The sequence below is a fragment of the Babylonia areolata genome, chromosome 7 (genome assembly GCF_041734735.1).
Source record: "Babylonia areolata isolate BAREFJ2019XMU chromosome 7, ASM4173473v1, whole genome shotgun sequence".
Taxonomy (NCBI): Eukaryota; Metazoa; Mollusca; class Gastropoda; order Neogastropoda; family Buccinidae; genus Babylonia; species Babylonia areolata.
The window spans coordinates 25,185,588-25,389,198 of NC_134882.1; the positions used below are offsets into that span (position 1 = coordinate 25,185,588).

Here is a 203,611-nt window from a genome sequence, read left to right on the forward strand (position 1 = left end):
TCGTCGAAATAAACAAATATATTAGAGTTACAGCACATATCTCACAGTCTAATATCATCATCTTAGAGGAACAGACTATAAATAAATAAACGAACGAATCTCACAAACTACGTTTTGAAAAGTCTTTTATTGTATAAAAAATCATTTTTGTTGCAAAAGACTGAAGGCTGTCAATATATTTGTTGAAAAAATGATACTAATCACATACATTCTGCAGCCGGACTGTTGCTGCATTTTTTCTGTAGGCATACATGTGTATCTGCCCCTTTCTTTGTGGAGATCATGATCACTTCAGTTCTGCAAAGACTGGACATGGCGATGCTATGTTTAAAATTTCTTAAAAAGTAGATCAGGTACAGTTTAAGTCTGTAATATTTGGTAACATAACTTAGAATGTGAGTTTAGATTTATCTTCGTATTTCTGTTTCTCTAGAGACATATTGTAATGTGGGCACGCGCAAGTTTCTTTGACAGCAAACTTGAATCCGTCAACATTCAGTGTTCCCCGATTCCTTCAGCTGTAGATGGTCGAAACCACTGGCAAGTAAGGCAAGAACTGTCTTTGGTGGTTTTTATAAAACAAACAAACAAACAACAACAACAAATCTAACCGATATAACATTGCTTTATATTTGAATCATCAGGTGACTCCATTATATGTATCAAAAATGAGATAATATGACAGATGATTTTCACGCTCACTGGAGATCAAATCGTCCAGCTTCACCTTATAACGGTGGGTTCGTTGCTTTATTGTGTCATTTCCAGCATCTGTATTGGAAATCGCTCCATGTAGAATCATGCATTATTATTATCATCATGTAACCAAGCGCTCTGCTTGGTTCAAAAACTGTTTCACACATGAGCTACATCAGACGAGCTACATCAGACGACGTTTTCGCAACTAACAGCTGTCCTTCAACAGCCCGTGCAGAATGAGTGACGCCATTCCCGGTTTGAACGCAAAGTTGCTTGCGTCATTTTGTCCTTCTCGCCAGACAACCCCCTCACTGCTCCAGTGTCACAGTACACTATTGGCTGAGCTGGAATCTGTGTCTCTGCTCCACCATATTTAATTAATATCTCTTTTGTCAGATCAGTAAACTACAAGTATTATGTACTGGCAGAATCGTCGCGATTCCATCTTTAAATCTATTCCATTTATGTTTGCCTACGTTAAACTGATTTAACGCAGTTTGTAATTTTCAGCTGTGACGGGGTGGTAAGGTGGTGTTGGAGAAGGTGAAGACAGGTAGAAGGTGTTAGCAGAAGAGAGCTGCAGCCAGGCAAGGTAGACTCGGGAAGGCAGTGCGCTGGTTTTCTTCTTTTATTCTTTCATTCTTCCAGGCCAGGAGAGTTCTCTCTTTGTCTGGCACTCGCTCACTCCTTATATTCTGTTCCGCCGAACCGCAAAGCCAGCGCCGCGAAGCAACTCACGAAACCGGCCCTCCGCGAGCCTTGAGGGGCCAAGCTTGTGTTTGTTTGACCAATTTTAGCGGCTTCTGACTTTCGGCTCAGGGAACTAACATAGACATATTATATATCACACAAAACTACAAGAGACGAGCATTTTCTTAAGCTAAACCATTTTCTACAAAATTAATGTAGTTAAAAACTTTAAACAAAAAGAGTCATTGAATGAACGAGCTTTTAACGAGTTCATGTATCATTTTTGTACATTACAACAATTAATACGTCACAATATGTAATATAATTGCAACAATTAAGTAACTGAACATCCTGAATTTCCAACTATATAAAAATCATCTATAAAATCTGCTTCTAGAGAAAGATTTTTTATGTAAAAATTCAAGAGAAAACTCAGCGGATAGCTCCCGTGTCGGCACCGCTTGGCGGTGCTTTTGGCACTTGTGATCAACAATGAAATACTTCGTTTAAACCAACTACAACACAATTATACATGCACGATACTAATCAGATTGATAACAGAAATGCAAACATCTGCAAGACACGATATAAAAATGTGTAGGTATTGTAAAAACGTATTTTGCTCAAATTGGCACTGACGAATTCCAATGGCTTGAAGAAGAGATAGTTTTGTGGCGCCGAAATGCCGTCAGACATTTCGTACCATCGCATGCCTATAACTTAGGTGTACACGGAAAGCAGTACACGAGAAGAAGGCTTAATCATTTACATTTTAATGCACATTCTAAATTCCACGGCAACTATATCGATTTATAGAAAACGAAGGTATTTTGTATGTTTCAACTGAGTGGATTTCGAAGATTGCGCCAAAACTCATTCACATAAATATTAGTTTAAAAAAGTTATAGGCTTTCTGGCCAAATGATATCATTACAGTTGAGAAGTATGATCGTTCTGAAGTTCCATAACACAAAACTATAATCTCATCTATAAGGAAGTGTTTATAATTTAACAAATTGATGAAAATCATCAGACGGTTCCCTGTAAAGGGAGATAACTTGTGACCAATTTACAACTTCCTTGGTAACCTTCGGCGAGTCACAAAAATCGTCTGCTAAGCTGGCCCAACGAAGATCGTAGCCAACCCGGCTACACAGCAAAGAGCTGGTTAAAACTGACCCTGTTCAGGTGACTTAAATTAAGATTATAAATTCATCTTAAATAGTCAACACTTCATCTTATACTCATTAGAAAGTAGGTGTGGAGCTCTTTCTTTTGCAACTTATCTGACGTAAATCGGTTCAGGAACCATTTAGAGATCTGTCAATGAACACTTGTAAGAAATACAGTTGTTGTCGGATTTGGCCTGCTTTGAGCCGATCTGCTTCGCAGCACACGTGATTGTCTTTGTAGTTCGCTTAACTTGCATAAATTGGCACAGTGAGTGATGAGTGGTCACTTCATACCTGGTCAGTCATCTGACCAGAGCCGCGCTTTCTCTCTTGCTGCGTCGCAAGCAGTGTGCGAGTGTGTGTTGTGTGTGTTCCCACAACAGTGGACATCTGGCTTCATATCGCTGTCAGTACTAGTTGTGTAGAATGTGTTGATTTGTAAATTGTATTGTTCGACACAGTACTTGTGTTCATATGAGTATGTTCAGTTATTGCTTTGTTCAGTTATTGCTTTGACATGTTAGTCACAGCTCGGCTATGATTGATCTAAATAACTGCCATGTCGTCATATGCTTAGAGCAGTGTTCCATTTGATCCTTCTTAACGTCACAGTCAATGACGTCTCTGGACACTGACAGTTTGTTCGAGAATATTCTAGTAAATGCATATGACGCGTTCTTTCTCATATGCTGTCACTGATGAAGGTTACAGTATTTCACTGATTCTCAGTACTCTAAGATGTGTGTAGTATTCTGTCATGGTTACAAGATAGTGTTGAATTAATATCAGTTATTGGTTAAAACCACCTGATATGTATCAGTCTGTTAATTGTAATTTAGTTATCATGCCCTCTCCTATACAGCTTACTCCAGTATATTGCTACATGATAAACTGATTCATTTGAGTCACTTTGACACAGTATGAGCTTTACCTAATCTATACTGTCGGTGTACTTTAACTAAATCAGCATAGCTTCAATCAGTTTAACTGCACTATTTAAATGTATTAGAAATGTCATTTGATGTCAGTGTTTGGTCTTCACACATCTGCATTACCAACTGGTAGCCTTTCCATGTAATATGTATACATGTGCTTTACTATTCACTTGTGCCAACATGTTGTGCTAATGACATTTGTTTGTGTCTTTCCAGGCACTGTCTCCTCTTCTTATATCTTCTTCTATTCTTCTCTCATTATTTGTCTTCTTTTCTTATGTTCTTATAACTATTGTAAATAAAACAATAGAAAAACCCATTTGTGACTGGCCTCTATATGTTCCTGGCCTGTGCGCGGGAATTCTTGTCTATCATTTAATTCAGTAAATCATCATTTAGTTAGTTCTTTTGTACCGTACCCAAATAGAACCACTAGGTTCAGTACACGGCTACAATCATAAACACATGTTCAATATGATGACGGAGCGTTTGTGTGTGTGTGTGTGTGTGTGTGTGTGTGCTGTGAATCACAGATTCAAGATTAAAATAGTTTAACGACTTGAGCAACATGCTCATATCACCAAGTGGAAAAAACGCTTCCTCCCTACCTCCCTCCTACACATTCACGCTTTTCACAACATTATTCTGCACTTTATAACGAATACAAAACAATATCTATTGGCATGTATACGCACAATCTTCGTGGTCTACTGATGAGGTTCATATTTAAGTAACTCGAGGCCATCGACCCGATTTCGTAGTCAGAGAGAGAGAGAGAGAGAGACAGAGAGGATGTTCATGCACCATTTGTCAATTTAACTATCTTCAAAAACGATTCACATATACAGTTCCATCAACGAATCAATGAAACAGTGGCAACATAAATCGAATGGCGTTCATGCATGCTAAGATTTGATTTTCGAGATGAAACCTTAGTCTGTGAGATCAGTTTCTCCGAGTCTCCCTTCGCAGTCTTAAGCTATGGTAAATAAATTTTGCTAAGCTGTTTTAATGTTTAACATCACACAAAAACGCTATGGGATGTACTTTAAGTTTCTCCACATTTTCTTTTGAAATATTTCTATCTTAAATCATCGGTTGCTGTACACAACGACAGAAAATGCGTTTCATTTTCTAAGTGGCATTCACACAAAGGACACGATAAATCTACCCCAGAGTTATAAGAAAAACGTAATTTATGTGTTTTTATGCCAGATATGCGAAGCCTGAATCGAATGAATGTGTCTCGAAGTTTTATATTTTTGATACATTCAAAGTAAGGTTCTAAAGATAACTCAGTATTGAACAATGTGTACACAGAATATCTTTTCCATTCCTTGATCCTTTCATTCCACCCTTGTAACCAACAGTCAGATATACGTTCTTTTTATTCACGTAAAAGCAGTTAATCTCTTGTACCCCTTGATTTAGCCAAACAAACCCAAATCCATAAATTGTTAAATGTCTCTGGACATTTGTGACCCAGCATTCTTTACCATTTTCATGAATATCAAGAAGTATGTTACAGGATTTCATAGGAAGTCTACTATTTTCCATTCTGGTAAGACGTAACCAATATCAAATTGCATTCACTTTTGCATCTGTCCATAGTTTTTTCCTGCCCGTTTCACCTTGTACCATGTCGTTTGGCGTTTTTGGGGATACATTAATAAGTTTTTTTTAATGCAAATAAATGTGCCTTATCAATGCGTAAGTCGTTTAGCAAGCAACAAACCTCTGACCCGTATAAAAGCACGGGTTTTATTTGTGTATCAAATAATTTGAAGATAAGCAATGGAGTTACATCACCAAGTATCCACATGATTCTAAATATCTGAAGAATTCCAGCTTTTGCTTTGGTTATATGTTTGTTAAGAGAGAAAGAGAATGAAAGCCGAGTGCTGAGCAAAATTCCTAGGTAATTGTAAGCATTAACAATTCTTAACTCTGTGCCTTTGTGAAACCATCTTTCTCAACTAGCAATGTACCCATCCTACCTAAAAATAACAATGTTCGAATTAACTGTGAGATTAAGAGAATCTGCATTCTTTGCTGGTGTAGCCGGCTTGGCTACAATCTTCGTTGGGCCAGCTTAGCAGACGACTTTTGTGACTCGCCGAAGGTTACCAAGGAAGTTGTAAATCGGTCACAAGTTATCTCCCTTTACAGGGAACCGTCTGATGATTTTCATCAATTTGTTAAATTATAAACACTTCCTTATAGATGAGATTATAGTTTTTATGTTATTGGACTTCAGAAAGATCATACTTCTCAACTGTAATGATATCATTTGGCCAGGTAGCCTATAACTCTCTTAAACTAATATTTATGTGAATGAGTTTTGGCGCGATCTTCGAAATCCACTCAGTTGAAGCATACAAAATACCTTCGTTTTCTATAAATCGATATAGTTGCCGTGGAATTTAGAATGTGCATTAAAATGTAAATGATTAAGCTTCTTCTCGTGTACTGCTTTCCGTGTACACCTAAGTTATAGGCATGCGATGGTACGAAATGTCTGACGGCATTTCGGCCCCACAAAACTATCTCTTCTTTAAGCCATTGGAATTCGTCAGTGCCGATTTGAGCAAAATACGTTTTTACAATACCTAGACATTTTTATAGCGTGTCTTGCAAATGTTTGCATTTCTGTTATCAATCTGATTCGTATCATACATGTATAGCAGTGTTGTAGTTGGTTTAAACGAAGTATTTCATTGTCGATCACAAGTGCCAAAAGCACCGCCAAGCAGTGCCGACACGGGAGCTGTCCGTTGAGTTTTCTCTGGAATTTTTACATAAAAAAACATTTACTCTAGAAGCAGATTCTATAGATGATTTTTATATAGTTGGAAATTCAGGATGTTCAGTCACTTAATTGTTGCAATTATATTACATGTCGCCACGTATCAATTGTTGTAATGTACAAAAATGATATATGAACTCGTTAAAAGCTCGTTCATTCAGTGACTCTTTCTGTTTACAGTTTTTAACTACATTATTTTTGTAGAAAATGGTTTAGCTTAAGAAAATGCTCGTCTTTTGTAGTTTTGTGTGATATATAATATGTCTATGTTAGTTCCCCGAGCCGAAAGTCAGAAGCCGCTAAATTTGGTCAAACAAGCACAAGCTTGGCCCCTCAAGGCTCGCGGAGGGCTGGTTTCGTGAGTCGCTTCGCGGCGCTGGCTTTGCAGTTCGGCGGAACAGAATATGAGTGAGTGAGTGCCAGACAAACAGAGAACTCTCCTGGCCTGGAAGAATGAAAGAATAAAAGAAGAAAACAATGCACTGCCTTCCCGAGTCTACCTTGCCTGGCTGCAGCTTCTGCTAACACCTTCTACCTGTCTTCACCTTCTCTAACACCACCTTACCACCCCGTCACACTAGCAAAGTCAGCTGATGCTGTAATCCAACTGGAGTGAATGATATCAATTCTACGTTGTCAGCAAATAGCAATATAAACAAGTCATAAAAATTTGGGTAAAGCTGAGCTCCATGTTTACCATTACTAATAATGTCAGTGGTTAGCTCGTTAATAAATAAGGAGAACAGTAATGGGCTGGTTGTTTCCCCTTGTTTGAGTTCTTATTGACAAAAAAGAAAATCTGACAGTGCCAACCCGTCCCCACTTCTGACTCCGATTTTTACCGTTTGGTACATGCTTTGAATTGCACAGGATATTCTCCCACTAAAGCCATGTTTCAAAAGTATTGGCCAAAGTTTACTGTGTGATACAAAGTCGAATGCTTTCTTGAAATCGATGAAGGCAATATAACGTTTCTTATTTTGCGCTAAGTATTTCTGAATGACTGCAAAGAGTGTAAAGATGTGATCTATTGTAGAGTGATCTTCCTAAAACCCGCTTGTTCTTCTCCTATAGTTTCATTTTCTTCAATCCATGTGATTAGATGCTTGTTAAGTATTTACCTGTACAGCTTACTATCTACATTTAAAAGGGAAATCCCACAATAGTTATTTGGGTCATCTCTTTTACCTTTCTTGTAAATTGGTTGAATAATTACTTCTGACCAAGACGCTGGGTATTGCCCAGTGCTAAAGGCTTGGTTAAATAAACGTACAAGAAATGGTGCTGCAGTACTTTCAGAATAAATAAATACCTCAGAAATCAAAGTATCAGAGCCACCAGCTTTATTATGTTTTAAATGGTTGATAGATACAAAGACTTAATCAATCTGAATATCCCCGTTCAACTGCAAATTGAATTCGTCATTATGATCACATCCATCATGGATAATTTCTTTGTTTTGATCCATGGTGTTTATGGTATCAAATACTGTAGCAAAGTACTTTATCTGTTCTTCCTTTGAGATGTTTCCATTGACACTTTTCCTAGATGAGGTTGACTTAATGGTAGCTCAAAATGTATCTGAGTCATCAATACTATCAATAATCTTATTTTTCATATCACTTTTATACATGGCGGATTTTGATTTTAACAATTGTTTAAATTCTTGTTGCTTTAAGAGGTAGTCATCTACCTCTTTATTAAAACCGCTATTTCTATATTGTCTGAGTGAACGTTTTGTAATTGCTTTACCTTCTCCACATTCTTTGTCAAACCAATCTTGTTTGTGAGCATGATTTCATACCGTTATTTTCCTTTCCATGCATGAGGAAGCTTGCACTAAGAAAGGAAGAGAGAGAGAAAACAGAATGTGGCATAGAGTAAAAAATGTAAAATGGAGAGGGTGAGTGTCAGTAATTGGAGAAAGAAAAACATAATATTGGACGGGTCTGTGTGAGAGGGGGAATGGGGAGAAGTGGGATTAAGACAGAAAATTAATCAATAATCAAATATTGTACGCAATACCTCTAGGGATTATCATTTGAAAAGAGGATGATGTGAGGACCTACAATAAACAACCAACTGGACATTTCAACACATAAGCAGCTAACTTTAATAAAGAACATTTTCAAATACATAACTTTTTCCAAAAAAGAAACTATTTGTAGTTGTATTTGTATTTCATTTTATCACAACAGATTTCTCAGTGTGAAATTCGGGCTGCTCTCCCCAGGGAGTGCGTGTCGCTACACTACAGCGCCACCCACGTTTTTGTATTTTTTCCTGTGTGCAGTTTTATTTGTTTTTCCTATTGAAGTGGATTTTTCTACAGAATTTTGCCAGGAACAACCCTTTTGTTGCCGTGGGTTCTTTCATGTGCGCTAAGTGCATGCTGCACACGGGACCTCGGTTTGTCGTCTCATCCGAATGACTAGCGTCCAGACCACCACTCAAGGTCTAGTGGAGGGGAAGAAAATATCGGCGGCTGAGCCGTGATTCGAACCAGTGTGCTCAGATTCTCTCGCTTCCGAGGTGGACACGTTACCTCTAGGCCATCACTCCACATTTGAAACTGATAACACGTGTTCAGTAATTTCTGGAGGTAAAAATGCATGGTTTCATTTCTAGACAACAGGTTAAACGTGCTGTACTGTTAAATGACTCCAGCAAATGTATTCAATATTTTCACAATATTTTGTTTTTGGAGCATTTTGTAATAACCTAAATGCCATGCTTTCAACAGCCCTGCCAGTTCTTTTAGCATTTGGTAAGGCAGAAGTGTTAACTTCAAAAGACAGAAAGGTATTTAGTATATTTCTTTCAACGATATCACACATTTCAGATGATGATAAACGTGAGGAAGTTCAATTGCATCTGAAGCGTTTTTAGCTCCAAGTTTTGCAAGATATCTGCACGTTCATTAGAAATAAGCCCATAGTGTGAGGAAAATCCAACACATGTCAATATTAGTTCCTCTCATTTGAATACAGTGAATCATAAATCTTATTTCAAAAATGATGTTATAATTAATATTTGTACAACCTGATTTCATAGACTGCAGTACTGATTTTGAATTGATACAAAATAAAACATTAATCAAGTTTAGGGGCAGATCAATGTTAATGCCATAAGGATGACAATTAATTCAGCTGTAAAAATTGAGAAGCCATTTCCAACATAACATTTCAATCGTCAAAGCAGAAATTGTATATCCAGAACCAGCAAACTGATTTTCTAAAACAGAACTGTCTGTATATATTTTCAAGTGGTGGGGGTATGTTTCAGACAATGTGATTTGACCCGAGAAGCTAGAATATTGGGATTTCCATCTTTCTTAATGTCACAATATTGAATGTCAAAAGCTGCTCCAGTTAATTCCCATAGGCTAATGGAACTGGTGAAGTGATCATAATCAGAGCAACATTTTGTGGATCAACATTCGATTGATTAATATCATGAGACATGTATGTAGAAATAGTTTCTAGATTTCTGTTTTGTTTCACTCTTTTCGAAAAAAGTTTGTCATTCTGTACATTTATTTCAGTTTTGACAGAATTTTCCGTTTGCTCCAATTACATATTTTGCCGACCTAGCTTTCTTAATTTATTAAGAGGCAGTATTCCTGCAGCTCTATACGACTGTAATGTGTTCATATGAAACACCTGAATGACATAAACTTTATGGTTTTGCCATCTATGCTTTGCATTTTTTTTAAAGGTAAGCATTCGGAGCAGAGAGAAATACCTCCTGTGCATAGTCAATCTAGATCTTACCAGTGCAGCAGTGAGATAACTAAGTGTTTTTGAATCTTGACCCCAAGGCTGTTACTCACGACTTTAAGAAAATTTAGGCCTTTCATTGCTTTTGATACAATGTTTTCCAGATGATTCTTCCAACAATTAGCATTGGAGTAAAATAAACACCAAGGAATTTAACCAGTAGAGTGCCTATAAGACGTCAGCTGACGTCCTACAAAAAGTATTCCCATAGTGCCTATAAGACGTCCTCTGACGTCCTGCATATGTTCCGATTTTTCCTTCATTGGAGTTTGGTTCAATTCACATAAACAAACTCTACTTAGTTTGATGTATCTGGATTATAAAAATACTATTTAAATGAACTTACATCAGGTAGAAGACCTCTTTCTACTCAATAATTTGCTAACTGACTACGTGCTACGTGCATGGAAAAGGGGGTTGCATCATGTGCAAACAAATGCATTGAAAACTGTCAAGTAAAGCAAATAGTCACAGTCAGCAGATTTACACAATTCTGAAAGCTCTGCTTTTGATTATGGACAGCTTTCGCGATGGAGAAAGATCTCTCTTGTCTGATTATTGGTTTGAAAACGAAGGTGATTGACAAGGACATTTATGAAACTAACAGCCCATTTTATGGTAATTCAGTCCGTTCATTCAATCAGACAGCGTTTTTGAACAACTGGCTATGACTGACAGAATAATGGAAGAGAGAAGGAGAGGGAGAGGAGTGATGTAAAACACTGCCAACCAGAGGTCATCAAGGGGTCGTGGCTTTTGGGAAGAGTGTACTCACATTTCAAAGCAGACAGAAGGCAATCGACAACTGCCAATGCCCCACGATTTTCACGAAATGCAGTGCTGTACCTGCACTGGCCGTGAAACACGTGCTTTTTGTTTTTAACGCTTTTTTCTCTGAATCAGAGGGATGACTTGTTCGAAAAGGTGGCAAGCAGGATGCACAGCACACACTTTAATCGGCCCACGTGCAACTTGAAAGGAGTGAAAGTCATCAAAGAACTTCACCCTCTCACTTGCAAACGCTCTTTGCTGTTAAAAAGCTTTCCAGTTCAGTTTCTGGGCCTGTGATTGACCTTTTACGTTGATTTTACTCACTTTTGTCATTGTTGGGACAGTGATTTACTTACATGTCTGCAAGAGCTGTGATTTGTATTCATAAGCTTATAGCCTGTTTTAATTTCTTCTACAGGCATAATCTGACAATAGGCTTGCTATTTCTAGCTGTATTTTGTTTCTTTTCTTCATGGATGTCATTATGTAGAGGTGGAAATATACTTTTTTGTTGCACAAAAATTATCTTGAATTTACATGCCTCAACAGTTACCTACAATCAAATTGGGGAAAAAAAGCCCAGAAGCAGAATCTACACATTTTCCTTCACAAAAACGTTTACTTTCTTTTTGTAACACCCATAGCTTTTGTGCTAGAATTTTGTGTGTGATTTATTACCCCTGAAACCTCAAAATTCCCTAGCAAGGGGAGAGCACCTTTTTACAAAATTCTCTGGCACTGAACTGGTTTTAATCTCAAATTTGTAGAAATGTTCTTTTCCATCAAGATGAAAAGTTAATTTGGGGGGCAGTACCATCATTAAAAAGTATCGTGTGTGTCTCTTCAGTTCAAAACTGTAACCCATCAGGGATGGAGACAGTCTTCTTATGCGCCTGTCTGCATGTATGCATGCAAGTATGTATGGAACACACGCACATACACGCACGCACACACACACATACATGCGCACGCGCACGCACGCACACACACACACATTGAGACTGATGCTCATAAAATAACGTCGTCATTCCCAGTAGACACAGAGAAAGTCCAAGCAGTATGTATGTTTATTTTGTTCACACGGTTCCCTCTTACAATCTCAAGTTATACACTTCTGACATTATCATGTTCCACAATGAAGTTCAACCAGGCCTAACTATTCTACACTGGGCCAGCTGTACAATGTATAATGATGTTTCAGTGAAACACATCAGCACATGTCAGGATGATGTGTCAGCCAAACACGTCAATACATGATGAGGTGTCAGCCAAATACGTCAATACGTGATGAGGTGTCAGCCAAACATGCCAATACGTGATGAGGTGTCAGCCAAACATGTCAATACGTGATGAGGTGTCAGCCAAATACGTCAATACGTGATGAGGCGTCAGCCAAACATGTTCATACGATACATGATGAGGTGTCAGCCAAACATGTCAATACGTGATGAGGTGTCAGCCAAACATGTCAATACGTGATGAGGTGTCAGCCAAACATATCCATACGATACATGATGAGGTGTTAGCCAAACATGTCAATACATGATGAGGTGTCAGCCAAACACGTCAATACGTGATGAAGTGTCTGCCAAAAATGTCACTGCAAGACAGGATGAGTTGTCAGCCAAACACGCCATGATGAGATGCCCTCTTAACACATCACTACACGAGGTGTCATTCAAACAAGTGACTACACGATAAAGTGTCATCCAAAGACGGCACTATATGATCATGTATAATTAAAACACGCCACTACATGATGGGGTGTCATCAAAATGCCCAACTTCACGGTGAGGTGTCCTCCAACACGCCAATAAAATTTATGATGATGTATCATTCAAATACGTCAGTACTTGATGGAGTTCTGCTTAACACGTCACTGCACGACCAGGTATCATTCAAAAATGTCGCTACACGATAGGGTGTCGGCCGAACACGATGAAGTGTCACTATACGTTGAGGTGTCGGCCAAACATATCACTTCATGAAGAGGTATCAACAAAAATTTTTTAATACGTAACCATGTCATCCAGAGACGTCACTAGAAGATAAGGTATCATTCAAATACGTCACTGCACAACGGGGGATGTCACCAAGACATGTCACTTCATGACTGATGAAGTGTCAGCTGAACGGTTCTTCAAATATCATGATAAATCAAAAACGTTCCTGCATCATGTGTCAGTCTAACATAACAATTAGGCATGATGAGATGTCAGTCAAACATAACAAGACAGAATGAGGCGTCAGTCAAACATAACAAGGCATGATGAGATGTCAGTCAAACATAAGGCACGATGAGGTGTCAGTCAAACATAAGGTATGACGAGGTGTCAGTCAAACATAACAAGGCATAATGAGATGTCAGTCAAACATAAGGCACGATGAACATTTAACGAGACATTAAAGGTGTCAAACAGACAAACAAAAAACCTAACAAAGAAAGAAACAAACTCGTCACTATATGAACAGGTTTCATGAAGATGTGTGATACAGTTCTGACTACAACACTGGAGAGCCACTGTTGTGTACAACATTTGACAAACACGGTTTCTGTAAAACATTAGAGAAACAAAGCTATCACTAACACCACAGAGCATCACATTGCTCATCAACAACTACAAGAGACTTGTGAATCACCCCCCTTCACTGCCTCCTTGTAGACACGATTGTCGTTGTACACACACACACACACACAATGGTTATCGCAGCGGAAATATCAGTGAATGCGGTTCATGATGTGTATGAAGTTCAAGTGACGGAGTGGCTTAAAACTAAAACCACGTGAAAACCATGGTCATAAATCAAACCACAGGGCTGCCTGTTGTTTGTGTGGTTTGTCACTGTCCTCCCTCCCAATTTGTACTTCAGCTGTTTCACATCATAAATGTGGTGAATCAAAAGCTAGGATTTCACACCATAGAAACATTTCACCAGTTCATGTAACATTCATAGTATACACAGAAGACACACACACGATAACAAAGAAATATCAAAAAGGAGAGACTACTTCATTATTTTCCCTTAATAAAATAACTGTTCTCTCTCTCTCTCTCCCTGTGTGTGTGTGTGTGTGTGTGTGTGTGTGTGTGTTTCTTTCTTTCTTGCTTTCTTTCTTTAGTTTGATGTCTTTTTACTGTTTAGTGATGTCAGAAAAGAGGACTTGTCTGTGTGTGTGCGTGTGGGGCGTGGGTGGGTGGGGGTGATGGGATGGGGTGTTGGAATGACCTGAAAAAGGTAAAGAAAAAAAAAGAAGAAAAAAAAAGGCAGAGGTTAAAAGGTAGAACAACGAAAAATTGGACAGAATGAGAGTAAAGTGTTCAACATTCCTACAACAGAATACGGCATGCTCGTTATAACGAAAACAGGAAAAACATGATGAATAAATTGTGTGTGTGTGTGTGTGTGTGTGTGTGTGAGAGAGAAGAGAGAGAGAGAGAGAGAGAGAGAAGAGAGAGAGAGAGAGAAGAGAGAGAGAGAGAGAGTCTTGCCATATTTATTGATTATGCCTTTGACTCATATCAACACAGGTTAACACATCTAGAGGTTGGTATGAAAATAATACAAAATATAATTTATAATTCAGATATTTCTGATTTGAAAAGCTTTGTAAATGTAAGTGACGAGACGTGTTTGAATGATTTTGTTTTTGTTAGCAAATAACAGCTATAGTTATAAGTTGGAAGGACGATTGAAATACTTTTTTGCAATATACAACTCCCTCAGTTCATAGTATTTTGGACAACACAAAATGAAGTGAACTTCTGTTTCTCTGTGATATCTGCAAAATGGACAACCAAATTTTCTTTCACAAGCATTGTCTGTGAAACGTAGTTTGTGTATTTTTAATGGTGATACTCCTAATCTCAAACGAGTTAAAATATTCTAATTCTAATGTGTTTTAACATGTTTAAATATGGTGCTAAATCTAAAGATGAGCTGAATGAGCACTATAATGAAAATCTGTCATTTGAATTTATACTGTTTACCCATTCTGTTTATAGGACCTTACTAAACGTTCCTTAAATTCAGCCAAAAACGTTTTTTCATCACCTACTCCCTGATTCCTCCAAACTTCTTCAAAACCATACTAATCCAATGTATAACAAATGGAAGAGGCCCACGTTTTCTTATTTTGTTCATGTAGGTATAAAAGCATTTTATATGCTTTAAATGGCAAACGATGGGTAGGCATCGTGACAACACGTAACCAGTGTTTCAAACACTTAGTGTACATATTTATATATAATAGGTAGCGTCCTGTCTCGCCATAAACTAAAAGATTTGGCGTTGACATTCAAAAATCTTTTCAGTGCAAACAGATGCACCCTTTCTATGGCTGTAAGATCGTTATCAATACCCGAAACTTCAGCACCATAACTCAACATAGGCTGGAACTGTGCATCAAACAGTTTGAAAAATACAGTGAGGGATCTTTCTCCTAGAGACTAGAGTAACCTGAAGATATATACCACGCCTTTTTTGCACGATCTGTGATATCTTTCAAAGCGTGGGAAAAGGACAAGCGAGAAGAGAGATAGACACCAAGATACCTGTGTAAGTTTGTCATTTCTATCTGATTTTCTCCATGGTACCACCGTTCTCATGCAGCAGCATGACCAGCGTTTCTAAAGATAATCACGTTTGACAGCTACATTATGCAAAACATTTAGCTGGTTTTGTAGACCACAAACAGTATAAGAAGCTAAAATGACATCATCTGCAAACAACAGAATCAGAATTTCAATAATATCAGGTATCAACTGAATTCCATGTCTGCCATGTTTTGTGATTTCATCTGCGAGTTCATTAATAAGAAGAGATAATAAAACCGGACTGCATATTTCGCCTTGTTTTAGTCCTCTTGAACATAGAAAAAACTCTGTCATATCAATACCCGATCAGACTTTAGCTTTCACTGTTCTATACATGCTTTGTATGGCTCTGTACATTTTCCCATTTACACCGTGTTTTCTTAATATGCTCCACAGTTTTTGTCTACTCACCGAATCAAATGCCTTCCTAAAGTCAACAAAAACAACATATAACTTTTTATGGTATAATAATTGTCTTTGAACTAAACAGGTGAGTGTGAATATATGATCAACAGTACTATGATTTCTTCGAAAACCAGCTTGACTGTCATTGAGAATGTTGTAATCTTCAATCCATTGAGACAAGCACTTACTCAAAATAGAACTATACAACTTACTGCAGACATTTAGCAAAGAAATGCCTCTGTAGTTGTCTGCAGTGTTTCGGTCGCCCTTTTTGTGTAGAGGTTGTATAATGGCTTCTGACCAATCTTCCGGGTAAGAACCCGAAGAAAATAATTCATTAAAGAACGGAACAATAACTGTTGATGAGTTTTTAAGAAATTCATTAATAACCCCATCTGGTCGGGAAGCTTTACCACTTTTCAAACAACGCAACGCTGAGTAAATTTCCGCCTCAGTGATGTCGTTTTCTAGCATGGTAGTGTTGTGTCCTTCATATGAAACCGAATCTGTATCATCATTTGCTTTAAAAGATTTTTGTATTCCCTACGTTTCTGCGCGTAAGACTCTCTATCTTCAATGTCGTTAGTCCTGTTAAAGACTTTGTCTTGTACATCTGCTTTCTCTACACTCCATATTTGCTTCTGTATGTTTCCTACAACAATATGCTTCTTCATGCATTGTCCTGCACTCAGGAGACCTTCATTAAACTTTAGTAGTGAAGCGTTGATATCATGGCCAAAACAAAAAAATCAGTGGCTTCTCTGAAACAAGATTGTGCTTCTGTTCCTATACATGCGAGAAATTCGTCGCCCATATCTGGATTCCACACATATTTTTCAAAAGCAAAACATTTAGGAACATTTGCATTTGAAGAGGATTCTTTTTGACACCCCACATACATTTCAACTGGCATGTGTTTGGATTCTATTTTTTGAGCAACGTGCAATGAAAGTAATAATGAAAGAAATTGTTTCGATACAATAAAATAGTCAACGATACTACTTCCAGTAGATGTTATGTAAGTGAAACTCCCACCAGTTCTATCGATATCTGTCCCATTTAGAATCGCCAAATCAAACTGATCACAAATGTCTAACATATATTTACTAAAATCGTTTATTGTTTGATCTTTGGATATGCGCCTGTTGTTAGTTACAGTATCAAAATTATGAAAGAGATTATCGGGGGAAAACTCAACAGCATCAAATCCATGTGAGTTTTCATTTCCAGACCGTGCATTCATGTCGCCCATCAAAATAAAATGAACACCACCCATGTCCTCAAGTATATCCATCATACACTGTTCAATGAAAGAAATTCCATTTTACATATCAGTATCTTTATAATATGGTGACTGAATTGGTGGGATGTAACAGCCTAACAAGAATAGAGGAGTGTTTGTTCCCAAAAAATCACTTGACATTCTTACTGCGATCATTTTATCAAACTCTATATCGATTCTTTTAAAGTATTTACTAAGTCCCTTTTTAACCAATAGTACTACACCTCCGGACAGCCTGGCTGTCGGGGCGTCATTAACTTTCACGCCAGGTGCAATAAAAGAGTCATGAGGAGGAAACAATAAGGAAGGGAACGAAGTTGAAAAAGTCTCTACAAATGAACAAACATCACAGCTCTACATATGCCCGTGTATCCGTCAAGATCATACAAACTGGCGAGTCCTTCTATGTTGTATGTGAGGAAAATTACAGACTGTCTTTGTACAACATTCGCAAGTCCACTGCCGGGCCGAAATCCTATTCCTTTCTGGTCTGGTCGGGCGTCGCCCTTTTTGCACTGGTTTGGGATACACTTTTTGTCACACTATCTTGCAAGGTTAATTGTTTTTTGTCTCTAGCACTGTACAGTGAGCTGCTTCTTTGTCTTACAGCAGGAACCTTGGTTTAGGATCTAGTTTTTTTTCCCCGTGGTTTGCACTTCCTAGATGAATCCTCGTCTGTAACGGGGGCTTCTGTACGGCTGGTGCTGCTGTCACAGTCAACTGTGGATGGTTTTTCAGGGGCGGTGTTCGCATTTGCTGAAGATTGCACATCCATGGTGGGTTCTGCCGTAGGTGAGTCCTCTGGTTGATGGGGATCTCCAGCTGCCCCACCTTTGTCACCAAGGCCTTCAGTGACTGACACGGGAAGCGGTTCTTGCTCGGCGCCAGTTCCGGTCAGCAAGTCCCCGTCGTGCTGCTGGTTTTCTTCTGGTTTATCTCGTCCCTCAGCATGGGTGCCTTTGACAGGGGAAGTGTCTGCCCTGGCTGCTTGAGTTCCCGGGTTATCCTGTCCTGTACTGGGGTCAGGGGAGCTGTAGGAAACCGTTTCGCCATGAATATCTGTGGTAACTGGCTGTTGTGCTGTAGAAGGCTCTTCTTGGCAAATATTTCTTACACTGCCAGGATTCTCTTCAGAGACACGTGTCTTGTGGATAGTGTTATTTCCGCCGCTAGACATAACACTGGTGAAATCGGAATTCCTTCTCAAATCGTTTTCCTGGTCGTAAGGAGAGGTGTCCCATTGGTAACCTTGCATGTCAGGAAAGAGATGCTGACTGAACCACTCTCCCCATTCTCCGCAGTTGTACACGCTTTGGTAGTCGTACTCATTGCCTCTGTCTGTGTAGTTGTGAGCTGACTCAGCCCTGTATTCTTGATGTACTCTTTTGAGAGAGAGAGAGAGAGAGAGAGAGAGAGAGAGAGAGAGAGAGATTTGGGTACATAATGACAGTAAAATGGAGACATATAAAATTACCAAAAAGAAAACAAATTTGAAGGCACACACAAACGCCCCCCCCCCCCCCGCCCCCCCCACTCCCCCATTTCTTTCTCCGTCTCTCCCAGAGTTACTGTCGGTCTTGCTGTGATGAACACCAAGAGATTGAAAAACACACAGCCACACACACAGGCACACTCTAATGAACATTCAATACTCTGACGAACACTAGAAAACTGAAAGACACATAGACAAATTCTGATGAACCTCCAAATGACTGAATGACAGACACAGACACAGACACATTCTGATGAACAAACGACTGAAAGACAGACTCCGATGAACACCAAGATGTCTTATAATAATGAACAAACAAGTAACAGACGTTTCCCAGAGAAGCGGCCATGACAACGGTCATGTACAATACACAATGAGCGGCCATTTGACACATGCATACAGTGACAACAATCATGAAAATACCATTTGGGACTTGTGAAAACTTCGGAATGAAATGACATTTGACATAAATTGCAGGACAAGCAAATCCGAAGAAGGCAGAACCGGGTATTATATCAAGCACTGTGAAACAACATCTGGCGTCAGGATGGAAACAAGACGAGGCCATTACCAGCACAAGAAAACAGAAACTGGTACTCGTATTTCATTAACTGCTACTGGCAGTATGAAACAGCAAAAGGAACTGTCAACTTTATAAAAGAAATGACGAAAGCTATTGATTTTAGCAGTTGAAAATAGCAACAGAAACAGTAATCATCATCAGGAAAACATGAACTGTTTCCAGCAACAGGAAACAGTTGTAGAAACGGATACTGACGCCAGAAAAAAGCAAATTGTTACTTGTATCAGGAAAATGTCAGCAGGCACGAGCAACATCAAACAGCAACACGAACGAGTACAAAAACATGAAATGACAACAGAAACTGTCACTGGCAGTATACAACAAACAAAAACTGTTACTAGTAATAGAAAATGGTGAAGGAAATGTTATTCGCAATAGGAAACAATAAATGGGGTTGATATAAGTAACGGGTTCTTGTTAGTAGCACAAGGAAACAGCAAAATGGATTGCTGCCATAAACAGAAAACAGCAACAGGAAATATTAGCAATTAGAAACAGCAACATGGTCTGTTACTAACAAGGAACAAATTGGGAACCAGCAACATGAAACAATAACAATACGAAACAGCAACAGGGTCTGTTATTTGCAAGAAGGAACAGGGATTGTTACTAGCAATACGAAACAGCATCAGGGACTGTTGCTAGCCATAGGAAACATCTACAGGAACTGTTGCTAGCAATAGAAAACAGCGACATGAACTGTTGCTATCAATAAGAAACAGTGACAAGGACAGTTACCAGAATCCATGAGTGGGGTGTTTCTCACAGCGGGAGGACTTCAAGATGGGACTGTTGCTCAGAGTACTGAGGATTTCAAGATGGGACTTTGCTCAGAGCACTGAAGACATCGAGATGGGACTGTTGCTCAGAGTACTGAGGATTTCAAGATGGGACTTTGCTCAGAGCACTGAAGACATCGAGATGGGACTGTTGCTCAGAGCACTGAGGACCTCAAGATGGGACTGCTGCTCAGAGCACTGAAGACTTCAAGATGGGACTGTTGCTAAGAGCACTGAAGACTTCTGTTGCTCAGAGCACTGAAGACTTCAAGATGGGACTGTTGCTCAGAGCACTGAAGACTTCAAGATGGGACTGTTGCTCAGAGCAGTGAGGACTTCAAGATGGGACCGTTGCTCAGAGCACTGGGGACTTCAAGATGGGGCTGTTGCTCAGAGCACCAAAGACTTCAATATGGCTCAGAGCACTAAGAATTTCAAAATGGGACTGTTGCTCTGAGCACCAAAAACACCAAGACGTGACTGTCGCTCATAGCACCTATGACTTCAAGACAGGACTGTTACTCAGAACACCAAGAACGTCAAGATGGGAGAGCACCAAGAACGTCAAGATGGGACTTTGCTCAGAGCACTAAGAACGTCAAGATGGGACTTTGCTCAGAGCACCAAGAACATCAAGATGGGACTCTGCTCAGAGCACCAAGAACATCAAGATGGGATTGTTGCTCAAAGCTTTAAGAACATCAAGATGGGATTGTTCCTCAGAGCACTAAGAACTTCAAGATGGGACTGTTGCTCAGAGCACTGGGAACTTCAATAAGGGACTATTACTCAAAGCACTAAGAACTTCAAGATAGGACTGTTGCTCAGAGCGCTGAGGACCTCAAGATGGTACTGTTGTTCTGAGCATGAGTGATTTCAATATGTGATAGTTTCTAAAAGAACTAGGAGGTCAAGTTGCGACAGTTGCTCTGAACACGAGGGACATCCAGATGGTACTGTTAATCTTACCAAGGACTTTCTTCTAACTTTGCATGTTTGACCTGTGTGTGTGTGTGTGTGTGTGTGTGTGTGTGTGTGTGTGTGCATGTGAGCGCACATGAACACAAAACAAGGCAGATATACAAAATTAATGATACAAACTGGGCAAAAGTAATGGACGCACGCTGGACACGTCATATTCCTGGTTCTATAAAACAGTCTTTGACAGACTACAACATCATATATTATTCATACCGAAAACCCAAATAGACATCAGAATGTATCTCTTAACAGATAGCACACGCACCAAAACCCGTCATAATTTATATATTTTGGAGTAGATGTCATTGACATCGATGGATAGGATCAACACGGATACCGATATTTACACGTCAGAAAATATTCGCATCGATATTAGAGCAGCAACTTTTTCCGGACTTTTGTTGCCTGATAAAAAAAAAAAAAAGGAATACAAAAACGGTCTGTTTAATAAGTATACATATATGCAGGTCCACACACACACACACGCACGCACGAACACATACATGAAGCATGAGCACAAGCATGGCAGGGCCCAACATGTACACATTAACAGCATCACATTGGACTCCATGCCCCTAGCCCTTCAGGCCATGCTAGTATTGGGAGTATGGTTGTCATGCTAAAGAACTGGGACTGGTTTCAGTTTCTCAATGATGCATCACTGTGCTCGGACAAATCCATGTATCTATTATTATTATCACTAACAATATTATATGTGTGTAGACATACAAGTATGTTTCAATGTATGATACATATTGTCTATTATGGACATTGAGCTTAGTATGTACTTTTGAGGCAATGTCTTGTCATAATTCGTCTTGTTTGCTTACTTAGTTGGACCAGCCTGCATGTCTTGTTGGGTGATACATTTTGGAACTGTTGTAATTTTATAGCGCTCAGAGCAAAATCATTTGATAAGGCGCTATATAAATAAACTTATTACTGTCGCTGTGTGTTCTTTTTCAGTGCACCAAGTACTCGGTCTACCGTCTCCTCCGAATGACTGGACGCTAAGTTTGATTTTCTAGCCAAACTTGGGAGAAAGGGCGAGATCGGGATTCAAACACAGACTCTCAGGGAGATTGTACTGGCAGACAAGCGTTTTAATTAACACTTCTTTCACCATCCTCCTTGGGTCGGGCATGGAATGTATAGTTGCCCCACTTGATTTTCATCAGTGCTAAGAAACATGTCACTCGCACTGCCCGGCAAGTGAAAACTGCTCACTGTAACGTTCAGATGTGCGTCAGCAAGAAAACCGTTCTATATTCGTGGAAAGTTGACCGGTAATGTTAAATCCTCTTCACTTCCCGCTCTGTATCCACTTCATCAGTTACTTCAAGTGTTTTCAGACTATTTTTCAAAGAAAGTCACGGACATTGGACAAGAACCTGATCGTATGATAACTGTTGCATTATCTGTGATCAGTTCGATTCAAACCACTAATTTAGTTTCTTCTGTTTTTGACTGCTTCCATTCTGCTATAGAAGATGAACTTGGAAAGATCATTCTAAAGTCAAAACCAACCACATGCCAGCTAGATCCCATTCTCAACTCTTTGTTAGTTGTAAACATTGACACTCGCTCGCCCACATGAAGTAAATGAAAGCCTTCTGTCAGGTTCTTTCCCCTCTATAAAGGCGCAGTTGTAAAACCACTACTTAAGAAGCGCTCTCTGGATCAGAATGCTCTACAAAATTATCGACCAGTCTAAAAGTTATCTGTTATGTCTAAGGTCATTGAAAAAGATGTTCTGAGTTAGTTATTTGAATACTTAAATTCACATTCCCTGCTGTCACCGGAGATTAGAAAAGAGATAAACCACTTGCGGCAGGCCCCTTCTTACTGTCTATAACAGTGCTGAAGCCGTTTTGGGGCACACACGCAGTGCGGAAGGGTGGGGGTAAATCACCCTCTCCTTCCCCACCTGAAGGAAACTGGTCGGTTCGACGGTTCAGCTGCAGGAAAGCGAAAGTTAAGTTACGCCTGGAATTTCCCACGTGTAGTAAGATTCGCTGTATACAATGAAAACCGATTCATTTTTGCTTTGGTTTTTAGCACGTTTGCATCTGCTTGAATGTAGATAATATAAAAAGAAAATAAAGCAGCTCCCCCCACCACCAACTCCCCCCCCCCCTCCCCCAGCGCAATGTTGCACATGAGAGAGACCGTTATAAATTATTGAACTGCGTTTTTGTAACGCTACTTTTTCTTCACACTTTCTGGTTTACATCACCATTTCTTAAAAAAAAAAAAAAAAAAAAAAAAAAAAATCAAAACATAAAACATATTCAGCTCTGTCTCTCTTCTAACATCTGTCTATACATACATACATGAATACATACATACATAATTTCATATAGATCTATCAGTATGTAAATCTAAATCTATCTATATGTACATAATCATATATATAATTCATATATATACGAACGCTTCATGTTGCCCGAGCAGACCGTTGTATTGTGCTCTATCTCTCTCTCTAAGTCTCTGTCTCTGTCTCTCTCTTGGGAGTTTTACATGGCTGTTAAAAGCATCTACGATTCTGTACTTGTATGTGTTCGTGACAAAGGTATTTATTCAGACTTTTTTCAGTGTCCAAGAGGGGTTAAACAAGGTTGTATGCCAAGCACACAGCTGTTTTCCTTTTTCATCGGTGAATTGGCAGTGGAGTTATCAAAGAAGGGGAGACATGGAATACAAATGATACCTGGCGCAACAGATTTGCTCTTAATGCTATTTGCTGATGATGTTGTTCTCTTGTCTGACACACCCATAGGGTTACAAAATCAATTAAATGCCCTTAAGCAAGAAACAGACAGACTACAACAAACAGTGAATCTCGTTAAGACCAATATTATAGTTTTCCGTAATGGAGGTCATCTTTCGACTCGTGAAAAATGGTGCTGTGGTGATAGGGAAATAAAAGTAACCAATACATATAAATATTTAGGAATGTTATTCACAACAAAATTGAGTTTGACATCTGCGTGGGATGAAGCAAACAGAAAAGGGAAAAAAGGTGTAATCCAAATTATAAAATCACTCAGGAGACTGCGTTCGACTGACGCTTTCCTTTCGTTTGGGCGGGGCAAAGGCAGCTCATGAATAATGAATGCGTGCCGCGGCGCAGGCTGCCTGGCTTCAGCAATTTCTGCAAGTGGTTTATCTCTCTTTTCTAATCTCCGCTGTCACCCAACCAGTCAGCATACAGACCCTCACATAAAACCGAGACTACACTCCTCAAGGTCGTCAACGAAATACTCGTGGCATTAGATCAAGGTCATGTTTCTGTTCTTACTCTGTTAGATCTCAGTGCAGCGTCTGACACTATAGACCATACACTTCTAATGCATATCCTTCATCACTACTAAGGGGTTTCTTGATTAGCTCTCTCTCGAGTTAAAAGCTATCTTTCAAGTCGCATAAAGTCATCATCAATGATCACTCATCACAACTAGCACCTGTTACGTTCGGAGTTCCAGTTGGGTCATATACTCTTCATCATGTACACCAAGTTTCTTCACATTTTATTTTCAATCAAACTTTCGCTGAGGGCACACAGCTTTATAGAACATGTCACCCTACAAAAATAGGTCAAACCATACATTACAAATGTCAAATCATGGATGGCAGATCACAAATTCAAACTAAATGATAATAAAACAGAAGCACTTCTCATTCACTCAAAGAGCTCATTTTCTGAATTAACTAGGCCTTCATCTTTCCTGGTAGGAACTCAGATATACCTTTCTCAGCATCTGCATGAAGTTTAGGTACATACACATCAAACACATTTGTAGGTCAGCATATGCAGCACTCTGACTAACCAGCTCCATTCGCCAATATCTAACCACAGAAACCACAAGACACTGGTTTGTTCTATCTAGATTAAATCATGGAAATACTCTTCTTACTGGCTGTCCCAAACACTGTGTTGATAAACTAGAGAAAAAAAAAATCAAAAGTCTGCGGCACGACTCATGCTCAAGGCTGCAAAATGTCAACACATCATTTCCCTATTCGCTTCCCTTCACTGGCTCCCCGTTCAAGCACGAATACAATACAAATTCTCAGCCATGTCACAATTTCTTAACGGATTCTTGTTCTATCTTTCAAATCTACTTTCGAATCTACTTTCTGTCTATTCACCATCCAGACAACTCCGTTCTTCAAATGACATGTGCACATTGTGTATTCTAAAGATTTGCACAAAAACTTCCTTTTCTGTTGTTGCACCCAAACAGTGGATTTCATTACCCTCACACCTCTGTCACACCCCCAACACCCGCATTACAGAGAACACTCAAAACATATCCTTTCAAACTGTATTTTTCTCAGTAAAACGTCTCCATCTACATATGTGTGACCAAGCGCTATGCTTACTCCAATACTTGCCTCACGCACAAGCTGCATTCACTTGCCTCACGCACAAGCTGTATTAGCAGAGGGCAGTTTTCGCAACTAACCCACGCCCAGAATGTGTGACGTCACTCCGCTTACGTCATTTTGTCCTCTTCGCCAGATAACCTACCCACTGCTCGACCAGTGTCGCGTTGCCGTACACTACTGGCTGAGCTGGAATCTGTGTTTCTGCTCTGCCGTATTTAATTAATATCTCTTTTGTCGGATCAGTAAACTACAAGTATTATATACTGGCAGAATCGTCGCAATTCCATCTATAAGTCTATTCCATTTATGTTTGCCTACGTTAAACTGATTTAACGCAGTTTGTAATTTTCAGTGACGAGCTCGTTAAAACTGATCCTGTTCAGGTGACTTAGATTAAGATTTTAAATTCATCGTAAATAGTCAACACTTCATTTTATACTCATTAGAAAGTAGGCGTTAAGCTTTCTTTTGCAACTTATCCGACGTAAATTGGTTCAGGGATCATTTAGAAATTTGTCACTGAACACCTTGTCAGAAACAAAGTTGTCGTCGGATTTGGCCTGATTAGTGCCGATCTGCTTTGCAGCACATGTGACTGTTTTTGTAGTCCACTTAACCTGCATAAATTGGCACAGTGAGTGATGAGTGGTCATTTCATACCTGGTCAGTCATCTGACCAGAGCTGCTCTCTCTCTCTCTTGCTGCGTCGCGAGCAGTGTGTGTCGTGTGTGTTCCCACAACGGCTGACATCTCGCTACGTATTGCTGAACTGTCTTCTCTTCTCTACTGTCTTCTCTTTTTATATCTTCTCTTCCCCTTTATGTCTTCTTCTTAGTTTTTCTCTACAGAACTATTGTAAATAAAACAATAAAAAAAAAACCCCATTTGTGACTGGCCTCTATATGTTCCTGGCCTGTGCGCGAGAATTCTTATCTATCCTTTTATCATATAAATCATTTAGTTAGTTCTTTTGTACCGTACTCTTGAATAACCACTCAGTAACACGGCTACATATGCTTGCTCTGAACTGAACGCTGGACGTGCTTTTTATGTTGATTTCTATGTATTTGTGATTGTAATTTTTGTGATGCTTGGTTTCTTGGTATTTGTCTTGACTTTGGTGAGTGTGATCTATTTATTTTGTTGTGATTTGGGCCAGTGTGATGTGAGACTGATACTGCCTGCATTGATTTTGTTTGTATATACTTTCATGTCACTAATTCTTAAATTTGTACATTTTATTGTAAAGCGCGGTGATCCCCATCTGAGATGGGGGTACTGCACTACAGAAGCCTGCATTATTATTATTATTATGAATGATGATGATATGCATACTTATAAGCGCCTATCCTCGGTCAGAGACCAAAGTCTAAGCGCTTCAAAAACACGTGGTCATTTGCACAACAGGCTGCCTACCTGTGCAGAGCTGACTGATGGCTGCCATTGGGTGCGCATCATTCGTTTCCTGTGTAATTCAATCAGTTTCAGGCACGCACACATACACACTCAGGCAGACATGCAACATTTTACGTGTATGACCGTTTCGTTTATTTACGCCGCCATGTAAACAACCATACTCGGTTTTCGGGCGTGGGTGGGGGTGAAGGGGTGTATGCTTGGTTTGTTCTTGTTTCCATAATTCCCGAACGCTGACATGGATTGCATGATCTTTAATGTGCGTACTTGATCTTCTACGTGCGTATACACACGAAGGGGGCTCAGGCACCAGCAGGTCTGCAGATATGTTGACCTGGGAGATCGGAAAAGTCTCCACCCTTTACCAACCAGGCGCCGTTACCGAAATTCCATTCCGGGACCCTCAGATTGAAAGTCCAACGCTTTAACAACTCGGCTATTATTATCACTGTTATTATTATTATGATTTTTATCATTATTATAATTATTATCATCAAACAACTGGAGCTGGTATGGGGTGTGTGGCTGTCCCCTAAGATACGGGCGCTGGAAAGGGGTCTATGGCCGCTCTACTTCACAGATGGTGTCACTGCCATGTACTGATCCTGATTGTGGATACAAATTAATTGCTTAGTTGGCAGGGTCCATAAGTGACAGTGTGGACAGGAGGGAAGTACCGGGCAGGGACAGATGTAGTGGCCTGACATACAGGACTGAACAGAGCACTTCACGAACAAACCCGTAACAGGGCATGGAATCAGGATGCAAAACAGTAAGACGGTAAGTCAGACAAGAATCATAGAAACAAAACAAATCACTGTGCGTGAAAATATCAGAGGTCCAAGATGATCATATACAAAAGCATATACAGAAAGACAGACAGAGAAACAGAAACACACACACACACACACACACACACAGACGTTGAATACAGTGCGACTTGCTGCGACGTGAACTCGAACTCAACTCGAGACAGACAGAGAGAGAGAGAGAGAGACAGTGAAACTGACAGACAGACAGACAGATACACAGATAAACAAATAAAAAAAGACAGAGATAAAGACAGAGAAAGAGATTGAGATTTCTCTTGATGCAGACTGTCCCATGAGAAAATCAACAGGGATGAACAGGGAATACAAAGCAAAAGTCCCTCAGGGTATCGTCTGTTCACCACGAACTGAACTCGGCGAAGCCTCGGTCGATGCTCCGAATACACGGGCGACTGGCAGGAAGACGTGGGAAGGCAGGCTGACCAACAGGCACAGAAGACGGGTGAATGACGACCGGTGCAGCGCCCGGTAATGACCCCAAGCATCGTTTTGACTCCAATGGAGTCGGCGCAGCACTCCCATTTGATTTGTTTCAGGGCAAGCTATTTTCTTAAACACCACCACAGGTCCCTTATTAACTCCAACTCATTTTCCCATTCGAATTTCCTTATTTTCACAGAAATGCGCACTAATTACGCATAAAAAAAAATCGGGAGCGGGTAATTTTTGGGCAGAAATAGAATGATTCCATCCCATGTCCCGAATTTCGCGGGCAGTTGTGCTGCCCTAAAACGACTTCCCGTGGAATTATTTTGGGCTGGTCCTGAATACACTTCACTCATGTTTGTGTAGAGCCAGTCTGGTATTGCCCTTCAATGATTTTGGGAGTCGAAAAGATACCACCCCACACTGACTACTCATTAAGTACTTTCGGGACCAGGACTGGAGTGTGTAACTTCACCTGTTTTTTTTTTTTTTTTTTTTTTTTTCACCAGCAATATTCTAATGTATTCAGTGCTTCCTGATTAATCTGATGAAATTCTAATTCCAAGGGCGTGGAATCGTATCAGGGCAAGGGTTGGAGTCTTCCCAGGCTGACTCCCTACTGGAGTCATTTTAAACCTTCCTCAGAACGACTCCACTGAGTTAATGAAGTGGAGTCATTCTGTGGTATTACACTGGTACACCAGACTGGTCAACGTGCAACTGATCCATTAATCCACTCGAAAGGTGACTGGTCACTGCGCTCACAAGGCTTCTGACTTGTAACACGGGGAGGAAGACTGATTGCTCAATTTGGTCAATAAAACCTGAAAGACATCTGACTGAAAAATGAACATCGCTTAGACTGTCCTTAGAATAAAAAAGGCTGGTGTCTGAATAAATGTCAACTTTGAGCTAAAGCTGAACGAGAAGTAGGGGACTGACTGGTGGGCAGACATCTGGTGGTTCATTTCATTGAGACGACCGGTGGACACACATGGCTGGCTGCTCGGCTTTGGTTATGAATGGAAGTGAAGACTGGCTGCACATGACTGGGGATGTTAGATCACTGGTTAATGGAGGAAGACGGCTGGTGCTAACAATTAGCTATGACGTCACTGACAGTGAGGAACACGACCTTCTGCAGGTGGTTAGTGATGTGACGTCACTGACATCTAGGCTGTGATTGCAGATGAATGGTGATGCGACGTCACTGTATGTAAGCTGGTGACTGTAAATGATTGCTGATATGACGTCATTCACTGATGACGGCTGATGACCGTCTGCAGATAACTGATTGTGTAATGCCATTCATTGGCTGTTAATTGAAGATGACTTGCTGCATACGATTGGTGTGACATGATGATTGATAATAGAAGACAACTGACTGTAAACGACTGGTGATGTGACACTACTGACTGATGGGGGAAGACGATTGGTTCACGTGACCGGAAGACTGTCCAGATGGAGACTGACCGACAGATGGATTTCCCATTCTCTTCCGTACTCACATGTGTGTGATAAACTGAAAAACACCCACATTAAAAATGCATTAAGATCCATCTTCAAGCCTCCACAATTATCTATGTTCAATCCGTTATCACCTAAACTCAATCACTGTAAGTGTCTTTTTACATCGTCATGATCTATCATCAAACCTCAATTGTTTCATGTGCGCAATTACATCAACATCAATCCTAAATCTTTGTACGATTATGTGCGTTATTATGTCAGCATCAATCCTCAATCTTTGTACAATTATGTGCGTTATTATGTGAACATCATTCCTCAATCTTTAAAAGTGTATTACTGCATCATCATCAAGTAACCATTGTTGTTAATGCAAGAAGCCCCAGTAGTTATCAACTGATATTTCATATTATCATCAAGCCTCTATTGTAATCTACACTCATTACTTGAGTTAAAAATGCTTAACTACATCACCATCAAACCTAAATCTTTATCTGTGCATTGTTACATCACAATCAAGTCTTCATTGCTATTTATGCTTATTACTTTACAATAAAATTTCAATCATTATAAGTGTCTTACTGGTACTTATCATCTTTCCTTAATCCGTATTACTTTACAATAAAATCTCAATCATTATAAGTGTCTTATTAGTACTTATCATCTTTCCTTAATCCTTATCTACAGTTTTTACATGATTACCAACCCTCAGTTGTTATAAGATCATCATTACACCTCAACCAAACTCAAATCATTATCTGCAAATTATTACATCGTCATCAAGCCTTCATTGTTATCCATGCATCATTATAATGATCACCAGTAATCCTCAATTATCATCTATGGTTATTAGATGATCATTAACCCTTCAACAGTTATAAGTGAATCATTCCATCATATATATAAACCTGAAAAGTTATGAACGCATTATTACAATTAACATTATCGCTATCTGCGATTATTACATCAAATAAAAATTCAATCATTATGAGCGCGTTATTATATCATCAAAAGTAATCCGTGATTATTACAATTCAACAAAGCTCAATCTTTACAAGTGTGTTATAACATCATCATCAAGTCCAAATCATGACAAATGAAATATGTTACTGTCACAAACTAGCGTATCAACTCGATGATTTCCACAAGCAATGTTAATGACTTGTTATGCCTATCATATCAACTTAGCTGTTCACTGTAATATATCAGTAACAAGTATCTATTTGAAACTGATCAAAAACTGCAAGTGAACATAAGTCAGAATATAAAAAGCAACACTGCCCACACATTTAATAAGTGACTAGCATATATATATATGTACATATAAAGGACATGATACAATGCATATACAAGATAAAAAGAAAAGTCAGCAAGTCAAAACAATGATGAAGATCATACAAACAGCGAACAAATGCCACATCAATATGTGCAAATATACATTAGTTTATCAAGAGACAGTACAATACAGAAAAGAGATAGGGAGAACTCAGAAGTGGTTTAATGTACATCGGCTGCAGGCCACAATACACATAAGAGAGAGAGAGAGAGAGAGAGAGAGAGAGAGAGAGAAGAGACAGACAGACAGAGACAGACAGACAGACAGACAGACAGACAGACAGAGACAGAGGCAGAGAGAACTCAGAAATTTTTCATTGTAGAAAGCCTTCTGACCCATTACACACACACACACACACACACACACACACACACATACACATCTGTGGTAAGCAGTTCAGCTTGCATCATTGGTTGTTTCACTGTCAGCAGTTACGTACCTTCTTGCCCAAGTATTTCAAAGAGAATAACTATTATGCAGATGATTTTTGGAAAGTTATTTCTGACGAGGTTCTTATGGTCGAACTTTGACAGGCATAAGTTCATAGCCCTATTTCTACATTCCTTTAATGTACTTCAGAATTGTGTTAATGGCTTCTGATTATTATCATCTGTTAAATGTAATTGCTTGTTAGTTAGTCATTTTTTTGGTAGTTTTCTACCTGTTCTATTTTCCTCGCTCACTCGATTTGAGAGAGAGTCAGACAGACAGAAACAGACAGGCAGCAGACACAGGCAGACAGACAAACAGAGACAGAATCAGACACAGAGAGAACGCAAGAACGCAGTTGACTTAAATGCAAAGGCCTCCAGCCTGTCCACATGAAAATACGTACACATGAAGATAACTGTACGAAAAACCGAGGAAAACCCGGATTCAACAAAATTGGAAGAAAATATACTTTTACTCAGTTACGAAATTTAAATTCCACACAGAAACATTAAACTTCACATTAATTCCTCTCTAGAATGGAAAGCACAGTAAATAAATATGACAGGATATCTTATTAGGTATCTGTCTTCATTTTGTAAGGGAATTCGCGGAGTATTACTATGTATATAATGCTTTAATGTATCATTTTCAGTGCGTTTGAAATCGCAGTCATTTCCTATGACTGCTGCGTTACCATTGCAATCACACTGTCTTTGTCTTTTGCGCTCGCCATAAAAAAGATTTACCACCAAATTGAAAAACAGAGTTAGAACTCACTCCGGACGATGAAACGCTATAGCGTTCCTGACGTAAGGTAGCGTTCCGGACGACAGAACACAATAGCGGTTCCGATTATTAATTTTTCCACGTTTTCCTCATGGGGTAGCATAACAATCGCAGCTGCACCGGGCATTGCGAACGTGTCAATGATCGAATGGAAAGTTTCTTCATGAGATTCCGTAACAACACACTCCACAGCGAACCAGCGAGTTCAGGACCCGACACGACAAGCTGAACTGCATACGTATCGAAATGGGCGTCGCAGGCGATACAAGTGGAAATTTTTGGAGCAAACTAGATCATGACAGCGGCTTTTACCGATGCTGAAGTAATTGAAATGCTTCAAACTTAAAGTTTCGACATCGACGAGGATGATGAAGACGTTGAATCAGTAAAGAACGCTACCAGCAAGAAGGTACTGACAGTGACTCAGCTTCTGAGAGCAGTGAAGAGGGAGGGGGGTGAGCATTCACACGACGTGAGGAGAGGGGTCAGTGGGTCAAATACGGTGAGTTTCATTCAGTTACTTCATGGTGTTTTTTTTTGTTATTTCTTTTCCCAAACCTTAACAAATGGGTCGTCTGTTGGGAAAATCAAGGGAGAGAACTATTCGTCAGGAGTGAGTTATTAATTTAGAAACGCAAAGAAAAATGCTGAAAAATGAAAAACAGAAAGAAAGAAACAAACTAATATTCACCATCCTACCACAGTAGACCAACGAAAGAATGAACCATATGAACAATGCCCCCACAGGAGGAACTGAAAGGACTCCCAACAGCCACATGTAAAAGAAATGTAAAAAAGTGCATTTAGACAAGCTGGGGGGAAGAGAAAAAAGGTGGTGCAGCAAACAAAATGCAAAATAAAAAAAAGCAAGTGCAAACAAATTGACATCAAAGCAAAGAGCAAGAAAACTATGCAAAAAGGAGAGAGAGAGAGAGAGAGAGAGAGAGAGAGATTGTGGGTAATTGTGTGGGTATGCGGCTGCTTTATGAGTGAAGAGGAGCGGGTGGCGGGGAAGGGGGTGGGCACAGTGGCGTGGAGTGTGAAACGAAGCCAGAGTGGAAGAAGATGGAGAAGGAAAAGAGCACTGGAGGGGGGTTGGTCCTCTTGCTATCACTGGTTCCACTGTCTTTGTAACTGTGCGGCCTTTCTTCAGTGACCGTTCGTTTGTACCGCGTTGTGTGATTTTCTGTCTGTCTGTCTGTCTCCATCTCACCAGTGGCCATGACAATTAAACCTGTGTCAGTGTCAGTGTAAGTGCCAGTGTCAGTCTCCTTCACACACACACACGCGCACATATAATTTTTCATTGATGGCTTGATGTAAAAAAGCAATTGTTACTTATTCAATTTACCATCATGAAATAAAATCTTGACTTGATATATCTCATACAAACGCACAGAAGCACGCGCATGCACGAAGACACATACACACACCAACACACACACACACACACATACCTAACACCCCCTCTCTCACTCTCTCTCACTCGAAGTTCACGCGATGACATTTAACTTTTTTGCACGGCCAATAAACATAACTGTGATTAAACTCTACCCGTCTTTTCCCTTGTGTCCTTGCCCTGAGCTGTAGAATGAAGACACAGAGAAAGGAAACCCGACAGCAAGAGGACTTCTTATCGACGGTGAGGAAGACAGCAGGAAAAGGAGGAGGAGTGAGGGGGGCGGGGGGTGGATGAGGGGGAGGAGAAGGACCTGAGGGCAACCCTCACTGTCACCATTAGGCCTCAGAAGCATTGGCCAGCAGCTGTGTTTCTGCCGACACTTCCGGGTCTATGCCCTCTTCGTCTTCTGCCTTCTGCAAACATGGCCACTGCACTGTCATCAACATTGTGCGCGCTCAGCCTGCAGGGAAACGTTACTGCACGATACAAAGATGTCACAATTTTTCTGTTGGAGGAAAAAGGTCACTGCATGTTATGGCACACTTTTCTTGTTGGCGGAAGAAGGTCGCTGCATGTTATGGCACACTTTTCCTGTTGGAGGAAAAAGGTCGCTGCATGTTATGGCACACTTTTCCTGTTGGAGGAAAAAGGTCGCTGCATGTTATGGCACACTTTTCCTGTTGGAGGAAAAAGGTCACTGCATGTTATGGCACGCTTTTCCTGTTGGAGGAAAAAGGTCGCTGCATGTTATGGCACACTTTTCCTGTTGGAGGAAAAAGGTCACTGCATGTTATGGCACACTTTTCCTGTTGGAGGAAAAAGGTCGCTGCATGTTATGGCACACTTTTCCTGTTGGAGGAAAAAGGTCACTGCATGTTATGGCACACTTTTATGGCACACTTTTCCTGTTGGCGGAAGAAGGTCGCTGCATGTTATGGCACACTTTTCCTGTTGGAGGAAAAAGGTCGCTGCATGTTATGGCACACTTTTATGGCACACTTTTCCTGTTGGAGGAAGAAGGTCGTTGCATGTTATGGCACACTTTTCCTGTTGGAGGAAAAAGGTCACTGCATGTTATGGCACACTTTTCCAGTGGGGAGGGGGGGGGGGGGAGGTCACTGCATGATATGGCACACTCTTCCTGTGGGGGGAAAAAGATCACTGCTCACTCTCTGTTGGGATAAAGGAAGAATGACGACAACACAGAGCACAACTTTGAAAGGTCTTTTCAAACCCAGGCTCTTGGAGCTAATCGTGATGAAACTGAATAATGAACAAAGTATAACAGCTTCTCTTGAAGACCAGAACATCACTCAAAACTGGTTATTTTACATACAGCATATACTGTACCTCATTTGAAAACGGTGGCTTGCATAAGGCATTACACTGAAATTCTCCAGGAAGATAGTGTGTCATGAACTATGTTTTGTAGGTTTATCCTTGTTTTTGCTGTTTTGCGTGTTTTTTGTTTGTTTGTTTGTGTGTGTGTGTGTGTGTGTGTGTGTGTGTGTGTGTGTGTGTGTGACAGTTTTGTGTTGAACACTGTTGGAAATTTGTGCAGTTGGGCAGTCCTGATATGGCCCTGTACGGTCGGCTGCACTATAACCAACACTAGTACTAATACATGAATGTTTTTCAGAAGCAGCTGAAAATGTGTGTCAGAAGTGGTGTCATGATGGCGTATAGGACCGGTCCACACGCTTTTGACACCTCCCTGAGGCTGATATGCGAGTGTCTGTCTCTCTCTATGCGCCTGTCCCCCTCCTCATACTTTGTTTTCTTTTGATATTATTGATATGGTGGAGAAAAATAGCGCGAGGGTTATGCACTTCTTAAATCTTTCGCTTGCGTGTTTGACAACACGCGTGCCTGCACACACACACACACCGCACGCGCGCAGAGAACATTTCTTAGGGTGTATGTGTCACTTCAGACCAGTTTTACACAATCTAGTGAGTACGTGTTCATTGTGTATTGGATTTCCTCGCCGGGCCCCCGCCCGCCCCCCCCCCCTCCCCCCCCCGATCCTCCCCCATCCCCATCCCGCCAACACCTCCACACCAGTGTCTGCTGGAAGTTTGAACTGTCGCTCTCTTTTAACGGGGGCAGGCGAGTGGTCTTTGTGGTTTTATTTTATTTTTCTAATGGAAAGTGGTGTGCTTGTTTCACAGTCTGTGGTTGTTTGCTCCCCCCGCCCCCTCTCTCTCACACACACACGCGCGCGAGCGCGCACAGAACGCAAGTGTACAAAACTTTATAGATTATATTTTTAAGTTTTTGCCCTGGTCATATACAATATTTAAAAAAATTTAAATTAGCGATCTTGTTTGATTGTGTATTAATGTGCCACTTCATTCATAAAAAACAACCCCAAAACAAACAAACAAATAAACACACACACACACACACACACAAACCCGACCCTCCCCCTCTACCCAACTAAACCAAAATCACAATGTCTTCAGACTATTACAAGAGCGCTACATTGTCACATGGACTTTGTGGTCTCTGGTTACATGTACGCTTGCACGCGCGCGCACACACACACACACAATTACAAACGTATAGGCATACAACACACACACACACACACACACACACACACACACACACACACACACACACACACACACACACACACTATTTCACATTATTTCATTGATCATATCTTAAGCTTTTCCCATGTTCATACTATTTTTTTCAATAAATGTAAAACTATTGATATATCTTCCTCTATTGATATCTTTTGATTACGTGTCGCTTCATTAATGACATTTTTTTCTCAGCTTTTTCGATGAAATAAAAATCATTTATCCTTCTGACTATTATGAGAGCGCTGTATGCTTACACGGGGATTGGAGTTTCTGGTTACATACGAATAGCTCTTGTATTTTTTTCCCTTTTCCCTGTTTGATTGTTATGCGTGTTATGTGTTTTTAATGTTTTCTTTGCTTTGGTACATTGTACATGATATTGTGGGAATAGTTTCATTATATACATACTATCACTGATATTATGTCCAGTATAGATTTAGACGAGTGGTGGTTTTCAATCCATATTAGGTTTAACATTAGTTTCAATGGGCTGTCATTATAAAAGTAGGAAAATTCCCAATTGAACAACATAAATAAATAGCTCAGTCATGTCAGTTAATGTCAGGGCCTAAACAATACACAAAAAGAAGAGACATCTTTCATTATTTCAAAAGCAAGGCATTTTCTGCTTACTTCTAGTAAAATACCCATTTTGAAGAGAAAATGGAACATTATATTATATCCAAAAGGCGATAGCTAAGTTACAGATGAACGCGGACAAAACTGAAGCAACGATCATAGGAGCTTATCAAAACGATTCGAAATCGGAGGAAAATACGGAAGAAAATTGTTAAGAAAGCACAACAGCTCCTGTACTTTCTTCGACGCCTCAAAAGGTTCGGAATTAAAAAAGAAATCATAGTTGATTTCTACCGAGCAGTCATTGAAAGTTACTGTTTGGTACGGAAACATTTCCAAGGCAGAAGTTGCAGCCCTTAACAGCATCGTAAAAACTGCCACCAAGATTACCGGGGCTGATCTACCTTCTCTAGAAGACATATATTATAAGCCAGGACGAATCACATACAGCTTTTGGGATTTTCGAGATGCTCCCCTCTGGTCGACGGTACAGAAGTATAAGGACGAAAACCAATCGCTTCGCCAATAGCTTTTTTCCCAAAGCAGTCAATGCCCTGTCTCTCGAACAAATCCAGTGTGATAAATAGAATTGTGCAACCAACAACCATCTAACAAAAGATCTAGTCATCAGCCCCATCCACATGCAATATGCAGCTTCTGTTCAAACGTGTGTGTGTGTGTGTGTGTGTGTGTGTGTGTGTGTGTGTGTGTGTGTGTGTGTGTGTGCAGTGCGTGCATGTGTGAGTATGAACAAGTTTTTATATTGATATGCACTTGTATGTATCCTAATTTCTACTGTATCTGTGTTGTGTATGATTTTCGATTTATGTTCGTATTCTGTTATGTACTATCCCCTAATATTATTTGTGACCCCGGTACACTTGGTAATAAAGACATATTCTATTCTATTCTATTCTAACTCTCTTCCATCACAACTGACACAATCAAACTTTGCAGTACATCCATCTCTCTTTCCAGTTCAGTCAGGAACCCTGGGCGTTGTCCTTGACAACACACTGTCCATGCAAAAATTTATCAGTCAGACATGTCAGTCCTGCTCCTGTCAGTTGCGGCGTATCAGTTCCACTCGGAAATATCTGTCCACTGGCGCAACATCTAGACTTATCATTTGTCTCATTCTCTCTCGCCTTGACTTAACTTGCCTTAACTCTCTATTGTCTGGTTTGCCCGCTTCATCGATTCAGTCCCTTCAGTGCGTACAAAACTCTGCTGCCCGACTCGTCCTCCAAAGGAAAGATCTTAGCATATCACTCTTCTTTTGCAACATCTCCACTGGCTCACTGTTTCACACAGAATAAAGTACAAGATCAGCACTCTGTGTTATAAATATATTCACAATTCTGCCCCTTCCTATCTCTGTGGCTGCCTTCACCTGTACACTCCATCTCGCTCTCTACGATCGGCTTCGGATCCACTCTGTTTACGCATACCCAGATTCAAACACTCGACTGCTGGCCGCTGTTCTTTCTTTGTCTCTGGACCTTGCAATTGGAATGAACTTCCTCTTTCGCTTCGTCAGGTCTCTGCACTCAGCTCTTTCAAGTCTGGCATTAAAACCCACCTCTTCCCTAAATAGCCTCCCTTCCGTGCTTCTTCCTTGTGATCAGTTTCTCCAGTTTTAGAGTTATGCATGCGTGTGAATGACTGGTGCGAAAGCATTTTGGTTTGTCTCTGCACAAGATTCAGCGCTACATAAAATACCATTATCATTATTATAGCAATTTTTTCAAGTTATGTTTCTAATTCAAGAGGCATAACTAAAGTTACAGCAGAAATTATATCATAGTGCCTATTGAAACTGGAAGTATAGATTTTCGGTTAGTGAATGTGTACGGACCAAACAATTATGACCCGGATTTTATATGGCTTTAAAACAAACAACAACAACAAACAAACACAAAAGGATTCTGATGTTATTAATGTAAAAATAGCTGGAGATGTTGGTTTTGATCTATCTAGACACTAATGTAAAAACAAGCTTGTGAATAATCCCAAAAGTAGAGAAAAAGTTGATAACATGATACTTGAGTTAGAACTTAATGAGATGTGGTGACATTTAAATCCTGACTGTCAGAGATATACATGGAGAAGGAGTAAACCGCCTCAGCAAGCCAGAGAAACTGTTGAAACTGTTGCTTATTTGATTTGCAGTTTTCTATTTCTGATGATTTATTTAAAAAAAATTTTTGTCAATGAAGATAAGGTCAAAAACAATACCTTATGCTTCTATATAAAAGAAGAAAAAAAATGAAGAACATAGATTTCAAAATGATAAACAGTTATTTGAAGCAAATGATTACACACAAGAAGAAGATTTAGAACAAATCAAATTAAAGAAAGAACTGTTTCAAGATATCGGAGAAGAAAGAATCGAGGGAGTACTTTTAAGATCAAGAGCAACAAGTTTTTTTGTTTTTTTTCCCTTCAATTTTGAGAAGCGATATTATACAAGTAAGAATAAGGCTAAGCTCATTGACAAGGATGCTAATGCTTTAAACAAAGAAGAAAGTATTCTACAAGAAGTTCAAAGATTTTATGATAGTTGAAATAAAGAATCAAATGTAGAGAACCGAGAGATAGATGACCTGGTAAACAATGTTCCAAAACAGAACGTTAGAGAAGCGAATTAGAAGGTGAAATTATATAAGACAGGCCTTGCATTACAAAACATGAAAAACAACAAAACCCCAGGAACAGATGGTTTTGGTGCTGATTAAAAAAATGCTTTTGTGTGAAAACAGGACCGTTTATACTAAGGGCACTAAATAGTTGTTTTAGAAAAGGAGAATTGTTTTGTGTTAAAAACAGGGAATAATAATGTGTATACCGAAAGAAGACAAAGATAGACACTTTATAAAGCATTGGAGACCAATATCACCACTGAACGCTATTCGTAAATTCGTATCAAGTCACATAGCCAATGGTTTGAAGACTGTATTACCAAATATTATAGACGAAGATTAGACAGGTTTCATGCGAAATCGATTGGAGATAATATCAGAATGATTCATGATACAATAGCCTATTTAGATGATAGCAATTTGCTAGGACTACAACTGAATATAGATTTTGAAAAAAAGCATTTGACTCTGTTAACTGGAATTTCATGTTTAAGGTATTGAAGGCTTTTGGATTTCACGAAGACATACGTCAATGTATAGGAACATTCTATAACAATATCAAATCTTGCGTTATAGTCAGTGGCCATATTTCCAATTGGCTTGATGTGCAGCGAGGATGTAGACAGGGTGACCCTAGATCTCCATATTTGGAATGTTGGCAATCATGATACGTGAAAGCAAGGATGTGCGTGGTATAACAATATGATAAGAAACTCTAGGGACAGCTGGACAGGACAAGGTCTTCAGAGAAGAAGACCCCCTCAGTCAAGTGTTTTGGCCCTCAACTCCTTACACTCTAAGGGGGCCGGGCCGCACCCAGGTCATGACTCCTGGATGCCCTTATATTGCCGCCTTTTTTTTCTTTTCTTTTTTCATGGTCCTCAGCAGGTTCGAACCCGCGCCTCCAGGGTGGTCGCCACTTCAGAACTGAGTCACCTTTTCTGGCAGACGTTTTAACCACTGAGCCATCATACGCCTAGTTTGAGTTGGGAAATTCCTCCTCGACCAGATCCAGCTGGAACTCTTTTCTGCTGCTTCTGCCATTGCCTTGAGAGCCCATGTCCTCTCTCTGCCAGAAATTGACAGCTGTTCCATGAGGCTGTAGGCAGATGCACCCACAAACCCTCTTGCACCAATCTCTATGGCGAGGACTTTGGCTTAGAAGCCAGATTATCTCAGGCTGCTGGTTAGACTAGCATACTTCTCGGTCTTGTAGATGTGGGCTTCCTCCATTCTGCTTTCGTATGGTACAGTGAGTTCAACCAGAATCGCTTGTTTCGTTGCCTTGGAGTGGAGTCAGGTCTCATGCCGCTCTTGCTGATGATTTCCGGGTGTTTCGTCCCCTCTGGTAGGTCAACTGTGCATTCCCAATCTTCGGCACCATCAAGCAGCCCACGTTTCCATGCTTTGGAAACTTTGGATGCTGTTTCTGGCCAGACTGTATTGCCTTCTGCCGAGCGGAACTCTACTGGAACTTCTGGTGGGGTTGGTGCTCCTTGGACAGTGCTCACCACGTGTGCAATTTCTTTCAGCACTTGGTTGTGCCTCCATGTGTACCGTCCTTGGCTCAATGCCGCTTTGCATGAGCTGAGGACATGTTCCACTGTTTGTTTGCCACGGCAGAGTGGGCACGCAGGGTCATCTGCTTTCCCCCATTTCACCAAGTTTGTATTCGAGGGAAGGAGGTCGTACACAGATCTTAGGATGAAGCTGATCCTCAGAGGGGCCATGTTCCACATGTCGCTCCAGCTGAGGCCCCTTTGGAGTGCATTTTCCTATGTTGTCCACTGCCCCTGCTGGCCTTGCTGGGCTGCCTTCTGGACTCTTTTATCATCCTCTTCCTTCTTGATCTCCTGTATGATCATGTCTCTTTTTGCTCTCCCCCTTGCCTTGGACCACCATTCCATCTTTGTCGATCCCAGGCCTTGTCTGTTGGTTTGGGTGTGTCCTATTGTTTCCTTCGTCTTTAGGCTTTCTTTCGCTGCACTGACTGCCTCCCTGACTTTCCATTTTCTGCCAATCTTCAGCGTTGGTTGGTTGGATCTCACAATACTGTCACCTGTCTTCGAGCATGCTGAGAAGTCTTGCCTTCCCTACCTTGTATTCTTCGACAAGGGACTTAAGAGGTAGCCTCAGCTTTGCTTGGTGACAGCAGAGTGCCACGTTAGTGAGACCAGGTAGAACACCAAGCCATTTGCGTGTGTACTTGTTGATCTTTGCCTCTATCGACTCAACTGTACTACAGCTGATATCATATATCAGGAGAGGCCACAGGAGCTTTGGTATCAGCATGGACTGCAGGCACCACATTTTGTATTTGCCAGGAAGGCCACACTGGTCTGTGATATGCAGGCCTTCTTCTGCTGTCTGCTTGGTTTCCTTTCCTCTTTTTGTGTCTTTCAGAGACTCGTCATACAATCTTCCAAGGCTCTTGACTGGTTCATCTGACACCGTTGGAATGGCTTGGTTGGCTGCAGTGAATGTGACCGTTTCAGCTACCCTTCCTTTACGCAGTGAGAGGCTCCGTGATTTCTTTGGTTTGAAATTCATCCTGGCTGAGGCAACTAGCTCGTTCAGCCGCTTCAATATTTCACAGATGTCATCCTCTTTTGTTGAAAGGACTGTAGTGTCACCCATGAAGGCTCTCCACGGAGGTACCTTACTATCTGTTACCGAGGTCGGTTCAATCCGTTCCCTTCACTGAGGCCTTCAAGATCACTCCCGTTGCCAGCACGAACAGGATTGGAGAAATTGCACAGCCCATAGCTATGCCCACTTCCAGATTGATCCAATCTGTCGTGTATTCCTTGGTGGTGAACCACATTGAGAAGCCATGGAAGTACTTCTTCAGCATTTCCCTGATGTTGGTTGGTACACGGTGCATCTCGAGCGCCAGTTGGATCATCTCATGAGGAACTGACCTGTACGCATTTGCTAGATCCAGCCATACCACGTCAAGGTTCTTTTTCTCTGCCTTTGCTCTTTGGATTGCATCACAAATCATTGTGGCATGTTCTACACAGCCAGGAACTCCTGGGATGCCACCTTTCTGGACTGACACATCCAGGTACTCATTTTCTATGAGGTATTTTGTCAGTCTTGCAGCCATGACGGAGAAGATTTTTCCTTCGACATTCAGGAACGATATTGGTCTGAACTGGCTGATGGTACTTGAATTCTGCTCTTTTGGGATGTGCACGCCATCAGCTATCATCCACTGGTCGCTGATATTCAGGTTCCTCCATGCTGATCTTATCACTTTGTGGAGCCACTCAAGGACCTCAGGACATTTCTTGCACAGCAGGTACGGTATTCCGTTTGGCCCTGGTGATGATTTGGCCCTGGCTTTCTTGGCCACTTTCTGTACTTCCTCAAGGGTTGGTGGTTTATTGCTGAACTTCTTCTCTGGTTTCCTGGGATGAGCCAAACCCTTGAGATCTAGTGGTTTCTTGCCTTGCGGATCAGAATACGTTTTCCTGAGGTGCTGTTCAAGTGTTTCTTTGTCCACTGTGAGTGTCCCTGATTTGGGCTGTTCGAACAGTTTCCTGGCGAACTGAAAGGGGTCTCGGAAGAAGCAGTCTTGTGTCTTCTTCTTTTTGCTCCTTTTCCTCCTTGCTGATTCTGCTTTACTGAGGGCACTTTGCTTTGCTTTCAGATCTTAGGTCTTTCCAAAGTTTCTGTTGGCCCTGCTTCTCAAATTCTGAAGCTGTCTTCATCGTTTTCTTGAGCTTTCTTTTTGCATTTCGGATGTTGTCCATTTCTCGTTGTCGCCTGGATTTTTGAGGTGTTCTTGTCTTTGGTTCTTTCACTGCATAGGTTTCCTGACAGGTTGCGTACACGGTATCTCTGTAGGTGGCTAACTTGTGTTCCAAGGTGCTCTTTCCTATCAGCGCATCAAGTTTTCGAACTATTTTCTGGTCCAACTCTTCCCATTCCGTTTTTGCACTTGCAGGTGGCAAGTTTAGTTTCTGGCGTTTGACATCAAGATCTTGCACGATTGATTCGTCTGAATTATCAGCGAGGATGTCCCTGGCACTGTGGTTTGAATCCTGGCCTTGGTTTTCTGACGTCTTATCTGCTGGTGCAGTGCGCTGCTGAGCATTCGTCATATTCTTCATACAACCATTTTTGGTCCTGTGGATCTTCATGCCACGCTCAGTGGAGAATTTCCGCCCACAGACACATAGGAATTCCATCAGTTCTGAAATCGTAGTCTGTTTACCGTTTCCAGTCGTGATTCTGTTGGCGCCGATGGATTCATCATTCTCTCCCCCTTTCGGTGAATCCTGGGAGCATCTCTTCTTTGAACAACTTGTAGCAATTGATTAAGGGTAAGGGGGCTGCCAACCCACGGAACCCGAGAGTCTAGTCTTTCCCAGTGTCACTTGGTCTTTCCTGAACGTCATTCAGACTGTTCCTGAAAGTCAATGGCTTATCCATGTCTCAGTAATAAGAAACTCGAAATAAACAATAAATAAGTAGAGCACAAAATACCCCAGTATGCCGACGATACCGAATTTCTTTCAGCAGGTGATAAAAAATCATTTGAGACATGTATTAATGTATCAGATATATTTGGGCGAAAATCAGCCTTATATACGAACCAAAGAAAAACAAGTGCAATATGGTTAGGTAGCTGTAAAAACTCTTCAATCCGTTACCTGAATCATTTGCACATGGAATGGAAACCTGCACAAATCAAAATACTAGGAGTCTTGTTTACAAATGATTTGAAAGACTGTCCTCAAGTAAATCACTCAGAAAGATTAGCTGATATTTAGACATTTATTTAAAATCTGGGTAAGAAGACAACTGACTTCAGTTGGAAGGGTAGTAATATTGAATTTAAGAAAAATATAAAAATTGACACCTTTTTGCCGAACCTCCCTGAAATTTTCTTGCAGAGTTCGCAGAACCTAAGTTTGTTTGGAACAAGAAAAAAGACAAAATTAGTAGAAAAATGTGCACAAAAGTATAAGAAACGGAGGACTTGGACTGCCAAATTTGAAAACGTTTGCCGTGGCGTTAAAGCTGGACTGGATCAGATAAACTGACACAGCAAACCATGAATAGAAGCTGACCATATTACATGGTTTCTTCGGCTTGAAAATGCTGAAAAATATGGACCTGAAATTTTCTTAACATTAAGACATAAAACAGTTTCTGGTCTTTTTAGCTAAAAAAAAACTTACATCCACAAAATCTGTTATAAAGACTTATCAGTTGAATGTGGATGCTTACTCCGTGCCCTTATATTGAATTAAACAAGTTAAAAAAAATCTCTAGGACATTGTGACTGTATGTGCAACAATACACGGGGCCTCAGGATATTGTGACTTGTGACTGTACATGCGGCACTACACCGAACTTTACCTGAGAAACTGTGACTGTACATACAACAATAAACTTAACCTCTCTCTAGGACACTGTGACCGTATATAAACAATACAATGAACCTCTCTCTAGGTCAGTGTGACTGTAAACAAAAGATACAGTGAACTTCTCTCTAGGACAGTGTGACTGTACATGAAACGATACAGTGAACACTCTGACGGCAAACTTCAGGTTGAACATTGCAAACATATCAGATTATGCTCACTGCAAACAGAACATGGCACACATTACAGACATCTGCAAAAGAAAACGACAATTAACCTGCAAAAATTGACAAGTGCTTGGGACGCATTTTCATGAGCAGATCCAAGCAGAACAACTTACCCCGTCTATCATTACCAAAAATCATACACAAATGACAAATACTGTTTTACCTACCACCCATCTAAATCATGCTAAATATCATTGGCCAACCATCTCAAATCACCAATACTAGACGTTTAGTGTATTGCATACTTAAACAAACACCAGTACATCCAATAAACATAATTTCCCTTTCCAGCAAACGTGAAGGTGGGGTACACGTGTTCTTTTGAACAGATAATATTCCCCATGGTTAGAGGATGATGTTAGCGCGTTACCAATATATTAATTGCTTTACCGGTCCACATATCGTTAGCAATCCATTCTCGATAAGTTCTTGTCAGTCTATACAGAATGGCCACATGTCCACATGTGATTAGTAGCCCCTCAACCCAACAACGGTCTGTCAGCATATTTTTCAGCAAAGAAGACAAAGCATGCATAACTATGCAATAAATACCAATATCCTTTGTGATACAACAGGGGGCTAGTTTCTGCCAATGTTCCAAATAATGCAGAAACCAGGTGTTCCTGCCAATGTCCCTAGCCATGCTGAAGGCAGCCGGTTCCTGCCAATGTCCCTAAAAATGGAACAGTCAGCTAGTTCCTTTCAGCAACTGCCCAAACAACTAACACAGACAGAAACAGACAGCACAGTACTGACCAAGTCGGCCACATTGACCTCGCTCCGGAGGGCGGTTTCTGCCGTGAGCACGGCATCGTAGACCGTCAGGTAGATGTTGGAGGCATACTTGCTGGTGAAGTCTGCTGCCTGCATCGTCCGCCACACCTCATCTGTACAACAGCACCAGCACCTCACTGCCTCATCTGACCGTCCACACCTTGCAGTCGCCTTTTGTCAGCATCACTTGGCAATGAACACCAACGTCTGATATATGTCAAACACCTATCTGTATGTCTATAATCTTTGCTGGCAGTTCATCATACGGCTGCAGCACCACCATCACCACGCCCACCACCATGATCATTAATAACAACATTAATAATGATAATAATAAGAATACGAATAATGATGATGGTGATGATTATGCTGATGATAATGATAATAATAGCAATGATAATAATAATGATGATAACAATGATAACAGTAACACCATCATCATCGGCTGCAGAAACAACAGCACCGCCACAAACTCCACCAAATCGGACTGATCTGATATCAGCACTATTAAGCTCTTCCTACTCAGTCAGCAAACATCTGCACCGCATAATGATTATCACGTGCCACCCCCATATCCCACAGTTCACAACAGGCAGACAGACAGACAACCAACCGACTGAAAGACGAGTGTGACAGGTTCATAGTCAGGAGGACACAATCACAGTCGCTGTTCATTCCACCAACCTCTTATTCCTCCCAGGTACACGTTAATGCCCACGCCTTTGTACTCTTCAATGATCTGAAATACGAGAGCAACACCGCCAACATCATCAGTATCATCAACAGTACATTAGATACATCAAAATATATAACCAATATTAAATAATTTTGGCTGAGACAATATCATAGAAGTTCAGTATCAAATGCATTTGAAACAAATCACAGTGAATGGTAATGACAAACGCAAATTTTGTGATCGTGAAAAGGTACTGTACAGCATCATTTGTGATACCGTCCCGTTTCACGTTCATTCTGGAATAAAAGAAAAATGCAAAAACTTTTACGAACTGGTTCTGTTTATATAGATGATAAATGAAGAGCAGGCGAAATCATTATTTATAGTTTTATGGGCGATTTTTTTCATCTTTAAATCCAGGATTAATCAAATCATCCAAAACTACAAACACTTCGCAATGAATTGAAACATAAATTTATATATCCACAGAAAAAAATGTGCGTCCAACAGAAATGAGATACCAGGTCTTTCGGAAAAAAATGGCTGCCATACTCTAGGTTGGTAACAGAAAATGTATGAACACAATACTTGATCTTACTATCATGTAACACAATCCTTTTCCATTGGTTATCAGTATGTATGTGTGTGTGTGTGTGTGCACGCGCGCGCGTGTGTGTGTGCGTACATGCGCGCGCGCGCGCGCGTGTGTGTGTCAGACAGAGAAAGAGAGAGAGAAAGAACTTTTAAATGCATTCAACAACCTTGGTCTCCAAGAAAAAGAACTGCTACAGTGTATAATTCTCAGTGTAAATCATTCTCTTACATCACAGTTTTTCGGATGATAACTGATGGTCCAATCTCTAATTTTTCTGAGACTGTCGCCTTTACTCAACAATGTATAGCTGACAAAATCATGGATGACAAGAAATAAATTACAGTTGAATGACGAAAAAACAGGAATGATTTTTCTCCAAAACGTTTGCAAAATTCTGTTTCACTTCCCCAAGCTGTTCATTTAAATGGGTGCAATGGTCCAACTTCAAAAAATGTTCGCAACCTTGGTGTTTGCTTAGAGCAGACACTATCTTTTGAACGGCAGATTTCCTCGATCTGTCAGATCTGTTACCTTGAGTTACGTAGGATAAGTTCTATTCGGCACTTTCTGTCTCAGGATGCAACAAAAACCTGGTCCTATCTAGGCTTGACAATTGTAATTCTTTGCTCGCTGGATGCCCCAACTACTTGTTATCCAGACTTCAGAGAGTCCTAAACCATGCTGCACGGCTTAACGTCGTTCTCCCAAATCTGCTCATATCACCCCTCTCCTTCATTCCCTCCACTGGTTACAACATATTACAAACTCTCTCTCTTGCGCTACAAATTTATGATTGGCATGTCTTCTCCTTACTTTTCTGAGCTCCTGCATCTCTCCAGCTCTCCAGCTCCGGTCATAAGGTAATGACCGTCTCTAAAAAATTCCCTCCTACAGAACCAGATTATAAGGAAAACGCATTTTCCCTTTCCAGGCTTCTTCCGCATGGAACTCACTCCCGTTTCCTGTCCGTCATACTGTTTCTTGTCCTTTCAAAACCTCTTTGAGAACTCATTTATTTCCAGTCATTCAAATCAGTAAACAACTTCTTGTCTTCATTTTTATGTTTTAATCAAGTTTTTTTTTTAAAACTTCTATTATTTTCATTATTTTCAAACGTACGCATGTTCATATGCCTTGAACGGCCGGGATGTGCTTGCACGCGCGCGTGTGTGTCTACATCTTGTGTGGAGTGGGTGTGGGTTCATATGCTGGAGTTGGAACGGGATGATTTGTGGGTGCGGGTGTATTCGTGTGTTTTTACTCATTAGATTGGGCGCGCCAAATATCCTTATGATGATGATGATGATAATGATTATCATTATCATAACGTAATGCAAAACATAAATGAAGTGCTCTTACAGAGTGCCCTGTTGGAACCATAAATGCATCATATTTCCTTTCGTTTGTTTCTTTGAGTCCGTTCCTATTTTCCCTCCTTGTTTTTTGTTTGTTAGCCTTTTTATTTTCACTTCCCACTCTCTTTGTTGTTGATTTGTTTTGTTTGCTTTTTTCTTTCTGTTTGCTGTCTTTCCTCAGTGTATTGAAAATCCATGTATCTTTCCTCAGTGTATTGAAAATCCATGTATCTTAAAAAGGAAAGACAGGACAGGGAAAAGGAAATTCCAGTTAAATGCTTTATTGTTGTGAGACATGAACATTTACAAATTACAGAACACTGTAGTTTTGGTTGTCTGTCTTCGAAATGCTTCCTGGATATTCAAAATTGGATGACTCTAAATAAGTTACAATTGAACGCGGACAAAAGCAATGATCATAGGAACTAAACAAAAACTCTCTTCCATCACAATTGACACAATCAAACTTGGCAGTACATCCATCCCTCTTTCCAGTTCAGTCAGGAACCTCGGCGTTGCCCTTGACAACACACTGTCCATGCAAAAATTTATTAGTCAGACATGTCAATCCTGCTACTGTCAATTGTGGGCGCATCAGTTCCATCCGGAATTATCTGTCCATTGACGCAACATCTAGACTTGTCGTTTCTCTCATTCTCTCTCGCCTTGACTACTGTAACTCTCTATTGTCTGGTTTGCCTGCTTCATCCATTCAGTCCCTTCAGCGCATACAAAACTCTGCTGCCCGACTCGTCCTCGGAAAGAAAAGATCTGAGCACATCACTCCTCTTTTGCAACATCTCCACTGGCTCCCTGTCTCACACAGAATAAAGTACAAGATCAGCACTCTATGCTACAAATGTATTCACAAATCAGCCCCTTCCTATCTCTGTGGCTGCCTTCACCTCTACACTCCATCTCGCTCACTACGATCAGCTTCGGATCCACTCTATTTATGCATACCTAGATTAAACTCTCGACTGTTGGCCGCCGTTCTTTCTCTGTCTCTGGACCTTGCAATTGGAATGAACTTCCTCTTTCGCTTCGTCAAGTCTCCACACTCAGCTCTTTCAAGACTGGCCTTTAAATCCACCTCTTCCCAAAATAGCCTCCCTTCCCTGCCTCTTCCTTGTCTTCAGTTTCTCCAGTTTTAGAGTTATGCGTGCGTGAGAATGACTGGTGCGAAAGCGCTTTGATTTGTCTCTGCACAAGATTCAGCGCTATATAAATACCATTATTATTATTATTATTATAATTATTATTCGGAATGTGTATATTCGTATTCTTTACCCGCAGACACAGACACAGACACAAACACACATACCCACGCACACACATGCACATACACAAATACAAGCACGCAAACACACACACACACACACACACACACACAAACAACAAAAACAACAAAAAAAATAAAACAACAAACAAACACACACACACACACCGAGATTCGCACCCGGGACCCTCAGATTGAAAGTTCAACGCTTTAACCACTCGGCTATTGCGCCCGTCAGAAAAGTTAACATAAATGCGGAATAAAATGAAAAAAAAAAGTATAAAGCACTTCCTAACAGACCTAAGAAACATATGAAGTCGATGAATATGTACACTCGATGGAAATGATGCCCATAGCATTTTCTAGAAAATGGTACCCATACATAAAAAAAATGGTTGAAGACAATGGCGCATGGAATGTTACATGAGACGCCGTGCTATCTCGTAACAGTACTACAGGATCCACGACAGTGGTGTTGTATGTTGGATCGGAGTGGTTTTACTTTGTTATGTGCCACATAGTGCAGTTGATTGTGGAAGTTAATGATGTTCATGGAGATACTTATACAAACTGGCTGATGATTGTGTTGCAAGACACTGGTCTTGACATTGCGCTTGCTTTATTTGCTCATGTCTTGATAGATGTGTTTTCATATGTGCCCATAAAAGTGGGTAAAATGTGAATGAAGAAAGGGGTGGGAAGAGAAAAGAAAGAGGAACAGGAAGAAAAAAGACAACAGCGAATGTAACGGTGATTACGATTTTTTTGAGTGTGTGGTTTTCTTTCTTTTCTGTATGAAACAACGTTTTTTTTCTTTTGTACAGTTTAAATAACACTTAAAAACTAACAATATTATCATTAATGCATGTCTGTATGTCTAAAATAATGTTAAAATCGAATAAAAATGTTTATTAAAACTCTCTGCTAACATTCTACAATTATGTTACAAAATAATACGGGCTGGACCATACCTGTTCTAGTCAAGAAAAACGGAGCAAAGAATCGCCGTGTGCAAACTTCCTTTAAGTGCATATTATTTCCACACAGAAATGGGCAGATACATAAGTTGAAAAAAAAGACATGCAAGCGTTTTACTCTTTATTGTCCATAAACCTTGTGTATATAGGAGGAAGGTGGCAGAATGGTTAAGACGCTCAGCTGCCAATACAGCGAGTCCGTGAGGGTGTGGGTTCGAATCCCGCTCTCGCCCTTTCTCCTAAGTTTGACTGGAAAATCAAACTGAGCGTCTAGTCTTTCGGATGAGACGATAAACCGAGGTCCCGTGTGCAGCACGCACTTGGCGCACTGAAAAAGAACCCATGGCAACGAGAGTGTTGTCCTCTGGCGAAATTACGTAAAATGAAATCCACTTTCATAGGTACACAAATATGTAAGCATGCACTCAAGGCCTGACTAAGCGCGTTGGGTTATGCTGCTGGTCAGGCATCTGCTCAACAGATGTGGTGTAGCGTGTATGGATTTGTCCGAACGCAGTGACGCCTCCTTGAGAAAGTGAAACTGAAACTGAAACTTGTGTATATTGTTTATAAACTCTTTTGTGTTTATAACCTTTATTTATGGCTTAAATCACAAATAAATATGATTCTGATCCTGACGGACACACACACACACACACACACACACGCACGCACGCACGCATACACACACACTCACAAGCACGCACACGCATACACACACACCTGTTTGAAAGTCTTGATGCCCACTGGGTCCACAAAAGACATGGAGGTGCAGTCAATGACCAGGTGTCTGAAGGGGCGGGGGTCTTTGGGGTTCGAGTCTCGGGCATCCCCGTTGGCTTTCGTGGAGTTGCCGATGGGCGACGGGCCACTGACTGGTTCCATTTCCACAACCATTGACTCGTCCACGATCAGGTTGGCGGTGCTCTTAATACATACATACATACATACATACATTACCAGGTGCGCATCATATCAAAACATATACACATTTTCATACAAACATAGACCCGTACACCACTTAATGCTATGTACATGTAAGATGAATCACATCAAACACAAAGTATACATAAATGTATATTTACACATATGCATCCATCCATCCATGCATCCATCCATATCTAATAATAATAATAATGGATACTTATATAGCACACTATCCAGAAATCTGCTCTAGGTTCTTTACAAAAACGCTTTGTTGACATAAAACATTACATCTATGTTACATACACACAACAAAATGTGACTACACACACGCACGCACGCACGCACGCACTGCATACATACATTTTAACATACATGTGTATCTAACAGCTACTTTAACACATACGCACACATAGGCAGGCACAAACTTGCATAAACGCACGGACACACAATACACATTCATATACATGCATGTAGTTATGTACACATACACATGTGTACACACATAGTCAAGCACAACTAACGCAAAGGAAGTGGACCTGCCACAATTGAACTTACTGCTGAGGGAAAAGGTGAGTTTTGAGACGAGACTTAAAAGATGCAAGGGAATCAGAATGACGGAGGTTATCAGGGAGCTTGTTCCACGTCTTTGGCGATTGAAAAGAAAACGATCTGTGTCCCTAGGTCTTACTTCTGACGTGAGGTATCCTGAGAAGTCGAGTATCAGAGGAAGAACGGAGCTGGCGAGACGGGGTATAGATATGGAGGAGTTCAGAAAGATACTTGGGGCCAGATCTGTTGACTGCAGAAAAAATCAGAGTGGGAAGCTTATAGTCTATTCGATCAGAAACAGGCAACCAGTGGTGAGACTGAAGGAGAGGAGAAACATGTTCAAATTTAGAAGCTCTGCAACTGAGTCTGGCAGCGTTATTCTGAATTCGTTGGAGTCTGTCTAACAGATATTTGGGAAGGCCGGCCAAAAGAGAGTTGCAGTAATCCAATCTTGAGAGAACCAGAGAGCATACAAGTGTCTTGGTTGCATCGGTTGAGAGATAGTAGCGGATAGAGCTGATTCTACGCAGTTCCAAATAGGCAAATTTACATATATTCGAAATGTGCTGTTGAAAGGAAAGAGACTGGTCTAGGATTACACCAAGACTGCGAACAGAAGGAGAAAGTGAAACAGGTGTGCTATTGATCAGAACAGAGTCAGGAAAGGAAGGATGTTGACGAAACCTCTTTGGACAGGTTATCATAAATTCAGCCTTATCATCATTTAGTTGCAGCTTGTTGAGAGTCATCCAGTCCTTTAGGCCAGCAATGCTCTCCTGTGTTCGAGTCACCAGTGCATCAAATTCAGCTATGGAAGCCGACTGATAAAGTTGTGTGTCATCAGCAAAGCTCTCATGCAACATCGCATGATGACTGTTGACATCCAACACAGGAGCCGCATACAGCACGAAAAGAACAGGACCTAGGACGGACCCTTGTGGGACACCATATTTTAAGGCAGATACCCTGGAGTATCTACCATTTACACACACTTTCTGTGTACGATCTGACAGGTAAGACGTGATCCATGCTAGTGCAGTGTCACGAATACCAAAGGAAGTTTTAAGTCTGTTCAAGAGGATAGAGTGGTCGATAGTGTCAAAAGCTGCTGATAAATCTAAGAGAGCGAGAACAGATATCTTATCCTCATCAAATCCCGAAAGCAAATCATTCACTATTCTAAGAAGGGCCGTTTCGTAACTATGACCACGTCTATAAGCTGACTGGTGGGGATTAAGTAAACCATTTTGTTCCAGATGAGCTAAGAGCTGAGACAATATGATCTTTTCTAGCAGTTTTGATAAAAATGACAGATTAGAGACAGGTCGATAATTTTTCAAACAATTATGATCCAAAGATGGTTTCTTGATGAGTGGACGTACAACAGCAGATCTGAAGCTTTCAGGGAATAAACCAGACAGTAAGGAAGAATTGATGACAGGAGTAATATGTGGCGTAGAACATCAATACATTCAAACAACAAAGAAGACGGGACAGGGTCAAGCTCACAGGATTTCGGACAAGCGTTCAGACACACTTTCTTCACAAAATCTTCAGTAACCGGTTGGAAACAATATAAAACAGGACCACTGTACACGCGTTCTTTAACGGGTGAAGAAGGAGACACAACAGAGTCAAGCTTCTCACGAATGTGTGCTATTTTGCCGGTGAAGAAGTCAGAAAACTTTTGAGGGAGTTCCTGCACCGAAAATGTTGTAGGGAGAGGAGTGTTTTTCATTTTACCTGGTAGATTGTTCGTAGCGTTGAAAAGCTGTTTGGCTGTGGTGCATGCAAGGATTTTAAAAGAGTAGAACTTTGACTTTGCCCTGTCAACAATGCACACATGTACATAAACTGAAATAGGGGAAGGAAGAGAGAGCAAAGCACTGACATGCAAAGTGGATGACATCTGCAGGCGTTTCATGGCCTTTCTGATCTTCTCTGGCTTGGCGTCCGTGGCCCTGAACAGGTTCTTCATGAAGAGGTCTCCGTTGGCGTAGTACAGCGGGCTGTTGTAGGTGATGATACGGATCCCTGGCCGGGTCTCCGTCTGTCAGTCACGTCACTCACATGCTACAGTGGTTCAAGCGTATTGTGCCGATCAAGACGCAGGTATTAAACCCACAATAAGTAAGATATTACACCCATAGCAAATTACCTATATTACACAACAAGAAAAAGTCACAGGCATTGCAACCACAGCAAGTCACGCTACTACTACAAACACAACAAGAGGCCAAGACATAGCAAAAACAACAACAAATCACGGGAATTAAACGACCACAGTACATCACAGACTTGTTTTCGTTCAAAATATGTTATTTTATCTTTATTGTATTAAGTTTCATTGTTTTGAAAACAAACATAATGTTTCCAAAACTGTGCATGTAGCATAGCTTTACACCCAAAACCTATCCTTGAAGCTGAATACTGTAAAATCTGACTTATGAAAAAAAAGTGGAATATTTCCCCCGTGATGATTGCAGTTTATAGAGAGAGAGAGAGAGCATGCAATGAATGGCTTTCTTCGCTCAAGGAATGCGTACATCACCAGGAGCATGATGTATTTGAATGTATGCCGATTTTATTACATTTGTTGCTTCTGTTTTCTTTACATGATGGATGCACTTGTAATGATTAACCCAGGCAATAGCTTTGTTGATGTGTTCTGTAAGAGACTGATACTGAGCATGATATGAAGCACGAAAGGAGAAAGGCACAAAATCTTGTTTGTGTATGTTGCAATGAAAATTATTGTGAATAATAATAATATTAATAATAATGATAATAATAATAATAATAATAAGAAGAAGAAGAAGAAGAAGAAGAATGGTGATGATGATAATATCAACAACAACAATAATAATAATAATGAATGATGATAATTATTTATATAACGCCTAATCAAATACTTTTGCTGTAGGCGCTTTAAAATTACAATTGTGTTGTGTTGTGTTGTGTTTGTAGTTCTAAGTTATTACAAGAAAACAAACATATATAATCCATTGAAATATGCAGGTTGATTCAACGTAGAAACAAACATGACAAAATAAAACGAGACACTGCATTAAAAGTAATAACAACAATGAAAGTCCTGTCGACACTGCACCCAACATGCAAAATATGCTCAATTTCACTGCACAGTGTAAAACCCGACGAGCAAAACATACATTTAAACACAAAATGAAAAACCAATATCCATAACCTACACATACATCCTGCCAAACACCAAAGCACGTTCAAACACACACTCACACAGAAACAAAATTTCCCATCCAAAACACCACTCTCACCGCACATACCACACACCGCTGTACTCAGCCAATGCACCTTCCACGTATCATACGCCCAACACCAATAGTAATATCACAAAACCTAGAACAAAATCACAATACCTAAACCAATCCCACTATCTGAAACTGGTCACATGCATAACAATGTTGAATTAATACTTTCATTGACATATAAAATCACAATACTTAAAATCAGTCTCACCCCCTCCGCAAACACCTCAGTAGAGGTAGAATATTTAAAACTAATCACAATACTTAAAAACAAATGCCAATACAAAACCTAATGTCCAGTCAAAACATTCAAAGCATCAAAAACCAATCATGTAAATTACAACGCTCAAACAAGCGAAACCCAATTACAACGCCCCAAAAGCAGGCCTTACCCCCAGCCCCTACCTCCACACAAAACCTCAACAACACTCACAGAAAACAGAAATACACACCCACACTATCGTAGGCATCAGGAGATCAATTAAAGGCAGTTTTAAGCAGATGAGTCTTGAGGTGGTTTTGAAGGTGCAAATGGACTGGGAATGTATCAATTCATATGGCAAAGAATTCCACTAGACGGGGGCAGTGAATGCAAAGGATCTGTGACCAAAGAACAGTCTTAACAGACAGAATTTGGAAAATGCGACTGTCTGATGATGAACGCAGTTCTCTCCTTGGAGCATAAACAGTGAGGAGATCAGAAAGACAGTTTGGTGAAGAACCAGAGAAATCGTGAAAGAAATATGCAGAGAGTTTCAAATATGGTCACTCTTGCCTACTGTTGAGTACTGATTTTGAGAAAGCATTTGATTCCCTAAGTTGGAAATTTATGTTTAAAGTACTAAGAGCTTATGGTTTTGGAGATAGTATTTATCAGTGGATCCACACATTCTATAAAAAACATAAAATCAAAAGTATTTGTAAATGGCAATATTACTCCATGGTTCCAAGTAGAAAGGGGTTGTAGACAGGGAGATCCAGTCTCACCATATCTATTCATACTTTGTGCAGAGATTTCGGCAATAATGATTAAAGAGGAAGAAACAATAAAAGGTATTTATATTAATAATGTTGAACACAAAACTTCTCAATTTGCTGATGACATGCAGTTATTCAATATTGGAGACAGAAACTCTTTTGAACAAATTATACACATCATTAATCAGTTTGGTAAAGTATGAGGTCTGTACATGAACAGTAGTAAAACACAAGCAATTTGGTTAGGGAGTAGGAAAAAAATCACAAAAAAGATATTGTCTCAATCTGAAAATGATTTGGAATCCTTCCAGATTTAAAATACTATGCATATGGTTTACTCAAGATCTGGCGGATTGTGAAACAATCAATTACAATGAAAAAATTTTCAGAAGTAAAAATTTTATTTAAGATTTGGTCGCAAAGAAGCATTACACCAGTTGGTAGAGTGGCTATTCTTAAATCACTTGTTCTATCTAAACTAATACATCTTTGGATTCTGCTACCCAATCCACCTGATGATTTTGTTAAAAAAAACCTTCAGAAAATGTGCTTTTTGTTTGTGTGGAATGGAAAGCAGGATAGAATTAGCAGAAAGACTTCAATTAAAACCGAGAAACAAGGAGGTTTAAATATACTGGACATTAGAAAATATATTCATGCTCTAAAGCTGTAATGGATAAGAAAATTTGAAGCCACGCACCACAAATTGAAATACATCGCAGCAAAAGTGTGCCCATTTCTTGAAAACTTAGCATTTTGTGGACAAGCATATGAGTATAGATGTAGGAGTACAAATATATTCTGATCCCATACACTTCAAGCATACAAAATACTCTTTTATACTTTGAAACCTAGAAACTCAAAAGAAATACTTTCCCAATCTGTATTCTTCAATGAAAACATAAAAACTGGGAATACAAGAATGACAAACTGATGGGAAAAGGAAAATATGCCATTAAACACTTCCTTAAAAGTAATGGAGATTTTATGAAATACAATGATTTTTTTCTGACATTAATTATCAGACTAATTTTGTCACTTTTAATGGATGGATCTCTTCAATAAAGGAATATATTAAACAAACAGGAATAAAACTAAACAATAATTATAGTGGACTTACAGATATGCCAAATGCACTAACATTTATTCAAAATGCACAGAAGGGATCAAACTGTTGTACAATGTATTAACAAAAAATGATGATAAACCAAATGTTTTTTAAAATGGACGAATAAATTAAATATCGATATTCATTGGAAAACTGTCTTTTATAAAACCCATAGAATTAAAGATGTTAAAATAAAATGGCTGCAAATGAGAATCGTTCATAGGATTCTTAAATGTTGTCTTAAATGCCATGGGAGTATCTGATACAAATAACTGCATGCTGTGTAATGACGCAAGTGACTCCATGGAACATTGTGGCATTGTAAACATATAGTCATTTTGGACCTCTTTAGAAAAATTGTTTAACGAAAAATGTGAAAATGCCTATAACATTAAGATCTGTTGCAGTTTAACACTTTTCGGTGTTGCACAGCATTTAAAAACATAATATATTTGATTTCATTATATTGTTTGCCAAACTATATGTCTACAAATGCAAAATTGAAAAATGCACACCAGGTCTGCATGCCTTTCTAAAACAGCTTTATGCGAGGTATAAAATTGAACGGCATAATGCGTATGTAAAAAATGATGTATCCAGATTTGATGTGCAATGGAACTTTTATAAGCCAATGTTTTCTTTTTCCCCAGTAGTTAATACTTGTATTATTTTCAAATGCCTTCTTTATAACCACTTCTTCCCATGGGAACTTTGGTGTGATGACGTATTCGTAGGTGTGTGTTTTCTTTTTTTCTTATCTTTTTTGTGTTTTTTTTGTTTTTGTTTTGCTAAATATTATTATCTAATGACTGATGTGATTGGTTCAGAGGTAAACTGTCGTTGCTGACCCTAACATAACTCATCCATTGATTTATGCCCTATCTACTTTATCCTATTTTACTTTTTTTTTTAAATTCCATATTGTCTTTATTTTATTACAATGGTACATGGTGTGAATTTGTTGTTGTTTTTGTTGTTGCATATTTGTCTACATGTAAAAAATGTTTTTTTTAATGTTGATTAAAAAAAATATGGTCACTCTTTGGGCGTTTCAGAACAAGACGGGCAGCTGAGTTTTGGACTTTCTGCAGTTTATGAATAATGTACTGTGGAGAACCAGCAAGCAGAGAATTACAATAATCCAGTTTTGAGAAGACAAGTGCACGAATGAGAGTTTTGGTTGCGTCAACAGACAGGAAGTGAAGAATGGAAGCAATGCGGCGACTTTCTATGTATTACAGACATTAGAAACATGCTTTTCCATGGACATACCACTGGAAAGAGTGATACCAAGATTCTTTGCATGATCTGTGAAGGGGATGTCGGTCTGACCCACACGTACAGAAGTGGGTGCTATGTCTTGGAAAGATGATCTTTTAGACCTGATCAGCAGTGCTTCAGTTTTTTCGTCGTTAAGCTTTAGATTGTTTGTGTTCATTCATGAAATGTATGTCTGCATGTCTGATATGGTTGCGCTTATTTGTTCTGAGGACGCAGATTTCTGCGTCTGTGTGTCATCTGCAAGTGCGCGGTGACTGATAGAGTGTTCTTTGAAAATATAGTCAGGCCAAAACACTAAACCCTGTGGAACGCCATATTCAAGACATGATGGTGCTGACCTCGAGTCTTCCATCACAACTGTTTGGGTCCTATCAGACAGATATGATCTGAACTATGATAGAGCCATGCTTCGAATGCCAAAGACATGCTCGAGCCTACGAAGCAGGATATCAAGGACGATCGTGTCAAACGCGGCCGAAAGATCAAACAACATTAGCACAGACATGTTTCCAGAATCCAGTGCAAGGAGAAGATAATTTGTAATTTTCGAAAGAGCTGTTTCCGTACTGTGAAACCGTCGGTCCGCAGACTGAACAGAACTGAAGAGATCATGGAAGTTCAAATAGACGGAAAGCTGGTGAAGCACTATTTTTTCAATTATATTTTAGATGGATAGGTTAGACACTCGACGATAGGGTTTTTAAAATATTTTTTTATTTAGGTCATTAGAGTTCTTGAGCAGGGGTTTAACTAAAGGTTATTTACAGAAGGAGGGGAAATCCAAGATGATCAAGAGTTATTGATTACATGAGTCAAAGCAGGTAGGATTTCATCAAAACATTCGAACGGAAGTGTGGTAGGCGTTTGGTGCACAGCTCATAATCACCTTTCTCACGCATTCATTACATTAGTGAATTAAGTGGGGCTGATAATGGACTGGTTGATTTTTGGATATAAAATAGATGATATGACTTGATTTTTTTTCTTCCAAAGTAATTGTACTCATTCTTGCATGTGAGGACGAAACCTGTCTAGCTTTGATATAAATCATTTTGTTTTGTCTTTCAGATTTCTTGTGAAGTGTCACGCCTACGGCCCTTGGTGTGGTGTGTTATTGTGTTGTGTGGTGTGGTGTGGTGTGGTGTGGTGTGGTGTGTGTGTGTGTGTGTGTGTGCGTACGTGCGTGCGTGCGAGGGTGTGTGTGTGTATGTGTGACTACAATGCAGCACTGCCTTATTCTGGCAAGCATGTTTGCTTTCCTTTCAAACTGAATTTTCAACAAATATTGTTAGGGATTTGTTGACACTGGTTCTTTTGCATGTGCGAAGCGCATGCTGGCACTTGGTTTATCACCTGAAAGATCAGCATCCAATTGTAGTGGAGAGGGATGAGTATCGTAGCCATGTCAGGCATGTGTGACTCAAGCCCAGGAACCTTGCTTCCTAGCTGAGCGATGTGCACTCTACCCATTAAGCCATCAATCCACAAAGTACCGAATTGTGTACTGTGTTCAGTAGAATGAGTTTTCACAGACTGGATATATCTACAAGATTGCTGGATTTTTTTTTCGTGAGATATATCTGACATTTCATATCTAAATGCAATAAGTTTGCGTCAATCTACCAGGACTTGGAGGCTTCACAAGTGCTTGAACATCAAATGTTCAACATTGTACATTACACGAACACCCAAAAATGTTGGAGAAACAGAGACAAAACCCCAATTCTGTCTCTGCCCTAAATTCAGACTTTGTCTCTAACCTGTCCCCAGCACTGAGCTTGTAGTCTTTGTTTGAGACTTCGTGAGGTGTGTGTTTACCAGTACATTTAGGAGATTGATAAATGCTTGTTTCTAAGATTGCTGGTTATTGATCTTTTCAAAAGCTTGATGCATGAACTGGCAAATCACAAACTTTTCTATATGGAAATTTCTGTAAAGAAATGGGAGTGTAACACGAACCTTTGTATAGAGGTCTGTCATCTTGTAGATGTCGTTGTCTGCCACATTCTCCACTGTCTTAACTGAAGCCCTGCACACCCCATCAGCATAAAGTGATTCAACAACACACTACCACTGTCAAAGACAGACACAACCAATAACAACACACCACCACTGTCAAAGACAGACACAACCAATAACAACACACCACCACTGTCAAAGACAGACACAACCAATAACAACACACTGTCACTGTGAAGGACTGACACTTACAATGACAATAACACACTGCCACTGCCAATGACTGCCACAATCCTTGACAACAAACTGCCACTGTCAATGACTGCCACAATTCTTGACAACAAACTGCCACTGTCAATGACTGACACAATCCTTGACAACAAACTGCCACTGTCAATGACTGACACAATTCTTGACAACAAACTGCCACTGTCAATGACTGACACAATTCTTGACAACAAACTGCCACTGTCAATGACTGACACAATTCTTGACAACAAACTGCCACTGTCAATGACTGACACAATCCTTGACAACAAACTGCCACTGTCAATGACTGACACAGTCCTTGACAACAAACTGCCACTGTCAATGACTGACACAATTCTTGACAACAAACTGCCACTGTCAATGACTGACACAATCCTTGAAAACAAACTGCAACTGTCATATGATTGACACTTAGATGATAACAACAAACTGCCACTGTCAATGACTGCCACAATCCTTGACAACAAACTGCCACTGTCAATGACTGACACAGTCCTTGACAACAAACTGCCACTGTCAATGACTGACACAATCCTTGACAACAAACTGCCACTGTCAATGACTGACACAGTCCTTGACAACAAACTGCCACTGTCAATGACTGACACTGCCAAAGACAACACATTGCCACTGTCAATGATCAACAACAACCAATGGCAACACACTGCTACTTTCAATCAATACCAACATAAAACCTGACTTTGTAAATTATTTCAGAGTGAATATTTATGTGATAAAGTGATCTGACAAATATTGTGATCCATAGATAGAATCAGAAAATGTAATAATTAAGAGAAAGAAAGAAAGGAAAAACGGGCCTACATCTGTGAGCGGGTGACGACGGTGAAGAAGGCGAAGACGATGCCGATGTAGAGGCCGTAGTCCACACTCAGGACTACCACTGACAGGAAGGTAACTACCCAGATGGCCTGACACACACACAAACACACACACACACACACGCACGCACACACACACACACACACCACGTTGTGATTTCCACATCACACCACATCATGATTATCACATCAAACCACACACACACACACACACACACACACCACAGACACCCTCAACCCCGCCCCCCCCCCCCAACACCCCTTCCCCCCCCCCGCCCGCCCTCCCACACACCCGGAGTTTCAGTTCCGGTTTCATAGCAATGTCAAAGTGTGCGGACTGATCCATACACGCGACACCACATGTGTTGTTTCTGTTGTTGAGAAAAAAGGGAGCGCATGCATGACCTTCGCATAAACCCAACGTTCTGTTCAGGTCGTGAAAGCATAGCCTTCGTTTCTGTAAGATATGAACATAAAATGAAATCTATTTAAGAAAATAAATAGTGAAAGTGCAAGAGAGAAAAAGTGTGTGTGTGTGTGTGTGTGTGTGTGTGTGTGTGTGTGTGTGTGTGTGTGTGTGTGTGTGTGTGTGTGTGTGTGTGTTTCTGAAATGATATAACATGGTACATGGCATGGTATGTGTCTGAATGTGTATGATTTTGTATGTGGAGCAATCACGTGGCAATCAGAATATAAAATGAGAGAGAGAGAGAGAGAGGGAGGAAGAGACAGAGAGAGGCGGAGAGTTGATGGGGACTCACAAAGTCATAGGGAGAGACCCTGCACAGCTGAGGCAGCTGTAAGACTTGCAGAAACATGGACCTCAGCGCCACCATGATGATGGCTGACAGACAGCACTGCACACAACACAGCATGGCGCTTCCTGTCACTTCACACAGCACGTCATGTCACTTCACAGCACTTCACACACCATGCCATGTCACTTCACAGCACTGCACACACCACAGCATGGCGCACGTCATGTCACTTCACATGATTTAACACATCATGACATGTCACTTCACACCACTTTACACATCATGTCGTGTCACTTCGCAGCATTTAATACATCATGTCATGTCACTTCACACATAATGTCATGTCACTTCACATCATTTAACACATCTTGATATGTCACTTCACACCACTTCACACATCATGTCGTGTCACTTCGCAGCATTTAACACATCGTGTCATGTAACTTCACACATCATGACATGTCACTTCACAGCATTTAACACATCGTGTCATGTCACTCCACACCACTTCACACACACCATGTCATGTCACTTCACAACATTTAACACATCATGTCATGTAACTTCACACCACTTCACACATCATGACATGTCACTCCACACCACTTCACACATCATGACATGTCACTCCACACCACTTCACACACCATGTCATGTCACTTCACACCACTTCACACATCATGACATGTCACTCCACACCACTTCACACACCATGTCATGTCACTTCACACCACTTCACACATCATGACATGTCACTCCACACCACTTCACACATCATGTCATGTCACTCCACAACATTTAACACATTACGTCAGGTCACTCCACAACATTTAACACATCATGACATATCACTTCACATCACAATCATGACATGTCACTTCACATCACTTCAATCATGGAATGTCACTTCACACATCGTGTCATGTCACTTCACACATCATGACATGCCTCTTCACATCACTTCACACATAATGACATGTCACTTCACACCACACATCATGTCATGTCACTTCGCAGAACTTAACACATCACGTCATGTCACTTCACATCCTTTCACACATCACGTCATATAACTTATATATTATGCGGATGAGACGATAAAAAGAGGTCCCGTGTGCAGCATGCACTTAGCGCACGTAAAAGAACCCACGACAACAAATGGGTTATTCCTGGCAAAATTCTGTAGTAAGGTCCACTTCGATAGGAAAAACAAATAAAACTGCATGCAAGAATTTTTTTTAAATGGGTGGCGACGCGCTCTCCCTGGGGAGAACAGCCCGAATTTCAATCACAGAAATTTGTTGTGATGAAAAAAACAAAAACAAATATTAGAGGAAAACGTCGAAAAAAATGAAGAAAAATGAAGGAAACATATTATTTACATACTGAAATCCATTGGGTGGCTTTGTACAAAAAGCTGACAGAAGACTGGTATCCATATACATTGACCATAATTCGTGTATCCGTAATGGCAGAAAACTGGGTGATTTATGCTTAATATGCTGTGGTCCAAATGGTTGTGTTGCTGATTATTTCATTTGACGTTCTTCATAAAGATCCGAACAACGTTTGGAAAACATTAATTGAAAAGTTTACAAACTGCAGGCGAGAGTGCCACACGCAAACATCAGTTAAATGCATCAATATCGATTTTACATCTGGAAAATCTCATTGGCAAATATGTGAATATCAAAGAAAAACACAGGCAAAAAGTTAGCGATAAACTACAAAACGTCAAACGAACTTGACTCTGCCATCAAATATCAACTTAATGATATCAGGCTAAGAAAGAAAGAAAGCGAGCATGCATAAAAAAATGATAAATCATCAGGAGTGAACGGCACTACAAACGAAGTGATGGAAACAAGTCTTCCAATAACTATCCATATCATTAAAAATGTTCAACATTATTTTCGCGCACAGTATATATCCAGAGTCTTGGAAAATGGTTAAACATTCCATTGTGTAAAAATGGGAACCCAAGAGATCCAAACAATTATTAGGGAATTATTTTAACCAATACCTTGGGGAAAGTAACCTGCTTATTCTTAAATAAGAGAATAACTGGATACGAAGAACAAAATCAGCCCCTAAGTCTTCTTAATTGAACGCTGTATTGCACCTTGTTTCTTGATATTAAAAAAATGTTTAAAAAACAAACAAAAAAACCCCAAAAACAAACACCGAACAAATCCGATTTCGGAAACACTAGAGAACATCCGATCAAATTCTTATTTTGAAAAAGATGATATATAAAATGATAAAAGTGAAAAATGGTAGAATATATGATTGTTTCGCGGATATTGAAAAAAATCACCTGATAATGTTTGGCATGATGCCATGTTCTTAAAGTTGAACAGAATGGGCATAACTGGAAAATGTTTTGATATAATCAACGACATATATGTTAATTCCAAATTCAATCACATGAAGGTCCAAATCACATAAATAAATGACGTTGTTGAATATGTGGAAAACAATGATTCTCCAAAATTTCACAATGTTTCACTATGCAATAAACCATGTGCCTAGAGACAATGATTAAACAAAAAAATTATATTCTATTCATTGTGTCATGTCACGCCACTTCAGCTGTTTTCAGACAGATCAAACAAGATTGACAGCTTTGGCAGAGAAAGAAGTCAGACAGGATTGACAGTGCTGGCAGAGAGAGAGGTCAGACAGGATTGACAGTGCTGGCAGAGAAAGAAGTCAGACAGGATTGACAGTGCTGGCAGAGGTAAGATACGATTAATATTGCTGACAAAGGGAGAGGTGTGACAGAATTGATGGTGCTGGTAGAGAAAGAGGTCAGACAGGATTGACAGTGAGAGAGAGGTCAGACAGGATTGACAGTGAGAGAGAGGTCAGACAGGGTTGACAGTGACAGAGAGGTCAGACAGGGTTGACAGTGAGAAAGAGGTCAGACAGGATTGGCATTGCTGGCAGAGAAAGAGGTCAGACAGGATTGACAGTGCTGGCAGAGAGAGAGGTCAGACAGGATTGACAGTGCTGGCAGAGAAAGAAGTCAGACAGGATTGACAGTGAGAGAGAGGTCAGACAGGATTGGCATTGCTGTGCTGGTGGAGGGCGAGGTAGCAGCACTCACGTTGGGCAGTTCCTGGAAGAGCGGGCCGATGAATAGAATGACGATCAGCACCAGAGAGGCCGAGAAAATACTGGCTAGCTGAAAAGGCGCATCATCATCATGACATATTAAACAGCTAGCTGTCAACAGTTACCTCACCTTCACAAGAATACACTGGCCAGCTGTCAAAACACATTATCTGCGTCATAATCACCACATTAAAGTTGTGGTCTGTCAACACACCAACACGTCATAGTTATCATCAAAGTAAATGGACCGGCAGCCAACACACATCATAATCTTCATCATCATCATCGTCATAATCATCATGATCATCATCATCATCATGGAAGTCCAGACGTCAATAACTCCAAAGATGAGAATGCTGCCCAATGGCAGATGCAAAAAAATTAATGCGACTGCTTGTGGCTGAACAGGCCGATGCGCAGACAACAGTAGATGATAGGTATCGACTTCTCTCTTTGCGGGATTGATGCGTCTGGTCGAGGTACTGAAGATGACTCTCCTCTAACGCAAGAACTCTTGCAGAGTGAGGTGAGGTGAGGTGACATTTCAGGAATGCTGCAGCGATTTTGTCCAACTCTCTTGCATTCACTCCAGCCACAGCCAAACACTAGGAAGAGTTTTTCTATTGAAATATGTCAATGCACGAGGGTTAAGAAATCTGGCCATCTGTCAGCACACCACATACAGGCCTCCGTCGGTGAGTGTTTACTTCCTAAATCATGTCTGCCCTACTGGTACAGCGCTGCCTATGGCTGAACAGGCGGATGCGCGAATGGCAGTCTTTGTCATACAAGTTGCAGAGGTGGATCGACTCTGTGCTGTTTAAACTGCAGCGGGTCTGTTTTTCTTCTGCTGCACACATCAGTCATTCTTCTCATTTCAGTTGCTTGGTCAATCAGTATCTCCAACTAGAGCGGTCGTCTGGAGGTCCTCCCAGTCCTCTGTGTCAATTTCAAGAGCCTTTAAATCCATCTCGCAGTGCATCTTTGAAGCGCATCTTTGGCCGACCAGTGTCTCTCTTGCCTGACGTCAGTTCTCCGTAGAGAAGGTCTGGGGATTCGGCCCTCCTCCATACGATGGACGTGGCCCTGCCAGCGATGCCTGAGCAGAGTGAACATGGTTGGGAGGCCTGCACGAGATAGCACTTCGGTGCTGAGCACTGACAACTGTCCTTCGACGATATGCCCAGGATGAGGCGGATGCACCTCAAGTGGAAGGGATTTAGTCTCTTCTCCTGCTTGGCGTACGTTGACCACGTCTCACTCCCACAGAGCAATGTGCTGACATTGCAGGCACAGTACACTGCCATCTTGGTCATGACAGAGAGTCTAGAGTTCTCCCACACTCGAGCGGTGGGGCAGACGAGTGTAGTTGCTGCCTTCCAATCCTCGTGTCTACCTCTTTGTCCAAGGAGAGGTTGCTTCTGATAATGGACCCATGTATGTGAACTGGGTCACAACCTCCAGCTCGTGATCATCGATGGTGATGACTGGTAGCGCTTACCCCAAGTTTCCACTTCTTTAGGCTGATAGCCAGTCCAAAGTACACCTACTCATTTGATAATCATCCTTGTCACATACAGATCAGTTGTTGACCACCACACTTAGTTATTACCATCACAGTTGATCATATTTATCAGTATTATTATCATCAGTATATAACCACTGACGACATATCAACACACATGGTTAGTATCATCAGTATATCACTACTGTCAACAGATCAACACAGCATAATCAATATCATCAATGTATTGTCACGGTCGATAGATCAACACACCTCATTATACCATCCCTCAAATATCAAGATGAAGATACAGAAACAGACGCGCAGGTAAACCATAACACACCAGCCCCCCTCCTCCCCCGCTCAAACGCCAAGACAACACTCGCTCCCTCAAACACATACACACAAACACACCCAGACACAAGCACACATACGGACATCCACACACGTACACACCTACCCACATCCACCCACCCACCCACTACACTCACCCATACACATAAACACCCACACACATACACCCACACACACACCCTCCCGTCCCCCCCCCGCCCCCCCCGCCACCTCCCCCCCCCCACAAACACACATCATCTAATATCATATGTGTACAGACGTGAAATTGATGAACACTACAGATACATACACACACATATACACACACAAGCACACACAGACAATGACATACATATACACACATGACATACATATACACACAGGCACACACAGACAAGCACATACATATACACACACAGACAAGCACATCCATATACACACAGGCAAACACAGACAAGCACATACATATACACACACAGACAAGCACATGCATATACACACAGACAAGCACATACATATACACACAGGCACACACAGACAAGCACATACATATACAGACACAGACAAGCACATTCATGAACTCACAGGCACACACAGACAAGCACATACATATACTCACAGGCACACACAGACAAGCACATACATATACTCACAATTTAATGCACACACAGACAAGCACATCCATATACTCACAGGCACACACAGACAAGCACATACATATACTCACAGGCACACACAGACAAGCACATCCATATACTCACATGCACACACAGACAAGCATACATATATATACACATGCGCACTGACGTCAGGCTGTCACCTGTGTCTTGCCGCCGGCAGAATCCTGCACGGAGCTCCTGGACACGGAGGCAGCAATGGGGTAACAGGAGAAGAAGGAGCCGAACAGCGTGCCCGCCCCGTACCCTATCATTTCCTGACAACACCAGCATTTTATGGGTCAAAGGTCCGCTAGCCTTTTACGGCAATCCAGTCAGTGAACTTACAGCCACTGTGTCTAGGGATCGGCATAGGAAGGCGGGGCCCAAACCTCTCCTTCCGCCGTTTAAACTTTTCCTAACCAAAGTCACGTACCCACTCACATCTGGGTGGAATGAGGGAAATCCGAGTAAAATGCCTTTCCCAAGGACACAAAACCATGCTGAAACGGGGCCTCGAACCCTGATCGCTGATGGACACAGGATCAGAAGTTCAACGCCTAACCAATTCTGCTACGGCGCCTCCTCTATTATACCACATACACAAATTTCACAAAAAGTAAGGACCACTGAGAATGGCCAGTCTGTGTTTCTCTGATTTTGAAATGTTGGGGTGACATTGTTCTGCATGTCGCTGTCCTTGTTCCGTTTACCGGACTTCCTCAGTATCGATTTTTGATTATTGAATTAAAGTATCTACCCAAGCTTAAATCATTTGGTTTATCCACATTTATCTTAGTTTGATTTTTGTGCGGAAATGTGGTACTTAGCTTTTTGTGAAGCTCGAAAATAGTCTGTGTGTTCCACTTTCATTTCCAGTTCCAAGGAGGCGTCAGACAATACAGACGAATACATATAAGCTACATCACACTTGCTAAAAAAAAAAAAGGGCTGGCACACTCCTCACCTTCGTAGAAACCCAGTGCATTGTTCGGTTTTTGACGGCCTGCCAAATACTACATGAACGAAGAAGATAAGCAATGACAATAAAACGACCAGTCAAAAGAAATAAATAATAACGTGTAATGCACATATCACCACCGACACAAAGCTAAAAAGAACCCAAACCTAAACAATAACAACAACAAGCATTGAGACCAGACCAGATATGGAGAAAATGGAAACTGGAATGGAAAGGGAGGACTGTGAGCAGGAGGAAAATGTAACGAGAGGCAGACACCTTATTGGCATCGATATCGTAGTGGTGTTTCTTGGCCATGAGGACGGCGAGGGACACGGACTGGGCGAAGGCCACGATGCCCACCACCACGCACTCAAAGCCGTAGTTGCCTACGTTGTGGAAGGTGGGCAGAGCTGGCTGTGGCAACCTGTCAACCAGCAAGCATAGCAGTCTGTAGCTTACGCCCTGCATCCACCCCACAGCAAACCCTTAATCCTGATCCCCTGTATCCACCCTGCTGTACATACTTTACCCTGTACCGAAATCAGACACCTTGCATCCTTGAACCTTCTTCACAGCAAAAAAAATTCACCATGTACCAGTTTCAGTTTCAGTAGCTCAAGGAGGCGTCACTGCGTTCGGACAAATCCATATATGCTACACCACATCTGCCAAGCAGATGCCTGACCAGCAGCGTAACCCAACGCGCTTAGTCAGGCCTTGAGGCCATGTACCAAACAATGAACACTTCACCCCTGTGTCCACCCTAGAGCAAACACATCACCCTACAACCCTGTTTCCAGCCCTACATCAAATACTATACCCTGCACCCCTGTATCCAGCCCTACATCAAATACTATACCCCACAACCCTGTATCCAGCCCTACATCAAATATTATACCAGCCCTACATCAAATATTATACCCTGCACCCCTATATCCAGCCCTACATCAAATACTATACCCTGCACCCCTGTATCCAGCCCTACATCAAATACTATACCTGCACCCCTGTATCCAGCCCTACATCAAATATCATACCCTGCACCCTTGTATACAGCTCTACATCAAATACTATACCTGCACCCCTGTATCCATCCCTACGTCAAATATCATACCATGCACCCTTGTATACAGCCCTACATCAAATACTATACCCTGCACCCCTGTATGCAGCCCTACATCAAATATCATACCCTGCACCCTTGTATACAGCTCTACATCAAATACTATACCTGCACCCCTGTATCCATCCCTACATCAAATATCATACCCTGCACCCTTGTATACAGCCCTACATCAAATACTATACCCTGCACCCCTGTATGCAGCCCTACATCAAATATTATACCCTGCACCCCTATATCCAGCCCTACATCAAATACTATACCCTGCACCCCCAAAGCAAACACTTCACCCTGCACCCCTGTATCCATCCGACAGCACACCCTTCACCTTGTATCCCTGTGTCCACATCAGACACCTTGCACCTCTGAATCTTCTCCGCAGCAAACCTTGCACTCTGAGTCAGTGTGTTCACCCCACTTTACCCTGCACCCCAGTATCAACCCCAAAACAGACACTTTACACATTTGTATTGATACTGATGCATACCCTTTACCTTGCTCCTCTGTATCCACCCAACATCATACCCTTTGCCTTTCAGAACAAACGCCTTTTCCATTTCTGACATGTTTATTGATGATAAAAGGTTGAAAGAGAGAGTGCTTGAATATAAATATTAAGGATTGAAAGAGAGAGTGTTTGAATATAAATATTAAGGACCAATTACTGATCAATAGCTGAATTTCAATTCTAATACAGATTTTATACAGAAAAAAGCCAGCCTCGTATCTGTTAGCAGAAACTTTGAAATATCGGAGTTAATTCTAAAGTACTTCAGGGATTCTATAGATGCTTTATTGAACATGTTTTAATTAACTTTTTCTTTATATGCTGGTATGGGGGTCTTGCAGCAAAGAATAAGAATATGTTGAATAAGATTGTGTATGTGTGCAGGAAGGCTGTAGGTGTGAGACAGCGGTTTAAATGAACTCTGACAGGCCCTCTGAACAATCCCATCAAAGTTTAGATGTCCAAACAGGTCCGTGAACCTACTTTGCCTCTTCCATGATGACATAATTGGACTTGTACTCTCTGGTGGAGAAGTGTCAGAGCCGTTTAACATAACAAATGGCGTCAACAAGGATGTGTTCTGGTTCCCGTCCTCTTCAGTCTCTTCTTGACCCATGTGGTCAGTCATACTGTCAGGGACCTTGAACTTGGGGTGTACCTGAGGTACAGCTTGGACGGATCTTTTTTTTTTTTTTTTATCTTTGCCGCTTGAGCACCAAGACAGACAATGGACAGTGTCACGGATCAGCCCAACCTTTCGTTGCTGCGGAAGTATAGGCGGAAGTGCGAGCGATTTAGTATGGCTCAGTGGCCGGTGAAAGTGGTGTTAGTTCCGATGGTTGGGAGTTCGAATCCCAGTTTCTCTAGATCATGTTTTCTGACATGTTCTTGGTTTGGTAAAAGCGTGTGTCTGCACACTCGTTTTACCTGTGTAAGAGTTGTGCAGCACGTGCACACACCGCTCTGTAGGAGCGAGAGGGCTCTTGTCACATTGGCATGACTGCAACTGCAGTGCAGTGCGTGCAATGTGCTTTGGCCGGTTAGCGTGCCAAGTGCAGAACTTGCGCTCACCTGCCGTTTACCTGGCTGCAGCTGACTGTGATTAGGTGTGACTTGACTCTGAGACGTCAGAGAGGGCGGACCTTGTGGCAGAGGCCCGGAAGGCTGATGGAGAGGAATTCTTGGCCAGCCAGAACCTCTGCCTGATCTTTAGCAAGCCAGTGAGCAGAGGCTGCAGTGCCCGGCTGAAGGTCCCACCCAAGTCACCACCTTCGCCCATCACAAGCTGTCGTGAGCTTGCTTGTTTGTTTGTTTATTGAGGTCTCATGGCAATGTGGTTCCGCGTTCCTCGACTCAGGCGACGACGTCCGACGGCCCTGCTGTCCCAAGGTTGACTGTTGGTTCCAGGGCATTGTTCTGCGTTCCCCGACGCAAGTAGCGGCAAATCGACTGCTCTGCTGTCCCAGCTCCGAGGTCGCCCCTCGGGGTCTTCCACCTGAGGAGCCGAGTGCTGACACGAAACCCTGGGGTTGCACCCTGGGGATCCAGATCGTCCCTCGGCGTCGACCTTCGACCGCAGCCTGCCCTGCTTGCCGCGACCTCCCGGACTCATCTGGTGGGGTGCTCTGTGGGTGAGCTGGACGTCGAGGGAGAGGTTGTAGTTAGCGTTTGACTCCCAGCCTGGAGCAGGGATTTTTCAGTCCGTCAACGAGTGACAGATGAGTTTAAATGAACGTTGCCGGTTGTGCAGTGAATGTGCGAGTGTGTATGTGTTTGGTTCGTTTTTCTTTCGTTTCTTGATTTTGTCCCGGTAGCGGTTAAAGGTGGGTTAAGGAGGGGTGGTTTAGAGTTAGGTGGGGGCGAGGGTTTGGGTTTGGGGATAGCTTAGGAAGTAGGTCCTGTACCCATATGTGTGTGATTGTGTGAATAAAAGTTGTAAAATCGTACACGGATTTCTGCGTCCTTCTTGGGAGTGTGTGTTGCGCGGTGTCGACCCTAAAAGTCCACGTCTCCTGACTTTCGGGCTTGCCCACATTTCTGGAGTGTGTGACAGTTTGGGGGCTCGCCCGGGATTGACACCTGCGAACTCGCACACTCTTGGGTGGGGCCCCGGAATTCGTGGGCGTGTACGTTTGTCAGTTTCTTTAGTTTATTCTGTTTGAATTTTTTGTTGCCTTTAACGTGGGAGGTTGGCGGGATTGAGGAGTCGCAAAGGAGGTTGGAACCCCTCCTTGCGTGCTTGGTAGTGTGGGGTTTAGGTCTGGGGTTACTGGGCGAAGTCCCTGGCGCTCTGTTCTGGTGGGCAGGGCTGCGCGAGGCGCGACCTCTTCACTGCTTAGCAGCCAGTCCTTAGCCGCTCCTAGGCTTTAGATCATTGAATGCTGTGTTTCCTCGCAGCAAAATTTTGCTTAGTTTGACACTCCCTGGCACTTATTTTTGCCAGGACAGGGGAGTGTGTATACCAACTTATCCTTACGCTCCAACGTTCTTCTGTGTCACGGGTTGTGTAGGGTGAGTTCAGTGCCAAGATCAAGATTGGTTGTTGTTGTTGTGGTTGTGTTTTTTTCCTTAAAGTTGGTGGTCGGAGGGTACTGAGTAGTTTTGAGATATGGATGAGCTACTGACTCACAGTACCATGCCAAGTGTTATACCAGTCCACACGTGTGGACCTTTGACTAGAAGTCAGGCTGCTCTAGCTATTGGGGCAACTAGTGTGGTCACGACAACCATGACGGATGTTTCGACCTGTAGGTCAGACACGCATGTCTCCACCAGTGACGTGGGTAGTGTAACACCGGTGCAACAAGGTGGTATCCTTGGCGCACGTACTCCTCCTTTGACACCAGCTTGTATATCACTGGATACTCAGCCGACTCAGCAGGCTATTTCCGCTGGGGTCTCTTTGTCAAGTCTGAGGTTGGCCCCAGTATCAGTCTTGCAGGCCATATACCCGCCTCTGCTGCGGCTGGGACATACCCCAGGTCACGGACTGGTGCCTTTTGGGTCTGAGACAGGCTGCAGGCAAGAGGAAAGAGAACAGAGAGAAAGAGAGGATAGAGACAGAAGGGACCAACAGTTTGCAGACTTGATCGCAAGGGTGGCTCTGTTATCACAGGCTGCACGGTCTGCACAAGTCCCTGCAGCTGTTCTCCCTCCTGCTCCTAAGTTACCTATCTTCCGTGAAGGGGAGGACGTGGATGCCTTTATAGAGCACTTTGAGTCAGTTGCTCGGGATTATGGTTTAGAAGACAGTGCTAAGAAGGTGCACATGTCTGCATCTCTGTCTGGGAAGGCCAGGGAGGCGTATAATACGCTTCCACCAGAAGGTACTTATGCGGACTTGTGTAAAGCATTGCGGGCACAGTACTGGCTTACACCGGAGGCATACCGCCGCAAGTTCCGTGATATAAGGAAGCGACCCGACGAGACTTGGGCACAGTGCTCGGTCAGGCTTGATAAAGCTCTGACGAATTGGGAGCAGTTGTCTTCCATCCCTCTGCGAGAGTTGATCCTCCTAGAGCAGGTGTACTCTTTTATGCCACAGGACATTGCTGTGCAAGTCCGAGACAGTCACCCAGATGATCTCATGGCGGCGGCTCGTAGAGCTGATGGTTATGAGGAAGCTAGGAGAGATGCGAGGGGGGGTACTGGCTTGCGGAGCGTGGGTCATGGTAGACATCCTCGGATGCCGGATCGGGGTACTCTGCCCCATCGTTCTGGCGAGAAGTCACCATCCAGCGCACAGCCTCACCCTCCAGTTAGCTGCTGGAACTGTGGGAAGCGAGGACACCTCCGACGTGATTGCCCAGCCTTGTCCTCTGCACAGCCAGGTCGTTACCAGAAAGGTAATTTAGTCCAGGTCGTGGACCATGCTGATTGCTTTCAGAGTGTGACAGGCGAACGGGAGGACTCCCTGGCCACATTCCTCAGCATCGTCGAGGGCAAGGTCAGAGATACCATCCGGGACACTGGGGCTACCTGTGTCTTTGTAGATGAAGCACTCGTTTCTCCTTCCGCCAAGAGAGGGAAGTCTTGTTGGGTGACGGGGGTCCAGGGCTGTTTTCAGGCCGAGAGGCCAAATCTGTGTGGATACTCCCTATTTTGAGGGGGTTGTTTCGGCTGTGGCATTAGAAAGGCCACCGTGCTCGCTCCTTATCGGCAATACAGTCACCTTTGTTGATGGGCGTAAGGAGCGAGTGTCTACCCATTTACCCCCAGGGGTGACTGCTGGCATGGTGACCCGCTCAGCCTCGCAGCCTCGGAGGGCCCTGGAACCAGTGCGGACTCCTGTCAGTCCATCTGATTCCGCGCTGAAGGTAGATCGTCAGACTGTTCAGAGCCTTCAGCGCAAAGATCCGTCCCTGGCGAAGGTACGGGAACTTGCTCGTACTGGCTCTGAGTCCCCACGGGATGGAACCCAGTACGTCTTCAAACAAGGTACTCTCTTCCGAGTCTTCGCCAAGCAAGGACGCAGCTTCAAACAGCTGGTGGTTCCCTCTGAACTCCGTCCCACTGTCCTTGCCTTAGGGCATGATTCCTCAATGGCAGGTCATCTAGGGGTCAGGCGGACGCAGGAGCGTATCTGGCAGGATTTCTGCTGGCCGGGCTGTTCTTCAGATATCCGTCAGTACTGTCGCTCCTGCGAGGTATGTCAACGTACCACGCCGAAAGGCCAGAACGTTAGGGTTCCTTTGGGGACGGTTCCCATTGTGGCGGAACCGTTCTCCAAAGTGGCCGTGGACCTTGTCGGTCCCATACACCCCTCGTCTACCCGCGGTCACCATTACATTTTGGTAATGGTTGACTATGCGACTCGATATCCCGAGGCAGTTCCGCTCAGGAGCATAGATGCTCCTACTGTTGCGGAAGCATTGTGGCAGATGTGGACTCGTGTGGGGGTTCCTGATCAGGTCCTTAGTGACCAGGGAACGCAGTTCATGGGGAACGTCATGAGAGAAGTTCACCAGCTCTTGGGCATCAAGGGTCTGTTTACCAGCCCCTATCATGCACAAGCTAATGGCCTTGTAGAGCGTTTCAATGCCACGTTGAAAAAGATGCTCCAACGGCTCTGCATCAAACGGCCAAGGGACTGGGACAGGCTTGTCCCAGCTGTGCTCTTCGCTCATCGTGAGGTTCCACAAGAGTCTATGAAGTTCTCCTCCTTTGAGCTTCTCTATGGACGGACGGTAAAAGGGCCCATGTCCATTCTCAGATGGGTATGGACTCAGGAAGACTCTCAAGGTGACGACCCGACCCATACTGAATCCGAGTACGTGGTAGATCTTCGGAATCGAGTCAAAGAGGTTTGTGAGATTGCCCAGGAAAATCTCAGGCAGGCCTCACGTTGGTACGCCCGATGTTTCAATCGTCGTTCCAAGGAACGTTGGTTCGACCAGGGAGATGAGGTCTTGCTCCTTCTTCCCGTCCGACACAACAAACTTCAGGTGTTGTGGCAAGGACCCTTTAAAGTCCTCGAAAGAGTGGGAGACTGGGACTACAGGATTTCAGTGCGTGGGAAGTCAAAGCTATACCACGCCAACCTGTTGAAGAAGTTCCTTCGGCGGGAGCGGGCTGCGGCCGCCTACTGCCCTACTGTCATCGAGGATGATGAGTCGGAGGCTACGGAATCGGGGGTTGGTTCTTCTGCGATCCCCTGTGTCCCTCTGACCGCCGAGGAGTCGTTCAAAGATGTCGTGTTGGGGCCAGACTTGTCGGCTGTTCGGCGTGCTCAGCTGCAGGAGCTGACTGCTGAGGCATCCTATGTCCTTACGGACTTACCTCTCCGGTCTAGGGTGGGTGAGTGTGAAATCATTCTGGATACGGATGAACCCGTTCAGGTTCGGCAGTACCCGTTACCTCACTCTCAGACACAGGTCATCGCCAAGGAGGTCGAGGCAATGCTGAGTATGGGGGTTATAGAGAAGGCGAGCTCTCCCTATTCTGCTCCCATTGTCCTCCTAAGGAAGAAGGACGGCAAGGTGCGGTTTTGTGTGGACTACCGCCAGCTCAATAAGCATCTCAGGTTTAATGCTGAGCCCTTGCCCAACATTGATGAGATTTTTGCCAGGCTTGGGAAAGCAAAAGTTTTCTCTAAGCTCGATCTCACAAAGGGATACTGGCAGATCCCCGTGAAGACGTCTGATCGCCCTAGGACAGCCTTCACCACCCCGGATGGACAGTTTCAGTGGGTGACCATGCCCTTCGGTCTGAAGACCGCGGGGGCGATCTTTTCCCGTACGATGAGGGAGGTTCTGGCTCCGTTGAAACTGCCAGAAATTCAAAATTTCATGGACAACCTTCTCATCGCGTCTGAATGTTGGCAAGGCCATATCAAGGTACTGCGGGCGTTGTTCCGTCGTCTCAAGGAGGTCCACCTTGCTGCTAAGCCCTCCAAGTGTGAACTGGGATTCTCAGAGATCCAGTTTCTGGGACACACTGTCTCAGAAGGTCATCTAGGGTTGCAGCAGGAGAAGGTAGACAGGATTCGGAATGCCCCAGTTCCAACTACCAAGAAGGAACTCCGTAGTATTTTGGGTCTTGCCGGTTATTACCGGAAGTTCGTTCCCAGATATGCGGAGGTGGCCTTGCCCTTGACGGAAAAAACTCGCGGGAAAGAGCCAACCAAAGTCTCATGGTCCCCAGAGTGTCAAAAGGCGTTTGACTCTTTGAAGGATGCGTTGGTCAGCGCACCCATTCTGCAACTTCCTGACCAGTCTAAGCCTTTCGTTCTGAGGACGGATGCGTCCGGAACTGGTTTGGGAGCTGTGCTTCTGCAGGAGCATGAAGGGATGCTCCGACCAGTGGCTTATGCCAGCAAGAAACTGGTGGGTGCAGAATTCCAGTACCATGCCATAGAGCTAGAGTGCTTTGCGGTGGTGTGGTCAGTGAGGAAGTTCTATCCATACTTGTATGGACGTACTTTTCAGCTCCAGTGTGACCACAATCCATTGCAGTATTTGCATCGGATCCGTCCAGTTAGCAGGAGACTGATGGGCTGGGCAATGGAGCTGCAGTCACACTCATATGTCTTTCAGTCAGTGAAGGGTGTAGACAACCATGGAGCCGACTATTTGAGCCGGCAGTCATAGAGCACTTGCCTATATCTGTGCAGCTTATGTGGCGGTTGTGCTTGCCTCTTGAGCTCATAGCTTAAGGGCTTTGAAAGGGGGTTGTGTCACGGATCAGCCCAACCTTTCGTTGCTGCGGAAGTATAGGCGGAAGTGCGAGCGATTTAGTATGGCTCAGTGGCCGGTGAAAGTGGTGTTAGTTCCGATGGTTGGGAGTTCGAATCCCAGTTTCTCTAGATCATGTTTTCTGACATGTTCTTGGTTTGGTAAAAGCGTGTCTGCACACTCGTTTTACCTGTGTAAGAGTTGTGCAGCACGTGCACACACCGCTCTGTAGGAGCGAGAGGGCTCTTGTCACATTGGCATGACTGCAACTGCAGTGCAGTGCGTGCAATGTGTTTTGGCCGGTTAGCATGCCAAGTGCAGAACTTGCGCTCACCTGCCGTTTACCTGGCTGCAGCTGACTGTGATTAGGTGTGACTTGACTCTGAGATGTCAGAGAGGGCGGACCTTGTGGCAGAGGCCCGGAAGGCTGATGGAGAGGAATTCTTGGCCAGCCAGAACCTCTGCCTGATCTTTAGCAAGCTGGTGAGCAGAGGCTGCAGTGCCCGGCTGAAGGTCCCACCCAAGTCACCACCTTCGCCCATCACAAGCTGTCGTGAGCTTGCTTGTTTGTTTGTTTATTGAGGTCTCATGGCAATGTGGTTCCGCGTTCCTCGACTCAGGCGACGACGTCCGACGGCCCTGCTGTCCCAAGGTTGACTGGTGGTTCCAGGGCGTTGTTCTGCATTCCCCGACGCAAGTAGCGGCAAATCGACTTCTCTGCTGTCCCAGCTCCGAGGTCGCCCCTCGGGGTCTTCCACCTGAGGAGCCGAGTGCTGACACGAAACCCTGGGGTCGCACCCTGGGGATCCAGATCGTCCCTTGGCGTCGGCCTTCGACCGCAGCCTGCCCTGCTTGCCGTGACCTCCCGGACTCATCTGGTGGGGTGCTCTGTGGGTGAGCTGGACGTCGAGGGAGAGGTTGTAGTTAGCGTTCGACTCCCAGCCTGGAGCAGGGATTTTCAGTCCGTCAACGAGTGACAGATGAGTTTAAATGAACGTTGCCGGTTGTGCAGTGAATGTGCGAGTGTGTATGTGTTTGGTTCGTTTTTCTTTCGTTTCTTGATTTTGTCCCAGTGGGGGTTAAAGGTGGGTTAAGGAGGGGTGGTTTAGAGTTGGGTGGGGGCGAGGGTTTGGGTTTGGGGATAGCTTAGGAAGTAGGTCCTGTACCCATATGTGTGTGACTGTGTGAATAAAAGTTGTAAAATCGTACACGGATTTCTGCGTCCTTCTTGGGAGTGTGTGTTGCGCGGTGTCGACCCTAAAAGTCCACGTCTCCTGACTTTTGGGCTTGCCCAGATGTCTGGAGTGTGTGACAGACAGGATCATCTCAAAAGCATGCTTTGCTGGTGACTGCGCCCTCATGGTGCACCAGGAGTTTGACCTCCAACTCATCGTCAACAAGTTTGCTGAAGCCACCCGTCTCTTTGGTCTCACCATCAGTCTGGGCAAAACAGAGGTCCTGCTACAACCTGTCCCATCTTCCACTGCTCGTCTTCCATCCATCACAATGGAAGGGACAGAGCTGAAGACAGTGGAAGAATTCAAGTACCTTGGCAGCTTCAATTTCAGTGATGGAACCCTGGACAAAGAAGTCACCACTAGGATCTGCAAGCTTTTGGTCATCTGAGAACAAGTGTCCTGAACTAACACAAACAACATCAGGCTGTCCACGAAGCTGAAGGTGTACAAGGCCATCGTTCTCTCCAGTCTTCTGTACAGATGTGAGATACAGACTCTGTACAGAAGGCACCTGAAACAACTGGAAAAGTTCCACATGCACAGCCTGAAGTCAGTACTTGGCATCCACTGGCAGGACCAAATCACAAACAAGGAGGTCCTTGACAGAACTGAGACAACCAGCATCGAAGCCATGATCTTGAAAATCCACATCATCCAAATGGAAGTCTCCAGGATGCCTGAGCAGCTGTTGCATGGCGAGCATTGCTAAGGTAAGCGGAACCAGAGCAGGCCACGCAAGCGGTTCAAAGACTGTGTGAAGGCCAATGTAACCCTTGCCGGGATTGCCCAAAGGCAGCTTGAGCACCGTGCGCAGGACACGCTTGGCAGGCATGCTCTTTCAAGGCAGGCACACAAAAGCTTTGATGAGGGATGCCGTGCAAGCATCACGGAGGCCTGTGAGAGGATGAAGACAGCAGCAACCGTGCTACCTGAACCAGGACAATTCCCCTGCTCCCACTGAATGACCATGCCATTTAAGAATTGGACTCTACAGCCACCTACGAACCCACAACAAATGGGCTGTGCAAGCTGTCATCATTGAAAACGATGGACTACCAAGACAATATCAGAGTACGACCAAAAGCCATGTGTATTTCAAGCAATAGCAGCCATCAACTTCTACCTTCAGGCAAACGCTTCAATGTTCCGAAACTCAAAACAAACGTAACTAAATACGGCTTTATTCCAAGGTCAATTCAATGACTGGTAACTAGTTGTGTGATTCCATAGAAAGCATGTCAAAGTATATGTGTGCTCGACATTTCACTTTAAACATACTATTGAACAGCACTTTTGTTTTAACTAGTAGAGTGCCTTAAGACGTCAGCTGACGTCCTACAAAAAGTATTGCCATCATGCCTGTAAGACGTTCACTGACGTCTTGCAGATGTTCTGATTCTTCCTTCATTGAAGTTTGGTTCAATTCACATAAACAGACTCAGAACAGGTAGTTTGATGTGTCTGGATTATAATAATACTATTTAAATGAACATTCATCAGGTAGAAGACCCCTTTCTACTCAATAGTAATTTGCTAACTGACCACGTGATACGCGCGTGGAAAAGGGGGTTGCATCATGTGCCAAAAAATGCGTTGAAAACTGTGTCCAGTAAAGCAAATAGTCACACTCAGCAGACATACACAATTCTGAAAGCTCTGATTGTGGTTATGGACAGATTTCGCGATGGAGAAGGATCTCTCTTGTCTGATGATTGGTTTGAAAACGAAGGTGATTGACAATGACAGTGACGAAACTGACAGCCCCATTTGCTGGTAATTCAGTCCATCTATCCAATCAGACAGCTTTTTTGAACAAGTGACTATGACTGACAGAATACGTGCAGCAAGTGTTGGAAGAAGGGGGAGGAGAGGGAGAGGAGTGATGTAAGACGATAGGTTGAATGTCAGCCAGAGTTCATGAAGGGGGCCGTGGCTTTTGGGAATGAGCGTGCTCACATTTCAATGCAGACTGTCGGCTCAACAACCGCCAAAGCTCCACGATTTTCACGAAACGCAGGGTGGAACCTGCACTGGACGTGAAACACGTGCTTTGTTTTTCACGCTTTTTTCGCTGAATCAGAGGGAAGACTTGTTTGAAGAGGTGGCAAGCTGGATGCATAGCAGACACTTTAATCGGCCCACGTGCAACTAAGAAAGATGTGAATGTCATCAAAGAACTTCACCCTCTCACTCCTGAACACTTTCAGCTGTCAAAAGCTTGCCAGCTCAGTTTCTGAGACCATGATTGACCTTTTACGTTGACATTACCCACCTTTGTCGTTGTTGGGACAGTGATTTACTAACATGTCTGCACGAGCTGTGGTTTGTTTTTATAAACTTATAGCCTGTTTTAATTTCTTCTACAAGTATAATCTGACAACAGGCATGCGATTTCTAGCTGTATTTTGTTTCTTTTCTTTATGGATGTTATTATGTAGAGGTGGAAATAGATTTTTTTGTTCCACAAAAATCATTATCTTGACTTTACATGCCTGAACAGTTATCTACAACCAACCTAATTGGGTAAAAGAGCCCAGAAGCAGAATCTACACTCATTTTTCTTCACAAAAACGTTTACTTTCTTTCTGTACCACCCATAGTTTTTTTGCTGGATTTTTGTGTGTGATTTATTACCCCCGAATCCTCAAAATTCCGTGGCAAGGGGAGAGCTCTTTTTTTTTTCTTTTTTTTTTTTTTTTTTACAAAATTCTCTGGCACTGAATTGGTTTTAAATAATTACTATGTTTAATAATGGCATGATGTTTTATGCCTTTATCTGTAATCATTGCATGTGTATTGCTGTGATTATTATATGTGTGATTTACTCTAATTTAACTAATATCTGTATGTCTACTGTGATTATTGCATTGTGATTGTGATAATTTTATGCGGGATTTACTAAAGTTGACATTCAAGCCTTTGTGTCTTCTATAAGATACATTGAATGACTGCGATTTTCGCATATTGTTTACGTGTTTTACACAACAAAATAATTTCTATTCAGAGATAATAAAGCATTCTGTAACCCTGTCTGACACCCCGGACTCCTCTCAAAGCAACCCTTCACCATGCATCCCTGTATCCACCACTACAGCACACACTTCATCCCTGTATCCACCACTACAGCACACACTTCATTCCTGTATCCACCACTACAGCACACACTTCATCCCTGTATCCACCACTACAGCACACACTTCTCATCCTGTATCCACCACTACAGCACACACTTCATCCCTGTATCCACCACTACAGCACACACTTCATTCCTGTATCCACCACTACAGCACACACTTCATCCCTGTATCCACCACTACAGCACACACTTCATGCCTGTATCCACCACTACAGCACTTCATTCCTGTATCCACCACTACAGCACACACTTCATCCCTGTATCCACCACTACAGCACAAACTGCATCCCTGTATCCACAACTACAGCACTTTATCCCTGTATCCACCACTACAGCACACACTTCATCCCTGTATCCACCACTACAGCACACACTTCGTCCCTGTATCCACCACTACAGCACACACTTCATCCCTGTATCCACCACTACAGCACACACTTCGTCCCTGTATCCACCACTACAGCACACACTTCGTCCCTGTATCCACCACTACAGCACACACTTCATCCCTGTATCCACCACTACAGCACTTCATTCCTGTATCCACCACTACAGTTCATCATTGCTGTATCCACCACTACAGCACTTCATTCCTGTATCCACCACTACAGCACACACTGCATCCCTGTATCCACCACTACAGCACACACTTCATTCCTGTATCCACCACTACAGCACAAACTGCATCCCTGTATCCACCACTACAGCACTTCATTCCTGTATCCACCACTACAGCACACACTGCATCCCTGTATCCACCACTACAGCACACACTGCATCCCTGTATCCACCACTACAGCACACACTTCATTCCTGTATCCACCACTACAGCACACACTTTATCCCTGTATCCACCACTACAGCACACACTGCATCCCTGTATCCACCACTACAGCACACACTTCATCCCTGTATCCACCACTACAGCACACACTTCATTCCTGTATCCACCACTACAGCACACACTTCATTCCTGTATCCACCACTACAGCACACACTTCATCCCTGTATCCACCAGTACAGCACTTCATTCCTGTATCCACCACTACAGCACACACTTCGTCCCTGTATCCACCACTACAGCACACACTTCGTCCCTGTATCCACAACTACAGCACACACTTCATCCCTATATCCACCACTACAGCACACACTTCGTCCCTGTATCCACCACTACAGCACACACTTCATCCCTGTATCCACCACTACAGCACTTCATTCCTGTATCCACCACTACAGCACACACTGCATCCCTGTATCCACCACTACAGCACACACTTCATTCCTGTATCCACCACTACAGCACACACTTCATCCCTGTATCCACCACTACAGCACACACTTCATGCCTGTATCCACCACTACAGCACACACTTCATCCCTGTATCCACCACTACAGCACTTCATTCCTGTATCCACCACTACAGCACACACTGCATCCCTGTATCCACCACTACAGTTCATCATTGCTGTATCCACCACTACAGCACACACTTCGTCCCTGTATCCACCACTACAGCACACACTTCATCCCTGTATCCACCATTACAGCACTTCATTCCTGTATCCACCACTACAGCACACACTTCATCCCTGTATCCACCACTACAGCACACACTTCATCCCTGTATCCACCACTACAGCACACACTTCGTCCCTGTATCCACCACTACAGCACACACTGCATCCCTGTATCCACCACCACAGCACACACTGCATCCCTGTATCCACCACAACAGCACTTCATCCCTGTATCCACCACTACAGCACACACTGCATCCCTGTATCCACCACAACAGCACTTCATCCCTGTATCCACCACTACAGCACACACTGCATCCCTGTATCCACCACTACAGCACACACTGCATCCCTGTATCCACCACTACAGCACACACTTCATCCCTGTATCCACCACTACAGCACACACTGCATCCCTGTATCCACCACTACAGCACACACTTCATCCCTGTATCCACCACTACAGCACACACTTCATCCCTGTATCCACCACTACAGCACTTCATCCCTGTATCCACCACTACAGCACTTCATTCCTGTATCCACCACTACAGCACTTCATTCCTGTATCCACCACTACAGCACACACTTCATCCCTGTATCCACCACCACAGCACACACTTCGTCCCTTTACAGCAAATACTTCATCCCTGTATCCACCACTACAGCACACACTTCATCCCTGTATCCACCACCACAGCACACACTTCGTCCCTTTACAGCAAATACTTCATCCCTGTATCCACCACTACAGCACACACTTCATCCCTGTATCCACCACCACAGCACACACTTCGTCCCTTTACAGCAAATACTTCATCCCTATATCTATCCCACAGCAAACATTTCATCCCAGTATTCACCCCGCAACAAACACATTGCCCATGTATCCACCTCTACAGCAAACATTTCACACAGCACCCTTGCATTTATCCCACACACAAAATCTTTCACCCTACATCCTTGTATCCACCCCACAGCAAACACTGGACTCCTTTACCATCCTCAAATACCCTTTTATTCACCCTCAATAAACTCTTCACTCCTGTATCCATCCCATTGTAAGCCCTCCGCCCGTGTCCACCCCACAGCAAACCTTTCACCTTACCCCTGTATCCATCCTGTATCTACCCTACAATACACACCTCATCCTCCACCCACATATCCACACAAGTCGTCTATCATCATGTACGACTCAATCCCTTTATCATGTCCTTACATATTAATTGCATATGCTTTATCCTGCACCCCTCTATCCACAACATGCCCTTGTACATGCACGTCTTGATTCACTCCACACCACACCCTTTACCTCTGTATCCACAGATCCCTGTATCCAGTCCACCCACATTTACCTTCTCGATCCACGCCTCCCACTTTACCTCAGTGCGTGTGAAGACGCTGTCCGCATTAATCATTCTCAAAATTCAGGGCACAAGATACAAACAGCGTAGGGAAAGAAAGAAATGCAGAGACACCCAGACTGACCCTGCAGGGATGCGGCCCACAGTACGGATCCCCCACTTCTCCCGGAATCCCCCAAAGTGGCTGGCCAAGGTACCGGACACTACCTGCACATACAATTCACGTCACATCACACCACGTCATGTCACGTCACACCACGTTATGTCACACCACGTCATGTCACGTCACAATACACACCATGTCAATTCACAGCACGCCATACCACACAATATGACATCACACAACGTCACGACACACCACGTCACGTCATGTCATCCTACTTCACATTACACTGTGTAATATCACATCATTTCACACCAAATCATGTCACATCACAATACGTCACATCACGTCACGTCACATTTCACACCAAGTCACATATCATCACACCACACGTCACGTCATATCACACCACGTCATGTCACATCGCATCATGCCAAGTCACGTAACATCACGTCATATCACATCACCTCAACTCACATCACACCACATGATGCCAAAGACACCACGTCATGTCACATCACATCACACGACACGACACGGCAACATATGTTACATCACACCACGTCCCATCCCATTCCACCACACATTTCTACTTCTTCAAGTTGAGTAGCCACAATCAGTATGCTCATTTTTGTTGATGCCACAAAGCATTTGCAAACGATTCCACCGAACAAAACGACTCCACAGCACACCGTACAATGCCACACTATATCAAATCACACTTCTCTACATAACACTTCACAACACCAAATAAAGCACACACTATATCAAATCACACTTCTCTACATAACACTTCACAACACCAAATAAAGCACACACTATATCAAATCACACTTCTCTACATAACACTTCATAACACCAAATAAAGCACACACTACACCAAACCACGTCACACTAAAGCAAAACAAAGAGGAGTGTAGAAAATAAAGAAAAATAGACAGAAAGAGAATGGCCTGTGGCTCCGATCGGCACGCACCACGATGAGCTCTATAGGGATGGGGATGCGGCACTTGTCCTTGATGCGCTGGTTCACCTGTACCTTGACCAGATAGAGCACCACGATGCAGATCAGCGTGATCACCATCTCCGGGATGTTCGTCTTGCCCAGGCTGGTCAGGATAGCCCCGTACGTCTGATCGACGTCAACATCAACATCAGCATTGAACCATGCTGTGTCGTGTCGTGTCGGGTGGGTTCGCGTTAGGTTGTGTTGTGTTGTGTTGTGTTGTGCTGCGTTGCTTAGCATAGCATAGCATAGCATAGCATAGCATAGCATAGCATAGCATAGCATAGCACTGATTGTATTGTATTGTATTGTGTTATTTTTAATCACAGCTGATTTGCCTGTGATAAAAACACGAAAAGAAAGGTAACAAAAATGAAGGGATACTGGTAATAGACGGAGTGATGAGAGAGAAGAGATTTGATAAGAGAATTGAAAGAAATGAAGGGAAGTAGAGAAGAAAGGGGAAAAGATAAGTGAAGGAAAAGCAGACAATGTGGGAGAGGGGGGAGGAGAGGAGTGAGGGGAAGAAGGGATAGGAGAAATGAGAAGGGATAAAAAAGGAGAGCGGAGGAGAGGGAGAAGAGAAAGGAGAGGGGAGGGGTGGGGAGAAGAGGAGAGGGTGATAATTAAAAAAAGGAGAGAAAAGGGGTGCAGAGATGTGACAGAAGGAGAAGGGGGGAGAGAAAGGGATTTGACAGCGGAGGAGAAAGACAGAAGAGGAGAGCGGAGAGGAAAAAGGAGAGGGGAGGGAAGGAGAGGGAAAGAGAGGAGAGGAAAGGAGGAAGGAGAGGTAAGGAGAGAGGGCAGGAGGGTAGGAGGGAGGAGAGAGAAGGAGAGGAGGGAAGGAGGAAGGAGGGGGAGAGAGAGAGAAGGGGAGGACAGGGAAGGGGTGGGAGAGGAAAGATGAGAGGGGAGGACAGGAAAGGGGAGGTGAAGGGGAGAGGGGAGGACAGGAAAGGGGTGGTGAAGGGGAGAGGGGAGGACAGGAAAGGGGAGGTGAAGGGGAGAGGGGAGGACAGGAAAGGGGAGGTGAAGGGGAGAGGGGAGGACAGGAAAGGGGAGGTGAAACGAAGGTGGAGAAGAGAGGAGAAGTGTTGACCTTATGATCCGAGAGAGGTGAGGAGAGGAGAAGTGTTGACCTTATGATCCGAGAGGTGAGGAGAGGAGAAGTGCGGAAGGAGGAGGGAGAACAAGAATACATGAGAAGAGAGGGAATGATAATTATGGCAGAGAGGTTTGAGGGAGATGGGGTTACAGAGGATGGTGAAGAGAGCAAAGGAGAGGAAAAGAGTGGAAGATTGGCCAGATGAGAGATGAGAGAGGATGGGATGGAGATGAGACTGGAGGGCGGTGGAGTGGAGGAGAATACAGGAGAGGCGCTCACCCTGATGATCTGGAAGAGGTTCTCAAAGCGGGGGATCTTCAGTCCCAACGCGTACTTGACCTGGGAGGTGAACACGTGCACTGCGGCCCCTGTAGTGAAGCCACTGACCAGGGAGTCGCCCATGTAGGTGGTGACAAACCCCACCCGGCACAGCCCCATGCCAATCTGTTTCATTACAACTAGTCTGTAATACTACACTCCAACTTTCAATCTGGGACACTATCTTCAGTCTGTAACATTTGATAATACCACCTTCAATTTGTAACACCACAATACCACCTTATACCTGTAATAACATCTTCAGTCGTAACACCACATTCATTACTGCAAGGCTATAACACCACTGTCAAGATGTAATACGACAGACTTTTCCATTACTGCAAAAGTGTAATATTATCATCGGTCTGTAACACCTCTGCTAGTTTTGAGCATCACTGCCAAGCTTACAACACTACAGCCTGTTTCGTCACAGCCAGTCTGAAATTCCACTCAGTAACAGCAGCCCAGCTGCAAAGCCATTGCCAGTCTATTACACCGATCTGAAACCACATGCGAACTGTAACTACGAGGGATGTTAATTAAAGATTTCACCTTTCCATGAACTGAGAGGAAATTAAAGATTTCACCTTTCCATGGACTGAGAGGAACGAGATTTGGCACAGTTAGTCTTTCTCTACATACGTACCACTATGGGTGACACACTTCTCTCACCGCTGAATTCAGCTGCAGAAGTCTACAGATTGCACCAGAAGCCACGACTTGGCCTCGGAAATAAGCGTATACAAACGGAAGTAATTACTTGCCCTTCAAAAATGACTTCATGGCTGGAAAGAGGCGAAAGTCAGATGGTGCAGGGTCGGGAGAGTAATGGGGGTGAGGTAGGGTTTCATAGCCACAAGACCGTGCTTCCGTTTGGGCAACATGCGAGTTGTGAACCGGGGCGTTGTCTTGAAGGAGACTGACACCTTTGATCAGCATGCAACGCCAAGATTTTGATGACCTCTCGCAATTTCTGCAGCAATGAAGCTTAGTATGTCCCGGTAATTGTGGTGCCCTTTGCCAGGAGATCCATCACCTCACTCCGCGCTGGTCCCAAATGACCGTGAACATGACCTTGCCCGCCGATGGCTGGACACGTGCCTTCTTCGGAGGTGGTGAGTCGAAGTTTCCATTGCTTTGACTGGGCTTTAGTCTCTGATCGTAGTGATGGACCCATGTTTCGTCCTGCGTGATTAGTCTGTCGGAGAAGTCCTCTTGGTTTTCTTGGCACATGGCCAAAAGAGCCTGGGAGCACGTGACTCGTTCCTGCTTCTGGAAAGATGTGAGCAGCGGAGAATCAATCGTGCAGACAACTTCCGCATGTCCCCCTCTCACTCAGTGACAACTATCCACCCATACCTTTCGGTGACAACTATCCACCCATACCTCTCAGTGACAACTGTCCACCTATCTCACTCGGTGACAACTGTCCCCCTCTCACTCGGTGACAACTGTCCACCCATACCTCTTGGTGACAACTGTCCACCCATACCTCTCAGTGACAACTGTCCACCTATACTTCTCAGTGACAACTGTCCACCCATACCTCTCGGTGACAACTGTCCCCCTGTACCTCTCGGTGACAACTGTCCACCTGTCTCACTCGGTGACAACTGTCCCCCCATACCTCTTGGTGACAACTGTCCACCTATACTTCTCAGTGACAACTGTCCACCCATACCTCTCGGTGACAACTGTCCCCCTGTACCTCTCGGTGACAACTGTCCACCTGTCTCACTCGGTGACAACTGTCCCCCCATACCTCTTGGTGACAACTGTCCCCCCATACCTCTCAGTGACAACTGTCCACCCATACCTCTTGGTGACAACTGTCCACCCATACCTCTTGGTGACAACTGTCCACCCATACCTCTCAGTGACAACTGTCCACCCATACCTCTTGGTGACAACTGTCCACCCATACCTCTCAGTGACAACTGTCCACCCATACCTCTTGGTGACAACTGTCCCCCCATACCTCTCAGTGACAACTGTCCACCTGTCTCACTCGGTGACAACTGACCCCCTATCTCACTCGGTGACAACTATCTCCCTTTCACTCGGTGACAACTGTCCCCCTATCTCACTCGGTGACAACTATCTCACTCTCACTCGGTGACAACTGTCCACCTGTCTCACTCGGTGATGACTGTCCACCTATGGAGCGGAAGTGTTCACCCGAGGTCAAGTGACGTGTTTCCGACGGCGGTGGTGATTCACTTAATCTAACTCAGTTGGGAACGTGTTCGTGCCAAAGTGTCGTGATAAGTATATTTGTCGTGTTACCTTCAGTTAATATATGAAGTTTTGCTGAGTGTATGTGATGCCGCTCAGCAGATTAGTACCTATTTGTGTGTGTGTGTGTTTAAAGTTTTGTTTCGTGACGCCTGTGATCGGGTATGTATATTCTTTACTCTTTCGCTGCACGTGCATCTGCTGGATGAAGAAAAGTGATGCAATGTGTCAATCGGTTTGCCGTGACACTGTGCACGTTTTTTGTTGTTGTTGTTTTGTTTTGTTTTTGAATACTGACAGTGATGATGGATGTTTCACAGCAGCACGTGGAACCTGTGTCTTCAAGACGCAGATATCTACCCCACGCAGTTCCCACCCGTTTTCCTACCACCGAGGACATTTTCTCGGCAGCTGAGGGTGTGGGTGGAAGTAAGACTGTGTCAGGGGCACAAACTGTAGGGCCCATGGCGTATTTACCCTTTGACTCGATCTGCCCGGAGTCAGTTAGTGATTGAAGGCATTGTGTTGAAGGGTTATAGTGTGTCACTGTATGACAACAATCCCTTCCTTTTGAGAGGGGGAAGCGGTGACCAGGAAATTCTTGTCACTTAACTGTTCACACAAGACATTCCTATTTCAGTGGCAAATGCGGATGAAACTGGACTTGTGGGAGGGACTACGTTGTACTCTTTGTACTCTTAGATCTCTCCTCATTGAGAAGATGGACTTTTTGTGTGCATTAACTGTCCTTTCTTTGTGCATTAACTGTCCTTTCAGCTATTCGGCTACTTCTTCAAGTGGACAGCTTCACTGGACGGTTGTATTACAAGGAGCACTGAGGGCAACACGAAACCCGTGTGTTCCAACTGTCTGCAGCCTGGCCATCGTCACTTTCAGTGTCAGAACCTGGTCACTTGCAGGGACTGTCTGCAGAGTGGCTCTTACTACATGCTGGGATAATTGTTAAGAAACTTAATGATCAAAATGAAAATATGATTTTTATAATTTTTGGAGGTTGTTTCATCCCCAGGAAAAAACAATTTACACGGTGTAAGAAGGACCCTTTCAACGCCAGAAAGTCTGATTGTGTGCCAACAAATTCGGATCTGTTTAATAAAATACTGGAATCTGAAATTTACTCTTTGCTATCTACTGGTCACGAAGGGTGTGTAAGCCCACGATTTCTCTCACCCTGATACATGACAATTATGTCCATACGACCACTCAGTGATGATGATAAAGTAATCGTCTTTTAAACACAAATACATGACAAAAGTGTCCATATGATGATAATAAAACTGACTGATAACTACATGCAAAGACACGACAGTTATGCCCACGCATTGATGATAATAAAGCTGGCTTGACTAGATAGACCGTACCCCTCTTACCTGCAGGCTGTATTGGTGTGTCTTTCTTACCTGAGCCAGACCAGTGATGAAGGCGACGGTGGCGGCAATCTGGATTTTGAACATCTCCTCCTCTCCCATCACCGCGTCGTCCGGCATCACGTGATCAGTGGTCAGCCCTAGGGTTGCGGATGAGGACAGAGGGGAAGCTGGTGTAGTTGTGGTTGTTGTTGTTGTGGTGGTGATGGCGGTGGTAGAGAGGTCTGGGCCCTGTTTCCACATCTCTGTCTCCCTGGCTACAATGCCCCCCGTGAGGAGACTGACCACTGCCACTGTGCCTGTGGGGACACATACAGTCACACCATGTCTGTCACTGCAAACAGCTTGTGTCTGTCAGTCCACACACACACACACACACACACACACACACAGAGGCACATCCTAATTTTTCATCTTTAAATCTCAGGAACGACGTGAACGCAGAAGAAATGAATGCACATCACGGTCAGCACACTGCTGTCTGTATCCTAAAGCCGTGTTTTCCCTGAAGCCTGATCAGCAATGCACTGTACTGCGCATCATCATCCGTATTCAGAACAGGCCGACAGATTAATGTTTCATACAGAGCAGTTGTGTGGGATGCCATTAAACAGAACTGTCACTGCGTACACTGAATACGGGACAAGTGGTTGTGCGTAAAGAGCAAAAGGCGTGAAACATGGACCCAACCAGGCCTGCATGCAGGCACCTCACGTGGAAAGTAAGGTGGTAAAACCAAGGATAAATGTGACGTGTGTCTTTCGGTCAGTGTTGTCTTCTTCTTATCATCTTCTGTTTCGTGAACTGCATCTCCCACGTCCACAGAAAACAATAGTGTGTGTCGCCGAAACATGGGAACAGGTTCTCCCTGGCTTAGAGCAGCCCGAATTCCACGCAGAGAAATCCGTTTAACTCAAGGGTAATAAATATGATGTATGGGCCGAGAGTCACAGGATCAACCCCTGTCCTCAACAGGGACTCCTCCGTATCTGACGAGGTAATTCCAGCCCTCCCACAGCTACAAGTCAATGACTTGCTATCTGCCCCTCCCACCAAGGCCGAGACCCGGAAGGTGCTGAAACTGACAACGTCAGGAAAAGCACCAGGAGCGGATGGAATCCAGGCTGACATCTAGAAGTATGGAGGCGAGGTGCTGACAGACAAGCTGACAGCCCTGTTCCAGTCGATCTGGGAGAGAGGGGAGGTCCGCCAGGATTTCAAGGATGCTTCAATTGTCAACATTTACAAACGGAAGGGGGACAAAACATCCTGCAATAACCACCGTGGAATCTCTCACCTTTGCATCGCCGGCAAGATCTTCGTCCGCATCATACTGGACAGACTGGTTGACCATGTCTCCAACACAGTCATCCCCGAAGCACAGTGCGGCTTCCGCTCAGGCAGGGGAACATGTGACATGGTGTTTGCCGTACGCCAGATGCAAGAGAAGTGCCGTGAGCAGAACAAGGAGCTCCACATGGTCTTTGTAGACCTGACTAAGGCCTTCGACACGGTGAACCACCGTGGTCTGTGGAAGATCCTCCTAAAGTTCGGCTGCCCAGAGAGCCTAATCCAGCTGATTGCGTCATTCCACGTTGGCATGCAGGCGAGAGTACAGGAAAATACTGACATGTCGGATCCGTTCCCTGTGGTAAATAGAGTGAAGCAGGGCTGCGTCCTGGCACCCACACTGTTCTCCATTCTCTTCTCTGCCATGCTGATTGACGCCTTCCAAGACTGTGACCGGAACATCTACACTCAGTTTCGCACAGATGGCAAAGTTTTCAACTTGCGGCGACTCCATGCCAGGTCCAGGGTGTCTGAGGCACTGTTGAGAGAGTTCCTCTTCGCTGATGACTGTGCACTTGCTGCACACACCCATGAGGACATGCATTTCATTATGGACAGGTTCTCAACCTCCTGCAGGCGCTTTGGACTCACCAATAGCCTCAGCAAGACCGAGTCCATGTACCAACCAGCAGCTAGCTCACAGAACGCCAGTCCCCCCCCCCCCCCACCCTCTCCTGACCCCCCAACCGCAATCAAGATCGATGACACAGAGATCAAGTCAGTCGACAAGTTTTGCTACCTGGGCAGCACCCTATGCAGTAACGGAGCCCATGATTCAGAAGTGACGCTGCACATCGCCAAGGCCAGCTCCACCTTTGGCAGACTTAACAACAGGCTGTGGAACAACAAAGGCATCAGGCTCAGCACCAAAATCAAAACCTACAGAGCTGTTGTGATGACCACCTTGTTGTACTGCTGTAAAACATGGACGACGTATCACAGTCACATTCAACAACTTGAGCAGTTTCACCAGAGATGCCTACGAAAGATCCTCGGCATAAAGTGGCAAGACAGGGTCTCCAACCTCCATGTCCTAGAGAGGAGCGGCCTGCCCAGCATCGAAAGCCTGCTGATCCAGTGCCAGCTACACTGGACATGACACGTTACCCGCATGACAGACAGCAGGATCCCGAAGATGCTCTTGTATGGCCAGCTGAAGGAAGGCCACCGCGTACTTGGAAGACCCTGCAAGCGCTTCAAGGACACCTTGAAGACAAACCTCAAAGCCTGTGACATAGACATCGCTTCCTGGGAAACTGATGCCCTTGACCGCTCTCGCTGGAGGATGCTATGCTCTAGTGGCATAAAGACGTTTGAAAACAAGAGAACGCTGGCCATTAAGGAGAAGCGTGAGCGAAGGAAGCAGGGCTCAACTTCTGGAGACGTTTTCCCTTGCAACACCTGTGGGAAGTACTGCGCATCCAGAATCGGCCTCTTCTCCCATATGAGGACACACACCGACAGAAAAGCCTGCCTGCCTACTTATCCGTCGGTCCAACGGGAGACTCCATCAATAAATATGATACAGTACAATACAATAAAACACACAACATGATACAACAATAAGATACAATAAAATGCAGCACAGATTGTAATAGAAAACGATATGATACCAATTTTTTCAATAATAGAAAACGATATGATATCAAACTATACAACAACTACTACCAATACTAACAAAGAACAGGAACACTACTACTTCTACTACTACAACTTATGATAGTCAGTCGTGTCCGACTATGACCATCAGAACAGCAGAGGAGGCAACTGCTGTCCCGACTATTTGGGCTAGTATTTGATAATAGTGAAGAGTGTCTTGCCCAAGTTACATCCCCACTCTCTCGGCCAAGAGGGTTTTAGGACAGTCGGCGTTGGGATCGTTCCCAAAGGCCAACTAACCCCCAAGACTGCAGCCCACTAAGAGCCAGTGCAATTTTGCCACATAGTCAAAGTCCTTCACAACTGACTAAGCTGTAAATGATTTTCCATTCCAATGGAGAAATCATTGATAATACAGCATTCACTTTGCTGTTGGCCCAACTGTAAACTTATGTCAATCTGTGATATAAGCAGAGAGTTGAGCCTTACTACTACTACTACTCCTACTAACAACAACAACAACAAGAAGAGACGCTGTGCAGAGAAGACGTACCCATGGAGATCTGTTTCGAAGTTCCGAAGAGGAAGTAGACAAGGGGAGGGAAGAAGGACATGTACAGTCCCACCACAGGAGGGAGATCAGCCAACATGGCGTACGCCATTCCTGGATTAATAACAAAAACTCAAAAACTCTGTACTAATTATATGTTCAACCGAGAGAACAAAATATAATATAGTGATCTAAAACAAAGGTCTGAGGCATTCTTGGAGTTTTAAAAATTATTTCATCACCCATATTTTTCTCTGAAACATATCCACGATTTTAACGAGACAAATTGATGAAAGACATCAACACAGACGTGGATTAAACAATAATTACATCAACAGATGTGTGTGTGTGTGTATGTGTGTGTGTGTGTGTGAGAGAGAGAGAGAGTGACAGAGAGAGAGACAGATAGAGAGACAGGGAGAGACAGAGAGAGAGAGAGAGTTGAATTAGCAGCACATGTATCAGATACATCGGTTCGCACATTTCAGAGACAGGGACGGAAAGAAACTCTGGGCCCTTTACCTTGAGGAAGCTGCATGATGCCAACAGTCAAACCCGAAATGATGTCATTGATGAGGTCAGACTTGACATCATACTTGCGCATGATGCGAATGAAGGGGAAGATCGTGAGGCAGGTCTTCTTGCACCTCTCCTTGTTACAGCTCACCGCCTGTCCCACCTTCCCCTTCACCCGATCCACCAGTCGGGGCTGGGGCTCCACCGGCTGTAACACACAGGAGGCAACTGTAACAATGTGGGCCAGCAGTGGCAACGCGTAATCAACTGTAACAATGTGGGCCAGCAGTGGCATCGCGTAATCAACTGTAACTCTGACAGTGTGTGGGGATGGGGGTTAGAGGTCAAATGTGGCACTATCGGGTCAACTGTAAAACCACGAGGTCAGTTGTAATGCCCTGAGATCAAACGAAATACTATGAGTCAAGAGTGAAACATTGAGGTCAGCTGTGATGCTCTGAGATCAACTGTAATACTGTGGGGTCAACTGCAACACCACGAGATCCACTGTAACAATTCTTATCTCACGAGGTCAACTGTAATACTACCATGAGTAATGTAATACTGTGAGGTCAACAGCGACACCATGAGGCCAACTGTAATACTGTGAGATCAGTTGTAACACATTTGGAACATCTGTAATATCGTGGAGTTGATTGTAAATACCATCAGGTCAGCTGTAACGCTGAGGTCAACTGTAAATGTGTTGGAGCCATTGCAACACCATGTCATCAACTGTAATATTATGGAGTCAACTGTAATACAATGAAAAAAAAAGATTACTTAAAATTAAAAAGTAAATGACGATTGACGGTTTGGGTGGATGGGGTTCGTGGCAATTGTTTTTGTGGTGGTTGATTTGATGAAGTGCTCAAATGGATGATTTTGATGTTGAACTTAGATGTTTTGGAGAAAGAAACCACACACACACACACACACACACACACACACACACACACACACACACCCACTCCCTTCCCCCACCCCACGAGCAAACTGAAGAAGTACATGTGAAGCACTAAAACAAACAAACAAACAAACAAAAAAAACAAAAAACAAAAAAAGACAAGAAAAAAAAAGATTGTGCTCCACTCCGACTAAGGCCACAAAAGGAAATAAAACCGCTGGAAGAATGTCCAGGCTCGTTCTGATACGTATCTACCATGCAGCTGTTTTAAAGACGAACCAAAGCGCACGGTCTTAATTATTCATATCAAGAATCATCCCACCACGTATACAACTGACAGACAGACGAAAGTACAGTCCCGGCCCATGCTGTCGACGAACACAGGTTGTAGACATCGGCGGCATCAAGGGTGACGGGGAAGTGTGTGTGTGTGTGTGTGTGTGTGTAGGAGTGGTGGGGTAGGGTGGAGGGATCTTGTTATTTGCCTATCATTCATCTGGACAAGACGGTTGATCACTTCCAACACGGGCCTACGGCTAACCTTTTAACACGCAAGGGCAGCGTTGTCTCTCTTTGCAGTTGTCCGGAAGTCTGTTTTGACCTGGACAGGCTGTTAGCGAAGACCGAAGGTGGTTCATATAGCTTCACGTGGAGATGAAAAAGAATCGGGGAGTCCGTCAGTATATTTCTTTCTTTATTTTGACGAGGGTTGGTGGTACACACTTTAGACTGGATTTGTGTATAGGCCTACAAATGAGAATTAAAAGACACAGAGGTCAATATTTGATTGACCCTGTGGTCCAGATACTGAGAGGAATGTGTATCTGGCTGACTTGTTCACAGAAATTTGCAGTCAGCGATCTTAGGTAAGAGTTTGAGAACTGCATGTACTTGAATACATCGGCGGGTCAGTCTCTCTAAGCGGCTGAGGCTTTCACTCGATATAATAATTTTTGTATGTTCATCCCTGATCATGAAGCTACTCCGCTCATTTTGTGCAGCTGGCTGTGGCCGATCAAGAGTTTGTTTTCCTTTCTCGTAGAAATTCCATTTTCCCATTATCATTTGGTGTCAGATCCGGGCAACTCCTTGAGGTCAGACTTGGTCTGCTGCTTCAAGTGACAGACTCCTTAATAAGCTGCCTTTCTGGATAGCTGGACTAATTTGTCGACAATTGTATTGTACTGACCAGTCACCGTGGCGAGGTGGTTGGCGTCGCGGACTGACGGCTGGGAGGACGCGGGTTCGAATCCCAGCGGAGGTGGGTTTTTCGGCCCGTGCCGGCTCCTGCCCAGAGTTGAGTGTGCTGTGGGCTTGAATGGGGAGACTGGGACCACACAGTCGAGTGTCATCCACTTCAAGGATGCGTCTTTGGGTGTGTTGCTATAATTACCTGACCAACACTGCAAGTGTCTGTATCTCTCGGGCCTGGTTAACGCCGGGGTATCATTATGACAGGAAGCGTAGAGTACAGCCTTGTCACGCAGTCCCAAACCAAAATGGACCTCCATAGCAACATCGTCATCGTCATCCTCCTCCTCCATCATCATCAATATAAACAAAACAGTCTTGAAGTCTGTGACCTTTCATGCCCTGCTCTCATGGTGACCTCAGTTTCGATATCCCTCCACTTCTGTGCTTGAGGTGAGACCTATCAATGTCTTCAGTATCGGCAGATTCATGGGGGGCTGTTGTTTGAGGGACGTGGTGGCGGTCTCCACTCTCGGAGGAACGCTCACACAGTCTGTCGTTAGTAGGGGGCTTAGTAGGTGGTGTCCTAAGTAGGTTAAATCAGAACAGGCACCAATGAACACCACCGAAGTGACTCAGCAGCAGTGCAGGGTATCCTCTGGTGTGTGGCCTCCTGGCGACCTGACATCGATGGTTCCCTGCGGACTGCCGACGCTGCAACTGTGACGGACGAACCCGGGTGTGGCCGTGTATGGGGGAATCTAAATGAGCGGCATGGGAGTAATGCCGCTGAAACGGTGCAGATGATTGGGCAGAAAAAAAGGTATTGTACTGTGTTGTATTGTGTTGTGTTGTGTTGTACAGTATTGTATTGTATAATCAATCAAAATGATTTACTTAACCCTTTCCTGTGTGTTTGTTAAGAACATCCGAAGTAGAAAGGAGGCAACAGAGAGTAGAGAGGGGCAGGAAGAGAGGGGGCAGGGGGATGAAAAGATGCAAAAGCTGGGAGAACAGCAGTAAAACAGTAAAAGTGCGCAGACAAAAAACAAAACAAAAGAAAACCGAATAATGGGAATGACAATGAAGAGATAAGAGGAAGGGGAAAAGAAAACGAAGAGGAAGAGGAGGAGGAAGAAGACTGGTTACCGACCTTGAGGTACTGGTCTCGGAAGGTGGACAGGCGGTAGGCTGACCTGTTGATCCGAACCCGGGCCTGAACCCCAGAGTCCTCCCCCTCATGACCCGTCCCGCTGTCGTCCGCCATCAGTGCTGACACCACCCCTGTCTGCTGACACCACCCCTGTCTGTTGACACCACCCCTCTCTGTCAACACCACTTCTGTCTGTCCGCCTGCTGCTGCCGCTGCCTTCAGGGTGTGTCAAGATGTTCCCTTTGCCCCAAAGCACGCGCACGCTACAGTCTGAAAAACAGACACAGAAACAAACATGTTCACATAGCACGCCTCATCATGGACTGTTCGCACCTCCCGTGAACTACACATAAAGTTAAGCTTAATGACACGAAACAGCAGATGATGACACACGGTGAAAGAAATCTACATCAAGGCAATAACACACATTGCAAATATGAATTGCTAAACACATCAACAAGAGATCTGTCCCTGGCACAATTTCGTAGTAAAATCTGATCTAATATACGTGTGTGTGTGTGTGTGTGTGCGCGCGCGCGCGTGTGTGTATGTGTGTGTGCGTGTGTGTGTGCGTGCGTGTGTGTGTGTAGGTGTGTGTTTGTGTGTGTGTGCGTGCGTGCGTGCGTGCGTGTGTGTGTGTGTGTGTGTGTGTGTTTGCGTGCGTGCATTGACTGATTTATTGATTGATATTGATTAATATGGATACTTACATAACTTCTATCCTCGATCAGAGACCAAACTCAAAGGGTTTTACAAACACGGAGCCATTTGCACAACAGGCTGCCTACCTGAGTAGGGCCGACACAGAGCTGCCTGTGGACGCTCATCATTGTTTTCCTGTATCATTCAGTCAGGCTTCAGTCACACATACACACATACACACAGACGCAGCACGCACGCACGTACAGACACAAGACAGACACACACACTAACACGCGCGGACACACACATACACACACACACACACACACACATACACACACACGCAGTACGCACGCACGTACAGACACACAGACACAGACAGACAGACACACACAAAACACACATGCATATTAGAGCGGATTTTACTACATTTTGCCAGGGATAACTCACTTGTTGCAGTGGGTTCTATTACGTTGCAATTGCAGAGACATTACCAATAGACCACCACCAGCACTCAATGCATGCATGCATGCATATATGTAGGTAGGTAGGTAGGTAGGTGTGTATGTATGTACCCATTTGCGTTTGACAGTGGTAACAAATTATGCTGGTCAACGGTGCTTTGGTGGCTCGATCACAAGAGCGCCGAGCTCGCAGTCAAAATGCGAATTCAAATCACGTACAACTGGCATTTTCGTTGCCTGTCTGAATGTGTTGTTCTCGAGGTGTCAGTGCATTCCCCCTCTCCCCCCCATCCCAATTTTCCTGGGATAGTTATTCCCATCGGGCATAATCCACTTGAGGGAGATGTCGACGTTAAATACGACTGTAGCTTATTCACTCCTCACCGGGTATCGTCACAGAAACAACAGATGAAGGCGTGTGCATACGTACATGTATGCATGAAAACATACATACATACATACCAGGGTAGATAAAAAGTAGGGACAGACATGGGAAACATGTTACACTGACAAGACATGACTAGGTGTATGCATATTTACCTGGGTATATATTACAATGAAAATATTGGAATGGGCATATACACACATATAAATATGCATACGTACATACATACAAATATACATACATACATACAACCGGTTATTGTATGCAAACAAATGAAAAGGAATGTATACACCCAGTCGGGTATTACAATGCTAACAAATGATGAAGTTATGTGCACATACATCCAGTCGGATGTTACAATGCTAACAAATGATCAATACATGTATGCAAACATCCGATCAGATATTACCGTGGTAACAAATGATAGAGGTGTGTACAATGTCTGTTCATTCCATCAGCACCATCTTTGTACCAAGCACGCCGGAACTCTGTTGATCTGCAACCAGTCTGTCAGCCGGGCAGCAAATGATGAAATGCTACAGAAAAGGGCAGGGTGGACCACTGGCCCAGTGGTAATGCACCCGACTCGGAAGCGAGTGTTTACGGGTTTGAGTCCAACAATCACCGGGTAATTTACTCCCTCTTTACTGGACGTTGATGGTGGTCTGGGTGCTAGTCTTTTGTGATGGGACGATAAAATGAAGTCCTATGTGAAGCATGCATTTAACGCATGTAAAAGATCCCACGGCAACAAGGGGTTGTCCCTGACTAAATCCAGTAGAAAAAAGCCACTTTGACCAAATACACTGACAGAAAAAAAAGAAAGAAAAGAGTTGGTGCAGCATTGTGGTGACGCACTCTCTCCGCGAAAAACTACCCGAATTACACAACAAAGAAATCTGTTGTAAGTAAAAAAAAAGTAATACAGTGCAAATGGCGGTACTGTGGACTGAAGTTGCAATCTCTGTTCAATGACACAGCCATGGATCGTTGCAAAAGAGGTGTCACACACACACACACACACACACACATCCTAAAAACAGAAAAATCATATTTTTTAGGTAAGGGACATTCAATTTTTACAGCTGAATTGGTGGCCATCCTTATGGCTTTAAATCATCTTGTTGATATACCAATCATAATAAGTAATATCCTATTTTGTGTTGATTCTCAATCTGTCTTAAAAGGTTTGCTCCTTTTTGAGAATAATCAAAGAGAAGATTTATTTTTTGAAATTAGGTATTTATTGCACTCCCTATTTGTGAAGGGTACAAATGTTGATTTTTGTTGGATACCATCCCACACTGGATTCCGTTATAACGACCAAGCAGATAGGGCAGCAAAAAGGGGAGCAAAAAATCATATAGATAGTATAAAAGTATATTGCCCATTGTCATACAAGGAAATAAGCAATATACTAGAAAGAGACTTTTATAGGTGCTTGAATTCAAGTCTAAAACCTCGTCAGTTGACTCTCTCAGACTTTGGTCCGATTCGCAGACCAATTCTGAGCTTAGCTCTCAGACTATTATCAAATTCATTACGGACCAAGTATTGTTCTAATGTCAAGTGTATATGCTTTAATAACCTGACAATTGAGCATATAATTTTTCACTGTAGCTTGATGAAGCCTTTTGTACACGAAAGTGTGTCTTCACAAGTGACTGAGAACGTTGATGTTTTTGACTTTTTGCATTCATTATCAGTTGTTTCGCTTGTCAGTTTAACGACTTCTCTTTTACGAAGTCCTTTAAGTAATTTCCTGTAACTGTATTTAGAGGGGTTTTTTGTTTTTGTTTGTTTGTTTGTTTGTTTTGTTTTTCTTTCAAATTTCACCCACATTTTTACCCTCATTTGCCCAGTTTCCCCAAACCCTCCATTCATCCACATCTCCCACCCCTTCTAACCGATAATACTCAGATGTATTCATAAATACTTTTACAAAATGTCTTCAATCACCGATATGTGTGACGGGACATTAAACAAACAAACAAAAAAAAAATTCCTACACACACACAGTGAACATGCTTCTCGTCTCATGCTTTTATATCGTATGACACTGACTCCACACTTCACACCGACCCACTACGTTATCACCACAGAGAGAAACCAAACCAAACCAACTTTTAAGATGTTAAGCAAATAAGCACAGCTCCCTTTTGGCTATACCCTGGGGTCATAATGAGCTAGCCCATGTTATCCGTCCGAACAGCTAAATTCAAACACAAGACATTATATCAAATGTTTGTTTTGTAGAGGAGGAAAGCAAGTGAGGGTCGATTTCAGCTAGCTCAGCATGGCGCACCCTCCTCCCCGACCAGAAGATAGGTGGGTCTCAACTATCAAGTGGAAGATGGCGGGGATCGATCTGGATAGGCTTAAGTTAACCCCGGCCCGGTCATTCGAGGCTTTGCTGAAGTGCCCTCTTCCCACATCACTGCAAGTTAAAAGTCAACTAATTAGGGGAGAGGGGTCATACCTAACTGGACCAAATTTAATCACAGGGGTCATTTTAAGCTAGCCTACTTGTGGAATGACTCCATATCCATGTATAGGAAGGGCGTTGTATTATCCGAATGGAGGGTCCGCTCTGACAAGCTAAACTTTACCCACGGATGTCATTCTAGACTGGTTTACATAGAATCAAATATAAATCTGGATTCGCCAAATTTGACCCCGAAGTAAAACCCAAGGTACGAATAATCTGCTGCACCGGCTCTCTCCGCAAATAATGGAGGGTGAAAAGCGGCCAATATTACCGCATGAAGTAATACGTGGATGAGACAAAAACGGAAGAATGAAGTTAGGGCAGCAGTGGAAAGTGAGACGAATGAAGACTCGGTGAAGGCAAAGCGGAGGGTTGTGCTGAGTCCGGACAGCATGAATCATTGGCTTCTGGCAAACAATGGAACTTGACACAGCAGTGACAACGTCAGTGTTCTGCACAACTCGTGTCAATAGTAAACAACGAACATCTTGTTTTGTTCGTGGAGAGAGAGAACTCGAATTCGATGATTTTACTGATTGTAAAAGGATAAGCTACAAGTTTATTTTCACCATGCCCTCACAACAACAACAGCAAAAAAATTTCAATGATTTTAAAAAAAATCAAATGAAGCAGAAAAAAGAATTACAAGAGAAAAAAAATGAAGGAGGAGGAGGAGGAAAAACACGATGACAATAGAATAAAATAAAAGGAAAGGAAGCATGAAAGAAAGAACAACACCATCAACTTCAGAGATCGCAATTCTAACTCGAGAAATTGAGAAATAAATCAAATGATCATTTCAAAAGAACAACTTAGACAAAAAATCTTATCAACTTGCAAAACTAAATCATGTCTCAAAAAAAAAAACAAAAAAAACCAAAAAACAAAAAAACATGAACAAAAAACACACACACCCCCAAAAAACCCACCTCAGATAAACAGAAAAAGTAAAATCAAAAGTAATCAAAAAACAAAACAGAATATGATGATATAACCATGTACTTCTGATGATCAGGGAGATCGAGGAGCGGAGGAGACAGAGACAGGAGGTGGAGGGTGAGGGGATCAGGTGGGAAGAAAACGTGAGGCGGCAGATAATAATACAGAGACAGAGAGAAATCTGCAAAGGGTAGTCAGCAAAAACATCATGTACGACATTATGATGATAGTAGCACTGAAGACAAACTACAAACAGGTAGATGCCTTTTCCCCACTGCACAACGTTCCAAATTACATGTACCTGTATTACCCCTACTGCACAACGTTCCAAATTACATGTATGTCCTACCCTTACTGTCACAACGTTACAAATTAAATATACCTGTCATACCTCTACTGTCACATAAGAAAAGACAGATACCTACCTCATTCCTTATGTCACAACGCTACAGATAACAGGTACCTACCTGCCTTACTCTCTCTGTCACAACAAGTCTACAAGTACTGCCTTACTTCCATTGTCACAACGTTACAGACAACAGGTACCTACCTGCCTTACTCCTGTCGTCACAAAGTTGCAGACAATAGATACCTGCCCATCTCTCGTTGTCACAATCACAGAACAGATACCTACCTCATTCCTTATGTCACAACGCTACAGATAACAGGTACCTACCTGCCTTACTCCCTCTGTCACAACAAGTCTACAAGTACTGCCTTACTTCCATTGTCACAACGTTACAGACAACAGGTACCTACCTGCCTTACTCCTGTCGTCACAACGTTGCAGACAACAGGTACCTACCTGCCTTACTCCTGTCGTCACAAAGTTGCAGACAATAGATACCTGCCCATCTCTCGTTGTCACAATCACAGAACAGAAGTGCTACAAAACGGAAAATTATAGATTAAGACACCTACACGGTGGACGGCAACTGACGAGTGGTTAAAACGTTGAATCTTGATTATGAGGGTTATGGGTTCGAATTCCGGTCACGGCGCCTGGTGGGTAAAGGGTGAAGATTTTTCCGAACTCCTATGTCAACAGATATACAGACCTGCCAAGAGCCTGTACCCCCTTCGTGCTTCGTGTGAATATGCATGCAGAAGATCAAATACAATCCCGTAATGCATGCTAGCATTCGGCCGTTTATGAAAACACGAACATATCCAGCAGCAGCAGCAGCAGCACAGAAGCAGAAGAAGAAGAAAAAAACCTATATCACTTCCATTATCACGCCGTTATATACTTCACGTGTTAAAACCAGCAAGAAGCTAAAAACTTAAGGTACATTGCTTTCTTCATCTGTCACGTCACACCTACCTCACACCCTTCAGTTTTAGGAAGAACATAAACCTGCCAGACAAATATTTGACTTCCATTGTCAGAATGTTACATCCTGCTGCTTCCATTGTCAAGTAATTGTTTGACTTTCATTGCAACAACCTTACACACATAGAACAGGTTTTACGAGAGAAATATCACCTGCCCGATACCTAATCAACTTTCAGTCGCATCGATATATTCTACAGGTTTTGTCCGCAGTAAAGCTCTCACCTGTCAGTTCCCAGCTTTACCACATCAAAGAGATGACACTACGAGCGATGGGACGGATGGAACGGGGCTGTCTCCAGAGAAAGGTCATTTTTGTTCGCCGCAGCCCTTTATACTCCTCTTACCCCTGATGTCCCTGGCAGTGTTTTGTTGCCACAAAAATCAGTCAGTGCTAAAACAAACAAACTCTAACTTTCTCTCTGGAAAGCAGCTCCTTCTAATGAGCTAACTGCGTCTCCCGGGAACGGGATTATTTTGTGGGGCAGCAGTAGATTATTTCTGTGTTTATACACACAGTACACTGCAGACACCTTCACCCTCCTTGACGGTCGCAGAACAAACAATGGGAGAGAGAGAGAGAGAGTGGAGGGAGGGAGGAAGGGGGGGGGGGGGGTAGTGTGTGTGTGTGTGTGTGTGTGTGTGGCAGCGATGCTGTCACTCAAGAGCTGACAGACACCCTGTCTCCCCAAGTCGTCCCCCTCCCACTTTGTAGCGTCATAGGACAGGTGAGCAGTACCGTTCCCTGCGACGACCTTTGACCTCCCTGTTGCTGGCAGTCCTGGAGTTGTTACACGACACTCTTCTTCCTCTGCCTCCCCCGTCGCCCCCCCCCCCTCCTCCTCTCGGCCACCCCCTCCCTCTTAACCCCCCCCCCCCCAGCGCCCCCACCCCACCCCCCGCTTTTCATCCGTCGCGCCTGCTCCCCACACTTTTCAGCCTTTTGCCTATACTCATGAATGTATGTTCCTCCCTCTCTCTTTTTATCGAGGGCTAGACGAAGAAAGAAAAGCATGAACGCTACTTATTCTATTACCCTCAGAACCAAACAACAACAACAACAACAATCTTTCATTCTCTCTTTCTCGCTCTTTGTGGAGTTCCCTGAGGCTACCACGTTCCTGAGGCCTGTGGTGTACCAGCGAGGAATGTGACAGTTGTCACTACAAAGCCACACCACACCGCTCTTCCTGCTTTTCAACAACCGCCATGGTGACATCCAACCCTGGCTGCACGCCCCTCTCTCCCCATCTTCCTCAGCCTTGTGCGGACAGGCGTGGATGTGAAAACAATGTTTTGCGACTGTCTTCTTTTGCATCTTTACAACTATCTACTATTACTACTGCCAGACATACTGGTGCCGCCACTACTACTACTACTACTACTACTACTACTAACAATAACAACAACAAAAACAATAATAATAATAATATAATAATAGTAATAATAATGATAATAATATAACAATAATAAAATGTATTTATGTTGCGCTGAATCTTGTGCGGAGAGAAATCAAAGTGCTTTCACACCAGACATTCACGCACATGCATACCTCAAAATCAAAGGGATAAAATATAGCACTGACCATTTGTGAAGCATTGACCTAAAGACGTTGTACTGATTTTTTTTAACAGTAATGCTATTACCTTTTTTCCGTACGCCTCGGCAAAATAAACATTTTGTATTTCTGCGAAACATGAGACTATATAAAGAAAAATCCAGACCGAATGAAACCACGCTTTTAGGGCAAGCAATCAACCAAGCGAAACCGTCAAACACAAAAATTAATGGTTCCTTTCAAACTTCCACTCGGTGCTAATTCATTGGAGAATTATGAGAACAAAAACAGAATACAACCCGTTATCCATTCACCTTCATACAAGTAACTTTGTTACCACTCCGGACACTAATTTAAAACTACATTTCCATGCATTTCATTCAGTTCAAATCATTCATGTTATAAGATAAGAATAACTGTATCATCTCATTGAGGGAAATTACATCAGGTGCCACAAAACAAACGTAGACAAGTACTCACACAAAAACACTAAACATGACAATTAAAAAGAACCAATAAGTATATGACATTCATTTTAAAGTACTGCACGTATTCACTTAAAATGTTGTAATTAATGATTATTGTAAATATGCTGAAATACACCGACGTTAACATTGCACGTATTATATTGCATATTTTCTGTACATTGTCACATTTTCAGCTTGATATTAATCAAACAGTTTATTTTAGAGAATAAACAAAGTACAAACACTTATGTACGCACTTTGCACACGCACACACACACATCTGGCTCTTAAGAATTTAAAAGGTGAATAGAACGTGGGACAAAGGTTCCCTGAGCTCCGGATTTCAATCTAAAAGTTCAGTAGCGTGGTCCTGAATGGCATGCTTAGCTAAAATGCTTTGTCAAAATAGGCCATAGTAAAATATCTGTTTATGGAACGGAACGCCTTTATAAAGCCAATAAACTTACAGGAAGCTGTGTAAAAACAAACTGTTTCTGGCTTATAGCCAAGAGTTAGCATATAAACAATACCGAATATCCAGGTTCAAAGCCAGCTTGGTTATGATATTGATATATTCTACTAATTCCTGCAGCCTACGGTCAATGATTACAAAATATTTTCCACTGATTCAGGCAGTGAAATGCCTTTAATTTTTAGTATCATTTTTGCCGTTTTTTTACAAAGTGAGACAGTGATCAATTCACACCGATCTTCAGAAAAAAATAAAAGAAGGAAAATAAAACCAATCGACAAATAAACCCGTTAAACAATGTTGGGCTCAAAACACATCCTTGAACTAACCTTTTGGACAGTAAAATACTCAGAATACTCAAATTTGGGTCGTATATATGATACGGTGATATACATTTATCGACGAGGAAAATGACGTGTTCATTAGTACTTTGATTTCTGATCCAATATAATAGCTCACCATGCTATGCAGAATAGAAAGCTTTTCTCCCCCCAAGCAACAAGATGAACGCACCGTTTTTACCACCTTGTAACAAACATATTCCAACTAATGAATAGAAGCAGAAAATTTGTATTGTAGAAAAGCTTTTGCGGAAACCATCTTGACATTCATGTCACACCAGATAGCCATGCCACAACAGCTGTCAGTCATTACATGGTCATGTCACACCAACTGACAGCATTTAAAAATTATGCCACATAAATCACATAACATTAACACATCAAAACGCAAAACATAATAGTCACCATAACACATCAGTCATTCGCTATTGTGAAGATCAGTAGCATTTTGGAACATAATAGTCACCATAACACATAAGTCATTCGCTATTGTGAAGATCAGTACCATTTTGGAACATAAAAGTCACCATAACACATCAGTCATTGTGAAGATCAGTAGCATTTTGGAACATAAAAGTCACCATAACACATCAGTCATTGTGAAGATCAGTAGCATTTTGGAACATAAAAGTCACCATAACACATCAGTCATTGTGAAGATCAGTAGCATTTTGGAACATAAAAGTCACCATAACACATCAGTCATTGTGAAGATCAGTAGCATTTTGGAACGAAGAGAGGTGAAGAAAGGAGAGAAAGGCCAAATATACAGAATACATAGATGAAATAAAAAAAGAAAAAAAAGAAAGAAAGAAAGAGAAGAACAATGACGATAGAAAGGGATCCATCCTTTTCTCTCATTATCTTTTTCTGTCTTCTTGCTGACAGTCATGACATGGCTATGTCACACCAGCTATCAGTCACTATATCACAATGTCACACCAGTTATCAGTCACTATATCACAATGTCACACCAGCTATCAGTCACTATATCACAATGTCACACCAGATGTCAGTCATTACATGGCCATGTCATACCAGATGTCAGTCACTATTATGGCCATGTCACACTAGCTGTCAGTCACTATATGGCCACTGTCACACCAGATGTCAGTCACTATATGACCACTGTCACACCAGCTATCAGTCACTATATGGCCATGTCACACCAGCTATCAGTCACTATATGGCCACTGTCATACCAGCTGTCAGTCACTATATGACCACTGTCATACCAGCTATCAGTCACTGTATGGCCATGTCACACCAGCTGTCAGTCACTATATGACCACTGTCATACCAGCGATCAGTCACTATATGGCCATGCCACACCAACTGTCAGTCACTATATGACCACTGTCATACCAGCTATCAGTCACTATATGACCACTATTATACCAGCTATCAGTCACTATATGGCCATGTCACACCAGCTGTCAGTCACTATATGACTACTCTCATACCAGCTGTCAGTCACTATATGACCACTGTCATACCAGCTATCAGTCACTATATGACCACTGTCACACCAGCTATCAGTCACTATATGACCACTGTCACACCAGCTATCAGTCACTCTATGACCACTGTCATACCAGCTATCAGTCACTATATGACCACTGTCACACCAGCTATCAGTCACTATATGACCACTGTCACATCAGCTATCAGTCACTATATGACCACTGTCATACCAGCTGTCAGTCACTATATGGCCACTGTCACACCAGCTATCAGTCACTATATGGCCATGTCATACCAGCTATCAGTCACTATATGACCACTGTCACACCAGCTATCAGTCACTATATGGCCATGTCATACCAGCTGTCAGTCACTATATGACCACTGTCATACCAGCTATCAGTCACTATGTGGCCACTGTCACACTAGCTATCAGTCACTATATGACCACTGTCACACCAGCTATCAGTCACTATATGGTCATGTCATACCAGCTGTCAGTCACTATATGGCCATGTCACACCAGCTGTCAGTCACTATATGGCCACTGTCACACCAGCTGTCAGTCACTATATGGCCATGTCACACTAGCTGTCAGTCACTATATGGCCATGTCACACCAGCTGTCAGTCACTATATGGCCACTGTCATACCAGCTGTCAGTCACTATATGACCACTGTCATACCAGCTATCAGTCACTATATGGCCACTGTCACACTAGCTATCAGTCACTATATGACCACTGTCACACCAGCTATCAGTCACTATATGGCCATGTCATACCAGATGTCAGTCACTATATGGCCACTGTCATACCAGCTATCAGTCGCTACATGACCACTGTCATACCAGCTGTCAGTCACTACATGACCACTGTCATACCAGCTATCAGTCACTACATGACCACTGTCATACCAGCTATCAGTCACTATATGACCACTATTATACCAGCTATCAGTCACTATATGGCCATGTCATACCAGCTATCAGTCGCTACATGACCACTGTCATACCAGCTGTCAGTCACTATATGACCACTGTCATACCAGCTGTCAGTCACTATATGACCACTGTCATACCAGCTGTCAGTCACTATATGACCACTGTCATACCAGCTATCAGTCACTATATGGCCACTGTCACACTAGCTATCAGTCACTATATGACCACTGTCACACCAGCTATCAGTCACTATATGGCCATGTCACACCAGCTATCAGTCACTATATGGCCACGTTACTCCAGGTAATAAGCACTGAATTGGCTATGTCCATGTCAAATCAGACAGACATGGAACTGACAGTATGTTTATATATCTAGAGCAAGGAATGGATTTTTCATATCCGTGTGTCGTTATGCCACGGTACATGTTAAACTGTAAAGGAGCACAGTGCTGCAGACAACCAGTACACAGCTACTCACTTCTCCCTCATCTCTGTGAAGTCAGTGGGGCGCCGCACAGAACTGTTCATCAGATCCTACCAGGTCTGTCGGTTGTATGTCAAAGTCTGGGTCACTGCAATGGGTCTTCCCGTTCTTTATGCAATACTATCAGTCCATCGTTTTTCTGTCTTCCCCTCCGTCTCCCTCCCTCAACAGTTCCTTGATTGTTTAGCAAGGCCACTGGATATTGTTGGGCGGCCATACCAGCGAAGCTTTCTTCACTGATGTCAGCATGTCTTCATAAGGTCAGGTGTGCTGCTTGATGGTTTGGTACATTTGTTAATTGCTGATGTGATACTGTTATCTGATGTTTAGTATCTTGCGATAACTTATTTCCATGGCTTGAATTCTTTCCAAATCCGTCGTGAGGGTCTATGTCTCGCATGCACGAAGGAAGATGGAATATACCAGTGCACACATGGATCTGATCTTGTGTTTCACGGAGAGTTGCTGTCCTCCCAAATAGGTATGTGTGTCCAGACAGTGCTGATGTTGTCTTGCTGATTTTGAGGGGATGTCTGGTTTGTATCCTTTCTATGCTGATTTGCTTTACTGGTGACGGTGATAGTTTGTTCAACTATCTGTGTGACGATCGGTGCACTGTCTGGTCACCCACCTGAGGTACAGACAGCACCAGCCATACAAACAGCACAACAGACAGCTTGTTCACACAGACTGATTTCAGTTTAAAGGGGATGTCAAAACGTGCGGACTGATCATCCACACACACACCACGTCTGTAAAAAAACCAAACTGCTACGACTTGAAACAACGGCACAGACAGCCACGGTCGCACACACACACACACACACACACACACACACACACACACACACACACACACACACACACACACACGCACTCACACACACACACACACTCACACAGAGTTCTTCAGACACCAAATACACTCATAATAATTCAAAAGTGTCAGCATGACAGTTCGTGCGTGAGGAACCTGTCTCCCTAACCTCCCACCATACCCCCTCTCCTTTCCCCGCAGTTATTAATTCGTTCATTTATGGTTTGTGGCTAAGGAGCTTCCTCCTCATTCCGCTGTCCACTTCCCGGCCGTTATAAATGAATTCATCCTCCCGCCAGGCCGTCACGTGTTTCCAGCCCACAACCCTCAACAGCCGTCCTTTTTGCACGGCTACCTCCCGCCACATGAAAAGATCGGACGTCAGATGGGACAGCCGACAGGAATACATTAGCATAATGAAGATGGATGGCCCAGTCAGCCCGTCCCCTTACTCCCCCCCCACCCCCCCAGCCCCCCATCCCCCAAATCTCCCAGCCCCCACTCCTCCAGTCGGCGTATTCCCGCTTTATGTATTTCCAGTAGTCATAAACTGGGATGTATCGCTTTCTTTTTGGCCCATTGGTTCGAGTACATGGAACGTCAACTGAAGCTGAAGCGAGACAATATTTCAAACGATACAATCCCTTCCTTACGCCAGGAATAAGATCGGTAAACAGGGCACAGAGACAGGAAGGTGCGTAGCTGTGTTGTGAAAACGTGAATAAAGTGACAGACAGTCGCTCTGTCACCATGTGTGTGACACGGTCACGCGCATTAGTAATTACAGTCCGCCTGGGCACGACTATCACGATAAGATCGCGTCTCCAGCAATATCCACCACACACAATCAACGCCATCCTTAACCCCCCCCCCCCCCACGCCCCCCCTTGGGATCTTTCCCTACTGTACAACTGACCACATCCTCCTCTAGTTGTAGTCCATATGTACAGCTGTTAAAAAGGTGAAAAAGGTAGAATGAAATGACTTCAGGATAAAGACGTGTTACCTAGCATTTCTCCCCGGTAATCATAGTCCACTGTGTATATCCAACTTCTTCCCGAAAATCATTTAAGTCTGTATATTTATCCCCAACAGTTTTAGCCCACTGTGTTCAGCTGTCTACTTGTCTCCCACAAAGACCACTATGTACAGTAATCTACTTCCCTATGACCGCTGTCCACTGTCCGATTAAATGATCTCCAACGTCCACTTTGTACAGCTGTCTACCTCTCGCACACTCATTGTCCACTTTGTACAGCTATCTATTTCCCAAACAATCACAATCCACTGGTCCAGGTGTCCTCTTCTCCCAGACAATTATTGTCCACTATATGTACCTACAGTTACCCACTCTCCCCCAACAGCCAATGCCCCCCATTCCAGAACTCCCTCGCCAAGAAACGCAGACTGTTGTTACGCTACTTTAAAGCCTTTCTGTCTTGAAACCCTTCTGTCTCAACTAAACCCTATAAGCACGACCTGCACCAAGGAACAACGCCAAAGATCCCAGCACTTGATAACTTGACCTTGCGGGAGAGAGAGAGACAGAGAGAGAGAGAGAGAACTCGAGTTCGAATGTTTTATTGAGGGTAAAAGGATATCCACTAGTTTCTTTTCACCATACTCTCGCAACAACAACAACAATAATAAAGCGGCAAACGACAACAATATAGCAATACAAGAAAAAGATAAGAAGAATGAAAGAAAATACACACACACACAGAGCCAGCCAGCCAGCCAGCCAGCCAGGCAGATAGACGGAACTATAGAACACGAGCGCCGTATGCATAAGTGACGGGAGCAGTACAAAACATGTTGCAATGTCCAAGCTCTTCACATAACGCCATCTCTCCCCTCAGAGAACTGGGTTGTGTCCACACACCTTGGTTTGTACCCCACTCAGCTTGAGCTGAAATCGTTTTCAAGAATCACACACACACACACACACACACACACACACACACACACACACACACACACTGCTGTCTTGTTGTTTACATTTCTAATCTCCCCCCACTCCATTCCTCTCCGTGCTGGACACAACTCTCATCCATCTTTTTGTCAAACTGATCTTCACTTACACCTCCTCTGTACACTTACGCCTGCTTTTAAAACCCTCATATCAGTTCTTGTTGGATAGCTCGGTGTCCGCGCTTAGAAGATTCCAAATGGTGAGTACTAGCTATCTTCAGAACTGGCACCCCCCTCCCCTCTCACTCTCTCCCTGTCTCCGTGTTTGTCTCTGTCACAACAAAGAGGAAACTGTTGTGCTTTCTGATGTTCTGCTTGCCGCCTACAATCCTGGCCACATGACTGACATGAGCCGCGCTAAACAATGTGATCCACAGGAAAAGCCTTTTGTAGGTGTACATCCTCCTCCTCCTCCATCACCTCCTCTTCCTCGTCCGTCACGGCTTCCAACTCAACCACGCACTCACCCACACAGATACGCACGTATATTAATGTGAATCAACAGACAAAACTGGGTTAAAAAACAACAACAACAACAACAACAGGAAAGCTATGCAAAAAAGGTAGAAAAACATGTTCTGAATAGGATTTAAAAGATGGAATAGAAAGTAAACACGTCAACAGAAACTAACTTTCCTTTTTGTGACACTGGACCATCAAAAGCGAAAAACACTTGTTTGTCACAAGCGTTAATTTTGACCGAGGCATCTTAAGATTCGGTGAGCTAGATCAGTGAAAGAGCGTACAAGAAATGACAAAATCATTAACATTCAATCTTAAGACTCAGCGTGCTAGATCAGTTGACACAATTATTTACATTCAAGGATAATGCATAGGTACTGGTTTACATTTTTTCATCCAGTCTTTGTCCCAAATAGGGTCCACGCTACACAATACTAGATAATAAGGGTGTAAGTCTGCTGATAAAAAATCCCAACTAACCAAACAAGAAAACTAAAAACTGTCACATCATAATATAAAAATATTGTTGTTGTGGAGACATAGCCTAAACGCAATCAGATGCATAGGGATAGACAACCAGTCAAAGTAGGCATGTGGACAGACAGATGATAGAAGACACGCGAACACACACACACACACACACACACACACACACACACACACACACTACAATTAATGAATGAATAGTTTATTCATAAATAGGCCATGACCCCAGTATGGAGGGAAGTGAAACAAAATATTTCACCAAGCATAGTAAATGTACGAATCACAACACACACATTTATACATAAACACAAATTACATTTATGAACATACTGTAGCTCTGAGTTTTAAGACGCGATACAAAAACATACTGAGATTTTTCTACCACTTTTTGACTTGAAGATGACCATAGCATACCGAAACGGAAGAAATAAGGTTCTCTATACTATTTTTTTCTTGGATAAGTTCTTCTCTTAATCTCTGGGTTACTTGACATACAATTACAAAGTGCACATCGTCTTTTTTAAAAATATTTTCCGCATGATTGACACAGTAAGTCTTGTTCCGTACATGTTCTTTACCTGTAAAGATGGACACGATGTCCGACACTCCGAATTGAAACCTGTATTTTTGCACGGTTTAAATATACTCATTCTCATCAATAGTGTTAACGGCTATCCGATTTAACTTCTCAACTTCCTTTTCAAGTATTGGATTGAAATGTTCAAACCATTCGTCTACTGTTAAATCATCCGTTACTTGTCTACGTTTAGGGCAAATTCGTTGTATGTTATTGCGAGAGAGAGAGAGAGAGAGAGAGAGAGAGAGAGAGAGAGAGAGAGAACAGATAGAAACAGGCCTGGTTTCGAGCAACCAACTCAGAGAACGAGTTGTAGAAGATCATTTCTTGGGACTGTGGACAGTATGTGGAGGGAGTCCAGCAGGGCCACAATCAGAGCAGACAGTTGAGAACGGGGAGGGTCCACGGGACTAAACCCTCTGGGACTAAACCACTGTTTCACGACAGAACAGTCTGGGCGACCAGCTGCTGTGCTATTCTAACAGAAAGCTTATTTGACTAATTTTGTCAAAAATGCACAGGGATCGTGTAAAGATGTGTCTACTGAAAAAACGACAAAAGAATTTTGTCATCAGTTTTGTTATCAGTTCCATCCATTATGCGATTTATTCTGAATAGATTAGACTGTGTTTTCAAGTATCTGTAGTTTCCTCTTCCAGGTATAGATGGGCATCTACAGCTGTAAATTGCTAAACAGTATGGTATCTGCTGCAGGCAAAGACAACCCAGGCTCATTTACGGGAGAAACTAAAGGCATGTGTGTAAAATGGGCTGCGTCTGACAAGTTTGATTAATCCGAGCAGTACAGGAGCTGACAGCAGCTAAACTGGACGTAATCCCAGAGGGATTTGTCCTCGTTCAGAACCATGACTACTGTGCCTCAGGACGATTTGAAGTGTTACCCACAGCACGTCAGGACACTCATCGAGGTAGATGCCTGACCACCAGCATAACCCGACGCGCTCGGTCAGGCCTGATGTGTCTATTTGTGTACATTTCAGAATGGATTCCATCTGTAAATATTGCCAGAGGGCAATTCTTTTGTTGCCATGGGTTCAGTAGGCCAAGTGCGTGCTGCACAAGGGGCCTCGGTTTAACGTCTGGAATGACTATACGCCCAGTTTGATTTTCCAGTTTAATTTGGGAGATAGGGCGAGTCTGAGATTCGAACACAGACCCTCACGGACACTGTATTGGTAGATTAAAGCGTCTCAATCATTCTGACACCTTCCTCCAATCGGAGGAAACTAGATCGGATAGAGGAGATGTCTTCAGGTTATACCTGATCGGCAGAACGACAGGTACAAAAGTAAGACAAAAAGAAAACAAACAAGATTTCTGGAACATTAGTCACGATGGCTTGAGTTGGAAAAAGGTCAGAATGAGTGGACAAAGAACACGAATCTTGACTTCAGAAAACTAAACAAGAAAAGCAGATAATATCACTGCAGAGGTTATCTATCTCAGTCTTCAGACCTGTGTCAGAGAAGTTCAGTTGTGGCTGTCTGAAATCCAATGACAGTCAGAAGAACTGCGATTCTCGACTCTGTCAGTACAACGTACAAACGTTGATAGTATCATAGCGAAGAACTTTTGCTCCCTACGTGTGCAAATCCGGAACTCAAGTCTGTCCTGCCCGTCACAGCCTGTTACTGTTTTCCTTGCAAACAAATCTAAAACGTTTCTTTCCAAACAGTCTTTCACCTAACGCAGTCCAATCCACATCCCTGTATTGTATGAATCTGAATATATTTTCCGTGTGTGTGTGTGTGTGTGTGTGTGTGATACCCTCCCATATGGAGACCGAAAGTGTAGACCCTGAAAAGGTTGGAACTACCAGATTTCAGGACAGAAAATAAACAGGCTACATTAATTAAGCAAAACAAATTAGTACTGGCTGGGTTTTGGGAAAACAAATCTGATGATAAAATTAAGAAAAGCCATGTTAGATTTCTTCATTTGTGACCCCATCTGGTAGCCATGCAATCACCACCTGTGCTCCACAGTATATCGTTCCTCCTCTCACTTTGTTCACCCATCTGGTAGCCATGCAATCACCACCTGTGCTCCACAGTATATCGTTCCTCCTCTCACTTTGTTCACCCCATCAGAGAAGTTGATCTGCTCAGCCCTGCGACATTCCACTTCATGAAGGGGTGGCTAGAGAGTAAATACCACAGGATACATTAAGCAACCAAATCAGATGACAAGATGAAGGGGAAATTCCGAAAATCAGATTAGATTTCTACACTGTTCTGCCTCTGTGGTTGTTTTTCACCCACCTCAACCCTGCTGCATTACACTACACAACTGCAAAGCACTACAAGAATACGCTGACTCAAAACACTGTTTTTTTGTTTTTCCGGACTTTTATTACCATATATTTTATCCTCTTACATTTCGGCAGAGCAAGCCAGATATGTTGGAGTTGAGGAAAAGAAGACAGCGCAAACATAAACAGATCCTTGTTGACACTTAATGTACCAATGTCACTCAGCCGGTATGGTTCAGACGCTGATCTAAGCATTCAGCAACATAATTAGTCTGGCACTAATTCCACTCGATCCTGCGGTCTGAAACAACAAATACAGAAACCTAAGAATGTTGGTGAGGTGTTGCACATGACAGCCTGAGGCTGACAGCAATTTATTCAGTACAATGTAGCAGTACTTGCATTTTACACCCTTTCACAAACTGTAATATTTGACCATCATTCAATATAAAAAGGCACGTGCACCATAAGCACATCGCTGGACTTGGGGGAAAGAAATGAATTTTGTAAATATGCCACCATATGTTCTTATTCATTTATCATCCATCATCCTTATGATGGGAGAAACGTCAAAGCACTGGATCAACTAAGGGGAATTACGCGGGCATGAGATGTTTTGGATGAAAACAAACAACACACAAAAACTCCCCCGCAAAAACAACAACAAAAACCAAAACAAAAACAAAAAGAAAAAACTCAATATTCTGAATACACACGTGAAAGACGAGGCCAGAAATCCGGCAATAAATCTGCCTCCCCCCAATGAGACAGACAGCTATACGTTATAACCGGACACACGTAACAGCTAATGTATGTCTGCCATTAAACTCCATGAAGGTACAAGGACACAAAGATGAAAGATGTTTGTGACAATTTTGACAACAGTCCACACAGGGGTAATGAAGCTCCTCCCCTCCCTCTGTCTCTCTTCTGTCACACACACACACACACACACAACACACACACACGTAAACAAGGTAGAGAGTGATATAGAGAGACAAGGTGAGGGAGGAAGGGGGAGAACAATTTTGTGCGTATACGCATATGGATCATACTGCCAAGTCCTCCAACAATACATACAATTAAGCAGAACAGGTGTTGTAAATTTACGTGGGATAACAAACCAAATAGGATCAAAAGAATATACGCATTCAAACCACGATAAAACTGCACCAGAGATACGATGGAGTGAGTAAAGTCTGTTTAGCAAATGGCATGGTCAGTTGTTTCAAATAGGTCGACAGATCGAAAAGAGTTATGTACAAAAATACCCCTTTATCAAGTGCGCGCAGGATATTGTTTCAGTACTAAAAAAGCAACGCGTTTTACTGACACGGAAGAACAAAGCAGATTATTTGGATCTTGGTAAACAATGAGCTACTACAGGACAATTATTTTCTTTGAAAAATACAGGGATACGATCGGGAGGTTGGAGACAGGGCGGTATTTTGTTTGAAAAGATTGTTTGGTGATAGTTTCATCAGCAACCTCTTTACAATAGCTGTCTTAGATAGTAGAAAAAGCAAAGACATCAGGCTCTGGTTGAAAATGTGGGTGAGATGAGGAAGAAGCTGGTCGAAAAATCCATCAGCGGTGGAGTAGGAACGAGGTTGAGAGAACACGTGGCTAGCCAGGACATTGTTATATCTTTCTCACATGGAGTTTAGTGATTGGCTGGAATTACTTGAATCTGGATTGAAGAGAAAGTCTAGAACATTTTACCAGACCAGAACATACAGGGTGACAATCAAGTAATGCACGTAAACAAGATATTTTCTACTTAGAAAAGAGAAAAAGACACCCAGCCACTCAACCTACAGTGTCATAGTGAGTAGGGAGGTCAGGTAAGACAGTGAGAGAACACAATGCGAAAGTCAGATAGTTCAGGTCATAGTGTCATAGTGAGATGTAGGTCAGATAGCTGTATCGCAGTGACAGGAGTCAGGTAAGTCATGGTACAGTGTCACAGTGAGAAGAGAACACACTGAAAGAAGTCATGTAGGACATGGCAGACTGTCACAGTGAGAAGAGAACACACTGAAAGAAGTCATGTAGGACATGGTACAGTGTCACAGTGAGAAGAGAACACACTGAAAGAAGTCATGTAGGACATGGTACAGTGTCACAGTGAGAAGAGAACACACTGAAAGAAGTCATGTAGGACATGGTACAGTGTCACAGTGAGAAGAGAACACACTGAAAGAAGTCATGTAGGACATGGTACAGTGTCACAGTGAGAAGAGAACACACTGAAAGAAGTCATGTAGGACATGGTATAGTGTCACAGTGAGAAGAGAACACACTGAAAGAAGTCATGTAGGACATGGTACAGTGTCACAGTGAGAACACAACTGAAAGAAGTCATGTAGGACATGGTACAGTGTCACAGTGAGAAGAGAACACACTGAAAGAAGTCATGTAGGACATGGTACAGTGTCACAGTGAGAAGAGAACACACTGAAAGAAGTCATGTAGGACATGGTACAGTGTCACAGTGAGAAGAGAACACACTGAAAGAAGTCATGTAGGACATGGTACAGTGTCACAGTGAGAAGAGAACACACTGAAAGAAGTCATGTAGGACATGGTACAGTGTCACAGTGAGAAGAGAACACACTGAAGGAAGTCATGTAGGACATGGTATAGTGTCACAGTGAGAAGAGAACACACTGAAAGAAGTCATGTAGGTCATGGTACAGTGTCACAGTGAGAAGAGAACACACTGAAAGAAGTCATGTAGGACATGGCAGACTGTCACAGTGAGAAGAGAACACACTGAAAGAAGTCATGTAGGACATGGTACAGTGTCACAGTGAGAAGAGAACACACTGAAAGAAGTCATGTAGGACATGGTACAGTGTCACAGTGAGAAGAGAACACACTGAAAGAAGTCATGTAGGACATGGTATAGTGTCACAGTGAGAAGAGAACACACTGAAAGAAGTCATGTAGGACATGGTACAGTGTCACAGTGAGAACACAACTGAAAGAAGTCATGTAGGACATGGTACAGTGTCACAGTGAGAAGAGAACACATTGAAAGAAGTCATGTAGGACATGGTACAGTGTCACAGTGAGAAGAGAACACATTGAAAGAAGTTATGTAGGTCATGGTACAGTCCAGATGGATCAAGTCTAGCAGAAGGTCAGCAGCTCCCACAGCCAGCCCCGCACAGCCAGACTACTCTGTCTCTAAGAACCATGACTGATGACGACAACGAGGACGGCTGAGGAACATCAAGATCCAGGAGTATGACGTAACCCTGTGACCTGCATTCTTCTCATGCCATCATCACTACACGGCGGTGGGAAGTGATGGTTCGCATTCCGTCCTCACTATCACAATCAGACTTGGGAATTTAGAGTCGAGTTTGCGTTAGGGTCCAAATGTGAGCAGCAACATTTTTTCTTTGTTTAAATTGAATGAGTGGCGGCAGTAAAGTGCGGTGATAAAAACTCAACCCTGGTGCCTTCTCGAGAAAAATGACGTGGTATTGCGTGATCATACTCAGAGATATTTCCCATACTAATGCACAAAACATAGTCAAGTTGCACCTGTGTTGAAAGCTCTCGTTAGCTCATATGTGACTGAATCAAAGCTCTGGAACTGGCGGAGCATCAGTCTGGTATTGACAGTGACAATCCTTGAGAAAAGACCACCCCCAGTTCTCCGGGTTCGTTTGACAGGAACGTCAACTGCACCTGCAGATAAACATGCACAGAGTTTAATTTCACTGCGGCTTAAGTTATGGTAAGTGTATTAACCAGAACAAAGCTCTTATTGACACTTTTCACAGAACCGTTTGTAGCGAAGGGTATCAAGCAATCAGCATGACTGCCATTTTAGACGGAAAAGTCAGCATGTTCACCAGCACAGATGACATCAGCAATAGATAGTTTGCTGTAGAATATCATAACTTGCTGCTGAAAGATTTTCTTGTTAAGAAGTTTTCTTTTTTCTGTGCCGTTGTTTTGCCAAATGCCAAACAAACACGAGGTCGTGTCACAGCCTGTAATGGTAAGTGCAAACTATAAGTCAACAAGTTAGCCTCGCCTGCTACAGCCACTGAATGTTTCATATTTGTTTATTTGTTTACTCTATGACCGTGTGTCTGACCTGAAGGCGATGTCGCGGGACATAGCGCTAGCATGATGTAAGAGAAAGTCAGTGTCTTTCCCTACGATAACAATGGGCTGTCTGTCTGCAGACCGAGCAGTAGTCTTAACAACCACATCATCAGCATTCCCATCACAGTGGACTGTTCTCAGTTTCTGGCTTGCTAACCGTTTACTCACCATCATGATAAAGCGTTGTTTACTGATCGGGCTGGCAAGAAATTATCCTTTTGATTGTTGATACAGTCATGTCAGCAGTGTTGATATAGTCATGTCAGCTGTGAAATTCACGGTCATGCCCACGACTCTTGTCTGGTCTAATCCATACCCATCAAAAACAGTGATGCGGTCAGTGTAATGTTTTTCGACGAAATCTTCATACATGGTCATGGTGCGCACTTCGTTGAAAGTTGAACCTCAAGCCTATTAGAGTCAATGCAGAAGTGATTCACCATCCAAGACATATTGTAGCTCACCATCCAGCCGAAGCATTGGCATCTCGGTATCTCTTGCTGTTATCGAGATGGCACTGGCAAGGAATTAATTTTCTGCTTGTTCCAAGATGGTTCTGATATGCCAGAGGGTGCCCACGAAGTTCATATTTAAACAGGTCTTGCATGTCCTCAGGATTTCTGCTTGCTGCTAAAACAGTAGTTGAGGATTCGCCACCCACTTTTGCCACCTATATGGCATATACGGTAACCACCTGATCTGTTCTGCATTTCCTTCCATGGGCTGTATAATTTTGATTCCGGCTCCTTTGACGGATTCCACATGGACATGTTTGTCACATGTTACAACCTTGGCAATGTCACGCAGTAAATAATCAGTGTCAAAGGTTCCTGGCATAATGGTAGTCAGTATGTTGTGTGTGTCCCTTTCATCTCTGGACTGCCGTGATTCAGATGCCCCTTTATTCTGGTTGCTGGAATAATGCTGTAGGCCTGTGACTGCTTGCATAACTCTGTTCATTTAGAGCAGTTCTGTGTGGCGCCCCAGTGACTCTTCATAGACTTTGGGAGAAGAAGATAGTTAATTCTTTCACTGGAAGTTTTTGAAAAAAGTAGTTTGAAGACAATAAGGTTTGCCTTAATATCAAGAACATTTAATTCAGTTTAAAGAGAATACTCAGTGGTTAAGGAGCAATGTTGAGAGAAGTGTGAACGTTAGTTTCAGTTTGAAGAGCGGTGAGCAATGTTGAGAGAAGTGTGAACGTTAGTTTCAGTTTGAAGAGCGGTGAGCAATGTTGAGAGAAGTGTGAACGTTAGTTTCAGTTTGAAGAGCGGTGAGGGAGCAATGTTGAGAGAAGTGTAAACGGTAGTTTCAGTTTCAAGGAGACATCAAAGCGTGTGGATGTACTAATATATTATAAATAACATCTGCTTTTAAAAACACAGAAAGATAATTATAGTGACACACAGACCGACAGAGCGAGTGCATTAGACAGACAGACAGACAGAGAGAGAGAGAGAGAGAGATTCATCCAGCACATGTTAATCTCCTACATCTGTCCGTCAGGGGAACGCCCCCATCAACCTCACCACTCACCCAAACCCATGCTCTTCTCTCTCTGGCGAAAAGTTGAGAAATTGTAATCATTTGCCATTGGCCCTGAAGGACAAAGTAGTTCGCTACAGGGGTCCTCTCTGTGTGTGTTAAAAGTGAGAGGAGATAAGTTAAGTAACCCCCTTCTCCCATCTCCCTCATCACACTTGACAAACCGACGCAAAGCCACAGCACACGCCGCACACAGTCAAGACCTGACCTTCGACGCGCTGGAAGGAAGCAGCACGCCAATCAAGAGAGGCGATTTCTTGTTCAGGTTCACAGTCCATTCACTGCTAACAGGCAGCATATCGTCCTGTGGAACAGAACCCAGTTGAATGAAGCTCGTATTGCGTGATCACGGTATGCAGTGCTGCTGTTCGTTCAGTAAATGTCAGCACTGACAAATGACAGCTATTTCCCAGCAAGGTTCACGATTGCCCCAGCTGTGTGACATTTGTGACCGCAGCAAAGATAAAACGACATTCACCCTGTATCCGCTGGTACAGAACCCACAGCTAGATTAAAACAACAGTCCAATGGTCACAGACCTACAGCTAGGTTAAAACAGCAGTCTCATGGTCAGACCTACAGCTAGGTTAAAACAACAGTCCGATGGTCACAGACCTACAACTAGGTTAAAACAACAGTCTGATGGTCACAGACCAAAAGCTAGGTTAAAACAACAGTCCGATGGTCACAGACCTACAGCTAGGTTAAAACAGCAGTCTCATGGTCAGACCTACAGCTAGGTTAAAACAACAGTCTGATGGTCAGACCTACAGCTAGGTTAAAACAACAGTCCGATGGTCACAGACCTACAGCTACGTTAAAACAACAGTCCGATGGTCACAGACCTACAGCTTGGTTAAAACAACAGTCTGATGGTCAGACCTACAGCTAGGTTAAAACAACAGTCTGATGGTCAGACCTACAGCTAGGTTAAAACAACAGTCTGATGGTCAGACCTACAGCTAGGTTAAAACAACAGTGATGGTCAGACCTACAGCTAGGTTAAAACAACAGTCTGATGGTCACAGACCTACAGCTAGGTTAAAACAACAGTCTGATGGTCACAGACCTACAGCTAGGTTAAAACAACAGTCTGATGGTCACAGACCTACAGCTAGGTTAAAACAACAGTCTGATGGTCACAGACCTACAACTAGGTTAAAACAACAGTCTGATGGTCAGACCTACAGCTAGGTTGAAACAGCAGTCCAATGGTCACAGACCAAAAGCTAGGTTAAAACAACAGTCCAATGGTCAGACCTACAGCTAGGTTAAAACAACAGTCTGATGGTCAGACCTACAACTAGGTTAAAACAACAGTCTGTTGGTCAGACCTACAGCTAGGTTAAAACAACAGTCCGATGGTCACAGACCTACAGCTAGGTTAAAACAACAGTCTGATGGTCACAGACCTGGTGGTGGTGTGTCCATCGAGATCGATGATGACCATCGTTGTCATCCAGCTGGGGGATGGGGGGAGGGCGGTGTTGGGGGGGGTGGGGGGGGGAGGATGCTCATGAATCTATCTGTGAATGCGCAGATGGCTGAATAGTCCAATCTGCGCACGAAATGTTCGCTGACAGTTGGGGCAGACAAAGACAGGCATATCATTGTCAGGGAGCTTGTTTGCCCGTGACTTTCTGGCCTGCCTCTTCTGAACAGCTGCAGCAGTCCTGTTAGCCTCGCACAACTTGGTGCCTTTGTGCACAGCAGCGCGCCATTTGTCACGGTCCACTGCAGATTCCTCCCAGGAGTCAGGGTTGATATCAAACACTTTCAGAGAGACTTTCAGAGTATCTCTGAAGCGCTTCTTCTGACCTCCGTGTGATCTCTTCCCTTGTTGCAGCTCGCCATAGAAGAGCCTTTTGGGCAGCCGATGGTCTGGCATGCGCGCCACGTGTCCAGCCCAGTGAAGCTGGGACTGCATCAGGATGGTGAAGATGCTGGGAAGGGTGCCTTTTGCGAGCACCTCTGTGTCTGGGGTCCTGTCTTGCCACTTGATGTTCAGTAGCTTCCTGAGGCATGTTGTGTGGAAGTGGTTCAGCTTCTTGGCATGTCGTTGGTACACTGTCCAAGTTTCGCAGGCATACAGTAGTGTGGGGAGAACTACTGCTCTGTAGACCTTTAGCTTGGTCTCAAGACTAATGCCTCTTCTGTTCCAGACATTTGCACTGAGTCTACCAAAAGTTGCGCTTGCTCTTGCAATCCTGACGTTCACTTCATCGTCGATGGTCACATTTCGTGACAGTGTGCTGCCAAGGTATGTGAACCGCTCCACCGCACTGAGTCTCTGACCGTTGACTGCGATGTTGGGCTCAACGTAGGGTTTCCCTGGGGCTGGCTGATGGAGAACTTCAGTTTTCCTCATGCTGATGGTAAGGCCGAAGTTCCTGCTGGCAGTGGCAAACTTGTCGATGCTGAGTTGCATGTCAGCTTCAGATCCAGCGTTGAGGGGACAATCATCAGCAAACAAAAAGTCTCTGATGATGTCTGTCATGACCTTCGTTTTTGCTTGAAGCCTTCTGAGGTTAAACAACTTGCCATCTGTTCGGTACTTTAGGCCGATTCCAACATCGCCATCTCTGAAGGCATCAGTAAGCACTGCAGAGAACATGAGGCTGAACAGCGTTGGAGCCAGGACGCAGCCTTGCTTGACACCATTTGTGACAGCAAAAGGAGCAAATGTTTCGCCATTGTCCTGGACTCGAGCCTGCATGCCTTCATGGAATTGGCTGACCAAGGAAATAAATTTCCGAGGGCATCCGTACTTGGCTATGATCTTCCACAGTCCCTCTCTGCTCACAGTGTCGAAGGCCTTAGTGAGGTCGACATAGGTGGAGAACAGATCAGCATTTTGCTCCTGACATTTCTCTTGCAGCTGCCTTGCAGCAAACACCATGTCGGTGGTTCCGCGCTCTTTCCGGAATCCACATTGGCTCTCAGGCAAATGACCTTGGTCAAGGTGTGCTGTGAGGCGGTTTAGTAGGATCCTGGCAAATATCTTGCCTGCGATGGAGAGCAAGGAAATGCCCCGATGGTTATCACAGGCTTGCCGGTTCCCCTTTCGCTTGTACAAGTGAATGATAGATGCATCTTTGAAATCCTGGGGGATCGTCTCTTCTTTCCACATGAGTGAGTACAGCTGATGGAGCTTCTCAGTCAGCACAGTGCCTCCATCCTTGTAGACCTCTGCTGGTATGGAGTCTGAGCCAGGTGCTTTGCTACTGGATAGCAGACGGATTGCTTTCTGGGTCTCACGAAGTGTTGGCGGATCGTCCAGTGCTTCGTTGATGGGGACTTGTGGGAGACGGTCTATGGCTTCATCATTTATGGAGGAAGGGCGATTTAAGACACTGTTGAAGTGCTCAGCCCAGCGTTCGAGAATTTTCTCCTTCTCGGTGATCAAGGTATTCCCATCTGCACTGAGGAGGGGGGATGATCCTGAGGATGTGGGGCCGTAGACTTCTTTTAAGGCATCATAGAACCTCTTCATATCGTGCCTGTCAGCATATCCCTGGATCTCATCAGCTTTGTTACTCAGCCACTTATCCTGCATCTGGTGTAACTTTTGCTGAAAAGTCCTGTGGATGGCATCGTACGCATCCTTTTTTGATGTGGACTTTGGGTTGCTCAGGTAGGCTTGATGCAGATGGCGTTTCTCATCCAGAAGCTGCTTGATTTCATCACAGTTTTCATCAAACTAGTCTTTGTGCTTTCTGGTCATGGGACCCAGGGTCTCTGAAGCTGTACTACAGATCAGCTCACGCAGGGTCCTCCAGTCAGACTCCACATTCTGGTTGTTCAGAGAGGCGGATTCCAGACGATCTTCCAGCAGCTCCACAAAGGACTGTTTGATGGTGATGTTTTTCAGCTTCGCGATGTTGAGCCGTTTTGGTGCCTTCTGGCCTTGGGGGCGTCTCTTGGGCTGGATTCGAATATCCAGCTTCGAGACTACAAGGCGGTGGTCTGTCCAACACTCGGCGCCGCACATGGTCTTTGTTACACGTACATCTTGCCTATCCCTTTTCCTGACGATGACATAATCGATGAGATGCCAATGCTTTGAGCGAGGGTGCATCCATGACGTCCTGTTACGGGTAGGGAGGCAGAAAACTGTTGGTTATCAGCAGTTCGTGCTCTGCACAGGTCTGAAGCAAAAGCAATCCATTTGGGTTGCAGTGGCCCACACCATGCTTTCAAATCACTCCATCCCAGGAGATGAAGTCAGAGCCAGCTCTAGCATTGAAGTCCCCAAGAATGATGAGCTTGTCTGCTTTAGGGATAGCAGCAATGACAGAGTGAAGGTCCTCGTAGAACTTCGCCTTCACTTCATCCGGGTTGGTCATGGTTGGGGCGTAGGCACTGACAATGGTGAGGCGCTTCTGGCCAGATGCCAGTGGGAGTTTCATGGTCATAAGCCTAATGCTGACTCCCTTTGGGATTCCAGCTAGCTTGCTGACAAGTGCTGTTTTTACTGCAAAACCAACGCCAGCCTCACGTCGCTCTTCGCTTCCTCGTCCACTCCAGAAGAAGGTGTAACCAGATCCCCGTTCACAGAGCTCGCCTTCGCCTGCAAGCCGAGTCTCACTCAAGGCTGCAATGTCAATGTTGTATCTGGCGAGTTCGGATGCAACTAGTGTCGTTCTCCTTTGGGGTCTGTCCGTGTTATCTCTGTCCAGGAGAGTCCTTATGTTCCAAGCACCAATGGTGAGAGGAACGATCCTTGTTTTTTTCTTTTCTTTCTTTTTGTTTCGACCGCTGATGTAGGGTCCCCGCCAGCCGCGGTATGCTGGCCAGGGTGATATGGAGCAGGCAATTTTTAGGGCACCTTTTCTAGCCCCTTCCTCATGCCAGGGAGGTGAGCAGTGCATTCCTAAAGAGGGCTGCTCAGACGCTCAGACGGCTGCCGAGCTCCATCGCTGCTCCTGTCGACGAAGAACGACCCTATGGCCTGAGCCGCCTGCATGCAGGTCTGCGGCTGCGACTGCCAGTGTACCCACACCTGTCGTTTCGTCGCTCGCCTGTCGCCACAGGACTTGGGGGTGATGAAATGATGAAGGATGAAAGGTCAGTATGGATGACTGATGATTTGCGCGATGAGTTTGTTTAAAGTGAAGAGGAGTTGCGCAACGTCGACCTCACTCTCTCGTCCGGGTCCACCAATTTCCAGTGGCAAGACTAAGTCGAGACGACTGGAGGATGAGCACGGATGCAGTGGATGACCAAGATATCCTTTCGGTGTCTCATCTTGCTCTCTGCACTCCACAGTGCGTTGCTATAACCGCCTTCCTCTCCGTTGAACCGATAGGTTTCTTCCGCAGATTCTGCCGGATCCAGACTTCGCATGCATGGGTAGACACACCCCGGGGGCCAACTGCGTGTGGCATGCACAGACCTACAGCTAGGTTAAAACAACAGTCTGATGGTCAGACCTACAGCTAGGTTAAAACGGTCACCTATCTGCGGCAGTCACATACTGCACCTTGGTTAAAACAATAATCACCTGTCTCTACTTGTTATACACCTGCAGCTAGGTTAAAACAGCAGTTACATCTATCTCTGTATGTCACAGATCTGCAGTTTAGTTAAGATTACAGTCCACTAGTCACAGACGAAATTCTTGTATAAATTAAAAACGCTTGTTTTTCAAAATTAGAATCTTTTCTGTTGCGGGAGAGAACTAGTCTTAATTATTGTATTATTGCCCAGCAGTCATCTCCGTTCTACAAAGTACATAAATACTCGGGATACCCTAAGTTGTTAAATAGTCAAAATCTGCAAATTCGTCAAAATGCCCTCTCTTCAGTGACACTGGCCACTGGTCATATGTATTATTACAGGTACAAAAATTCTTTGGAAACAGTAATAAGCCTAAACATTTTAGGTCGTAGTGATCACTGGTCATTGTCATTGACCACTGGTCAGCTGCACTAATAAGACACTAATAAGCTGTTAGTTAAAACATGCAATTTATATCAAAGTGACCACTGGTCAGTGGCACTGGCCACTGGTCATATGGATTATCAAAGGTGCAAAAATTATCTGGTGACAGTAATAAGCTGTTTAGAGTATAAAAAAAAAGTTTTTAAGTCAAAGCGACCAGTGGTCATTGTCACTGACCACCGGTCATCCACACTGTAAAAGGTACAGTAGTATCCATAACACACTAATAAGCTGTTAAGTAGTCAATCTCTGCAATTTACGTCAAAGTAATCTCTGACTTATGCCAGGTTACCAGTTTTGAAGTCTTTGGTTTAACTCAGGTGAGGGTCGAACTTGGGAGCTTCCACTCCCCAGGCGGACATCTTAACCACTAGGTCATGTGTATCTGTGTGGAAGTAATAATTGTTCACTCACCTTTTCAGCTGCACTTTACTCAAGTGACGAGTCAGACCCGAGGGAAAACAGTCTATTCATGAGTGACAAATCGTACCACAGTTGACATAAATATACGACAATGTGGAACAAACTGTCACAAACGTGACAAATTGTAATGGTTTGACATTTCGTACCGCGCACACGGGTACAAAATGTCGTAATTACATTTTGTACCGTGAGCACCTCCCCATTTCTCCAGTTTCCGTTCTCTCAGAGGTGAAATTTAGATGCTGAGAGGTCGAGAGAGTAAGGGGGGTAAGAAAGGATTTCATAACCGCAGGACCGTACTTCCGTCTGGGCAATATGCGAGTTGTGAATCAGGGCGTTGTCTTGCAGGAGGCAAACACAGTTGGACAGCATGCAACGCCTCTCGGTTTCGATGGCCTCCCGCAATTTCTGCAGCAATGAAGCGTTGGATGTCCCGGAAGTTGTGGTACACCTTGCCAGGAAATCCATCATCACTACTCCGCGCCGGTCTCAAAAGACTGTAAGCATGATCCTGCCTGCCGAGGGTTGGACACGAGCCTTCTTCGGAGGTGGTGAATCAAAATGCTTCCATTGCTTCGACTGGGCTTTTTTAGTCTCTGGATCATAGTGATGGACCCATGTTTTGTCCTGCGTTACCAGTCTGTCGAAGAAGTCTTGGTTTTCTTGGCACATGGCCAAAACAGCCTCGGAGCACGTGACCCGTTCCTGCTGTTGGAAAGGTGTGAGCAATCGCAGAACCCAACGTGCAGACAATTTCCACATGTGCAAACGGTCATGGATGATTTTCTTCCGCAGACCCCACACTATCATGATATCTTGGCTAGTATGTAAATGGTTATGCGGAGATCTCCAAAATGGCGGCCTCCGCTTGCCGAATGATGTCTTCATCAATGGCGGATTGTGGTCGCCCGGGAATGGGGGCCAACCAAACCTGAACTGATGATGCCATTGCTTGACTATGTCATAAACGATAAATTATGTTTCACATGCATGCATACTAAGCGCGCGCGCGACGGTGAGCGAGAGAGTGCAGAGAGCGAGCGAGTGAGCGAGAGAGAGAGAGAGAGAGAGAGAGAGAGAGACCATATCCTTGACGCACTTCTTTGTAATGACCCAAACACATGGACAGACACGGTGGCCTAAAACCTCGTTTCATGTCAATGCGGAGAAATATATCAATTTTCGAACTTGAGTGATATTGGTCAACGTGAAATGAAGACCTGTAAAGCATACACTTTACAACAAAATATCCAAGTCACACACACTTCCGGACCATCTACATTCAAAGTCACGACTTCGGCAGAGACATAGGTGCAATGTTCTTGAATGGAAGACGAGAGTGAGGGAGGGAGAAAGGGTGACAGAGAGGGCGAGAGAGAGAGGGAGAAAGACAGACGCAGAACCAATGTCATGCGAACATGTCATGATCCTGGCCGCAAAAACCATGGCCATGGCACAGCGTCATAATCTTAGCCACAGAACCGATGTCATGGCAAAAACGCCATTATTCCGGCAAAAACCCCCATGAACATGGTAAAACGTTGTCATCTTGGCTACAGTCACCAACTCCTTGAGGAGAATGACCAGAGAAGCCTTGGGGAGAATGCAATGACATCCAGCGCTGAAAACAAGTACCATCAAACGACCTGGCATGTGGATATGTAGCAACACATACATCACGTGACCCCGACAGCTTCAGTCACTTTATGCCAGTTCGCCACAGCGTAAAATCAAGATTGAAGACCAAACCATTACAATAAACCGTGTATATGTTTGCATTTCATGACACACCAAGGTAGGATTCAAAGTGGCGGATCAGTGTGTAAAAAACAACAACCCTGATGTTTGTTTATGATTGAAATGGTGTTTGTTTTCATGTTTGGTCTGTTCGACAATACTTTCGATGTTTGATGGCCTCCCTGGCTTCATGCGCGGCTTGCCTGTACATAACCCATTCAGCGCTACACCAAGCGAAGATCTGACGACACAGCCATCCCCCGCCTCCCTCTAGGTGTTCACAAGGTGTCAGTGGGAAAGAAAGGGCTAGGGGAGAGGGGAGGGGAGAGGCAAACACAGACTGCAGGCATATATGCCAGTGTTCACGAGGTGTCAGTGCGAAAGACAGGGGGGGGGGGACTCAGACTGCAAGGCGAGCAAGGCTGAGATATGATGGAGAGAGAGAGAGAGAGAGAGAGAGAGACAGAGAGAAGAGGGGGAAACAGGATATGTATGTATATATATATATACATATATATATATATCTCTCTCTCTCTCTCTCTCTCTCTCTATATATATATATATATATATATATATATATATCCTCTGTTTTCCCCTTCTCTCTATGTATATACATATATATCGAGAGAGACAGACAGACAGACAGACAGACAGACAGACAGACAGACAGACGGACGGACAGACAGACAGAGGGTCTTGAAGAATACGGAAAGTTTTCATGTTAAATGACTGGATCACGATCGTAGACAGGTCACCTTGTACATGGTTTCTGTGACCTTTTATCTGTGTCAGTCTGAAGCTTTCCGATGTGATGCGACTTGTCATCCTACCAAGCTATTTTTCAACCAACCTACCTGCATACCAATGTGTAACTATGTCGCTACATACATGTCGCATATATATATATATATATGTGTGTGTGTGTGTGTGTGTGTGTGTGTGTGTGTGTGTGTGTGTGTGTGTGTGTGTGTGTGTGTAAGCGTGTGTGCGTGTGTGTGTGTGTGTGTGTGTGTGTGTGTGTGTGTGTGTGTGTGTACGTGTACCTATCTACCTACGTACCTATATTTCGACCTACATATATGTCTGTGCACCTATTTATGTACTACCTATTCAGTTTTCCTACTTATGTATATGTCTCTGTATCAACCCTGCATGACAACCCACGTATCTACCTGTGTGTCTGCCTACCTACCTACAATCATGTAAACATACAAAGCAATACGTCAGTGTGCTTACCTACCTACCTGCCTACCTTCGTACCCACCTACCTGCCTACCTTCCAACCTACCTGCCTGCCTACCTTCCTACCTACCTGCCTACATTCCTACCTTCTTACCTACCTGCCTGCCTTCCTACCTACCTGCCTACATTCCTACTTTCCTACCTACCTGCCTGCCTTCCTACCTACCTGCCTGCCTACCTTCCTACCTACCTGCGTACCTTCCTACCTACCTGGCTACCTACCTGCCTGCCTAACTTCCTACCTACCTGCCTACCTACCTACCTTCCTTCCTACCTACCTGTCTACCTACCTACCTTCCTACCTACCTGTCTACCTACCTACCTGCCTACCTTCCTACCTACCTGCCTACCTACCTGCCTGCCTGCCTACCTGCCTACCTACCTACCTGCCTACCTTCCTGCCTACCTACCTACCTACCTACCAACCTTCCTACCTACCTGCCTACCTACTTACCTTCCTACCTGCCTTCCTACCTACCTGCCTACCTTCCTACCTACCTGCCTGCCTGCCTACCTTTCTACCTACCTGCCTATCTTCCTACCTGCCTGCCTGTCTACCTTCCTACCTGCTTGCCTACCTTCCTACCTACCTGCCTATCTTCCTACCTGCCTTCCTACATACCTTCCTACCTGCCTACCTTCCTACCTGCCCACCTACCTTCCTACCTACCTTCCTACCTACCCACCTACCTTCCTACCTGCCTGCCTTCCTACCTATATGCCTTCCTACCTTCCTGCCCACCTACCTTACTATCTACCTACCTGCCTGCCTACCTTCGTACCTACCTTCCTACATACCTGGCTACCTTCCTTCCTACCTACCTGCGTACATTCCTACCTACCTGCCTGCCTAACTTCCTACCTACCTGCCTACCTTCCTACCTACCTTCCTATCTGCCTAACTACCTGCCTACCTTCCTACCTGTCTGCCTACTTTTCTACCTACCTGCCTACCTTCCCACCTACATACCTACCTTCCTACCTACCTGCCTACCTACATACCTTCCTACCTACCCGCCTACCTTCCTACCTACCTTCCTACCTGCCCACCTACCTTCCTACCTGCCTGCCTTCCTACCTACCTGCCTTCCTACCTTCCTGCCTACCTACCTTTCTACCTTCCTACCTACCTGCTTTCCTACCTACATGCCTACCTACCTATCTTCCTACCTGCCTGCCTACCTACCTTCCTACCTACCTGCCTGCCTGCCTACCTTTCTACCTTCCTGCCTAACTGCCTTCCTACCTACCTCCCTTCCTACCTGCTTACCTTCGTACCTACCTGCCTGCCTTCCTACCTACCTGCCTACCTACCTTCCTACCTGCCTGCCTTCGTACCTACCTGCCTGCCTTCTTACCTACCTGCCTGCCTTCCTACCTACCTGCCTACCTACCTGCCTGTCTTCCTACCTACCTGCCTACCTACCTTCCTACCAACCTGCCTTCCTACCTACCTGCCTACCTTCGTACCTACCTACCTACCTACCTTCCTGCCTGCCTGCCTACCTTCCAACCTACCTGCCTACCTTCCTACCTGCCTGCCTTTCTACCTTCCTGCCTATCTTCCTAACTGCCTGCCTGTCTACCTTCGTACGTGCTTGCCTACCTTCCTACCTACCTGCCTATCTTCCTACCTGCCTTCCTACCTACCTGCCTGCCTGCCTACCTTTCTACCTTCCTGCCTAACTGCCTTCCTACCTACCTCCCTTCCTACCTGCTTACCTTCGTACCTACCTGCCTGCCTTCCTACCTACCTGCCTACCTACCTTCCTACCTGCCTGCCTTCCTACCTACCTGCCTGCCTTCCTACCTACCTGCCTACCTACCTTCCTACCAACCTGCCTTCCTACCTATCTGCCTACCTTCGTACCTACCTACCTACCTACCTTCCTGTCTACCTTCGTACGTGCTTGCCTACCTTCCTACCTACCTGCCTACCTACCTACCTGCCTTCCTACCTACCTGCCTGCCTTCCTACCTGCCTGCCTACCTTCCTAACTACCCGCCTACCTTCCTACCTACCTTCCTACCTGCCTTCCTACCTTTCTACCTACCTGCCTTACTACCTACCTGCCTACCTACCTATCTTCCTACCTGCCTACCTTCCTACCTGCTTACCTTCGTACCTACCTGCCTGCCTTCCTACCTACCTACCTTCCTACCTGCCTGCCTTCATACCTACCTACCTGCCTGCCTTCCTACCTACCTGCCTGCCTTCCTACCTACCTACCTTACTACCTGCCTGCCTTCCTACCTACCTATCTTCCTACCTGCCTACCTTCCTACCTGCTTACCTTCGTACCTACCTGCCTGCCTTCCTACCTACCTACCTTCCTACCTGCCTACCTACCTACCTGCCTACCTTCCTACCTACCTGCCATGTCTGTCTACATATATACCTGTTTACACGACTGCCTACATATATACCTGTTTACACGACAGCTACCTATGAATCTATCTATTTATCTACCCAGTACAAATCAACCGTTTTCTTTTTACCTCTTTGTCTGTGTACCTGTCACCTACATGTTTGTGTTCCTAACACCTTACCTACATGTGAATGTACCATATGAACTACCTACATGTCTGTCCACCTACGTACCGACATGTCAAGCTACCTACCTTCCCATCTTCCAACGTATGTCTGTGCAATTACCTACCTACATAAATGTCAACCTTCCTATTACGACTGGTTACATGCACAAGCTTAATGAAACTTGTTAAACAACAAATGTATTTCTATGTACCTGATTGCAGTTTGTTTTTTTTTAAAACTGACCAAACAATACACCACTACCACCATCACAACAACAAAAACACAATTAAAAACAACACACTGAGTGGCACAATGAATCGGGCATTGTCTGTAACTCTCCACTTTCATTGAGGCTGCCTTGATGCTATCCGTCCCCTGATCAGGTTCTGATGTAGTGACACAGGTGGTTGGCCACCTGCTCTGAACGAACATTGGGGACACCTAGTCTGAGGTGGGAAGGGGTGGGTGTCATTGAAAGAGGAAGAGGGGAAAGGGGTGGTCACACACATACAAGCACGCACGCACACACACAGAGACACAGACACACAGACACAGACACATACACACACACAGCGGTTTGAGAGATCAGACCGGTCATCCATCAGGAAGTGGGGGCTTCAGACAGCTTGACAAGCACAGGAGAAAACTGAGTTCACAAGAAAGCTGAACTGCATACAGCTTATATTATGTCGGAAGTGATCTAGAAAGGTGTACAGTTTCTTTTCCTTTCAAAGAGGCGTCAAAGAGTGCGGACTGATCCATAATGCTACACAGCATCTGTGTTATATATATATATATATATATATATATATATATATATATATATATATATATATATATATATATATATATATATATATATAAAGTGGGTTGTGGTGGTTGCGGGGAGCATCCAGCTTGACATCGGCATCAACCCGCTGGTCAGGCCTTGAGAGACTTACCATTGGTATGAATAAAGCATTAAACTGGAAATTCAATGAAATAAACAAAACTGACAAGTAAATAAAAATGAAGGACACACTGGAGGCAAATAGTTGAAATGAAATCAAATTAAAATGGGCCATGTTCATCGAACTGGTACACACACACACACACACACACACACACACACACACACACACACACACACACACACACACGCTTATTCAAAGACTATGCACCTTTTACATTGGTGCATTTGCGTCACACACACACACACACACACACACGTACACACACACACACACACACACACACGTATACGTACACACACACGTACACGTACACACACACACACACACGTACACACACACACACGCACACACACACACACACACACACACACACACAAATGCACCAATATGAACAGTGTATAGTCTTTAAATAATCGCAGCGAAGGAAACGAAAGGAAACGACACTCCCACCGAAAGGGATGTGGACCTGAAAATGGAACTAAACAAAAAGTAAACAGAACATTTCAAAAGTAAGAGCAGACAACAATATTTTCATTTATAAAGATGTGTGGTGATAGACACACCCCACTGTCAATCTCTTTAATAAAGAAAAAAAACCCACTTCTCGCTAAGTGGGACTTGGGATTACACATACCCTGCATCAAATAGTGCCACTAACAGAAGCGTAAGGTCAAGTGGAATGACAGGAAGTCAGAGAGGAGAGGACACAACGATAAGGGAAATTATAAGGAGGGGGTGGGGGTGGAGGGGGCGGGAGGGCGGTTGAGAATACTCTGCTCTGAGCGTCAACTTTGATGGCGGTGATGGGGGTGACGGTGACACGGTATGATGCACAACAGTGCATTTCCCACAGGAGAGAGACCAGTGACATGTATATACACACCTGAATGTACATCCAAGTGACGTGTATATGTACATCTGAATGTACATCTCAGTGACTCGTATATATACGTCTAAATGTACACTATAGTGACGTGTATATACACATCTGAATGAACACTCCAGCGAAGTGTATACTCAAGAGAAGTGTAAATACACACCTGAATGTACACCCCAGAGAAGTGTATATACACACCTGAATGTACACCCCAGTGAAGTATATATACACACCTGAATGTACACCCCAGTGAAATGTATATACACACCTGAATGTAAACCCCAGTGAAGTGTATATACACACCTGAATGTACACCCCAGTGAAGTGTATATATACATCTGAATGTACACCCCAGTGTGTGTGTGTGTGTGTGTGTGTGTGTGTGTGTGTGTGTGTTTATACATCTCCCTACACCCGCCTGACGTGTAGAAATACACATCAATGTACACGACAACAGCGGCAAATGGAGGTGGTCAGAAAGAGTGCCGTGATCCTTCACCTGCCGTTCAGTGGCCAGCTTTTGGTGTGGGGACAGATCACTGCCACCTGTGCCCTTCACACGTACACACAGGGATGGGCCCGGGCTACCGGCGCACCGGTAGATATGTGTTTACCTTTAATTAGTCATTGATTGACACGCCAACTCATTAGGCAAAGCAATAACGCGTCACAGAGCAGATGGCGCACCGATGAAGGCGGCCATCTTCGCACAAGCTCGCTTGGAAACTGTTATTGTATTGTATTGCATTGTACTGAATTGTATTACTTTTTTTAAGCAGACTTATGAGTGTTAAATTGGGGCTGCTCTTCTCGGGCACAGCCCGTCACTACGGTGCAGCATACACCTCTCCTTTGTCTGTCTGCAGTGGGCAGTTTGTACTGTCAAAGGTCATTTTTTTTCTGTCTGCAGTGGACAGTTTTTACTGTCAAAGGTCATTTTTTTCTGTCTGCAGTGGGCAGTTTGTACTGTCAAAGGTCATTTTTCTGTCTGCAGTGGGCAGTTTGTACTGTCAAAGGTCATTTTTTTCTGTCTGCAGTGGACAGTTTTTACTGTCAAAGGTCATTTTTCTGTCTGCAGTGGGCAGTTTGTACTGTCAAGGGTCATTTTTCTGTCTGCAGTGGGCAGTTTGTACTGTCAAAGGTCATTTTTCTGTCTGCAGTGGACAGTTTTTACTGTCAAAGGTCATTTTTTCCTGTCTGCAGTGGGCAGTTTTTACTGGCAAAGGTAATTTTTCTGTCTGCAAGTGGACAGTTTTTATTGGCAAAGGTCATTTTTCTGTCTGCAGTGGACAGTTTTTACTGTCAAAGGTCATTTTTCTGTCTGCAGTGGGCAGTTTTTACTGGCAAAGGTCATTTTTCTGTCTGCAGTGGACAGTTTTTACTGTCAAAGGTCATTTTTCTGTCTGCAGTGGGCAGTTTTTACTGGCAAAGGTAATTTTTCTGTCTGCAAGTGGACAGTTTTTACTGGCAAAGGTAATTTTTCTGCAGGTTTTGTCCAAGGACAACCCCTTTTTTGCTGTCCTTTTACGTGCGCTGAATGCATTGTTCACACGGGACATCGGTTTATCGTCTCATCCGAAAGCTACAATGTGTGTCCAACAAGATCAGTACCACCAACACGGGTTTCTGGGAGACACCTTGCTGGCCGGCGTGGAGGCCTGACTGTCTGACCTCCAACGCCACTGACACGTTTCCTGACGGCAAACACCAGAGAAGGTGAAAGTGAACGTTCAGTGGCGGCACCATGTGCAATGTACACACTGCCAGATCTCACGCCAACTCTACCCCTCTTTACTCCCCCCACCCCCCCTCTCTCTCATTCTCCGTCACCTGTTAGGTCAACTGACGAGACGTTGGAGATCTATTGGCGTTTTACTTCGTTGCTCTGTTGTCATTTTCTTGCATCCGACAGTTATATTTGACAATTTTACACGTGAACATTTATATGAAAAATAGAAACTTTCAGAAACAAAAGCATAATCATGTTGTAACTATTGGCCAGAGAATATAAACTCGCCTTGGACGTTCCTTTTCATGCTTCATTTCTTGCTGCTAACAGACTAAGTGGCGCTCTCCCTCTTGAGAAACATCAGATTTGACTGAGCAGTGTTTTGTTAAACGCTATCGTGGAACATAGCAAGACGAAATAAGCAATTTTTAATATTTTCGACAACATGAATTTAACAAAGGAGGACAATCCACATCGTTTAGTATCTTCATGATCCTGTTCTGGAAAAGTGTGCGCTGACATTTCATTGCAAAATAGGTGGTATATATCGGATTTGTATTTCCAGGCTTAAAGAAAGAAAAAAACGCAAAACATTTACAAAATCACTGTTCCACAATAGTCTGTCACTGTCCTAAAGGCATTGACTTATGATTAATTCTCCTCGTGATATTTTTAAGTGCTCTTTTGTATGCATTCTAGGTCTGTTTCACCTTGTCTCAAATCAGCAGATATTGCAAAATATGTTTTGTGTGAGTCTTGGTAGTTTGCATCTCTGTACATCACTGCCTGTTTTACAGTGCCTTTTCCTTCTCCGGCAGCACTCTTACGGCCATCATGGCTATCAACTGCGTTGGGTTTATGTGTAGTTCAGGTATCTGTACCCGGACCCCCCCCTTTTTTGTGAGTATGGCATGTGGTATATGTATCAGTCCGCGTGCACCGAAACCTTGAAACTAAAACTGAGGAATCTGATCTGATTACTGAAATGCAGCACTGTTGTTGTTCTTTTTGTTCCCAAAAAGGTACTGATGTTATATTTACCGTATAAATGTAAAATTGTCTTTATCAGTCAAGGAGGGCTACATACCCAGCACAGCTCCATAATAAATAATGACAATCGAGACACAGGCTACTAGTGCATTATCAATAATCAACGATCAATGATGAATGATGAAAACTGCACCTTTGATAGTGTATTATATATATCATGATTATTTGGTGTATGTACGGAGATACGTTAACACAGCATATTTTACTTCGGTGCCCCTTCGTGAATAATACGGCATTATCAAATAACCCTAATTCTGAGGTTGATTTCAATGACAATCATTGCTGATCAGTTGATCACTTTTTGACACAGCATATGTCTTCATCCCCTCCCCTGGCGCCCATTCCTGAACCCAGCTGGAGTCCAACCACTACCACCGGTGTCATCTCCCACTCAAACAGTTTTGTTGCCACTAAACAAATTCATTTGCTAATTAACTGGCTGATAAAGAACCAGAATCTGACGATTATTTGATATTTTCTTTTGAAAATGGGTTGTGAATGGACTGAAGACTTTTAAGCACTGGTTTTTTTTCTTTCAAACCTCTTGTCCTTTGAAAATGACAGTTGCTGCAAGATGTGTCCAAAACAACATACGTGCAAAGAAGTCAAACTAAAAGAAAGAAAACTGTGCAAACATCATCAGACAACATACAATTGGACAGTAACACGGGAAACAAACAGCAGCATTGTGTCCCCAACGATCTTGCCAAACAAATGTGTTGATTGTGAAACCAACGTGACTGCAAAACATGAACGGGGAGAGGGGGATATTGCGCAGATACAGAGAGGGTGGGCGGGGGTGGGGGATGTGTGTGTGGGGGGGGAGGGGGGGGGGACAGAGCGCTCAACGAGGTGGCCGAACAAAAGCGCGCTCAAGTAGTATGAGGGATGTGGGTTCTATATGTAACGGTTTTAAGCGCCCATAAGGCGCAACAACACCTTAAACCATAAAAACGAAAAACCCGCGCGATCCGGATTTAAGCGCCCATAAGGCGCAACAACGCCTTAAACCATAAAAACGAAAAACCCGCGCGATCGGCTTAAAAGGGTGTATGGAGAGCCAAATCACTAGATAAAAAAATGATGGTTAAATATGTGTATGGAGAGCCAAATGGTCATGGGGGTTCTGGTTCATAAGAGAGGAGGTATCAAGTGGGTCAACCGTTCACATATGAACGTTTGACCTAGTTAGCTTTTTGGATGGTTTACCATCTTGAATATCAAATAGATTTTTCTTTCCGTTAAACAACTGAGTTTTGTGTTTCGATTTTATGTCTGTTTTCATTGCATTGAATTTTTCAACTTCAGCCAGAATGAGACTAAATTCTTCATCGCTTATTTTATCATCTTCTAATGCTTTTGAAATAAGATCATTTATAGTGTTCAGTTTTGACTCGGCCAACACGCGAATCTCGTTGTGCTTCATAGCTTGTGACATTAATTTTTTATGAATAAATTTACAAGTTAAACCAACCACACCAAGGAGACCAGCTCCCACTTCTATTCCAATAGCTACGGGAGCAGCGGCGACACTCAACAGTAATCCAACACCCGATGCCCCAAGGGCGAGACTAAGAGTCGTCAGCGTTGTATCCGCGGCTGTAGCGATATTTACACCGCGTTTATATTTTTTATAAAATAAAGTTCTTTCATCACGCTCCTTTTCGAGGTTGTTTTTTATATTCGATATCTCTCGTAGGCGAAACTCCATTATTCTATAGTAATCATTTTTTGTTTTTAAATTATGGTAACAGGATGAGGAGAGTAGCGCAGTCTTTTAAGCTGAAGAGGTCCGATGTGAATAAAGTCGAGAGATATTTTATCTAACGATGGACGTTTGATGACACCTTCGAGCGAGAATTCTATAGAGGGATCGGGTTGATCAGATGGGCCAACCACTGGAATTTTGATGGTAATTCTCAAGAGTTTATTTTTAAGATTTCCAGGCCATTTTATCTGCAACCCTTTTAAAACTTCTACAAAATCATCTGGCACCCCACTAAGGAGTATATCTAAAACGATAGTTGACCCCTGAATAGGCGGCTCAAAATCAAACTCTTTAATTAACCGCAGTGTACCAGTCTTTTTACCTTTCATACCAATAACATATCCAAAGTCGTCGCTGTTAACGACGATTAGATCTTTACGCGTATGATAGGAAGCCAACAGTTTACCACTATTTTGTATTTTTTGTAGAGCATGATTTCTTCCAATACTAACATAGGGTTGTTTTATTTCAAAATCTAAATCCCAGTTATCCACCGGATAAGGTACCCACGTATCATCGTCGGAAAGAACAAGATGATGTGGTTTGTTCACAACAACACCGTCAACGTTCACGTCTGCAAGTTCGCTGAATTTGTTGCCACCACCATTACTCGTTATTTCTTTTCTTTTGTACGTTCCTTCAGAAAGTTGGAAGGCGTACAACTGATTTTCTATTCCCAACACATCAAATCCGTCTGTATCTCCGAGATCAACCAAACCGAGCGTAGTGCAGGGTTTGATATTATGTGTTCCTGGCCCTCCAGGATCAACCATTTCTAATATTTATAGTATATTCTAAATATTCAAATTGGTGCAACGTAGTCTTCTAAAGGAAATATTTTGAGGAAGACGGAGGTGGATCCAAAAACTGCTTTCTGTTTTGTGGCAATACCTTCAAGCGAGAATTCTATATGACTACCCTGTGGTATAATATCATAGGGCATATCATCTTGTTTTTCAATGGTGATTCTCAGGGGTTGATTTGCAAGATTTTTGGGCCATTTAATGTAAAACCATTCAAAAACTTCTGCAAAATCATCAGGCTCTTCACCGAGAATTACATCATAAATAATACGGAAACGGAAGCCCCACAAACTATCTAGCTCATAAAAATCTATTCTAAATGCAGATTGAACCTTCGAGCGTTTCTTAAGCACATAACACCTCTTCTGGTATATTACTAAATTTACATCCAACGCTCTTAAATCAACGAACATCCAGCCACTGTTTTTTTATTCTATAATTATTATTTTCTTCTTTGGTAATGTAAGGTGATTCAATTTTAAAATCTATTATCCACTTGTCGAGGGGTTTTAGCTGCCATGTACCGTGGTAAATCTCCGTGAGAAAGTCTTTTGTATTGGGGTGATGTCAACGTGGTTGTTCGACCACCCCCGCATCTTTCATTTTCTACTGGGATTGATTGTAACAACGTAGAAGGCAATCCGTTATAGAAATTATCGGTGGTACTAATTTGAGAGAGGTGAATGTAAAGTGCTTTATGTATCGCGAGCCGTGGATGCCTGTTTCCTATCACCATTATTCCCGGCGCGATGAGTTTTTTGGGGAACCCCAGAGTATGTGCAAGACGCTCAGAAAGTTCAATCGATTTGGTGCTCTTTATTCTCAGATAGCCACTCGGAGCGTGCAAGTCTAACTCTGCACCGTGGGGGGTGAACACTTCTTTATTCAATTCACACACATTATAATAACCATCTGGGATTATTATCTTACGATCGGTAGTAGTAAAGAAATTGTTTCGGAGCTCATCACTGATATTTTTCCAGTTGGGATAATAAGTTATTTCACGCAGCGCGATTTCTAGTCTTCCACTTTGATTAGGTATGCACCGCGGTAATTCGTCTTTTTGAATATCGGTTGTTATTATATACATAGCTATGAATAAGAAAATTTACAGCTTCAACAAGGACGCGTCCTATACAACCGGGTATAAAGAAAAAAGAATAAGTTGTACGCAAATGATCTACGTGAACAGCGAATATTCTTTTACCGCCAAGTTTCCCGATGTTTTTCAGTCTTATGCGAACCCCACTATGACTGGGGATATTCGCGCGATGAATGCAGCCTGGCTTGCGTGGAGAAACAACCCGATAGTGTGGTGGCAGAATCAAATCAATTTTGTGGTATGGTGCGCGACCGCCGGGTGTGGAGTAACGGAAGAACATTTTCAAGCTTCTGATCCGTTTATTCGAGCCGTGTATAGGTTTCATTTTTACTATCAGATTCGGAGGTTATTGGACGAGTTAAAAATCCCGCTACCCACCGACCAAGCATTTAACATGTATAATAATCCGTTTGATAAAGCAGTTTATCAGCGTTTGTGTGCCGAATTTGGGCAGAGGGATTGGAGACAGAAAATAGAAAAGCATGGCTTTGGTTTGGGAGAATTTATTCAGGCTGAGACCCCCGGTGGGGCTGCACGACAGGCAATGAGAAACAGAGGAGAGGGACCTGTGTTCTTTAGCCCCCACGATACAATCAGACATACGGTGGACATCACCCGGGCTTGGACAACATTTATTCCTGATAAGGGGTTGGGTTTTACACATGCGGGGATAGTTCGTCTCAACGATAGCATTCGCACTTATGTGTGGCCTCTAATAGGGTCACAAGCGCAAACGCGCACGAGTATAACAACAAAAGGAACTGGATTTGATGCGCAAAAACAATTTTTAGCCAATGTTGAAGATGCGATTAATGCCCCCGAAAACCTACAAACGGCGATAAAAAAAATACCAGGACGTTCTCCAGTACGCGAGATCCGAAGTAAACTTTGCATTTGGTGTTGGCCTTTATATGGCCCCATCTGATATGGCATTGAGGGTTGGTACACACATTAATTATAATAATAAAATTGTCATTGCGACAGAAGAACAGAATATTGGTGTTAATGATGGATTAAACGAACTACCACACATTGTACCACCTACCAAGAGTGTTTCACCCCAGAGTGTTCCACCACCCAATACCCAAAGTGTTCCACCAAATGTACATGCATACTATTTTGTTGCCCCATCAGGAAAAGCTCTTCAATGGTCTAGAGGTCACTGGGCTCTTGTGCCACCTTCTGATGCAGACTTGGCAATGCTTGATGCGAGTAATACGGTGCTCGATTATAAATCACACAAGCCTTTGACAACACCGAGGACAGGAGCGGGTGAAACGAGAGTTTTGTTAGGCATTCGTGGGTGGTGCACTCTTACCTATAGAAATTAAAAAATAATACAAACATCTCAACCAGGATTTGCAATAGCTACCGGTGCTGGTAATAGACCCTTTCTGTATGGTGCAGGTTCTTTGGATAACAAATTTAAACTCAAACCAGCGAAAGTATCGTACGAAGAAGAGCCAACAACTCACAAAGACTATAAAGTCGCTCTTACTTTAGGATTGATAGGTCTAGGTGGTATTTACTTTCTCTTCTTTAAATAATCAAACAGGAGGAGGCCAGCACCGAGCACGAGTGCCCACAGGTTGTTGGCTAACCACCCAACCGCTTTACCCAACGTGCTTAATAACCACGAAACAATAGCCCCAATGACTCCTGGGAGGGCATCAATCGCCTTTAAACCTAATTTTTTAAGTAATTCTCCCAAATCTTTAAGTCTTTTTCTTATCCAGTTGTCATCTTTTTTACCCGACGGCGGCGCCCGTGGAGTGCCCCCTCCACCCGTGACGGCCAAAACGATAGTGCTGATAATCATACCAAAGGCAGTAATAATGGAAACGATAGTAATGCCTTGTTCTCTAAAAAGCGTTCGAATACGTTCCGCTAGTGTTGTGTCCTCCTCAAGAATTCTGCGTATCGTTTCACGCATTCTGCTGATTTGAGATCGCAGCGCTTCTTTGTGTGTTGATATCGCTTCTAGTCGTGCAGCACGCTCGATGTTTAGATTGTCTAATTGTAAACGCAAGGGTTTGATTTCGCTTTCATGTTTATCAGCTAGTTCCGCAGACTGAATTCTTATTTTTAAAGTTGACATTTCTTCATCCAGGTGAGAGAGTTTTGAGAGGTTGTCAGAAAGATTACCGCGCTGTCTTTGCATGGCTTTGTCTAAACCTTTGAGTTCACGAATATAACCACCCAGTTCATCGGTGCCATCCAGGGGAGGATCATCTATAGTTTTAAGTACTTCATCAATTGTATTTGGCGAGAAATCATCCATCTCAATTTCTTCGCCCAGTTTGGTTTCAACCTTTTGGAGAGCCGCGACCATTTGGGGTTTTAAGTTTTTCCTCCTCCAGTCTACAAAACCAAGTTCCTCGCAAATAATATTTGCTCCACCAGGTTTTCCCGCTAGTGTTGAAAGTGCTAGGGGTTGTTTCGTGCAGACGTTAATGATATTAAAATCTGGATTATTTTTTAATCGTAGTGTACCTCTACTATCAAGTTCAAAATTGGCATAATTTCGCCCAACATCGGGCTCTTGTCCAAATGCATCATAGTAATCATCAACCGCGCTCTTTAATAATTCTGTTTGCAAGGAACCAGATTCTATTATTGACTCACCACCTTCTGCGAACCCTTCCGCCATATTAAACTTATAATATAAAGTTTCATTATATCTATATAAAACAAAAAAATGAGTGGAAGAAAGCTTAATCCAATGAGAAGTTTGCGGGAGCCGCGTGATTACTAACAATCTGTCAACTATCGATCAGAATCAACAACTTCTTGTACGCTTTCCTAATTTAGGTGTTGACGATGTGATCGTTCCGCGGAGTGTTCGACTAGCATTCAAAATTTCTTTGACTTCTACAACAGATGTGAACAGAACACTCGTTGATAATATTGGTAGAGCCATAGTACGTAAAACAACCATTCGCATTTCCGGTAATGAAATCATGAGCGTTGAAGATAGTGATGTATTTTATAATTATGGAGATCTTTGGCGAACTCGACAAGAACGAAGAAACGCCGTTTATCAAGGTATTGACTTAACTACACACCGTAATGTGACACGATTGCGTATTAACGCGGATAATAAAGATGCCTCTATCGTTAGAGATGCCGCCATTGCGGAGGCTTATGGTAATCGATTTTGTATTCCGCTTGATTTCGAATTGCTAGAATCTCATGCACCATTTTATCAGAGTGCTCTCGGCGATCGCCTGAGTATGAACTTACCTTTAACGCTTATAACAAGGTTATCCGCAGCACAGACCCGGATGCATCCTATACGATAGAAGGGATTAGTCTCGAGTTTGAGAAAGTCACACAACCCGAACTTGCGAGACAGATAGCCGGTTATTATTCGGGTAGGCTCGCTATTTTATGTGATAGAATACTACGACATCGTAAAATTCCTCTGGACAAATCTGACACACTCTGGAATATTAATCTCAACATGCCGGCAAAAAGTATGAAGGGGGTACTGCTGTTGTTTGATGAGTATTACAATCCTAAGATCAATAAGGTTCAAGTGACGATCGAAGGTGTGCCCAATCAACTGTTTAGTCAAGGTATGCGTTCCTATCAACAATGGGATGAAATCAGAAAGTTTTTCGGAACGCAAAAACGCGACCCCGAAGTAGACAAAGTGGTAAAAGATTTAGAACTAGCGGATGTCACAGTCGGCGAATATTTCACGAATAATTATGCTCTTTGGTTGGATATGGGCACCACAGATGATAATTCTCTTCACGGGAGTGGACGTCGTATCGAAAATGCGTCTGAAGGCATTACGATTCAGATTCAGAAAAAAGCTGAAACGGCAGAACCGCTAAATGCGTATGTATTTGTAATTATGGATGGACAATTAAATATAGAAGATGGAAGATTTGTCGAGGCTGTTTACTAAAGAAGCACATTCCGCAATTATTTGCGGGCAAACTGGGTGCGGTAAGACTGAATTTATTTTAGATTTATTACAAACGACATATCGTGGTGTGTTCGAGAATATTGTAATTCTGTGCCCTACTCTCGAATATAATAAAGCCTATCGATCCCGAGTGTGGGTAAGAAAGGACCGCGGGGTATACACCGTTAATCCCGGTGATAAACTTCACGAATGGCTTGGGCTGTTTTTTGAAATATTTGCCGGGGAGCCAACGTTGTACATCATCGATGACTGTAGTGACTTAAAGGCTCTTACTCAAAAGAAGCAAATGTTGAGTAAACTCGCATTTTCTGGAAGACACGCGAAACAGTCTGTGTGGGTGTTGACTCAGAAATACAACTCGGTTCTTACTGACCTTCGCGAACAAACAAAATGGGTGGCTTTATTTCACTGTAAGGATAGGGACTCGTTTGATGAGTGTTTAAGAGAAAACGATGTCATTCCAACACAAAATGAACGTAAAGAGGTTAGGAAATCATTGGCAAATACCAAACACTCCAAGTTGATATTAAAAACTGATCAACCAGTTGCATATAAAATTTGCTAGTAATAATCAACAGCTGTTTAACAATGCTTAACAATTTCTTAACACTGCTTAACAGTTCCTTAGCACTGGTTAGCAATTTCTTAACACTTTTAGTCGTTGGATTTGTAGTTTTTCATTATTTTAAACTTAAAAGGAGGTATATAGAATATAAGAAGATGGACCAATTACTATCCGAGGATCCCAAACGCGACAGGCTTATGGCGGTGGTCTCAGCCGGTGGAGCAAAAGAATATTTAGGGAAAGAGTTTAGTGTTGATAAAATCGAAGTGATGAAAGATGCGGATATAGACAAGCTTTATACGAGATACGAAGCGAGTTTAGGATCGATGATTACAAAATCACTCGGTAATACAATTATACAACTGTATACCAGAGCAGTTTGTATGTATCTCCCAATTGATGACCAAACAAAATTAAATAGTGATCTCGAGCAAGATCCATTCCTGGGACATGCGCTTAACAGCTTTACTTGCGAACTATATCACAGATTTGGCATGTTCTTAGCTCCGCTCACCACAGCTGTAACTACTGTTAAACATTGTCAATTTAATAAATATAATGGAGGAAGTAACGAAACCAAAGAATCAGAAGAAAGTTGAAGTGGGTCGAAAAGGTGCTGCTGCTAGAAAAGCAAAACATGAAGAACTTCTCGAAAAACTTCGAAAAGCGAAAGAAGAACAAGAAGAAGAACCATCATCGAGGAGACCAGATCACGTTTTTATCAATCCCTTGTACATTGCTGCTACGATGATAATAGGTTGTGGTGTTTACATATATTTTAATCGGTCGAAAAAACCAGTACAACCACCACCACCACCTGTGGTAACAAAACCCAACCCATTTATCATGTTTTGAACATTAATTTGAACACTATTTATAAACAACAAACAATGGCAACGCCAAATATAAACGGTAAAGAAATTGCAAACACTGTATACCACGCGGTTGTGGTCAGCGCATTGGCCGCTGGTTACTCGAGATTGACAAAATTAATATTTACGAAAGCCCCGACACCTAGACTGGCTTTCAACCTCGAAGATATCGGGATGGTCACTTTGGATATAGCCCTCGCTATGGCTACGAAGGATATGTTGGAAAAACAAGGTATTCTCCCACATGATATTTTGAAGTAATAATAATATCATCATTATAGTATGGCATCAGTAGCGTTACTCGTTGGTGGGGCAATAGTAAACGCTTTAGCATTTACCGGAAGTAATTTTTTATTTAGTAAACTGGGGTCTTCAGACGCGTTAGAAGAACAGAAACGACACAACAAAGTGCAAGAACAACTTCAGGCAGCGACCGCAGAATGGCAGAAAGAGAGGATTCAACATTTAGATTATATAAATGAAAAACTAAGACAACAACAACATGCTGTGAACACGTTTAAGGATGTGGATATGGCTATGCAAGAATATTATAAAGTGATGGGGGAGCCACTACCCCCTCTTTCTCATAAACCCCAACTTTCAGATTTTTATACACCCTCAGAGGGACAAAAAGATCGAGAATAAGTATTTATTATCATGACCATGGTCATTTTTGGTTTTGCGATTTCAAAATATTAAACATTTACTTTCTTAAATAAAATGGAAAAGATCTATTACAGCCCAAGCGGTTATTGGAAGGGTTATTCGGCGATTAAAAAACTCGCGAAAGCAGCCAAGGTGTCTGAGGATGAGGCTAGAAAATGGTTACAAAAACAAGCTATATGGCAAATTTATCTACCCCCTCCAAAGTATATTCCGAGAGCAAAATTTGATATTACTGTCCCAAATGAGGTTCATCAGGCTGACCTTTTATTTTTACCCTATGACAGAATCGGGCGTAAGACGTATAAGTATGCGCTGACTGTCGTTGATGTTGTGAGTCGATATAAAGAAGCTGAACCCCTAACAACGAAAGACAGCGTCGAAGTGGCGGCCGCTTTTTTACGTATTTACGACCGTAGCCCATTGAAGTTGCCCAAACTTCTTCAGGTAGATCCTGGCCGAGAGTTTATGGGTGCTGTGAACAAAATTTTTTAAAAAGTAAGTCGTGGAAAGACACACAGAAGCCAGGCTATTGTAGAAAGATTTAATCGTACGCTGGCAGAACGATTGTTTAGTCATCAATATGTGGCTGAAATGAAATCACCGAATCGATCAACAGAATGGGTCACTAGATTACCGGCTGTTGTGGCTGCATTGAATAATGAGGTGACGAGACTTATAGGTAAGAAACCGTCGGTCGCAATAAAGGCCAAATCGGTAGAAGCCGAATCCTCTGCACCGACTAAAGATGATAAAGGAGAGTTACCGCGTGATGTGCAAGTTCGGTACTTGTATGAGCCCGGTGAGCTCGAGGGTGGAGCTCGCAAACGAGCAACGGATCCCGTTTGGTCTCTTAAAGTTTATAATATTAAGCGTATGATGCCCGGCGATCCTATTCTTTATTATTTACAAAATGGCCCATCCAGAGGGTTTGTACACCAAGAGCTTATGGTTGTTCCTCACGATACAGAAATACCATAGTGCCCGTAGGCGTAAGATGTAATACCATCATCTAGCCAATAGCGTTTGGAATCGTACGGTGAGAGTGATGTCTTCATTTGCTTATACGATCTGAACGTTCTCATACTATTAGTAAACTGAACAGATCGATCAATACACTCCTTATACATATCGGGTTCAATTTCATCCTTCACCACACATTTTTTTTATGCCCTTGGCTTTCTTGATAACTGATCCATCATCCGCTACAACCGAATACATCTTCGAGCGCAAGCCGCAGAATTGTCGGATCAGTTTACATCCGAGCTCACTTTTCATGTATCCTGGCACTTTCTCTATCGATTTATCGTACAATCGATGATCTTTTGGAAAATTACTGCGGTCATGTACATTATCATCCATACCAGCGATAAAATCCTCGCATTCTACGTGGAGAATGAATGAATCGGTATCAGTATATAACAACCTGCATCTACTTCAATATTTTTTCTTGTAGTGGTTGTAATACAAATCATACATGAGATACTTTGATAGGTCGAGAATGGCCATCCCGATATAGATAGGTTTATTGAGCACAAGCTTATTTTTTTTGTAGTGAATCGCTAGAAGTTTCTCGTTGATGATCATATGATCGACATAAGCCAGTTTGTTTATTAGTTTGCGTGCCTTGTCCTCTTCATCTAACTTGAATAATTTGATATTCGTTCTCATTCTGATATTTTCCATAGTTTTACCAAATACCGAGTTGTTCATTAATTTATACAGATCTTTATCGGCATCGTGAGTAGCTGCTTGTCTCAGTTTGGTGTTCATCAATATATAGGGCGCCATCCAGGGACTTTGATTAAACTTTAACACTTTTGTGATTTTAGTTACTTTCATGCCAAGTTGCGTGTATAGCTTGAGATTTCTATAGTGAACGACATAACCAACCTTATTCCATAGATTCGGAACTAATTTTCTCGTTTCCTTTCCGCGCATCTCGAGTTTTTCACGAAAGCGTCGTTGATAGGGTGAGAGGTTTTCGAGTTTTATTTCTATTTTCTCAGGAGCTAGGGGATAATCGTTATGTTCGTCGTGTAATTCCTTAGGGTACTCGATATCACACTCCACAATATATCCCGTCTCATCATCGTCGGGGTGATTTAGAATCTTTTCGCGATTGGCATCGTTATCCCAGATAAATCCACCCGTGGGTAAAGCTTGTAACATCGCCCAACCATACAAGTTGTTCGCGTCGAGATACATGATATACGAATCCGTTTTTTCAGGCCTGTAATCTTTCATATACTTGTTATTAGCCTCTGCGTATCTTCTTACAGTCATACTGATTCCACCGCGTATTCCCGCCTCTATCATGTTATATTGTTCGATATCCGTCAACATTTCGAGTTCTATTCCCGTACTCTTGAGTAAAGCATCCCAAGACATTCCTGGAAGCGTGTAATAATGAACAGGATCGAGATTATGAGTTCGCAAACACGTATTTCTAAAATTCTGGAACACATCGGCAAGTAACAGCACATCAGTGACTAAGTACAGATCGTTATAATCACCTAGATTCTTACATTTAAACTTCTTCCACACATTCTTGGCATGCTTGTGGTCACTTTCTGATATATCCGTGTTGTTAAGTTTACTAAAGAAATGACTTTTCTTTGGTAGTTTTGTATCTTCGTATTTACTCCAATCGGTAATATATTCGTACGGAAAGACTCCTTTTCTCGTAACGAGCTTGAACTCCTCCTCATCTGTGAAGTGTTCGCGCGTTAAAAACTTCTTATCATCCGGAAGGTTCTTCGCAAGCTGGTCAAGACTCGAACTCAAGAATGCGAAACTATCTAAAAACTTCAACCTTCCCCAACTGAATGTGATGTACTTCTCTTTATTATTCGCGATACACGTAATTCTACCACCACCTTTGTTCGCGAGCTCCGAAATGATCGCGTGAGAGTCGTAACCTTTGAGGTTGTGAAATAATATCGGCAACACAAATTCGTCGGGTTTTATTCTCAATTTAAGATTACACGATGCATGCGCGGCACCTCTATAGTTCCCTGTGATATGGTCATGATCTCATACTTTATCATTTGCGAGTAGTTCCCCTCTACATATCCAACAAACTCGTTCGTTTTCAAACGATTCGTTATCTTTTTTGATCATCTTTATTGGAACTGGTTTTTTCAATTCCTTGACAGTATGATAATATATTATTCGAAGTTTTTCGAGAAAATGACTGACCGCATTCTCACCATGAAATAGTTGCGGTTTGTACGCCCTTCCATCAGACCTAACATGCACAAACCCGTATGACGAGATGATGTGTTCGCTTTCTTTGATGGTATTATTCGAATCGGAATCGTCTTTTATTTCTTTACAAATCGCCTCAAAATCAGCATATATCACATCACTAACTTGCATTTGATTTTGAAAATTGGTAAATTTGATCATTTTTGTCTTCTCCGATGGCATCTCAACGCGAGAATAGTTCTTGTGGTTGATCTGCGCGCATCGCTTAATATGTTCTTCTAAAAGTTCTGATGATGTTGTACCTGTCAAGCAATACTCACAAAAGTACATTGCTGCTTTGTGTTTGTTTGTATTACTAAGTAGTCTGCTAAAGTTCTTAATATAAGTATAATGTTGTCCACCATTTTAATTTTCTATAATAAGAAGTTTAATACGCTCCATGTTGGCGGGTTGTTTTGATATTCTTGCACGTTCAATCGTTTTATTTTTTAAATAGTATACATTAATAGCAATATTATTTTGAGTCTCAATCTTTGTAATTTGTTTAAAGGTGTAGGAAAGTCAATATTTTCAAAATTTAACCCATCATCAGAAGGATAGGCAGAAGTTAAATTAGAAATCGTTTTTGTTGGAAACTTGTGTGCACGTAAACAATGTCTTATACATTGATCATCTTTATTTTTAATATTAATCACAGCTCTTTTATTTTTTAACCACTGTGGTGATTCAATAAAGGATCCTGGAGATGTAATAGAAACTCTATTCACCCATAAACTAAAGATTCTTTTAATGAACCATCCTGAACCTTCATTTGTAAAATTTTCTATTTTTAACAAAATATGTTTTATTTGTTTTTCAATATCTTGATCATCAACAACATCAATAATACTTTGATATTCCGATCGAAATACAGCTACAGTAGTATCATCATTTTTAATTTGAGCAAACTCCACCGTTAAAACAGTATTTTGTTTGGTCAGTGGAATAGCTCTTTGGTTAATAGTGTCCACTTTACTCATCATAAACGAAAGCGGATCTATTTCATTTGGAAGAGCCGCAAGTTTATAATTTTTAATAATACTACCAAACTCCTCCGTGGATTCAGCTTTATGTTGTAGTTTACGTATAATTTTAATAAGTTCATCTTTTTTCATTCTACTAAAACCACGAATTTTGAGCTTTCGTGCAATATCTTTAAGCGTAGCATTGGTCTCCCCCTCCAAAGCATCAAACCCCAGTGCTTTAATCAACTCAGTTTTATTCATAGATTCATGATTAGGAATCTCTTTTTTAGAAGCAAGATCACGGTAATACTTTTCAGAATATCGTTGCGCCATTTTTACTCTCAATATGTTCTATATATAATCTTTTCTCTAATAGGATTTCACAAGCTGATCAATCTCTGAATCCAATGATAACTCCACCAAAGGGTGGAATATACCTTCTAGAATAGGCTTCAAAAGGGTCAATTTCATCATCATCATCAGAAGCATAATCCTCATCCTCAGAGTCGCTTGAATGTTCTCCACAATCGGGTATAGGATCAATCTTTTTCTCCACGGGAGGAGGCTTCTCTTTTTTATACTTACATGTACAACAAATAGCATACTTCATGCGTACATAAAGGTTGCATTTTAAACAAAGTACTGGAAGTGGCATTCCTTTTCTATGGCATTTAATATGATCTTTGCAATAGAGTCCCATGCAAGGTCGGCCGCATACTCCACTTGTTTTAACTTTGGGGTACTCGCAAATGTTATGTGGAAAAGGCATTTTTTCTATATTTACAATATAATGTATTTCTCTAAAAGGGTGATCACAAGCCGTGCGCGCGGGTGGGAAGATCTGCGAGGCAGGCTGTGCGCGCGGGCGGGAAGATCTGCGAGGCAGGGTGTGTGTGCGGGCGGGAAGATCTGCGAGGCAGGCTGTGCGCGCGGGCGGGACCACACTCTTAGCTATTGATCCCGTCCCAACTCGGGCCACACACGTCGAGCGGGTTTTTCGTTTTTATGGTTTAAGGCGTTGTTGCGCCTTATGGGCGCTTAAATCCGGATCGCGCGGGTTTTTCGTTTTTATGGTTTAAGGCGTTGTTGCGCCTTATGGGCGCTTAAAACCGTTACATATAGAACCCCCATCCCTTATACTACTCGCTCAGGGAGAAGGAAACTCGCCACTCACTTAACAGCAACTGACCAAACCGCTCGAAGCAAAGACAGTTTGAGTAGCTCGTGAAGATTATCATCAACGTGTTCAGTCTTACCTTCACTTTGGAAAGGAAGAGGAGAGGAGAAGGGACTGGTGAAGAAGGTGGACAGATAGAAGTTCTTTTCACGCTGCTTTTCGACGAAGTGTACAGTGGAGATTGGCAACTGAAAGTTGGCTTGTTATCACCCAGTCAGCAACCCTGCCTCCTCCCCCCTCCCCTGGCGCCCATTCCTGAACCCAGCTGGAGTCCAACCACTACCACCGGTGTCATCTCCATTGTCCGACGTATCAATAGTCCGACGTGCCATCAGTCCGACGATTATCAATCCGACGTGGCGATGGTCCGACGCAGTAATGACCCGACAGGGCAATAGACCGACGTGTCGTCAGTACGAGACTTTTCTTTTAATCCGACGTGGCATTATTCCGACGTGCGATTCTCTCTCTCTCTCTCTGATTTCCGTCATTTGTTTTTATTTGTTCTTTTTTTGGAATGAATATTCGTCTGGGAGAACTTATATATTATGAATTGTAAGCGAATGTGAGAAGGAAATGGAGAGTGTTGGAGAGGGAAGGAGAGAGGGGGAGGGGGAAGGGAGGGGAAGGAGGAGGGGTGAGGGGGTGGGAGATGTATCGAGAGAAATTGATATAATATCATGGTATGAAATAATATGTAAGCTGATTATTGACTCAGTGTGATTTGAAATTGTATATGAAAAACTGAGTATGTTAGTAACAAGCATCGCACGTGTGCATTTCTACATGTATAAGTGTGTGGAGAATAGAATGGGATGAGAGGACGAGAGGAGGAGAGGGATGTGAGGATAGGGGGATGGGGGGGTTGGGGGGGGGGGGTGAGGAAGGGCAGGATGATGTGTGAGCAAGAGATATGCATGATATGAATATGCGCCAATGGCCAAAGTGCAAACCATCCCGAATCTCTCTCTTTCTTGTGAGCCCCATGTCATTATGACTCTCTCTCCCTCCCCCCCCCTCTCTCTCTCTGTGACAATGCCCATGAAATTGTGAGCCCCATGTCATTGTGACATGTCTGCTGATGACATTGAAGTTTCAGTGTTCAGTGTTTTCTCTCTGTGCCTGTGCCTCTATCTGCTCCGTCTATCTCTGTGTGTGTGTGTGTGTGTGTGTGTGTGTGTGTGTGTGTGTGTGGCTGTTGTTGTTATTGTTGTGTGTGTGTGGTTTTTGTTTAAAGCCAGCATATATCCTTCCGTAAGCCAGTGTACGTGTGTATACAACCAGTTCAATGCTGTGCATTGGGTTTGTGCTTATCAATATCATTTGTACTTTTACATTCAGGCATGTGCGTACGTGCACACGCGTGTGCGTACACGTGTGTGTGTGTGTGTGTGTGTGTGTGTGTGTGTGTGTGTGTGTGTAAGTCTATGTGTGTGTGCATGCGTGTGTGTGTGTGTGTGTGTGTGTGTGTGTGTGTGTGTGTGTGTGTGTGTGTGTGCGTGCGTGCGTTCGCGTGTATGGGGCGTGAGGGTCGTGCGTGCGTGTGTGTTTGCGCGCGCGCGCGCGCGCGCGCGTGTGTGTGTGTGTGTGTGTGGGGAGGGGGTAAGTGTGTGTGTGTGTGGGGGGGGGGGGGGGGGGGGGGGGGGGGTGACTTGCGAGTATGCGTCTGTATATCTGTGCATGTGTAGATATATATGAGAGTTAAAGTGTTAAAAACAATTTTCCGTGCAAATTCTACACTATGTTTTCACTCTTTCAAGTTAACCCTGTCTTTCTGTCCGCGTGATCATGCCACTGGGCAAAAACCCCGGAAAATGCCTCAGGTGACAAAATTAAACACACACACACACACACACACACACACATATATATATATATATATATATATATGTGTGTGTGTGTGTGTGTGTGTGTGTGTGTGTGTGTGTGTGTGAATATCATATACACTATGTATGTATGATAGTCAGTCGTGTTCGACTATGACCACAACAGCAGAGGAGGCAACTGCTGTCCCAACTATCTGGGCTAGAATTTGATTTGATAGTGGAGAGTGTCTTGCCTAAGTTACACCCCCACTCTCTCAGCCAAGAGCGTTTTAGGACAGTCGGCACTGGAATGGTTCCCAAAGGCCAACTAGCCCCCATGACTGCAGCACTAAGAGTCAGTGCAATCTTGCCTCCTGGTTGGAGAGTCATAGTCCTTCACAAAAGACTAAGGTGTTAATGACTTCCCACTGCAATGGAGAAACCACTGATCAAACATCTCTTACTTTGCTGTTGGCCAGCCTGTAAGCTTATGTCAATTTGTGATATAAACTGAGCGTTGGGCCCAAACTATGTATATGGATATACTATACATACACACATACGTACATACAGGGGGGAGGTAGATAGATAGATGGATGTATTGATTGATGAATAGACAGAGTCTGTCTCTCTCTCTGTATATATATAGGGGGAAAGAAACGAAGCTCAGCCTAAGCACAGCATGGAATGTGAGCTCTCACTAAATTGTTCAATTGCCAGCGATATAAACATCCCTGCGGTTTCATTAACTGCATAGGTCATCGTCAGGAACCATGCCATCAGAAAGTCTGGACTTCAGACGACGATGTAGACTCTTTGTTTATATATATATATATATATTTTTTTTTTTTTCTTGACGAAGCGATCGAGGTCAAAATCTCGGCAACATGGACTGAGAATGAAGACCATGACACACGGTGCTGTGTTTGGTTTGCTCGTCTCGTTTTTGTTCTGGGACAGTTTGCTACTGTCTCAGTGTGGTGACATCGAGTCGAACCCCGGACTTCGCGATCGAACTACTATAAAGCAGACCCGGCTGGAAAGTCAGTCCTCAGCTTCTCCTCATGCCAGTATGAGTGGAACCCCAAGTAAGGACCCAACTCTGACAGACGTGATGTCCATGCTCCACTCTCTGAAGGACGACATGAGAGGAGTGAAAGAAAGTTGCACCATGCTACAAAATGAAATCAAGGACCTTAGCGAGGAATGTGCCTGTCCGCGTGAAGAAAACACGGACTTGAAAGCGAAAAACTCTGACCTTGAGAAGAGGATGGAGAACATGGAGAAGAAGGCAGATGACTTGGAATGCAGGTCCAAGCAGAACAACCTGATCATCCATGGACTCCAGAGAGTTGAGGTTGAAACGGCAGAAGACCTCGAGGCTACGGTCAGAGAGTTCTTCACGGACAAGATGGAGCTGGCCAACGACGTCCCCTTCGACCGACTTCACCGCCTGAGCAACAAACCCAGCTCCCCTGTGATCGGCTGCTGCACCTTCTACAAGGACAAGCTTGAGGTACTGCATGCCAAAGGTAAAGTGCGGGGCAGTGGACTGTTTATTGGGGAAGATTGTTCTCTGAGGGTGCGGGAAATTAGAAGACGGTTGTTGCCGCATTTGAAGAGTGCCAGAAATGCAAACAAAAGGGCATCAATGGTATTTGACCATCTTATTATCGATGGTGGGGGTTAGGGGGTGCACGGGAGGGGTAGTACCTCTAGAGGGGGGAAAGGGGGGGGGCTTGTCACGCTCTTCCGGGAGTGGTTCGTCCTCTGTTGGTCCCCACCGGCACCCAGCTCTCACTTATGGGTCCTAGAAGCTGCTAGCATGCGGCAGTGCCCAACCCCCGGGCAAAGGCTTTGACAAGCTGGCTAAACTAGGTGAGGGTAGCCGACGGGTCTCAAACCCTCGGTGAGTTAGGGCTTGTCTACCCAAGCATGTGAAGACTAGATCTGGCAGACTCTGTGGAAGAAACCTTCATGGTTCAACGGAGAGGAAGGCGGTTGCAGCAGAGCACTGTGGAGTGCTGAGGGCAGGATGAGGCACATTGGACATCCAGGTCATCCACTGCATCCGTTTCCATCCCCAGTCGTCTTGACCTCGTCTTGCCACTGGATACAGACGGTCTCAGACAAGAGAGTGAGGTCGATGGTGCGCAACTCCTCCTCACTATAAACAAAGTAATCGTGCAAGTCATCAGTCATCCTTCATCCCATACCATCATTTTCCCCAAGCCCTGTGGCGACAGGCGAGCGACGAAGCGACAGGTGTGGCTACACTGGCAGTCGTAGCCGCGGACCTGCACACAGGCGGCTCAGGCCATAGGGTCGTTTTTCACTGACTGGAGCAGCGGTGGAGATCGGCACCCCTCTGAGCAGCCCTCTTCAGGACAGCACTGCTCACCTCCATGGCATGAGGAAGGGGCTAGAAAAGGTGCCCTAAACATTGCCTGCTCCACACCACCCTAGTCAGCATACCGCGGCTGACGGGGACCCCACAGAAACGGTCGACACACAAAGGAAAGAAAGAAGAAAACAGGAGCATTCCAGTGACCATTGCCACATGGAACGTGCGTACGCTTCTGGACAGAGGCGACTCGGACAGACCACAGAGACGCACAGCACTCATTGCGAGTGAACTAGCCAGGTACAACATCGACATCGCTGCCTTAAGTGAGACCAGACTGGCAGAAGAAGGTGAACTCTGTGAGCAAGGCGCAGGCTACACCTTCTTTTGGAGTGGTCGCGGACCTGAAGAGAGACGTGAGGCTGGAGTTGGCTTTGCAGTTGGCAAGCTGGCTGGCCCCCCGAAAGGAGTGAACGATCGCCTGATGACGATGAAACTCCCTTTGTGCAACGGGAAGAAGTTTACCACCATTGTCAGCGCCTACGCGCCCACCATGACCAACCCGGATGAGTTCAAGGACAAGTTCTACGAGGACCTGAAGGCTGTCATCACCACTGTTCCCAACGTAGACAAGCTCATCATTCTTGGTGACTTTAACGCGAGAGCTGGCTGTGACAGCACCTCCTGGGAAGCGTGACTGGGAAGCATGGGGTTGGTAACTGTAACAGCAATGGTCAACTACTTCTCCAGACATGTGCCGAGCACGACCTTCTTATCACAAACACTGTCTTCTGCCTCCCTACCCATAACAGGACGTCGTGGATGCATCCTCGCTCTAGGCATTGGCATCTCATCGACTTTGTCATCGTCAGGAAGAGGGACAGGCAGGACGTACGAGTCACGAGGGCCATGTGCGGCGCCGAGTGCTGGACAGACCACCGCCTTATGGTCTCCAAACTCAACCTCCACATCCAGCCCAAGAGACGGCATGAAAGCACCCAAATGCCTGAATGTCAACAAGCTGGAGCTAGGCAACATCAAGCAGAGCTCTGCTGACACCCTGGAGGAACGCCTTGAGTCCACCGTGCTGGACAACCAGAATGTGGAGGCAGCATGGGGTGCACTGCATGAGATGGTGTACAACACTGCCATGGAGTGCCTGGGGCCTTCTGCCAGGAAGCACAAAGACTGGTTTGATGAAAAACTGCACTGAGCTCAAGCAGCTGCTGGAAGACAAACGCCAAGCCTACAGAGCCCACATTGAAGATCCCAAGTCACAGTCAAAGAAAGACATACTGAAGAGCGCACACAGCACCATCCAGCTGAAGCTGCGGCATATGCAGGATTCCTGGTTGAGCAACAAAGCTGATGAGATCCAGGGCTTTGCAGCAGGAACGACATGAAGAACTTCTATAACGGCCTGAAAGAAGTCTACGGTCCCACCACCTCTGGATCTGCTCCACTCCTCAGTGCTGATGGTTCTACCCTAATCACTGACAAGGACGGGATCCTTGAGAGATGGGCTGAACACTTTGACAGCGTACTGAACCGCCCTTCCACCATCAATGATGAAGCCATCGACCAACTCCCCCAGGTGCCAGTCAGTGAGTCGTTGGGTGCCATTCCAACTGTGGAGGAGACCCAGAAAGCTATCCGTCTGCTATCCAATGGCAAAGCCACTGGTTCAGACTCCATTCCAGCTGAGGTCTACAAAGAAGGTGGTATGGCGCTGACTGAGAAGCTTCATCAGCTATTCCAGCTCATCTGACAGCATGAGGCAGTTCCATAGGACTTCAAAGACGCTTCCATCATACACCTATTAACGGTTTCAGTTTCAGTAGCTCAAGGAGGCGTCACTGTGCTCGGACAAATTCATATACGCTACACCACATCTGCCAAGCAGATGCCTGACCAGCAGCGTAACCCAACACGCTTAGTCAGGCCCTGTTAAAGCGTAAAGGAAATCGTCAGGCCTGTGACAACCGTCATGGAATATCCCTGCTGTCCGTCGCAGGCAAGACTCTGGCCAGAGTGCTACTCAACCATCTCATAGTGCACCTTCAGCATGGTCTCCTACCAAAGAGCCAGTGTGGCTTCCGGAAAGAACGCGGGACTATCGACATGGTGTTTGGTGCCAGGCAGCTCCAGGAGAAGTGTCAGGAACAGAACGCCGACCTTTACTCCACCTATGTTGATCTGACCAAGGCCTTTGATACTGTTAGCAGAGGTGGCCTTTGGAGAATCATGGCGAAGTACGGATGTCCCAGAAAGTTCATCACCATCATACAGCAACTACACAATGGGATGCTGGCCTGAGTCCAAGACAACGGAGAGACTTCAGAACCATTCCCTGTCTCCAACAGAGTCAAGCAAGGGTGTGTTCTTGCCCCCACCCTGTTCAGTCTCATGTTTTCAGCCATGCTGACAGATGCCTTCAGAGACGCTGACGTAGGCATTGGCATCAGGTACCGCACAGATGGCTCACTCTTTAACCTCAGGAGGCTTCAAGCAAAAGCCAAGGTGAGGACAGACACCGTCAACGACTTCCTGTTTGCTGATGACTGTGCTCTCAATGCTGCCTCCGAAGCTGACATGCAACACAGCGTCGACAAGTTCTCCGCTGCCTGTGACAACTTTGGCCTCACAATCAGCACAAAGAAGACTGAGGTGATGCACCAGCCAGCTCCAGGAAAGCCTTACGTTGAACCAAACATCTTCATCAACGGGCAACGACTGAATGCGGTGGACAAGTTCACATACCTGGGCAGTACACTCTCTCGCACAGTTGTCATCGACGACGAGGTGAATGCCAGTCTCACCAAAGCCAGCGATGCCTTCGGCAGAATCCATAAGAACGTTTGGAACAGGAGAGGCATCACCCTGGAGACGAAGCTCAAAGTATACAAGGCCATAGTTCTCACCACACTGCTCTATGGATGTGAATCATAGACGGTCTACAAACGCCACGCCAAAAAGCTGAACCACTTCCACACCACCAGCCTCAGAAACCTTCTCGGCATAAAGTGGCAAGAGAAGATCCCTGACACACAGGTGCTCACTCGTGCAAACTTGCCCAGCATCTACACCATCTTCATGCAGACCCAGCTGCGCTGGGCAGGCCATATAGTTCGCATGCCAGACCACCGGCTCCCCAAGAAACTGCTGTACGGCGAACTCCAACATGGCAAGCGCTCCCATGGAGGCCAAAAGAAGCGCTTCAAAGACACTCTGAAAGCTTCTCTGAAGGCCTTCAACATCAGCCACGACACATGGGATCTGAATGCAATGACAGACCAAAGTGGCATTCAGCTGTCCACAAAGGCGCCAAATCCTGTGAGGCCAACAGAATCGCTGCAGCAGAGCAACGCAGACAGGCCAGGAAAAGCAGTGCCAGCAAGTCCCCGACAGCCGCCACCATTTCCTGTCCACGCTGCGTCAGAACCTTCCGGGCGCGGATTGGCCTGACCAGTCATCTGCGCACCCACAGAGCCCAACCCACCCACCCCCAGGATGACTAAATGGTCCTCGTCGATCCCGACGGACGAACCACATATCGATGGTAAGAGGTTCACTGTGGACAATGACGATAATCTGAAAGAGATAAGATAAGACATTCCTTCCATGATAATATTTTCGAAAAACATGTGAATAGTCCTTTTCATGTGATGTTAACGGGAACAGTCGAAAAGCCGACACCGGTAGTGAGCCCTGTGTTTGGCAATTCGGTTGCACGTGCAAATATGTCTGCAGTTCGTGACAGTGACAGTGTCAGCGACGTGTGTGCAACTGAGCGGAACATGAATTACGCTGAACGCTTAACACGGGGGCCGGGTTTGATTCTGAGCAAACTTTTTCTCGTTTTGGTGTATTTGTAAATAAACCTTTACACATTTTGCATTGGAATATTAATGGCTTGTCTTCTAAAGAGACAGAAATTTCTTGTCTTACATTCGTTCTTTTGACTGATATGTTTGGTTGAAACGTTTCTGGAGAATTTCCAGTCCGATTTATTCACTGATTGTTTGTGTTTTCATAAGTCCGCCATTAAATTTTCTAAACATGGTCGATCTTCAGGTGGTGTCATCTGTCTTATCAAGAAAGCATTCGCCCCTTATATTCGTTGTATTGATAATGAATATGCTAATGTTCTGATATTTCTGATTGACAAAGCTATGTTGGACACTTTAAAGGATATATTGTACGTATGTGTGTATATTCCACCTGAAGGATCACCTTTTTATTCATATTTTGATGTTGATAATGGCATTGATTTATTGGAAGATTGTTTATCAGACTGTTTACTTCAATTCAATGATGTTTACATTATCATCTCTGGTGATTTGAATTGTAGAACTTCCAACATTACCCCTGATGTTATTGAGGATGATACTTTTAGTTCATTACACATAAGGTACCCAGTCAGTGTCAACAGAAATTCTCAAGACAAATGTTTAAATAATTATGGAAAACGCTAACTAAACTTGTGTACCGCATTTGGTCTATCAATACTGAATGGTGCGTGTAATGGCGACCGCCAAGGTTGCTACACATTCATCACTGATTCTGGCAGCAGTGTGAATGACTATTTTCTTATGTCACATGACTTGTTTGCTTCTTGGTCTTCACGCTGTCTACTTAATGTTAAGGATAGATTTGACTCAGACCATATGCCACTTGAATTATGTGTCAATTTTCAGACAAACACAACAGACCAAAAACTCGTAAAGAGAAACAAATTATTAATAAGTTTGTGTGGAGAGATGAGCTGGCTGAAACATTTACTTAATCAATGAAATCTGACAGAACTCATAAAATGTTAGAATTGGCTGTTAGCTTAATCGACCATAACATTAATGAAGCTTTGGAAATCTTTAACAAATGCATTACAGAAAGTGCCACATGCATGAACAAACAATATAGTATAGGATCAGATAAAAATACAGACGACTGGTACGATAAGGAATGTAGAGCAACAAGAACGAACTTACGAAAGTTGTACAGAACAGCACGTCGTACAGGCGACGTTAGTGACCAAAATGCATTTTGTATTGCACGCAGAGAATACAAACACTTGATTAAACGGAAAGAGAAAGACTATCAGAATGCTATATTAGATAAAAATTAGTATCATCTATAAGTAATCAAAAACAATTCTGGGAAAATGTACATTCAATATAATTGAAGAAAAAAATGTTAACAATAGTATTAGTTTAGATAATTGGTTTGAACACTTCAGGAATTTATTTGAGAAAGAAACCCAGCCAGAAGAAGAATTAGAGACCGACGATACTGATAGTTATTTTAATCGTCCCATTTCTAAAGAAGAAATGTGGTTTGCATTTAGAAAAATAAAGATTAAGAAAGCGGCTGGCCCAGATGGGATAATTGGAGAGTTATATACAAATGCGGGTGACTTTATAGTAGATTTCTTTGTTGTGTTTTTCAATGCTTTGTTTCAGAAAGGTATTTTCCCAGAGAGCTGGTCTGAAGGTATTGTACTTCCTTTGCATAGAAAGGGAATGTTGATAATCTCAACAATTACAGAGGCATTACGTTATGTGATATAAATAGTAAGGTATACAGTACAGTTATTAATCGTCGTCACCAAGAGTGGGTTGAAGAAAATGATATAACCGGGGAACATCAAGCTGGATTTAAAAGAAATTATTCTACAATTGACCCCATGTTTACCTTTAATTCAAAAACAGTTATTCTTTGGACCGAAAATTACATTTTGCATTTATAGATTTGGAGAAAGCATTCGATTCTATAAATAGACGAATTCTCTGGTCTATCCTTTTAAAAAAAAGAAATAAATGGTACGTTATACCACTGTATAAAGAGTATGTATAATAATGTTATAGTTAAGATAAGGAGTGGAGCCAGATTAACTGATTCTATCAGGTGCACGTATGGCGTGAAACAAGGTGATGTATGCAATCCTATCTTATTTTCACTTTATATAAATGAACTAGCTATTGAAGTTATTCAAAATGGAAAACATGGCGCTCTGTTTACAACTGATTACTTTGAGCTTTTTATTTTGTTACTAGCTGATGATGTAGCGCTCTTATCTAAAACAGTCGTTGGACTGCAAACACAGTTAACTAGTTTACAGCGGGCAGCTTTTTCTCTTGATTTGAAGATAACTTTAAACAAAAGTAATATAGTTGTCTTTAGAAAGGGTGGGTTTTTATCTGCAAGAGGAAAATGGACTTACAACAATGCAGAAATGGCAGTGGTAAATGCATATAAATATTTAGGTATTTTGTTTTCCACCAAACTTAGTTTTACCTCAGCATGTGTTGACCTGACAGGAAAAACAGAGAATGCTGCATTATGCAAAATGCGAAAACTACGTACTTTGAGTAATAATAGTTTGTCTATATTTCTGAAATTGTTTGATTCTCAGGTCCAGCCTATTGCACAGTATGGGGCTGAACTTTGGGGCCTTAATGCTGCTGCACGTCACTGTGAGAAAGTTCATTTGTTTTCACTGAAGAAAATGTTAGGGGTTTACTTAAAAACACCAAATGACCTTGTTTACGGATAAACTAATAGATACCCAATTTATATTAACTCTGTATTGATTTGTATTCGTTACTGGATTAAATTAACAAGAATGAATGATCGCAGGTTGCCACGGAAAGCTAATGCAATGTTAACTGATTCGGATGCAAAAGGTAAAAGAAATTGGGTTTCGAAAGTTCGTTTTAAGTTGTATCAGTTTGGTTTCAGTTTTGTATGGGAAAATCAAGGTGTGCAAGATGTCAGATTATTTTTGTGTGACCTTAAAGATAGACTGACTGCGTGCAGATAACAAGAGTAGAATTTTCATGTGAATAATAGTGATAGGCTTTGCGTATGTAGGACATTTTGCACTGGTCATGACGTTAAGATTTACCTGCGTATGAACTTAGAGAGACACTTAAAATTTATTATGACAAGGTTTCGTTTTGGTATTTCAGAAATTTCTCAACATTATCGTCACAGGAAAATTCCGCACTTGATTAAAGTGTCCGTTGTGCAAAAGTGGAAATGAAGATGAGCTGCATTTTGTTTTATGTTGTCCTGCTTTAAGAAGTTTGAGAGTACGATATATCCCACCTGCTTTTTATAGATATCACAATCAATTTCGTTTACGTATACTTCTAGCATCTGAAAAAGAAAGCGTCATAAGAATTTTGTCAATATACTTGTATAAGGCATTGCATTTCAGATCTGTTGCAACTTCATGGTTTTCTTCAGTGACTATGCTTGTTTGTGTTTTGTACCCCTTCATGGGGGGCAATGGCCTATATATGAATAAAACATCCGCATCTCTCTCTCTCTCTCTCTCTCTCTCTCTCTCTATATATATATATATATATATGTATATAAAGACAGAGAGACAAATGAAGAGGGACAGACAAGGCAGACAGACAGGCAGAGACAAAGAAACGGACAGGCAGGCAGGCAGGCAGACAGACAGACAGGCAGAGACACTAGATAGACAAAGACAAAGAAACAGACAGGCAGGCAGGCAGACAGACACACGAGATAGACAAAAACAGAGACAGACAGGCAGGCAGACAGACAGAGACACTAGACAGACGAAGACAAAGAAACAGACAGGCAGGCAGGCAGACAGACACACGAGATAGACAAAAACAGAAACAGACAGGCAGGCAGACAGACAGAGACACTAGATAGACGAAGACAAAGAAACAGACAGACAGAGACACTAGATAGGCAGACAAAGACAAAGAAACAGACAGACAGGCAGACAGACAGACAGAGACGCTAGACAGACAAAGATAAAGAAACAGACAGGCAGAGACACTAGATGGACAGACAAAGACAAAGAAACAGGCAGACAGACAGGCAGAGACACTAGATAGGCAGACAAAGACAAAGAAACAGACAGGCAGGCAGACAGACAGGCAGAGACACTAGATAGACAAAGACAAAGAAACAGACAGGCAGACAGACAGACAGGCAGAGACACTAGATAGACAGGCAAAGACAAAGAAACAGACAAGCAGACAGACAGACAGACACACTAGATAGACAAAGACAAAGAAACAGACAGGCAGACAGACAGAGACACTAGATAGACAGACAAAGACAAAGAAACAGACAGGCAGGCAGACAGGCAGAGACACTAGACAGACAAAGACAAAGAAACAGACAGGCAGAGACACTAGATAGACAGACAAAGAAACAGACAGGCAGACAGACAGACAGACAGGCAGAGACACTAGATAGACAAAGACAAAGAAACAGACAGACAGACAGAGACAGGCAGAGACACTAGATAGACAAAGACAAAGAAACAGACAGGCAGGCAGACAGACAGACAGACGCTAGATAGACAAAGACAAAGAAACAGACAGGCAGACAGACAGAGACACTAGATAGACAAAGAAACAGACAGACCGACAGGCAGAGACACTAGATAGACAGAGAAAGACAAAGAAACAGACAGGCAGACAGACAGGCAGGCAGGCAGAGACACTAGATAGACAAAGAAGCAGACAGACAGACAGGCAGAGACGCTAGATAGACAAAGACAAAGAAACAGACAGGCAGACAGACAGAGACACTAGATAAACAGACAAAGACAAAGAAACAGACAGGCAGGCAGACAGACAGACAGACAGAGACGCTAGATAGACAAAGACAAAGAAACAGACAGGCAGACAGACAGACAGACAGAGACACTAGATAAACAGAAAAAGACAAAGAAACAGACAGACAGACAGACAGACAGAGACGCTAGACAGACAAAGACAAAGAGACAGGCAGACAGACAGACAGAGACGCTAGATAGACAAAGACAAAGAAACAGACAGGCAGACAGACAGACAGAGACACTAGATAAACAGACAAAGACAAAGAAACAGACAGGCAGGCAGACAGACAGACAGAGACGCTAGATAGACAAAGAAACAGACAGGCAGGGAGACAGACAGACAGAGACGCTAGATAGACAAAGACAAAGAAACAGACAGGCAGACAGGCAGAGACACCAGATAGACAAAGACAAAGAAAGAGACAGGCAGACAGGCAGAGACACTACATAGACAGACAAAGAAACAGACAGGCAGACAGGCAGACAGACAGAGACACTAGATAGACAAAGAAACAGGCAGACAGACAGAGATACTAGATAGACAAAGACAAAGAAACAGACAGACAGGCAGGCAGGCTGACAGACAGACAGGCAGGCAGGCAGACAGGCATGCAGGCATGCAGGCTGACAGACAGACAGACAGACAGGCATGCAGGCTGACAGACAGACTAGATAGACAGACGGATAGATAGACCGACCGACAGACAGACTTGACACACAGAGAGACAGAGACAGACACACAGAGAAATAGGCAGATTGAGGAGAGAGAGAGGGGGGGGGGGAGAGAGGGAGAGATTTGATTTGATTTGATATGGATACGTTTATTGCGCCTATCCTCCGTCGCGTTATAAACTCGGGGTCATTTGCACAACAGGCTGCCTACCTGGGTTGAATCGACCGACGGCTACCACTCGGCGCTTATCATTCGTTTCCTGTGTCATTCAATAAGGTTTCAGGCACACATACACACTCAGAGAGTGAGTGAGAAAGACAGCTAGAGAGAGAGAGAGGCAGACAGACTAGACAGACAGATGTTGGGAGTGAGAGAGAGAGATAGACATGTGTACATGTGTCAGTGACCTGAAAATATTGAAATAACAGTTTAAGAGAAACAAATGACATTCCATGGAATTAAACTGGTCAGCAAAAATTTAACGTCATCAATGAAACAAGGAATTCGCATTATAGACATGTTGGACCATTGCTACGTCGGAATGAATATTTCAGAACAGCGGCTTTTCGGACAATTGCTCCATCGGATCTTTGGTACGTCGGACCATCGACACGTCGGACTATCGGACTGCAGCTCCACCATTCCCACACCCATGACATACCTTATTTCCCATCCTGAAAAACGTTAACAAGTCCATCATAGCCTCCGACTGCCGTCTTGACGAAACGACATCCTGCAAACCAAACACACCGCTGTCAACTCGTATGCTCTGTGCACAAGTGAAAGTGTCTTACCTCCCCTGGCCCGTGCACGTCACGTTCAAATCGATTACTTTCGCTTTCTCCTGAACGGGATTCGTTCCTCCCCCCCCACAGGTGCTTGCAAACTGTCCTTGCTTCCTTGTGACGTGGCTCTACAGCACTGATGCCCCGCCCTTCACACACACACACAGTAGCCCCATACCAGCTGTTAATGGGATAGGTCGAATCTGCTGATGCGTTCGGAAGCGCGTGCAGTGTGCATCACACATAAATGGTCCTGTCGTGTGCGGGACAGGGACGAGGTGGGTGTAGGGGGTGGTCTGCAGTGTGATGAGGAGGGGTATGCTGTTCGTGCGGTCGAGACACGAACACGCTGAGAACGACCATTGATCAGTCCCCAGGCTGTATCTCATTTCACGCTGCATGGCCACGTCGCCAGCCGATCAAGATGTGTTGCTCAGTCGTGGGCCATGTGTCTCCAACACCATATGTTGTTGGGGGCCAACTTTTCCACAGGGCCTCACACACATGGCGTTCACAGCAAAACAGACAGGCCCAAACTTGCACAGATGAGTTTCCCAAACGCAGAGATATTCGAACGGAGGCAGTTGGGAAAGCAAACTGAAAACAAGCAGAGATGTGTCAGCTGCATTCAAACGCAAAATATATAAAGAAACACACTCACATTGATCACACACTCACACACACACACGCGCGCGCGCGCGCGCGCGCATGTGCACGAACTTACACACGTGTCCATGCACCAGTGAAGATTTGAACTCAACAGCGTTAACATATATATATTTTACTACATCATGGAAGTTGAAGCGAACAGCTGTAATTGGAGAAAAGGACAACACTGCTTAATTCTGCTTCGGATATGAGGAAACTTGATAAACCACCTACTTCATATGAAAGACTGATCAACTGTGTTTTTTTTTACGTACTCGGCTTAACCACACGCGTGGTATTAAAGACAGATCTATTGGGGTTTTTTACGTACTCGGCTTAACCACACGCATGGTATTAAAGACAGATCTATTGGGGTTTTTACGTACTCAGCTTAACCACACGCATGGTATTAAAGACAGATCTATTGGGGTTTTTACGTACTCGGCTTAACACTCTAAAAACAAAATTCTATATGAAGAAAAGCAAAGCGTATTTGCAGTGAACAGTTTACATTATATCATTGCCATACGTTCTTTGCCACAAAACTCTATAAAAGGCAGTGTTTTCCCGGAAACCAACTTTATGAAAGTATCACATGACTGTCTGCCAGCTAAACTTTCTGCAACACTGTCCTTTATGCATTTCTTTGTTGCTTCAGTTTCTATATCACGTTTCATTCCCTTTACACTTGATGTGAAGTTCCCCGCCCTAACATGTCTGGCATCAGACACGATATTTCATGTAGGCCTACAGCCATATTCATGCGTTGAACTGCAATGCATTGTATTGTATCCTTTTTGTCACAACAGACCTCTCTGTGAGAACTTCGGGTTGCTCTCACCGGGGAAAGAGCATCACCACAGTGCTACATCGCCCACATTGTTTTTATTTGTTTCTGTCTGCAAGTGTATAGGTTTTATTATCAAAGTAGATTTTTCTACACAACTTTGCAAAGGACCGCGGTTTATTGTCTCACCCGAAAGACTAGCGGAGGGTTGAGTAAAAATCCCGGTCCGCAAATGGGACTCCTACACTGTCAAGCGCAGTGCCCCTGTCCCATCGCTCCAGATGTGTCCTGAACCTCTTCCAGTCCCAGCAAAGCAACTGGCCCTGACGGTGCTGTTGTGGCACTCCGGCTGTGACTTGTGTTTAGCAGGTTTCCTTTCCTACAGTGACTACCCAGAGGCCTGGCGCCATGCCCTTGTCCACCCTGTCTTCAAAACGTTTCAGATTCAGTTTCAATGAGGTGTCAATATGTGTGGACTGATCCATATACGCTACACCATATTGACATAAAAGACACACAAACAATAAATGCAGATGCATAACCTTCGCATAAACCCAGTGCACTGGTCAGTACTTGAGAGCTTACTCTAGATTTGTGTAAAACATTCACATAAAATGAAATATCATATTGAAACAACAACAACAACAACAACAAACAAAAACCAAAAACACACACACCAAACAAACAAATAAGTGAATATAGTTGATCGTAACAAAGACTTCAATTCCCGCCCCATCTCTCTAACTCCAATGTGGAGTCAGTGTATCACGTATTTTTTCCGCAAATATTCATTAATGTTAATTTCTGACAAAGGTAAGATGGTGCCATGTTTTTTTCATTATTTCATACATGAAGACAGCTTTGTTAAAGCAAAATCTGTGATAAGATACATTTTTTTAATACATGTCAACACATTTGTTATAAGTTTGTTTGGAACAATAAACCAGATAAAATCAGTCGTAAAACTGCTCATAAAAGTGTAAAAAAATGGTGGCATCGTTTTTCCTGATGTTAAATTGTTTGCCTTACCTTTAAAGCTTTCCTGGATTCGTAAAGCTGAAAAATCAAATCACAAGTGGAAGCACCTTTTGTTGTGTAACTTCCCCCAATGGCCAGCTATTGATAAATATGGGCCAGAGTTTATCTTAAATTTTGCCAGATATAACCAGATCTGGACAAATGTGTTTGAAAGTTATAAGATTTTCTTTCCTAAATGTGAACCAAAAAACTCAGCGGAACTGCTTGCTGAGCCATTGTGTTATAATAATCGTGTTCTAATTGGTAAAAAGTGTATTATATCCAGACTGCTCAGTAATCATGATGTGTATTGTCTTGCACAGTTTTTTGATGATGATGGTCAAGTTCTTTCATATCTACGCTTCCAAGAAAAATATGATTTGCACATTGATTTCCTTACTTATGCTGGATATAAATCAACAATAAACGAATTAGTTAAAAAGCATAATATTCATGTGGATAGCAACAGACACACAAATACTTCGCTCTGCTTCAAACACTTGTTTTCTGTTTCTAAAGGCTGAAGACCATATTATGATGTGTTGATTGAAAATGATATGAAACCAAAATGTCGTGAGAAATGGGACTTAAAGCTTTTGATGCATCATAACTGGAAATCTTGTTTTATGCATGCACACAAGATAGTTGATGGAAAGCAGAAATGGTTTCAGCTGAAAATAATACACCGATGTTTATGTACAAAAATTGTTTTAAAAGAAATTGGTGTTACGGATAATAACAACTGTAGTTTTTGTAGAGAACACAAAGACAGTATGGATCATGCTTTTTGGAAATGTAATTATGTGCAAATGTTTTGGAACGCTTTAACGGACTTGATAAAAGAGAGATGTGTAAACGCAGGAAATTTAAAGTAAACAGAATCACTTGTGCTATTTGGACATGATATGACAATAACAACTGATGCTGTTTGTGTTTTATAATATTGTTTGCAAAGTATTACTTATATTTATGTAAAATTGAGGACAGCTTTCCACAAATATCAGGTTGTTTTTTTTAACAAATTAAAAACTCGATATAGGATTGAAGAATATAATGCATATATTTACTTTAACCATGCCATTTTCTCTGCCAGATGGCTGCCTTACAAATTATTGTTCAAAAATGATTAGTAACCTGTTCATGATTAACGAAAATTAACCACCCATATTTATTTTCTTTTTATTGATATTCATAAGAAATGATTGAGGTCTTCACTTGCTGTGAACGTGTTCTTAGATACTTGACAGTTTGTACTTGACAATGTGTGTGTGTGTGTTAAAGATAAGCATGAAAAAATAATTTTCGTACATCGTGTATGTTGGTCGAGAAAATTTGAGAGAGAGAGAGAGAGAGAGAATAACAGTTTTTTTTTTATTGTCCATTCAGCGTTGTAATGCCCTTCAGATGAGAAAGAACAAAATATACGTGGGAACACATTTTTACATGATCATTTGAGCTCCACACACACAGCCACATACACACGCATTCAGACAAAAATGCTTCATATGCCAACAAACACGTGCGCGCGCGACACACACACACACACACACACACACACGCACACACACACACACACACACGCACACACACACACACACACACGCACACACACTCACACACACACACACACACACACACACACAAAACATAGGCAGAAAGGCAAGCATGTAGGCATACAGACAGGTTCAGATAAATGAACCCGTGAACCAGTGGCAATAAATACTTTGCCACCTCATCTCCTGTCGTCAGCTGTCACAACCAGTCCCCTAACGACACCATCCCCCTACCCCATCCTCACTCGCACCCCCTCCCTCTGCCGTTCCCCTTCCCTCCTCCCTGCCGTTTGCAGCTGCCGTTGCGTGTAGCCGAATTGGTTTGTAAAGATACCTCCATTTAAAGATACCCCCTTCGAGCCCACTGCAGCACTACCCTCCTCTTTTGTCTACCTGCCCGTCACTCCACAAGTACACACACCTGCCAATACACGTTGGCCGTTAAATCGACATCCATTACTGGCGACGCCAAGGTCTGACCTCTGGCAAAAAATGTTATTGATGTTGTTCAGTTCAGTTTTAGGTTTGGTATCTTTGAAACATTTCACAGTGTGTTCTCTGTGTGTGTGTGTGTGTGTGTGTGTGTGTGTGCGTGCGTGCGCGCGCGCGCGTGTGTGATATCTTCAGTAACGCCATTTATAGAGATGATATAACTACTTGTTATAGCATGCATCTTTCTCGCTTTGTGCCTTGTGTCTGTTTGTCTGTCTGTCTTTCTGTTTCTTCCTTTCTATCTGTATATCTCATCAGTTCTGTCCCCAATTCTATCCTGGACCTTCACCCCAGGAAAACAAGATTGAGGTGTGACGTTGAAAGGAGCAGCTGGGACAGAATTGAGGTGTGACGTTGAAAGGAGCAGCTGGGACAGAATTGAAGTGTGACGTAGCAAGGAACAGCTAAGACAGAATTGAAGTTTGATGTAAGAAGGAACATGTAGGACAGGCTTGAGGTGTGACATGGAAAGGAACCTCCAGGACAGAAATGTGTTGTCACGTAGGAAGGAACGGCTACGACAGAGTTTGGGTGTGACGTAGAAAAGAACAGCTAAGAAAGGATTGAAGTGTGACGTAAGAAGGAACAGTTAGGATACAAAATGAGGATAGTTGTCATGTACGGACTGGAATTTTTAAACCCTCTCCCCCGCCCCCCACTCTCACCCCTCACTCCACTTGATTTTGAGTGTTGGTCTGGTGCTAGTCTTTCGGGTGAGATGTTAAACCAAGGTCCCGTGTGCAGCATGCAGTTTGCTCATGTAAATGTATTCGCGGAAACAAAATGGTTGTCCTTGACAACACTGTGTACAAAAACCCACTTTGATAGTGAAGCAAATAAACTTGCAGACAGAAAAGAAGAAGAAACATGTGGCGTCCTGGGGAAAGCAGCCGTGTCAGTCAGCTTTGAACGTGTGGAGAAGCCCGGTGACAACTGCTATTGATCCACAACGGGAAAGGGGGTTGTGAGGTTGGGATGAACAAGGACAGGGAAAGGGAGAGGGGTGTGTGGCAGGGCAACATGTGTGTGTGTGTGTGTGTGTGTGTGTGTGTGTATGTGTCTATGTGTTTTGTGTCTGTGTGCCTGTATCGGTGTTTGTGCCTGTGTGTCTATGTATATGTGTGTGCGCATGCGTGTTAGTTTCTGTGTCTGTGTGTGAAGACGAGAAGAAGCGGTTCAGGGATGCAGGGCAATACGTGTGAGTAAATGTGATTGATTGGCTGACTGACTGATTGACGCGTGTGTAAATGTGATTGATTGGCTGACTGACTGATTGGTGTTTGTGTAAATGTGATTGATTGGCTGACTGACTGATTGATGTTTGTGTATATGTAATTGATTGGCTGACTGACTGATTGATCTTTATTTGCTGGTGGCCTGACGAAGCATGTGACCAAGAAAGCCTTGGTCAAACATTGAGGATACTTATGGGAAGAAAGTTGCTTTGACCTCTTTGCGTCAATAATCAGCAGTCACAATCACTTGATTCATATTCCATGAGACATCCAGAACAGCTGCAATCAAACCACCGAGCAATACTCATGAAGAGCTCTATTCACGGTAGGCTTGAATTCAATGACCTATCGCCTTTTGCCCTCAAGGTTTTTATTATTATTATTATTATTTCGTCTTGAGCCTACTTCCTGAATGGTCTCATGAATCAACAGACGCGCAAAAGGATCATGAAACTGATAAAGTGTGATAAGATATAACACAGTCAGAATTATCCCTCAACCCCAGCCATGATTGCAAAGTGCCTGATTATATGAGGAGCCTTATATTGCTTGGGTCCGAAAGATCCTTTGTTCGATTACCGGCATCACATGCTGGTTTAAGGGTGGATATTTTTGCAGTCTCCAAGGTTCATCAGAATATGTCTGTGTTTTAATTCCTGAAGATCATGCAAGTCTAGAAGAGTTCGATTCGTGACAAAAAACAAGCACATATCCAATAAACACCTAACCCCCAAACTGATCATTTTTTAGATGTTGTAGGGATGGATGAACGACATAACGAAATATATTGGTGGGTTTCTTCTTACAGTGGCTGGATGTAAATATAAATGCACCCATACTCACTTATTCACAGTTGTTTATTTATTTATAGTCTGTTCATCTAAGATGATGATATTAGACTGAAAATAAATGATATCATTTTATTCATTTTTCTATTTCCCGGAGTTGAGAGGAACGTGTTTAGCCACACCCTTGTTAACATACGCTTGACTTATTTCTTTTTTTCCTGCTGGATGAGGTCGTGAATCATTCCTTTTATCTTCTCTTTCTCAGACTTGGAGAGTGGAAAAGGCACGGGAAGACATCCGCACAACACATGCAGATGTCCCCACAGTTGACAGACAACACAACACAACACAACGCAACACAACATAACGCGACACAACATAACATAGCACAACACAACACAGCACAACGCAACACAACACAACACAACGCAACACAACACAACACAGACGCCCCAACAGTTGATAGACAACACAACACAGAACAGATGTCCCAACAGTTGACAGACAACACAGGACAGGACAGATGTCCCCATTGTTGACAGACAAAACAACACATGACAGATGACCCCATAGTTGATACACAACATAGCACAACACAGGAGAGATGTCCCCATAGTTGACAGACAACACAACACAGGAAAGATGTCCTCATGATGGCTGGTTCTTCGCTTGCGAAGACCAGTGGGAAGTTACCGCCAGGGATGGGCGGCATGCCTTTTGATGACTAATTAGTCCAATCTGTGATCTGCAGAGTCTGTGGCATTGTGGGCAGGTGTAGATCTGGCCTGCCTTGCTGGGCTGCGGACCTGGGTCTTTCCTTCTCCTTCTTTTCTCCTGGATGTTCAGGCGTCTGGTTTCCTCATAGTGTTGGGTTCCCCTGAGCGTTGAAGATCTCTAGCTCCCTCTATCTGATGCTGACTGCTCCCATGTCTTGGGGTTGATGTCCGCTTGGTATAGTTGCTTCTTCAGTTGGTCCTTGAATATTTTCTGTGGTGTGCCTGTATTGCGTTTGCCTTGGACCAACTCCCCTCAGAATACTGCTTTCGGCATGCGAGTGTCAGGCATCTGGGTGATGTGTCCTGCCCAGCGAAGTTGTTTTAGCATGAGCATTGACTCGATGCTTTGCAGTTGAGCTCTTTCTGGGACTTCTATGTTCGTTATGTTGTCCTTCCACTTGATGCCCATGATAGACCGAAGGCATCTCTGATGGAACTGCTCCAGCCACTTTGTTTGTTTTCGGTACAGCACCCATGCCTCTGATCCATATAGCAGTGTTGACAGTACAGCAGCTCGGTAGACTTGCATCTTTGTGGAGAGTCGCAAGGAGTGTTTTTTCCATACTGTTTTCTGAAGGCGACCAGATGCACTGCTTGCCTTTGAGAGGCGGTTGTCCACATCTTTGGTCACTGTAGCGTCGTTCGATACGACGCTGCCCAGGTAGGTGAATTGCTCTACCGTGTTTAGGGGGTGGCCATCAATGCTTATGTGGGTAGCAGTGTACACGGTCCCTGGTGCTCTTTGATGGAGGACTTCAGTTTTCTTCAGACTTATAGTTAGACCGAATGCCTTGGCTGCCTGTGAAAAACGGTCTATGATGACCTGCAGAGCTTCTTCTGTGTGTGCCAGGAGGGCGCAGTCGTCTGCAAAGAGCAGGTCCAGGATAGCTTCTTCTGAGGTCTTCGTGTGGGCCATGAGCCTTCGTAAGTTGAATACGCTGCCGTCGGTCCTGAATCCGATATAAATCCCCTCGTCTAGATCCCCCTTTGCTTCTCTCAGCATCATGCTGAAGAAGATCGCGAAGAGTGTAGGGGCTAATACGCAGCCTTCCTTCACTCCATTGCTGATTGGGAATTCTTCAGAGTAATCACCATTACACTTGATTTGACCCATTTGTCCTTCGTGGAGTTGTTGTAGGATTGCAAGAAACTTTGGAGGGCATCCCAGTTTGGTCATTATTTTCCATAGGCCATCTCTGCTGACTGTGTCGAAGGCTTTCGTGAAGTCTATGAATGCTGAATATAGGTTCATATTCTGTTCTCTGCACTTCTCTTGGATCTGCCTCAGCACAAAGATCATGTCAGCTGTTCCTCTAATTGCTATGAAGCCGCACTGGCTCTCTGGGAAATGTACCTCACCAATGGATGGGATGACCTCATAGTTGACGGACAACATAGCACAACACAGGAGATATGTCCCTATTGTTGACAGACAACACAACGTATGACAGATGTCCCCATAGTTGACAGACAACAGCACAGGAAAAATGCCCCCATAGTTGACAGACAACATAGCACAACACAGGACATAAGTCCCCATTGTTGACAGACAACACAACACGTGACAGATGTCCCCATAATTGACAGAACACATCATAGGACAGATGTCCCCATTGTTGACAGACAAAACAACACAACACAGGACATATGTCCCCATTGTTGACAGATAACACAACACATGACAGATGTTCCCATAGTTTACAGACAACACAACACAGGACAGATGTTCCCATAGTTTACAGACAACACAACACGGGACAGATGTCCCCATAGTTGACAGACAACATAGCACAATACAGGACAGATGTCCCCATAGTTGACAGACAACACAACACAGGAGAGATGTTCCCATAGTTGACAGATAACACAAAACAGTACAGATGTCCCCATAGTTTATAGACAACATAACACAGGACAGATGTCCCCATAGTTGACAGACAACATAACACAGGACAGATGTCCGCATAGTTGACAGACAACATAACACAGGACATATGTCCCTATTGTTGACAGACAACACAACACATGACAGATGTCCCCATAGATGACAGACAACAGAGCATAACACAGGGCAGGTGTCCTCATAGTTGACAGACAACAGAACACAGGACAGATGTCCCTATTGTTGACAGACAACACAGAACATGACTGATGTCTCCACAGTTGACAGACAACACAACACAGAACAGATGTCCCCATAGTTGACAGACAACACAACACAGGACAGATGTTCCCATAGTTGACAGACAGGGCAACATAACACAGGACAGATGTCCCCATAGTTTACAGACAACACAGCATAGGACAGATGTCCCCATACTTGACAAACTACACAGCACAGGACAGATGTCCCCATAGTTGACAGACAACACAGCACAGGACAGACGTCCCCATAGTTGACAAACTACACAGCACAGGACAGATGTCCCCATAGTTGACAGACAACACAGCACAGGACAGATGTCCCCATATTTGACAGACAACACAGCACAGGACAGATGTCTCCATAGTTGACAAACTACACAGCACAGGACAGATGTCCCCATAGCTGACAGACAACACAACACATGACAGATGTCCCCATATTTGACAGACAACACAGCACAGGACAGATGTCTCCATAGTTGACAAACTACACAGCACAGGACAGATGTCCCCATAGCTGACAGACAACACAACACAGGACAGATGGGCTGTCAGTATTGTACACCCCATGTACTGCTTTGTACCCATTGTACTGCTGTACATTGTATGTACTGCTATATCGAAAACCCATAGTACTGTTAAACACCTCTTGTACTACTGTACTCATTTTAAAAAGGCTTTTCACCTCATCTACCTCCTTGTCGTACACCTCTTGTGCTGCCCTGCTGTACAGCCATTGTACTGTTGAACACCCCTGTCACTTCTACAATCTATGCCATGCATACGCCTCTTGCACAACCCTGTTGTACATCCTTATACTGCCATGCTGTATACACGCTGCGTTGTTGAACACATCGTGTTCTGCACGGCTGTACGCTTTTTTTTTTTAATTTTATAACACTATACCCACTTTACTGCCATTGTAAATGCCATATGGTCCTATTGTACACCCACTGTACTGCTGTATTCCAGTTAGTACTAGCACCTGGTTAAATGATACACCGAGGTCCCGTGTGCAGCACGCACTTAGCGCACGTAAAAGAACCCACGGCAACAAAAGGGTTGTTCCTGGCAAAATTCTGTAGAAAAATCCACTTCGATAGGAAAATCAAATAAACTTACATGCAGGAAAAAATACATAAAAAATGGTGGAGCTGTAGTGTAGCGACTAGCTCTCCCTGGGGAGAGCAGCCCGAATTTCACAGAGAAATCTGTTGTGATAAAAAGAAAAACATATATATATATATATATGTATATATATATATATTTGTATTTGTATTTCTTTTTTTATCACAACAGATTTCTCTGTGTGAAATTTGGGCTGCGTTCCCCATACATATATACAAAACTAGAAATAAAAAGAAAAACAAACAACAAGCCTTTTGCACAAAAACGAAATTTTCTGTCTCGGACCTTCTTCAGCGACGTAATTAGTGTAACTACGTCAAGGTAGTTCATGACGCAAAATGTTATTGTGTCACACTTGACGTAATTTTCAGTTCGAGTTCTTTTTATGCTTCCTCTTTTATACATATGTCATCCCACCCCTAGCCCCACCACTCACATCCTCTACCCTCCGCCCCCCACCTCCCCTTCTCTCTTTCTTCATTCCTTCTCTCCCTCTTCCTTATCTTGCTCTTCCTCTCTTCCTCCCTTTACCCCTTTCTCACTCATCTTCTACTCACCATCTTTCGCACCCCTGCCACACACCCCCCTCCTGCCTTCCGCAGCCCTCCTGACCCCTTCTCTCTCCCCTCCCCCCTCCTCACCCCCTGAGGACCTCTCCGACTCCTCCACACCCCTACCCTGCCCCCTACATCCCATCCCATCCTCCCCTACCTCCCCCATTTATACACATGCATGCATGTATGCACATACACACGTATACTCACACACACGCATACACACACATGCGTACACACACATATACACATGTACCCACACACTCTGAGTCTGGAGGAACTGCCTGCATATAAAGGCATGGCCAGTGAGCGCAAGAAAAGGGTCCTTAGTGTGGTGTCAAAGCAGCAAGTTGGGAAGCTAATCCTGGGTGTTGAGACCGTAGGGGCTCAAGGTCCGGAGCTTTGCCATCCAAAAGACTTCCCGTTTGCGTCGTCTGCCAGTGTCCTCGGAGTATTCTTTTTCTATGGGCATGCATCTTCGGTCTTCTAGTGAGTGGTTGGGGAGGCTGAAGTGTTGCGTGACGTGTGTTCCTTTGTCTGTGTTGATGTCTAAGCGATGGAGGTAGAAGCGGACTTTGAGAGTGTTTTTGGTTTCGTCTACATATTGAGTGAACTTACATTTGTTGCAGAAGAGAATGTAGATGATGTTGCGGCTAGTGCACGAAAGTCTGTGAATGATGTGAAATGATTCTCCGGTTTGGTGGCTGTGGAATGTGGTGTCTTCTACAAGGTGATACTGGCAGACGACGCAGCACGGGCTCTGGCACTTGAATGAGCCAGCCTCATCATCTCTTGGTGTAGGAAGAGTTGATGGCATGAGGAGCTGTCGAATAGAGCGACAGTTCCTTTCACCTACAACCGGGGGGAGGGGGGAGGGAGGGGTGTGTGTGCATGGTGTTGTGCATGTCTCTGTACAGTTCCTTAAGCCATTCTCGCAATTGGGGTTGTTGGGTGATTAGTCACTACAAATGGCACTCTCTCAGTTTTGGCTTTTGGTTTGTACTGCAGGCCTTCAGAACGGGTCGATCTACCTGCATTTCTTCTGGCTTTTTTGATGGTGGGTGCTTTGTGTCCTCTGTTTTTAAGTTGCCGTTCTAGTTCATCACACCGCCTTTCATGTGCTTCTTGAGATGAGCACAGGCGACTGTCTCGGATGGCAGGACTGGCGATGCAGTTACGCATGAGAATCAGTTGGTTTGGTGTATAGATCCGTGTGGAGGAATCCGTTTTGAAAGGAAATGAGAATATCCAGGAAAGGGGTTTGTCTGTCAGAGGAAGAGACAGTAAATTTGATGGTAGGGTGAAGCCTATTGATGTAATTGATGAAGGTGTCCAGGTCTTCTTGGCTATGTCGCCACAGGTTGAAGATGTCGTCAATGTATCTTTTCCAGAGATCACTGGAAATGTGAACAGGACTGTTGGCCAACAGTTACTTCTCTAACCACCCCATGAATAGGTTAGCTGCACTTGGTGCCGTGAGTGTGCCCATAGCAGTTCCTAAAACTTGTTTATAGGTGGTGTCTTCAAAGCAGAAGTAGTTGTTCTTCAGGATGTGATCAGAGATCCTGATGATGTCTTCTGTAGGCGGGATGTTCAAGTTCCTTTCCTTGTCAAGGAAGAACTTCATGGCTGGTTGGAGGTCGTCATTAGGGATGTTTGTGCAGAGTGAGGTTACGTCGATGGTCACTAGTTTGATGTCATTGTCAAATGGACAATATTCATGATATCAGTCTGCAATCATCTTCAACATGTGCGTAGAATCCTTGATGTAACTTGACAGCCCATGTACATGATCTTGTAGCCAATGTCCATCAACTTGGATACGTTCTCAGTAAGCCCATTGATGCCTGATACAAAGGGGCGTCCGGGTGGATTAGTCCGACTCTTATGAATTTTGGAGAGTGTGTAGAACCTGTGCGTGGTGACTTTGTTTGTTTCTACTTTGGCCCAGTTGTAATTGTTTTTGTCGAAGTGGCCTTTGCTGTACAAGTCCTCCACATAATCATTTGAGGTTTTGGCAACTTTGGCATTTGGGTCTTTCTCTACAGTCACGTAGTGAGAGGAGTTAGAGAGTTGTTGCTTGGCCTCTTCTATGTAGTCTTTGGTATTTTGTAATTCTATGGCGCCTCCTTTGTCAGCAGAACTGATCCGTATTGTTCTGTTTTGGACCATGTCTTGCAGCTCCCTTAGAGCCTGGCGATGACTGGGGCCATGATTATCTTTGGGGCGTCTTTTTGTGTGTATGCAGCAGTCCGGCTCTGTATCGACAGGAAATATGCTTCCAGCGACCCATCTCTGTCATGAGGAGGTTCGTACCAAGTTTTCTTGTTTTTTTGGAGGGTCATGGGTAGTTTCTACCTCGGGATCAAAATGGTATTCCCTTAGTCTGACAAGTCTACATCCTTCCTTGACGTCTTGTTGGAGTCTTTCTCTGTCTATAGACATATGGGAAGGACAAAATCTGGAGCCCAAAGCTAGGACGCTCATTTGACTATCCTTGAGAGTCACATCTGACAGGTTTACCACAGCATCATTTGTAGTTTGAGGTGACAGGGAAGCATGCGGAGAACAAGTTTCTGATATATATATATATATATACATATATATAGATAGATAGATAGATATCGCGCGCACGCGCGCGCGCGCGCGCACACACACACACACACACACACACACACACACACACACACACACACACACACACACAACACACACATACGCGGAAGCGCAAGCACACATTTCAGGCTGGGATTTATTTCAGTCAGTGGAAAGATGCAATAAATATTCCTATTTTTAAAAGTGTCGATCCAGCCAATTCTAGCAATTACCGGGGTGTAACACTCAACAACGCCTTTGGAAAACTGTTTTGTCAAGTTATCAACAGATGAATCGAAACATACTCAGAACAAGATAATTTACTAATAAAAGAGCAAGGTTTCAGGTGGCATTCTAGAACCATTGACCACATACTTATTCGTAACGGCGGATATATATAAATACTTAGGTGTTAATTTTCATAAAGTGGAAATTTTCACCTTGCTAGAGACCACAGCCAAACCAGGGAACAAAGCAACATATGCTCTGATACGGAGTCCCATGAAAGAAGTGAAGATGGTTGTGATGATGCAACTGTTTGACACTTTAATGCTCAGTTTCGGCGTTGAAGTGTGGTTTCATTCAATCAAATAGCGACAAAGCGGGACCATTTCAAGTCTTTCCTTTTATTCGGAGATTGTGAACACTTGTCCATTACAATCCTACCTGATCAGCTACACAAAATATTAAACACAGAAGAGCATTATGTCGATTGCGAATAAGCGCGCATGAACCTGAAATTGAAAGAGAACGTCATTAGCATAACCAGGAAAGACCGGTTATGTAAAGCATGTGGAGTTTTAGAGCATGAACTGCATTTTCTCGATAAATGTAGTATGTACAACTCCGACTTGAGATTACACCTCTGGTAAGGTATATGTAGGAGTGTTTTAATATTCGCAGTCCGTAACTTTGTCCTGTGAAAGATCCTGCATGTGCTCACAATGATTGTTTTTACCTGTTTGTTGTCTTTAGTTTTGGTATCCATGATTCCTTTGATGGGCTTTACGACAAATGAAATGAGTTCTGAGTTCACATACACACACATGACACACACACGTACGATTTACAATTTCGCTATGTTCAACGTCACCTCATCCTTTTTCCACACATCAAGCCACTTCCGCATTCTTCACAGAAAACAGGTTTCCCTTCCACCCACTCCTTTTTCAACACACACACTGACACCCACACCCACACACCCTACACACATATACAGACACACACTGTATCAGAGGTAAAACAAGTCAGCCAAGTGTAACATCGACCTGGAAAAAAACAAAACGTAACAAAGCCCCCTTCCAAGTGCGTGAAAATATCAAATCTGGGACGTGACACTGGATCACAGACGTCAGAGCTGTGGGAACAGCGATGGAGACAGGCTGTTTGGGGGCATGGGGAGAGAAGTGTGTGGGTGAAGTGGGGGCCAAAGACGGACTGGGTAGACAGACACAGTCCTATTTTATGGGGCAAACTTAAGTTAGCGTGACCTAAGTTGTTACGTGCGTCAACAAAGGGGCCCGGTGTCACGTCCCAAATCGTCCTCCCTCACCCCTCGGTAGGTCCCCTGGGGAAAATTCTGGGACGTCCCCCCATGTTGTTTCGGCCCTCCCCCCATCCCCCATCCCCAGACTTCAGCAAAGCACCTGTCCCAAAACATCCTCCCCCCCAACACTAAATTTGTTTTGCATTTGCGCGCGCGCACGCACGTGCGTGCTTATGTGTGTGTGTGTGTGTGTGTGTGTGTGTGTGTGTGTGTGTGTGTGTGTGTGTGAGTGTGTGTGTTGGAAATGGTGAGAAGAGGAGGGAAAGAGTACAGAAGCAGATCCAGAGAAAACGTTGTTTATTTTGATCTGTCATGGAAAAAAGACCATTTAACATATTTTGAAGAACACGAATTATCGCTTTTTTTTTTTAATAAGCCTCCTGGAGTCGTGCTCTGGCGTACGGTTTGAAAGAAGTAATCCATACTTCGTCCCCCGCCCCCCAAGCCTGTGTTTCCACAGGTCTATGCACCAACAGGTCATGTGCACACAGGACACAACTGACCTCTCCCTTTAAGTCCTTTGATTGCGTTATTTTGTCACGTCTATCAATCATTTTAAGAAGCAGGTTTTTCACTGCTGCCTACCTACTAACCCACTGACCAGTGCTGACTATCTAACTGTTCACTAAGTAACTGTTAACTACCAATAGTGTTCAGACTACATTACTTTGTGACTACTTTGCAGTATCATGACTTCTTGACACAACTATTGGCTGACCACTACTCATTACAGTTACTACTGATCATTTCGTACCTCTAATTACCACCACTGAACACAATCCCAAAAAATTCAGAATGCTGCATTTCAAATAATGTTGGTTTGGGACCGAAACAGCATGGGGGTGAGGGGGGTGGGGGGGGACGTCCCAGAACGTCCTTCGGGTGACATTTTAGGAAACTGACAAACCCCCGGGGGGACGATTTAGGACACCGATGTGTCCCCCGCGATTTGGGACTTTACACCGATACAGCGCCAGGAAATGTTTTGTCTCTATTAGTAAATGGCCCAGAAATACCCCCTTGCAGTTATATAAGGGCAGTCTCCCTCCCTCCTGTCCCCCCCCCTCCCCACCTTTAAAAAAAAAATTATACTCGATCCCATGCCCATACATCATTATCTCCAAACCATTTTCGATTGGACTGTCCTTATTATTCTGTATAACATACATAAAAAATGTAGTGTTGCCTCAAGACGAATCCCCAGGAAGTTATTTTGGGCTTACCCAAAATGCGCTTCAGTCTCGTTCGTGTGCAGTTTATCTGGTATTGCCTCTGAGTTCTATTACTCTTTTGTCACAACAGATGTCTTTGTGTGAAATTCGGACTGCTCTTCCCAGGCTGAACGCATCGATACAGTGAGAGCATCACCATTTTTTGTCTGCGAGTATATTTGTTTGCCTATCAAAGTTGATTTTTCTCCAGAATTTTGTCAGAGACAACCTTTTATTGCCGTGGGTTGTTTTACATCCGCTAAGTGCATGCTTCATACGGCGTCTCGGTTTATCGTCTCATCAGAATGACTAGCGCCTAGACCATCACTCAAGGTCTAGAGGAGGGGAAGACAATAAGAGCGGGTGTACTCAGATTCTCTGTCTTTCTTGGCGGACGCGTTATCACCAGGCCAACACTCCACTCCGAATGACGTTGAAGTGGAAAAGATAACAGCCCCCACTGACTCAACATTGGAGTGTTTGGGGACCATGACTGGAGTGTGTTGGGGCTGCCCGAAATTAACTCAGACGTTTTTCACCAGAAATACACTTCTTTGTGGTTTCTGCTTAATTCGATAAACTTTTAATTGGAAGGGCGTGTAGTTATTTCAGGGCAACGGTTGAAGTCTTCCCGAGCTGACTCCCCTTTGGAGTTTCCCAAAGTTAGACTTCTGCAGAGCAGAATGTTTCCACTGAATTAACTTTGGGGTGGGATCATTCTAGGGGAATCACACCTGGTCGTCTTTCAGAAGTCAGCCGACAAATTGTGAGAAACAGGAAACAACAGGCTGTGTTGTTTGCCGCTGGCCCGCCGGTGACGCCAGTTTTCCCCTATCCCTCATCCGGACAGCTAGCAGGAAGTAGGTGTCACTGTTTGTGACTTCATGGTCATCTCCCTTGTTGGTAGTCATACATCAACTTCCTGCTCAAATGAATTTTCACTGTTTTTGTTTTTTTGTTTTTTGTTGTTTTCCCCTCACTTTCTCTGCTGCACACACCGAAGAGGGAACAAAACAAGGCAAACGTTGCCAGAGTCATAGAAAAGTTTTGAAGATGAGATGATGACCAACTTTCTCTGCTTACATTAACATTAACCGAGCCAACTTGTGTGATGACTGATAATGCCTGTAGTACAGTCTGTGTTTCTCATTCATGCACACATCTAACTATCGTGCTTTCCCACTTGTGGCTGTACTTCTTAAAAGCGAAAACAACAACAAAACTACAACGTAAAACAAACGAACGCGCACACCATTCCCCAAATGACTGTTCAGTAGAGAGCACAGCAAAATTGGAGACCAAGCGGGCACAGTCCACGGAGCCTCCAGACGGTCCACCACAGTCCATTAGACATCCACAGTCTACCACAGTCCATTAGACATCCACAGTCCACCACAGCCTTCAGGAGAGTTCACTACTGTCACCCTTGCCTCCAGAACAACGAGCTTGAGTAGTGAGGCGTATTCTCCTACAGCCTGTCTTCACGCTGGTTCTCCCACAGCCTGTCTTCACGCTGGTTCTCCTACAGCCTGTCTTCTTTTCCTACAGCCTGTCTTCACGGTGGTTCTCCTACAGCCTGTCTTCACGGTGGTTCTCCCACAGCCTGTCTTCACGGTGGTTCTCCCACAGCCTGTCTTCACGGTGGTTCTCCTACAGCCTGTCCTCTTCTCTTACAGCCTGTCTTCACGGTGGTTCTCCTACAGCCTGTCTTCTTCTCCTACAGCCTGTCTTCACGGTGGTTTCCCTACAGCCTGTCCCCATGAATATTATCCTACTAGCTGTCCTCTAGACCAATACTCCAGGTTTTGTGGAGGGGAGAGAGAGAGGCAGAGAGAGACAGAGAGAGAGAGAGAGAGAGAGGGGGGGGGGGGGACGAAACGAAACAACTTTTATTTCAAGAGGGTTGTGGAATAAGCATTAGTGCTTTTTTTTTTTACATTCAGCACATCTGGGCAAAAACAAAACACACACACACACACGCACACACACACACACACACACACACACACCAAAACATAATCAGAAAGAAAACATACATGGAAACAGTCATCCACAGGTCAGATTCATACACAGGAAAAGAAGTGAAGAGAGTGAAACACACTGAAAACATTGAAACACTGAAATGTTTTAATGGAAAGGCCATTGGCCCATGTCAATAGGGGTGGTTACAAGTAAATGCAGAGGCACAACACAAACATAACACTATGAGCAACGTACTTTCAAATCTTTGTCTAGGAATACAGCCAAGCGCAAGACCAGTGATTTGTTTTCACTTGCAAAAAGCAATGTGGAGGAATTTTTGTTTAATGTCCCGTCACACATATCGGTGATTGAAGAAAAAAAGCAATGTCATATTCAACAAAAATGGAGTATTATAATACTTAGAGGGGATATACTGTTGTCTTAGATCAGCATATTGAGGGCATTGTAACACAAAGTGAACTTCTGTTTCTTTTTGAAAATCACAGAAAGGACAAGACAGCTCATGATCTGTTACATTACGTTTAAAACGTAATTTATGTGTATTGAGTTGTGACACACCAAGTCGTAAACGTATTAAGCTAATTCTGGCTTGAATATGTTTCAGCTCCAACAAATATGGTGAAAGTACAAGACTACTTTTAAAAGTACGGTATAGTGAGAAACGATCACTGTCTGATAGCTGTAAAGACCAACGTTTTTTGTATACGTTTACCAGTCTGTTTTTTGAATGTGCTTAGAAATTCTTTTTCATTTCCGACCCCCTGATTCTCCCAAACCTCCTGAAATCCATATTTATGCAACAAGAAAGAAACAGATGTGGCCCATGTATTCCAATTCTGCTGATGGATAAATAGCAACATTTTTATGCTTTCAGTGGTAACCGATGTTCTGGCATTTTGACAATTCTTAGCCAGTACTTGATGCACCTCAAGTGTATATTAATATACAAGGGAAATCTGCCCAGTTCACCGTAAACCATTGCATTTGGTGTTCTAACACTCACATTCAAGAACCGTTTTAGCGCAAATGTATGCACTTTCTCTATTACATCGAGATTAATTTTGCAGTCAGACCCCAAACTTCCGTCCCGTAGCTAAGCATTGGTTGAATTTGCGCATCAAATAGTTTAAAAATATTTTTGGGCATTTTTCACCAACTGATCGGAATAACTTGAAAATACTAATCACCCCCTTTTTTGCCCTGGCAGCCATATAATGTAATGTTTGGGAAAAAAGTTATTTTTGTTGACAAAATGACACCTAGATACTTATACATGTTTACAACTGTCATTTTTGTTTTTCCATAGAACCACCTTTCATTTTCCGATAAGTACCCACCATTTCTAAACACAACAACGTTAGACTTGTCGAGATTCACAATCAAGCCAAGACTCATGACCATATCATATAGCACATTCAGCTGATTTTGCAGACCAGTTACAGAGTCAGATATCAGAATTATGTCATCAGTAAACATAAGAATAAGTATTTCTAGTACATCAGGTATCAACTGAACACCATGCTTTCCTTTGTTAATAATTTCAGATGCTAGTTCGTTGATAAATAACGAAAATAAGACAGGACTGCACACTTCACCTTGTTTAAGGCCTGTGGGACACATGAAAGCAAGTGAAGAGAGAAAGAGAGAGAGAGAGAGAGAGAGAGGGAGGGAGGGAGGGAGAGAGAGAGAGAGCGCTGGGAGGAGAGAGAGAGCACATTGAATGATCATCAGTACATCTTTGGATATAGTGGTGTCAAATCTGAAAGATTCGTAAGAGAACAATGAAAGTTCACTTTAAATTGTTTAAAGTTGAGTTCACTTTTTCATTTTCAGGAATATGATTCCATAACCAACTCCCAAAATATGTAAGACTTGATAAAGTAATGGTTGTGAAGGGGAGACTGATTTTATGCAATTTTCGACAGTCATTAAAAGTGAACATATTTACTGAGGAAGACGGAGCATTACCTTGGAATATTTTTTATTCATGAAGAGGCCTTTATTATACAAAAGTCCAGCCTAAAGAGGGAGGATGTCAACTTTTTCATGGCCAGAATCTGTCAGAGAGGTTGATTTGTTAATATTTAATTCAACAGCTTTGTGGATGCTTACCAATGGTTAAACAGATTATTGCTGGCGGAATCCCAAAGTGTATAATCATAGTCTGTAACAGATTGAATACGAATGAAATACTAGTTTTCTTGCATCTAAGTTTAAATAATCCCTTATTTATCTTAACTGATACAATTATGAAACAAGATTTTTGGACATAATTTCTAGGTGTTTCGACCAAGATAGATTGCTATCAATCATTATTCCTGAGATTTTATGATTGGCAATTTCTTCTATTTTTGCGTTAGCAATGACGAGGACTGGTAAATTTTTGGAAAGGTTTAGTCGTTTTTGTCTGTGTTAATCATAAAAAAGTTTTTAAAGGGATGGAGAGCCATGTAGTTCAAACGTGTCTATTTAACAAGAATGTGGATATTATATTTCATGGTAAGATGAAAACACTGAGCATAAGCATTTCTTGCATCTAAAGTAGTATCATCAGCAAACATGTCACATTTAGAGATAATGGTAGATCGCTGATATATAATGAAAATAATATAGGGCCCGGTACCGAACCCTGTGGAATGGAATGGTGCTAATTTGCTTGTTTTAAAGCATATGGAAAGCAATTTTTGTGAAGACAAAGATTGTATACATAGGTAAGAGTTTCGGCTGAAAATTTAAGAATTTTTCCATCTGTTCCATCAATCCCGTGAGTGTTTTAAGGCATAGAAAACTTCATGAACTCCTAAAGCACTAATATCTAAGTTTAATTTGATATTCTTTACTTGGCAGTAATTTCTAAGGTCTCCTAGATCATTGTCTTTTGATTCATCATTTTGAATTACTTTGGATGTTACAGTTGAGAAATGATGATTTAGTTTATCAACTGATATATCACTTTTAAGATTTGAGCTTCAGTTTATGTTTTGATTTGTTAGATGATGTATGGTTTTATATATTGTTTTACTTTCATTAATTAGAGATATGAAATAGGAAATGTTATTATTTTCTTTCTGCTTGTATCATGGAATTAACTACGTTTCTTTCCTTTTTAAAATATGTTACGAGAGCCATTTTGTACAAATAATCTGTTTGACATATAGTGTTCGGAACGTCTTTTGTCAGCCAAGGGGGTTTCACCTGATGTTTAACTCTTCAAAATTTGGAAAGGTACAACACCCTGACTGCGTAGCTGTCGAACGCAAAAGAAAAAGGAAAGGTACAACTTCATCAACACTGTATCAATCATCCAGGGCCTGATTTGGATCTGTATATTGAGAGGTGAACTAAAGAGATCAGAGAGAATCTTTTCTTTTTGTTGAATATTGGAGAAGTTTCTAAATATGATAGTTTTGTGGTCTAATTTCGTGGTTAGTTTTGTGGTCTAATTTCGTGGTTTAATCCTGACGCCCGTTTTGTCGAGGTACAACAGATAGGGTAACGATCACTACAACCAAAGACAGGGACAACTGTCTTTAAAATAGTATCTGAATTAGTGACACACGCACAATTGTAGAATGTTAGCAGAGAGTTTTAATAAACATTTTTATTCGATTTTAACATTATTTTAGACATACAGACATGCATTAATGATAATATTGTTAGTTTTTATGTGTTATTTAAACTGTACATAAGAAAAAAAACACGTTGTTTTATACAGAAAAGAAAGAAAACCACACACTCAAAAAAATCGTAATCACCGTTACATTCGCTGTTGTCTTTTTTCTTCCTGTTCCTCTTTCTTTTCTCTTCCCACCCCTTTCTTCATTCACATTTTACCCACTTTTATGGGCACATATGAAAACACATCTATCAAGACATGAGCAAATAAAGCAAGCGCAATGTCAAGACCAGTGTCTTGCAACACAATCATCAGCCAGTTTGTATAAGTATCTCCATGAACATCATTAACTTCCACAATCAACTGCACTATGTGGCACATAACAAAGTACAAACCACTCCGATCCAACATACAACACCACTGTCGTAGACCCTGTAGTACTGTTACGAGATAGCACGGCGTCTCATGTAACATTCCATGCGCCATTGTCTTCAACCATTTTTTTATGTATGGGTACCATTTTCTAGAAAATGCTATGGACATCATTTCCATCGAGTGTACATATTCATCGACTTCATATGTTTCTTAGGTCTGTTAGGAAGTGCTTTATACTTTTTTTTTCATTTTATTCCGCATTTATGTTAACTTTTCTGACGGGCGCAATAGCCGAGTGGTTAAAGCGTTGAACTTTCAATCTGAGGGTCCCGGGTGCGAATCTCGGTGTGTGTGTGTGTGTGTGTGTGGTTGTTTTTGTTGTTGTTGTTGTTTTTGTTGTTTGTTTGTTTGTGTGTGTGTGTGTGTGTGTGTGTGTGTGTGTGTGTGTGTGTGTGTGTGTGTGTGTTTGCGTGCTTGTATTTGTGTATGTGCATGTGTGTGCGTGGGTATGTGTGTTTGTGTCTGTGTCTGCGGGTAAAGAATACGAATATACACATTCCGAATAATAATAATAATAATAATGGTATTTATATAGCGCTGAATCTTGTGCAGAGACAAATTCAAAGCGCTTTCGCACCAGTCATTCTCACGCACGCATAACTCTAAAACTGGAGAAACTGAACACAAGGAAGAGGCAGGGAAGGGAGGCTATTTTGGGAAGAGGTGGGTTTTAAGGCCAGACTTGAAAGAGCTGAGTGTGGAGACTTGACGAAGCGAAAGAGGAAGTTCATTCCAATTGCAAGGTCCAGAGACAGAGAAAGAACGGCGGCCAACAGTCGAGAGTTTAATCTGGGTATGCATAAATAGAGTGGATCCGAAGCTGATCGTAGTGAGCGAGATGGAGTGTAGAGGTGAAGGCAGCCGCAGAGATAGGAAGGGGCAGATTTGTGAATACATCTATAACATAGAGTGCCGATCTTGTACTTTATTCTGTGTGAGACAGGGAGCCAGTGGAGATGTTGCAAAAGAGGAGTGATGTGCTCAGATCTTTTCTTTCTGAGGACGAGTCGGGCAGCAGAGTTTTGTATGCGCTTAAGGGACTGAATGGATGAAGCAGGCAAACCAGACAATAGAGAGTTACAGTAGTCGAGGCAAGAGAGAACGAGAGAAACGACAAGTCTAGATGTTGCGTCAGTGGACAGATATTTCCAGACGGAACTGATGCGCCGCAGTTGACAGTAGCAGGACTGACATGTCTGACTGATAAATTTTTGCATGGACAGTGTGTTGTCAAGGACAACACCGAGGTTCCTGACTGACCTGGAAAGAGGGATGGATGTACTGCCAAGTTTGATTGTGTCAATTGTGATGGAAGACAGTTTTTGTTTAGTTCCTATGACCATTGCTTCAGTTTTGTCCGCGTTCAATTGTAACTTATTTAGAGTCATCCAGTTTTGAATGTCCAGGAAGCAGATGGATATTTCTTGCAAGAGCGACAACAATTTTTCAGGGGTATCACTCTTCTGGAGTTAAGTGTCATCAGCATAAGAATGATGACTGACATTATGGCGGTTGATAATTTCAGCGAGAGGAGCAGTGTACAGTGTGAAGAGCACTGGGCCTAAAACAGATTCCTGTGGGACTCCATGTTCGATTTTAACGGGTTCAGATTGGAAATTGTCAACAATGACAGACTGAAATCGATCAGTGAGATAAGATTTGAACCAGTTTAGAACAGTGCCGTTGATACCAAATGTAAAGTGAAGATGGGAAAGAAGGATTGAATGGTCTGTCGTGTCAGGCGGCTGACAAGTCGAGAAGAGTGAGAAGGGAATTTTTTCCTGAGTCGGACGCTAGCAGTAGATTATTCAGAATGTGGAGGAGAGTGGTTTCGGTGCTGTGGTCAGCGCGATAGGCAGACTGAAATGGGTGGATGAGGTTGTTGAAACAAAGGTGGTTGTTGAGCTGCTTGAGGACAGCTTTTTCAAGGAGTTTGGACATGAATGGAAGATTAGAAACTGGTCGATAGTTTTTCAAAATGTTTGCGTCTAGGTTGGATTTCTTCAGAAGAGGCCGGACGACGGCAGTTTTGAAAGTGGATGGAAACGTTCCAGTGAGAAGGGATGGGTTGACAGTATTGGTGATTGTGGGGAGAAGCTGTGAGGCACACTGGGAAAAGACCGAGGCTGGTATGGGATTGAGCTCACAGGATTTTATTGTAATTTCTTTCAGGATTTCATGGACTTCTGTTTCAGTTAATGGATTAAAGGAATGGAGTGAATGTCGCTGAATTGAGTATCAGGATGAGCAGGTTGGAAAGACATTTGGTCTAAGTTGGTACGAATATTTTGGACTTTGTCGAAAAAGGAAGAGGAGAAGACATTGGGGAGTTCAGATAAAGTTTAGGCAGAAGGAAGAGGAGTCTTTTTTTGCAGTTCCAAGATTTAAATATGATAGAGTAAAGAGATTTGGTGGATGTGGCATCGAGAACTTGAGAAGAAAAAAAGTTTGTCTTTGCTGATGAGATCATATGTTTGACTTTATTTATTTGTTTTCGGAATATTTGATTGTGGACTTGCAGTTTTGTTGATCGCCATCGTCTTTCCAGTTGGCGACGTTTGCGTTTTGCAAGTCGAATGTCTTGTTTGTCAGGGTTCCAATGGTTATTTGTTTTAAACAAATCGATTCTGAAATCGCCGAAAAGTATTATCTTATTGATCTTCTGCATGTTCCATCATTGGTATAAAGTAGTCAATCCAATCAACATGTTCTTAAGGATTTCTATAAAGGAAACATAATATACTGGGTTTGCTATATCTGAATTGAAATTCAGTCCAAAGTGTTTCCACCTGATGTTGTTCCAGAATTTGCATTCATTTAAATCTTACTGACTGAAGAATATACACAATTGTGCCATTTTCTTTGCCTTGTATGGGATCCCTACAAATCAAATAGTAACTGGAGTTGAAAGATTGATGTTAGATATGACACCCGATAAATGGGATTCAGAAAACCAAAAGATATGGAAGTGTTTTTCCCCAGGGTTTGTTAATAGTGATGATATTTCGGTTATTATATTAATACCATGACCATCGTTTAAAAGTCCTACTGTAAGTTCTTCACCAGCTAGCCATGAAATACTGTACTGTGATCTTTTGGCAATGAAAAATTAATATATGACAATATGAGCAATACAAACGTAGACGCACTCAAATTCTAACATGGAAAGAAGAAAAATAACTGTTACAACAATAAAATAGAAAGGGTAATAATAATGCTTAACTATGTTAGGCTTAATGTAATGGTAAGTAAGATTACGCAAGATCTGAAAAAGAAAAAAACAAACAAACAATTAATGAAATGTCTCGAGTACTGATCAATTTCCTTTTACTTTGGGTCACGGAATATGAAACAAATGTTCTGTCTGGTATAACCCAGTCACGTAGTATACCACTGTCAGCAGCGTAATAAGTCGAATCACGACGTGAAGGAGAATAATGAGATATGGTGAGCCTGCCATCTTACTATATTCCAACACACACACACACACACACACACACACGCACGAGGGGGCACACAAGATGACGGATACAGTCAACGGACAAGAAATCATCTGCTAATCTTTGTCAAAAACTACTGAGATGACGCGATCAACTAGATCACGGAGTAAACGATTCAGTTCTTGTAAGTAACTCTGCGACTGCAGAAGGAGATACTTCTAAAGAAGATAGTCCAGCAGAAACGACAGCAGATGAAGGTAAAAGAACTGAGTCGACGGGAGAGGCCACCAGTCCCATTGGCAAACCTTCCATTACCACCTCTGAAGACAGCCAGCCAAAAGAATTCAAGGATGATAGCGAAGAAAAATCCAGGTTGCGCGATGAGGTCAGCAAATTAAGTTCCATCATTTTGACCTTAAGTCAGTGCATCGCGTCAATGGAAATGAATATGAACACCCAATCGCGACTAATCGAAAGACTGACAAAGCCAAAGGTGGTGCTAAAGAATACCTCCACTCAGACAGACCCCGTGCGAAATCCCACATATGCACAATTAGCCGGACTGACTCCTAAACTACAGTCAGTGAAGACAACAGCAGGGCCAAAAGCAAATCCATCAATAAACGTCAAACTAAGTACACAGACCCCGGGTTCTCAAAAAACAAATAACTTCATTGCAGAGAAACTTCAGTTACGTCAAAAGAAACAAGAGCGGCAAGGCCTTCAAGACTCACTTGTGATACACTTTAAAAAAAAAATCTAATCGTTAAAATTTGTTCTGTATTTGTTATTATAAAGCTTCGGTTAAAAAAAAAAGTAAAAAAAGAAAAGAAAAGTCCTGACGGCAGATTCGAACCCCGCGTGTTCGGGTGAGAAGAAACTGTCTTACCCAATACACAATCCTGGCTCCTTAACTGACGGTCAAAAATTTAACATTCAAACATGCTTTTTTTAAAGGGCGATAAATCGATTGCGGTATTCGCTGTTTAAATCATATCATTCTGGTGTATCTTGGGCATTAAAAAAATCTTTAAGGGCAATTAAAAATTCTTTTTAAGTCCGCGGTAAAGGAGACGTGGCTATCGCCGCAATCACAATGCAACATTTAGCCGTTTTCTCTGGATCTAGATATATGTACAAGTTCAGTTACACCCGCTGGGAATCGTACAACACAGTCGATTCAATTTCTCTTTTGTGTTCATTCTAGTTTTAAAGTTGATATGAAAATTGAGTATTTTGTTAAACTAATAACATGTAGAGCTAAGTACAAGTACTTCTAAACGTCGTATGAAGTGAAAAGGACTTCATTTTGACAAAAGTCAAGACTGGAAATTTTTACGTTTCATCAAGGGTATTAACTCTCATGGTTTATTATTTTAAACTGTGAATCCCGACTGATTTTGTTGATATTTATATGGAAGTTTGGGGCATAATCCAGTAAGTAACGAGGCGTTCACAAATCTTTCTCTGAATAAATATTGATTTCAATATTTTCCGAAAAAGACCACTTGGGCGAATGAACATAGTGAAAGCCCTGTACACTGACAGTAAAACACACAAGCGTTTTATGTATTGAGTATAATTTCAAAATGTAACGTTTAAGATGAGAAAGATCAGTTTGAGGCAAATCAACCCCCCAGCATTCATTACAGATTATTTTCCTTTTTTTTACTATCTGCAGCAAAGACATGCACCAGAAATATAACTTCCATGCTTAGCAACAGAAGTTCCTGTTTGAACTTAAAATGATTAAAATGACTGCTCTTGTTGTTGTGTCAGAATATCAGATCAAAGTGCCAAGTTTAGAGAGTGAGTCAAAAAACGAACTTCCAGCTGTTGTTGTTCTCCATGATTCCAAACTCTCAGGAGTGCAAATAAAAAAAGGTTGGGACATTCTTATGGATTTTCGGCGGCCAAAAGAGGTATTTTCAAAATCAACGACCTTGACAAACCACTGAGGATAGCCACATCCAGAGAAAAAACACCACCTGAAGCTGTTGTCAAATACACTGTGGCCTAAACGACTTGAAAAATGTAGGCGCTGAAAGGGTCAGTCAAGGATTTGTCAGCTTTATTAAACAAGCCCATAGCTCTTTTCCTAAATCTAAAATTGTCACCAGCAAAGTCCCTGTCGTAAGGAATACTGAACTGGACGTCAAACGGCAATTGTTCAACGCTTTGGTCTACAAAGAGCTTTTCCAACTGAGTCGAGTATCTTTTTTGCCACACGAGCAGCTGAGAATCTACCATCTGAAGGACGGCATTCATCCCACCGGGAAGGGTTCCAGCATCCTGGCGGCTAACCTGGGGCGACACCTGCGGCGGCTGTTTTGGGCCAAGCCGAAGAAAACAGCGAGGGCAGCAAGCAGCCACCCCGGAGACCACAGCCTGTCACCCCCGCTTCCTTGGTGCCTCCGACAGATGGTACAACCTGTTTGATGTGCTACAAGGATGGTGCTGAGCTGTGTTATATATTGTTATAAACTATAACAATAGTAGATAAGGCAATGTGGTCTTTTTGTTCAAAAACTAATTTGACAAAGCTTTTAAAGACATGCATTTTCCATCGATTTAAATCTGTATTGAGTGAGAAATAAATGTAGTATACACTATGCCTGATTAAACCTTGGAACAGTTCACTATATAGTGATCCAAAGGCACATAAGTGGACACTATTACGAGGACAAAAGGCTTCTAGCCTTTTGCCGAATATTTCTGTGATTCTGTTAAATCTGAGTAGTCTATTGACACGAAAAGCAAGTCATAACTAGTGTTGACTATAAATTACTTTCCGTGCGTCTGATGTGTATTTTCCGGTGTTCTCTGATCGAACACATTATTATAACTAGCTTCCTGTTCCAAATATTTGATTGTTTTTTGGTGGACAGTGATTTTTAGGTTTCTCTTTTTTCTGTTCAAACTTATTTTATTTTATTTTATTCAGTTTATTATCATTTACTTATTTGTCTCTTGCATATTGTATATTTTGTATTTGACCATCAGCATTGGTGTTGATTTCAAAGTATGAGTTGTAAATGCAATACCAAAATTTTACAAATGAACTGCAGATCTATATCGACAAACATTCACTATCTGCAGCAAGATCTTGTATCTAATAAGTATCACGTTCTTCTCCTTCAGTCTTCGAATGTGAAAAATGGACAATCTTCCCAGACTGAAGCAGTTCTATTATCCACCAACAAGAAACCAAGGACAGCCTGGTGCCAAGATCAGTACTGCAATTTATATTCGCATCGGTTTACAGTACTGTGAAAAACAGTCACTTGTACCAGTAGGCATGGAAAATATTGCTGTCGTGTGCTGTAACTGTTTAGTTTTCAGATTAAAAAAAAAAAACTGCGCTTCTGTTTATTTACCAAAAGGGCCAACCAACGACAATGCTGACCGGCTCAAAACAGTTCAAGACGAGCATGAAAAATGGTTGATAGGTGGAGATTTTAAACCCCATTCACCTTTTTGGGAAAAAGAATGCACCCATGTGACCAGTAACAGACTTGTTGAAAATATTGTAGATTCATCACTTTTTATACTTAATGATAGTTCATGTACCAGAATACCTGATGTGTCTAGCCATGGGCCAACTGCTATAGATAAAACATTCGCTTCACCTTTAATAACATTATCTTTTCAGTGGAAAACATGATGAAACAGTCGGGAGTTATCATATTCCGATAATTATTACCATCAATGAAGATGCCCCTTTAGAAGAGACAGAGCAAGATATCATCCCGAGGTACAACTACAAAAAAGCAGACTGGCTCAAATTACAAACACTCTAAAATGCTTGCATATGAACTTTTCTGTTGAAGATGACATTGATACGTAGCTAATTCATGTATCCCTAAACTAAACTTATCAAATACAAAGGGGAGTAAGCATTTTGGTAATGTATGGTGGAATGCAGATTGTGATAGGGCTGAGTAAAAGAGAACGTTCAAGGAGTATATACGAAATAAGAACAATAAGAAAATCTTGAATAAAAAGTTTATACACTTGAAGCAAGCTAATACACATAGCAATAGAGTCATAGAACAAGCTAAGAAAGATCATTGGGTGAGCTATTGTAAAACAGACGTTTCCAACCATAAAGATTCAAAAAAGGTATGGAAACAAATAAATATAATGAAAAATGGAATAAAATTACAAAAACACCCAGTCTTACTCGAAAACAACAGACTTCCATCATCAGCAGAAAAAGTTGAAGCATTTGTTGACCAGTTTGCAAAAGTGAGTAGAACAGAGGTATTATGTGAAACCCAGAGGATTTTTAGAAAAGAAAAAGAACATTCTGATATGTACATAGATTCTTTCGGGAACAATAATAGTTATATCAATGCCCCATTAACCCTCCAAGAAATAAAAGAAACTATATCTGCAATTCCAAATAAAAGAACATCTTTTGGATTTGATGCTATTTCTAACGAAGTGATAAAGTGTTTCCCAGAACAATGGATTTACATCCTCCACCATTTCTTTGAAAGGTGCTGGAAAACAGGCTGTCTACCTAAAATCCGGAAAGATTCAATTGTAATACCAATTCACAAAGAAGGAAAACCAGTAAAATGTATTAACAGTTATAGACCTATATATTTAACTTCTCATGTTTGTAAACTATTAGAAAAAATCGTTTTAAATTGACTTACGTACTATTGTGAAACAAATGATGTTATCCCTGTGAATAAAGCGGGGTTTCGTCAGGCTAGATCTACGATTGAACATTTTGGTCAAATTAACCACTCAAGTTAAGCATCAATTTGCATTACGAAAGTGCATATTAGTTACATTTTTAATGTAACTAAAGCCTATGATCAAGTATGGCACTCAAGACTGCTTATAAGCTTAAAAGCACTGGCCTGTCAGGTCATGTTTTTGAATTTATCAAAGATTTCCTAAACAATAGGCAAATTCGGACAAAAATAGGCAATACTTCTTCTACAAGGCAGCTACAAATGGGTATTCCCCCAGGGGTCTGTTATTGCTCCTTTATTATTTAGTATCTTAATGTTCGACCTACCAAGAAAAGTAACAAAAACATTGCACTTGTTCAGTACGCTGGTGACATATGTATTTGGATGAAAGTAGCATTAAAAAGTGTACACCTGCCAGATCTCTGAACTGTACAAAAAGGCTACATCAAAACGAACTAAACATAATTTCTGATTATATGATTGAAAACGGCTTGCAGTTGTCTATTGTCCCCCGTGCTGATCGTCCTGTCTCCGATGGCAGCCCTGCTGTTGCTGTGACTGTCACTGACAACCTCAACATTCATGTTCAAGATGACTCCTTTACTTCCCGTGACACTGTCCTCTCTGACACTTTTCCAAACTGTGGTGTATCCCCCGTGATTGGCTCTGCTCTGCTTCCTACTCTTCCCACACCTGTCTCAACTCACGGACCTTTCTCTTCCTTTCCACTGTCCTCCACTGCTCAGTCACCAACGTCAACTTCCATTGCTTGTCTGACTCACCTGATTCACCATCAAATTCCTCGCAGCCTGCCTCTGATCTCTTTCATGCCTGTCTGTTCAATGCTCAGTCTGCCCTGATCAAAAGACTGACTATATTTCTGATTATATTTTTGAAAATAACTTTGATATCGTATTTCTTACAGAAACCTGGCTAAAATCACAAGGTCATGAACCCAAACTGAAACAACTGACCCCCCCTGGATACAAAACGAAGTCACTTCCTCGACTGTCTCGTGGAGGTGGCATCGCCATCGTCTACAGAGACATCTCGGAGTCTTCCCTTTCCTTCTCCCATAACCACGCCTTTCCACATGATACTTTTGAAATGTTCAAAGTCACTCTCATTGTCCCCAGTCACTCAATCATCTTCTGTTGTCTCTATCGTCCTCCTCCTAGTCAAAAAAACAACCTGACGTCTTCTCTGTTTCATGATGAGTTCCGAACACTACTTGATCACTACAACCTTCGTTCTGACAAACTTATCATCCTCGGAGATTTCAACTTTCATTTCGACAACCAAACCTCCACTGATGTCAAACACCTATGTCAATCTCTGTCCAATCATTCTCTATCTCAGCTCGTCACAGAACCAACACACAGATCTGGCCATACGTTGGACTTGCTCATCACATATGACTCTGATGCCATGATTTCGTCTGTGACTGTAAGTGATGAACTTTCTTCTGACCATTCTGCTGTTGTATTCTCGCTTAATATTTCAAAACCTACCAGAACCAAAAAATCCGTTACTCGTCGCAACCTAAAATCCATCAATATCAACATTTTTTTCTTCTCAAGCTGCTGAACGTCTTTCCAAAATTTCTTCCTGTACCGACGTCTCCACACATTACAACACGGTTCTCTCTGAACTGCTGGATGAACATGCACCCCCACTACCTGCATGCTGCCTGATAGGCCTTCCGCCCCATGGTACACAAAAGACATTCGTCTTGCAAAACGCAAACGTCGCCAGCTGGAACGGCGGTGGCGATCAACAAAACTGAAAGTCCACAATCAGATCTTCCGAAAACAAATAAATGTCAAACATATGATCTCATCAGCGAAGACAAACTTCTTTTCTTCTCAAGTTCTCGATGCCACATCCACCAAATCTCTTCTATCATGTCAAATCTTCTTGGTACTGCAAAAAAAGACTCCTCTTCCTTCTGCCTACACTTTATCTGAACTCTCCAATGTCTTCTCCTCTTTCTTTTTCGACAAAGTCCAAAATATTCGTACGAGCTCGGACCAGTCGCCTTTCCAACCTGCTTATCCTGATCCTCAATTCAACGGCACTCCTCTTCATTCGCACACAAACGAATACACTTGCATGTGCATAAATATAACCACCCCTAACAACATCAATAATAATAATAGTGCATGGTATTTTGTTTTAACATTTCCTGTTTAAATTGAATCGCATTATCATTAAGGTTGACTTACATATGTATAAATTTTCTATTTTATCAAACAAATACTGACTTAGTGGGTTTTTTATGAAGAACTTCTGAAGTCAACAGTACTACTACTAGTTATCTGTTTTAAAAGGGAAGGCGGATTATTCAGGTACGATCCACAACTGTATATAAGGCTTGACTTAAAGAGATCAATTGTAGAAGAGGTATTGTAAGTTTATGAAAGTGTCTGTTGCTGTTTATTGGAAAGTTATCTACAATACCAGGAGGAGCTGCTCCGGTAACTACTTTGTGCATAAACAGAGCCTTGTTGTATTCTAGTCGTAAATACAATGGAAGCATGTTCAATGATTTATTATCATCAGTGGTTAATAAGCTGGATTTTAAAAGAACTAGTCTAAGAGCACGTTTATACAATCTGTTTAATGGTTTTAGAATGTTTGCACTAGCTGAATCCCATACTGTCGGGGCATAATCTACAATGTTCAATTTCAGATAGATGAAAATCTTTCTGAGGTATTTTTTACACAGAAAAGCAACATGACCGGACTAAGATAGATTATTATCAATGATGAACTCACAGACTGGTTCGAGGTGTCATCTGGAGTGAGACAAGGGTGTGTTCTATCACCGTTACTTTTCATCATATACATGGATAAAATCACAAAAGAAGCAAACCCCAACCCAGAAGATCTGAATGAGATGCTGTTCGCAGATGACCAAAGCCTGGCACATGAGAAAGAAGAACAACTTCAAGAGCACACAGACAGACTGAACACACAGTGTGAGGAGCTCAACATGAAGATCAGCATCAGCAAAACCGAGACGATGAAGGTCAGCAGAACACCTGGCAACCTAAACATCAACGTCAACGGAATTCCGCTGAAACAAGTCAGCGAGTTCAAGTATCTCGGTAGTATTTTCTCGGAAGATGGACGTCTCAACAGAGAGATTGAGACGAGAGTACAGAAGGCTAACAGCGTCAGCTACCAGCTTGCCCCACTCCTCAAACATCCCAACATCCCCATTGAGACCAAAGCCAAACTCATTACCTCCATCTTCATCCCCACCTTGACCTACCAGTACCAGACATGGACCCTGACAAAAAGTCTGGAACGCAAAATAACCACTTGCGAGATGTCTGAGGAGAGCCGTCAACAAGACCAGACGGGACATGATCAGAAACACCAGGATCAGAGAAATGGTGGGAACAACACCTGTCCTCCACCATATCCAAAGGCAAACGATCAGATGGTTTGGACATCTAACACGTATGGCACCTCACCAGATGGCCAGTAAAGCGTACAACAAAAGGATATCAGGATACAAGGCAAGAGGAAGACCAAGGAAGACCTGGATTGACGGTGTGAAAGAAACCCTGAAGACCCACAACATTCCACCCAACGAGGCCTTCCAGCTTGCCAGGGCCCGTCAGCTCTTTCTCCCCTCGACGCCCTAGATGGTACAAGAGGACGGATAAAGTAAAGTAAGTAAGTAGATACTTTGTACCTTATGCGATTTTACTTCCTCAATTCTAATTCCAGAGAGAGAGAGAGAGAGAGAGATCATCGCTGCGTGGTTAGTTCGCATTTTACATTTCGTTTTCCTCTCTATCTGCGATCATTTCAGAGACTGCCAGGGACAGATAGAGACGGACAGGCGACCATCGTAAACAGGCAGGCAGAGGGACATACGGACGAATAGAGAAAGATAGATACAGGCAAACAGAGGGGAAACAAAGAAGGGAGAAAAATAATCAGCAGAGGGAAGACAAAAAACGTGAACGAATTTGTCAGAGCGGATGGGCCGTTATCATAAAGCAATTGAATGAAGAATCAAAAACATTTTAGCCTGGAAGGATGTCTGTAATCAGATTCTGTCAGTGTATATGATTTGTCTAGGGTCAGTTTTGGATGTTAACCAGAGTATTCAGTAAACTATTGATTATAGAATTCCGAACCTTTGAAGCATGATCGATACTGAATGGAATATATGATTTAAAGAAGAATTCTCTACTAGCATGTACGTTGAGCAAAGTCTTCATTTTTTTCTTATTGATGATTATGATGAGAGAGAGAGAGAGAGAGAGAGAGAGAGACAGACAGACAGACAGACAGACAGACAGACAGACAGACAGACAGACAGAGAACTTCCAACCCAAA

The 203,611-nt window shown here is 43.1% G+C and overlaps 2 protein-coding genes across 6 annotated transcripts; one reads left to right on the forward strand and one right to left on the reverse strand.

The window, feature by feature from the left end:
• Positions 1-26,885: 26,885 nt before the first annotated feature.
• LOC143283919 (prestin-like) lies at positions 26,886-168,624 on the reverse strand. Of its 5 annotated transcripts, none has more exons than XM_076590345.1 (20): positions 168,604-168,624; positions 98,543-98,812; positions 95,298-95,499; positions 94,779-94,889; positions 91,310-91,575; positions 87,615-87,779; positions 86,201-86,356; positions 85,246-85,328; positions 69,336-69,483; positions 68,260-68,373; positions 65,595-65,672; positions 62,489-62,584; positions 61,711-61,817; positions 60,619-60,688; positions 53,900-54,058; positions 51,256-51,459; positions 46,335-46,389; positions 45,633-45,763; positions 33,790-33,869; positions 26,886-29,555 (listed from the first exon to the last, which is right to left on the reverse strand). In XM_076590345.1, exons 2-19 carry the CDS (start codon positions 98,654-98,656, stop codon positions 33,792-33,794), a joined length of 2,337 nt encoding a protein of 778 aa, XP_076446460.1. In that variant the 5' UTR covers positions 98,657-98,812; positions 168,604-168,624; the 3' UTR covers positions 26,886-29,555; positions 33,790-33,791. The 5 variants fall into 5 exon arrangements, with proteins under 5 accessions (XP_076446460.1, XP_076446459.1, XP_076446461.1 ...); XM_076590344.1 differs by lacking the exon at positions 168,604-168,624 and adding an exon at positions 168,471-168,491; XM_076590346.1 differs by lacking the exon at positions 168,604-168,624 and adding an exon at positions 105,019-105,296 and having other exon boundaries at positions 33,784-33,869.
• Positions 74,923-77,778, forward strand: LOC143284205 (uncharacterized). Its single transcript, XM_076590873.1, has one exon. The coding sequence runs from the start codon at positions 74,923-74,925 to the stop codon at positions 77,776-77,778; it is 2,856 nt and encodes a 951-aa protein (XP_076446988.1).
• Positions 168,625-203,611: the final 34,987 nt, after the last annotated feature.

Bases quoted from the DNA above. Each gene is read 5' to 3' on its own strand.
- LOC143284205 (XM_076590873.1), top strand. From the start codon at position 74,923: ATGGTGACCCGCTCAGCCTCGCAGCCTCGGAGGGCCCTGGAACCAGTG.
- LOC143283919 (XM_076590345.1), bottom strand. From the start codon at position 98,656: ATGGCGGACGACAGCGGGACGGGTCATGAGGGGGAGGACTCTGGGGTT. The intron at 69,484-85,245 runs GTCAGTCTGGGT...GCTGGTTGACAG, and splicing joins GTGGGCCGCATCCCTGCAGG to GTTGCCACAGCCAGCTCTGC. The intron at 33,870-45,632 runs GTCAGTACTGTG...CCATGTTTGCAG, and splicing joins AGGTCAATGTGGCCGACTTG to AAGGCAGAAGACGAAGAGGG.